General features: G+C 43.3%; 18 protein-coding genes and 7 non-coding genes across 63 annotated transcripts; 16 read left to right on the top strand and 9 right to left on the bottom strand.

Annotated features, from left to right (window-relative positions):
• The first annotated feature begins 1,363 nt into the window (after positions 1-1,363).
• On the top strand, positions 1,364-49,218 carry LOC127597953 (N-acetyl-beta-glucosaminyl-glycoprotein 4-beta-N-acetylgalactosaminyltransferase 1-like). Of its 5 annotated transcripts, XM_052061352.1 has the most exons (20): positions 1,379-1,864; positions 8,019-8,059; positions 8,230-8,289; positions 11,236-11,331; positions 11,558-11,648; positions 11,730-11,830; positions 11,902-11,969; positions 13,829-13,907; positions 14,032-14,098; positions 14,825-14,956; positions 15,036-15,145; positions 15,774-15,874; positions 16,319-16,386; positions 16,580-17,420; positions 17,493-17,749; positions 18,407-18,560; positions 19,575-19,647; positions 19,731-19,884; positions 19,945-20,071; positions 20,718-21,598. In XM_052061352.1, exons 1-20 carry the CDS (start codon positions 1,741-1,743, stop codon positions 20,827-20,829), a joined length of 2,856 nt encoding a protein of 951 aa, XP_051917312.1. In that variant the 5' UTR covers positions 1,379-1,740; the 3' UTR covers positions 20,830-21,598. The 5 variants fall into 5 exon arrangements, 4 of the variants coding, with proteins under 4 accessions (XP_051917308.1, XP_051917309.1, XP_051917311.1 ...); XM_052061349.1 differs by lacking the exons at positions 19,945-20,071; positions 20,718-21,598 and having other exon boundaries at positions 1,369-1,864; positions 16,541-17,420; positions 18,407-18,525; positions 19,731-19,880; XR_007961815.1 differs by lacking the exons at positions 19,575-19,647; positions 19,731-19,884; positions 19,945-20,071; positions 20,718-21,598 and adding an exon at positions 49,036-49,218 and having other exon boundaries at positions 1,364-1,864; positions 16,541-17,420; positions 18,407-19,008.
• LOC127597954 (beta-1,4-N-acetylgalactosaminyltransferase 3-like) lies at positions 27,189-51,921 on the top strand. The gene is made up of 20 exons (XM_052061353.1): positions 27,189-27,288; positions 33,882-33,922; positions 34,093-34,152; positions 34,412-34,507; positions 34,751-34,841; positions 34,920-35,020; positions 35,092-35,159; positions 43,064-43,142; positions 43,268-43,334; positions 44,028-44,159; positions 44,239-44,348; positions 44,977-45,077; positions 45,517-45,585; positions 45,726-45,944; positions 46,017-46,273; positions 48,433-48,586; positions 49,588-49,660; positions 49,744-49,897; positions 49,959-50,085; positions 50,731-51,921. Exons 3-20 carry the CDS (start codon positions 34,129-34,131, stop codon positions 50,840-50,842), a joined length of 2,034 nt encoding a protein of 677 aa, XP_051917313.1. The 5' UTR covers positions 27,189-27,288; positions 33,882-33,922; positions 34,093-34,128; the 3' UTR covers positions 50,843-51,921.
• A 3,355-nt stretch (positions 51,922-55,276) lies between these two features.
• c2cd5 (C2 calcium dependent domain containing 5) lies at positions 55,277-88,509 on the top strand. Of its 17 annotated transcripts, XM_052062318.1 has the most exons (32): positions 55,277-55,388; positions 55,605-55,741; positions 56,719-56,827; positions 57,299-57,385; positions 57,491-57,662; positions 57,747-57,842; positions 58,622-58,777; positions 59,168-59,420; positions 61,796-61,953; positions 65,374-65,462; positions 67,362-67,470; positions 69,259-69,312; positions 71,744-71,858; positions 71,976-72,074; positions 72,725-72,836; positions 73,010-73,089; positions 73,179-73,365; positions 74,023-74,187; positions 74,666-74,710; positions 75,162-75,302; positions 75,962-76,025; positions 76,095-76,156; positions 76,310-76,408; positions 76,768-76,857; positions 76,939-77,017; positions 77,523-77,615; positions 77,707-77,775; positions 78,389-78,421; positions 78,663-78,764; positions 80,249-80,445; positions 80,546-80,692; positions 86,865-88,509. In XM_052062318.1, the coding sequence occupies exons 3-32, from the start codon at positions 56,738-56,740 to the stop codon at positions 86,988-86,990; spliced, it is 3,369 nt and encodes a 1,122-aa protein (XP_051918278.1). In that variant the 5' UTR covers positions 55,277-55,388; positions 55,605-55,741; positions 56,719-56,737; the 3' UTR covers positions 86,991-88,509. The 17 variants fall into 17 exon arrangements, with proteins under 17 accessions (XP_051918278.1, XP_051918279.1, XP_051918277.1 ...); XM_052062319.1 differs by lacking the exon at positions 55,277-55,388 and having other exon boundaries at positions 55,395-55,741; positions 78,693-78,764; XM_052062317.1 differs by lacking the exon at positions 55,277-55,388 and having other exon boundaries at positions 55,395-55,741.
• Positions 88,510-89,615: 1,106 nt separating this feature from the next.
• lmf2a (lipase maturation factor 2a) lies at positions 89,616-98,061 on the top strand. Of its 2 annotated transcripts, none has more exons than XM_052060147.1 (14): positions 89,616-89,855; positions 90,939-91,192; positions 91,270-91,298; positions 91,627-91,820; positions 92,144-92,322; positions 92,441-92,579; positions 93,622-93,750; positions 93,827-93,932; positions 94,012-94,108; positions 94,319-94,501; positions 95,431-95,599; positions 95,861-95,972; positions 96,847-96,955; positions 97,381-98,061. In XM_052060147.1, the coding sequence occupies exons 1-14, from the start codon at positions 89,762-89,764 to the stop codon at positions 97,753-97,755; spliced, it is 2,169 nt and encodes a 722-aa protein (XP_051916107.1). In that variant the 5' UTR covers positions 89,616-89,761; the 3' UTR covers positions 97,756-98,061. The 2 variants fall into 2 exon arrangements, with proteins under 2 accessions (XP_051916107.1, XP_051916108.1); XM_052060148.1 differs by lacking the exon at positions 89,616-89,855 and adding an exon at positions 90,075-90,105.
• On the bottom strand, positions 97,921-103,393 carry miox (myo-inositol oxygenase). 2 transcript variants are annotated; one of them, XM_052060149.1, is made up of 10 exons: positions 103,268-103,393; positions 103,102-103,176; positions 102,441-102,521; positions 101,848-102,010; positions 101,604-101,671; positions 101,105-101,214; positions 100,836-100,957; positions 99,336-99,385; positions 99,137-99,249; positions 97,921-98,268 (listed from the first exon to the last, which is right to left on the bottom strand). In XM_052060149.1, the coding sequence occupies exons 1-10, from the start codon at positions 103,283-103,285 to the stop codon at positions 98,160-98,162; spliced, it is 909 nt and encodes a 302-aa protein (XP_051916109.1). In that variant the 5' UTR covers positions 103,286-103,393; the 3' UTR covers positions 97,921-98,159. The 2 variants fall into 2 exon arrangements, with proteins under 2 accessions (XP_051916109.1, XP_051916110.1); XM_052060150.1 differs by having other exon boundaries at positions 100,836-100,903; positions 103,268-103,392.
• Positions 103,394-105,200: 1,807 nt separating this feature from the next.
• adm2b (adrenomedullin 2b) lies at positions 105,201-111,718 on the bottom strand. Its single transcript, XM_052060416.1, has 2 exons — positions 111,364-111,718; positions 105,201-107,203 (listed from the first exon to the last, which is right to left on the bottom strand). The coding sequence occupies exons 1-2, from the start codon at positions 111,468-111,470 to the stop codon at positions 106,849-106,851; spliced, it is 462 nt and encodes a 153-aa protein (XP_051916376.1). The 5' UTR covers positions 111,471-111,718; the 3' UTR covers positions 105,201-106,848.
• Positions 111,719-122,960: 11,242 nt separating this feature from the next.
• Positions 122,961-129,668, bottom strand: LOC127598456 (MOB kinase activator 2). 2 transcript variants are annotated; one of them, XM_052062337.1, is made up of 5 exons: positions 129,255-129,668; positions 125,412-125,551; positions 125,231-125,327; positions 124,297-124,421; positions 122,961-123,557 (listed from the first exon to the last, which is right to left on the bottom strand). In XM_052062337.1, exons 1-5 carry the CDS (start codon positions 129,329-129,331, stop codon positions 123,301-123,303), a joined length of 696 nt encoding a protein of 231 aa, XP_051918297.1. In that variant the 5' UTR covers positions 129,332-129,668; the 3' UTR covers positions 122,961-123,300. The 2 variants fall into 2 exon arrangements, with proteins under 2 accessions (XP_051918297.1, XP_051918296.1); XM_052062336.1 differs by lacking the exon at positions 129,255-129,668 and adding an exon at positions 129,025-129,218.
• A 1,112-nt stretch (positions 129,669-130,780) lies between these two features.
• ppp6r2b (protein phosphatase 6, regulatory subunit 2b) lies at positions 130,781-144,099 on the bottom strand. Its single transcript, XM_052062335.1, has 24 exons — positions 143,581-144,099; positions 142,435-142,593; positions 142,256-142,354; positions 141,406-141,592; positions 140,784-140,921; positions 140,630-140,695; positions 140,098-140,210; positions 139,901-140,014; positions 139,653-139,773; positions 139,412-139,573; positions 139,128-139,346; positions 138,986-139,050; positions 138,799-138,914; positions 137,957-138,042; positions 137,804-137,881; positions 137,627-137,724; positions 137,486-137,543; positions 137,017-137,138; positions 136,793-136,947; positions 136,548-136,698; positions 135,440-135,507; positions 135,132-135,333; positions 133,593-133,721; positions 130,781-132,946 (listed from the first exon to the last, which is right to left on the bottom strand). The coding sequence occupies exons 2-24, from the start codon at positions 142,560-142,562 to the stop codon at positions 132,913-132,915; spliced, it is 2,709 nt and encodes a 902-aa protein (XP_051918295.1). The 5' UTR covers positions 142,563-142,593; positions 143,581-144,099; the 3' UTR covers positions 130,781-132,912.
• Positions 144,100-145,553: 1,454 nt separating this feature from the next.
• On the top strand, positions 145,554-151,549 carry dnaja2b (DnaJ heat shock protein family (Hsp40) member A2b). The gene is made up of 9 exons (XM_052062372.1): positions 145,554-145,820; positions 146,768-146,827; positions 147,668-147,894; positions 148,256-148,336; positions 148,414-148,547; positions 148,639-148,835; positions 148,926-149,070; positions 150,120-150,247; positions 150,316-151,549. The coding sequence occupies exons 1-9, from the start codon at positions 145,743-145,745 to the stop codon at positions 150,502-150,504; spliced, it is 1,239 nt and encodes a 412-aa protein (XP_051918332.1). The 5' UTR covers positions 145,554-145,742; the 3' UTR covers positions 150,505-151,549.
• A 4-nt stretch (positions 151,550-151,553) lies between these two features.
• On the bottom strand, positions 151,554-157,731 carry LOC127598474 (uncharacterized). 2 transcript variants are annotated; one of them, XM_052062370.1, is made up of 17 exons: positions 157,522-157,731; positions 157,334-157,426; positions 156,991-157,104; positions 156,831-156,898; positions 156,281-156,456; positions 156,051-156,189; positions 155,094-155,192; positions 154,905-155,024; positions 154,708-154,843; positions 154,502-154,616; positions 154,238-154,422; positions 153,886-154,168; positions 153,393-153,698; positions 153,157-153,312; positions 152,266-152,427; positions 151,945-152,198; positions 151,554-151,716 (listed from the first exon to the last, which is right to left on the bottom strand). In XM_052062370.1, exons 1-13 carry the CDS (start codon positions 157,651-157,653, stop codon positions 153,631-153,633), a joined length of 1,728 nt encoding a protein of 575 aa, XP_051918330.1. In that variant the 5' UTR covers positions 157,654-157,731; the 3' UTR covers positions 151,554-151,716; positions 151,945-152,198; positions 152,266-152,427; positions 153,157-153,312; positions 153,393-153,630. The 2 variants fall into 2 exon arrangements, with proteins under 2 accessions (XP_051918330.1, XP_051918331.1); XM_052062371.1 differs by having other exon boundaries at positions 154,732-154,843; positions 157,522-157,730.
• Positions 157,732-158,721: 990 nt separating this feature from the next.
• On the bottom strand, positions 158,722-185,681 carry kcp (kielin cysteine rich BMP regulator). Of its 3 annotated transcripts, none has more exons than XM_052062367.1 (48): positions 185,250-185,680; positions 183,490-184,016; positions 181,754-181,826; positions 180,676-180,983; positions 180,175-180,343; positions 177,156-177,214; positions 176,571-176,664; positions 176,135-176,217; positions 175,844-175,940; positions 175,203-175,282; positions 175,048-175,133; positions 174,877-174,967; positions 174,674-174,773; positions 173,662-173,747; positions 173,490-173,583; positions 173,255-173,404; positions 172,621-172,727; positions 172,437-172,530; positions 171,602-171,775; positions 171,174-171,256; positions 170,525-170,618; positions 170,213-170,395; positions 169,391-169,561; positions 169,122-169,295; positions 168,907-168,989; positions 168,724-168,814; positions 167,448-167,530; positions 167,197-167,370; positions 166,665-166,844; positions 165,894-166,158; positions 165,512-165,594; positions 165,360-165,453; positions 164,794-164,967; positions 164,631-164,713; positions 163,143-163,263; positions 162,967-163,049; positions 162,799-162,898; positions 162,627-162,715; positions 162,444-162,546; positions 162,229-162,371; positions 161,958-162,130; positions 161,767-161,878; positions 161,497-161,598; positions 161,272-161,436; positions 160,489-160,789; positions 159,159-159,375; positions 159,079-159,127; positions 158,722-158,922 (listed from the first exon to the last, which is right to left on the bottom strand). In XM_052062367.1, the coding sequence occupies exons 1-48, from the start codon at positions 185,335-185,337 to the stop codon at positions 158,806-158,808; spliced, it is 6,450 nt and encodes a 2,149-aa protein (XP_051918327.1). In that variant the 5' UTR covers positions 185,338-185,680; the 3' UTR covers positions 158,722-158,805. The 3 variants fall into 3 exon arrangements, with proteins under 3 accessions (XP_051918327.1, XP_051918326.1, XP_051918329.1); XM_052062366.1 differs by having other exon boundaries at positions 158,722-159,127; positions 185,250-185,345; positions 185,441-185,679; XM_052062369.1 differs by having other exon boundaries at positions 158,882-158,922; positions 159,079-159,123; positions 159,155-159,375; positions 172,437-172,727; positions 185,250-185,681.
• Positions 185,682-187,979: 2,298 nt separating this feature from the next.
• On the top strand, positions 187,980-195,703 carry LOC127597409 (cadherin-related family member 5). Of its 4 annotated transcripts, XM_052060404.1 has the most exons (17): positions 187,996-188,055; positions 188,130-188,200; positions 189,628-189,733; positions 189,805-190,019; positions 190,306-190,362; positions 190,734-190,826; positions 190,905-190,991; positions 191,069-191,179; positions 191,576-191,746; positions 192,203-192,293; positions 192,364-192,470; positions 192,849-193,049; positions 193,130-193,261; positions 193,802-193,880; positions 193,962-194,152; positions 194,233-194,253; positions 194,715-195,703. In XM_052060404.1, the coding sequence occupies exons 3-17, from the start codon at positions 189,664-189,666 to the stop codon at positions 195,564-195,566; spliced, it is 2,478 nt and encodes an 825-aa protein (XP_051916364.1). In that variant the 5' UTR covers positions 187,996-188,055; positions 188,130-188,200; positions 189,628-189,663; the 3' UTR covers positions 195,567-195,703. The 4 variants fall into 4 exon arrangements, with proteins under 4 accessions (XP_051916363.1, XP_051916365.1, XP_051916362.1 ...); XM_052060403.1 differs by having other exon boundaries at positions 187,980-188,200; positions 189,608-189,733; XM_052060405.1 differs by having other exon boundaries at positions 187,984-188,200; positions 194,052-194,152.
• A 3,096-nt stretch (positions 195,704-198,799) lies between these two features.
• Positions 198,800-202,893, bottom strand: calub (calumenin b). Its single transcript, XM_052061952.1, has 6 exons — positions 202,615-202,893; positions 201,297-201,490; positions 201,055-201,221; positions 200,907-200,967; positions 200,478-200,674; positions 198,800-199,718 (listed from the first exon to the last, which is right to left on the bottom strand). The coding sequence occupies exons 1-6, from the start codon at positions 202,833-202,835 to the stop codon at positions 199,614-199,616; spliced, it is 945 nt and encodes a 314-aa protein (XP_051917912.1). The 5' UTR covers positions 202,836-202,893; the 3' UTR covers positions 198,800-199,613.
• Positions 202,894-205,167: 2,274 nt separating this feature from the next.
• On the bottom strand, positions 205,168-207,514 carry gtf3c6 (general transcription factor IIIC, polypeptide 6, alpha). The gene is made up of 6 exons (XM_052061953.1): positions 207,367-207,514; positions 206,989-207,069; positions 206,805-206,868; positions 206,319-206,363; positions 206,117-206,224; positions 205,168-205,884 (listed from the first exon to the last, which is right to left on the bottom strand). The coding sequence occupies exons 1-6, from the start codon at positions 207,388-207,390 to the stop codon at positions 205,799-205,801; spliced, it is 408 nt and encodes a 135-aa protein (XP_051917913.1). The 5' UTR covers positions 207,391-207,514; the 3' UTR covers positions 205,168-205,798.
• A 425-nt stretch (positions 207,515-207,939) lies between these two features.
• LOC127597384 (B-cell receptor-associated protein 29-like) lies at positions 207,940-211,567 on the top strand. Its single transcript, XM_052060374.1, has 8 exons — positions 207,940-208,029; positions 208,945-209,081; positions 209,455-209,555; positions 210,200-210,347; positions 210,576-210,711; positions 210,791-210,887; positions 211,359-211,459; positions 211,541-211,567. Exons 2-8 carry the CDS (start codon positions 208,990-208,992, stop codon positions 211,565-211,567), a joined length of 702 nt encoding a protein of 233 aa, XP_051916334.1. The 5' UTR covers positions 207,940-208,029; positions 208,945-208,989.
• A 767-nt stretch (positions 211,568-212,334) lies between these two features.
• On the top strand, positions 212,335-236,726 carry cnot1 (CCR4-NOT transcription complex, subunit 1). Of its 9 annotated transcripts, none has more exons than XM_052061949.1 (49): positions 212,335-212,484; positions 214,682-214,980; positions 215,070-215,177; positions 216,181-216,273; positions 216,417-216,485; positions 216,607-216,661; positions 216,766-216,969; positions 218,143-218,311; positions 218,398-218,524; positions 218,599-218,709; positions 219,422-219,592; positions 219,753-219,880; positions 219,989-220,229; positions 220,886-221,005; positions 221,187-221,309; positions 221,396-221,547; positions 221,650-221,800; positions 222,230-222,431; positions 222,566-222,691; positions 223,716-223,840; positions 223,981-224,267; positions 224,343-224,421; positions 225,156-225,395; positions 226,142-226,282; positions 226,357-226,536; positions 226,615-226,731; positions 226,851-226,961; positions 227,035-227,112; positions 227,327-227,504; positions 227,610-227,764; positions 228,045-228,341; positions 228,446-228,586; positions 229,292-229,396; positions 229,488-229,607; positions 229,701-229,895; positions 230,536-230,678; positions 230,821-230,929; positions 231,567-231,736; positions 232,256-232,487; positions 232,563-232,811; positions 233,173-233,336; positions 233,452-233,569; positions 233,649-233,750; positions 234,107-234,280; positions 234,412-234,561; positions 234,632-234,812; positions 234,887-235,019; positions 235,173-235,307; positions 235,815-236,726. In XM_052061949.1, exons 2-49 carry the CDS (start codon positions 214,879-214,881, stop codon positions 235,891-235,893), a joined length of 7,140 nt encoding a protein of 2,379 aa, XP_051917909.1. In that variant the 5' UTR covers positions 212,335-212,484; positions 214,682-214,878; the 3' UTR covers positions 235,894-236,726. The 9 variants fall into 9 exon arrangements, with proteins under 9 accessions (XP_051917909.1, XP_051917902.1, XP_051917908.1 ...); XM_052061942.1 differs by having other exon boundaries at positions 222,230-222,443; positions 222,566-222,706; positions 225,147-225,395; XM_052061948.1 differs by having other exon boundaries at positions 216,175-216,273.
• A 549-nt stretch (positions 236,727-237,275) lies between these two features.
• setd6 (SET domain containing 6, protein lysine methyltransferase) lies at positions 237,276-243,418 on the bottom strand. 2 transcript variants are annotated; one of them, XM_052061950.1, is made up of 9 exons: positions 242,661-243,407; positions 241,473-241,544; positions 240,956-241,100; positions 240,560-240,701; positions 240,021-240,215; positions 238,749-238,881; positions 238,427-238,607; positions 237,823-237,941; positions 237,276-237,730 (listed from the first exon to the last, which is right to left on the bottom strand). In XM_052061950.1, exons 1-9 carry the CDS (start codon positions 242,685-242,687, stop codon positions 237,413-237,415), a joined length of 1,332 nt encoding a protein of 443 aa, XP_051917910.1. In that variant the 5' UTR covers positions 242,688-243,407; the 3' UTR covers positions 237,276-237,412. The 2 variants fall into 2 exon arrangements, with proteins under 2 accessions (XP_051917910.1, XP_051917911.1); XM_052061951.1 differs by lacking the exon at positions 240,021-240,215 and having other exon boundaries at positions 242,661-243,418.
• Positions 239,326-239,397, top strand: trnap-agg (transfer RNA proline (anticodon AGG)). Its single transcript has one exon. It is a non-coding gene; the product is annotated as a tRNA-Pro (tRNA).
• Positions 240,344-240,415, top strand: trnap-agg (transfer RNA proline (anticodon AGG)). Its single transcript has one exon. It is a non-coding gene; the product is annotated as a tRNA-Pro (tRNA).
• A 21-nt stretch (positions 243,419-243,439) lies between the features above and the next one.
• Positions 243,440-243,511, top strand: trnap-agg (transfer RNA proline (anticodon AGG)). The gene has a single exon. It is a non-coding gene; the product is annotated as a tRNA-Pro (tRNA).
• Positions 243,512-247,439: 3,928 nt separating this feature from the next.
• Positions 247,440-247,511, top strand: trnap-ugg (transfer RNA proline (anticodon UGG)). The gene has a single exon. It is a non-coding gene; the product is annotated as a tRNA-Pro (tRNA).
• Positions 247,512-247,723: 212 nt separating this feature from the next.
• On the top strand, positions 247,724-247,795 carry trnap-ugg (transfer RNA proline (anticodon UGG)). The gene has a single exon. It is a non-coding gene; the product is annotated as a tRNA-Pro (tRNA).
• A 223-nt stretch (positions 247,796-248,018) lies between these two features.
• Positions 248,019-248,090, top strand: trnap-agg (transfer RNA proline (anticodon AGG)). The gene has a single exon. It is a non-coding gene; the product is annotated as a tRNA-Pro (tRNA).
• A 1,411-nt stretch (positions 248,091-249,501) lies between these two features.
• On the top strand, positions 249,502-273,257 carry polr3b (polymerase (RNA) III (DNA directed) polypeptide B). Its single transcript, XM_052061572.1, has 28 exons — positions 249,502-249,815; positions 251,065-251,097; positions 251,249-251,305; positions 251,462-251,526; positions 251,792-251,867; positions 252,866-252,966; positions 253,330-253,421; positions 253,531-253,648; positions 254,127-254,235; positions 255,766-255,888; positions 258,361-258,477; positions 258,561-258,695; positions 259,759-259,920; positions 260,143-260,343; positions 260,577-260,739; positions 262,059-262,212; positions 262,288-262,362; positions 262,445-262,543; positions 263,204-263,331; positions 265,215-265,424; positions 266,053-266,211; positions 266,695-266,812; positions 267,510-267,652; positions 269,635-269,738; positions 271,574-271,740; positions 272,306-272,419; positions 272,517-272,690; positions 272,994-273,257. Exons 1-28 carry the CDS (start codon positions 249,744-249,746, stop codon positions 273,121-273,123), a joined length of 3,399 nt encoding a protein of 1,132 aa, XP_051917532.1. The 5' UTR covers positions 249,502-249,743; the 3' UTR covers positions 273,124-273,257.
• trnap-agg (transfer RNA proline (anticodon AGG)) lies at positions 252,579-252,650 on the top strand. The gene has a single exon. It is a non-coding gene; the product is annotated as a tRNA-Pro (tRNA).
• Positions 273,258-273,970: the final 713 nt, after the last annotated feature.

Below are 273,970 nucleotides of genomic sequence, written 5' to 3'. Positions count from 1 at the left end.
CCCCACCACCACCACCACCACCACACACACAGTTTTGCTGTATATTCCCCCTTTTTCTCAGAAGAAAGACTTAACAAAAACTGCAGGCTTTCAGAGTTCCGTACAAGTGCCTTATTTTTTAAACAATGAGCAACAACTGAGTGCACTAGCCGTGAGACCTTATTCAGCAGCTACCTTGGAGACCCTGGAGTCGGTTTACAGGTGGGATCAGCACACTTGTCTTGTACCTCACAGATAAAAACGAAGACAAAATGAACACACTTGTTCCCGCACCCCTTCATGGGGAAACCTTGAATTAAACACCTAACCACTCATTTTGAATGTCGTGGGCAAGAAAAAAAAGCTGCACAATATAGCATAGCCCATTTGCCTACATCTAGGATACCTGTTTCCATATTCCCTAGTCGGAGTCTGTGAAGTATGCATCGTAAAATTTGTTGCTACGAAGCAAATATTAATTTCGGACTGCGGACCTTTTCATGAGTCCTTATGATAGCCCACCAAATTCGTCAATCAGCAAAAGTGGAATAGAGGCCCTCATTAAGGCTGTTTTAATATGATTTCAATTTTTAAATGAGTGACCCAATGATCACAGTATGCAAAGTGACGTCGGGCGTTGGTGACAGTTCATCTCTCTGATTGTATGTTTGCTATTGAATCAATGCATAAGATATTATGAGATAGAACACAAAAGCAAACCACGACCAAGTTAATTATCTGGTAAATTAAGCTAAAAAATGTGTTCACAGTACAGAGGTCTACAGTTCAAATCTGGGTTCCAGCCTTTCTGTCGGGTTTAAATGTTGTCCCCATGCCTTCACAGGTTTTCTCTGGGTACTCCGGATGGATGGATAAAATTAAAATGCTGGAGGAGCAAAACCGAGGCTACAGATTTCTTCTGTGTACACCCCCCGCCCCGCACCCGCCGGTGTAGACCCCATGTATCGCCATCCCTGGTCTATGCCAATGACAAAGCATTATCTTTCTATTCATACATCATAAAGTACACTGATGTCATCCTACGATGTATACAAGGTTGTAAATTGCGTCTTTTTAAAAGGAGAAACTGTTTGCTAACCTAATCACCTCAACCAGCTTCAGGTATCCAAGCCAAAGAAAAAAGGCATATTTTACACTGGGAGGTAAGGTCATTAAACAGAAATCTATCCTAAAATAACAATGTGTTGGGGAGGCTCTTTCAAAATAATTCACTTTATTACAACACCACCAAAATAAACAGTTCCAGTGATAGTTTCACCACGAGTGAACAATGGGTTATTTAAGATAGTCATGTCAGTAATTTAGTGTCATTAGGATTTGGTTTTAGAACAGTTTGTTCGTTCAATTGCTTTGTTTTGTTTTTTAAAGAGTAAATCGATTTCCGTTTTCTTCTGACTGACAAATTAAAAAGCGGTGTGGGTACTCTTCCATCGTCCGTTGTGTTTGTTGAGGTGGAAATGGCAAGAAAATGTTTGGCATCAAACGAGCCACACCAACCTTTTTATAAGTCTTTAAGCCGTTTATTTGCAATTTGATGACTTATTTTGCAGCTGGAATGGAAGCGACCGAGTCACGAGCGCACCGGGTACAGATTGTTGGCCGGTAGTAGAGCGCACATTCGCCGGGGACAGAAGCACCCGCGACAAACTGGGATCAAGAGACGGTCCCTTTCCAAAGGCGACGACGTCCAGCAGCAAAGCTGATGAATGACCCCAGTTAAGCTGTCAGTCGAGTGCCGGGATGATAACCACGTTTTTCCCAGTGAAGAAACTGCGGAGGAAGGGCAAATGTGTGCTGTTCGGGGCCATTCTGGTCATCGCGGCGGTAACCGTTGTGTCCAAAGCGCGGTGGGGAGAAGGCACCGGTAAGTTTGGCAACTTCGGAAAAGGTTTTGACTATTGTTGACATTCAATTTTACTTTTAACTGCCGTCAAATAATTACCCCAAAACACATATTTACTATAATATCTACTTTGTACTCATTACATTAAGAAAACACTTGGTCACTTTAACTTATCATTTATTTGATTGACTTTTTGGTATCACCTGATGAATATTGCTTTGCTTTTGACTTAAAACATGATGAAAAATAGACACGTGTTTTCTTCATCCATCCATCCATCCATCATCTACCGCTTATCCGGGGCCGGGTCGCGGGGGCAACAGCTTTAGCAGGGAAGCCCAGACTTCCCTCTCCCTAGCTACTTCTTCCAGCTCTCCCCGGGGGATCCCGAGTCGTTCCCAGGCGAGCTGGGTGACATAGTCTCTCCAGCGTGTCCTGGGTCTTCCTCGGGGTCTCCTCCCGGTGGGACATGACCGGAACACCTCACCGGGAAGGCGCTCAGGAGGCATCCGAATCAGATGCCCAAGCCACCTCATCTGGCTCCTCTCGATGTGGAGGAGAAGCGGCTCGACTCTGAGCCCCTCCCGGATGACTGAGCTTCTCACCTTATCTCTAAGGGAGAGCCCGGACACCCTGCGGAGAAAACTCATTTCAGCCGCTTGTATCCGGGATCTCGTTCTTTCGGTCACGACCCATAGCTCGTGACCATAGGTGAGGGTTGGGACGTAGATCGACCGGTAAATTGAGAGCTTCACCCTTTGGCTCAGCTCCTTCATCAGTCCCTATTTAAGTTCACTGAAAGTCACCATTTCTCAAGTGTAGTTTATTGAGTTGTAGTTCCTTTAAATCTTATGAAACTATATTTTTTATTTGTTATTTTGGTAATGTATTTACAATACCCTCCAAATTTATTAGAACGGCACGGTCAGTTTCTTTGTTTTTGTTGCATACCGAAGAAATTTGGGTTTCAGAGCAAGAGATTGATATGAGACAGAAATTCACACGTCCACCTTTTCTTTCATATTATGGACATCTAGATGTGGTGAGCAACTCACGGCAGAAAGCAAAATAACAATTTGTACCTGTTGAAACTATTGAAACTCTTGTAAAGCGTGTCGTTCTGTTTGGATTTATTTAAGGGATTATCTCCTAAAATGGTCATATCTTGCTGTGCAGTCATCTGTACCAAGAGACAAGGGTGTAAACCAAACTCAGCTTTTTATCAAATACCCGCTGATGAAGATAAAAGATAGCGATGGGTAGCAGCAACCAACGAAAGGAATGCAGCCCTCAAATTATATAAAGATTTGCAGCGAACCTTTTTCACAGGCTTCGTAGATCGTATTTCCAATATTTTACTCATAATCATTAAATTACTGTGGGATGCTGAACGCAAACATAGCGTGGAATGTGTAAAAATAATAAAATGAACTCAAAATACGTCAATTACCATTATAAGCAAGTTTTCCCTGCTGCATCCTCTATTGCAGGCATGTCCAAAGTCCGGCCCGCGGGCCAAATCCGGCCCGCGGTCGAATTTCATCCGGCCCTCGGCCCCTGTCATAAAATCAGTGCCGTCTGGCCCGCAGGTTGGGCGCAATGGAACACGTGTTGCATTGACTGAGGTCTCGTAGACTGGGGAGTGATGTTTCATAGAGTACTGCTTCCCTCTAGTGGCTAAATGAGTAATAGCATTCACTAAATGAGTAATAGTATTTAGACACTAGAGGGCATCACTCACGAGTTAACAAGACATCACTCCGTGTTTATATTGACTGATATGTCATATTTCAAATGATCCTTGCAGTTGTGGATATGTGTATTGCTTGTTCATTTCCCTGTTGTTCGAGTCAAAGGTTTTGTGACTATTGAAAAGTCATGGTGATCCATTTTATGTTTCAAATCAATCAATTTGCACTCAGGAGACTTCTGTTTAAGAAAAAGTCAAGTGAATAAGCAGTTGCATGTGATATACCTGTTTCAAATGAACCAAAAGAAATTCTTAAAATTGTTGAAATTAAAATAAAAATGGAAATGTAAAACAGACTGGCTTACTAAAATTTGTTGAACAATATTGTTGTTCAATGTAAAGAATGTCAGCCAAGGTCGGCCCCCCCGACATTTTACCACATAAAATCTGGCCCCCTTGGCAAAAAGTTTGGACACCCCTGCTCTATTGGGTTAAGATCTAGTGATTGACTTGTCCAGTTTTAAGAGCTTACATTGCTGACAAAGTCCTTTTTTTGTGTTCATATAAGCAGCCATGCAAGGCCAAGCCATGACATTATCTCCACCATGCGAATTGAGCTTGTGTGTTTTGGATGGGGGTGGTAGGTAGAGTGGTTTCTGGTAGAAGTGGGTGTGTGTGGGAAATGGGGGTGTCCCTTTCAAATCGACAGAAAAACATGTTTAGTTCATTAGCAAGACCCTTATTGTTCACTGTTTGGGGGGATGGCATTCTATAGTTAGTGATTGCTTTCAGGCCGTTCCATACAGATGCAGAGTCGTTAGCAGAGAACTGGTTTTTCAGCCTCTCTGCATAGCTTCTCTTAGCGATGTTAATTTCCTTTGTCAATTGGTTTCGGGCGTGTTTGTACAGTGCCCGATCTCCACTTCTAAATGCGGCCTCTTTCTCTTTCCTGAGTTGCCTGAGTTTGAGAGTAAACCATGGCTTGTTATGGTTGAAGGAGCAGAAGGACTTCGTTGGTACACACATGTCCTCACAGAAACTGAGCTCCTCATTTGTTGGATATGTCTATTCAAGAAAGAACAAAATGTATTTTTTTAAAACCCTTTCAATCATGTCCTTGTCACTTACGTCTCCAATGAATAAAATCCAATGAGGGGGAAAAATGAATTAAAATTGGAAATCACATGGGTTTTTTTGGGGGGCGGTGGGGGGTGGGAGGTATAGTTCACTCCACTCACAACTCTGGCATAAATCTGATCACTGTTGTGCATACTCCAATGAAATGAAATGCATTTTAAGATGAACTGAATCATTCAGGACCATAGACAAACTCATCGAGCCTTTAGATTTTTTTCCACACTTAATTTGTCTCAATGAGTGCAGCCTAACACAGGTGAAACAAGAAAACAGGTCCTTTGAAAAGAGACACGCCAGCCGTGACAAAGGTGTCTGGGGGGTCTGTTGTTGGGGGCTGGGGCAGGTCAGTAGTTCACGTCACAGTTTTACTCTTCACATCGGAGGGAAATGCCGTCTCGTGTCGGCTAACCGCACTTCCTGTCGTTGTCTTTACCTTTATTTGCACCGCGTGAGTCTTAACAGAAGGGTGTCAGGGATGCAGATGAGAACAGAGTGGAAATGACAACACGACTCATACACTCCACCGTTTGCTCCCTTTGAACAAAGTCTGACATGTGAACACATGCTGAGCGCTGTAATGCGAGGCAGGGGGGTCGCCTCGCTTTACATTCCTCACCTTTACATTGGAGTGACGATGGCGCTTGACGGTAGTCACAACGGAGAGGAAAATGAAAAAAAGTCACATTGTGGAATGCAAAGGACTTGAATGCTTTCATGCTCATTTTTATGTTTTTAAAGATTTTTCTGTAGAATTGAATTTGGAACCCAGTAAATTTGAGGTCAGCGATGGACATTGTTGGAGATTCTGAACTCCGAAGGTTTTATACGTGCATTCACCAAACTCGGGCTGTCATTTACAAATCTTTTTAGATTCGACTATCCGATCAATTATTTCATAGATTACTCTGTAATGATGTAAAAGTGATGGGAAGTACTGTGACGAGGCTTCAGATTATTCAGTACCTGAAACAGCACCAAAGATGTTATTGCCTCAATCGTAGGCGTCTGCTGAGCGTCCGGCCAGTTTGTCGTCACACTTATACTTTCCCATGTCCTTTTTTTAATCTTGAGAACCTTTTTCATTTTTTGTTCCGAGAAGTCGCTACGGCCTGTGAGCAGCAAATGTTGGTGCGGTAAACACGTAAGTGGCCCAACATCGGCTACAGTTGGTGCAAATGCAATTTATATATATATATATATATTTATATATATATATAGGTCCCAAAAATGCTGAAAAGTAGTCATTTCGCATGAAAAATCAATAATTATGTTCATTTAAATTTGAGAGGATGAATAATGTCAAAATAGCATCTGAAATAGCGGTCTGCGTAGAGCATAAAGAACATTGTTGCCTTGACTTGCCCTTTGAGTTTGAGCCATAAAAGTTTGCACAAGACAGATTGTACAATGCGTTGTAAGTTCTAGTTATGATGGTCAGAAACAAATTACACCTGTTGCTGAACCTATCTCTTAATTCTCAAAGGTTATAAAATACTGTATTATATGGTGACAAATATAACATATTACAAAATATCTTTTTACGGCATATCCTTGTCATTTATTTTTATAAAATTACTTCGCAAATTAGCGGGAAAAATGAATTGAACTTGGAAATCTGATTTGAGAGAGAGAGAGCTAACAATTTATTTTATGTAGGTCATTTGGCTCCGGATGTAACTCTGGAGTGAGATATGTAATAAATTGCATTTAAAATTGTGATGATTCATTTTAACACTCTTTTTGGTGAGACTGTTTTAACATTGGCCAGTTTTGTGGCAACAGCCTTATCATGCAAATGAGATAATTTTAACCCACGGCATCAACTACAGAGCCAACACAAAGTGTGTACATATATCCCGGAGCACCCTTGTTACACTTGCAAACGAGTGTAGCTGGTCCTTGCATGTGGCACATGCAGCAGATACATCATCCGAATACTCTCGAGTCAGTTTTCCGTCCTCTGTCGTCATTAATGCAAACACTTGCTGTTCTGGTTTCCCTTGATGCTGTAATCAGGACCGGAACACGTACGTTATATCTTGGCACCTGAGAGGAAGCTAGCATGCGCTGCTTACCACAGCCATTTCTCTTTGCACACACGCTTCATCTATGACCAGTACGTTTTTTTCCCCTTTTTTTTTTTGTAATCTTTTGCAGGTTACATGAACACACGGGTGGGTTAGTTAATAAATGTCCCACCACGAGGTGGAATGGCTGTGAGTGGTTGAAGGTGGTGATGCTCTGAACCGTGGAAGAAAAGAAAACACAAATCTACCTAGCAATTGCCCTTTTTCCAGACTCATGGCGAAGAGTGTAGTTGCTTATCGACAAGAAAAGTACAGGCAAATGTCTGGCGAACGTTTGCCGAACATTTGCGGACCCTGACGATCCCTGAGAGGAGCGCAACATTGGTTGCCTTCGCAAATACTTGCAATTGTTTGCCGCTCAGGGGGATGTGTGTGTGTGTGTGTGTGTTTTAAGCTCGGGTCACTTCACGTACAGTAAAGGGTTGAGGGTAGGGTTGGACTACGATAGGAAAGTAGTACAGTTGATGCATTGTTTGGAGTGTTCTTTAAAAAAAAACAGAACATATTTACTTTTAATTATTAATTAATTAAATAATAAAAAATACCAAGATATTGTACAAAATAGCTGCAAAAAATGAAAAATATAAGGCAAAAATATCAAAACATTGGTCACTGTTAATAATTAAAAAAGGGGTCCTCTCACTGTATCATATGTTTCTGTCTTCACGCTCTTCTTTGCTGTCTTCTACATTTGGCTTGACCGATACTTGACGTAATTAGCAACGTACAATCTCTGCTGTACTCTGCTGGGCCTTGTGCGGCGCCAGATGGAGATAAAAATACTCTGAACCACCACCCTAGCATTACGCGCTTCACCAAAGGTGGCCCTGTGCTCCAAACGCCCGTGGGCGTGGGTGTCTCCGCCACTTCTGTAATAACGGCCTTCATTTTACAAAGCCGTGAAAACGCTGTTTCCTTGGTCTTGTCTCAGCTACACCAAAATTGTGTCAATTGAAAGATGATAAAAGTGTGATTACTTTTTTTTACATGACATAATATATTTATTATATACCTAAGTGTCTGACAAGGGTAAACGCTTGAGAAAATGAGTGCGTGGCTAGACTTCATCAAAGTACCAGTCTAGAATTCACCCAAAATGAAAATGAAAACGATTTCCTTCCTTACACTTTTTCATGTGTACTGAAATGATATACATGTCTATGCAATTATGTGTCAAGCTATTAATCGAAAGCAAAGTGTGGTCTATTTTTAGACACCATTTTTGAACTTCTTTTACTGGTTCCTGCTTGTTCCATTGCAGATGACCATGGGGGTTGGGGGAGCGCCACGTTTGACCAGAGGGTAAGCCCGGAAAATGTGGTGGTCATCGAAAATGTGTGTGCGTGCGTGCGAATGTGTGCATGTGCACATGTGTGTCTGCATTTCAGCGTGTCTGTGTGGAAATTAAGGCAATGGAAACCAAAATGTATCAAGCTATGAAGGCAGTGACATTAATGAAGTGTGTGTTCCAGGTTGGAGTGGGCCATGCACTGGAGGATTCTGGATTTATGCCGCAAGCCTGGAAACCAGAGGTGTGCATGCGTGTGTCAATGACGTGTGTGTGGGGGGTGTAGACTTCCTCTTTAATTTCGTCTGTTGTACTCATGACAATTAGCGAACTCTGAAAGTAAACTGCCTGAAAATGTCCAGGTCCCATTTTGTTCTTTAGGATGCCAAGTTAGCGTCATCGTTGTTCACCTAAAGAAATAAATACAATTGGGGTGAGGAATGAACAAAATGTTGTTAAATGAGGTGACTAGAATGCCACAAGTGCTATTCAATGGATTGTCTGTATGCATCTGTGTTTCTGTTCCACATGTATGTCTGCCAGTCATTCCCTCTAGTTAGCTTATGTTTCTGTTTTGATCTTTGAAGTTTGCTAAGTAGACACAGTAAGTGTCTGTCTGTCCGTCCATCTGCCAAGTTATCTTGCGAGTTGTATTTATTTTTCAGTCTACTTGTCAAGTTTGCTTGCGTCACGTAGCAAGGTGGTGGTGGACCCCAAAAAGCAGGCAGGAGGGAGGAGCGGGGTGTATTTGAAGAATTGTATTTAAAACAAAGAAAACTAAATCCAAAACACACAAAGTCCAAAGTATCAAACAAAAACCATGACTAAATCAAAAACATATAACAATGAACTAAACAAACATGACAGAAAACAAGAGCAACCAGCAACACACACGACGGTAGCAATAAGCAACAATGACCCGACACGAGTCTTCGGGCAGGAGTCCTTTTATACAACTAATTATCAAATGACCAACAGGTGTGCAGCTGCCGGGGGAGCCCTACAGTGCCACCTGTTGGTCCCTAAACCAAATCATGACAGCATGTTTGTCTGTCCACCCGTCCAGTTAGTCTTGCTGCTCTTTCGAAACCAAGTCCAAGTCTATTCTTTTATCTGCAGTAGACTTGATTATTGTAATATTCTTCTACCTGGACTCCCTCAAAAGAGCATCAAGCAGCTGCAGCTTTTGCAGAATTCTGGAGATCAGGGTCTGACCAGAACCAAAAAATCTCCCAAACAGTCGTGGAATAGATTGTCAAATTCTTTTCGTTGTCGATAAATCACCAAATGGTTTGGGTCTTGAATATGAAATGAAATGCTCATCGAATGTAAATCCAGTAGGCCTCTTGAGATCTGCAGTCTTGGGTCAATTCGTGAAGTCCAGAATTCAAAGTAAACATGGTGAGACTACATTTAGTTTTTAAGATGGATGCAAATAGAATAAATTGCAAACAGAAGTGAAGTCAGCCCAGAGTGTAAAGGCTTTTAAATCCAGATTAAAAATGTCACTCCCCACTCCCTCCAGAAATCATTTGATTAAGGTATTCTCATTTATTTATTTATTTCACTTCTAGTCATTTTTAGAAAACCTATTTTAATTCTTCTACTTTTAAAATGTTACATATGTTTTTTTTCCCCAAGTTTCATGTGAATGCGTTTCAAAGCTATCATTGGCCGTTCTTTTAGTCATTTTGGTATGCTACGTTGCTTCTTATGCTACGTTAACTGTACTGTCTGTAAATGCTTTTCGGTGTTGTGCCTGAAATATGCTATATAAATAAAGCAGCCTTGCCTTTAACACACAAAAGTGTGGATTGGCAGGAATTGCAGCTTTTTGAACATGTACAAATATTGAGTTGAGCAGAATGAACATCCTTGTGCGGCAATCCTACCACTGTGCCTGTGAAGTCGTTATTATAATGACTGATGAAACTTTACGTTCACGACGCAACAGGAGGCTGTATTCATCCTGCTTTGTTCTCGTCCGCTTATAGTGTATGCACAGTACATAAGACATGCAGGATACACGCCGAGCTCAAATAACGTGGCGTCTTTAGCAGATGTCACAAAGGTTTTCTGTTTACCTTCTGTTCTTTTGTTTGTGAGGCAGACCCGTTCCTACTTAAAGACACGCCTCAAAGAAGAGTGTTGTCAACCCTTAGATGCATGACCGACCAATACCTGCACTTGAGCCCATAGCAACTTCATAGGCCGCACCTGTTCCAAGATCATTTATAAAACAAGTTCCAAAGGAATCTGAGCAGCCATGATACTTTCAACGAGAATGTTGAATATTTTTGATCCGCACACAAAACTGTCTCATTTTCGACCTGCATAGGTACTGTACAAGCTGTATGTGTCTGTCTTGACTAAATGATAAAATGGGAATTACAAAAAGCTGCAGAAATGTGAGCCCTGGGGTAATTTGTTTGACCCTAAATATGCATTCAAGACTGCAGCATTTAGAAGTACAGTACATGACTTCAAATAAGGCTTAAAAATTGTGTCGTAAGTTGATAGAACACTCTTCAGCAGGAGTGAGTGTGAATGGTTGGTTGTCTTATTTGTATTTCCTACGATCGGCGAGCGACCATTTCAGGGTATAAGCCGACCTCTTGCCCAATGACATTTAAATAGGCTCCAGCGCCCCCACAACCTTAGCGGCTCAGAGAAAGGATGGATTTTTATTTATTATTATTATTTTATTTTTTTTTTGCAATAGCATCTCATGATGTTGGCAACCATTACTGAAGTTGCATACACCCTCAGACAGATACTGTACTATAATTGCTATTCATGCATTATAAATGTATACAATCCGTATTTTTTTTTTGTGTTGAAAAAAATGCTGAAAAAATTACATAGGCCTTTATTTAAGGTTAGTTATGATATGATCCACAATAATAACTTTTTTTTTCGCACTAGAAATTTACGATAACGAAAGTCACCCTCAGGTTTAAACCAAAATAAAGCCTCATAACATTTCTGCAGTGTGTCACAGATTGTGCCGATAGGCTAGAACGGAGTTTGTGTGTGGGTCCTTGACAGTACAGAGACTGCCAAAAAAAAAAAAAATACATCTGTGGCACCGCTAACCTGCGGGCGCAAGTGTGCATTTGTGTGCTTCTGTTTTGCTGAAGTAGGTCAGATGTTTGCTTGATGAGTGACTGATAACGCTCTCTTCTCTCAGTATAAAGGCCGGGCCAATTTGCATGTGTTTGAGGACTGGTGCGGCAGCTCCACGGACCGGCTACGTCGCAACCTGCACTACCCACTGTACCCTCACGTGAGTGCGAGCCTGCAACTGCTACACTCTCACTCGTTGGAATACGGCGTCATTTACCACTCTGTTGTATTATTGTCAGTGCTCCACAACACAATTGCTGTTCAATATTGAGTGACTTCTGCCAAAGCCATGCTTACAGTTGTTTGCAGACTGGGAACATTCCACATCTATATGCTAGAACCTCATTTCCCATGACCTGAGATCCTGACCGCCTTTCCTCTTGCAGTCAAGGACCACAGTGCACAAGCTCGCCGTCTCGCCGCAGTGGACCAACTACGGGCTCCGGATCTTCGGTTATTTACATCCTTACACCGACGGTACAACAATTTTTTTTTTTTTTTTTTTTCCGTCGTGAATCGTACTTCATGGCGGCGTCTTTATTTCTTTGCCATCCTCAGGAGAGTTTGTGTTCTCCCTGAGCTCTGACGATAACTCCGAATTCTGGCTCAGCACGGATGAGTCTCCCTCCAATCTGCGGTTACTCGCATGGGTTGGAAAGGTACAAACTTTTGCTGTCGTCATTGAAAAGAAAGAAAAAGTGGGCTTCTCTATTATTTCCTGTCTTTTCAGACTGGGTCTGAGTGGACAGCCCCAGGCGAGTTTGAGAAGTATGCCAGTCAGATCTCCAAAGCAACTCAGTGAGTCCATTTTGTGAGCTACCTGTTTACCAAAATATTTATGAGGCCCTGTACTGAATTTTGCTGGATTGTGGCGCAACAGTGCAGCTCATTTGCATCGTACCGTTCCCGCACCAAGTTTTGCCTCCCCGGACTTGGCAGCAAGGCTGAGCGAAGAGCTCCATTTTTTTCAAGAAATTCAAGCAAAGCTATTTGGCCGGACGAAGCAGACACACGCCTGTACCATGTGAAAGCCAAAAGCGAAGGAGAGCTGCAGTACTGTTGTATTCACAGATTTGGGTTGGATGAATTGGATTGAATTGGGAAGTGAGGATTTGTTGTTGGCCCAGGTTGACATGGTAACAAGCTAAGGGCCTAATGTGCATTGTCCCCGGGGAGGCTTGAGTATTGTATCATTTCAAGGAGACAGGACCACTCCCAAACAGGCAGAGTTCGACAAAAAAATAACTCATTCATAAATAAATAAATCAATCCATGGGTTAGTTTGATGGATCTCACAGACGTAAGACACCTGAAATTGTGACTCTCAACCAGTGTGCTGTGGCACATCAGTGAGAGATCATCAGGTGTGCCATGGGATATGATGTTAATCAATCAATCAGTAATTTTCTCAAACAAACCGCTTTCATTCATTTGTCTGTGACAACCATGTATAGTAACAGGCTAAAGCTAAACAAACAAACGCTCTTCCACTCGATGAAAGGTTTTTAATTCACTTTTTGTGAATTGTTTTGCGAGTGGTGTGCCGTGAAATATTTTTTCCAATGCGCAGTATGTGCCATGACTCAATAAAGGTAGGGAGACACTGATATACTGTACATAAAGCATCTAAATATTTCATCAATAAATAATACCAAGAAACACAAAAAATGGAATGCAATGCAGTGTATACTGTAGTGGTCCTTGTTAAAGTGCTGCAATAAGTAAAAAAAACAGCCTCAAATTTCAAACATGTATGGTAGAATCGGGAGATGATGGAAACGGTCACTATGAGTCAACGTTTGGATGCCCTTGTTTCTCGTGTCACGGAATGTTTAGTCATCGTGTGGTTGGCTGAAACCTGCTGGAAGATTTTTTTGGTCACGCATATCAAGATGCTTGGTTGCACCGTTTGCAAGTTGCAGCTGTCTCATAGTCGCAACGGTGGCCACCTTTGCTCGGCGTATTTTTTTCAGCTATGAAGACGTGATACGTTGAGTCATGGCACGAATGTGGGAAATTATGAGCCATTGTAATACATTTATGGTGGGGGAAATTATGATCGGATCCCCTGCTGAGTTTGCTCACTTTCAAAGAAATGAACCGTCTCTCACGTATATGCTTGTTCGTTAATTCTGGTCATAGGTTGTGTGCAGGTCAAAAATGGATAAAAACACAATTGCAAATTATCGTTTTTTTTTTGGGAGTGAAATGCGTACTTGATCCCCCAGCAAAATCAGTGAGTACTTGGTGGAGAAATGCTTGTTGGCAAGCACGGCAAGGAGACTATTCTCGTCGTTGGGTACCCCCGGATTGCATGCGGCTCAGGAGCGATTGTCGCTCATTTATATTTTGGGAACATGAGTTTTCTGCTCCCTCCACAGCTTTTTTTTAATTTTGGTTTGCAGTCTGACCATTTGACATTTGCTCTTGGCGAACGATGTTCCGCCTTTTACTATTATCAATAAAAAATCGAGTCTGAGACTTGTCTTCTCTTTCAGCAAACCAAAACAATTCAGCAGGAAATAAAATAATGACTTTCCTTCCACTCTCTGTGAAAACAAGCACACCAACTCAAACACACAATCAAATTGTGAAGCTGAAGGATTAACATTTGCTTGTTCCTGCTAAAACAAACAACCGGCACTTCTGCTTTCCAGGCTTTCTGCTCATAGGAGATACTTTTTCGAAGTGATCCACAAGCAGAATGACAAAGGCACCGACCACGTGGAAGTGGCTGTAAGTACCTCAAATAGTACCTCTAATTATTTATAGTGCCCCAAAAAAATCCCAACTTTTTTTTTTTAATGTGAGCGTTCAAGTGGACACGATAACCAAACTGTATTTGTTTATTTTGCCACAGTGGAAGCTGTTGGATGAGGATTCCAGGTTTATGGTCATCGAGTCCAAGTACATCTCTCTCTATGCCAGTAAGTGTCATGAGCATTGAGGTCATAATACACAGCGACGTGCAAAAGCCCACCATCAGATTCCTTTGAGCAAGGCGATCCCATTTTCTTTAGAGCTTGTCTTCATGAGGGTCACGCATGAGCTGGAGCCTAGCCCAGCTGACTTTGTCGTTGTCATTGTGCGGCTAATCAACTTCCCACAATTTCTTCCTTCCCAATCATTATTATTTACTGGTCCCCAATAACTGTCCTCCACTTTTCTCATTTTCACCAATCATCAACTGCTCAATGTGTTATTTCCATCTGTCTTGCAGACGACTTGCATCGGGCAACAAAATTGCATTTCTATCACCCTAACCTGCTGTACATCTGTTCATTCTCACATCTGGCTAGCCTGTACAGATGTTTCTCATCCTTGCTGTCAAACCTGGCATACATGTTATCGTATGCTTCTCGCTGTCCCGCTTTTTCTTTTCACCAACTCTTTTCCATGTATGCTTTCCTGCACGTTCTTCTTTCACCACCAAAATCTCCTTTTCCCCTTTTCCTACTAGAAGACATTCCAAGCACTCTCCTGCCAGTCTCTCGGATCACCTTGGCTGTACAGGTCCAGTCTTCTGGAAGCTCCTCCTGCCCACCGACAATCCAATAATAATCCTCTCACACACTGGCTCATGACCCACAAAAAAAAATCACCTGTAAGCTTCCGCTTATTTTTTTTTACCACCCTGCGCCTTCCTCCCGCAGATGAATCGGCACTGCTTATGAACGACGTTGCGCACATCCCACAGACGGCCGCGAGCCACCGTGATTCCGTGAAGCGCGACGCCGCCACGATAGACCTGCTGTGGGAAGACCCCAGAGACGCTCTTCACCAAGGTGCGGGACTGTTTCACAGACTGGAGGGTTTCTTCCCTTTCTTCCTTCCCTGACATCGGTGTGCCATGTTTTTCGCCAGTGCCTTTGATCGACGACAGTTTCCTGCAAGGCATTCTGCCCAGCTGCGAATACAAGCCCAGCTACACTATCAAAGACTACCCCCTCACTCGATACCAGGGACTCCAGTTTGTATGTATCTCGCCCGTATTTACACGAGGCTCCGTTTGCACACCCAGACTACGTTTGAATTTGAATGCGCTAGGGCAGAGGTCCCCAACCTTGTTTGCCCCACGGACCGGTTTCATGTCAGACAATATTTTCAGCGACCGGCCTTTCGGGCCGGATAGATACAACAATATAATATGATATGACCTGCATGAAAAGTGTGGTATTTTCGAAACAATCATAATAAACACGAATCATGTTTGTTTTGTATGCGGTAACTTATCACGTGACCGAGAAACGGCATTCACCTGCGTCAAGAGTAACATACGGTAGACGGATATAACAGAGAATTCAGTCATTTTTCAAAATAAATCTTTCAGTATCCGAAATGAATAAAACGGAAGGAATGTAAGTTATTTATTCTTTCTGTGCGGCCCGCCACCAAATGACCCGCAACGGTCCGCGGCCCGGCGGTTGGGGACCCCTGCGCTCGCGGGTGAACACTGTCAGTATTCATTTTATTGATGCCTCTTCATTCCTCGACATTCTAATTTTAGTCAAGTTAAATTTTTCATATGGCTCTTCGACAGCGTCACATTCACTTCTTGCATCTGTCCCCAATGTTGTGGCCACTGACAGTATGACTCCCCAGGTCCACATGTCCTACGTATATCCCAACGACTACACTCGACTGACACATATGGAAGGAGCGGACAGCTGCTTCTACCCCGAGAAACCCAACCACATGAAGACGTGAGTAAATGTCTGTAACAATAAATGTGGACTTTTCTTTGGAGACTGAAATCATTTGTCTTTGACATTTTATCTTTTATTTCCTGAGCAGAATAATTGGAACAGATAAACCGTTATCATAGATTTGCGTGAGAGTTCAGATTGAATCCGTTTGTTCCAATACCTGCATCAAGGCTGCGACCCATTGCTACCGGTGAACTTTTTTCCAACATGTTCCAATTCTCTTGCTCCTTTGAAAAATAGGCAGGTCACAAAAATTGTTAGCTACTCAATTGTGCATCGTATCTAAATATTAAAGAAAATGTTGATCTCTTGCTTCATCTGATGATGTTAAACCTAAATGTTTTTCAGTCAGGAAAAAGGATTATGACAGAGAATTTCACTCGAGAGATGGAAAGGAATATGTATTGTATACTGTACATTTAAACGTGCAACTTCTTCTAGGTTTGGATTTTCTCGATACATGAGACTAGATCGACCTGATGAGCTGGAAAAGAAAAACACAGCCAGTGGTATTATTTCTTCTTTTAAAAAAAAACTATATATCTATTTAACTCTTTATTCTCCTTTTAATGAATGTACATTTTCTTTTTTTTATCAAATGATTGTCTTTAAAATAATGTTTTAAATTCATTTTCTTTTTCCTGTCTGTCTATATTACATTAGAATACCAGTTCACACCTCCTCTATTTCTTCTTATGTCAGACTACGGCTTCAAGAAGAGAAAGTCAATTCTGGAAGAGGACAACGAGTTTGGCCAGTATACGTATCTCGGCCTGATGGAGGAGGCCGAAGCAGCCAAACATCGGCATCATCCCTCCGACTATGGGGACGATTACGATTATTACTCCCTGAAACGTCGGCGTAAACATTTCTCCTTGCCTTTAAACGACTCTAACCACTCCTTGAAGAAGTCACCTTATGGCAGTCGTGATAAAGCTGAGATGGATCGAGGCGTTGTACGTCAGCAGACGAAAGTAGCTGAGATGGCTCATTTGGTGGCAACGCAAAGCTCCCAGCGGCACAAGCGACCAGCGGTGAAACCGGAGGGGCCTGTGAAAATAGCACCAAATGTAAAACCAAAACAAAAATCTGCAAAGGGGCCAAACCTTAAAACAGTGGAAAAACCACAACAGCTCGAGCCCCTCTTATCCAGAAAGAAGCTTGCTCCAAAGCACATCCACTCCAAACGGGTGGACATTAAAATGAAGAAAGCCCAGAAGAATAAAAAGTCTCTTCAGCCTACCGACGCCCCAAAGCCGGCTCCCATTCAGGATCACAACAAGGAGGAGCGTAGGAGAGATAGCAGGTGGAGCGACACTTTATGGGGAGCAGGGGGAGACGAGGACCTCAGCCCGGCACCCGTGTTGGACGCAGACGTGGACTGGAGTCAGACTTTCCAGGTCCTTCACGTGGACCTGCAGGCCATGCGCCCCGACTGGATTAACTTGCGCTGCAACATCTCGGGAAACCTTCTGCTGCGCTCCAGCGACGCGCTGCCCGTCGTCACAGCTTTTATGGCTCAACTCAACAAGAACCACGGAGAGTGAGTGTCTCATTTTCTGAATGGCGTCATTTTCTGTCTAATTTGTGTTTGTTTGTGTGTGCGTGCGTGCAGCCTCTTCAAACTGGTGCGTGTGGTTAACGTGGAAAAGCATTTAGATGGCACCCAGGGCAGCCGCTACCTCCTGGAACTGGAGCTGAAGGACGCCCAGGGCCAACCGCTGCGCCTGTCGCACTACATCTACACCCCGATACGCCGTCACACGCGCAGCCAGGACCTGGACTCCCAGCGGTCCAAACCTCAGCTGGTGCTGTGCAACCCAATCGGCTTCCGCTGGAACCCCGTGGCCATGATCCATTTCATCGTGCCAGGTGTGCTACGCTTAGTTTAAGGTGACCTCAAATTCTGGTTGTTGCATGAACGCAAATCGGTGGGAATTCCGTGCAAAACTGCAGGTTTGTCTATTATGAGGAACTTGTATTTGTATCTGGAAGAAAAACCTCTGCTATGAATGACCTGGCCCATCAAGTTCCTTGAATTGTCGATTTGAAATCAGAATCAGAATCATTTTTATTGGCCAAGTGTGTAGAAAACACAACAGGGAATTTGTCTGCGGTATAACACGCTGCATTAGTATCATAAACAAGGACATGACAAATTCATATGGAAGGACATTTCGTAATGTAAGTGAACCATAGTGCGGTGGTACCACCCAGTGACAACTGTGAGACAATGTGCAAAGCATCAAGCAGAGCTTAAGTGATCAGTGGTAGAATACAATACGATGACAGTGTGTACAGTTGGTGCAGAAAATCATTGAACCTTTTTAGAGTGACCAGTAGCAGTATTTGTTGTACAAGAAGAGTGACTCTGTCAGTGACTGTTTAGGGAGTTAATGGCGAGAGGGAAGAAGCTGTTTAAGTGTCTGCTGGATTTGGTGCGCATGGATCTGTAGCACCTGCCTGAGGAGAGTAGCTGGAAATATGTAGGCACTAAATGTCTCCGTGGTGCTTGTCTGCCTTCCTCAGTAAGAAACCAGGCTCGCTGGGTGCAGCGGCTCATCGACGACATGGCGGGCTTGTTCAAGGCGACGGGTGACACCAACTTTAACCTCATCATCGTTGACTATAACAGCACCGATATGGATGTGAGAGCAGCCCTCAAGAAGTCCTCCCTGCACAGGCAAAGTGATCTCATTTCAAAGTTCTGCCTGAATGTGTTAATGGTGATGCTCTGCAGCTCAATATCACTGCAAACTATTGCTGCAATAATAGCCATACAGTGAAACTACCCTACAACGAAACCTACATGGGCGAAACTACCCCCAGTGTGAAAAAATATTCATGTATTAACACCATTCCCATTTTCCTGCCCCCCATACAATGAAAAAAACCTTGCTGCGTTATAGAAAATCTTTTTCTCTGCCCTTGCCTCGTGATGAGATTCACTACAACGAAGTCTAATCCAACAGCGACCTCTACTGCTTCATTCAGAAACGGCAACAGCAACCAGCACACTGGTTTACACATGTGCAGTAGTCCAGGAAGTATTTGTTGTTGTTAGTTTCAGACGCAGCAAGAACGTTGCATTGCTAAAATGCCTACAAAACGGACCTTTGGATGTCAAGCAGGTCAGACAAGAAGAGCTCTGACGCTGGAAGAGGGTAAAAGTGATCAAAATGACAGACGGAAGAAGCAAAATAAAAGACATTATCCAAGAAATTGATGTCAGTGAAAGTGAATGTTGATTGTAAATTTCGCAATTTCTTTCCCTTTTTTCTTTCTACACTGCCTATATGAAGTGTCAAATAAGTTTATGCTCATTCTTATGCACTATTGGAATAAAAATAAGGAGTACACATCCGTTTGTGTGTGCGTGTACACATCTGGTTGTGTGTGTGTGTGTGTGTGTGTGTTTACATCTGAGATCAAATTTGCTACAGTGAAAAACCCCCTGTTGTGAAAAGTTTCTTGCTGCAAACATGATTTCATTGTAGAGGAGTTTCACTGCATTTATAATGCAAAAGCCCTCTTGACATTATTTGTATTTTAATGGTGGTTGGATAGCGTTAAGTCAGTATTTTTCAAGGGTGTACTTTGTCTGGAAATCCTTTAGTACCACCGCTTTAGATCATGCTAACAATGTGTCCGGTGAGCGTATCCTCCCACCATGACAGTCAATTTATTTTTTTTTCAGGTACCAGTATGTGAAGCTGAGTGGCAACTTTGAGCGCTCCGCTGGTCTCCAAGCAGGCGTCAACCTAATAGATGTGAGCGGCCGTGCCCGAGCTCTTGAATCAAAAAATCATCTCTGTTTGAACATTGTTCTTTTTGCCTTTTCCGCTGCCTTCAGGACGACCACAGCATTGTGTTTCTTTGCGACCTCCACATCCATTTCCCTCCCTCCATCATGGATAGCATTCGGAAACACTGTGTAGAGGGATTCATGGCTTTTGCGCCCGTGCTTATGAGGCTGGACTGCGGGGCAACTCCATTGGAAGGCAGAGGTATGAGAGGAGCAAGAAAAAAAAACAGAGTGCAGCATGACACCGTCCTCTGTGTGGCAGGTTATTGGGAGGTTCACGGCTTTGGCTTACTGGGCATCTATAAGTCTGATCTGGATGCGGTGGGAGGAATGAACACCAAAGAGTTCACCGACCGCTGGGGAGGGGAAGACTGGGAGCTCCTCGACCGGTTTGTTCAAGTTTACTGTCATATACATCCACTAGGGTTGCCGTGACACCAACATGCTGACTTTGATATTATACCTGCAATACCGGTACTGAAACGATACCGTGGCCAAATCTTAAAAGCATCAGTACAAAGCAGCGAAATAATAGTCGACAGTTAACCAATTCAAATTCTTTGTATCTGTATTCATTTAAAAAAATGACACAAAAGATACAAACTAGAATACAGATGGTGTCATTCAATAATCTATATTCATTTTGAAACACTTTTCGAATCATTCAAGACTAAACATTTTTAAACACTTCACAATAATTTTCCGCACATACAGGGGTGGACAAAAGTCTCAGGCCATGAAAAGATTTGTTGTTTATTATTTCAGCTGTCAGGCAGTATAAAATCTCATTGAAGAAATATTCAACTTATTTATAATTCTACATTTACCGATGGATAAAATGCATAAGCCCGCGCCGAGCATGTGAATATGTCTGTGTTTTAAAGGTTTAGAGAAGGTCAAATTAAATTTAAATTGTAAAGGGCATAATGCATTTTAGGTTAGGTGAATATACCCAAATTTTCTAAGGAGTGTAAGAAAAAAAAGTAACACACACACTCTCACTCTCTTTCTCCCCTTTTGGTCTCATTGCTGCAGGATACTCCAGGCCGGACTAGAGGTGGAGCGGATCCACCTGCGCAACTTCTTCCACCACTACCACTCCAAGCGCGGCATGTGGAACCATCGCATGTCATCCGGTCCAAGCTGACCCAGTCAAAACCTATCGAGGACCGCTCAGAGCACTTTAACAGCTGATGCCTCCTGCTTTCCAATTTTCATGACTACTAATCAGCACAACAGCATGACCAGAGAATGTCATCGCCATGGCGATGGTACTGATAACATCAGAGTTGTTTCCGCTGGATGTATGACAGATGAAGGTACAAGCCAACATAGGTTCAACTCAGTATGCAAGAGCATAAATGCCGGTGTTGTAGAGTATGTCGCCGTCGGCAATATACTTACTGGACGCAACACTCCATGGATAAATACACATCAATGTCTTAAATCTTTAACGTTAGTCTCAACTGGAAAAGTTGGGTTTGGGGGGGGTCTGTGAAATGGTCAATTTTTGTCAGCAGATGGTGTACGTGATGATTTACTGTAAATTATGGAAAACTTAACTTATTGGTGCCTTTTTTTAAAGTGCATACCTCAATGTATCTGTTTGAAGTGTGCACAGCAGTCTTAACATTTGCTTTATTCAAAATAATAGTACAATAGTAATATTGTGTCGTATTCGCCAAAGATGATCTGGATGTTAAAAAGTAGGGGTTTCTGTTTAAAAACGGCCAAAAAAATCAGGACCGGTAGTTTTATTTCTTTTGGGAAATGTCGCAAGCATACATCAACACTTAATACAAGTTTCATTCCCAGTGGAGGAAAAAGTGGCAATTGCTCCTTTCTGATATGAGCTGAGCCATGTGTTTTCATGTGTCTGCGTTTTCTGATTGTACAGATTTTTTTTTCTGAATAAACTTGCCTGGGGTACAGTGGAATTATTTCAACCGAGTGCAGTAGTGATGGGAAATTCCGGCTCCTTTTAGAGAGCCGGCTCTTTTGGCTTGGCTCCCTAAAAAGAGACGGCTCTTTCGGCTCCCATATGGCTCCTCAGTTTTTGTGTTGCTTAAATAAATTTAATACCAAAAATAACGTAATATGTGTAAAATGAATTACTAATGCAAAAAATAGACATTATATCAAATATGTATTATTTATATGGCTTTATTTATATTCTGAACATACTCAACATGGAGTACATCATGGAGTGCTACAAAAATAAAAACAAAGTACAAAGACCCATCTCAAAACAAGGTCGTAAAAAGTTCCAATCTCTGAATGTGTATATTTATAAGCTTTTAACTATTTACAGTAAAACAACATAAGTAAGCTTTGAATACCACACAACAAATTATAAATTAAAATTTGTAAAACAAAAAGAAAAAAAAGCAGCATTCAGGTAAAGGTTTTAGCTTGTCTTTAGCGAAAATTGGCATGAAGAAAAACCAAGTGCCTCAGCTTTGAGGGGTTGATCCTGTGTCTCCTCTCTGTTAATATTTGCCCTGTTTTGGAGAAGATTCTCTCTGAGGGGACAGATGTTGCTACAACACAGAGCCAACACAAAATGGCTGAAAATCCATTGCAATAATTTTATAAGATGTAAGATATCATACAAGATATCCTTTATTTGTCCCACACTGGGGAAATTTACAGTTCCTCGTCAATTGTGTTCCGTTTTGCTGGTTTTATAGCTTTTTGCATAAAGTAGCTCATAGAGCTCTGGGTTGTACATCTAGGCAGTTGTGACATTGCAGCAGCAGCAACAGTTGCAGACACAGTAGCACCTTCATTAATAGCTGGTTCCCTTACTTGTCTTTTCTCTTTAAATTGTACTGATGGGTGGACATTTCTGATGTGCCTGTGCAGGTTATTTGTGGAGCCTGATCTATGGGATATGTTAACCTTGCACAGTCTACACGCTGCCTTTGAACTATCAATTAAATTGAAATGAGTCCATATTTCACTGCGTTTCCTATCCATTTTCTCACCTTTCCACTTTCCACCGTGTTTTTTTTTCACTAACTAGCTCTCCTCGTCTCCTCGTCTGTCTTGTTTGCGTGCTGCTCAGTGTGCTGCAGTGTGTGTGTGTCTCTTCTTCAACCCCTCCCCCTTCTCTAAACTTCAGCGCGCGCGCGTGTGTGTGTGTGGTGTGTCAACTGTGCATTTAGATTTCACAAATGCTTTGTTTTCTTATTTGTAAACGATGGAAATTTTACGGAACCCGTAAGGGGGAAAACGTAGAGATCCATCGCAAAGTTTGGCATTCCCTCGCAAAAATTGCGAAATATCTCAAATGTATTTTTTAATACGCGTCGATGTACTTCCGGGTCAGTTTAGCTGACATCGACTGTCGTGCGTGGCTGATTGGGAGACGACACGACTTCGGGGTAGGAGATACTCGTGATGGAGGACATTCTCTGTTACTGATTTGGTGCACAATGAGTGAACCAAGTTGGATGCTGAATAATATTCCCGCATATCTGTGCAACATCCCAATTGGGCTTTCACGCACTTGCAAAAAAAAAGTGACTCCATATTTGTCACTCCTGACTTTCGTCAGTAGGTGGCGTCTTGTGTTTAAAAAAACGGAACTATGTTCGAATGATTTGGGACTAACTTTATTAACATTCACAATTATGTGTTCATGGTGCCATGACCGTAGCCCCTTCCCGTCTTGACGACGGCTGCGTGTAATTTGTTTGCGTATCAGTGTCGGCTCGCATGTCATTACCCACATGTGTAGTTAATTCGTGTGGCACCTAGATGGTGCCATTACCCTGCCTTTGTTACGTGATTCCTTGGTTGCATCCAAGAATACTGTATCTGAATGTTGTACCATTGGAGTTGAAGTTCATTCTAATTTCTCATATTTGTCGACTCGACTCATCCCTTCATCTCATCGGTAGTCTGATTGGATAGCTGGGGTGCTGTTGTGTCCCCCAGACCTGGTCTGGTTGAGGGATAACTAAAATTATTTCGTTTAATGTGTTTTCAAATATTGGGCAAAGAGGTCAACATGTCGGAATCCAGGTCAACATGCCAATTCTCAGAGGCTTTTTAATTTGAAATGCGACATCAGATCCGAATGAAGTTAGTCTGGTTGGATGCCGAGGGGGGTGCTCTAGTGTCCTATAGACCTGGTATGATTGAGGGATAACCAAAATTCATTTTTTAATCATATTTTGAAATAAGGCGACGAGGTGAAAATGTCATATTTCAGAAGCATTTTGTTTTGAAATGGAACATTCATTCATTCATCTTCCTAACCGCCTGATCCTCACTAGGGTCGGGGGGGGGGGGGGGGGGTGCTGGAGCCTATCCCAGCTGTCTCCGGGCAGTAGGCGGGGGACACCCTGAATCGGTTGCCAGACAATCACAGGGCACACAGAGACGAACAACCATCCACGCTCACACTCACACCTAGGGACTATTTAGAGTGTTCAATCAGCCTGCCACGCATGTTTTTTGGAATGTGGGAGGAAACCGGAGCACCCGGAGAAAACCCACGCAGGCCCGGGGAGAACATGCAAACTCCACACAGGGAGGCCGGAGCTGGAATCGAACCTGGTACCTCTGCACTGTGAAGCCGACGTGCTAACCACTGGACTACCGGGCTAACCACTGGACTACCGGGCCGCCCTGAATGGAACATCATATCTGAATACCGGTACTCTGATTGGGGTGCCTTAGTGCTTTACAAAACAGTTAACATAAAGTAAAATAATAAACACAACACATAACATAAAACACGGACATTCGTGCAGTCCTAACCACTTTTCCGTCACGCGCTTTGTTGTTTGAAGCAGTTTGAGATGAAAGAGGAGATAATCAAAGTGTCCTTTAACCAGTGGATCAGAGACGTGATGCTCAAAATGTGCACACGTCGGCTACAAGCTAAGTTTCAAAGTCAACAAGAAGCTGTAGCATCCATTGACGAAAAAACAGCAAAAAGGAGATTGGTTCACTTCTCCTGTCCCATGGAAATCTATTTAATTCCAAGCGGCGACTCTCGGTTCCAAATACGCATTGGTGCTCTGGACAAATCGGGGTTGTGAAAAATGCTGCCCATTACAGGCGCAAAAAACACAAGCGCCCCAGGTCTGTCCAGCACCGACAGTCAATGACGCCGACATTCCTCCCAATCAAAATCTGTGCTGGTACAGGCGTGCTGCCGAGAAGGCGCAAACACCAAGCACAGATACTTTTCCTTTGACGAATGTCGTGGCCAAAAAGCGCTGAAAACAGTCCATATCAGGTCCACACGATGAAACAACAAACAACACGTGACAAAATAAAAGACAAAAACACCAAAAAAGAACAAAAAAGCAAAGCAAGGCTCTTGAAGAGCACTTGAAGAACCCTGCCCGGCGCCTCAGGTCTGTGGACCAGTCTTTGCTAGACGTACCAAGAACTAAACTGAGGCTCAGAGGGGATCGAGCCTTTTCTGTTGCTGGTCCATCTCTCTGGAATGACCTCCCACTGAACATTCGGCAAGCCTCCTCGCTGCCCATCTTTAAAGCCCTCCTCAAAACTCACTTGTATTCTTTGGCGTTTGACTCAGCATGACTTAGATTTGCTCTTGATTTTACTGCTTGGTGCTTTCTACCGCCTTATTACTTATTACTTATTACTGATTCGTCTTACTGTTTATTGTATATGTTAAATCGCTCCATGTACAGCACTTTGTATGCAGCGATGGCTGTTTGAAAGTGCTCTATAAATACTGTTGAGTTGACTTGACTTGACTTGACTTGACTTGACTTGACTTGCCGAAGGCTGCCTACTCGGGCGCCGTACTTACAGCATGTGTTGCATCCATTTTTTTCAAGGCTTTAATTTTTATGCGGCTCCAGACATATTTGCTTTTTGTTTTTTTGGTCCAATATGGCTCTTTCAACATTTTGGGTTGCCGACCCATGCACTAAGGCACCCCAATCAGAGTACCGGTATTCAGATATGATGTTCCATTTCAGGGCGGCCCGGTAGACCAGTGGTTAGCACGTCGGCTTCACAGTGCAGAGGTACCAGGTTCGATTCCAGCTCCGGCCTCCCTGTGTGGAGTTTGCATGTTCTCCCCAGGCCTGCGTGGGTTTTCTCCGGGTGCTCCGGTTTCCTCCCACATTCCAAAAAACATGCGTGGCAGGCTGATTGAACACTCTAAATTGTCCCTAGGTGTGAGTGTGAGCGTGGATGGTTGTTCGTCTCTGTGTGCCCTGTGATTGGCTGGCAACCGATTCAGGGTGTCCCCCGCCTACTGCCCGGAGACAGCTGGGATAGGCTCCAACAACGGCTGTTGTGAAAGCGCTATATAAATCGGCATGTATTGTATTGTATTGTGTATATATATATATATATATATATAGATAGATAGATAGATATACATATAAGAAAGACGCCGGCTAAGATGAATGAGGCATGGGACGCACTTTTGCAGCGTATTAACTATCGTAGCTCACGTGTACCGTTTAAAAATGCTTCTCTCGGCCCTCCAGACTTCCATTCTTTGCCAGTATGATGAGTACATATACATAGAGGGAGGAAATGTCATCGTTGCTGTTATAGTCAACGATGATGAGGTTAAAGTTGGTGTCACCCGTCGCCTTGAACAAGCCCGCCATGTCGTCGATGAGCCGCTGTACCCAGCGAGCCTGGTTTCTTACTGAGGAAGGCAGACAAGCACCACGGAGACATTTAGTGCCTACATACACCTTATTTAGTTTACGGTAAATAAGGTTTAAACTTATATAGTTTGGGGCCGCCACAAAAAAGGCCAAAATCCGACTTCAACGGACAGTTAGGACGGCGGAAAAAATCGTTGGCACCGCCCTACCCACTCTTGAGGACTTGCACACTGCAAGAATCAAGTCAAGGGCACGGAAAATCCTCCTGGATCCCCTGCACCCTGCCCACCACCTTTTCCAGCTACTCCCCTCAGGCAGGCGCTACAGATCCATGCACACCAAATCCAGCAGACACTTACAGCTTCTTCCCTCTCGCCATTAACTCCCAAAACAGTCATTGACGGAGTCACTCTTCTTGTACAACAAATACTGCTACTGGTCACTCTAAAAAGGTTCAATGATTTTCTCCACCAACTGTACACACTGTCATCGTATTGTATTCTACCACTGATCACTTTAGCTCTGCTTAATGCTTTGCACATTGTCTCACAGTTGTCACTGGGGGGTACCACCGCACTACGGTTCACTTACATTACAAAATGTCCTTCCATGTGGTGAATCTGTAAGATAAGATAAGATATCTTTATTTGTCCCACACTGGGGAAATTTACAGCCTCCAGCAGCAAGAATGTATGTAGAAAGAAGAAAGAGAAAAAGAACCGTTTAGATTTGGCGTTTACAACTACGAGCAGCAGATTTTACAACAGCATCCAATAAGACTACATCCAATAAAACTGCCACGTAATCAGAAATCCCCTTTTCAAGGACTTCCAGATTTGACACCGGTAGACCATAAATAAGGACAAGGTCTAGATAAGAGGGCAAACGTGTGCTGTTCGGGGCCATTCTGGTCATCGCGGCGGTAATCGTTGTGTCCAAAGCGCGGTGGGGAGAAGGCACCGGTAAATTCGGCAACTTCGGAAAAGGTTTGAACTATTGTTGACATTCAATTTTACTTTTAAGGACCGTCAAATAATGAGCCAAACATGCACATTTACTATAATACGGAAGAGGATTAAGGCCAATGAAGAAAGAAAACATAAGGTTGGCATAATTCTCACTTTAATCTCAGAATTCTGTCTTTGTCGGTGTATTCATGTGTTTATTCCCTGCGATGCACGGTGCCGAGGATCAATTAAAACCTGTTGCAAAGGAAGAGGTCACTGCATGTATGGAAGAGTGCACTACAAAAGGCAATTTTCCTTGTGATGAAACTGTTTTTGAACTGTGTTGCTGGCTTATGGAGCAAAATGAATGGCACGCGCCATCAGATCCATTGGATGCAAGTGACTTGTATTTTAATTAAGTTGAGGGAGGAATTACTGAACTCTATTTGACATGTGTACTGACTGGTAGTGATGAGAAAACAAAGCTTCAAATTTGCTCCATAAACCAGTTGTTGTTTTTTGATTCCTCTAAATGGCATTCTTTTCAGCAGTAGGCTGGAAGTACACAAGACTTTCCCTTTCTGAAACCACTTTATTTTAAACAACAGTGCCATGGCTCCAGCATGCCCCGTGACCCTTGTGAGGATAAGTGGATCAAAAGTGGATGGATGTCTTCTTGTTGATAGAAAACATCTCCATACTTTTTCTGATCCACTTTATCCTCACAAGGGTCACGAGCCATGCTGTGCAGCCTATCTGTTAGGATCGACAAATACAATGTTGTCATGTTCTAACAAAAGTTACATTTTGTTACACGCTTGTTTGACCTCGAAATGCTTGTGTTCTGAATATTTTGCACACAATGGACGCGTAGAGAGATCAAGGCACCCGAGCAGATGGTACCTGACTACATCATTAGTAGAGACACCGGTGCCTGTTATACGACAACTTGCAAAGGAAGATTTAACCTTGGACGGGAGGGAGTACTCGAACACTCCCATCATGAGAAAGGGTCACGAGCCAGAATTACAGACATCTCAATTCAAGGAGACATTAAAATGTACATATGTCGGTTAGTTTTTGGATGTTCGTGCTGGTGCCAAGAGAGTGCTTTGTCTGAGGGGCTAGCCGCTAGAACCAATGGGGCCGTCCAGAGGTGTGTCATGTTAATGAATGATTTTTCTGATATGTTTCTTGTAATTTGCATATATAATCAATAAAAAGGCCGGCAGAGGTTGCAGAGGACGAGCGTCAGTTGGGAAGCTCACAATGAGTGGCTTCATTGAAAACTGCGCCTCCTGCCGGCAGAGAAAGACAATCTGTATACCTCATACATATTGCCGATGGACTGGCAGGTTTCATCAGTGAGGAGGTTTTGTTTGAAATCCCACACCTCAAACTGAAAGTCCAATTCAGATCCTTTAGGAGAAATTCCATCGGGGAAAAATAGTTTCTTTCCTTCCTTGAGAATGTCTTTCAACCCAGCTTCTGTGGACGTTTGAAGTTTTCTGGGACCCCCTCCCTGCATCTCCCTCACCTGTTTGGTTATTTTTCCATCACTGTGTATCCATCCGATTGCAACATTTCTCATTTTCTGCCTCTTTGTCTGTCTTGCTTGTTGTGTCTTTGACGCAGTGTCTTCTTCCCGCTTTCTTTCCTGATTTTCATTTTTTCACTTAATTTTTCAAAAAGTCCAATTTTTTTCGTTTGGATGGGAGCTGTTGAGCCTTGCAAAAATTGAAGAGTGCACCACGGTCTCCGTAGCACGGGACATGATTGGCAAGGGTTACATCGTCCACCAGTGCTATGACTTCACTGTCAATCTGCACAAGAACAGGACAAGTAGAAAAACAATAGACACTCAATCACCGTAACACATAAACGCTTAATTTTAAAGTATGAAGCACAAATGCAATACTAATCTCTACAAGTGTAAATCAAATAACACAGGCAAACATGTTGTAACTCTTCAATGTTGAAAACCATTAAGAATGTACAGTACTAAGACACGGAATGAATATTTTGAATGAAATGCAATTCGTGGATTATCCGCTAGGGGAGCAGATTTTCCCCCTTTAGTTTGTTAGGTACAGGCAGGGATTTTATTTAGATTTGATATGCACATGTGTAGATGGTTCCAAAATTCCTTTATTTATAAATCTGGTTTCATCTTAAAATGCATGACTATATTTTTCAATACCAATTACTTGTTAAGGTTTTGTGCCTTTGTACAATCAGTGGGATCAGTTGCAATGCGTATATGTGAATGATCACATACAGCACTTTGTATGTAGCGATGGCTGTTTGAAAGTGCTCTATAAATACTGTTGACTTGACTTGGCTTGATCAACGTAAATTGCACATTTGTCAAAGGAAATCCAAGGTTTATGTGAAATGTTTTATAAAAGATATGTTCATGAAATGTCAACACTTTCCAAATGTTTTTGTGCTTCACAAAACCAAAAACAAAGAAAAGACATGATATTTTGGATATTTTTTGGCTGAGTATGGTATAATTTTAATGGTCCGGCCCACTTGACATCTGCCGAGGCCGTATGCGGCCCACAATGTCAAATGAGTTTGACACCCCTGCAATAAGGGGTTTAGGGTAGGGTTTGACTAGGATAGGAAAGTAGTACAGATGATGCATTGTTTGGAGTGTTATTATTATATTGAGCAAAATATCTGCAAAAAATGAAAAATATAAGGCAAAAATATCAAAGCATTGGTCACTGATAATAATTTAAAAAAAGGGGGGGGGGGCTGCCACTGTTTCATGTGCTTCTGTCTTCATGCTCTTCTTTGCCGTCTTCTGCATTTTGCTTGACCGATGCTTGACGTAATTAGCAACGTACAATCTCTGCTGTACTCTGCTGGGCCTTGTGCGGTCGAAGAAGGCGCTAGATGGAGGTAAAAATACTCTGATCCCACCACGCTAGCATTATGCGTTACACCAAAGGTGGCCCTGTGCTCCAAACCCCCGTGGGTATGGATTTGTCTGCCTCTGCGAAAATAACAGCCTTCATTTTATAAAGCCTTGAAAGTGCTGTTTCTGGTGTCTCAGCGACACCAAATTGTGTCAATTGCAAGATGATGGAAGTGTGAATGTTTTTTTTTTTACATTACATAATATATTATATATAATTATATATATATATATATATATATATAGGACAGAGCGAAGATCCTGTGGGACTTCCAGATCCAGACTGACAAGATGGTAATGGCGAACCAACCAGATATCGTGATCATAGATAAAGGGCAGAGAAAAGCCGTTGTAGTGGATGTAGCGGTCCCAAGTGATGGAAACATCAGAAAGAAGGAACACGAGAAACCCGAGAATACCAAGGGCTCAGAGAGGAGCTGGAGAGAGCCTGGAAGGTAAAGGTGACAGTCGTGCCTGTGGTGGTCGGAGCACTCGGGGCAGTGACCCCCAAACTAGATGAGTGGTTGCAACAGATCCCGGGAACAACATCGGACATCTCAGTCCAGAAATGTGCAGTGCTGGGAACAGCAAGGATACTGCGCAGAACCCTCAAGCTTCCTGGCCTCTGGTAGAGGACCCGAGCTGAATGAGGGACGGACACCACCCGAGGGGTGAGATGAGGATTTTTTTTTTATATATATATAATAAATAAGCGCTTAAGAATATGAGTACATGTCCTTGCTCATGGTCTACCGGTGTCAAATCTGGAAGTCCTTGAAATTGGGATTTCTGATCACATGGCAGTTTGATTTGACGTAGTCTTATCGCATGCTGCTGTGAAATCTGGCGCTCCAAGTTGTAAACGCCGAAATTTTCACCCTCGCACTGCTAGTCGTTTCTCTGATGCCTTTAATAACCTTTGCGTACCCTCGTCTAACACAGAGGAACTCACCTCTTGGTTCGACTCGTCATGCCGTGCCATCCTGGATTTGGTGGCTTCTTCAAAAACTGTGCTCCCAAAGCCTAAACCCGAGCCATGGTTTAACGACATTACCCGCGCAGCTAGGCAGGGGTGTTGCAAAGCTGAACGCAAGTGGAAAAAAGACACATTGCATGTCTCTTATCAAATTTGGAAAGACTGCTGGCGTAACTACTAGCTCACAGTAAAAGAGGCCAAAAGAGAATATCTGTCGGACCTTATTCAAACTAACCGTCACAACCCACGCGCACTATTAAACGATAAACGATAGATTCTGTACTCAAACCCCCTCTGCCTACTTGCTCGGATTCTTCACCCGATATGTGCAACAGATTCCTTCAGTTTTTCATTGATAAGGTCTGTACAGCTAGGACTCTGGTCTCAAATACCGCATCTGACCCCTCTGTCCATGTTCCACGTTCAGCTGTACTAAATTCCTTTGAAACTGTGTCCGTGGCGCTTATGGAGGATGTAGTTCGCCAGACGAAGCCATCTGGCTCCCATTGCGACTCTCTTCCCCCACACTTCTCTCAGGAGGTTCTCCCAAGTGTTGGCGCATCGGTCTTGGATACCATCAACCGCAGCCTCTCTTCTGGTGTAGTTCCCCAACAGATTAAACATGCTGTGGTCCAACCCTTGATCAAGAAACCTGATCTTGATCCAGATGTGCTGTCAAGTTTTAGGCCCATTTCCAAACTGCCTTTCATTTCCAAAATTCTGGAAAAAGTGGTGCACATGCAGTTGAAACATTTCTTGGATGAACATAACATCTTGGAGGTCTTCCAGTCAGGTTTAAAGACGATGCATAACACGGAGTCAGCCCTGTTACGCGTTTATAATGACATCCTCCTGGCAAATGACTCTGGAGACCACGTGTGTCTAGTTTTATTGGACTTACCTGCAGCATTTGATCGTTTGCAGCACTTGGTGGGCATTGGCGGCAGTGCTCTTGAGTGGTTTAGGTCCTATCTAGCTGACAGAAGCTTTTGTGTCAGCCTTGGCTGCTCTGAGTCACGCACTGCTCCCCTGTCATGTGGTGGTCCACAGGGCTCAATTCTGGGGCCTCTGCTGTTCTCGCTGTATCTGCTCCCATTGGGATCCATCTTAAGGAAACATGGTATTCCCTTCCACCGCTATGCAGATGACTGCCAGATCTATGTCCCACTGAGCAAGAAAGACGCCTTCTCATTAAGGCCACTCCTATCCTGTCTGGAAGAAATCAAAATCTGGATGGCACAAAATTTCTTAAAATTCAACGTAAAGAAGACAGAGGTGATGCTGTTTGGTCCCAGTGGCCCTTGTACATTCCATCCTGTAGACCTGGGCCCCCTGTCTCCTTATCTGAAATCAACGGTCTCAAACTTGGGCCTTAAACTGTACAGTGATTTCAAACTCGATTGGCAAATTGGTGCCATTGTTAAATCCAGCTTCTTTCACCTTAGACAGCTGGCCAAAATAAAACCTCTCCTCTCACATGAACACTTTGAGACAGTAATTCATGCCTTTGTCACATCCCGGCTCGATTACTGCAATGCCCTTTACTTTTGAATCAGCTGGTCCAGAATGCCGCTGCTCGCCTCTTGACTGGTACTCGTAAGAGGGAGCACATAACTCCTACTCTGGCATCCCTTCACTGGCTCCCCATTCATTTTAGAGTTATTTTCAAGATCCTCCTCTTTGTTCAGAATCAGAATCAGAATCAGAATCATCTTTATTGGCCAAGTATGTAGAACACACAAGGAATTTGTCTCCGGTATAACACGCTGCACTAGTATCATCGTAAACAACAAAATCGTTGAACCATTTTAGAGTAACCACTAGTTTTGAAGTACCATTTTGTGGTGCAAGAAGAGTGACTGTCAGTGACTGTTTAAGGAGTTAATGGCTAGAGGGAAGAAGCTGTTTAAGTGTCTACTGGATTTGGTGCGCATGGATCTGTAGCGTCTGCCTGAGGGGAGTGGCTGAAAAAGGTGGTGGGCAGGGTGCGGGGGATCCAGGAGGATTTTCCGTGCCCTTGTCTTGATTCTTGCAGTGTGCAAGTCCTCAAGAGTGGGTAGGGCGGTGCCAACGATTGTTTTCAAAACTCTGAATAATCTCGCGCCACTTTACCTCTCTGAGCTCATCCGCCCCTACACACCTGCCCGGCGCCTCAGGTCTGTGGACCAGACGTTGTTAGAAGTACCAAGAACTAAACTGAGGCTCAGAGGGGATCGAGCCTTTTCTGTTGCTGGTCCCTCTCTCTGGAATGACCTCCCACTGAACACTCGGCACGCCTCCTCGCTGCCCATCTTCAAAGCCCTCCTCAAAACTCACTTGTATTCTTTGGCATTCGACTCAGCATGACTTAGATTTGTTCTTGGTTTTACTATTTGGTGCTTTCTACCGCCTTTATTACCGATTTGTCTTACTGTTTATTGTGCATGTTAAATTGCTCCATGTACAGAACTTTGTATGCAGCGATGGCTGTTTGAAAGTGCTCTATAAATACTGTTGACTTGACTTGACATGGCTGTATTTAATTAAAGTACCAGTCTAGAATTCACCCAAAATGATTGTGTCCAAAAAAAACATAGCCGATTTCCTTCCTTTCACTTTTTTATGCGAACTGAAATGATGTCCCATGTCCATGCAATTTTGTGTCAACCAATTCATCGAAAGCAAAGTGCGGTCTATTTTGAGACACCCTTTTTGAACTTCTTTTACTGGTTCCTGCTTGTTCCATTGCAGATGACCATGGGGGCTGGTGGGGCGCCACGTTTGACCAGAAGGTAAGCCCGGAAAATGTGGTGGTCATCGAAAATGTGTGTGCGTGCGTGCGAATGTGTGCCTCTGCACATGTGTGTTCGCATTTCAGCATACCTGTGTGGAAAATAAGGTGATGGAAACCAAAATGTATAAAGCTATGAAGGCAGTGACATTAATGAAGTGTGTGTTCCAGGTTGGAGTGGGCCATGCACTGGAGGATTCTGGATTTATGCCGCAAGCCTGGAAACCAGAGGTGTGCATGCGTGTGTCAATGACGTGTGTGTGGGGGGGTGTAGACTTCCTCTTTAATTTCGTCTGTTGTACTCATGACAATTAGCGAACTCTGAAAGTAAACTGCCTGGACATGTCCAGGTCCCCCTTTTTTTTTTTAGGATGCTAAATTAGCGTCAACGTTGTTCACCTGAAGAAATAAATTCAATTGGGGTTTCTGTTTTGCTGAAGTAGGTCAGACATTTGCTTGATGGGTGACTGATAACGCTCTCTTCTCTCAGTATAAAGGCCGAGCTAATTTGCATGTGTTTGAGGACTGGTGCGGCAGCTCCACGGACGGGCTACGTCGCAACCTGCACTACCCACTGTACCCTCACGTGAGTGCGAGCCTGCAACTGCTACACTCTTACTCGTTGGATATACGGCGTCATTTACCACTCTGTTGTATTATTGTCAGTGCTCCACAACACACTTACACTGAGTGTTGGATTACACTACAACACTGAGTGACTTCTGCCAAAGCCATGCTCACAGTTGTTTGCAGACTGGGAACATTCCACATCTATATGCTAGAACCTCATTTCCCATGACCTGAGATCCTGACCGCCTTTATCTTGCAGTCAAGGACCACAGTGCACAAGCTCGCCGTCTCGCCGCAGTGGACCAACTATGGGCTCCGGATCTTCGGTTATTTACATCCTTACACCGACGGTACAACAACTTTTTTTTTTTTTTTTCCGTCATGAATCGTACTTCATGGCAGCGTCTTTATTTCTTTGCTATCCTCAGGAGAGTTTGTGTTCTCCCTGAGCTCTGACGATAACTCCGAATTCTGGCTCAGCACGGATGAGTCTCCCTCCAATCTGCGGTTACTCGCATGGGTTGGAAAGGTACAAACCTTTGCTGTCGTCATTGAAAAGAAAGAAAAAGTGGGCTTCTCTATTATTTCCTGTCTTTTCAGACTGGGTCTGAGTGGACAGCCCCAGGCGAGTTTGAGAAGTATACCAGTCAGATCTGCAAAGCAACTCGGTGAGTCCATTTTGTGAGCTACCTGTTTACCAAAATATTTATGAGGCCCTGTACTGAATTTTGCTGGATTGTGGCGCAACAGTGCAGCTCATTTGCATCGTACCATTCCCGCACCAAGTTTTGCCTCCCCGGACTTGGCAGCAAGGCTGAGCGAAGGGCTCCATTTTTTTCAAGAAATTCAAGCAAAGCAATTTGGCCGGATGATGCAGAGACACGCCTGTACCATGTGAAAGCCAAAAGCGAAGGAGAGCTGCAGTACTGTTGTATTCACAGATTTGGGTTGGATGAATTGGATTGAATTGGGAAGTGAGGATTTGTTGTTGGCCCAGGTTGACATGGTAACAAGATAAGATAAGATACCCTTTATTTGTCCCAGAGGAAACAAAGGGCCTAATGTGCATTGTCCCCGGGGAGGCTTGAGTACTGTATCATTTCAAGGAGACAGGACCACTCCTAAACAGGCAGAGTTCGACAAAAAATAACTAATTCATAAATAAATAAATCAATCCATGGGTTAGTTTGATGGATCTTACAGACGTAAGACACCTGAAATTGTGACTCTCAACCAGTGTGCTGTGGCACATCAGTGAGAGATCATCAGGTGTGCCATGGGATATGATGTTAATTGTCAGAGATTTTCTCGGACAAAGTTAAAGAAACGACTCGGCACACAGGAAAATTGTCTTCAATATCGGCGGAAGCGGGCCTCTGAGAGCGAACGACGGTTGTTGCTCCGCGATCACACTCAAAGTCCCGTCTCTGCGAGTTCTACATTTTATTGTAACATATGCAAAATACAAGAAAAACACTGCCCCCGATATTTGCATAGCGCACCCCCGGTCAGGCCCCTCAGTAGTGATTGGTTACCTGTTTTTCAACCTCGAACCACCAGTACATTGGCGCCTTTTCTGTCTGGTCTACATTGTATCAACATGTGGCAGACTTTGCGGATGGCCGATATCGCCTGGGCGCGACGGGTGTTCTCACCTCGTCTTTTGTTGTTCACCCGCTGTTCCCGAATTATTCATTCCCCTTTTGTGACCAAGTTTCGCCTTCTCCCCTGTGGTCGCCCACCTGTATTAACGTGTTAGCGTGGACTCTAACAGCCCGCCGGCCAAATGGCCGGCGCCTTTGTGTGTAGGCATTTGGGGGTGCTGGATATGCACCCAAACTTTTAGATGTGACCAGATTAACTGAAACTTTAAACATGATACGATTTAGCTCATAGAATCTTCTAACATTCAATCAATCAGTAATTTTCTAAAACAAACTGCTTTCATTCAATTGTCTGTGACAACCATGTATAGTAACAGGCTAAAGCTAAACAAACAAACGCTCTTCCACTCGATGAAAGGTTTTTAATTCACTCATACATCCACTTTTTGTGAATTGTTTTGCGAAGTGGTGTGCCCTGAAATATTTTTTCCGATGTACACTATGTGCCTTGACTCAATAAAGGTGGGGAGACACTGGACACTGACACTGGGAGCTACATAAAGCATCTAAATATTTCATCAATAAATAATACCAAGAAACACAAAAAAATGGAATGCAATGCAGTGTATACTGTAGTGGTGTTTGTTAAAGTGCTGTAACAAGTTTTTAAAAAAACAGCCACAAATTCACTGTAAGTCAACTTTTGGATGCCCTTGTTGCACATGTCACGGAATGTTTAGTCATCATTTGGTTTGGCTGAAACCTGCTGGAAGATTTTGTTGGTTATACATATCAAGATGCTTGGGTTGCACTGTTTGCAACATTGAGTTAGCACACAATTTTGCAGCTGTCTCATAGACGTGAAGGTGGCCACCTTTGCTCTGCGTATTTTTTTCAGCTATGAAGACGTGATACGATGAGTCATGGTACAAATATGGGAAATTATGAGCCATTGTAATACATTTATGGTGGGGGAAATTATGATCGGATCCCCTGCTGAGTTTGTAAATTTGCTCACTTTCAAAGAAATGAACCGTCTCTCATGTATATGCTTGTTCGTTAATTCTGGTCCTCGGTTGTGTGCAGGTCAAAAATGGATAAAAACTAGAGCTGTCAACCGATTAAAATATTTAATGTAATTAAAAATGCAACTGTCATAATTAACTCAAATTCACTAAAAAAATAATTAAATTAAGGAAACCGGAGTACCTGGAGAAGACCCACAGGCAAGGGGGAGAACACGCAAACTCCACACAGGGATGTCAGAGCCCGGATTCGAAACCTCGACCTCTGCACTGTGAAGTGGACATGCTAAACAATCGGCTACCGCCTGGCCTAAGTCACATTTTGCTTTAAACTAGAGCTTTCAAATGATTAAAATATTTAATCTATTTAAAAATGCAACTGTCAAAATTAACTCAAATTGACTAAAAATTAATCGTGATTACTCACACATTTTTTATCGTTTCTGAATTTCCTCTTATATAAATTATTTTGTCCTATTTTTCCCCATTTTAATGCTCTCATCAACATGGAATCACGAATCCGTTTTCTATGTGCAAAATGCAAACATTTACTGAAATAACAATTTTTCGATTTTCAATTTTACCTGAACATTTTTCACTTGGAGCAGTTATTCACACATAATCTCTCACACAATATTACTGTCCATCAACAACAGGGAAAATATTTTGTCACACAACAGCTGCTTTAACAGCTCTTTTTATGGAATCAAAACAGAGCAATATAACATTATGAAATGCACATCTAAGGTAAACTAGAACTCAGCCTATAGTGGATTTAAGCCATGGTTGCATACTTTGTTTTTCTCAAGTTTGCTTTAAACACAGCAGTCATGCGATGTTGATTGTGTTGGTCCTTCTTGCGCGCAAGTCTCTCTACGGTTTTGTGTAGACATCATTTCGGATGACTACACTTGGTTCAATGACAACACTGAAGACGTTTTATTTTCGCTACGTCGCTACCACTGCAGCGCACCGTCACTGTCAGACGAACACAGAGAAGCTCCACCCGCTCTATTTATATGGACACGGAACATGGTTTGGTTTGTTTGTTTATTGAACATAAAACATATACAGTAATAACTTGACATAAAATTCCGTAAATAAAATAGTAAAAAGGAAAGAGAAATCCGTCATCATTCAACACAGTTATTATGTTCAAGGAAGTAGGAAGAAGGAAAGAACTTACATAACTACCCCGTGTTATGTGTTTATAGCTAATAAATCATTTTTATATCAATCAGAAAAGAAAGAACGTAAGAAGAAAGAAGTCTCCATTAAGGCTCATACTTTACCCTTGACCGTGATATTTTTACAACTTTTGGTTTGTATCGGGATTTTGTACATTTTTATACAACCTTCCACACAAAATGGTTCCAAACAAGTAACAATCGCGTCAGTGGCATACATCGTATACTTGTATGATACAGGTAACTTTGGTCTTGTCAGTGGAGCAATCCGGCAACTTTTTAAAAGTAAACTTTCCATTCATTCATAAACTCTTTAAGTGTCCGTTTTCGGTGTCTCGCGCTGACGTGGCAGGCAAAACAGACATGGGCGTGGACTTCTGCAGCGCGCTTGTTGTTTTGTTTCTGGTGTATTTATAGAGCAACATAACATCCCCCCCTTCGAGAGTCGTCACCTTACTGTGGTGGAGGGGTTTGTGTGTCCCAATGATCCTAGGCGCTAAGTTGTCTGAGGCTTTATGCCCCTGGCAGGGTCACCCATGGCAAACAGGTTCTAGGTGAGGGGCCAGACAAAGCACAGCTCAAAGACCCCTGATGAAGATTACAATAAATGGATCTCAGTTTCCCTTGTACGTACGCGGGTCACCGGGGCCCCCCTCTGGAGCCAGGCCTGGAGGTGGGGCTCGTTGGCAAGCGCCTGGTGGCCGGGCCTACACCCATGGGGTGCAGCCGGGCACAACCCGAAGAGGCAACGTGGGTCCCCCTTCCCATGGGCTCACCACCCATGAGAGGGGCCAAAGGGGTCGGGTGCAATGTGAGCTGGGCGGCAGCCAAAGGCGGGGACCCTGGCGGTCCGATCCTCGGCTGCAGAAGCTAGCTCATGGGACATGGAATGTCACCTCTCTGGCAGGGAAGGAGCCCGAGCTGGTTTATGAGGCAAAGAATTTCCGACTGGATATAGTCGGACTTGCCTCCACACACAGCCTGGGTTCTGGTACCAGTTCTCTCGAGAGGGGTTGGACTCTCTTCCACCCTGGAGTTGCTCACGGTGAAAGGCGCAGAGCAGGTGTGGACATACTCATTGCCCCCCGGCTCAGTGCCTGTACATTGGGGTTCACACCGGTAGACGAGAGGGTTGCCTCCCTCCGCCTTCGGGTGGGGGGACGGGTCCTGACTGTTGTTTGTGCATATGCACCAAACAGCAGCTCAGCATACCCACCCTTTTTGGAGTCCTTGGAGGGTGTGCTGGAGAGTACTCCTGCTGGGGACTCCCTTGTTCTGCTGGGGGACTTCAATGCTCACGTGGGCAATGACAGTGAGACCTGGAGGGGCGTGATTGGGAGGAACGCCCCCCCCCCCCGATCAGAACCAGAGTGGTGTTTTGTTATTGGACTTCTGTGCTCGTCACGGATTGTCCATAACGAACACCTTGTTCAAACATAAGGGTGTCCATAAGTGCACTTGGCACCAGGACACCCTAGGCCGCAGTTCGATGATCGACTTTGTAGTTGTGTCATTGGCCTTGCGGCCGCATGTTCTGGACACTCGGGTGAAGAGAGGGGCGGAGCTGTCAACTGATCACTACCTGGTGGTGAGTAGGCTCCGATGGTGGGGGAAGATGTCGGTCCGTCCTGGCAGACCCAAACGTATTGGGAGGGTTTGTTGGGAGCGTCTGGCGGAATCCCCTGTCAGAAGGAGTTTCAACTCCCACCTCCGACAGAGCTTTTCCCATGTTCCGGGGGAGGCGGGGGACATTGACCCCGAGTGGACCATGTTCCGTGCCTCTATTGTTGAGGCGGACAATCTGAGTTGTGGCCGTAAGGTGGTTGGTGCCTGTCGTGGCGGCAACCCCCGTACTCGCTGGTGGACACCAGCAGTAAGGGATGCCATCAAGCTGAAGAAGGAGTCCTATCGAGCCTTTATGGCCTGTGGGACCCCAGAGGCAGCTGACGGGTATCGACTGGCCAAGCGGAACGCAGCTTCGGTGGTCGCCGAGGCAAAAACCCGAGCGTGGGAGGAGTTCGGTGAAGCCATGGAAGCCGACTTCCGGACGGCTTCGAGGAAATTCTGGTCCACCATCCGACGTCTCAGGAGGGGGAAGCAGTGCACCACTAACACTGTGTACAGTGGGGATGGGGCGCTGCTGACTTCGACTCGGGACGTTGTGAACCGGTGGGCAGAGTACTTCGAAGGTCTCCTCAACTCCACCAACATGCCTTCCTTGGAGGAAGCAGAGCCTGGGGACTCTGAGGTGGGCTCCCCTATCTCTGTGGTTGAAGTCACTGATGTGGTCAAAAAGCTCCTCGGTGGCAAGGCCCCAGGGGTGGATGAGATCCACCCAGAGTTCCTCAGGGCTCTGGATGTTGTGGGGCTGTCCTGGTTGACACGCCTCTGCAACATCGCGTGGTCAACAGGGAGAGTGCCTCTGGATTGGCCGACCGGGGTGGTAGTCCCTCTTTTTAAAAAGGGGGACCGGAGGGTGTGTTCCAACTACAGGGGGATCACACTCCTCAGCCTCCCTGGTAAGGTCTATTCAGGGGTGCTGGAGAGGAGGGTCCGTCAGGAAGTCGAGCCTCAGATTGAGGAGGAGCAGTGTGGTTTTCGTCCCGGACGTGGAACAGTGGACCAGATCTACAGCCTTAGCAGGGTCCTTGAGGGTATGTGGGAATTCGCCCAACCAGTCTACATGTGTTTTGTGGACTTGGAGAAGGCGTTTGACCGTGTCCCTCGGGGAGTTCTGTGGGGGGTGCTTCGTGGGTATGGGGTACCGAACCCACTGATACGGGCTGTTCGGTCACTATACCACCGATGTCAGAGTTTGGTTCGCGTTGCCGGCAGTAAGTCAGAATCGTTTCCAGTGGGGGTAGGACTCCGCCAAGGCTGCCCTTTGTCGCAGATTCTGTTCATAACCTTTATGGACAGAATTTCTTGGCGCAGTCGAGGCGTTGAGGGGGTCTGTTTTGGGGGCCTCAGTATTGCATCCCTGCTTTTTGCAGATGATGTGGTGCTGTTGGCTCCTTCAAACGGGGCTCTCCAACTCTCACTGGAGCGTTTCGCAGCTGAGTGTGAAGCAGTTGGGATGAAAATCAGCACCTCCAAATCTGAAACCATGGTCCTCAGTCGGAAAAGGGTGGAGTGCCCCCTCCGGGTCGGGGAGGAGATCTTGCCCCAAGTGGAGGAGTTCAAGTATCTTGGGGTCTTGTTCATGAGTGGGGGCAGGAGGGAGCGGGAGATCGACAGGCGGATCGGTGCAGCGTCTGCTGTGATGCGGACGTTGTATCGGTCTGTCGTGGTGAAAAAGGAGCTGAGCCAAAGGGTGAAGCTCTCAATTTACCGGTCGATCTACGTCCCAACCCTCACCTATGGTCACGAGCTATGGGTCGTGACCGAAAGAACGAGATCCCGGATACAAGCGGCCGAAATGAGTTTTCTCCGCAGGGTGTCCGGGCACTCCCTTAGAGATAAGGTGAGAAACTCTGTCATCCAGGAGGGGCTCAGAGTCGAGCCGCTTCTCCTCCACATCGAGAGGAGCCAGATGAGGTGGCTTGGGCATTTGATTCGGATGCCTCCTGAGCGCCTCCCGTGTGAGTTGTTCCGGGCATGTCCCACCAGGAGGAGACCCAGAGGAAGACCCAGGACACGCTGGAGAGACTATGTCACCCAGCTGGCCTGGGAACATCTCGGGATCCCCCGGGGAGAGCTGGAAGAAGTAGCTAGGGAGAGGGAAGTCTGGGCTTCCCGGCTAAAGCTGTTGCCCCCGCGACCCGGCCCCGGATAAGCGGTAGATGATGGATGGATGGATGGACGTAACATCCGCTTGTGACGTGTGCTGCGTTAATCTCGCGTGAAAAAATGTAATCCCGTTAAAATTCATTTAATTTAATGCCAATAAAAACGCACTAAACTGACAGCTCTAATAATAACACAATTGCAAAGTATCATTTTTTGGGCGTGAAATGCGTACTTGATCCCCCAGCAAATTCAGTGAGTACTTGGTGGAGAAATGCTTGTTGGCAAGCACGGCAAGGAGACTATTCTTGTCGTTGGGTACCCCCGGATTGCATGCGGCTCAGGAGCGATTGTCGCTCATTTATCTTTTGGGAACATGAGTTTTCTGCTCCCTCCACAGCTTTTTTTTAATTTTGGTTTGCAGTCTGACCATTTGACATTTGCTCTTGGCGAACGATGTTCCGCCTTTTACTATTATCAATAAAAAATCGAGTCTGAGACTTGTCTTCTCTTTCAGCAAACCAAAACAATTCAGCAGAAAATAAAATAATGACTTACCCTCCACTCTCTGTGTAAACATACACACCAACTCAAACTGTAAATTTCCCCAGTGTGGGACAAATAAAGGATATCTTAATCTTAAACACCTCCAGCCTCCCTGTGTGGAGTTTGCATGTTCTCCCCGGGCCTGCGTGGGTTTTCTCCGGGTGCTCCGGTTTCCTCCCACATTCCAAAAATATGCATGGCAGGCTGATTGAACACTTTAAATTGTCCCTAGGTGTGAGTGTGAGCGTGGATGGTTGTTCGTCTATGTGTGCCCTGCGATTGGCTGGCAACCGATTCAGGGTGTCCCCCGCCTACTGCCCGGAGACGGCTGGGATGGGCTCCAGCACCCCCCGCGACCCTAGTGAGGATCAAGCGGTATGGAAGATGAATGAATAATCTTAAACACACAATCAAATTGTGAAGCTGAAGGATTAACAATTGCATGTTCCTGCTAAAACAAACAACCGGCACTTCTGCTTTCCAGGCTTTCTGCTCATAGGCGATACTTTTTCGAAGTGATCCACAAGCAGAATGACAAAGGCACTGACCACGTGGAAGTGGCTGTAAGTACCTCAAATAGTACCTCTAATTATTTATAGTGCCCCAAAAAAATCCCAACTTTTTTTTTTTTAATGTGAGCGTTCAAGTGGACACGATAACCAAACTGTATTTGTTTATTTTGCCACAGTGGAAGCTGTTGGATGAGGATTCCAGGTTTATGGTCATCGAGTCCAAGTACATCTCTCTCTATGCCAGTAAGTGTCATGAGCATTGAGGTCATAATACACAGCGACGTGCAAAAGCCCACCATCAGATTCCTTTGAGCAAGGCGATCCCATTTTCTTTAGAGCTTGTCTTCATGAGGGTCACGCATGAGCTGGAGCCTAGCCCAGCTGACTTTGTCGTTGTCATTGTGCGGCTAATCAACTTCCCACAATTTCTTCCTTCCCAATCATTATTATTTACTGATCCCCAATAACTCTCCTCCACTTTTCCTTCTGTCTCATTTTCACCAATCATCAACTGCTCAATGTGCAGTTGCATTTCTATCACCCTAACCTGCTGTACATCTGTTCATTCTCACATCTGGCCAGCCTGTACAGATGTTTCTCATCCTTGCTGTCAAACCTGGCATGCATGTTATCGTATGCTTCTCGCTGTCCCGCTTTTTCTTTTCACCAACTCTTTTCCATGTATGCTTTCTTGCACGTTCTTCTTTCACCACCAAAATCTCCTTTTCCCCTTTTCCTACCAGAAGACATTCCAAGCACTCTCCTGCCAGTCTCTCGGATCACCTTGGCTGTAGAGGTCCAGTCTTCTGGAAGCTCCTCCTGCCCACCGACAATCCAATAATAATCCTCTCACACACTGGCTCATGACCCACAAAAAAAAATCACCTGTAAGCTTCCGCTTATTTTTTTTTACCACCCTGCGCCTTCTTCCCGCAGATGAATCAGCACTGCTTATGAACGACGTTGCGCACATCCCACAGACGGCCGCGAGCCACCGTGATTCCGTGAAGCGCGACGCCGCCACGATAGACCTGCTGTGGGAAGACCCCAGAGACGCTCTTCACCAAGGTGCGGGACTGTTTCACAGACTGGAGGGTTTCTTCCCTTTCTTCCTTCCCTGACATCGGTGTGCCATGTTTTTCGCCAGTGCCTTTGATCGACGACAGTTTCCTGCAAGGCATTCTGCCCAGCTGCGAATACAAGCCCAGCTACACTATCAAAGACTACCCCCTCACTCGATACCAGGGACTCCAGTTTGTATGTATCTCGCCCGTATTTACACGAGGCTCCGTTTGCACACCCAGACTACGTTTGAATTTGAATGCGCTAGGGCAGAGGTCCCCAACCTTGTTTGCCCCACGGACCGGTTTCATGTCAGACAATATTTTCAGCGACCGGCCTTTCGGGCCGGATAGATACAACAATATAATATGATATGACCTGCATGAAAAGTGTGGTATTTTCGAAACAATCATAATAAACACGAATCATGTTTGTTTTGTATGCGGTAACTTATCACGTGACCGAGAAACGGCATTCACCTGCGTCAAGAGTAACATACGGTAGACGGATATAACAGAGAATTCAGTCATTTTTCAAAATAAATCTTTCAGTATCCGAAATGAATAAAACGGAAGGAATGTAAGTTATTTATTCTTTCTGTGCGGCCCGCCACCAAATGACCCGCAACGGTCCGCGGCCCGGCGGTTGGGGACCCCTGCGCTCGCGGGTGAACACTGTCAGTATTCATTTTATTGATGCCTCTTCATTCCTCGACATTCTAATTTTAGTCAAGTTAAATTTTTCATATGGCTCTTCGACAGCGTCACATTCACTTCTTGCATCTGTCCCCAATGTTGTGGCCACTGACAGTATGACTCCCCAGGTCCACATGTCCTACGTATATCCCAACGACTACACTCGACTGACACATATGGAAGGAGCGGACAGCTGCTTCTACCCCGAGAAACCCAACCACATGAAGACGTGAGTAAATGTCTGTAACAATAAATGTGGACTTTTCTTTGGAGACTGAAATCATTTGTCTTTGACATTTTATCTTTTATTTCTTGAGCAGAATAATTGGAACAGATAAACCGTTATCATAGATTTGCGTGAGAGTTCAGATTGAATCTGTTTGTTCAAATACAGTACCTGCACAAAGGCTGCAACCCATTGCTATCAGCGAACTTTTTCCCAACATGTTCCAATTCTCTTGCTCCTTTGAAAAATAGGCAGGCTGCAAATATTGTGAGCTACTCAATTGTGCATCAGATCCAAATTCTTAGAATTGAAAGCAAAAATGTTGATGTTAAACCTAAATATTTTTAGGTCAGGAAAAAGAATTATGACCGAGAATATCACTCGAGAGATGGAAAGGAATATGTATTGTATACTGTACATTTAAACGTGCAACTTCTTCTAGGTCTGGAGTTTCTCGATATATGAGACTAGATCCACCTGATGAGCTGAAAAAGAAAAACACACCCATTGGTCTTTTTTTTTTCTGATAAAAATTCTGTAGATCTTTTTTCTTGTCTTTTCTCCTGTAACTGATGGTACATTTTATTTTTTTCAAATGGTTTTCTAAAATAATGCTTTTCATTTGTTTTCTTTTTCCTGTCTGCCTTTATGGGAACCAGGAAGAGACAAGGCCCTCACCTCGGCACACGTGGTTGACAAAAAGGTGGACTGGAGTCAGACTTTCCAGGTCTTTCACGTGGACCTGCATGCTAAGCGCACCAACAATCTTGACCTGCGCTGCAACATCTCGGGAAACCTGCTGCTGCACTCCAGCGACGCGCTGCCCGTCGTCACAGCTTTTTTGGCTCAACTCAACAAGAACCACGGAGAGTGAGTGTCTCATTTTCTGAATGGCGTCATTTTCTGTCTAATTTGTGTTTGTTTGTGTGTGCGTGCGTGCAGCCTCTTCAAACTGTTGCGTGTGGTTAACGTGGAAAAGCATTTAGATGGCACCCAGGGCAGCCGCTACCTCCTGGAACTGGAGCTGAAGGACGCCCAGGGCCAACCGCTGCGCCTGTCGCACTACATCTACACCCCGATACGCCGTCACACGCGCAGCCAGGACCTGGACTCCCAGCGGTCCAAACCTCAGCTGGTGCTGTGCAACCCAATCGGCTTCCGCTGGAACCCCGTGGCCATGATCCATTTCATCGTGCCAGGTGTGCTACGCTTAGTTTAAGGTGACCTCAAATTCTGGTTGTTGCATGAACGCAAATCGGTGGGAATTCCGTGCAAAACTGCAGGTTTGTCTATTATGAGGAACTTGTATTTGTATCTGGAAGAAAAACCTCTGCTATGAATGACCTGGCCCATCAAGTTCCTTGAATTGTCGATTTGAAATCAGAATCAGAATCATTTTTATTGGCCAAGTGTGTAGAAAACACAACAGGGAATTTGTCTGCGGTATAACACGCTGCATTAGTATCATAAACAAGGACATGACAAATACGTATGGAAGGACATTTCGTAATGTAAGTGAACCGTAGTGCGGTGGTACCACCCAGTGACAACTGTGAGACAATGTGCAAAGCATCAAGCAGAGCTAAAGTGATCAGTGGTAGAATACAATACGATGACAGTGTGTACAGTTGGTGGAGAAAATCATTGAACCTTTTTAGAGTGACCAGTAGCAGTATTTGTTGTACAAGAAGAGTGACTCCGTCAATGACTGTTTAGGGAGTTAATGGCGAGAGGGAAGAAGCTGTAAGTGTCTGCTGGATTTGGTGCGCATGGATCTGTAGCGCCTGCCTGAGGAGAGTACCGTATTTTCACGACTATTCGACGCATCGTACTAATGGCCGCAGTCTCAGTAATGCGTGACATTTCTGTATTTTACACATACACAGGACGCATCGTACGAATGGCCGCAGTTTTACAGTGGTAAAACATACGCCAGCTTAAACATACGGCATGCATGCGCGCACACTAACACGTTAGCTTGAAGCATACGGTAGCATGCCAAGACATACAGATAAGATAAAAACACGTTTTTAAAAAGGCAACGAAAGCAGAACTGAGTTTGGGTGTATTTTATTTAGCCATCGTACAATGTTCTCACGTTTTTCGATCAATCATCACCCAGAAATCCATCAAAGTCCTCATCCTCTGTATCAGAAGCAGAGGACTGCACATCTCAGTTGTCATTGATTGCATCACATGCTAGTGTGAGTTGCTACGCATTGCCGAGCGGAAAGAAGGAGTAGCAACAGCAAAGTCAACATTTCTCTCGTGTGAAGCTTTCCCACATTTGAAAGTAAAGAACAGAGCGAAACATGGTGGCAGCGCGTGTGTGTGTAGAAAGAATTGAACAATTGTGCAAGTACCGTAATCCATCAAAAACGCCGCGTTCCCTCTCGTTGTTGCGTATTGTGGCGTAACTCGCCAAGCGCTGCCTCTCACTCTTTGTAAAGTTGTGTTTGCCACCGATCATCCATTGTTCCCATGCCATTTGCAACTTTACTTTGAACGCCCGGTTGATGCCAATGTCCAGCGGTTGGAGTTCTTTAGTCAAGCCTCCGGGAATAACGGCAAGCTCAGAGTTCACTTGTTGTTTCACCGCTGCTGTGAGATGGGCACGCATGCCAAAAGCATAACCGGTGGCTTTAAGTTTGAAATGAGCTTCGTAGGCGTGTCTTTTTGTCGAATTTATTTTCAGGGGTTCTTAGAAACCAAAACCGGAGTTGTTTTGCAACAATGCACATTGCCACACTCTATACAAGTGTTGGTACTGGCTTGAGGCGTCCACTTACACGCCCACCCTTCACCATTGGCGGACTAGCTTGCCTGTCCTCTCTCTCTCCCTCTCTCTCTCTCTCTCTCTCTCTCTCTCTCCCTCTCCATATATGTATATATACACGCCCACCCTTCCCTGATTGGCCGACTTCTCTCCCGCATGCCTGGCCACAGTCACTTCCGCCTTTTCTCTATATAAACAGCGTGTCGGCTGTCAGTCAGATTTTGGAACTCAGCGCATGTAAAGGACGCTCCGCACCATAAGGCGTCCTGTCCATTTTGGAGAAAATTTAAGACTTTTAATGGCGCCTTATAGTCGTGAAAATACGGTAGCTGGAAAAGGTGGTGGGCAGGGTGCGGGGGATCCAGGAGGATTTTCTGTGCCCTTGACTTGATTCTTGCAGTGTGCAAGTCCTCAAGAGTGGGTAGGGCGGTGCCAATTATTTTTTTTCTGCCGTCCTAACTGTCCGTTGATTTTGTCCTTTTTTGTGGCGGCCCCAAACTATATAAGTTTAAACCTTCTTTAAACTAAATAAGGTGTATGTAGGCACTAAATGTCTCCGTGGTGCTTGACTGCCTTCCTCAGTAAGAAACCAGGCTCGCTGGGTACAGCGGCTCATCGACGACATGGCGGGCTTGTTCAAGGCGACGGGTGACACCAACTTTAACCTCATCATCGTTGACTATAACAGCACCGATATGGATGTGAGAGCAGCCCTCAAGAAGTCCTCCCTGCCCAGGCAAAGTGATCTAATTTCAAAGTTCTGCCTGAAAGTGTTAATGGTGATGCTCTGCAGCTCAATATTACTGCAAATTATTGCTGCAATAATAGCCATACAGTGAAACTCCTCTACAACGAAACCTACATGGGCGAGAATACCCCCTAGTGTGAAAAAACCTTCATGCATTAACACCATTCCCATTTTTCTGTCCCCCATACAACGAAAAAACGCCTGTTGCGTTATACAAAATCTTTTTCTCTGCCCTTGCCTCGTGATGAGATTCACTACAACGAAGTCTAATCCAACAGCGACCTCGACTGCTTCATTCAGAAAAGGCAACAGCAACCACCACACTGGTTTACACATGCGCAGTAGTCCAGGAAGTATTTGTTGTTGTTAGGTTCAGACGCAACAAAAACGTTGCATTGCTAAAATGCCTACAAAATGGACCTTTGGATGTCAAGCAGCTAAAACAAGAAGAGCTCTGACACTGGAAGAGGGTAAAAGTGATCAAAATGAAAGATGGAGGAAGCAAAATAAAAGACATTATCCAAGAAATTGATGTAAGTGAAAGTGAATGTTGATTGTAAATTTTGCAATTTCTTTCCCTTTTTTTCTTTCTACACTGCCTATATGAAGTGTCAAATAAGTTTATGCTCATTCTTATACACTTTTGGAATAAAAATAAAGAGTACACATCCGTTTGTGTGTGCGTGTACACATCTGGTTGTGCGGGTGTGTTTACATCTGAGATCAAATTTGCTACAGTGAAAACCCCCTGGTGTGAAAAGTTTCTTGCTGCAAACATGATTTCGTTGTAGAGGAGTTTCACTGCATTTATAGTGCAAAAGCCCTCTTGACATTATTTGTATTTTAATGGTGGTTGGATAGCGTTAAGTCAGTATTTTTCGAGGGTGTACTTTGTCTGGAAATCCTTTAGTACCACCGCTTTAGATCATGCTAACAATGTGTCCGGTGAGCGTATCCTCCCACCTTGACAGTCAATTCTTTTTTTTCAGGTACCAGTATGTGAAGCTGAGTGGCAACTTTGAGCGCTCCGCTGGTCTCCAAGCAGGCGTCAACCTAATAGATGTGAGCGGCCGTGCCCGAGCTCTTGAATCAAAAAATCATCTCTGTTTGAACATTGTTCTTTTTGCCTTTTCCGCTGCCTTCAGGACGACCACAGCATTGTGTTTCTTTGCGACCTCCACATCCATTTCCCTCCCTCCATCATGGATAGCATTCGGAAACACTGTGTAGAGGGATTCATGGCTTTTGCGCCCGTGCTTATGAGGCTGGACTGCGGGGCAACTCCATTGGAAGGCAGAGGTATGAGAGGAGCAAGAAAAAAAAAACAGAGCGCAGCATGACACCGTCCTCTGTGTGGCAGGTTATTGGGAGGTTCACGGCTTTGGCTTACTGGGCATCTATAAGTCTGATCTGGATGCGGTGGGAGGAATGAACACCAAAGAGTTCACCGACCGCTGGGGAGGGGAAGACTGGGAGCTCCTCGACCGGTTTGTTCAAGTTTACTGTCATATACATCCACTAGGGTTGCCGTGACACCAACATGCTGACTTTGATATTATACCTGCAATACCGGTACTGAAACGATACCGTGGCCAAATCTTAAAAGCATCAGTACAAAGCAGCGAAATAATAGTCGACAGTTAACCAATTCAAATTCTTTGTATCTGTATTCATTTAAAAAATGACACAAAAGATACAAACTAGAATACAGATGATGTCATTCAATAATCTATATTCATTTTGAAACACTTTTCGAATAATTGAAGACTAAACATTTTTAAACACTTCACAATAATTTTCCGCACATACAGGGGTGGACAAAAGTCTCAGGCCATGAAAAGATTTGTTTTTTATTATTTCAGCTGTCAGGCAGTATAAAATCTCATTGAAGAAATATTCAACTTATTTGTAATTCTACATTTACCGATGGATAAAATGCATAAGCCCGCGCCGAGCATGTGAATATGTCTGTGTTTTAAAGGTTTAGAGAAGGTCAAATTAAATTCAAATTGTAAAGGGCATAATGCATTTTAGGTTAGGTGAATATACCCAAATTTTCTAAGGAGTGTAAGAAAAAAAAGTAACACACACACTCTCACTCTCTTTCTCCCCTTTTGGTCTCATTGCTGCAGGATACTCCAGGCCGGACTAGAGGTGGAGCGGATCCACCTGCGCAACTTCTTCCACCACTACCACTCCAAGCGCGGCATGTGGAACCATCGCATGTCATCCGGTCCAAGCTGACCCGATCAAAACCTATTCGAGGACCGCCCAGAGACTTTAACAGCCTCCTGCTTTCCAATTTTCATGACTACTAATCAGCACAACAGGGTGGCACAGGGTGACCAGTGAAGGTCATCGCCACGTCGATGGTACTGATAACATCAGAGTTGTTTTCACTGGATGTACGACAGAGGAAGGTACTCGCCAACTTAGGTTCGACTCAGTATGCAAGCGCGTAAATGTCGGTGTAGTGTATGTCGCCGTCTGCAATATACTCTACCGGAAGCATCACTCCATGGATAAATACACATAAATGTCTTAAATCTTAAATTCATGTTAATCTCAACTGGAAAAGTTGGGAGTGTAGGGTTCTGTGAAATTTTCAATTTTTGGCAGCAGATAGTGTACATAATGATTTAAATTATGGAAAATTTAACTTTTTTCGTTTTTTAAAGTGCATCGCTCAATGTATCTCTTTGCTCATCAGTCTTAACATTTGCTTTATTCAAAATAATAGTACAATAGTAATATTCTGTCGTATTAGCCAGAGATGATCTGAACATTAAAAAGTAGGGCTCTCTGTTTAAAGATGGCAAAAAACCCACCGTACTGGTAGTTTTATTTCTTTTGGGAAATGTAGCAAGCATAAATCAACACTTAATACAAGTTTCATTCCCAGTGGAGGAAAAAGTTGCAAAGTGCTCTATAAATACTGTTGACTTGACTTGACTTTCTGATATGAGCTGAGCCATGTGTTTTCATGTGTCTGTTTTCTGATTGTACAGATTTTTTTTTTCTGAATAAACTTGCTTGGGGTACAGTGGAATTATTTCAACCGAGTGCAGAACAGTCATGTTCCATGGTGGGATTGACTCTGTACTGCATTCATTGTGTAAAATCCATTATTTGACGCATTCATTATATATTGAAGGATTCATTGCAGAATTTTATTTTCCTTTTAATTTACTTTGTTATTGTCATTATTACTGTTATTTCCAAAGGATATATATTACTTGCAATCTTCCTCTCGACTTTTGTACAATGTGTCCTCTCTCAGGGTCTGTTTTCAATCAGATTTCAAAAGCATTTCTTGGACTTCAGCTTGCACTGACTTTTCTTTCTCTCCCCAGTTACTGAGGCTCACGCCTAGGATGTCCTCTTAAGCGGAAAGTCCAAGAGTAATATTATACAGGGATGCCGGAATACTATTCAGCATTCAATTTGGTTCAGTGATTGTGGATCAAGTCGGTAACCACGAACCAAGAATTAATATTATCACCAATAATTCTTTGACAAACCAACGTTTTATTATCATAGATCAAATTATACATTATATATTATACATATATATATTATATATATTATTATATATTATATTATATATTATACACCCCTGCGTGAGTCGTCACCTTACCGTGGTGGAGGGGTTTGTGTGTCCCAATGATCCTAGAAGCTAAGTTGTCTGGGGCTTTATGCCCCTGGCAGGGTCACCCATGGCAAACAGGTTCTAGGTGAGGGGCCAGACAAAGCACGGCTCAAAGACCCCTTATGATGAGCAAAATATATGGACCAAGGTTTCCCTTGCCCGGACGCGGGTCACCAGGGCCCCCCTCTGGAGCCAGGCCTGGAGGTGGGGCTCGTTGGCAAGCGCCTGGTGGCCGGGCCTACACCCATGGGGCCCGGCCGGGCACAGCCCGAAGAGGCAACGTGGGTCCCCCTTCCCATGGGCTCACCACCCATGAGAGGGGCCAAAGGGGTCGGGTGCAATGTGAGCTGGGCGGAAGCCAAAGGCGGGGACCCTGGCGGTCCGATCCTCGGCTGCAGAAGCTAGCTCTTGGGACATGGAATGTCCCAAGATCTTACCCCAAGTGGAGGAGTTCAAGTATCTTGGGGTCTTGTTCACGAGTGGGGGTAGGAGGGAGCGGGAGATCGACAGGCGGATCGGTGCAGCGTCTGCTGTGATGCGGACGTTGTATCGGTCTGTCGTGGTGAAGAAGGAGCTGAGCCAAAAGGCGAAGCTCTCAATTTACCGGTCGATCTACGTCCCAACCCTCACCTATGGTCACGAGCTATGGGTCGTGACCGAAAGAACGAGATCCCGGATACAAGCGGCTGAAATGAGTTTTCTCCGCAGGGTGTCCGGGCTCTCCCTTAGAGATAAGGTGAGAAGCTCGGTCATCCGGGAGGGGCTCAGAGTCGAGCCGCTTCTCCTCCACATCGAGAGGAGCCAGATGAGGTGGCTTGGGCATCTGATTCGGATGCCTCCTGAGCGCCTCCCCGGTGAGGTGTTCCGGTCATGTCCCACTGGGAGGAGACCCAGAGGAAGACCCAGGACACGCTGGAGAGACTATGTCACCCAGCTGGCCTGGGAACGACTCGGGATCCCCCGGGGAGAGCTGGAAGAAGTAGCTAGGGAGAGGGAAGTCTGGGCTTCCCTGCTAAAGCTGTTGCCCCCGCGACCCGGCCCCGTATAAGCGGTAGATGATGGATGGATGGATGGATGGATGGATGGATATATTATACAGGAAGAAAAACAGCAGAGACAACGAACGTTTGCATTGCAATGGCTATATTTATTAGTGAAGGAATGGCCTTGAGCAGGACGCAAACCCGGAAACTGGCAAGGTGCTGTAATCACGCGATACCTAAAATCGTGAACCTCTATCAGAAACTAAATTAAGGAGCTGGCTGAGCCTTTGAATAATTCGCTCGAATGGAAGCCAGACCAAATGGCAGAACACTTGCCCGAAAAGATAACTGCGTAATTGTCACTCCTGACTTTCGTCAGTAGGTGGTGTCTTTTTGATTTGAAACTACGGTAAGTTTTAACATTCACAAATTCTTACATCAATAACAAACAGCCTTTATATACAAATGCAATATAAACTCGAAAAAAACTTTTTATTTTTCTTCCATCAGTGCAAATACTTCTAATAATTTATAATGGATCAACAATGTACAACCTTAACTTCAATCCTTATTGGGCAAACTGAAAGAAATTAAAGTGGCAGTTATTTTCAAGCTTTCATTCATTTTCTGCACTTATCCCCATTAAGTATTGTGAGTGAGCTGGAGTCTGTCCCACGTGCCTTTGGCTGCCGCTGCTCAACCCGTGTTGTTTTGTGGTTTTTGTGATTGTAATGTGTCAGTGGGTGTCTTGAAAGGCGCTTATAAATAACTAGCTGGTTCGCCGCCCTCCAGGCGGCTCATCAGCTAGTTCCTGCGGAAGGCTGGTAAGGTGGGCCTTCGGCCCACAAAAGTGTTGTTGCTTGGTGCAACTTTTTGTTCATCGTCATTGCTTATCGCGAAAATAAAGAGATGTTTAACTCTACTAAATAACTAACAATTTCATTGCAATGCTTGTGGGTAGACAACATTTTTTCGCTAAGATGCCCGTGCGATCGTAGTGAGCCACTGCCTGAGCGGCGCAGTGGCGGCGCGCAGCGGCGCGGTGAAGTAGGTACGTTTTGAAAAGGGACAGACGGAAGGACAGACCGCGTGCGGGACGACGCGCAATATATCTGTAAGATGTATTATTATTATTATTATTATTATTTGCACTTTCACACCTCAGAAAATATTTTTTTATTCATTCATTCATTCATCTTCCGAGCCGCTTGATCCTCACTAGGGTCGCGGGGGGTGCTGGAGCCTGTCCCAGCTGTCTTCGGGCAGTAGGCGGGGGACACCCTGAATTGGTTGCCAGCCACAAATTAAAAAGTTCAACAGACGTGAGAATTTTTTTGGGGGGGGGGGGGGGGGGATTTGGAAGGAAGGTGGAGTACCTGCAGAACACCCTTGCAATCACTGGAAGAACTTCACATACAAAGAACCTCATAACTGTGAGACATGTGCTAATAATCACTCATACACTTTCCTGTCCCTTCTGCTGTCCCAGTCTCAGAAAGTCCTTGTGTTTTGGACCTTGCTTGCAAATGCAGACTCTGCAACAAATACAATGAACACTCTCAAAATAATTGTTAGCAGCAATTTTAAAGTCATGTCATGGTAAACATTTTGTTCTGATTATTTTTTTGTTTTTTGAAGGAGCAAAATGACGTCACTTCGGTTTTACTTCAATCCAACGTCACAAAAATTGCAACAGGTGGCACTCCTATGTCACTGTCAGACGAGTGAGTGTCCATGATCCAATACTGTACATTTCGATGCGCATCATTTGTGTCAAAGTGAGATCCATCTTCAATCAACGTTGTCCCGCCATGTTGGTGAGAGATAAAGGAGTGTCACTGTGTTCATCCAGTTGACATGTTGGAGCATTTTCTTTTGTGCAAATGCAAAATCTAAGCATCTTCAAAGGAATTCACAAGCACATTTAGTATTGTGATTTCGTTTTTTAATTTGTAACATAACATACCGTTATTATAAGAGCATTAACAGTTCAGGTAGAGTTGATAACAAATCTCGCTTCACATTCCCTGCCCAGTTTGTTCCCCACTGCATTTGGATGTCTGTGTTTATGATTACTATTACAACAACAAAAACGTTTTTTTTCCCCTCCCATGTCCCCTTAGGGGCTCCGTAGATTGGTGTCGTCTTTACTGAAAAGGTATCTTTACGAGTGACTGTGAAGGCAACATTGTCTAAACCTCATTCATCAATGCTATCGTGCTATCGTTACCACCCTAGCTTCTAGTTACCTCCTCCGATATGCGCTTAGCTTGGACGTAATGTCAAAACAATACCACTAAAATTGTCTTTTGACGTCATAGTATCTGGCGTGCATCCAATTTTGCATTAACGTTGTCCTGCTTGTTGCACTTAGCACTTGCACACCCCGTGTTATGGGAGCCAGACGGACACGGTGGTCTCGGGAGCGACGGGCTGTCACCTACAATGTCCGGGAGAACCAAACCCTCCGCGGCTCTTTGACGAGCTAATTGTGGATGTCGTAGGTCCGGGGTAAGGACGAACCATTTTTTACAGATTATCTTCGGTGCTTATTTACTGTACGTCGTAGCACATTGCTGAAACATAGCCGTTCGGGATACAGGAGATAAGTAGCTTTCTTAGTTAGCATGGGTAGGCTAAAGCCATTTAGCTGGCCATGGCTTTCTTCAACTAAATTACCCACTACATTGTATGCGAGTCGGAAGCGTTTTCGAAAGACGTAAAGTGTCATTGGATTTACCCGGAGTGAATTTTTGTTTTGTGGTGTTGTCCAAAACAAATGTCATTCAAGGACTACTGCAGGTGTCATATACAGGGGGTCCTCGGCTTGCGACGCAGTCTGCGGCGTAACCAGCATTTTACGTAAATCGAAGGCACCGGGGTATCAATAAAGTTTGTGGTATGATACGATTTTATGCTTGCGAAATGAAGTCGCGTATAGTTTCAAAATTAACAACTTCCTCTTGTTATTAACTAAAATCGCCTATTTACAGTAATTATATGTGTCCTAACTTAAAATTTTAGTAAATATCTGTCGGAAATACCAAATCAGTATGTGCCATAGTGTATCGCTAATCTATGCTTATTGCTAACACAATGTAATAGTAAGCTAATAGCAACAGGAAGGAACAGATGTATGAAAACTTGTCAAGAACATAAATTTAAAACGGCACAATAAAAAACTGTATTCACGTTATCTGAGCATGCCATCTTGTGACCTCGTGACTACATACTCCAACCACCCAGCAAACTAGTTCATTGCGCAATTTGTAACTTGCAAATGTTGTAGTTTCAGTGAATGTTTATATTAAACACGTTAAGGGAATAGAAATAAAAAATACAAGATAACAAAAAGGGTAAATACTGCTCTGACTGCACCCTGTTGACATTTTCTTACATTGCACATCATTTACCACCTCGAAATGTCATATCTCTGGGCTAGCGTAAACTGAGAAACCTAAAGAAATACTAATGTAATTTCTTCGCAGATCAACCTAAATTTGAATCATGCCTGGGAAACTAAAAGCAAAAATTGTGGCCGGTCGCCACTTGCCTATCATGGACAGAGCCAGTGAGCTTACAGATGCTTTTGTAGAGGTAAGTAAAAAGTCCTTTGCCATTCAAGTAGTAATTTTTCTCTGAAGAAGCAATTCGCATGTGCTTTTATAACATGTCTCTGAGGTACTTTTGTTAAAATACCCCAAGTATCAAGAATTACACCCTTTTTAGCTTCTCTGAGCTCACCACATTTTGTCTCATGAAATGAGCAACTGAGCACCCTCCTCCCTGATCTGTGGCTTTTGTTACCCATAACAGCCTGCGGGTGAGCAACTACTATTTATAGTAGTGTGAAAGAGGGGGAAAAAACAAGTGCCCATTTAGACATAAGATCTGTGCATCTCAAAATTCAGATTGGTTAGCTCATGCAGACACTTTTCGTAAATAGATAACAAAAATCCAAATATTTGTGTAAAAAACTAAAAAGTGACATTTGTGCCCTTTCAAGCTTGCCAGGTTTGTATTTATTCAAACTGAAAAACAACATTGTTTCATCTCTTTGCCATGCAGGTCAAGTTTGGAAACATAACCTTCAAAACAGACGTCTGCCCCAAATCTCTCAATCCACAATGGAACTCGGAATGGTTCAAATTTGAGGTAAAATGCCTAAGAAGAGCTGTTCCTTTAAACAGCTCTTGTGTTATTGTGTATTGAATTGTGTATTCCGTAGTGGAGCCTTCAAATGCTTCTGTCGATGTGTAGGTTGATGATGAGGACTTGCAGGATGAGCCGCTGCAGATCACCGTGTTGGACCACGACACATACAGCGCAAACGACGCCATTGGGAAGGTTTACATCGATATCGACCCGCTGCTGTGCAGTGAGGCCGCCTCCGTCATCTCCGGCTGGTTTCCCATCTATGACACGATTCACGGTACTCGGAAGAGCATATACGTGTAATTCAACATGCCCCTCTCCCACTTATTTCATATCCCCCATCTCTGTTATTTGTTGTCAGGTATCCGTGGAGAGATTAATGTCCTGATCAAAGTAGAGCTCTTCAATGACTTGAACCGCTTCAGACAATCCTCCTGTGGAGTCAAGTTTTTCTGCAGTGTGTTTTGACTCGATCTTCCAATACTGCTCAGAAAATAATACAGTTAAACCTCTGAAGGATCAACATAATCGTTTTCAGTATGGCTGAGTGATTTATAAAAAGTACCATAAACATTTTAATTGCGGCTTTTTTTTCCCCTCTTCATATTGTGATTTAATAATTAACAACATTTTCAAGGTCCTCTTCCCATGTATTTATTTATTTGTATATTTATTTATTTTACAAACACAACCAATAAATTAAACAATATTACGATAAGCCATATTCATTATAGATTTATTGCACTTAAAATAAAATAAATCCAAATGAAGTCCTAATTAATATGAAAGTCAGCACATTTATGTAGTTCAGTTCGAGGTTTGACTTGTAGTCTTGCAACCGAATCTGTGGTTTTACCACTTCATCTTTTCAAGTTATGGGAAACATTGATATAAATAATATAATAATAAAAAACATGGACCAACCTTCTAAACATTTAACTTATCTAGATATGATATAAATATACACAGAAAAAAAGGTTGCAGCAGGGTTTTTAATCATTTGGGGACTTGAAACCTCTCACCTGTGAGGCAGCTGTACTAGCCGCTAACTCACCTTGCCTCTCTCAATTTTGAGCCCTTCAAGGCGTTTAGATTTTGGAGAATTCACTGTATTCAGGGATTTGTGTACACATGTAGAGACGGCCTGGCCGTCCATGTTGTAATTATCATCCATTGAATGAAAAAGTTGGGCAAAGGAGAGAAATAATGTGTGGCCCTATCACTTGTGCATGACAGCCACTTCTATACCACGCTATTACCGTGCGGCGATGGTCCACGGCTTTGTGGAGGAGCTTGTGGTGAACGAAGATCCCGAATACCAATGGATTGACCGCATCAGAACCCCTCGAGCATCCAATGAAGCCCGCCAGAGGCTCATTTCGCTCATGTCCGGTAGGGAAACAAATATGATCCCCACTTGTAGACCAGTGTTTACCAAGGCACAAAAGTGCCCTTGCAGGTTAATACTTTTAACTTGGAACTTTAAATTTGGAATGGTTTGAAATGGTCAAAAAATGTAGAAATGACATGTACATTTTGGCTTTGGACATTTAGAATATCAATTGCAGTAGATAGAACCTGAAATTTTTAAAGTTGAAATGTTTGAATCAGTCAAAAAATGTACAAATTAATGACAAGAAACCAAAAAAAAAAAAGTCAATTTTGCCTCTTATTTAGAAATGTTGAAAACTGAGAATCACTGTTCCAGCAGAATCTAATTTCAGATGGTTGTTTCTTTCTTGATTTAAACCCAATGTTGTTAACACCTGTATGTTGCCGTAGGAGAGTTGCAGAGGAAGATCGGACTCAAGGTGCTTGAGATGGGAGGGAATGCAGTGGTGGGCTACTTGCAGTGTTTCGACTTGGAGGGAGAGTCGGGCCTGGTGGTGCGGGCCATAGGTACCGCCTGCACTCTGGACAAAATCACCTCCGGAGTTGCGCCCGCCACTGCCATCGCCAATGCCACCACACACATGCATCCCAGCACAGCTCCTGCTTCCAACGCCTGCAATTCCCCTTCCAAGGACGGAAAGGAGTGAGTAGCAATCCAGCATGTTGAATAAATGCAAGTGTGACACATTTGGGGATGATAATGAGCATGCGAGGGAGAGTGTGCAGACAAAATGCCTGTCTTCCACTGTGTGTGCGCGCTTTGCTATTAGTCACCTGTATTGCGTTGTGTGACAGCACACAGCATCCTGAGACACACACGTCTACAAATATACACCCCGAAAATTTTACCTTCCCTAATCCGTCTGCTCACACATAGCTTGCTTGCTCTCAGCTCTGCATGCGCTTGTGACATGTCTCATACCGTTCACAAAAAGTTTCTATTATTTAGTTCCCGGGGGAAATTTGAACTTAAAAGGTGCATTTAACATTTACACGTGAAGTTCATTTAATTGTTTCTGAACGTTAATGACACATATTGACATCTTGTAGCCCTGTTGTGTTTTGCATCCCTCTCGTGCATGTGGCTCACATGGCTTGGAGAGAGCAAATTTGTCCCTTTTCCACCCTCTCTTTGTCTGTTGAGATGATCTGTTGTTGTTTGTTGTGTGCATTTCTTTCCTTCTTTCCTCCTCTCTGGCTGCACCAGGACTGATACGATTCTTACTGTGTGTGGCCATCACGACTGGTCGTTCTCTCTCTCTCTTTCTCTTCTCCCACTGTGTGTCGTGCTCCTCCTCGACCCAGGTCTCCCTTAGCCCATGGATGCCACTCCACCCACAACAGCCCAGTGCATTCGGCGTGCAGCGCACAGAGACTGTCCCAGAACTTCTCTGTCTCTGTGCCCACACTCATCTTCTCTGGTATGCAGAGGCAGGGAAGGAAGGAAGTCAGTTTAGTGGGGTCTAAACCGTTTTTAAAAAAATGTGTGATGAGGAAAACGTCGCCTGTGTGCTACCATTCATTGCCAAGACGAAATGACAGAAGCTGTTAGATTATCTGATGTCAACATTGCAGTTGCAAACTCTTCTCCTTGTCATTTTAATTGTGCCGAATGACTTGTGATTGACAACTTTGTGATTGCCCAGCATTTCAATTCATGTCACTATCAGAGTCTGTTGCTCAGCCCAACTCAGTGTTGACCACAAACACGTAAGGATTTGCCAGCCTATACCATTAGCTGTCGACCACTTGAAATTCTTTAATTTTCTCAAAAGTTGACAGTGCACCTTGTAATCCGTTGCCCCTTATGTATGGATGATGGCTTTTCTGTTTGTCATCTTTAATCCTTTACTTTGACACATCTAATCGCTTGCAGGCATACTTCCATTTGTCATACTGGAAACTGAATTACTTCCTGCTTAGGTCTGTATGAATCATGGGAAATGTAGTCCTCCTGGCCGAAGACTGCGGCCAGACCAAATGCGAGATGAGCATTCCTGGTGGCGTGTTTCCGGTGTTACAATATAGGACAATATATTTGCGGTCTGTCGGGCCAAGAGATCAGCGACAGAGCCATTATACAACAGCTGCTGATCTGGCTATTGATTGCAAAAGAAAGAAATTGCTCAAGGACGGTCCAATTGTCGCTCTGTGTGCACCTTGCTTGAGGAGACACCTAATCTTCTGTGATGTTCATATGTACTCTAGGTCGTTTAAATGCTTGATAAAGAAGACATTCAAGACTGGATAACTTCCTATCTTGCTTCCTGCCGCATGGTTCAGTCAGTTTAGGGGCCCTTATTATTATTGTGCTACAGTGTAATATACCCAGGGCTGTTTGACAGCAATAGTGGTGGTTATAATCGTCTTACTTTGTACTTAATTTAGGCCTGTCAGGGTGCTGCAGTTGTTTAACCTCCATCATAATATTAAATGCCCTGTTAATGTTGCGGTTCAACCTGAACCATTTAAATGTACAGTATGAAGCCTTTCCAGTATTCATTTAAAAATACAGTTTTAACCTCTATTTTTCTTATTTAAATCTTCATTGAAACGTGACCTGTGAGAGGTAAATAATCCCCCCCACCCCAAAAAAAAAAAAAAAAAACGTTGATTGAAATGCAATATAAACCATGTTATGTTCCTGGGTCAGTAAAAGGGAATTGTTTTGATACAGCCCTCAAGAGTCCCAAGAGAAGTGTTGACCTGTGCTTCACTCCACAGGGACACATGCTTCAGAACATCCTACTTGTGTTTTGATTGCTTTTTAATTTGTTTTGTGTGTCTTTTGATCTTTCTGTATCTTTGTCCTACGTTTGCTTAGTTTCTTTTTTCTTTTTGTTCTCCAACCATGTGTAGCACCTCAAGCACACCTCCCGCAAGAACAAACATTTTCCACTCATTTACACTCACACATGCAGGGTGAGGCTGTGACTGATTGGGGGTGTGTCTTTGTGTGCGTGTGTGTATGTGTGTGTGCGTGTGTATGTGTGTGTTTGTGTCATATTCTCCCACCAGGCCGGTATTTGGTGAGGACCTTCCCTCGTCATCCGGCCCGCTCACCCCTTTCAGAGCCCTCCCCAGCAATCCCTTCTCTCCTGCCCCCTTCTCTCCCCCCCAAGCCAGCCGCCAGTCCTCATCATCAGACACAGACCTCAGTTTGACGCCCAAGACGGGTAAGCACTTGAGGCATCACCCCCATCAATATGTATAACGCCCCCCCCCCCCATCTTTTCCACCCCCACACCACTCCATCACTACACTGAGGTGCTTCTCTGGTGTTTTTCCATGTTTAGTTTATTTCTTATTCTTGTGATCATTTTTTTGCATCTTATTCTATATATTCATACTATATCATCAGACTATATCTATATAGTCATGTGGTCCATAACCTGTGGTGAAAACACACGAGATATATGTGCATTAGTTTTGTTTTTTTTGTTGTTGTTGTTGTTGTGATGTTTTCAGTGAAGCACAGTGTCTCTTAAGTGAATTAAAACCTTGGTTACAGGGGTAGTTCCAAGTGTACTGTAGACAGACCGCTCTTGCCCCTTTTCCACTGCATAGTACCTGGTCAGCCCATTGCTTTTCCATTGGTACTGCTTCCAGTAGCCTGACATGGCAAAAATACTCACACTCTATACTTGGGTAGAAGTCTGGAAAAATACACAAATGCTGGTAGAAGTATTTTTGTTGAAGTCTTGATTCAACTCGTTAAAAAACAAAATTAAAAAACAATCCCTAGGCTCTAAAATGTACTCCACTATAAAAGTAAAAATGAACCTGTTTTGACAGTCAAGCTCGACTATTTTCTTCCCGCTAACTAAAGGACGGTAAGACGCTGAAGTATTCAACAGCCAGTCTCCATTCATACCTTCTGTTGTCAACTCATCACTGACTGAAGTCAACGCAGCAGTAATGGGGGTGTTCACACGGCAACTTACTCCGGTGTGGTACCGGGCCTGCCCCCCTTGGAGCGTTCACACGTACAAAGTTATACCGCTGTAGCCCCTGAAAACAGGTTAAACTGGAGCATATTTAACCCTGCTCAGGAGGTGGTTTAAAAATTTACTTAAATGCTAGTTTGCGGAGCAGCACCAATATAAAATGGGACGTGTGAACGCTACAAATGTCACAATTACAGTCAATGATTGTAAAAAAAATGCAATCTTTCAGGCCATGAGTGTCAAGCAAACCAACGAAATAATGAATCATGGTCGGAACTGAGCGTGTCCTCTTGTACCGTGTGATCACTTTTTACACATTCTTAGCTCCCTGTACAAACTAGTTAAGAACAAGCCGTTTGCAACCTCGAATGTCAGTTTCATTGTAAACAGTGGACCACCTAAAGAGCTAAGCAGAGTAAGGCCAAACTGAAGCAGGCAGCGGAAAAGTGACCGTAAAATATCCGCCTCCATTTTAATCCTCATCTCCTCACCTCCTGAACTTCTTTCCTCCCCGTTGCTCCTAACTTGGTGCTTGTCAGAGGAGCCTCAGTCCGTCAGGCGCAGGCCGGGCATCTTCCTCTGCCCCAGCTCCCCTGTCCTCTCCTCATCTTTCTCTGGCTCAGCGTGCGTGGGTGTCTCTGGGTCCACCCCGAGAAATACCAACCTACCCCCTCCTTCCTCCACCCACTCTGACTCTGCCCTTCTGAGAAAGAGTGTGTCCTTCACGGAGGACTTTCTGCTGCCCTCCGGTACAGCTTGGCTGCCGTGTGTCATCTATGTTACGGAATTGGAATAACAACACAAGTGCAAGTGACATCTGTCCACTCACCATTAACTCCGCAAGCGTTATCTAACAGTCCCCGCCCACGTTAGTGTGGCATGAGATCATCCCGTGTGCCTTTGGAAATTATGACGTCTCGTTTATTTGGTCCAAAAAAAATTGTCACTTACTACTAAGTTACAGATGTGGTTGTTTTTAAAGGGCTTTATAAACACATTTGAGTGAAGAATAACATATATTTTTTGTTCATTTGTCTACGCCAGCCATGAATAGTTATAGGCAGAACAATTACCGGTAAATGCCCTTCCACTAGAATGCAGAAGATAAAATTAACCTGTGTATTCATCTTTTGCCAATTAGGCAAATCTGAATCTTAGCTTTTTGTTTGATTAAACTGGACAGATTTAATATTAAGTGAGTAAATTGAAATGTCAGTATATGTCATTTTTGGACATTTTTACTTGGCACGTGTACTGAGATATTTGCACCCATGGCGAGATATTTGAGTTGCAGGGTCAAATTACCTAAAATTACATGATACAGACATGTATGAAAAACAGTTCACACAATGATGGCAGTATTTGACACATTATTCGTGTGAACAAGCCATCAGGTTAGGTAAAATTAATTTGATGTTCGCTAACCTGTTGACTTAAAATGTCCAACTGTTGCATTTTTTCCCCTACTTTTTTTTTCTCATAAGTTTCTGTTCTAACAAATAGCTGAACTGAAAATACACAAAACGTACCACATTTTTTGTGAGTAGTGAATGTACCTTGACTCAATAACTTTTTGAAACAAACAATTACAGCAGTGGTCACCAACATGGTGCCCGCGGGCACCAGGTAGCCCGTGAAGACCACTTGAGTAGCCCGCCAGTGCCTGGACATTGTGATTTGCTAGTAGAAATTATGATTTAAAAATGCAAACATTGGCAGTACTGTGAGACATTTCGAAACACGATCAAAGTCTGACAATTTAAATCATCAAGTATTAAAAATAACACATCCTCATATTATTGAAGGTATTTTGGACAAATATGTTATTTCAGACGTGTATCAATTTGGTAGCCCTTCACACAATCGGTACACATGAAGTTGCTCTCACCCTCAAAAATGTTGGTGACACCTGAATTACAGTATCCCAATATGTAGCATGACCCCCAACCCCCGCCCTTTTCTTTTACTTTAAGGCAGGCATGTCCAAAGTCCGGCCCGGGGGCCAAATCCGGCCCGCGGTCGAATTTCATCCGGCCCTCGGCCCCTGTCATAAAATCAGTGCCGTCTGGCCCGCAGGTTGGGCGCAATGGAGCACGTGTTGCATTGACTGAGGTCTCGTAGACTGGTGAGTGATGTTTCATAGAGTACTGCTTCCCTCTAGTGGCTAAATGAGTAATAGCATTCACTAAATGAGTAATAGCATTTAGACACTAGAGGGCATCACTCACGAGTTAACAAGACATCACTCCGTGTTTATATTGACTGATATGTCATATTTCAAATTCCTGTTTCAAATGAACCAAAAGAAATTCTTAAGATTGTTGAAATGAAAATAAAAATGGAAATGTGAAACAGACTGGCTTACTCAAATTTGTTGAACAATATTGTTGTTCAATGTAAAGAATGTCAGCCAAGGTCGGCCCCCAGACATTTTACCACATAAAATCTGGCCCCCTTGGCAAAAAGTTTGGACACCCCCGCTTTAAGGCTAGTTAGTACAGGCTTGTACGAAGGCCAAAGGAGCTGGTTTCCTCAATTGTGTGTGAAACATGGTTGCTTTGACTTGTCATAACATTCACATCACACTTTTGTTCACGTAATCTTGGAACTGGTTCTCGAGTGACGTGAGACTCTCTCTTCTGTGACCAGGAATGGGCAGCGGGGGCAGTGCCGGCAAGGAGGCAGGACCCCTGAAGACGCTGCTCAGACAGCAGACGCAGACGGCTCTGGAGCAGAGGGTACGTTGATCCATCACAATTACAAATACATTTAAAAAATGGTTTGATTTAGCATGCACACATTTGTGTAATAATTGAGGCAACTCAAGATGTAATTTCCTCTCATTTTTTTTGGAGGGGGGGCAGGTGTGTGCAAGAGCAAACATTGTTCTCTTCTCTGTTCCCTCAATGACCTGTGCTTCACAGGGAGTATCCTCCTCTGCGTTGTATTTAAATGCTGGGGTATGTCGAATGGGAGTCGATCTCCATCTATCCATATCCCCGCGTAACCCTCTGACAAGCTGACGGCCACCCCCACCTATTCTGCCCTTCACTCTGAAAAGACTCGGGTGGAAGGTTGGACAGGATGTTGTGTGGCCTTCAGGTTTGAAAGGGTGCGTGACTGTTTTCTGGACTCCCGTCCCAACCATCATCAAACTTTTCCTCCTTCTTGATTCCTCCCCAGGACAGGAATGACCACACTCATCTCATTCTTGCCTATCTCAGAACCTGGACGGGCTGTCCGTCATATTTAGTGTTCCATGTTCCATGCCGGATTAGAAGAGAGCACATTTTTAATTGTTCTCCTAATCCTGTTTGCCTACGACACATATTCATAACATGCGCTTTTACGTTTGGTTTATTTGGCCAATTGTAATCAGAGGCTAAGTATCTGCCCAGGTGTTATGCATGGATTTGTCTGACATTAGACAATACAGTATACAATTGTAGCTTCACTTGATCAACCATTTATCTCAGTCTCTTCCAGATCTACTTGAAATGCCATACAGGTTTGGAGCAAGTAGATATTTTGCATGGTTAGGAGAGGGGGAGTACAGCACTCCTGCTGCATGTTGGCACATTCCTAACCTAAACTGACATATCCAGTACGGTTTAGGTTTCCGTCTTCTCCGAGTTTACCCATTGAGAATCGGTTCAAGTGTAGACGTTGCTTTCGGATGGCAAATTGAACTTTTCCATCCTACACCTTAGGTTATTTATTATACCTGCACAACCTGTCAGGATCAAATAAAAGAGCTGTATCAAAAAGATCCTAACTTAATAATACCAAGTTTTGGATTAATTTGACTGTATATTAAATTGATTTGGTTGTATTTTGCTTTGGATAGGTCCGCACTGTACCGTATTCTGACTCTTGTCTATCAGCTCAAGCATTTTAGGCTGAATTTACACTGCACAATATGTATATTGTGCAGTGTAAATTCTGTTATCTTATTTAGCTTGTAAGTAGCACAATTCAGATGTGCTACATTGCAGCCAAAACAGACACAAAGGCAAGGAATTAGACAGCGGCAGATCGAAATCAGGCTTCTTCTTGGTGATTATCTAATTTTTTTATTGGATAAATATCAAAGCTCAAATTGGTTGAACCTCACTGATGCATGCTTGATGTCTTCAGATTCAAAATGCACTGCTGAATGACGTAAACGCAACCACATCTGCCCAAATAACAGTACAATTATTGATGTTGGCCAGTGAAGTAATATGGATGAGTCAGCCGGAGCCCATCTGAAGGCTGTGTCATGTTTATTATGTCTTATTAATTTATTTATTGTTTACTTCTGAATTGTCACTGCCCATTGTTAATACTGGTGGAGTTCAGTGTAAATCGAGGCATATTGATATCGGGTATGTGTTATTTGAAATGCACATGAATTTAGAAAATATAATTCAGACATTAAATCAAAATTGATATCTTGGGCCTGCAGTGTAGAAGCAGCCGAAGAAGGAAAAAAAAAGTATGCTGGAGTGTACGTCTGCACCTCTGGGAGTAATCACACTGATTCGCCTATTATTGAACTTTGATACAGTTGTTTTATTGTATCCCACTAGAGACGCAAGTAGATTGTCTTTTTTTTTTTTTTTTTTTTGCACAACTGGTATTTCTCTTGTCTCCAGGAGTTCCCGTTTTTCACGTTGACGTCTTTCCCACCTGCCTTTCTGCTCCACGTGGGTGGAGTTGTCAGCGCTCGCTCAGTCAAACTGCTGGACCGCATACACAACCCCGGTTAGTTCCTGAACACAACCAATTATGGTCTAGTGACCCAAAAACATTGTTAGACTTTCACTGAGTCAGTATCTAGTCTTGTCATTGTTGAACAGCTTTTTTTTTTCTTCCGTGTGTATATTTCTACTTGTTTGGTTACTCTAAAGTCACAGCATCATAGTTTTGTAGTTGATACGGGTGAAAATGCTTTCAGTCACAGAGGGATGCTGTTAGTTCGTAACATTCCAGGCAACAACGGCTAGCATCCAGTGTACTGGTTTAATGGATAAGACCACTGTCACTTTGTGTATTGTTTAACTGGATGTTGATGTGACAGCTCAATGTGTGTGCCATCGCCTGCCGTGTTACTGTGTGTGTGTGATGATCCTTAAGAGTTGAGGCACTCTACTGTTGAGTGGTGCATGGCTCCAGTCTGTTGCCTGCTGCTGCTGCTGCTTCTGTGTGGTGTTTTTGGCTGCAGCCGGCACTGGGCAAGCTGCCAGATTATCTTCGTAACACTCGGGCGCTTCATCAGGTACACCAGCGCAATCTCATGAGATCCAATATGAGTGACATAATGAAGAAATCATTTACTCACAAAGATAATTGTAAGCCAAAGTACTGCATTTGCAGGGTTCCCCTACCATATCACACTTGGTTTGCTCCCCGGATGTACCATGTTTTTGTTTTTTTTTGTAATTCCAAGAAAATTGGTAGCCAAGCAGATGGCAGATGACTTTGGTACGGACCATTTTCAAGTGTATGGAAACCAATTGTATCGATGAAAACTGGGACAAAATGTCACCACCTCAAACAAGTATATATAAATCAAAAAACGTATTATGTGTAATTTAGGGAGTATCCAAACCCAGGTTCTGCTCTCTACTTAATTTACTCGCATGAAATGCCACAGTTGCATATGTACTGATTAGCCATTTATTGAACTCTGTAAGAACAGCACACTCATGGGGAAGCTGCTTAACGTCACAGCTATCACCTAATGTAATTGAAAATTAAGTTGTCACCACTTTAAGTGTACGTATTGGTTTCCCAATTGGATGTGATTTGATTTTGCCGGTGTACCAGATAAGATGTGCAATGTGTCTCTTGGTCACAGCATTTAGAGTTTGAGTAGACTTTTCCAATCAAATGATAAGAGCCACCTCAATAGTCATCATGGGAAGCCCAACAGATCAATTTTGTTTGTTTGTCTTAAATGCTATTGCGGTTGTGAATGCTGAAGGCTGGGTTCGGACAACTATTTGGTCGCAGGCTCAGTGCGAAATTGATTGTCTTGTGAAATAAGTGCTAAGAATATTTTCTATACTTAGAATGACAAAAAAATATTTGATTTGATTGTTGTTTCTGTATCGAAACAAGCTTTTATTGTACAACTGCATGTTTCTTCATTGTTTTTTGCAAATAGACAGAAGTTATGAACTGATTTTTTTCGTTCAGAACTGAACTGACCGTGTATGCAGTTTGGAAGGCCAGTTGATGCCATTTTAACTCTTGGGATGATGGAATATCTTTCGTTTGTTTGGTCAGCAGGACACAATTCAGGAAAGTGTTTGATTGTCATTCATGGCTTTACTTTTATTGATATTGTAAGGTCAGTTTGTACCTGGAGACAAAAACTTCCTCTTTCTATTATGTTATTTTTGCAATGAATGCATAGTAAGTGTGAAGTAGCGCTATCTGTTTAATTTCTACCAGTATAAATGGAGTGCTGCTGTTGTGTTGTTAGACTGTCTCTTCTCTTTTTCTCTCTTTCTCTCTTTCCTGTACTAATGGTCTGATCTGGCCCAGCCTTGGGTAACACGCGCTCGTACAAACTGCTAGACTGGAATAGTGTCACGGCAGGTATTTCCTCCCCACCTTTTACTGCTCTCACCCACGGGAGTTTTGGCAGCTCAGTGATTGTGGAGGCTAGTTTGGTTGTCGACTTTAAATCCAGTTGTCCTCCTGAACAATTCAGTTCTTGCCCTGCATAAAACTCAGTGAGCTGTCATCTCCTCTCTCTTTATCTGTGTGAATGCGTGTGTGTGTGTGCGCGTAGAGCTGAGTCGAGCATGCGCTGTGCTCTCACCCCCTCCCAGCCTGGCCTGATAATTTCCCCCCGCACCCATTCCAACCATCCGGCCGGCTCATCGTGCTGCAGCGCTCCCTTAATGTTGTCCCTGGATCTGTTCTAATGCTTCCTCCTTCTGCATTGTGACCCCCCCACCCCCACTCACTCTCCCCGTTGAGTTTTAGGAGGTTGACAAATAACCACTGACCAGGCATGTGAACTCCTAAGTCACTGGGCCGTATTCATGTGGCGACAAGGGAGGAGCAGATGGGTGAAGGGAAAAGTGACGATTTAGGAAAATTGGAAAAACAAGGAGTGATTGGGATGCAAAGAAAGACGTGTGCTTTGGGGGATAATAAGTTTAATTACCATGGACCTTGGTGGATGAATATGGCCCGCCTCTGCTTATAAACGTGCAAGTCAGTGCCTGCGTGACAGTTTGCTTTTGGTTTGCAGGAAGCCGCTTGTGGGCTCGATGCCTGACATTCAGTCATCGGCCTTCATTTTCTTCACTTCATCTTTGATTCTTTTCCCTGCTCCTTCTCATGGATCTATTCCAATAATCCTGAGTTTTATCTCACTCAGCATGTGGACCAGTGGGGTGCGACTCAATACTCTGTTGTAGCTCCCTTTACGCAACCCAGAACTTCCAACTATCATAAGCATCATCAACATTTAAGAGCTATAACTGCCTCATGAGACTATTGAAACACACCCATTCATGATGAAGGCTTGATTATAATTTATGGATAGAATTTTCATCAGCCTAAATTCTCCTGATTTAGCCACACAAAATCTCCTTTCCCGCAATGTGGGATGAGAAAATGCAGAGCAAGGCAATATGAAAGATTATCCAACATTTTATACACAGAGAAGAGGTCCTCTGTTTATGATTGACTTCTGCTGCTTTGGTCACAACAACAACCCCAATATGGACGGAAGTTGGGATGGGCCGTAAGTCCATCAATCCATCAATAACCTACACCAGAAGTGCCCAACCAGTCGATCGTGATCAACCGGGTAGATCGTGCACTGGTCCCAAGTCAACCGCAAGGCTGGTATGAGGAACAGAAAAAAAAGGCAGCAGTTTCCAATCGCAGTTAGCGATATATAGATATGTCTATATTTAGTTTATGATCATTCGAAGAAGTCAGTTTGATCTCCAATGCACCGATGGCATTGACAAAGAAAGGGAATCTGGAGCAGCATTTTCAAACAGTTCATGTGCGATACGATCGTGATTATTTTATACTTCACATGCTACAAAAGTGCATCCCAGCCTCCCTTTGTCCGGGGTCCCTTGAAGGTTGACCGTGATATTATTTTTTTCGCTTCTTTTACAAACTCGGAAAGCTTACCTGCCTTGTATCTACTTAATTTTTTCGGGTTTCCTTCATATTAGGGTCTCTTATGTGTATTGCTCGTCATGGCGTGCGTACGTGTAAGCTGGTCAAACCCAGGAGGTTGGCTTCTTAAAAAGCAGATCTTGGATCAAAAAAAGGTTGGACACCCCTGAACTACACTAATGCAGTAGTGATATTGTGATTATTGTAAATACTTGTCTGAAAAACTAAAAACAGAACTTGCGCCGTAAACCTCACCAACATTTGTTTTTGATAAAAATGCACCAGACGCAACCATACATGCGGTATGTAAGACTCTGACTGCTATCATTTCATTCATAAGATCCAAATGTCATAATCACAGTAAGTCTTTGCGTGATAAAAAACGTCTCAGGTATGAATGTAAGGTCATCTTAAAAAGAAGTAGAAGAAGTAGGGCATTAACTGAGCCCGTCGCCTTGTGCTGCGTGACCACATATTGTAATGCTGCGTGCTGTTCCTAATCTTGAAATGTCATTAACCGAGGACCCCGTACAAGCAATTACAGGTACCGGTAATCTTCTCAGTTGTGTTCGCCTTCATCATGACCATTGTCATTCTCACCTTTTTCTACAAAATGATGAACATTCATTTTGTCCTGCTTTGAAAACAGTGGTACTCCACAAATAACCAGAAAATACAAGTCGCCTGTTTATTTTCTGGTGCTCCGAGTAAATAAATTGAGACCACACCAGAGAGATGTGTGTCAAATACCATGTTGGCATGTTTGCTTTTCGACAGTCAGGATTAGTGTGTCTTGCAGAAAACAAAGTCTCATGAATGATTCAGTCAGTGGTCATGTTTCGTGTTTTGCTGATTGAGGCGCCGTGTGTTTTTTCAGATGAGCCAGAAACCCGCGACGCCTGGTGGGAGGAGATACGACAAGAGATCAAGTCTCATGCCAAAGCTCTTGGTTGCCATGCTGTCGTGGGGTATAGCGAGAGTACCAGCATCTGGTATGGACTGTATAATCATCCCAAGTAAAACTGTTTTTTTTCTGGATGTATGCCTCTATTTTTTCTTTTACTCTCACTTAATTTCCTTTTCCATCTCTCTCATGCCCCCAAATGCAGCGAAGAGGTATGCATACTGTCTGCGTCCGGCACGGCAGCCATCTTGAATCCTCGCTATATGCGTGAGGGCTGCTTGGACGTCGCAAGCATGGACCACAGGTGCTTTTGAGCCCCAGTTTGTCATGTCCACTATGCACAGTCTAATGTTGGCTAATGCAAAGGCTGGCAGAATACAGTCGGAAACAAGAGGAAAAGGCTTACATATTTGTCACCTGTGAAATAAATGAACAGACGGAGTGTTAAAAAATATATATTTTCAAGTCAAATCCAACTAGGCATGAAATTGGATGTCTGCTTTAACCTGATGTTTTTGCACCAATATTTTGAGGTACCCTTGTTTCTAGGTTGGATGAACATTTCACCCTTGAATGATATACTTCGATACACATTTTGTTCAAGTCTGGTACAATTTGTCAAATGTAAGAACACCTGTGTAAGAATTCCGTACTGTAACTCAACCTCGTTTAAAGAAAAAAAGAAGTAAGTCTCACTTTTCAGAGATGGTAATGCCAGACTTCAATTTGAATTGACATTGTGTTAGTGCAACAATATGAAGGGGTGATCTGCACACTTGGGTGACTGCAATAATCTAAAAGTTATGAGCGTTATCTTAGTAAAATAGGATGGGTTTTTTTTCACATCTCTTTCATTGGATTTCATTAAATTGGTGAGGCACTGTCTATAACATGTATCTGTTCTGTGTGTGAATTCACTTGTATAGTCTAACAACAAATTGTCACCTACACCAGGTTTGAGGAGCCGTCTCCCTCGAGTTGCGGCTTCTGTCACATACCGTACGATGAATTCAACATGCCCTTTCCCGCCCAGCTCACCTACTGCTACCTCTGCAGACGACAAAAGGTCTCAAAGTACATTTCAGTTGTTTCACAGTGTTGAAATAAAATTGATTCCTTGGTTAGGGCCTGAGCACTATCACTGGAGTCACTTTGTTTATAAAGACTTCCAAAGAATCGTTTTCCTATTTAGGGCCCTCAACATGCTTGCCTCTTTTATTGTAATTATCTTTTTGCTAGGTACCTGATGTTCTGTTCACAACAATTGACCTGCCATCTGATGCTGCCGTCACGGGGAAAGGCTGTCTCATTCAGGCCAGGTATGATACCTCCCAGCAGGCTGGGAGCAAGCACATCCATCCTTCACTTGAGTCAATGCAAGTTAACAGCAGTGTTTGTTACCTCGCAGACTATGCCGTCTGAAGAAGCGAGCTCAGGGGGAGGTGAATGCCACGGCCATCTCCAACTTGCTTCCATTTATGGAATACGAACTGCACACTCAATTGATGAACAAGCTGAAGCTGCGCAGCATGAACGCCCTGTTTGGCCTTCACATACAGATCAGCGTCGGCGAGAACATGCTGCTGGGTCTGGCCGTAGGTCCACTTTTTAATCAAATACAGTCACTTCCGTCTTGAATAGTCTCAGATCACTAAACAGCTATTGATAGTTTTATGAAACCCTGTCTTCCAATATTAGCCATGAAATTTGCCCATTGGATGGCTTTGATCCAAAGAAATCAAATCAAAAAAAGTATGTTGAAGATAAACTGAGGCATACAGTAGCCACTCACACATAAATTTAGACATAAGGAGTGCTTTGCCACCATCCTGTGACATCTAAAGACAATCTCAAACATCTTTGGTGCCACTCGTGGGTTTTGGCTTGTCATGGCAGTTTTTGTCCGATCTCCCCGATTGGTAATAATTTTTATTCCCCTCTGAAACCAATCCCCAGCCATTTGCTGAAACATATCAGTTGAAGACATTACTTGAGACTTAAGTGCATGTACTGTACATGGGTAATTGCGGTGCATTTTTAAAAAATAATCAAATAATCTATAAGATATTTATTTTGAAGTGTTTGTTCTAAAATGAGTTTTAAACGATAACCGTCCTAGGATCATGTTTTTTTGCATTTTCAACAATTAACAGAAGGGGTTGTCAGTCACTCTGTTTTTCACTCTTCGTAGCATTGCCATGCCCACTTATTTATTTATTTATTTTTGAAATCTAAAGTCTCTATGTGTTCAGTCTGCCACAGGAGTGTATCTGACCGCCCTCCCTACACCGGGAGGCATTCAGATCGCAGGGAAGACTCCGGGTGACCTGAGCAACGAGCACCACATGTTGACCATCCAGAAAAGGATCAACGACACCATCGCAAAAAACAAAGAGCTCTATCAGATCACGCCGCCGGTGAGATGCACAACACTCGCTCAGAGAGCCATTGATCTCTGCTTTATACACCTTATTTTTCATAGTAGCTTTTTAATGTATTAATAACATATACGGTACATTATGATGTCAGTTTGCGGATGCCCATGCGTCCCTTTGGATGTTGGTTAACGACTATTCTACATTTCATACTAAAGCTGGTGTTTGATAACCTTATTTGGCACAAATTCTTCATTTGAGTGGAATGTGAGCTCATTCCTCACTCTGAATTAGGTTGTATTTTCAAAGCCGACTGGAACCTCCAATGCCTTGTGGAATTTGGGGCCTTGCTAGAATTGAACACTGCAACTCCCTCTGGATACATTTGACAGAAACATTGTCCATAATCTTTTGTGGGCTTAAGTCTTCATACATTGCTCTACAGTCTGTCATCTGTTGTCTCTGTTCTCTGTACGTCCTGAAAAACTGACCCCCTTTTATTTCTCTCTGGTCATTAAAGAAATTATTTACCCTGGACCCTGAGGTGCTCAGCGACATAAACATGGTACTGATCGCTGTGCGACACAGCAACGCATGACAAATGCTTCACTCTTGTTTATCACAGCCTCTACCAACACTTCACCCCTTTGTGAGAGCCGTTTAACTTGGGGCCTGGGGAGGGACGAATGACGTTCGGGAGCGGGCTACATGTAACCCACCTCAGCTGCCTCTCGAGGCACCAGCTTGAGCCATTGTGACTCATTGTATTTGTTAATTATGACCATTTTCCCTGCCCATTCATCCTGTGTGTGCGTGTGCGTGTGCGTGTGCTACTCCAGATCTATTTTCAAATTAACACCAGTGGCCTGGTGGTATGTGAGCGAGCATGTGGTGTGTTATTAACATAGTCCCTCTACCGATGCAGGTGGGGGGGGGGGGGGTTGCAGTGGTGTCCTACTACATAAATTACTCATACCAGCTGGTTTGTCTTTTTTTTTTTTTTGCTTATTTCGTAGGAGCTGACAGAGGAAGTAGTGGGTTCTCCCATCCCGGAGCCCAGACCACGAAATAGGCTGTTCCGCTCCCACTCAGAAAGCTCAGACGAGCTTTCAGAACTGGACCTGTCTCACGGCAAGAAGGATGCTTTTGTCCTGGAGGTGTGTGCGTTGGTATGAAAGTGAGGTGATTGGTGTTAAGGGCTTGACTAAGTTTTATTTGTATATTGCTGCTGATCAGGGGTGAGCAAAGTATAGCCTGAGAGCCATTCACGCACATATTTTAATGACCCATTTTTTTGAGTAAAAAGCAAATTTATTCATTCATTCATTCAAATTTAATGATACAAATATTATAGGACTTTTGATTTATTAGAAAAAAATTGGGGGGAGGGGAGTCAAGAGTGCTTTATTTTTTTAATTAGATACCAATTATTACAGAACTCTTGATTTTTAGATTTCCAACCAAAAATAAGTTCTATATTGTTTTTTTTTTCATCAAGCATCCTATAATATATCACAGCAATGCATTTATTAATTGTCATGTGTTAATATTAAAATGTTTCATTATTATAAATCCTGAAATTTAAATATATTACAGCAAACACTCCATTTAAATGCTTTTATTAATTCATTTTAATTAAACAATTTACAAATGAACAAATAAAAACATGGCAATTAAACATTGGACAATCTTTTGCAAACTTAACTATGAATAACCTGGACCATCTGTTAAAAACAAACAAAAAGAAACCAAAACAAAGAAACAAAAGAGTCAAATATGGTCCTGGATCACTTAAATTTATCCACCTCTTCTATAGATTGATGACACCGATGCTGTGGAAGATATTCACTCCCTACTCATGGATGCCCCGCCTCCCACGGGTATGTGAACCGAGTCATCATTAGAATGCACCTTTTGATCCTTAATCCCCTCACGTCATTTTTCTTTAGGTTTCCACAGCTGCAACACTGAGGTCATGCCTGGGATTTACAACTGGACTTCAGGAATACAGGTCTCTCGGCGCAATGCTCCATTCACCATGTGTAGTTGCACAGCATGAATTGCCAAATACGTGTTGTGTACCTTGCTTTAGTGCGGTACACACACACACGAGATGAACAAAATTTTAAACCGTTCAATTGTAACTTGTGATTTCTTTTCCCAGATGTTTACATCAGTGAGGGTGCTACGGTTGAGTAATGCCAATCTCACCAATCAAGGCTTGAACAAAATCTTCACTGACCTGTGTGAGAACCTGCTCAAGGTGTGTGTATGACAAACACAAGTGGCACGTTGAATCTTTGTTTGCATTTAGATTTTTCTCACGAGCACAAGAGTAAATGAAATAAAATCTCTTTTGGGGACAAACTGTTGCCATGTAAAAATCTTGAAGTGATACTTAAACATTTGGAACTGTCGTGTAAAGAGAGACATAAAAGCAATTCAGTCTGGGTTTTAAATGAAAACATACCAAAAAGTAATTTCTGTTGGTCAATTTTTACGCATGCTCATTAATGTGTAAAAATAAGTTAATTGCTGTAAAATGTCAAAATATTTTAAAAGCAAATTATTTCTTGACAACAAGTGGCAAAGCTTATGGTCAATTTGTTGTGTTTATTTCAGAGTTTGTACTTCAAGTTGCGCTCTATGATCCCCTGCTGCATTTGTCATCTCAACTTCACCGTAGCAGTGCCGGAAGAAGAACTCATCCAGGTGAGTGAATATCCTTGACGCATATTTACACCTGCAAATCCTCTTTTCACACTTGCAATGAGTTGTCCGTCTGCTTGGCAGGTTGCCGTGACGGCGGTCGCCATGACATTCGACAAGGACCAGACCCAGGAGAAGCTAGCAGACAGGCCCATCACCAAAGGTAGGTAGGTCCCACTTTGTGGGTGCAAGGATCACTTGTTGGTCAATCATTTAAGTTTGCCTTTAATTTCAAGTACACATAGGAAACACTATAACGCTGATACCACTCATTAGCTAATGCAATTTTTTTGGCTTTAGGCTTCTTATTTATTTATTTATTTATTTCCCGTGTGGTCCATCAGTGAACCCAGGCTAGCTGTAAGCCTCTCAAATGGTGTAAATGGTAAATAGGCTGTCACTTATATCGTGCTTTTCTACTTCGGTCACTCACCTACTGGTGACGCAGCATCAGGAGCAACTGGGGGTTTAGTCCCTTGCTCAAAGACACTTGGACATGGTCCCCCGGGCAGAGATCGAACCACCAACCTCTGGGTTGAGAAACAACCACTCTATCACTGAACCATGTCACCCCATTGTGATATCAACACTTGAATGTTCAAATAATGTGTGTGTGTGCGTGTGCGTGTGCGCGTGCGCGTGCGTGTGCGTGTGTGTGTGTTTTTCAGGGTGCAGTGAGACTGAAGAGCAGCTGCAGTTCCCCTTGGAGCTCTGCGTCGACTCCCCTTCCGCCAACACGCAGCCGCCGTCAAAAACCTCAGGTAGGATCAAGCTTTCTTCTCAAGATTAACCTCACGCAGCCTTTGTTTCACTAACAGGCTTCGTCACCCATTTCCTCCGCTAACACCTCAGGTACAGTCTCTTTACTCACTCCGGCTGCAAAACTCTGCCAAAATCAGCTGGTTATTGTGCAAACGGAAGGTAAATGGTCAGTGATGTCACGTTGCAGAGTTTGGTCTCATCTGTTGTGAAACTAGTGCATAATAGTGTCATGTCGTCTGATGCAAATCTGTTTTAGATTGAGCACAATCAGGATGGATTTACACTGCTCGGTTCAAGTGAGACGATTCCAATTTTTTGTTGTTGTTGTTGTTGTCCTCCAGTGGCTCATAAAGAGAAAAAGAAAAAAAAACGCATGGAGTCAGATATGTTAACATTAAAATCCGGTCGGAAATACAGTCCAAATACACTGCATTACAAAGTCTAAATATCGTCGAATATAAAAAATAATTCGAGATTTGTCGATCACCGAATAGGCAAAAATATTTTCGATGGTGGACAATTGAGTAATATGAAGAGTTAGTCCAGGCCACGCCCAACTCAAGCGACTCTGTCACCTTTATGATATAATTGTTGACTCCTAAGTTGTCACTGACTGCTGTCCCTTAAAGTATACATGTATATAGAGGAAAATCTGACATTGACATTAAAACATAACCTGCAGTGTATATCCAGCCCTGGAACATGAATGGACATACACTCATTGCGTATTAATCCCAAAGGAAGACTTGGATGTCTGTGTGTCTGCCCACAGGTGTCCCAATAAGTAGTGCTGTGTCATCCAGAGGTAAGCCCCATCCCAATGCACTTTCATATGTATCCACCGTCTACCTGACCTACGTCCTACCAAAACTACAACACGGGCTCATTTTTTTTGACTGACCATCCTAATGTCTCAGACAGAAATATCCCACATGGCTCCAGACCTCATCCACTTGTGTTCTTTTTCTGTTCTTCTTTTTGTTGTTGTTATTTTTTTTTCTTTGTTGTCTTTTGTGTGGTTGTGGGTTTGTGTGTGTTCTCTCCAGCTACCTCCGTTGATTACGGTTCCTTTGCAGACAGATGCAGCACCTGGCTAGAGCTGCTTAGGCTGAAAGCTCACACCATAAGACGAGGATCAGTTAAGACAAGTAGGAGGACACAGTCTTGATCACACTCCGCTGGTCACGTTCAAAAATACAAAGCACACACATACACATGTATACACTCGCACATGTAATGCAAACATCCATATGTACTGCTGTGCGGTGAAGCAGTAGGAATTAATTTGCAACTTCTTGGTGGATAGTGTAAAAGTGTTTAAGGTGCTGTCCCTCATTGGGATTTGTCCAGTCAGCACTTTGTCTTTTTGATGATGGGAAATAGGAGTTGTGATTTGTTTCCCAATGCAAAGTTTTCCTTTGCAGATATTACCGCCGTTTGATCTCTGTCAAAATATTAAGGAAAGTTGCACTCTCAGGCCACAATTTTAGGCACACTTGCACACTCTTGAGACATGCAAATACAGATAGCAAGTGAAATTCACTGTCATGTTTGTTACCTGAAATAGTGGTGCCTCATCAGTGGGCACAGTTTTTGGCACACCCCCCCCCCCCCAAAAAAAAAAATCAAGAAAACTGAATTGGGGAATGAAAGACGGTTGCACAGTACTACATACTGTAGTTCTCGGTCTTTGCAATTTTCCCAATTATTGTCAAGCTTGTACAATGTACACTGCTGTGAAAACGTATATTTGCCCCCTTCTTGATATCTGTGCTTGTTGCATATTTATCACACACAAAAGTTTCAGTTAATCAAACCAATTTTAATATCACACATAGACTACCCAAGGAAATATAAAATGCAGCTTCTGAATGATCATTTCATTCACCAAGGGGGGAAGAAAAATTTTAGTGTGAAAAAGCAATTGCTCAGTGTTTTTTTTTTTTTGCGCTTTATTGACGCAAGCGATATCACCTAAATTCGCCCTTTCGCTTGCGGGCTTGTGCATTATTCTTGTGCCTGTCTCAGTTGCTAGCTGTCTACATTCGTTTCCCATCGCGCCAGGTCCGAAAGAGTTGTCACCTTGTCACTTCCCTTACACAAGTTAATGTACGTCACAGCTGTTCCCAGGTCTGCGTGTCTGTCTGCAGACACTGTAAACTGTCTTGTCCGCCTGTCACGCATGGAAAGTGATTGTCTGACCACCCGCACCATCCACATGACTGCATGTGTTTTAATAATCACATGTACCCACACTTTTTTGTTTGTGACATCACATGTTTCATGAATCCCAAAATTAAATTAGGTTTGGTGAAAACCGCATTTCCTGCTTTAAAACATGATGTTCTATGCGGCCTCACCAGTCTGAACACCATAGTCTGATTAATTTATTCATAATGCTGTATATTACTGTCAACTCTTAGTAAAATGTAATGATAAATAAGTTACTTTTTAAAAATTATCTCCTTAGAGAGATTACCTTTTTTTTTAATGCCACTATGTAATCTACCCACTTTTCTACACAATTATGCAACGTTGTCATCACGCAACAGTAACCTCAGTCAGCAACAAATAGAGCTTCCTTTAGCAACATCCCTTGCAAATGAGCTTTTTGCGGTCTGTGAACCTTCAGTCTCATCACTGGAGCGCTCCAGTCCGCTGACCGAGAGCCGGTCCCGCTCGCTGCGCTCCAACCGCTGCTCATTTGGAGGAAGCTCAGTCACGGTGGTGAAGATGACACCGCTTTCATTTCTCCCCGGTACACGTGTGGTAAAATACTTGGGGATCATCAACATGTTCTTCATTCGAGAGACCACGTCCTTAAGAGAGGTACGGCCAAAATGACTTGATTCCTCCCCCCCCCACACCCCACCCACACCCCAAAAAAGGTGGCTACAGAGCTAGTCTTGTGTGTTCTCCACCTTTACAGGAAGGCGGCGTGAGCGGCTTCCTCCATTCGTTCGTTGCAGAGGTGTTTGCCATGGTCCGCGCCCACGTTGCAGCTTTGGGGGGAAATGCCGTTGTGTCTTACAGCATGAAGGAGTGTGTGTTGATGGAAAATCCCAATAAGAACCAGGTACACACACGCACAAAGACAATATGGAAAATGTACTTCTTAATTTCTTGTATGAAATATAGTGGTGTTCTGCTTTGATTACTGATGCACTTTCAACCGTTTATTGAACGGGACAAACAGTCAAAAGGATGAACACAAGAGGGCTAAAAGGCACACAAGGAGTACACAAATACTACAGTACATACAGTGATTACACTTCATAAACCTAGTTTATTTCATTATATTTTTAATAACGTTTTGATATAATACTGCGCTATTTTTTAAAATTAAAAACATGACCTGTCACGATCTGCCCGAAGCGATAATGATCGCTCCGTGCAGAACGAAAAAATAAAGAATTGGATCCCCGGAAAACAGACAACGAAAGAATTTTCTCAAAGCAAAGAGTGTCTTTAATGACAAAAACAGAAAGAGCCCGACAGGGAAAAAACGGAAACACAAAACGCTGGTCAAATAAGGACCAGGGAAGAAATAAGGAAACAACTGAAAACGCTCGCTGAAAAAACAAAGTGCGAGGAGCTACTGATTAGGCAATATCGAAGTATTCAATTTAGTGACTAACGCGAATGGCAAGAGTCAAGGCCGCAAGGCAAGAAGGCAACGAGTAATCTACAAATAGAGGAATTAGCACGAGAGATCAATGGCACGGTGAGGAATTCTCCGGCAGTGGGAGAACTGCCGGAGTCTCATTAATATAGGAGGGTAATCAGCCCGAAATTACGGACAGGTGCGCAGATGGCGGGGAAGAAAACCCGCCACCAGCTGGCGGACACGCGACGTGACAGTACCCCCCCCTCAATGGACGCCTCCCGGCGGACTACCCGGCTTGGATGGATGTGCAGCGTGGAAGTCGCGCAAAAGGGACGGATCAAGGATCCAGGAGCGAGGCACCCACTGCCGCTCCTCAGGCCCGTAGCCCTCCCAGTCGACCAGATACTGGAACCCCTTTCCCCTGCGCCGAGAGTCCAGGATGGCACGAACCGTGTACACCGGGTCACCGTCGACGACCCGCGGAGGGGGCGGCGGCGTGGGAGGAGGAGCCAAGTCACTGGAAGACACGGGTTTGAGTAGGGAGACGTGGAAGACGGGGTGAACCTTCATGGTGGGTGGCAGCCGGAGCCTGACTGCAGATGGACTGATGACGGCCTCGACCTCGAACGGTCCAGTAAATCGGGGTCCCAGTTTCGCAGACGTGCCGGCCAGCCGAAGATCCCTCGTCGCCAGCCACACCTTCTGTCCTACCACGTATGAAGGAGCCGGGCGCCGGCGACGATCCGCGATCCGCTGGTTCCTGGCCGCCGTGCGGGACAACGCAGCCCGGGCCTCCTTCCACACGCGATGGGCCCGCTTGAGGTGGTGCTGCACAGAGGGGACCTCCACCTGCCCCTCCTGGGACGGGAACAGCGGCGGCTGGTACCCGTAGGCGGCCATGAAGGGGGACCTACCAGTGGCAGAAGAGACGAGGGTGTTGTGCGCGTACTCCACCCAGGGTAAGTGGTCGACCCAGGATGAGGGACGGTGAAGGCACACACAGCGGAGGGCCGCCCCCAGATCCTGGTTGGCACGCTCGGCTTGTCCATTGGACTGGGGGTGGTACCCCGAGGTCAGACTGGCCGTGGCCCCGAGGGACCGGCAGAACTGCTTCCAGACGCGGGATACGAACTGGGGCCCCCGGTCCGAGACAATGTCCAGTGGAATGCCGTGGAGACGGAAGACGTGTTCGACAAGGAGGTCGGCGGTCTCCAGCGCCGACGGCAACCTGGACAAAGGAACAAAATGAGCCGCCTTGGAGAAGCGGTCCACGATCGTGAGTACGACAGTTCGACCCCGGGAAGGCGGGAGACCCGTGACGAAGTCCAGGGCGATGTGGGACCACGGGCGAGGAGGAATGGGCAACGGCTGGAGCAGTCCCGCCGGCGGCTGATGGGACGACTTGCCGCAGGCGCAGGAGGTGCAGGCCTTGATGAACTCCGTCACGTCGTTGCGGAGCTCCGGCCACCAGAAACGCTGGGCGACGAGTTGCACAGTCCGGTTCACCCCGGGATGACACGCCACCTTGGACCCATGTCCCCACTGCAGAACTTCAGATCGTAAGGGAGGAGGTACGAATAGCCTCCCTGCTGGGCACTCCGTCGGCACCTGAACCCCCTCCAGGGCTGCCTGGATCCGCTGCTCAACCTCCCACTGGACGGCCCCCACGACGCACCGGGTCGGGAGGATGGTCTCCGGGGATCGATCCCTCCCCGCAGGCTCGTGGAGACGGGAGAGGGCGTCGGGCTTGGTGTTCTTAGACCCGGGGGAGTAGGTGAGGATGAAGTCGAACCTGGTAAGGAAGAGGGCCCACCGGGCCTGACGGGCGTTCAGTCTTTTGGCGGAGCGGAGGTAGGCGAGGTTCTTATGATCCGTGTAGACCGTAAAGGGTTCCTTTGCCCCCTCGAGCCAGTGCCGCCACTCCTGCAAGGCGGTCACAACTGCCAACAGTTCACGGTTGCCCACGTCGTAATTGGACTCGGCGGCACTGAGTCGACGGGAGAAGAAGGCGCAGGGGTGCAACTTCTGGTCGACCGGAGAGCGCTGGGACAGCACAGCCCCCACCCCCGAATCCGAGGCGTCCACCTCCACGATAAAGGGGAGATCAGGATCAGGGTGCTGTAGTACGGGGGGACTGGTGAACGCCGCCTTCAGGTTTGCGAACGCCGCATCCGCGGTCGGGTCCCACTTAAATGGGGTTTTAATGGACGTAAGGCGGGTTAAGGGGAGCGCCTTCTGACTATAACCGCGGATGAAGCGTCGGTAGAAGTTGGCGAACCCCAGAAAGCGCTGCAGTTCCTTGCGATTGGCTGGAACCGGCCAGTTAGTGACTGCACGCGTCTTAATGGGGTCCGCCCTTAACCTGCCCTGTTCAATAATGAACCCGAGGAAGGAGATGACGGGGACATGGAATTCACACTTTTCTGCCTTGACGAAGAGCCGGTTCTCCAGTAGACGTTGTAGCACCAGCCTAACGTGTTGCTGGTGCTCGTGTAATGACTGGGAAAAAATTAAAATATCGTCAAGGTAAACGAAACAAAAGATGTTTATCATGTCCCTTAGCACATCATTGATTAGATTTTGGAAGACGGCAGGGGCGTTGGTGAGCCCAAAAGGCATAACCAGGTATTCAAAATGACCCAGAGGGGTCTTAAAAGCCGTCTTCCACTCGTCACCCTCCCGGATGCGAACCAAGTGGTAAGCGCTGCGCAAGTCTAATTTGGAGAAAATGGTGGCTGACTGTAATGGGGCGAAGGCGGAGTCCAGCAAGGGTAGCGGGTATCTATTCTTAATTGTTATCTCGTTTAATCCCCGATAGTCTACGCAGGGTCGCAGGGTCTTGTCTTTCTTCCCTACGAAGAAAAAACCCGCCCCTAACGGTGAACGCGATGGTCTAATAAGACCTGCGGCGAGCGAGCTGTTGATGTACTCCGTCAATGCCTCGCGCTCGGGTTGGGACACCTGATACAGCCGCGAGGTCGGCAACGGAGCGCCCGCCTGCAGGTCTATAGCACAATCGTAGGGGCGGTGTGGGGGCAAAGAGTGGGCACGATCCTCGCTGAACACCTCCTTTAGATCCCGATAGCAATCCGGCACTCCGTCAAGGCAGATCTCCTCGGGGGGCGTGACACGTTCATGCTTCCCGACGGCCGATTGTAGACAGTGCTGGTAACAATATGGGCTCCAGCTGTCTATCGCTGGGCGCGCCCAGGAAATCACGGGATTGTGTGTCTTCAGCCAGGGTAACCCGAGAACGATCGGGGCATTGCGAGACTGCATTAGGTAAAAACGGCGATGTTCGACATGGTTGCCGGACAGTAGAAGTTTCAACGGCTCCGTCCTATGCGTAACTACCGCCAGGAGGCGCCCATCAAGATCACAAACCCGCTTCCTATCTATCAACCTCTCCACGGAACAACCCAGCTCGGATGCGAGATCGGTGTCCATTATACAGTCATCAGCCCCCGAGTCTACCAGAGCCCGAACCCGCCACGACCGGGACCCCGTTAATATCTCCCCCTCGAGTTCGAGTCTGTTGGGGTGTCCAGGCCGCGAGTCGACTCGCCTAGACTCGAAGGGGGGCGCGCGCGGTCGTGACTCACAGTACTCCTGGTGGGCAGGGGGTGACGACCCCGGATGGCTGGTTGCGGCGTGAGGAGATGGTGGAACGCCGTCAGTCGTCGCTCGGTCGCTGAAACGACGCTTTCTTTCCTCCGCACCAGCGTCCCTGCCTCCCAGCTGCACCTGTTCCTCCGTGGGTGTTCGTCGGAACTGGGACCGATCACCTCCACGCTCCCGGCTTCGCTCCCTCAGGCGATTGTCCATGAGGAGGGAGAGGTCGATTAATTCCTCCAGGTTGGTGCTGTGGTCGCGGGTCGCCAGCTCGTCCTTGAGTTGAGGGTTTAGCCCGCGGCGAAACAGGCCACACAGCGCCCGATCACCGTATCCACTCTGGGCGGCCAGGATCCGGAACTCGATGGAGTAATCCGCTACCGATCGCTCTCCCTGGTGGAGGGCGAGTAGCCGGCCCTCTGCCTCTCTGCCTCGCACGGGATGATGGAACACCCGGCGGAACGCAGCCACGAAGTCGGGGAACGAAGTACGGAGATTCGGCTTAGCGTCACTGGTCGCAATCGCCCACGATGCCGCCGGACCTGTTAACAGACTCATGACATAAGCCACCTTGGCGGCGTCATTAGCATAGGCAGAAGGCTGTAGGTCGAATATGAGAGAGCACAGGTGGAGGAAGTGTCCACACTGCCCGTGCTCGCCCCCGTAGCGAGGGGGGTGTGGAAGCGATGGCTCCCTCGTCATAATGGGATATGAGGAGGGCGCTTCGGGAATAATAGAACGAGCCCCGGGGGGAGATGGTCTCCGCTCTTCCACCCGGACCAACCGAGGTTCTAAATCATCGGACCGATGAGCCAGCATGGAGACCGCGCCACGGAGTTCCCTAATGGCTTGGCCCTGCTGACTCATCTGTTGCTCTTGTCGGGAAAGAGCGGACAAAATTTTTTCGATGTCTGCGGGATCCATGGTGGCCGGAGAATTCTGTCACGATCTGCCCGAAGCGATAATGATCGCTCCGTGCAGAACGAAAAAATAAAGAATTGGATCCCCGGAAAACAGACAACGAAAGAATTTTCTCAAAGCAAAGAGTGTCTTTAATGACAAAAACAGAAAGAGCCCGACAGGGAAAAAACGGAAACACAAAACGCTGGTCAAATAAGGACCAGGGAAGAAATAAGGAAACAACTGAAAACGCTCGCTGAAAAAACAAAGTGCGAGGAGCTACTGATTAGGCAATATCGAAGTATTCAATTTAGTGACTAACGCGAATGGCAAGAGTCAAGGCCGCAAGGCAAGAAGGCAACGAGTAATCTACAAATAGAGGAATTAGCACGAGAGATCAATGGCACGGTGAGGAATTCTCCGGCAGTGGGAGAACTGCCGGAGTCTCATTAATATAGGAGGGTAATCAGCCCGAAATTACGGACAGGTGCGCAGATGGCGGGGAAGAAAACCCGCCACCAGCTGGCGGACACGCGACGTGACATGACCAAAAAAATAATAATTGGGGGTGGTGGATGGTTGCTGGAGATTAATGGCATGTGACACGAGTAAATAGTTATATATATATATATATATATATACTAGCTGGTTCGCCGCCCTCCGGGCGGCTCATCAGCTAGTTCCTGCGGAAGGCTGGTAAGGTGGTGGTTCGCCGTCCTCCCGGCGGCTCATCAGCTAGTTCCTGCGGAAGGCTGGTAAGGTGGGCCTTCGGCCCACAAAAGTGTTGTTGCTTGGTTCATCTTTTTGTTCATCTTCATTGCTTATCGCGAAAATAAAGAGATGTTTTGCTCTACTAAATAACTAACAATTTCATTGCAATGCTTGTGGGTAGACAAAATTTTTTCGCTAACATGCCCGCGCGATCGTAGTGAGCCTCTGCCTGAGCGGCGCAGTGGCGCCGCGCAGCGGCGCGGTGAAGTAGGTACGTTTTGAAAAGGGACAGACGGAAGGACAGACCGCGTGCGGGACGACGCGCAATATATATATAGATTAGTCTGAAGGCAAAGTACTGCTGTACCGTCAGACTTGTTCCAGTGTTATAATCCACCCATTTGTGTTTGTCACACAGGCTCAGTGTCTCATCAATGTGAGTGGCGACGCTGTCATCTGCGTGCGGGAATTGGATCAGGAGCCCTCCTCTTCCGCAACAAGCCTCGGACAAGCGTGCATGAGCGGAATGGAAGGGTCCACATGACATCTGCCGTCACTCAACCGCAATAGTCTAGCCGTCCAAATGAGAACAAGCTTCAGTTGCCTTAACTTTGTCAAATATGCCAAAGTTTGGATCATGCTTTTGAGAAGCAACACATGCGCACAAAAGAAAATTACAAATACTGACATGGATTTTTGTCACGAGTATTTCCACACACCGCAATTGTTATAATAACAGCAAAAGAAGAAGCATCTATTCTCTGCCTGATAGTATCGTTCAGGTTTGCTTACCAGCTATGACCGCAGACTCATTTTTAACATCTAAAATGATTTAAAATGTTAAAATCTCTACATGATGATGGAGAGAGGGGACTCATTGTGTTCTTCATGCCCTTATGGTATGTGTTGTACTCCAGACGACACCACACACGATATCTGACCAACAATCGCTCGTCTCCTTACCCAATCCATATATGTGTCATTAGTACCAAGTTTGACCTGGGAAGGGACAGCATGGTGCCACAGGGCATCCACACTGCCCAAAGAGAATTCGCAATTGTTAAAATGGCACAGGTTTAATATTAACATTTTTCATATCTGACCATTTTCCGAGCAGATCTGGGAGAAAGAAAACCACGTAACGTACCCCGCACAACAGGAGAATCGTTCAAAATAATCTTTTGCGAGACAACGAATTACATTGGTCAACACATTTTTAACCTGAGATGAAACAAAATGTTTGCGCTGATGCCCTCTTTTTTCCCCTCACACATCATAAGAATTTAACATTAACACAATATATAATATAGAAATATCCATCTGTCCATCCATTTTCAAATCCGCTTATCCTCACGAAGGTCGCGGGCGTGCTGTTTAATATTTAGAAATTTAGGGTTGGATTCAGCAACAGGTGGATTTTTTTTTTCTGAAACGTCATCATGGCTATAAATTACAACTCGTCCAGTCAAACTTAAAAAACAAAAATGAAAACCTGATTAGCTAGAAAAAAAGTATACATATTTTTTTTAATCTGGTTTAAAAATAAATATAGGGACAGACAGCCAACTGATTATAATTCGCTGTTGACCAGTGTCATCAAGCCTTTGCTGAAATGTGCTCAAAACACCCAAGTTATCAAATATATTTCCAAGGTATCCAGAATAAAAATGTGTCAAACAAATAAATTGTGTTATTTATTCTTATAAATGACAATGACAAAACTCACTCAGGGTAATATTTTAGAGACCTCCGATCATCAGACCTTGGATCATAAAAAGAAAAAAACTCGCATTTCTCAATTATTTGATATACAGTATGTATACGAACTTCAGTCATTGATACAAGTTATTGACAATTATGAGGAGGTATTTGAAAGCAACAATCATCAGCATGCACAAATTTGCCAAGTCCATTTTGGACTGTCTTTATTAAACCAGTTCCAGTACAGTTTTGCTCCCAGGAAGCATCACCTACTACAATTCTTGAGTGTAAGAGAATCGGGTCACAGCCACGTCCTATCCAATCTCTTTGCTGTGATTCATACAGTTAAAGTTTTACTGCCCCCCAAAAAACAGTTAAAAATTGTATATATTCAAATAAATCATAGCTTTTTATTCGAGGTCAAACTTCTTTGCTCATTTTACATTGTTGGTGTTTTCATGTTTATTCTGAGTCCAAATCCTGCTACTGATTTTTGTTTGTTTGTTGTTCATGATGTCCAGTACTAGAAATATTTTTTTTCATAGTAAGCTGTAAATGTTGCTTTCTAATAATTTTGGGTTTTTTTTTTTTTTTTTGTAAGTGCAATAATTGCATGTTTGGAATTAGTGGTACTATAAATCTTTATTTTTTGTTTGTTTTTGCGACAAAGAGGTTGTGCATGATTTCTTGTGTTTGTGTCCAAACTTGAATGTGCTAGACGCATGTACACCAAATTTTATCGCCATGAATTTACAATGCTTGCCGAAGACTTGCACAATAAACTCAGTTAAACCAAAATGTGACTGTGATGGCATCTATGATCATTAATACCAAACAAACAAAACCACATTACAACGGTTATCTTGGTCGGTAATGGATTTTTTTTTTTTTTTTTTTTTTTTTTTTGCCGAACTGTTTCAAAAGTCGCAACCTCAGTAAAATATTAGAAGATAGATAAGAAGAGAACGATACGATACACTTCCATTTAGACGTAACCCGAGTGTACGCGTCATAACGGCCCTATTCGGATAACAAAACGCTAACGCAGAATTAAAGTCCTGATTGCCGTGAATGATGAATAGATCGGGATTCATTGGTCATGAATATAAAACAACCAAATTGGTAAAAAATTCGGGTGTTGATTTCCTAACGTCAAAGTCGTGTATGTCGGGATGGTCTGAAATGCAATCTTCGAGACGGAACGCGTCTCCCTATTTTGATGAAAATCGTATCCAATACTGTATATACGAGCCATATATCTATTACTCTCGAATAAAAGACATTCGTCATACAAATAAAACGGCAAATAAAATGATCATAATTATTGGGTTGGGGTTGTTGCCTGTTATTTGCCGACTGAACTTGAACTGTTATTATGGTCCTCTCGCGACATTTTGTCATTTTCTCGTGAGGACTCCGCGCCTGTGAATGTCGCTAGTGAGTCACTCATAATAAATGAAAGTATTGTTGAAGGTGGGTCCAGAAAGTTGACCAAGCAGAAGAAACCCGCGCTGCCTGTCGACTGCTCCTTCGCCTCCTATCAAGGCAGGCTACTTGTTCGAACGTCCCACGGTTGCTGGGTCGTCCCGCCCATCTTCAAGCTCACTCCCAAACATGGGGGAAATCGTTTTGCCACGGCGCATGTTCCTATGGTGCATGGCGGTCCTGTATTTGATTGCATTTGTTTCTCTTTTTATGCAAATTCCAGGTAAGACAATTTTCTGGGGGAGGATAAGATTGACGCACTGTAACCGGCCTTTCCGAGCTACCTTGTTAATTTAGTTAGTTCAGAACTCTGCAAAGCGTCGTACGTGGCTCAGGAAGGTTCTGTAATACTCCTCGCCTTTTAAAAGTGAGGCTAACAGAACATTCCTGAGTACGATTTCAACTACATTACCCACAATTCTCGGTACACTACACAGGTCGGTTCGAGGTAGGAAATATGCGGATACAATCGGGTTAGTCATGTCTTATACGTTATTGAACACGAATGAGTGGTGGTTGAGGGGAATGTGCCAGGGCCAGTATTCATATTTTAACGACTTCAAATGTATACATCAATTCCATTTAAGTTGGGACGTTGTGGTAAACGTACATAAAAACAGAATAGGGCCTCTACAATCAAGTCAAGTATAACTTTATTGTCAAATGCGTTGTATGTGCAACATACAGCACAGATGAAAATTCTTCCCTCTCAACCAGACAACAAAAAGACCCGCTGCCGGTGCCCGCGCCGCCATCAAAGAACAGTTAACATAAAATGACAAAATAGTACAACACAACACATAAGACACAGAGAGCTGTGCAACCTTAACCACTTTTCCTGCATAAACTTTGTTGTTTGAAGCACTCATAGACGAAAGAGGAGCAACTGAGTGTCCTTTTCACCAGTGGCTCAAAGATGTCATGCTCAAAATGTGGACACGTGATTTCCAACTAATTTCCACCTATTGAATACACCTTAACGACATGCGTTACTTGCAACAAATAAATTATTGTTGGACCGTTTAGCTGAAATCATTTCTGCGCCATACCTCATGATTTCTCTCAAAGTGTTTAGGAATTTGGAAAAAGCAGTTGAATTTAATGTATGGTATACACCAGCAGCTAGACAAAGTGCACAGGCTACAGAAAATGAAGAAAAACAAACACTTCCAAGCCTACTAAGTTAAATTCACAGTATGTTTTGGTGAGGGCAAACTAGCTCGGTTTTTACTCACGACAGTGAGACAAATCACACAAAATGATTTTAGTGTTTTTCTTCAATCATTTTTTGGTGGTATTTTTGTAGGTCTCTATGGCAACGAGGGTCTCCTCCCTGCTCGTAAGCAGCTGCGCTTCACCGGCAAGCCTCTGGGCGAGCAGCTGCTGGCCTCGCCCACCTTGCTGTGGCTGAGCCCCCACCTGGGCCTTGACACGCAGTCGGCAATGGAGTTACTGTGCCTGGTGGGGGCGGCGCTCAGCCTGGCCGCCACGCTGGTGTCGGCGCTGCGGGACAGCGTGGTCTTCTTCTGCCTCTGGGCCTTGTACTTGTCCATGTACCAGGTATTGTTGACACACTGTTGGAGATGATGATGATGATGTGTGTGTGTGTTGTCGATCTCACTTTGTTTCTGTGGCAGGTGGGGCAGGTTTTCCTCTATTTCCAATGGTGAGTGGTCAACGCTGGCAGAAAAATGGCAGAATCCCACACAACTTCTTTTGATGGATTTATACATGACCAATGTACATTAGAAGTGTTGTATTTTTCTGTGGAATAGCATTAAGGAATAACATTAGTTATTCTGCCCTCTCTGAGCCTACTGCACAAGCAACACTGTGCATTCATGGTGCTTAATTGCTCTGCCCTAAAATGTGGATATTTTCCTGCAGCACATCTGATTTCTCATGAGTTTCACAATGGTTGAGAATCACTGTTGTAAACCCCAGACGAAGCTCTCTCTCACTCTTTATTTACTTACCCCACACCCCCACCCCAGGGACAACCTTCTGCTGGAGGCGGGCTTCCTCTGCATCCTTGTGGCTCCAATGACGCTCATTAGGGGCTCTCGAGCGGTCTACGAGCATGACCGCATTACATTTTGGCTGGTCCGGTGGCTGCTCTTTCGCCTCATGTTTGCCTCTGGAGTGGTGAAACTAACCTCACGCTGTCCTACTTGGTGGGGCTTAACCGGTATGTCACCTCTTGCCAGTCATACCCGAGATCTCTTTCGAACTGTGAAAACAATGATTTTAACATTGGCAGGAATAGAGAAAGATGAAAACGTAATATGTTGTGTAGACAAACTTTGCAGTGATTGACATCAATATTAAGAGACGGAAGCTGGAGTCGGGTTGGCTGGTTGGTTCAGTGTGAGTGTCTGGGAGATGAGCGTAGCCTACATCAGCTCCTTCAAGTGTTCATTTTGTAATAGTGTTTCGCTGTTTGTGCCTTTAAATGAGCAGCCAAAAATCATACATCGCATTAACCACATTAAAAATATTTGCATCAACCAGCGATGACCTACCACTATGAAACCCAGTGTATTCCCACTCCGCTGGCTTGGTTTGCCCACCAGTTGCCCGTGTGGTGGCAGAAGCTGAGTGTGGTGGGCGCCTTCGTCATCGAGATCGCCGTACCGCTGCTTTTCTTCAGTCCTCTGCGCAGACTGCGACTCTGCGCTTTCTACTTGCAGGTGAGCTGCGCCACGTGTCTTATCTTGAGCACATGTGCCTGAAGTGATTTTTCCATGCCATTTCAATGATTTATATACTGTGTTGTTTTTGTTTGTTTTTTTTAATTTTTCTGTGCAGGTTCTGCTGCAAGTGCTGATCGTTTTGTCGGGCAACTACAATTTCTTTAACCTTCTGACCATGGCCCTTTGTTTGTCCTTGCTGGACGACCGGCACGTACGCTCGTGGCTGCGCACGTCAGAACACGCCAAACACAAAAGTGAGGCAGAACATGAATCTGAACAGTAAATCATACCCCTAGTTTGTTTTAATGGACAAGGAATTTTTTCGGAAACTTATTATTTTTTTAATTCTGTGAGGGACCACACTGAATTGCAAAATACTACAAAAAAAGTTGACCTCAAAATACAAAAAGAAAAGTTTATTACCAAGATTTCCTAGCATTTTCTCACAATGTTGAAATATTTTCATATCAAAATGTAATATTTTGGTTTTCCTCAAAGTATATCTTATAAAATGTAAGCTGCAGTTGGTTCCCCCCGCCCCCCACCACCTTTTCTTGATGGTAACTTTCTACTATTAAGATGTTTTTCCCTCACATTATTCTTTAATTTATGACAGTGGTTCTTAACCTTGTTAGAGGTACCAAACCCAACCAGTTCATATGTACGTTCACCGAACCCTTCATTAGTGAAAAATAAAATGTGATTTTTTACAAAGTCAAGACATAAAAAATACATTTATTAAAAACTGAAAAATGTAAATTAAAATGACATGGCATAAGTATAGTTTTTTAAAATTCTATAACATACTATCACGACAGTCACACGATGACTACTGAGTGAACTAAATTTCTCGCAGCACTGATTGGACAAGCAATGTCATGTGATCATCTGCAGCCAGCGATGGCCAAGCAGGCGTGTCATAACTAACTGACATCTGGTGTCGAGTGTTTCTTACCCTCCATGGCAGAGGCTCTGTCGAACGAGACTGATTCACCGAACCCCTGCGGTTCGATCGAACCCAGGTTACGAACCCCTGATTTATGACCCCTTTTTTTTCTGAATATTATTGCAAGCAGAGATTTGAACCCAGCTCTCTTGATATGCATCTCCTCCACTTCCTCTCCTCTCAATGAGGATTCCACAACGTAGATTTGGATGTCTTGTCTGTGAGCCAGACGTGCTAACCACTAGCTCACCGTGCTGCTTAAAATTGCAACTTTGTTCTTGTCAATTTTTGATTTTGACATTATTTTGTGTGGGCCTAATACTACTTCATACATTTTATCCTCCATTCAGAGTCCAAACTGCAGTCCTGGCTGTGCAACATTTTGGAACTCACTGTCTTGTCTCTGATTATCTTTGGCGCAATTGTGTGTTTTGACCTGAAAGTAGACACGACAGCAAGAGCCATCACTTCCAAAATGGGTACTGTGACTATTGGAGGTCTTTTATTGTACTCGTACCAAATTCTTGTTTATTTATTTAAAAATCACTCTTTCAGCATTCACCTTCCACCACTTTAGCCACTTTCTGAAGAGTGTCACATTCCCATGCGTGTGGATCGGTGTTCTCTCCCTCACTTGGGAGATTCTTGGAGCCATGTACAGGTACCACTCCTCTTGTTTGTTTTTATGTCACTGTTTATTGTGACTTGTTGTGAACTTGCGAAACAAATTTTCTTCCCAGGTGTGCGTGTGTCTCTGGTTTTCTGAGGAGGCTGTGGTCTACTCTCCAATGGACGGCATTTGCTGCTGCTGCGGCCACCATGTTCACCATCAGCCTGGTGAGTCGAACTTCATGTCGGCGTTAACTGCCAACATGCAGGCACTGCGTCATCAAAAGTATTGGGACACGCACATGTTCTATCACACTAAAGTCATCCAAGTGTGGAGCTTGCTTTGCTGGATCGCCCTGATTTGCTGGCTTACTTGGGATAACTAAATATGTGTCTACGAGCAAGGATTGTTTCTGCCATTATTATTTTTTTTTGCAGATGCCTTTCACCTACATAGAATATGACTCAAATTCCAAACTGTGGCCCGGCGTGCGTCAAGTCTACAATCTTGTGGATAACTACCAGCTGGTTAACTCGTATGGGTTGTTCCGAAGGATGACTGGCGTGGGTGGGCGGCCCGAGGTCGTCATAGAGGGAAGTTACGACGGCGTCACCTGGACGGTGAGAGGTTTAAAGTGTCCTATATAGGGAGGTTGGCATTTTCCAATACTGTTTATGTAAGTTTCACTGGTTATCCGCTGTTAGCTCATTATGCCCTTAAATGTGTCCCTCACATCATGGATGGACAAAGTGCTTTGTTTGTCTTAATTCTGCAAAGTACATTCATCTTCTGAAAACATAATGGTAGTAATAGGTCTCCCAGCTGATTTTGATCCAGGACATTCTAGTTATGAGTAAGCAATGACATCATGGCAAGCGAGAGTAGTAGTATTAAAAAAATGCAACTATATTCTCCTCTACATAAAATAAAACACCATAAAGTTGTAACTTGACTTACAAGTGCTCAGACTAAACAACTTTTTGAGTTAGGATCCGTCGCTTTGTCATTTTTAAATTTGTTGTGATCCAAATTTGGATTTTCACGTGAGCTTCAGGATTTCTGCCACTAGATGGCGGCAGTGTACTTCACCACATCCAGCCACGCATGGTTTAAATTCTCACATCACGCCGAAGCAGACGGCATTTTTGATTTGCAATTTTATTTAGCTGGAATGGTTGTTCGTTTCTGTGTGCCCTGCGATTGGCTGGCAACCGATTCAGGGTGTCCCCCGCCTACTGCCCGAAGACAGCTGGGATAGGCTCCAGCACCCCCCGCGACCCTAGTGAGGATCAAGCGGCTTGGAAGATGAATGAATGAATGAATGAATGAATGAATGTATGATTTATGTTTGACTTTCATTTTGTGAATATGAGGAGGACTCAAATAGACATTGACAACTTGATTTGAACATAAGCTTCAACCATGCATTTTTTTCAAGCTCAAAATGCTGTTCACTGATTTTACATCTGCAACACACTATCGATTCCAAACTTACTGTAGCCCAAATCTGTTCTTGTGTCACGTTTTTTTTCCCCATCTTCCCTTGCAGGAAATCGACTTTATGTATAAACCTGGCAACCTGAGCACTCCGCCCCCCTTCGTGACACCTCACCAGCCCCGCTTGGACTGGCAGATGTGGTTCGCCGCCCTCGGGAGTTCCTCGCAGGCGCCGTGGTTCACCAGCCTCATGTACCGACTGCTGCAGGGCAAGATGGACGGTAAGGACAGTTCTGAAAACCTGCGGGGAGATGCTGGGGTTAATTGAACACTCCGCCATCTAGTGGAAGTGCATTTAATTGTTCTGCCTGTTAACAAATTTATTTTGATTACTTTCAGTAAATAAAAAAACTAATTTCACACCATGAAATGATAATGGGTAATTTCCCCCAGCTCAATGTTTGGGAGTCACTGGTATAGAGGCTAGCAGTGATTGTGCATTTCCTGTCTTTCATGGCCGGCACGTAATTTGTCTTGCACAGTCATTGAGCTGATCCAGGCGGATGTCACTCGTTACCCTTTCCACCAGAAGCCCCCGACCTATGTACGAGCCCACCGCTACAGATATTGGTTCACGGAACCCAAAGAGGACGGGTTAGTAATACTCACACTGCCACTCTCCTTGACTTTTAAACCACAAAAGACGCAAGTTGAGTACGATTTCTGAAATAATGTCATATTTCATAAGTCATTTGATTTACAGGCGACCAATTGTGCATTTTTTTTTCTTCCACAATTTAAAACCATCCCCGGATGTCTCAATCATGTATTACACTTTTTTCCCCTGTTGGAATCGGCTTTTTTTTCCGGGTTTATTGGTCACCCATCCTGATCTATTGCCTGGTTTTCCAATACTTTTGTTACTATGACGACTAGGATCCGAGCGCCATTTGGGCGACCGGTATTTGTTGAGTCCTTAGTCGCAAATAGCGAGTCTAAATTGCCACATTTAAATGAGCCTCCTAAAAGAAAAGACGTATGTTCACTCAGGGAGTTGGCACCGTGTCACCCACTTTGGCATATTTTAATAAAATGCACAGTTGTTAAACCATTGCTTGAAAATGTCTGATCTTCACCCAGCCTAGCTCTCAAGTCATGTGCAATGGAACTCAGTGTGTGGGTTGGATAATGTAAATGAATCCCACTATTGCATCACAATCTGGTAAAATTAATAAAACACATTTGGGGTAGCTTTTAATAAAAGTTTAGATAAAAGTCAATCTTGATGAATTTCGCAATTGGCAGCCACTGCATTTACTTAAAAGCATTTGAAAATAACATTTATGAGAGCGAGAAAGATTTACGATTTATTTAACCACGCTAGTTGCATTGAGATCAAAGATCTCTTTTCCAACCCTGACTAATGGCAACAAGACCGTTTCAAAATCAAACAAAAGCTTACAAAGATCATATTGAACAACAGGTTGAGTCATAAGAAAATGAATAACACACTGCTGCCTCTGTACAGATCATACCCCCAGAGGTGGTGGAGGAGGGTCTACAGTGATGAATTTTTTCCTGTGGTGCATCTGGGCCACCCGTTCCTCGAGGGCATGCTGACTCAACATGGACTCAAGGTACTTAAAACACACGCACGCACACACACACTGCATGTAGTCACTCAGTGCAGGGAGGAGTGGTGGATTTGGCGCTTGAGGATTTACCCCCCAACCTAACCCACCTCTTAATGCTGCTACCATCATGTCAAAAATAATAAAAACCTTTAATAGTGTACAAAACGTACCCACCTAAATCTAGAGAAGTTGAGAATCAATATCTAATGACAACAAAAACATCAAACCTTGATCTCAAATCAATGTAAATGTAGTCGCTTCTGATGTTTATGCAGGCATAGAAGACACCTTTTAATGAAACCCAGTGTGACGCATGTTCTCGTTCTTGCACTTTTTAACGGCATTTCAATGAGTTTCAATGGCGTAAAAAAAAAAAGATGCTGCCTGACTTCAGTCTAAACATTATCGTATTAATAACAACTTCGCAGGAAAAGGCACCACCACGCCGCAAGTTGAACTCCGCCGTGGCCCGGGCGGTGCAGTGGGTGCGCGCCCAGGTGTCGGGATTCCCTGCCCCTGTGCTCATCTGGACCCTGGTTGGTTGCAGCGCCACCCTGTGTCTGCTGCTGGCATTGCCCAGGAAACAAAAGCACGTCACGGGCAATTCCGATCAGAAAGACACTCCGCCCAACGCAAAAAAGACAATGGATGAGGATGACGAACCTCTTAAGGACGAAGAGGAGCGTGGGAGTGAAAACGTGGGTGAAGTTGAGGAGGATGGTGATGAGAAAGATGGAGAGGGGCTCACCACTGATGATGAGGAGGAGGAGGAAAAAGTAGAGTCGGAAGTGGAAGAAGAGTGATGAAAAAGGGGCTGATGTTACCAAATTGAGCCAAGAGATATGTGTTTGTGTATATATTTGTACTTTCTGTTTTGGCTCTCTGGTGTACATGTTCACATGGATGATTTAATTATATTTGGGGAAAACACTAACTTGTCAGCAACCAATACGAACCACGAAGTTGCATTTTGTTTTTCTATTTGTGGGTCAAGTTGTCAATGCAGCACTTTTTTTCCATACACAAATGCCTTTTCTTTGTGTGCACAACACCAAAAACAACAAGAAAATACAGTATTGAATTACAATAAATGATTGTCCTGAAAGTCATTTTCACATCTTTCACAAAAAACTATGTATAGCTACTACATATTGGACATTCCTAATGGGCTGTTTGGTGATGAATGAATAGCTCTCGTGGTGCTATTTCACCATTTCAGTATCCCGGGACAGTATTTGTCGATCAGTAGCTGGTAGTATGGACGCAGCTTCTTCACATCAGGCAGCTCAGCTACTTTTGTGTAGATATCGAATTTGCTGCAGGGAACACACGCAAATACAAATGTACAGTTACGGTCAAAGTTATTCGCTCCGATAGAAATGTTGACATTTATGTAAATACCGCACAATGTTGACAATCATAATTTATTTGGTAAATTATGTACGGTAATATGGATGTGAAGTATACAATCACACTAATTAAAAAATACTCAATATTACCCTTTAAAATAAATGACCTACAGATTATTTGACTTTGTTCAATAATAGCCAATCAATATATGCCAAAACTGTTTAGAAATGCGGCCAAATCTCTCCAGTAACAGTCCGGGCTAAATTTAGCTCCTCCCAAACATTCAAGGATGTTAGAACAGTCACATAAATACTGTTGACTTGACTTGACTTGACAAACATCTGTGACAACCTTTCAACTAACCAATGGTTTGGTGGCATCTTTGGGCATTTCTGAAAGAACATAAAAACTGCTCATGTTAACTAGTTTAATTAAATAAAGTAACATTTTCCATACGCTCACGTTTTTTTGTAATCTCATTTAAAAATGACCTGGCCCATATACCCGTTTTCCCATTTTAAACGTGTCCCTTGAACGCAGCATTAAACAGGCGGGAGGTATTCCTTTGTTTAAAAAAAAAATATATATATACATTTTAAACCAGGATAGTGGTATACATGTTTTGCAGTCAAAAAGTACCGGTTGCATTTTTGTTTTTCAGCTGTTGACTTTGTTCTTGTGAACCTAAACTAAAAACAGTTTGTCTCATAGTCATCATATCATAATAGGAATTTTATTGTATTTCTTGAAGAGGGCTTTAATCATTTTGACCTAAACTGTATGTGTAAACAGTGGACTTGGAGAGACTATTCAAACTAATTTTGCGCCACTTACTTAAATTCATTAACCCAAGACAGCATTCGCAGGTCTTCGTCGTTGCACAGGTACATGTAGTCACCTTCGGAGTGCCATGGGTAGAAGGAATGGTAGCGGATCATGTTGAGGCCCTGCGTGGACGGCACATAAATCACAGGGCGATTTGAGTCAGCATGTGACCTCGAGGGAAGATGACTCAACCAAGGAGGTTACTCACCTCCTCGGGGATGCTGCACTTGTTGAACTGGAGAACGCGGTAAAGGTACTCTGAGGCACACAAGACATAAAGAAGACTTGCAATATTTACTGCAATTATATCAGTCAAATCAAGTTAAATGCACATGAAACATCATCATACTAATATGACATGCTACGACGTATTAAGAGTGTGCAACTTATCTCAGGAGACCATTTTGTGTTGAGACAACGGTACTGTTTTTTGGGTGGTTAAGGGCTAAAAGGTGGGTTAGGGTCGCCTTTTTAACGTGATAAATTAACTTGATTGAACCTTTAGGTTTTCAATGGCAACTCTTAAAAAAAAAGATCGAGAGCCAGGCAATTTAGAGCATTGTGACTATTCAAAGGCTCACAGAATATTGTGTGTTATTATGCAAACCGTTTACATAATTTTGCGTTTGCAGTAAACGCAAACCACAAAATGAAAGATTAGACTGTTCTTCAATCGCACAGAATAAGTTTCGACCTATTTTCGCGTAAACATCACCAAAACACAGATTGGTTTCATCAATTCACGTATTTCGCATGAAAAGCGTTTTGTGAAAAGATATCTTTGATGCTAATTAGTTTTTGCTTTAATAACACTTCAAACATCTTGAGCTAATCTAAAACAGATTCAATGCTGCCACCTGCTGGCCATATTAATTAATTTTACTTTCACAGTTAAATGATCAAACCACAGTTGACCTTTTCTTTTCCCATTCAAAAAAACCCCCCCACTTCACAGCGATTAACATCTACAATGCTCCTTGTGAGGATACCTGTTGAGATTTTACGTCAATGCGGCTCAAAGAGATGAATTCCAGGAACTAAATATTTCAGGAATGGAATGATGTAATTTCAGGCTTAGATTACAAATCAAGATATTATTACCGGTACTGTGAAATACCAAAGTAAAATAGTATGATATTGTTCATTATTTTATTTAGAATGTTTAAATATAGGGCGGCCCGGTAGCCAAGTGGTTAGCACGTCGGCTTCACAGTGCAGAGGTACCGGGTTCGATTCCAGCTCCGGCCTCCCTGTGTGGAGTTTGCATGTTCTCCTCGGGCCTGCGTGGGTTTTCTCCGGGTGCTCCGGTTTCCTCCCACATTCCAAAAATATGCATGGCAGGCTGATTGAACACTCTAGATTGTCCCTAGGTGTGAGTGTGAGTGCGAATGGTTGTTCGCTTCTGTGTGCCCTGCGATTGGCTGGCAACCGATTCAGGGTGTCCTCCGCCTACTGCCCGGAGACAGCTGGGATAGGCTCCAGCACCCCCCGCGACCCTAGTGAGGATCAAGCGGCTCGGAAGATGAATGAATTAATGAATGAATGTTTAAATATATGAATTTTTAATCAAATATGTCACACTGACTACGTACAACCACAATAATAAAGATTGTTTATTTACCGGTAAGCTTTAATGTATTTGTAAAGGCAGAACTCGCTCTCTGAAGTGATAAAAAAACGTACTTTGAATAAATATACTGGTACTCACCATCATGACCCCAGGACAAAAGCACATTGTCAAGCCCGCAATTTGGTTTGTAGATTCCATATTTAGAGCTGACGAAAACAATGCATGAAAAGTACGTCAACTTTAACAAAATGGTGAGTCTTCTGTTAAAAAGGAAGACATTTTGCAATTAAATACAAATTGCTGTGCTTCACTTGCACCATCAGTTTTCTCTTAAGAAGAAATCGGCCCTTCAAACCTTGACAACCAATCATGCGTTTAGCTGTCAGCTTTAACGGGCGAATATCTACTTGTAGCTGGGATTTGTGTCGTCTGGGTTATCCTGGAAGGTGCTGTCCCGGAACACAATGGAGTTTTGAAACGCGCAGCCCACAGGGAATGTGTCACCGACCACGGCCCACTGTGTATTTTCCATGCACACAGAGAATATTGCGGGTCAATTTTGAGAATGTCCTCATCATTTTCTATATCAAATGATGCAAAATGTAGTCTGCGTAACATTAACGTACATATTCTTCATTCTTAATGTTTCAGAGCAAATGTGGTAAAGATGCAGACAGTTCTCAGGATTTTAGTGCTCCCTCTTGAAAATTGTTACCAAGGCCCCCCGCCACCCCCCCCCCCCAAAAAAAAAGTACAGTACACGCATTTATAGCATGTGCAAGGATCACCGTTTGACAATTCCCAAGAACAACATTTAGGGTATTTTTATTGTTGTCATATGTCAAATGGGTCAAATTTGACCCCAACAGTAGGTAAGGATTCATAACAATTGTAATCCCATTTTACCTGCGGTTCCCCCCACAGCGCCATGACCTTCCCAACATCATGAATCAGACCCACTAGCTGGAACCACTCTGGAAAAAAAAAAAAGACATTCAAGGCATACACGAATCAGTCTCCATTCACAATGGTGAATGTGGCATTTATTTAATCAACTGTTGTTTATTTGATTGGAGGTGTCCATTTGTCTCTTATTGTTAACCGTCACATTTTGATGAATTTGAACATGAAGATGTTTGTAGCTGCGCACCTTTGTCCGGGTGCTCGTTGCGGATGCCCTCGGCCGTCTGGAAGGCATGGAAGGAGTTGGGAAAGTCCACGTCTGGATCAGATTCGTCCACCAGCTGGTCCAGAGACATGACGGCGTCCATCATGGACATTTCGGCGTGGCTGCAGCCGCTCCATTCCAAGTGCTGCGGGGCAGGCCCAAAGGTATCGGAACCTTTGATTTATTTCTGTTCTAGTCTTTATAACTCTTCTTGGGATGCTGTCTGAATGTCAGAATTGTACAGTCATGGCTTGATTTTGGACCAAACAGTGGAACCTCTAAAACTCAAAATGCCCAAGCGAAGGCTAGGAACTTAAAAAAAAATTGTAAATTGCAGCACTCTTAAGTAAAGGTCCACTAGTTGTAAGCAAATCAAAAAGACAATGTTGTTGGATGAAAAGAAGAGCGTTAGCAAACAGCAAGAACACCCTGTAGTAGATGAGGAGGGGCGAGCAGTTGCTCATTTGCATGAGACAACCAATGTCCTAGCTTGGTGACTCACTTGGTAATCGATCAATCAAAACAATCACAGAACTTGGATTCAGGGAATCTGTGTTGGCGGTGTGCGCTTTCACCTTTCGCTTGACAAAGTCCACATTCTGGTTAGTGTGCATCAGCTTGTATGTGTTGTACACATGCTCGGCAACACTCCCCGCCTGAAATGTGTGAACGCAAGAAGGTTGCAAACTTGTCAGTAACATGCAGCACATTTCAAATGTACAGCAAGTGAGATCTTAATTCCGAAAAGTGACATCAACAATGACATTTTTGAAATGTCGTGTGTGTTGGAGATTCGTTTGTTTTTTTTGGCAGGGAATATATGACGGCTCATGTCATTCGATTTGTGCAGGTGTACCTAATGAAATGCCCAGCGAGTAGCAAAATGCAATGTACTGTAAAACGATTGGTCAATGTATTCCTTCACATTCATACAGAAAGGTCCAAGTAATCATAACTAACGGTGGAAGACGAAGGTTACGACTGTAGAGTAACTACATTTTTTTTTACAGCTAACAAAAACCCAAACCATCTCAAGAAATGATAATACACAAAGAAAATTTTTTTTTTATTTAATGTCAAAACTACCGGTTCGGTAGGTAGGAATTCTGGTCTGAAAATGCCACTGTATTTTTCTAATCTTGTACAATCATTAAATCTGTTCAGTTTCGAGCTTGGTACATGAACGTAACACATTGACAACACTGTGTTTCCAAATGTCTCATTTGTTGAACTTACCTCAAAGTTTCGGAAGTCTTTCCTTTCGGATTTAGGTGTCAGGTTTGGCTGATGAGCCAGATATGGGTCTGGACCCTGCAGGTATAAAAACAAACCAAAAAATGAATTTACATTTACATAACATGCGGTAGATATTTTATTTTTTAAACTGAAGATGCCCACTTACCAAGTTAATGACGCTCATGCTTGTAGATGACAAGTTATTGTTGTTGCGCCAATTTATATGTTGCGTCCGCTTGTGTCCGGTCACAGATTAACCAGACTTCAGTGAATCTAACGGGATGTCTGTGCTCAACCTTGACCTTGTGTGTGTTTATGTAATCCTGCCCACGTTACCTTGTTTTCACCCGTCGAGAAGCGCTCGGTTATTCTTTTCCATTTGAAAGTCTGATTTTACATGCCAAGCAACAACAACAAAACCCCTTTTTGCTGTTTTTTTGTCAATGGATGCTACAGCTTTGTGTTTGCTTTCAAATCTTAGCTTGTAGCCGACGTGTGCACATTTTGAGCGTGACGTCTCTGATCCACTGGTTAAAAGACACTTTGATTCTCTCCTCTTTCAAAACTGCTTCAAACAACATATTTCACTCTCACCAGAACAACTCACTCTCGTGGTCATTTATCACAGTAGAGAACACCTGGCCTCCTTTGAAATTCTTTTCTTTTTGTATCGTTTCAACACTAAATTGTTTAAGTCACAGGGGTGCCCATTAGGTAGATCCTGATCCACCGGTAGATCTAAGACAGGTCCCAAGTAGATCCGAGGAGTGTCGAGGAGAAAAAAAAACAAACAAACATTTGTGTGTCTTTGTACATGTTAGTAATATATTTTTGTGTTAATGTACGCTGCACCCTAATCATCCTATCAGTCTCATTTTTACCCCCCAAAAAAATATATATATTCAAAAAAACAAGATAAAGCAGGTAAATCTTAAATTTATGGTGGCGCGCGATTACGTCACCGGAAGTTGTTAGCTCTCAGCTGTCTGCAATTGCAGCTTGTGAGCTTGAGAACTGTTGCGCTCTATCTTTTATCGTCATTAATCTCATTCAGAGTTTGCTTCGTGTACAATTCACCGAGGGCACAGGCAAAGAATAGGAATCTAGGGGGGTCCAGGGAAGCACTTTAAAACGGTACGTGTGAGATACGATAGTTAACAGGCTGCAAAAGTGCGTCGCATGCCTCAGTTTCAGGCTGTTTCTCATCAGGGCGTGCGCGTATGTGTGTGCAGGTGTGCGCGTGCGCGTGCGCATGCGCGCGCCGGTAAGGGTAGATCCCGGGAGGTTAGTTGATCGAAAAGTAGATCTTCGATCCAAAAAGTTTGGGCACCCCTGGTTTAAGATCATCAAACAAATGTCAACATCCAATAAAGATAACCCCAAAACATAAAATACCGTTTTAAAATGGTAGAAACGACAAACCAGGCAAAGGTGCCTTTTGCCCAAAAATTAAACAATAAAATAAAAATATCTGACTGACTGTGATGATTCTGTTTTTGTTTAGATTAGATTTAGTTTTGTGCTTGTGCTTTCGTCATTCCCCATTAGGTTTTGTTTCTCTCTGTTCTTGTCATCCGGGTGCCCTGTGTTAACCAATCACTTTCTTCAACCCTTTGTGTGTTGTCTGAATGTTCCTTGTTTTCTCGTCAGTTTGCTTGTACAGTATTTGGTTCGCTGGTTAATTGTTCGAGAATGATGTTTGTTGTCAGCACCATTGCTTTAAAACTGTCAATTTAAAAGCGATGAGAGGGAAAAAAATGGTTGCCGGTCTGCAAACAGTGTTGACTTGTCTTAACTGATCCGCGACACGAAAAAGGTTAACAAATGTGGTGCCAATAGCTTCGGACTTTCCTCCTGTGTGTGTGTGTGTGTGTGTGTGTGTGTGTGTGTGTGTGAGTGTGTGTGTGAGCTGCGAGTGAATATGGCGTGTATGAAGGTGTGTGAGTGACTGAGGGTGTGTTTTGTCTTGACCCAATTATGAATGTTGCTATTATCAATTTTAAAGCAATAGCATTGTACCTCAAAACAAGATGTAGAAACCAAAATCAACACACGCGCGCACACACACACACACACACACACACGCACACACAGGGTTTACTTGTTTATTACACAATGCTAGCTCTGTATTAAGAAAAAAGAACATCTTTCGTAACAGGAATACTCAATACGAGAATCAATACAGTGCTTGCCTTGTAACTTTTCACCTCAAATATCACTTGAATAATCCACCATGCTTAAATTAAAAGACATCAAAAGCAGACAGTGTTCAGGCCTGGAAAATCATTCAGTTAAAGCAAAAAGGGAAGCCTTCCACGAGTTGCAGTAAAAATGTTTTCCATTGGAAATTCCATTCTCTTTCGATTACGGTAGTTGTCAGTGAACGGATGGTACTTTTGGCTGCTTGCGTGGCTTGTTGTTAGAAAGTCAAAGGCACAACTTGAGGTTCAACTAACTAGTCTAAAACGACAAAATGTCAAATTGAGCAATACCTTCTCCTAGCATGAAAACCGTTGCCACCGCAGTTATTTAGTTAACACAGTTGTCACATGAGTCAAGGAAGAACAATTTGGGTGAAGATCTGGCAAAACGTAACTTGCATTGGGTTCAAGTGGGGAAGTGACCACCTGTTGGAGAGGGGGGGGGGGGGGCTTGCTTGTGGGCGTGTGGCAGTCGACATTGTTATTATTGTATGATTATTTCTATTGAAAGACCGTTAAGACACCAAAGTTCTTCAGTCATACGTCACAACAAAACAAGTAATGTACTGTACAGTAACAAAGAATAAACATTGATATATGTGTATCTTTGTCGAAGTATGTTTTCCAGAAATATTTGAAAGTTGATGGTCAAATGTGCATTACTGCCACCAATAGGAATCAAGTAGAATAACCATCTGGTACAATATTATTTTTCCCAATCTGAAGAGCATTTATGTGCTCAAAGGCCACATTTGATTTTAAAAATGGACAAGTAGGCAAGGTCATGCGTAAATGAGTTTTTAACGTAATAATTTATGTCATAATCTGGATCTTTTATTAATGAATTAATCAATTAGCCTTGAATGGTCATTTTAATTGGCGACACTGTGGGTGACTGGTTAGCACGTCGGCCTCCCGGTGCAGAGGTGCGGAGTTCGATGTGGAGTTTGCATGTTCTCCCCGTGCCTGCGTGGGTTTTCTCAGAGTAGTCCTGGTTTCCTTCCACATTCCAAAAACATGCGTGGCAGATTATTGAAACACACTTTTAAGTTATAAAAAATTGGTGTGAGCGGGAATATATTTTCGTCTATGTGTGCCCTACGATTGGCTGGCAACCAGTTCAGGGTGTACTCCGCCTACCGCCTGAAGACAGGGTCCACCCCGAACTGGTCGCCGGCCATTCGCTGTCAATGCACATGTCTAACTGTTCAATGTTTCAATATAGGATGCCTCAGGTTGAATACATGAATGGACCATCTATGCCTTTCTGTGACTCCTTCAGTCTTTTTGTAGCAACCTGCTGATGACACTCTAAGCTCAATGTCCATTTTCTTCCGAGAACATCCTGAGGAAGGCTGTTTAAACGGCAGTTGTGAATTTTGCCATTCAGTTTCTTGTTCGAGAACAACAAATTCAGCATCGAGTACCGATACGCTCCACAGTTGGACATGTGCCTTGAAGAGTTTTGAGGTCAAATTAAGGTCACATAAAATGGACAGCAGGTCTATGGTGACGAATGAAATCCCAAACAGACAAACTGCCAGTCTCAGCCGTAGCTATGAGGACTACGAGGGTCGATGGGGGAGGAGTCATGCCTGCCTCTGCGTCCAATCAGCTGATAGAGACGATGGCTGAGGTTCTGCACCTGACAGGTGCCCAGGACACAGCCCGCCCTCATCATCTGCCTGTGGGTCCTTCGACTTTTGGCGTGGCGACGTCCTCGGGTCCTACCCCGTGCGCTTGGCCATGCTTCCCCCTCCATTTCAAACCACCTCGGCGAGGGTTCCTTCATCCTGAGGACCCGCCAGATAAAACGATTCTCTGCCAGGGTGACTGCGTCATCAAGGGCGATGGCGTAATCTGACGTAGGCAGTGCCATGTGTTTGAAACATTTGGAAGGTCTGGGAAACACAAAAGAACGTTTTGTTCAATTTGGTTGTGCCAAACACAACCCCCCACGGGTCACTTGATAGTGGCGTGTGAAAAGTTTTAAAATATATCATCCCGCAACACCAGCTTCAACCATCAATACAAAGTTCGGAAGGCATGTCTTTCATAATAAAATGCATGAAAACATCGCAAGGACTCGTACTAAAAAAAAAATGAGCAGGAGGTCAGCCATTTTGGGCAAATTCCACGGCTCGTCCCCTTTTTTCGCTACTCCCCAGTCTTCTTCTCTCAATCATTTTAACGATACTTCTTTGACACCATTTATGACATTCGTATAAGCCAGGCTTGGGCACCAGCTTGTGGTCAGTTTTGAGCAAATAGCTGGGAATGTCCCACAAAAAAAAAAGATTACCAGTAAACTGTGAAAAGGCAGAGGTTTCACTGCAAACCACATTAACGTGAATTTATGACGATCAACTGAATTTTTGCTTCATCATCGAGTCCTGTGGCTGTTTCATCAAAGGTTTAAGTATTTGACCCAAATCAAATTTGTGAACCCTGTGGTCAATGGCGCCATTTCCAAGATTCCATCGTTCCAGTAATTCATTCATTCTTTCATCTTCTGAACTGCTGTATCCTCACTAGGGTCGCAGGGGGTGCTGGAGCCTATCCCAGCTGTCTTCGGGCAGTAGGCGGGGGACACCCTGAATTGGTTGCCAGCCAATCACAGGGCACACAGAGACAAACAACCATCCACGCTCACACTCACACCTAGGGACAATTTAGAGTGTTCAATCAGCCTGCCATGCATGTTTTTGGAATGTGGGAGGAAACCGGAGCACCCGGAGAAAACCCACGCAGGCCCGGGGAGAACATGCAAACTCCACACAGGGAGGCCGGAGCTGGAATCGAACCCGGTACCTCTGCACTGTGAAGCCGACGTGCTAACCACTGGACTACCGTGGCCGCCCTGTTCCAGTAATCAACAATGGAATTAGAGGGTTGCACAAGAAGCCCCCCCCCCCCAAAAAAAATGTCTGTTAAAAGGCTCCCACTTACTCTGAAGAGGGATTTTCAAGTACTTTTCTTCTCACCTCGCTGCTGTCTTCCCATTCCAGGGCATTTCTGGATTTCGCAGTGGTGACCAGGAATTACAGATTTTCAGACTCAAATGAATAGCCGCTCTGAGTGTCACTGTTTCGCAACTATTCATCTGTTTACTGAATCAAGCTAAATACGTAATGAGCCGCCATTTTCTAAAGTGTGACCCCTTTTTTTGGGGGGGACAGATTTGGACGTCACAATTGCGATAATTTAAACAACACTCAAATACATAGCATCTCCTCCCATTATTTGGCAGTGGTCTGTGTCAAGAGCCATGATTTCTAAGCGCTGGTTGGACTACATGAAGATACAATGGCGCCAAAGCCCAAATCTAAGCAGAGGTGCGGTGTTGTTGGATGCACAGGTGAGCATTATAGCAATCGAGCATGTTGATCCGAACATGCGAGATTGCTTCAGAACGCTGTGATCGACGTGGAGGTGGTGTTTGTATTTGGCAATTTGTCCACTGCATGTCCCACATTAAACCGATCTGCACACCAAGTGAAACGTATACTTTCGAAGTGCTTGCCTTTATGAGTAAAAATACAATCTGTGCATTGATTGTCTTTTTTTATTTTATTTTTTGGCACTTGCTTTCTTCATCAGACTCTGGGATATCCGCTTCTACAAGCAAGTGGAGCAAGACAGCTCCACCCCTCGTTGTCATGGTAACAAAATCCATACTCTTTGTAGTGAGCAGTGCTGCCCCATGTAAATTGTGATAGAAAAACAATTATATATGTATAGTTTTATCTAGCCCACTCGGTTTAAAAAAAACACACCCTAAACGTATTAAAAACGGATTAAAACAGATACTTTTAGCCGTTGCTCTTGTGAAGCAAGGTTACTGTCAAAAAGAGAATTAAACACTGTATATTTAAACACCAAAACCGCCAAATTTCACTCCATTTCCTGGTAATGATTCATCCTGTCACAGTCCTTAATCCTTTGTTCTTAAAGAAGATATCTCCATGTTTTACTTTCTTTTTTTTTAGGGGGCCTCTAGCGTGGTTGTTGCCAGTGACAGTATTGTGTTAAATCCGTCACGCTCACTTTCATCCTCCTCTTTCCCACCAGCCGCTGTTTTTCAGTGGACCCCCTGCTGTGCAAACTTTTATGAAGCTCGTTTTTTCTCCTTATGTAATAGCTTGAGAACAAGATCTCACTGTGCAACAAAAAAATAAAATAAAATAGGAACAGATTTTTCTAGTCATAAATATTTTCCTTTTCAATGAAATTACATTATTACTTATTGATGACAGTCATATTAAAAAAACAAAAAACAAAACGCGTAGTCTACCTCATCTCACTAGGGGGCTTTTTGACGGCGAGACGGCACCTCAACTAAACACGTGTCCTTGTCCCAAATCCCGCTAAATCACCCTCACCTCCGTCTCACCTCTGGGCCGCTGAAAGGAGTGACCTCATTCCTCATTCTCACAACTTTGCTGTACTCCACTGCAACGCCTGAGAAGCTATTGTGACCGTGTCACGGAAGCTGTTGATTACATCCCCATAAGCCAACTTTGTTGACATTATAACTCAAGTCCTGTAATGCCCTAAGATGTGGGCAAAAAGAGCCACAGTTGTGATGCACTTTTATCCGTTTACTGAACAGGAACAAAAGTCAAATACAAAATGAGGTCACACACAAGGAGCTGTTGTCAGCTGCAACTCCCAGACGGTCATGCGCAGAGTTGCTAACTGGCCAATCTGACTCTAGCTTCTGATGTCACTAGGTGATGCTCCTTACAGGCACACATCCAACACGAATGCTACAGTATAAACTGTCATTAAACTTTTATTTATTTATTTTAACAAAGCAATGCTATTTGTCCTTTTCAAAAACATGTAATCAAAATGTTTGTGTTGTTTAGTTTTGGGGTGTGTGTGTGTACACATACATATATATATATATATATATATATATATATATATATATAATTACTAGATACAGTATACTGTACTCTGAGATCGCCACATTTATAAAATTTTATGTGCAACATTTATATCTATCTATCTATCTATCTATCTATCTATCTATCTATCTATCTATCTATCTATCTATCTATCTATCTATCTATCTATCTATCTATCTATCTATCTATCTATCTATCTATCTATCTATCTATCTATCTATAAGTGACATCAGTAGACTTCTCGAAAATAACGGACCGTCGTCAAATGGAAAGTTTGTCTATTTTAAATTAAGCCGACAGGTGAACGAATGCCTGATCATAAATGCTTATAAAAATATATACATTATACAGTACGTGAACTGTACTATACTCATACCTGTCAACCTGTCAAACATGTAATTTTCAGTGATATTTATTGTAGATCTCCATAAAACGTCTTCTTGTCTAATCAACATTCTACTTAGTGGCATTACTGTGTTCAGAGTTGTATTCCTGGGTTACTTTTTTCACCAACTCCAAATGCTGACTCATCGGCTCGAAGTTACAGCATCCATTCATATTTACTTTGGAAATGAAAGCATTCGAGTAGACTAGCACCATTCTGAAGGGGGGGGGGGCGGAGATTTTCAGAATCCGTATGATTTGTGCGATACGGCCATATACGTAAGATTCACCACAAAATCCGTATGAACTATGGCTAAACCGTATGAGTTGACAGGTATGTATGCTATAGGTTTTCATGCATTTCATTTTTTAATACAACAATGCTCTTAGTTCATGCACGAAACAACAAAAGATAACTAAAACACCAAGAAAATAATCATTCTCAAATAGCTGCTCCCCTCACAAAAATGTAGAAAAGGCACCATTGGGGAAACAATTTTGGGGTCCTAATTTAACCCAGGTATCGTTTACTAGTCTGGTACTTTTTATTTGTTTGTTTCTTTGTTTTTGGCATTCAGGCTACTGAAAATACATGTATGAATAGAAGAGCTATTAAAACACAACGATATAACAGTGGTTTCTATTTGCTCGTGGTTACATTCTACGCCACTGCTATGAGCGCACTTAAATGGTGCAATTGTCTTCAGCAAAGCTGCCTCTCAAGCGCCTTTTTAGTAGCTACGGTATGAGATGAAAAGTTTTACCTGTGTCTGGTACTCTGGACATTCTGGCTCAACTGCGCCCGACTCTGGGTTTCCAGGGGTAGGAGGCCGAAGAGAAGACACGTCCACGCCGGCAGCAGCGCACACATGACTGCTCAACAGAGTCACAAGAGCCCCTTTATCACACAGGAAGGAAGGTGCGTTTAACACGGGTTGTGATGATAAAACAACCGCAGTTGTCCCCGGATGGCTTCTAACTTGGGGAATTTCTCGTGTTAAATAGACTGACTTCTCAGTCGATGAGAAGTGCTCTTTTGAGAGGGAGCAGCTGGAATCATTTGGGTTTCTTGCTTCAAAAGTATGATTGAGGAGGGAGCAAGAGGATGAGGAGTGAGGACCGGAGGAGGAGGCAGGCTTTCTGTGTCTTACAATCCGTTGAAAAACACCTGTACAAGCTCCCGTGCATTGCGGTGAGTTGAATTGTATTTGAAAGATGAACAACATGCATATACTGTAGAATTTAAAAGTTTCATATTCAATGCCAATCTACAAGTTGGAAACTTTTCATGGGCATTATCATGGGTTTGCCAAAATAATTTGAAAGTAGTGAAATTGTGTCTGGATAGGACTTGACCCACATTCACATGAACTGGTCAATCCAACATGTGAGCTGATATGGATGACAATAATAAAATAAATTATACAATACATAAATAAATAAATCGCTGGGAGAGCAGCAAGCAAGAGTTTTGAATAGGGATATACCGATATTCGGCATTTTAACAAATGTGAACGCTATTGAGTTTAAGAAGTGTTAATGTCAGCATAGAATTGCTTTGCTGGAACTAACTGCCCACCCAATGTTTGATGTTTTCTGGCCTCCAAATGTTCAGCCCGAGAAGGTGAAAATGACTCTATAAAATGCATATAAAAAGGTGTAACCTATAAAATGGGAGTATTGGAGACGACGTGTATTTATTTGTAAGTTCAAACAAAAAGTTTGAACATGTTTGAGTTGATTCCCAGCCATAGTCTCCCGTTCAGTGTTTTAGTATCAAACGGAGGACACAGGTGACGAGCTAAGACTGTGAAGCAGATTTAGAAGGGCGTCCCGTACTCGACGAAAGGGGTTTCAGCCTTTAATTAAACTGCTGAATTGTGGGGTGTCTCTCACTCAGCACTTTGCAGCGTTACACTCTTAAGCTCACTTTTTGGTCCTCTTCTGATTAGTTTCTATTTTCTAACAATCACCCCACAAGCCCCAGAGCAAATATTGGAAATGTAAATACAGTAATTTGCTCTGGTTGAAACTACCACAAAACTTAATCCCATAGATCAAGTAAAAATGTTCTTTGCAATAATCATTCTTCTACTGTAACGTATTCTCATGACTATTGTGTTTGTGCAATATAATTTAATGATGAATCCACCAATTTTCAGGCATCCAATGAGGTGGACATTTTATGCAGTACCGCCCCGTTGCTGATCGAAATAGACCTCAACGGGACCAAACCCCCCCAAAAATAGCTGAGCCGTGACATCATACTTGGGCATCGTATTGGAGATCATAGGCAAAAAAGATTAGCATTACTTTCATTTTAGGCTCATTAGGGGAGCGATGGGAAAAACGTGTTTTGGGCTAATGGGCTAATTTTTCCAACTTTCTAAGACATTACCATGTCCAAATTGCGTGTCAACGCCGCTGTTGTGGCTTTGTGCCTTCACATGACCAGCTACACTGGGACGCCAGTGCCAGCGCCTGGAACAGAAATAACTACTTTAAATGCAAAAGGGTGTACGCACGAGTCTCGGGATTTACTGCAACGAGTCTCGGGATTTACTGTCAACTACACACACAAAATATTGATGAAAAGGTAACCTACGAGGTGGGTCTCTTCACGTTAATGCGATTATCCCTCGTAGTCCACAGCTTGCGATAAATGTAAAATTATGTCTTTGAATCAAAGGCAAAGGCATTCGGAAAAACACGAGACAGCTGAAACGTATGGGGGGGTTCTAAAATGGCCTAAATTTCATGATGTCACCGGCTGATAATTCTCAGGCATTGCAGCAATAATAAAAAAGGTTTTGATTCCATAATCTTCACAATTTACATATTTTGCACCATAGAGACCCATTATAATTCATATTTTTGAATGCATCGTAAACCTAATGTGTAAACATGCATTTCACGCGATGTTTACGTCAATCGCTTTGTTTTCGCTTGGACAGACGTAAGCATGCCACTGTTGTTGGGTTGAGGTCACTCCAATTGTGCAACTTTTAGGTGGCGCCAGAGGATCGCAAATGAGTTTGCCTTTTTGTAGGAGGCTTCAAACCAATGCATTTTACATGAACACGTGCGGTCGGGATTGTTAGTAGGGCTTGGTTGGGACCTCCAGACACAAATTTTCTTTTCCTTTTGCAATAAATAAAGAATAGAAAATCCCAAAGAACTAATAAAAACTATATATGTATGGATAGCACAGATGCCTCTGAACATTTTGAGTGTTTGAAAAAAAATAATGTTTGTATAACACAAAATACATAATTACAAAAATTGTAAAATGCGTAACTTAGGGTTTTTTTCATTTGAAGGACCCAAGGGTTAAACACCCAAAACAACTTTGCGGCGAACATTCCCTTGTGTTTTCTTCTAGTTTTCTATTTTCATTTGTTTTTGCAATAAGTGTCATTTTTTTTATTCTATGCCTGTCAGCCTGTTTTCCATCGCTGGTAGCATTCTTCAATGCAGGATTGCAAACATACACATTACTACTGGTATGAATATACCTCATAGTATATACATTGTTGCCAGCAGGCGGCGGCGTTTGACCAATAATGACTTCAGACACGTCACTCCAAACTGCCACCTTCAGAAGTTCTCCGATGACTCTGCGATTGTTGGCCTCATTACAGAAGGGGACGATCGGGAGTACAGGGGACTGACAAAGGACTTTGTGGACTGGTGCCAGCAGAATCTCCTCCAGATCAACCCTAGGAAAACTAAGGAGTTGGTTGTGGATTTCTGCAGGAAAAAGTCCTCACCAGCACCGATGAACATCCAGGGTATGGACATAGAGAGGGTGACCTTGGTGTTCTTCTGAACGACAAACTGGACTGGTCTACAAACACGGACACCCTGATTAGGAAAGGACAGAGCCGACTCTTCCTACTCAGGAAACTGAGGTCTTTTGGGGTTCAGGGGTCACTCCTTAAGACTATAACTAAGACTATAACTCGGTGGTGGCCTCGGCCATCCATTATGGCATTGAGAAGAGAAAGAGACTGGAGCGACTGGTCAGGAAGGCCAGTTCTGTCCTGGGTTGCTCCCTTGACACTCTGGAGGAGGTGGGCAACAGAAGGATGCTAACTAAGCTAAAAGCTATGATGGCCAGTGCCTCCCACTCCCTCCAGCCCGCCCTGACAGCACTTGGTAGCTCCTTCAGCCAGAGACTGTTACACCCGCGCTGCAATAAGGAGAGATACCGACGCTCGTTCCTACCGACTGCTGTCAGGCTGATGAATAAAAAATAACAATCATAATAATAATAATAATAATTAAATGATGTGAAGGAAAATTGTAAATAGTACTGCTTAGTAGTAATAGTAGTTTGTTGTTTTTTTCTCTTTCTTCTTTCTACATACATTCTTGCTGCTGGAGGCTGTAAATTTCCCCAGTGTGGGACGAATAAAGGATATCTTATCTTATAATGAGCACGCTCCTCCCACGATCCCAAAACTATGTGGCTCGATTCACTGAAGACTGTAAAATACATGTAGGTGACAGTGATGTGTTCCTCAAGCCAGTCTTGGCCTCGAGGACCGAAGGGCGGTCCTTGGTCCTCGGCCTTGGGGTTAGGTTTAGGGCTAGGGTCAGGGTTAGGGTTTAGGTTAGGGTTAGGGGTTAGGGTTCAGGGTTCAGGGTTCAGGGTTCAGGGTTCTAGGTTTAGGGTTAGGGTTAGTGTTGGGTTAGGGTTAGGGGTTAGGGTTCAGGGTTCAGGGTTCTAGGTTTAGGGTTAGGGTTAGTGTTGGGTTAGGGTTTAGTATTTAGGGTTAGGGTTAGGGTTAGGGTTAGAGTTAGGGTCAGGGGTTAGGGGTTAGGGTTAGGGTTTAGGGTTAGAGTTAGGGTTAGGGCTGGGGTTATGGTTAGGGTCAGGGTTAGGGGTTTGGGTTAGGGGTTAGGGTTAGAGTTTGGGGTTACGGGTTTGGGTAAGGGTTTTGGGTTAGGGTCAGGGTTAGGGGTTAGGGGTTGGGATTAGGGGTTAGGGTTTGGGATTAGGGTTTGGGATTAGGGTTTAGGGTTAGGGTTAAGGGTTAGGTTTAGGGTTAAGGTTTAGGGGTTTGGGTTAGAGTTAGGGGTTAGGGTTTGGGGTGTGGGTTAGGGTTTCGGGTTAGGGTCAGGGTTAGGGGTTAGGGGTTAGGATTAGGGGTTAGGGTTTGGGGTTGGGGTTAGGGGTTAGGGGTTAGGGGTTAGGGTTTAGGCTTAGGGGTTTGGGGTTAGGGGTTAGGGTTAGGGGTTATGGTTAGGGTCAGGGTTTAGGGTTAGGGGTTAGGGTATCAGGTTAGGGGTTAGGGGTTGGAGGTTTGGGTTAGGGTATCGGGTTAGGGTTTAAGTTTAAGTTTAGGGTTAGGGTCAGGGTCAGGGTCAAGGTTAGGGTTTGGGTTTGGGTTAGGGTTTAGGTTAGGGTTAGGGTCAGGGTTAGTGTTAGAGGTTAAGGGTTAGGGTTAGGGGTCAGGGTCAGGGTCAGGGTTAGGGTTAGGGATTAGTGTTAGGGTTAAGGTTTAGGGTTAGGGTTAGGGTTTAGGATTTAGGGTTAGGGTTTAGGGTTAGGTGTTAGGGTTTGGGTTGAGGGGTTTGGGTTAGGGTTTAGGGTTAGGGTTAGGGTTTAGGGGTAGGGTTAGGGTCAGGGGTTAGGGTTTGGGTTAAGGTTAAGGTTAAGGTTGGGGTTAGGGTTTAGGGGTTAGGGTTAAGGGTTAGGTGTTAGGGTTTAGGGTTTGGGTTGAGGGGTTTGGGTTAGGGTTTAGGGTTAGGGTTAGGGTTAGGGTTTAGGGTTAGGGTCAGGGGTTAGGGTTTGGGTTAAGGTTAAGGTTGGGGTTAGGGTTTAGGATTAGGATTAGGGTTAGGGTTTAGGGTTTATGGTTAAGGGTTAGGGTTTACTGTTAGGGTTAGGGTTAGGTTAGGGTTAGGGTCAGGGTTAGGGTTTAGGGTTAAGGGTTAGGGTTTAAGGTTAGGGTTTAGGGTTAGGGTTAGGTCAGGGTTATGGGGTTTGGGTTAGGGTTTAGGTTAAAGATTTAGGGTTAGGGGTTAGGATTAGGTTTAGCATTAGGGTTAGGGGTTACAGTTTAGGGTTAGGGTTAGGTGTTAGGGGTTAGGGTTTAGAGTTTTGGGTTAGGGTTTAGGCTTAGGGTTAGGGGTTAGGGTTAGGGTTAAATTTTTAGCCGAAAGCCCTTAATGGAGTCAAGTCCTTGGTCCTTGGCCTCGGAGTCAAGTCCTTGGCCTTGGCTTTGGGTTGCCCGGTCCTCAGATACAATGAGGGATTAGAGCCCCTAATCCTTCGTCCACAATTTTGTGGTTTTTGTTATTGTAAAGTGTCCTTGGGTGTCTTGAAAGGTGCTTATAAATAAAATGTCCATCCATCCATTTTCCGAACCGCTTAATCCTCACCAGGGTCGCAGGGGTGCTGGAGCCTATCCCAGCTGTCTTCGGGCAGTAGGCGGGGTACACCCTGAATCAGTTGCCAGCCAATCGCAGGGCACACAGAGACGAACAACCATCCACGCTCACATTCACACCTAGGGCATCCAATCCATCCAATTTAGAGCATCCAATCATCCTGCCATGCATGTTTTTGGAATGTGGGAGGAAACCGGAGCACCCGAAGAAAACCCACGCAGGCCCGGGGAAAACATGCAAACTCCACACAGGGAGGCCGGAGCTAGAATCGAACCCGGTACCCCTGCACTGTGAAGCCGACGTGCTCACCACTGGACTACTGGGCCGCCTAAATAAAATGTACTATTATTATATTTTTCAATACCAATTACTTGTTAAAGTTTGTACAATCAATGGGATCAGTTGCAAAGCATATATGTGAATGATAAAAGTGAATTGCACATTTGTTGAAGGAAATGTAAGGTGCTTCATGAAATGTTTTGTGAAGATGTTTTTAGCCGAGAAAATATATAGAAAGGCGTTTTTAGCTGAAAAACCCCCGACCATGTGTAGTAAGGTGTTTTTAGCCGAAAGCCCCCCGACCATATACAGTAAATATTCCCATCCACGGAATTCTATGGAAAGGAATATCCTTCACCCGGAATAAAAAACGTGTTACCGGAACTTGCGTAAGCGGAAATTCCACTACCCGTAACCCGGATGGAGGTGTAATGCCGCAGGAGCTTAAATACACACAACGCCCACCCGATGCGAAGGAAAAGACACAACGCTGAAACAAGTTTTCACTTTGCGTTTTTCGATCATCAGATTCTAAATGACGACGTGTAAGTGAGTTTTTATTGCCATGCGTTTTACTGTAATTGTGAATGATTTTAACTTTATTCACTTACGTCCTGGAGTACGCGGCACTAGCTTAAAAGCAGCACACACTCAACATCACCGAAGAAACGTGTTCGCTTCGCCATTTTCATTCATCAGATTCGAAACGAAGACATGTAAGCGACTTTTTATTGCCGTGCATTTTTACTGTAATTGCGAAAGATTATTTATTATTATTTATTCACTTACGTCGTGTAGATCATCGCATCGAAACGTTGAAGAACTGTAAAGACTGGAGCGGAGCGAGTGAAATGCATCCGTTTGAGCGAGGCTGGACACAAAGTTAAAAAGATCCAGCAGACACTTGGAGTCGGAAAGACGCAACTCTACGAAACTTTAAAAAACAAGGCATCGATTCAACTGCTGATGACAAGCCACCATCCAGCAAGGAAGCAATGCAAATGGCAACAAAAATCCTTCAGTATGGACAAGAATTACCAGACATCGGTGATCAACAGGACAGTTACTTGCAACTTGCCAGAAAACTGTATGACACGCAGGCAAACATTGTCATAAACCAAAGAATGCATCCAACAAAACAATCCAAAATACAAATTTTTTTCCCTAGACAGAAATAAACATTAAAATACTCTACGTATTTTACTGTTGTGATTTTTTTTGGGATGCACCTGTATTGCAGTTTTTGTTATAGTCTTTGGAGTTTTTGGACAGTATATATTTGTATTTTATTGATTGTGTTGTTACACGTGCATTTTGTCAACATACTTGCAGTTTCATTGACTTGTACCATGCTCATTTCCCAAATGAGGAATTTCTGTTATCAGGACATATTGGACAGCGCAAACACGAGTCCGTACTAGAGAATATTTACTGTATATAGTAAGGCATTTTTAGCCGAAAAAACCCCGACCATGTATAGTAAGGCGTTTTTAGCCGAAAAAAAACGACAATGTACAGTAAGGCGTTTTTCGACGAAAAAAAACACCATGTATAGAGAGGCGTTTTGAGCCGAAACAAAACAACCATGGATCTAGTAAAGTGTTTTAGCCGAAAAAAAACGACCATGTATAGTAAGTCTTTTTTAGCCAAAAAAACGACCATGTATAGTCAGGCGTTTTTGGACTAAATTTTTAGCCCAAAAAACGACCATTAGGGACCACTGTCGGGCTCCCCTGGCAGCTGCACACCTGTTGGTCATAAGTAATCAGGCCTTTCAAAGGACTCCCAGCCCGAACACTCATTGTCGGGTCATTGTTGCTTCTTGCTACTGTCATGTGTGTTGCTGTTTGCTCTTGTTTTCTGTCATGTTTAGTTCATTGTTAGATTATAGCTTTAGTCATGGTTCTTGTTTGATGCTTTGGACTTTGTTTGTTTAGGATTTAGTTTTCTTGTTTTAAATACAATTCTTCAAATACACCCTGCTCCTCTCTCCTGCCTGCTTTTTTGGGGTCCACCACCATCTTGCATACGTGACATATAATGACCCAACCACCTGGACCCCGCAGGTACAACGGACTGTTCCAAAAAACGATCATGTATACAAAGGCGTTTTTAGCCGAAAGCGACTGTGTCTAGTAAGGCGTTTTTCGACGAAAGAAACGACCATGTATAGAAAGGCGTTTTGAGCCGAAACAAAACAACCATGGATCTAGTAACGCGTTTTTCGCCGAAAAAAACGACCATGTATAGTCAGGCGTTTTTGGACAAAATTTTTAGCTGAAAAAAACGACCATGTATAGTAAGACGTTTTTAGCCGAAAAAAACGACCTAAGACAGTCAGGCATTTTTAGCCGAAAAAAACAACTATGTATAGTAAGGCGTTAAAAAAAGGACTTAAATAAGCCTGACTTATCATGGTTGTCAAAGAAAGAAGGGATATGGTTGCAACCTCTGTGGATTGAGCACCCAACCGCTGGTTTGGTTCATGTTTTCTCTACCTCTGAGCCAAACAACCACACAGTGAAGTGGAATTGTGTTTTTTTTATTAATCATGGCTGTTGTTTTTCGGCTAAAAACTCATACATGGTAATTTTTTTGGGCTAAAAATTTCGTCCAAAAACGCCTTACTGTACATGGTCGTTTTTATTGGCTAAAAACGCCTGACTATACATGGTAGTTTTTTACGTCCAAAAACGCCTTCCTATTCGTGGTCGTTTTTTTCATCTAAAAACGCCTTACTATACATGGTCGTTTTTTTTGGCTAAAAATGCCTTACTATACATGGTCGTTTTTTTGGTCGTTTTTTCATCTAAAAACGCCTTACTATACATGGTCGTTTTTTTCGGCTAAAAATGCCTTACTATACATGGTCGTTTTTTTCGTCTAAAAACGCCTTACTATACATGGTCGTTTTTTTCGGCTAAAAACGCCTCACGATACATGGTCGTTTTTTTTTTGTTTAAAAACGCCTTACGATACATGGTCGTTTTTTTTTCGTCGAAAAACGCCTTACTATAAAAGGTCGTTTTTTTTCGGCTAAAAACGCCTGACTATACATGGTCATTTTTTTCGTCTAAAAAAGCCTTACTATACATGGTCGTTTTTTTCGGCTAAAAACGCCTTACGATACATGGTCGTTTTTTTTTTTTTTTGTGCCTAAAAACGCCTTACGATACATGGTCGTTTTGTTTCGGCAAAAAAGGCCTTACTATATATGGTCATTTTTTTGGTCGTTTTTTTCGTCTAAAAACGCCTTACTATAGATGGTCGTTTTTTTTCGGCTAAAAATGCCTTACTATACATGGTCATTTATTTCGGCTAAAAACGCCTTACTATACATGGTAGTTTTTTTGGGCTAAAAATGTAATCCAAAAACGCCTTACTATGGTTGGTTTTTTTTAGGCTAAAAATGCCTTCCTATACATGGTCGTTTTTTTCGGCTAGAAACGCCTTACTATCCATGGTCATTATTTTTCATTTAAAAAGTTCGTCCAAAAACACCTTACGATATATGGTCATTTTTTTCGGCTGGAAAAAGCCTTACTATTATGGGGGGTTTTTTTCGGCAAAAAATTTCGTCCAAAAACGCCTTACTATTATGATTGTTTTTTTGGCTAAAAACGCCTCACTATACATGGTTGTTTTTTTCGGCTAAAAATGCCTTACTATACATGTTCGTTTTTTGCGGCTAAAAACGCCTTACTATATATGGTCGTTTTGTTTCGGCAAAAAAGGCCTTACTATATATGGTCATTTATTTCGGCTAAAAACGCCTTACTATACATGGTAGTTTTTTTCGGCTAAAAATGTCATCCAAAAACGCCTTACTATGGTTGTTTTTTTTCGGCTAAAAACGCCTTTCTATACATGGTCATTATTTTTCGGCTAAAAATTTCGGCCAAAAACACCTTACGATAATTGGTCGTTTTTTTCGGCTGGAAACGCCTTACTATTATGGGGGTTTTTTTCGGCAAAAAATTTCGTCCAAAAACGCCTTACTATTAAGGTTGTTTTTTTCGGCTAAAAATGCCTTACTATACACATGGTCGTTTTTTTCGTCTAAAAACGCCTTACTATACATGGTCGTTTTTTTCATCTAAAAAAATTAGACCTATACCTATTTGTTTCGGCAAAACGCCTTACTATAAATGGTCATTTTCTTCTTCTAAAAACACCTTACTATAGATGGTTGTTTTTTTCGGCTAAAAATTTAATCCAAAAATGCCTTACTATTGTTTTTTTTTTCCCGGCTAAAAACGCCTTTCTATACATGGTCGTTTTTTCGTCTAAAAACGCCTTACTATACATGGTCGTTTTTTTCGTCCAAAAACGCCTTACTATTATCAAGTCAAGTCAAGTCAACAGTATTTATAGAGCACTTTCAAACAGCCATCGCTGCATACAAAGTGCTGAATATGGAGCAATTTAACATGCACAATAAACTGTAAGACAAATCGGTAATAAAGGCGGTAGAAAGCACCAAACAGTAAAATCAAGAACAAATCTAAGTCATGCTGAGTCGAATGCCAAAGAATACAAGTGAGTTTTGAGGAGCGCTTTGAAGATGGGCAGCGAGGAGGCTTGCCAAATGTTCAGTGGGAGGTCATTCCAGAGAGAGGGACCAGCAACAGAAAAGGCTCGATCCCCTCTGAGCCTCAGTTTAGTTCTTGGTACTTCTAACAAAGTCTGGTCCACAGACCTGAGGCGCGGGGCAGGTGTGTAGGGGCGGATGAGCTCAGAGAGGTAAGGTGGCGCGAGATTATTCAGAGATTTGAAAACAAAAAGGAGGATCTTGAAAATAACTCTAAAATGAATGGGGAGCCAGTGAATTTTTTTTCGGCTAAAAACGCCTCACTATACATGGTTGTTTTTTTCGGCTAACAATTTCGTCCAAAAACGCCTCACTATGGTTGTTTTTTTTCGGCTAAAAACGCATTTCTATACATGGTTGTTTTTTTTCGGCTAAAAACGTCTTCCTATACATGGTCCCTGGGACTCGCTGCCAGTAAACTGTAAAATTATCACTGCAGAGATGACCGCTTTTTCTGCACTCAGTGATTGACTTCTATGCAAAGTCATTTCTCAACTTCCGTGCCACGTCATGCCTGTTGAGTGTTGATTTACTTCATATTAAGAAACTACTGCACTAAAACATTAATTCATAAATGTAGATCATATGCTTTTATTTTTGTTTTTCTCAGTATAAATAACACGTACCCCGACTGTTCTACTCTTTGAATAAAAACACTTCATTCAAGCGTTTGGGAGTGCAAGGGGTTATGATGGAGGGGTGTTGCAAATCATGAAGACCTGCCAAGTGGTATGATAGCATTGTTACATGATACATGTCCTCGGCTAGGCCTCAGCTTCAAAATCAGTCCTTGGTCCTTGGCCTTGGAGGCAAGTCCTTTGTCCTTGTCCTTGGCCTCGGAAAAGTTCTCAAGTCCTTGGCCTTGGCCTCGGGTTGCCGGTCCATGGACACAACAATGGTAGGTGAATCGATTGTCTTTATGTTTCCTGTGATTGACTGGTTGACCAGGTTAGGGTGTACCCCGCCTATTCCCCAAGTCAGTTGTAATGGGATCCAATTCACCCGTGAGCCTAATGACAACAAACCTAATAGAAGATGGATGGATGGATGGATGACCATTGTGACAATTTAGCATTTAAACAGGCAAAAGAGTTATACACGTATTATTTATTTTTCAAACACAAATGTTTCTGGCACAAGAATGCATATAAACAAAAGTTAAGTCATTCCATACATCATTCAGCGGAGGATATACTGTGTGCGTATCATGCAGTCTTGTCAATGTTATATCATACTTTATGGAGGGTGTACATGTTTAACATGATTGCAGGTTCAACTCGATTGTCACTTAAGTCCTTCGATCCCGTGCGTTTTTTTTTTTTTCAATTAAATAATGGTTTGGCTTTTTCATGACCAGATCAAAAGGCAAACACTACACGATGAGAGCCAGATACTGTTGACCAAAGCACGGCTTCCCAGGTAATCCTTGCTGTCATTTCTTGTCATAGGTTCCTCCCTGCAATCCCAGCGCCAAGATAAGGTCCTGCAGTGGTTCAATGTCCTCGGCATCCAGCAGCGCGTGTTGCCGGCAGAAGAGCGTGAGGTGCGTAAAGAGAGTATTGAGGTGCGCGTGCAGTCCCAGCGCTTGCGTCTGCCTGAAGTGGGACCAGTAGATGTGGGCCAGAGTCCTGAACAGCAACAAAAACACCTTCTGCACCAGGAAGATGAAGCCGGTGGGAAAGACCGAGCCTGAGATTGAAAGGTAAACGCTTGAGAGGGGTTTTGGGCACATTCCCCGGTGCCGTGCATGCCAACATTCATTGAGTCAAGACACATGTTACATGAAAGAAATCTCATGGCACACCACCAAACAAAACCGTCAGAGTATAAATACGGTAATAATAATCCTCTTGTCTCACTTTACTCACCAAAGTAATTACTCTGTGGAATCTGGGCCTGTTTAGTTGAACACAAAGCGATTATGATCTCAAACATTGACGCAATGCTCTGCCCACATAATAAATAGCTCAGCCTACATGACGTCGGCAAAAAGGTTTCATGATTTATCATCTTCCCCATCTGTCTTTGATGCTTGGTTACGATTGGGGCTCATCATAGGAGTTCATTCAAGCCCTGGAATTCACCCAAATTGGCACCTTCAGGCCAAAATGTGTGTGTGTGTGTGCGTGCGTGCGTGCGTGCGTGTGTGTGTATTGGGAAATTCCCGATCCCTATTTATATCTATATAAATATACTGTGTGTGTGTGTGTGTGTGTGTGTGTCCCAATATAGACTTCCATATTTTATCACACTATTTCGTGTCAATTAGCGTAACAAATTTTGTGGGGGTATTTTTTGTTTCACTTCCGACGGGGCGCCACTGATTGAGTTTTGGGAGGTCAAGTTCGGGACCCCTAAAATTCAAACAGCACCTAAAAAGGCGATGAGCAGTGCAGTGAAAGTTGCTGTGTACATTCAGGACTTGTACCTGCTTTTGTGGGGAACACCTCTTCATCCGTAAGGAGGTCCTGAATGTAGGACATGGCATAGTCGAAGTACAAAGGAGCTGAGCATTTCAGCTTCCTGCCATGGTCATCAGTCCAAACATAAACTCTAAGGGTAGAAAGCAAGATCAGTCAAAGGGACATATTTTGGAAAATTATCCAAATAAAGTAGGTGGCTCTCTGGACTGCTTGGACACAAAGTGAAATTCACCAAGTAAATTTTGTGAACGACCCATTTCCCAAATTATGTCCTGGAACAAGCCGAATGGTCACATCACAATTCAGTCAGTACAGGGCTATAAATTCCACTGGAGTGTAAATTGCATTTTTGGGGGTGGGGAAATGTACCTGTAATTTACAAAAAAACAACATTATCGCTTGGACTCTCACCCCAAACCTCCCCAAATACTTCAATAGGCAGCGACATACCGCCAAAGAGCATTTCCCATAAAAAATTGGAGTTACCTCCTTCAAATTATTTGGAAATATTCTTATTCTTTTTTGTTGTTTTTTTTTTAAACATCTGTGATGAGGTAAATCCATAGTTGCCTAACCATGTGTATGCAGGGCTCCACTGTATAATTATTATTATTACTCTGTTATTATCATCATTATCATTATGGCGTTGATTTTTTTTTTTCAACAAAAGAGCTAGGGGTCGATTCTACAGAAAGGACAAAAAAAAATTCTGGAAAGTGGACAGTAGATAGATATAAATAGAGTGAGGTTTTATTGTATGTCTCTTTAAAAATGTCCATGAAGCTTTACTGGGTTTCACCTTTTTATGGGGTGGCAGCAACAGCAGCAGTACGCATAAAATACACATGACTTTGAAAGGTTCACCTCACAAAATAATGACACCATAAATAACCATATTATCTGACAACTCCATTTCACAGTGCGGTGCTCTTAACTCACGTGTCGCCCGGTCCACAGGCGGTCGGGCAGGTGCTGGGAGTGCAGAACTCCGACAGTGCGCTGGAGAACAGGTTTATGTGCTTGAAAAATGACACGGCTGTGGAGAGGAGGGGGGTGGGGGGGGGGGGGCAAATGAAACGGCACATCATCTTCAGTGGTTGAAAATGAAGCGTTTACTCACTGTTGCTGGCCAACCACTCGGCCTTGTCCACGCCGGGCGGGAGCGACGTGAGCGCTCGCATGTCCATGAGGCTGATGTGCTGGCACGCGTACTCCTGATGGAGGTACGGACGCGTCTCCAGGATGTTGTTGTTGATCCCCCTTGTGAAGATCAGTGCCGGGATTATGAGACAATCAGCAGATGAGACATTTTGCTCTCTTTCGGTAATGACGCATCTAGTGGCAATTGTGCAATGTTGATGTTGACACTCAGTTCAGGGCGATGACGGTAAACCTTGCTATTTGCAGAGAATAGGGAGCGAGTCCTGCTGCATATAGTGAAGTACCACACATATTTTTTATTGGTATTCTTTTATCCCAGCTGTCTTCGGGCTGTAGAGTTGAGGAATCCAGTTGATGGCATTTCGCCACAACGGCGTTAACAGGATAAGCAGTTTACAAAATAGAGGAATGGACCGGTGGATATGATTGAATAGACAGTCCTGAAAACATGGACTCACCCCCACTTACCCATTTGAATATGCTTATATTTTATGTTTTATATTTATTTATATACTTTTTGTCTTCCACTTTCTCCCTTTCATAATTTTGCGACTGTAAATTGGGAATTTCTCCATTGTGATACAAATGAAGGTTTTCTTATCTTATACAGTTCGATAAATTTCAATTGGCAAATCTGATTTGATATATGGTGGCACGGTAGTCGACTGGTTAGCACATTTGCCTCACAGTGCAGAAGTCACGGGTTTGATTCGGGGCCCCGGCCTTCCTGTGCGGAGTTTGCATGTTGTCCCTGTGCCTGCGTGGGTTTTTCTCCGTGTACTCTGGTGTCCTCCCACATTCCAAATACAAGCGTAGTAGGTTAAGTGATCACTCTAAATTGCCCTCTAAATTGTCCGCATACGAATGGGCGTCGCTTATATGCGGCTTTTCCCCTATTCGCGGGGGACATGGACCTGTTTCAAGCTTGGTCACAGAACATATTAAAATCGTAAGACAAGGTACCACTGTAATTCTATTATTTGGAATGGAATGGTGCAGCTGCTCGACTGCTTTTAGACAGCAGCTGGGCGTTTACTTGCTGTGACCTCTCCCGCTTCCTATCTGTTCTGTGGGGGCTCGTGCTGCCAGCGATAATTAGTCTAATGGTCCAAGCCCAACTTGAAGGTCAGCAAAATTACCGAGCGTGAGATTAATCCACATTTCCACCAAGCAGTGCATTTCAGTTCAACTTTCTTTGAGCGATATATGCCGACCTGTTTTGTGTTTCCCCTGTTGTATGGCTTTCTAAATATTTGGATACCATATAAGCGAGACACACTTCGAATTAACTTTTTATATTATCTGATGAAAAAAAAAGCTCGTGTCTATTATGACCAACAGAGAACATTGTGAGTGACAAGAAAACAACGTGCTGTTGGATCGCTATCTAGCGGATGCAACAATGTAGATTGCTGGAATTGCTGGGATTCTTCGCCTTAGATATGTCACATATTTGTGGTACTAGGCAGACTTCACGCGGGGCTCAATCTCCCAAAGTCTTAATTTCACAATTGAATCGCAAGTCTTTTTAGTACCAAATGAATCAGTGCTGTGCAATGAAAAGTATTAACTGTGCTAGCTTGACTTCCGAGTGCCTCAACTTATAAGTTTCCCGAGTTATTAGCCGTCACTTAGTATATAGATTTATACCGGCTATATTTTTTAGTTTATATAGCAGCGGTCTACAGATATGACAACACTATTTGGCTCCAGTGGTTCCCGCCTACAATAAATCAGGGTATTACTGTATCTTTGAATTTTGTGTTTTAGCCCCCAAAAATGTGCTCAAAGGCCTCCAACAATAGTGTGACCAAAATGGTACACAAAAGGGACAGGCAACTCTGGCAACTGTACATTTCCTTGATCGATTGCTCCCCCCCATAGTCAATCAATGAATTGTTGTGTTTTAACCCACATGCTATGTTGATTTCGTTGGTACACTCAAACAATTCATGGATGAACGTATGTGACCGTCAATAGGTTTAAATCATCAACATTAAAAAAAAAAGTTTTTTTAAATCAGCTTGTCATCGTTTGGTCAACAATTTGCACAACGGGTAAAATTGCTCATTCAGTCTTTTCTTATAGGAAGTAGCTATACTGTAAATTTGACATTTGTGTGTTACTGCCAGGTGCATATATTTAATCTATTAAAAAATATTTTTAAAATTTACATTTACAATAAACAGGAAATAAGGCAAGCAGCAGAGTTTTAGATAAACGTCCATTTTTAAAAAATTATTATTGTCATATTTTTTTGGACTGGTCAATTTGACAGGGGGCGGCCCGGTGGTCCAGTGGCTAGCGCGGTGGTCCAGTGGCTAGCGCGTTGACCTCACAGTGCAGAGGTCGTGGGTTCGATTCCGGCACCGGCCTCCCTGTGTGGAGTTTGCATGTTCTCCCCGGGCCTGCGTGGGCTTTCTACGGGCGCTCCGGTTTCCTCCCACATTCCAAAGACATGTATAGCAGGCTGTTTGAACACTCTAAATTGTCCCTATGTGTGAGTATGAGCGCGAATGGTTGTTCATCTCTGTGTGCCCTGCGATTGGCTGGCGAAACAGTTCAGGGTGTCCCCCGCCTACTGCCCGAAGACAGCTGAGATAGGCTCCAGCACCCCCGCGACCGTAGTGAGGATAAAAGCGGTTCGGAAATGAATTTGACAGGCACTACATAGCACAAGGTTTGAGTGTCATCTTTAACCCTATCATGCACCAATAATGATAAGCTGTAACCTGATAACCGCTGTGCCTGAAAGGGTTAATTGACCCTTAAAAAAATAGTGTCAAATCATTTGCATAAAATGTATTCTGATGGCTTATTTTTTTTCTTCTTAAAAAAATGAATAAATCTGGAACTACTGTACTTATAGAGTATTCTGTATGATTCGACAGAGTAAGTCATGTTTACCCTTGAAGACAACAAATTCCTAAAGCACTGTAATTATTTTTTTAATACCCATCCGTCCATTTTTTTAAATGCCCTTTTCCATATTTGGGTTGCAGGTGAGCTGGGGCATGCATGTTTTGGGATTGGAAGGAAGATGGGAGGAAGTCAGACTAACAGCAGAAAACCCACACAAGAATGGGAGAATATAAAACTCTACAGATGATGAGAATCGACCCTGGAACCCGCAGAAATGCGAGGCAGATGTGCTCAACACGGCATCACCGTGCTGCCACTATCATGTTAAATTCAACAGATGCACTCAATGCTTCAGGCAGGTCGTCCCTCTTTTAGTCATGCTGCACACTTGACATTTGATCTAATTAATTAATCTAAAAAAAAAAGGTTGCATCACAAAAGAGGGCAAACCTGGGATTTCTTGACTGTGAGACAGATGTGCTAACGATCAGTCCACCATGCCCATTTTGGGCCCCCTTCGTGGAAATTCCCCCAAAGAACTATGCTACTTGGTAGAAGGAAATGAAGCGAACATCCTGTCCTGCCTGGACTTCTTTGCCTTCAACCCCTTTGAGGCCTCAGGGCCTTTCGTGGTGCACGAACACACAATGCACCCACAGCTGGTGTGTTTGTGCATAAACACGCCGCAAGTGGAGGTGACGAATGTTTACCTTTTTGCCTGCTGTCCTGTCGCCAGGGTTGGAATCAACAGCATGTATTCAAAGAGCAAACATTTGCACAGTAACTTCAGCTCCCTGCTTTCGCTTCGCCCTACTCGTCTGCCGGAGGAATCCACTGATGCCATCACGCAAATATGCAATGCACACATAAGCTCTTATCTGGAGCGCATTCCTGCTTCTTTGTTGTTTTTTTATGAGGAAAATGTAAAAGCACAACTTACAGTTTGCCATCGCAGACGTCGGGAGGTGCATTGCTGTCCCCTTTGGTGGCGGTGGGGTAACTATGGCAACCCCCCATGGCGGAGAGCTAAGAGCAGAGCCAGCCCCTATTTTCCATCCCGAGCACACTAATACGCATGCACTTTTACGCACAACATATGCTAACACAAGTTATGGATAAACACAGCTGAAAAGCACACACCTCCCCCCCTTTTTTGACAACTTTGCTAGCCTTTGAGGAGGATCGGGGGGGCAAGAAAAAAAAAATAGTCCCAGGAGTTGACAATCGTTTCCAGCTGTCGACTCCAGTCGTGTGCGCGTGAGCGTTGTTTCTGTGTGTGTGAGTGAGTGAGTGTGTCTTCTTTGTCTGAAGTCCCACGCCCCACAAGCGCCCGCCTCCTAAGTTCTGAGCGGACAGGCAGGTTTCTCCAACACTAGTTGAAATACGCAACTCAACTCCACCCCTTCGCCTTCCATGATTGTGTGTGTGTGTGTGTGTGTGTGTGTGTGAGGAACAGATGCACATGTCAAAGTAAAAGTGACTGAAAAGAGAGGATGGACAAACAAAATGTTCAGAGCAATCAGTGTTGTTTGTAAAACTTGATCCGATGATGGCATCGTGTACTTGTGGTTTGCAAGACCTGACTCACAGTTCTGCGGTTGAGTTCAACATCAAAAACAAATACCACTGTAGAAGTTTACAAAACATTTTAGGGCAAATTTGTTTTTTAAATATGCCCCAAAACTCAGTTCAAACCTTCCTCGTACAAATATCAGCAGGTACATCAAGGATTGGCTGCTCAGTACAATGAAAAAAAAAAGCAATTTCTTAAACATCAGTTACATATGCTTATTAAAGCCGTTTCATGCCCATGACCTGTTAGCGAGGCTAAGTGAAAATCTTAAGATTTTCAAGCGACCGCCAGGCTGCGCATGTCAAATCCCAAAATAAGAGCTGCAGTATTAGGAAGACAGATCAACTTCTGATAAACGACATACAATTGATCGTCCACATTCACTTTCGACTGCGGGATCAACAGGTGGCGCATTCGCTTTTTGTTAGAGAACACAAGCCTGACTCCGTATTGGCTCCACAGTGGAGCAGAGCAGTTGCTCATTTGCGTGAGATAGGACCATCCCCTCAAAACAGGCCGAATTCTGCATGCCGTGAAAACATGAGTGTAAGAGTAGAGAGAAGGCGGGGGAGCGACCGACCCTCAACGCAGGCTAATTTTCGCATACCTGGAAACTGTTTTAAATTGTTTAGCACAAAAATAAGGGGACAGTATGCAAGCACATCTCATTCCGTTTGTCTATGTACAGGTTAAAAATATTCAAAAATAAAGGAGTAGACTTTAGCACTTTCTCTGGGAAATCAAGTGCCATCCAAGCAGCGGTCGATAATGTGGAACAAGAAGCTCTGTAATCTATGAGTCCACCTGCCCTCAAGGTAAACATATTTGAGCCTGCTGTTCTTGCAGTGCATTGTGTGTCCATGCGTGTCACAGTAGGCCTCACATACACCGACTCACATTTCTTCGGACATATTTATTGTGTTCGTATATGAATTTACAAGCTAAAGTCACAACGAGTAACGGACACACTGCTTCAAAAAAAAAATAAAAAAAATAACACTAGCTTGAGTTTGAGACCAAAAAAAAGAAAGGCATTTTACAACACAGATTTTTTTTTTCTACCGCAAACACACGCACACACACCTTGGAATGAGCAACAGCCACTGAGATGCCCACAAAGCATGGTGCTGTTACACAGTCACATCGACAAAGCAACCTCCTGCACTGTTTGACATATTCAGTGGTTAAAAAGTTCCCTTTTCCTTCTCCCTGAATCCTGATTTCTTTGTGCACGTCACACGTGGAACAAGCAAAAGCGTCACATTCATCTTGGAAAAAAAAATACGACAAAACCAAACAAAACAAAACCAAAAAAAAAAATCTGACCCCTGCTTTGGATTTTAATGGCTGCCAAAATAGAAGCTGGAACTACTCAAAGGCTTTGGCAGAAAGCAAAGCGTATTCTAACGTGTGCACTGTAAATAACATAAGGACCATTCAACATTGTAATAAAGCCTTCACCAAAAGCGCTTGTGAATCAGATTCAGATCAACCCAAATTATTCTACTCGTCCATTTTCCATTACGCTTGTCTTTATATGGGAGCCTATCCCAGCATACACCCTGGCTTGGTCACCAGCCAATCTTAGAGGGGAATATAGACAAGCAACCAGTCGCACTTGGGGGCAATTTCATCTTCAATGAACCTAACGCGCATTTGCAAGCACGGGAGAACACGCAAACTCCAAACAGGGGGATCCTGAGCCGAGATTTGAACTCTGAACCCCAGAACTGTGTGGCAGGCATGCCACAAGTGGACTACCAGCAAATAAATCCACAGAGCCAATAAGTAACCAGGGTCACCACCAGCCCTGAAACAAGTGGAAAGACAAACAAACACCTTATCCTGAATAAACGCATTCTACTCTCTGGAGTGGTACAAACAAAGATCCCTGGCCATTGTGCGGGGAATTCTGCTTGGAACGAGCCATTTTTATTTTGTCATTGACATCGTATGAGTAACAACATGGCAATGGCGATGCAACAGATTAGATTTTCCAGCAGATTGCCTAATGTGCTACGTTATTAGCCCAATGACATGGAAGGCGACACATACACACACGCCCACACTGTCCTCTGGAATTGCTGCTGGAATTCCAAAACCTCATTATTGCCTCATTTCAACAGCTTACGCACATACAACGCACACAATCGGTTTCTCCATCTTTTGTTCCAAAAATAGATATGATTATATGTGTATGTTATACATTTAGATTATGTTTATTACCAAGAGTAGCCACAATCTAATACAGGTGCAAATATCACAATAGTTCACTGACAGCTTCTGAGGAGGAGTGGGAGGAGGTATGAATGGGAACATACCTGTGCGTCTTTTGGAGTTTTTTTTTTTTAATAATACAGTGTGTGTATGTATGTATGTGTGTGTGTGTGTGCGCGCGTGTGTTTTACACAAATGTGCTTTCTTTTTATATCGGGCATACCTCTGACGCAGACCTGCGTAACCTCTGCATCTCAGACAGCGTTCTCACACTCACGCATTTAAACTTGAGCAGTGACACGCATGATTTCTAATAGGCCCAGTTGGGCATGATGTTGAAAATATTTCTTACCGTATCTTTGATATGTACTTTAAGGTCCATGCGCATACACTCTTGTTCTCACGAGTAGCACATTACAGCACACTAGTAAACCAACTAGCACGCACTAATAGAACGATATTAGTCACTTTTTTTTCCCCTATGACCTTCAGCTTGATATCAAGGATGAGGAATAAATGCTTCTACAGCTTTCCATCCCCATGACATGTTGAATTTCAGAAATGAAAAATTTGTTTTGCTGGGAGACTCAAACCAGGCTCCGATTCATGGGCAAGATAAGCCCCCCTTGCCGACTTTTGTTTTTGTTTTGGGCAGCTCATTTAATGTGTTACCCCATTTGGCTGTTGGTCATGCTTCCCGAGCAATGAATTCAGACGTGCCACTGGGCTGGCAAACATGTCCGCTGAGAGAAATCATAGAAAGGTGTGGCTGTGCGTGGAAGGGTCATCGTTGAGAATGATGATGTGGTTAGGCCGGTCCGTTGGCGGGGGGCTGCTTCTCTCTGTAAAACAATATCAAAAAGGGACAGATTTGCAATTAGGTTGACTGTGACGGGAAGCAGAAGAACAGCATCGGGCTCGGAGGTGTGTGACAAAGAGGATGTTCAAGCGCAGGAGAACAATGGAGAGAATGGAAGCGGGCCACAATTGTTCGTGTTTCTCTCCTCTAAAAAGAAACATTCTGAGCATGCGTGACATTTCCTCATATCGTGGTGCTGGATGCTATTCCTTAATTAATTGGATGCCTCCTTTTTGCTTCCTCGGGACAGCTGACTGGAATTCCCTCCATTGTGTTGTGGAGCAGACGTTTTTAGTACAACCGAGCACCTGAAGAGTGGATCTGGCATCTGTAAAGCTGATGTTTATGGGAGAATTGAAAGAGTGCACTCTTGGCAGTTGAGTATATAAATGCCCCCCCCAGCCATTTTGAAAAAAAAAAAAACATACCTCTTTAAATGCCTGTTATTCTTGGCACTCTAGTAAACCAATACCTCCAGCCGGTATATGAGGAAATAGGGTGTTGAATATCTCATCCCTAATACTGTACATGCCTTGTTCTCTCTGGAGTTAAGTAAACAAACGGCCCGAGATCCAACTTGAGAACATTCCTCCATTACCGCGTGTTCAAAGTACACAGACACTACTTACTGTGTGACAGCATCAGGCTGCTGGGTGGGACTGGTCTTCGTTGGACTGGGACAGTCTCCGTGTTTCCTTCCAGATTCCGCATCCGGCTCATTTCCTTCCCCTTTGTCCTCTGCTGTCTTCTCTGCGTGACTTCAAAACAAAGCAAACCGTGTTCTTGCCAAGGAAGGAAAGAGAATGAAGTGCGGTCCCAAAGGAAAGAAAACAAACAGTGGTCGCAGGTCCTGGTTAAAGGCTCACGGCGGTTATCTGCTCTTGACGGTTTGCCGCCCCGCAGCCCAAACAAAGACCAATTTGTGCATGTTTGTCAAGGGGGTGGTATTTGTTAGTAAACTGCGTGGTAATGTGTTGACTTGCATTGAAAAACATTTTGTTCTAAGCATGGAGTGTGGGCAAAACTTCCCCACTTGCTCTGTGCACAGGGAAGACACCAGTTGGGTTTTTAATAGGAAACGATAGACTGGATATGTCATTCTTGCAAACATCTGCGCCACACATGACAGACACTCCTTTTGCTATTCGTGGATGTGCTAAAGCAGGGGTGCCCAAACTTTTTGGATCGAAGATCTACTTTTCGATCAACTAACCTCCCGGGATCTACCCTTACCGGCACGCGCATGCACACGCGCACACCCGCACACGCACACACACACACACACCCACGCGCACGCCAGGATGAGAAACGGCCTGAAATGGAGGCATATGACGCACTTTTGCAGCCTGTTAACTATCGTAGCTCACACGTACCGTTTTAAAGTGTTTCCCTGGGCCCTCCTAGATTCCTATTCTTTGCCCGTGCCCTCGGTGAATTGAACACGAAGCAAACTCTGAATGAGAATCATGACGATAAAAGATAGAGCGCAACAGCTCTGATCACAAGCTGCAATTGCAAACTGCTGAGCGCTAACAACATCTGGTGATGTAATCACGCGCCACTGTAAATTTAAGGTTTACCTGCTTTATTCAATTTTTATTGAAATATTTTTTAGTGAAAATGAGACTGATAAGATGATTAGTGTCCAGTGTATATTAACACAAAAAATATATTACTGAGATGTACAAAGACGCAAAAATGGTTGTTTGTTTTTTTTTCTTCTCGACACTGCTCGGATCTACTTGGGACCTGTCTTAGATCTACCGGTAGATCAGGATCTACCTAATGGGCACCCCTGTGCTAAAGCCTGACTGATGTTGAGAATAGGGATCAGCTAAGCTAATGTAAGGGTATGTAGTGGGTTAGTACAGTCCACTGATGAATTAGTCTTGATTGTCACATCCATCCTTGCTCAAGGCAACAAGCAAAACACGTGTGCCGTCTTTAGTTATGAACGGCATTTGCTTTGTCATACAAACCAGGCCAGGCTGATTCTTCGATGTTATCGATTAATTCCAGTTGAATTGTCAGTCGCTGGTGCTGAACATTGTCTCACCAAAACACAAGAGCTTAGCTGTCACATTATGGATGAACCGAGCCATGCAGTTTGGCAGATTTTGTATGAGAAGGAGTACAGAGCATCGGCCTACTGAGAACACGTCCCGTACCTGCTGAAGACGGCGCGCTCGTTTTTGGCGTCCACGGTGAGCCGGATGGTCTCCTTGCCATCAGCCGTGTTGATGGTCTCTGTGTGGGTGGACGCGCCTCCCGTCTTACTCTCATCTTCATCAGTGTCGGAGCTGCTGGAGGAGGAGCTGTCCGAAGCCACAAGGGGGGCTTTCCTCACCCCGCATATGCTCCACACGCAGGCTGGAGGGAAAAGATTAGATAGTCCAATTTATTGAACCTGGATGGATTCACTTCACTTTTAAACTTTTTTATTTTTGTGATGGAAAAACAGGCAGCCACATCTTACGATTCTGGCTTGGTTTGGTGCTAAGGTCCGAGTCCACAGGCGAGCTGCATCGGGGGCCTGTTTCAGAACTGGGCATATATAAATATCACGTCAAAAACTCCAGGGAATGCGAGCACAACAGACACACTGCAACCATTTTGAGAAGTCGGGTAAAAGTCTGGGAGGTCACATTCCTCGCATTCCCAGCTCTAAATTTAATTTCCGACATGGTCCAAACATTCAGCGGGTGACACCTTAGACTAGCAAGGGGAATAGCAAAAGGAGTGTCTGTGGCCTCCAGTGATCCCCCAATTATTGTGGGGTTCCAGACACACCCATGAAACTTTGCAATAGGGACCACATAAAACACAAACTTATTTGAATACTCCTTCCGCACACTTAACATTAATATGTTAACACTCTTCAATATGAAAACACATTTTTCAAACACAACAAAATGTACTGCAAACATACAATGTATATACTATATGTATGAAAAAATATTGTGTGTATTGTAGTATCTATATGGTACATGCGTGTACCGGTACTTTTAAGGGTTGGGGGAGGAGGTAGGTGGGGTAGCGTGTGATGTCAGCAAGTCAAAGTGTGTGTATCTGGCCTTGGCTGTGGGTGACAGCAACCTATGAGCAAGTGTGTTGCAAGAGGCTCTCCTTTCCCATAAGCGAGGGCATTATAGTAAGTGGTATACTGTACAACCAATACTGATTGCTTAAATTAAAAAAACAAAACAAAACATTATTAATGTTTAAAAACAATGCAATATAGCGAAGGAACACTATCTTATTGTTACATTGGGACCATGTACACCCCACTTAGCCGTTAATTAATTTACAGGGACTCTTCTGGATGAGATGCCTGTAGTTCTGTCCTGGGGTATAAATTCACTGAGCATGTTTCGTGGTTTCTCTTTTGGAATGTCGCCCTGGCCTTGGTCTGCCACTCATAAATGCCACTAACTGCACGTTGCTATAGTTTGACACTGAATTTAGGGGTTTGCTTCTTTTCAAGTTGTGCGGTCAATGAGCGGAAACAAAACTCCCATGGTGGTTAGAGACATTCACTGTCACAATAGTATTGCTGACTATGGGCGGGCATTTTGCAGGCTCACCAACAGAAAGGCTGGAAATCTGTAAACTTGGCCCAGCCCTTGTCGTCTGTCTCGGTGGCGGCGGGCTGGGGACTGTCCCAGGCTGCAAAGCCGACGCCTGCCGCGGGAGCCTTTGAGTTGACCTCCCCAAAGTCTGCAATCCAGCCGGAGTCTGGGGAACAAAGTACACGAGGCACTTACTCAAAACCTGTCATTCCCTCAGAGCGACCGAAACAATGGTATGATGATCACATGCTATCTCTCACTCTTTGTGGCCTCTGACAGGCTGGAGAAAGGGTCGATGTCACCTTTCAGCTCCTCTCCTTCATCAGAGTCTGAGCTTGCCACTTTGTCAGAAGTGGCCGACCCATCACACGCCTTGCTCGAGGCTTGGCCTTGGGCTACCTGCGACCCACCGAACCTTGACGGAGTAGATCAAATCAGCATTGATATATCATGACAAAAACGGGGTCCGCAAACGGTTGCAAACCTGTTCCTGGACTTGGTTTGTGTTGCATAGATGAATTCTTTGTCCTCCCAGATGTCCTCTTCGTCATCATCAAAGGCTTGAATTCTCTCCTTGGCGCAAGCGTCAAACGAAGCTGCATTGGGCTGCAAAGTACAGGTGTCACTGTCAGAGGTTCAAGTTGGTAGAAGGAAAATAGGATTGTATTTACATTGCAGGTCCATCTGACCTATTCCTATTTATATACAGGAGTACCTTACCTACAAAGTTGATTTTTTTTCCCCCTTGACCAAGCTCGTAACTAAATTTACTTTGAGGGTAGTTTATCAAATCAATTTTCTCTATTGAAATAAACTAAAATGTCATTTATCCGTTGCACATGCCAAAAACAAAAAGAAATGTTTGTGTTGTAAAAAAGAACAACAACACCGTAATGCATAAAAACAGACTAAACTATAATAATAATAATAATCGGCGTGATTCTTAAACTCACACTGTCCTGGCCCACATCAATGTTGATATTGATCTCTGCAATTCGATTAAATGTTGCCCTACAATGAGAAAAGGATTCGCTGAGTAAGCATAGTGAGGTAGGGGCCAAGTAGCAAATGCACACCCACTGTAGTACACACACCCAATGCCGTCGTCGTGATCGGCGAACTCATCATCGTTGAAACCAAACTGATCCACAAAGTTTGCCGTCATCTGTTGAATTTGGTAGTCCGAAAAAGCCTGAAGCATACATACGAATACAGTTTGCTTAGAAAGCATCCTAGCAGACACTCGTTACATTTCACGTCCGGTTTAAAACCTGCTGGAGCGTCAGTTCTTTTGGGAAGGGGCTCTCCACGTCATCTTCCGAGGAAGGCCGTGGATTACCGCTGCCGACCTAAAACACACAAACAGAACAATGAGAGTTTATACGATCAAAACATAGGTTATGTATTGCATGTACAGTATGTACCAGATCTATGGTGTTTCTCTTGTTAGTCCATGAAAGTGTCTGGTTCACAAAAGTCTCCCAGCGCCCTCTGCAGTCAACTGGTAGCTCTACACAACAAAACCAACAAACAGCATTATACAGAGCCAGGCAGGCCGCGGAGGGGGCAAAAATTACTTTTAAGATGCACAGTGCTAATTTGTGCCCACAAGTGTAATGTGTGAAGGAAATAATAATGTTGATGCTAATCATTTGTGGACATTTGGGTTAGCAAATCAGGGGCATCTTTTCTATAGAGCAGTGGTCACCAACATGGTGCCCGCGGGCACCAGGTAGCCCGTGAAGACCACTTGAGTAGCCCGCCAGTGCCTGGACATTGTGATTTGCTAGTAGAAATTATGATTTAAAAATGCAAACATTGGCAGTACTGTGAGACATTTCGAAACACGATCAAAGTCTGACAATTTAAATCATCAAGTATTAAAAATAACACATCCTCATATTATTGAAGGTATTTTGGACAAATATGTTATTTCAGACGTGTATCAATTTGGTAGCCCTTCACACAATTGGTACACATGAAGTTGCTCTCACCCTCAAAAATGTTGGTGACACCTGCTATAGAGGGTCAGGCAGAGAGCATCACGATTCGCTTTTCTGGCGAAGTTGTGCTCCAATTTGCTTTGCCGTATGTCCAAATTGTTCATGAATATGTTATTAAATCCACAAATTCACGTGAATGTTATACCTATTTCATAGCATTGAATGTGTATATTGTGGCCATGAACTAGCATAGGCGCACGCAATATAAGTGATAGTCAAGTAGTGATGGAGTGAATGTAAATGAATTATTGCCGAACACATACCGCTGATGAGATTACTAATCTGGGTGTGAACCGGGCCTTTCTCCAGATTGTGGACAATTGTGTTGGCAATCCTGGTCAGGTGCCCCATGTAGCCTCTCCTCATTCCACCTTCTGACCTAAAAGCAATTTCCGCCCTCAGATCATCCCATACAGTAGTAAACAGCCCGATAACCGCTATTAGTCTTACTGGGTTTTATCATTCTCTTCCCAGGCCAGTAGAATTCTCTGAATGAGGCGGCAATGCTGAAACAACTTTAAAAAAACAAATTGGGTGATCAATTATGAAGACAACAGCACAGAGTTTCCATCAGCATGTTAAAGTTACCTACATGAGTCACCAATAAATTATGTGCAGTATTGTCTTGGGTGTCTACGACCTCCGTCAAAACCTGTTCCTGGGACGTGTCCTGAGGAGGCTTGACGTTGTCTTGGGAAAGGGGCCCTGGTTGAAGTCTCATTTCGTGAGCACAGGGCCTCAGGATGGCTGCCACGCAGAGCTCCACTTGGAGGTGCAGGAAGTTGTTCCACGTGTACTTGAAGAACGAGTTCTGAAAGTACGATGGGGTCCTTTTGGAAGAACAGCATACATTGAAAAGTGCGGGGTTGGCCTCACCAAAAGCAGGTCCATTGTATTGAGTCGGCAGAGTTCCTGCGCTATGACCGCATGGCTGGCGGAGCTGGTGTAGAGCAGGGAGGCCACTAGTCTGGCTACGTGTAGCCGCGTGTTCCCCAAAGGTTCCTCCAGCACACCCAAAGTGGTCCGCATAGGATTTCGCTAGATGAGGTAAAGAGACCAAAGTGACTGTGCTGCTCTCATGACGCCCTCCAAACCTGTTTGAGTCTTATTTACATACTTTGGGAGGCTCGAGAAGTAGCTGGTGGAAATGAAGCAAGTGTGGCTCAATGGCCAAAAGGATGCTGCTGTTAATGTTGTAACTTCTCTCAAACCCCTGAGTGTCCATTACACCATCCACGCTGCCCATACCCCCCCCAAAAAAACACATACACAAATTGACAGGAGCTTTAAATGGAGAGCTTGGGCGATTTCACAGCAACAGAAAGACACAAAGGTTAATAAAAGCAAGAAAAGTTGGCAACCCACACAGGCCTCCTGATTTCCAGCAGAGTGAGCAGAACCTGAATCCCATTGACGATGCAGCTCTCAGTCCTGTCTCCGGAGAACATGTTCCGTAGCAGCTGCTCCACACACTCCTGCCTGAAGAATAGAGACCTCCATCAACTTTGGGTGCATCCCGTCCAAAGAGCGCGATTAAGAGCATGTGTGTCGGTGTGTCGTACGATTCCAGCACGGTCAGCAACGGGTCAGGCTGGGACATCTCCTGAAGCTGATTGGCCTGGTCTCTGCTTAAACGTATGATGTCGCACAAGGTCTGAGACGCGTTGGACTGCCTCTTGACAGAAATAACACACACCGACGTGGACTTTCAGTATTGTGAATAGCAAAGCTATAGAGTGCTGATAAAGTATTTAAGTGGTACCTTGACATACAAGTGTAACTGAATGATTTTGTATTTTTATGTTTGACTGTTTGTCTCACTCACTTAATGACTGACAGTGCATTGCCGACTGTGGCTCTCCTTTCCCACATGCAAGGATATCACATTAATTGGCTACATTTTTTTATTTTCACAAGTCATTCAAAATGCAACATATCCGAAGTTTGCTCGTAACATAATTAAAACTTGAATTGACCAAGGCGTGGCTCGAAAAACTTGCATGTTGGGGCACTTGGAAGTCAAGGTACCAATGTATTCAATTCAAACAGGGGTTCCTATAGAGTCGCTGCAAAATGACAAGAATGTGCATGTACCTCTTCATCCATCTCAGGATGAATGATTTCGACCAGTCTCTGGGCCAGCTTTTCTTCATTTAGCCACTGTAAACAATGAACAGAGAATAATATTAGAGCGGAAAATGTGAGTGTGTTCAAAATTGTGTAAACTATGCATTTATTTGTCTCCTACAGCGAGGGTCTCTAGTCGAAGAGGGGGCGGCTCCACACAGCTGATAAGCCGAAGCAGGATATCCATCATGGCTGACGTGTCGATGTGCTTTAGAACCAAGGAGAGAAATCCCTCCTTCCGCCGCAGGAAACTAATCACCTGATCACAACAGAACAGAGACACCAATGTCACAAAGTTGTGCAAGTGCAAAACACACGATAAACTGCACGACCGGTACAGTGGACAATGACTGACATCGAAATTTGCGAGTGTTACTTTTTTTCATTGACTAAAATTATGACTACAACTAAAAAAAATTTTTTTTAAATCAAAAACTGAGTAGAACATCACCACCGCCAATTGCATTTAGTCGGCTCTCAGTTAAAATGTTGAAAAGGTCATTTAAACCAGTACGAGTAGAATACATGAAGGTTTCATGATGGCAATTGAACATAGAACATGAATTTATATCATTTGAATCATGAACAAATCTGAGGTAGCAGGCTCCACTGCACGGAACAGCAGCTTAGTCAATCTCTGAATACATAGAAAGCTGGGACAATTAGGTCCTGTGAACCTTGGACGAATGGGAATGAATCATGTTTCATCTCTCATAGGTAATGCATGACTTGGTGGGTGCTACCTGCTCAGTTTTTCGCGCGATGAGATTCCCAATGGTCTTGCTGAAGAAGGACGACAGTAATGGGTTCAAAGGGGAGGGTTGCTCCAGGAAGGCATAAAGGATTTCCAGGAGAGGCTCCTCATTCCCCAGTTTGTCGTTGATCACGCCCACATCACTTGTCAACAACTCACATGCGATATTTGAATACCTGTGAATGAACAACACACACCTGGCTTGTAACATGGAAAGCGGAAACATGATTTGACTGAGTTGGCCAGAATTTGCCTATGTAACCACTACACTACTGAGAATGACACTGTGTTGCAACAGCAATGTATTAAGCTAAAAGGGGAGATATTATTCAAATTATTTGTTTACTTGTACTGTATACGAATAGTGGGGTCTCCAGAGAGCCCATCCACCAATCAGGTTTAAAATGACCAAAGCTCCAAAATCTGTCGTGAGATGCCGATATGTGAAAATAGGTCTTTGTGAGTGAGCTGTTCTACACTTCTGTCTCGCTGTTACATTATTATTTTCTTAATAATGCTCTCAGAGTTTCTCCGCACATGACTTGACAGCTAGACTGCTCAAGGTTCCAGAGCAGCTTTCAAACGACATCAAAACACTATCATGTAAAGACCATTAGGTACACAGAGCTGCACTGTTAACATATTAGCATTAGCTACCACTGACAACTACAGCGTTTTTGGCCACATGCGGGGGGTTGCAGTACCTCAGTTGCTGGCAACATATTCAAAGCTCGCCCACGACTTAGATTGTTCTCACAACAATGACCAAGTAAACTGGCAACTCCTAAATTGGGGCACTCTTAAGTCAAGCTACTGTATTTTACTTCCATGGTACATACTTGAATCGCTTGGTCTCCTCTATCCCAGCAGGAGGCTCTGTAGTAATCTTGCGAACTAGTTCCTGCATGCACTGGTCCTGGCATAGGAACAGGAGGAGTCTAACAGAAGTTACAAAGAAAAGTGAGTTGATTCAGCGGGATGCCAACAATGGAGCCAACCGAGATGTTACAATAATGACCTTCGGTTCTGAGCCTTGCACTCCTGCAACACGTCGTCCTCATCCATGAGCTCAGCAAGCGTGACATCCTCCTTGTCCAGTAACGCCTCCAGGTGAGAAGCTGTGTGTAGGTCAAATTTCCAAAACATGGCTGATGTCCGCAGCGATGTGTGCTCTTAGCTGTATGAAGAGAATTTGGCATTTTGATTGGTGCTATAAAAACAACTCTGCATACTTGTGGAAACTAATGATTGACTAACATTGATTGACCTTACAGCTGATTCACTTTAAAAAATAATGTAATTTATTTATTTTTCTCCTCAATAATGTGATTTAATATGGTGGGCTATCTTAAACGTGAGGATTGCATTTTAATTTCTAGAGGTGTAAATTAGGGTCATGGAAAATAACTATTTTTGTCTAATAATAACAGATGCTATTGACATTCTTGATCATTACATCGTCTTCACAGGCTAGTTATTTCTATCTTCTCTGCTTCTTACACTCAAGTCTCTTTGCGGACCTGATGGACCGACTTTATCAGTTGCCTGTTGATTCAATATTGCTGCCGTCAAGGATTCTAAGTATAAAAAAAATGTAAAGGTTGGTACGAGCTATGGCGTGATTTTTCTCCTGTAAAATATGTGTCTAGCTCCACCAATGTAAAGTCATCAGGAGAGACAGTAGTTTCAGAGGGTTAAGTATGGACTGTTTCGTGATACAATGCTTGAGCAAAATATAAAAATGTTATACAGTTCTTAATTGTAAAAAAAAAATGTTGGCAAGTCGCTAGACCCAACTTGTTGAAAAATATCGTCACTCATCATGTAACGCACCCATAACACCCATGACAGCAATTTTTTAAATTGCCATTGATTTAATACACTGCGCGTTGTTTGTTTTTCTTTCGTTGACAACACATTTCCCAGAGAGTTTCCAACTTTCCACTAGCGACCGACGTGTTCACCTCATACCGTGACAGTCAAGGAAAGATAAACGTTTTACATATTATATCCCGAAGCTATTCAAGAAGCGTTGCTGTATGTGACGAGTTAGCTAGCTGACCTGCTCAGTCAGCCTCCCCGGGCTCTGCGTCACCAATTTCCACTTGACTTTCTTTAAAAATAGATATATGTGGATGTTTTTTATATGGCAAACGAGGCTTACCTTTCAGTCGGCATTGTCCTCGGTCATCATGTAAGATTCGGCTGTGAGGTCACCCGCAGCGGCCCATAGCGGGGCTCTTCTATTCCAATTGTGGCGTATGTTAGCTTCACGCTTGCAGTGTCCTCCCGTCACCATCCATTCGCCGTGTGCGCGCTGGTCTTGCAGACGCTGTGGACCACACCGACAAAGGCCGAAATTAACTTCAACGGGCGGGCGACGACGACCGGTGGTGTCACCGATCAAAATGGCGGAGAAGATAAAACGTAGTCCATAAATTCGGCTGTCCGTCAAGCGGTGCAACCGTCAGCCTGGTGACATTTTGACGACGTGCAGGGGACGCTGTCAGCAGTTAGAGTTAAGCAAGAAGATGTAAAATAACAACAACTACGATGTCGCGTGATAATTCACCTCAACACAAGGAAAATTACAAATAGGTTCGGACCGAAATATTTCACAATGCCAAACCATGATTATTCCACTTGGTTTCTATAGATACTGTGGTGATGACTTTAGGGAGTGTCATTCAATTTTCACAATTTCAGCCGAAGAGTTTAGGGGCACGTGCAAAATAAAAGCTGAGCTCCAAGGACCAGTTTCACTTCAAGCAAGGGTGTCAAAATCATTTTTGTCGTGGGCCACATTATATTCGGCGTTTCCCTTGACAGGCCGTTATGACTGTCAAGCCATATAAAGAACTCAAGAATAAGGGTTTATTCAATTATAGTTTAAGTGACAGTGATGATGGGGTTGGTAATGATGCTTACGTGCTCACAATACATTGTATTACATATGAGAATTTAAAAGTTTGCAACATTTTAGCAAGCCCCCCGGGCACTTGAGTTTGACATCTATCTATCTATCTATCTATCTATCTATCTATCTATCTATCTATCTATCTATCTATCTATCTATCTATCTATCTATCTATCTATCTATCTATCTATCTATCTATCTATCTATCTATCTATCTATCTATCTATCTATCTATCTATCTATCTATCTATCTATCTATCTATTTGTTTGTCTGTCTGTCTATCTATGTATCTATCTTTTATATTCGTTTTATAAATTGAACTACTGTATACAGTAGTAGTTATGTTGGGCGTACGTCTTTAGGGGCGTGGTCAAGTGGATGACATCGGGTTGACAAGGCAATTTACATTAATTAAAGACTCCAATTTGCTCAAGGGTATCAATCTAGGCGTGGGTGGTAGTTTATTTTTATGTGCCCTGCAATTGGGTGGCCCATGGGTGCCCTCCGTTTATTGCTAGAAAGTTACTTTTTTGAAGACTAAATTGGCCATAGGTTTGAATGTTAGTGTGTTTGTTGTCATGTGTTGTCCAGCAAGCACCGACTGCTTCGGTATTATCTCAATCATTAAATAAATAAAGGGAGATTTGACCAATACACATGCGGGTTGAGAAAATAATTAACAATTATAAATATCAAATATATTGCTGCAGGTCTTAAGTGGGGCAACACAAATTTCTGACGAGGCTACAGCATCCCCAACCCTTTGTAAGGTAGGCCTACGCCAGGTTCTTCCCACATTCCAAAACATGCATGTTAGGTTAATTAAAATTCTCTAAATTGCACCAAGGGGTAAATGTGAGCGGAAAGCTTGTGTGACTTTATATGTGAACATTTTGCCTTGCGATGTTGGGGATCGGCAGAGGCTCGCCTGTCAGTCGAATAAGATTAAGAATAAGCGCTATAGAAAATGGAAATCGTCAAAAGTGGGGGGAAAAAGAAAACCAGAGATCAGGTTGTCGTTATCTAGAGTTGTTTATTTTTAAATATTTACCTCTTCTACAAATGAACAGGCCAATGTGCCCGTTTTCAAAAGCAAAAGTGGCCTTGCCCACCCGTGGTGTATATTGGTCTTCATACAAACACAATTGGTCTCTGCATTCGAGCGTCACAAAGAGCGTCATGGTACGTAAGGCTAATAATAAAACCTGATAATGGCCCCGTGTGAAGTTCTAGAAGTCCCCTCTCCGCCCGCCCCCTAGAAATGCGACTGCTCTGGTTTGGGGGCGACTACGTCAGACGGGGGACTTTGTGTGCGAATCTGGCAACCCTGGACGATCCCAGCCGGCTTAGCTTGTTTTCTTCCTCACTCATTTGAACGTCCGTAGGAGGTAGCCGGCTCCCAAGCATCATGTCGAAAGTCGCGGACACGAAGCTCTACGACATTCTCGGCGTCTCACCGTCGGCCTCCGAAAATGAACTGAAAAAGGTGAGGACGTTGCCAAGTGACAATTGTGATCTAGCGATGTGGGGACACCTGTAAAATGGGCCTAGACTAGAAGCTGCTTACCCAACATGAGCTCGGTGGCTAACTCCCTAAATGGCTTGTCGACGAGAAAAACTGAAGCAAACGGCACGGCTTCACCTACGGTGACGGTGGGGTACATTCCTGCTTGGTATGTAGGGAATATGTCACATTTAGACACTGAAAAAAAATTTGTCTGCCGAACGTTAAAAGGAAACTCAAGTGACTACGAGTGTCGTAGCTCACCGGATATTAGACGATACGTTTCAGGAAATAGTCGCCGCCATGTAGCCTTGTAAACTAAGTCTAAATTGAATATAGTAATACAACGAGCATTGCTTTGTGCCCCCACATTTTGTGTCGATCGCGTTCCCTTGCTTCGTGCGGGGAAATTTCCGATTTATCTTAAATAATCCCAATGTGAATGTATGGTAACGATTATTGTTTAATAATCTTTTAAGTCGATGCCCTAATGTCATGTATCTCACATCTATTAGTATTGTCATAGAAAATTGAATAATTCAGTTTTTTTTTCTTTAAAGAAAAGAAAGTTAATTTAAAATTAAGCCGGTCATAACGCCTGATGTTCTAATCGTGAAATTGTAGATTCTTAACTGCCATGAATCAGTTGATTTATTTCACAATATCAAAAAATATATTATTCTGTTTTGATGTCGTGCTATCAGAAGAGTAGTTTATTGAACTAGTTGAGCACATGAGATGAAATTTCAAGATGGCTGCAGGTGTCAAAGGCAGCAATGCTCCTGCTGGTGCCCTGATGTTTTTGACAGCATCCCATGACTTGATATCTTCAACCTTTTAGAAACAGCTGGTACCTGACTGAGATCAGTGCTCTGGTTAGTTCTTTCTTGTAGGCTATTAGCAACTTCTGTGCCGACCTTGTTTTACAGGCCTACCGCAAATTGGCTAAAGAGTACCATCCCGACAAGAACCCGGATGCTGGAGACAAGGTATGAAACACTTTGATGGGTTACATATGAATCCAATTTGAAATAAGAGAACTGCAAAATTTATGTTTTAAGACGTGTAGGCACTTAACTGTCTGGACAATGTTGTATGTAAAATTTTAAAATTCAAAACTGCCATCAAAGTGATGGAAAAAAGGTCACTATGTTGTATAATTACAACAACAAAAATGCTTGCTTACCCCCAGGGCTCATGTATAGGGAACTGTAGCAAATACTGTACTGTATGGACATTCATTATGGTTTACACATTCTTAACTCATAGAAGTGTAAATACGCATTGTATGTTGTATAGTAAAACGTTGTTGGCTCATTTTACGGTGTACATTCTGCTGTAAATGTATTCATTGTGCAGTGGTACAGTCGCCTGACTTGTGTGCTGGCAGCGTGGGATCGGAAACATGTAAAGATTAAAAAGTATTGGGCCTAAAATTGAACATCGGAAATCCCACATTTTATTTCATGGACTCTGAAGGAACAAGTATACATACTATATGAACTTTAAGAAACAGCTGTCTGCGATAGGAATAAAACCAACATAATATTTGTGTTGGTCGCTTTTTTTTTTTGTACTAAAAAGTGGGAGTTCAATAACATAACAGAGACTTAATATACCCAATGGAAGAAACAGCAATGCAAAAATGTATTTGTCTTTTGGTAGCACATTACATATTCTTTTGTCCTGTTTGACATTCAAAATAATAGGCTTTGTTTTGTTTTTAAACTAAAGGATTAAAGTTTCATATTAGGTTTTTGTGTGTCGCTAAAGCTCTGACATGGCACCTAACAACGAAAATTGTGTGTGTGTTTCATTATGTCACCCAGTTTAAAGAAATCAGTTTTGCATATGAAGTTCTGACAACCCCGGAGAAGAAAGAGCTTTACGACCGCTATGGAGAACAAGGGCTACGAGAGGGCGGAGGTGGCGGGCCTGGCATGGACGATATCTTCTCTCACATTTTCGGTGGAGGACTTTTCGGGTTCATGGGGGGACAGGGCAGAGGACGCAACGGAGGACGGAGGCGAGGCGAAGACATGGTGCACCCTCTGAAGTAATTGAGACCTTTAAAAAGGGATATGTTTATGAAAAAATGACTTTTTAATTGCTTGTATATAAAATAGTTGGGTCTCTGCAGTGCCAGTGCACACATCAAGTATGAAATTACACAATGACATAAATTTTATGTGAGGTGTCTTATTTCCTAAAATATGTTTTAGAAAGCCATGAATTTTTGGGATGTGGGCGAACTGCGTGTCTAATTTACACAATTCCAACACCTCCATACCCCATCCATGCACCCGCAGTTTCTCTACCCATGACTTGGAAGCTAGTCTAAGATCTGCCATTTTCCCAAATGTGAGTGACATTGTATTGCATACTAATGAATGTTTTTTTTTTCTCCCCCGCCATAGAGTTTCACTTGAAGACCTCTACAATGGTAAAACTACCAAACTCCAGCTGAGCAAGAATGTCCTTTGTGGTACCTGCAATGGGTGAGTCTTTTTTGAGTGTTTTGTACTGTTACAGGAAGACAAAGGACAGTGCTGACATTCTGTCACTTGCTATCCAGTCAAGGGGGCAAGGCGGGCGCAGTGCAAAAGTGTGTGCCATGCAGAGGACTGGGTATGAGGGTGGTGATTAGACAACTGGCCCCTGGTATGGTCCAACAGGTGCAGTCAGTCTGTACAGACTGCAAAGGAGAGGGTAATGTGACTGCAAGCAATTCACACACTTTCATGTGAGGGTTCAAGAACTAATCATCCCAAATATTGGTCCGCCTGTTGTGTTTGTGCAGGCGAGGTCATCAGCGAGAAAGATCGCTGTAAAAAGTGCGAAGGTCATAAGGTGAGTAAGGAAACAAAGCTGCTAGAGGTGCATGTGGACAAAGGCATGAGACATGGACAGAAGATCACCTTCACTGGGGAAGCTGACCAAGCGCCGGGTGTGGAACCTGGGGACATTGTCCTGGTCCTACAGGAGAAAGAACATGACGTAGGAAAAGATTAACACTTATGTGATACATTTATGAGGTCATCATTTGAGTCGAGGCTCACATTTGATTTATTTTATTCTCCATCTCAGGAATTCCGCCGGGAAGGCAATGACCTTCGCATGGTGCAGCGCATTGGCCTGATCGAGGCTCTGTGTGGCTTTCAAATGACTCTCTCGCATCTGGATGGCCGGCAGCTGCTTGTCAAGTACCCACCCGGAAAGGTCATAGAGCCAGGTACGCTTACCTAATTACCAGTGCTCCGCAACCTGAGAGTGCCTCAACTTCAAAGTTCAGAGCTACTCCCTGATTGATTGATTTTTTTTGATCAATATTTTGGGGTCCGCGGATTAACATTGGTTCCGGACAAGTGACACATACTTGAATGTTCACAACATATGTCGACAACAGATGGAATAGTTTTGTGTTTGCTCATATGTTGTACACACCTGTGTGTGTATATGTGTTTATAAATTATCTTTATTTGTGTTCTTCTGCACTTCTCTGTTCCTAGTGAGACTCTTGGCTCAACAAGTACTGCAATAGATGGCCCCCTCAGCGAGAGTGTTCAAAGTATATACTGTACATGCAGTTTTAAATTGTGACAAATAGTGATTATAACTTTCATTCATCCATTTTCTAATACGCTAATCTTTGCGAGGGTCGCAGGCGTACTGTAGCGTTTCTCAGCCGTCTTCAGGCAGTAGGTGGGGTACACCCTGAGCTGGTTCGCAGTCAATCGCAGGGCACACATAGCCAGACAACCATTCATGCTCACAATCATACCAATTTATTGTGGTCCATTTGCCTGACATGCATGTTTTTGGAATCTGTGAGGAAATCGGAGTACCCGGAGAAAACCCACACAGGTACGGGGAGAACATGCAAACTCCACACAGGACGGCCGGGGTCTGGAATCGCATTCCCAACATTTCTCTTTGAGTTTTACAACTTAAAATTAAATTGTTGCTAAATGGCAAAACTTTGAGAATAGGCGATGTCCCCTTAAAAGGTTCATACTTACCTGTATTTATAGTTTAAAATATAATACCCCTTAAAATAAATGCCTTTTGGGGCTATTTGATGATTTTCTATTTTTGTGTTCAAATATTTCTGCAGTGTGTTTATGGGGCGCCTGAAACTATATTTTGAAATGTTTTATGTGGTCTCTATATTGTGGATTTCCACCAATTGGTGGGTGTGGAACACAGTAAAATGGCCTTTTTGCGCGTGTGGTGTGTGTTGTGTGCTAGTACACTAACAGTCTTGTTTTGCTGTCTCTTCAGGCTGCATTCGCGTGGTTAAGGGAGAGGGAATGCCACAGTACAGAAACCCCTTTGAGAAAGGAGACCTCTACATCAAGTTTGACGTGCAGTTCCCCGAGAACAACTGGATTAGCACCGAAAAGCTGAACGTGAGTCACATTAGTCAGACCCGTTGTAAAAGCACCAAAGCTGATAACGATCACTCATCACTCTTCAGGAGCTGGAGTGCCTGCTTCCGAGCCGCGCCGAGGACCCCCTCATTTCCGCCGACGCCGAGGAAGTGGAACTGACGGATTTCGATAGGAGTCAGGGGTCGGGCGGGGGCGCCAGGAGAGAAGCCTACAATGACAGCTCCGATGAGGAGGGCGGCCATCACGGCCCGGGGGTGCAGTGCGCACACCAATAGAGAAGACGTTGATGCGTTTTTACATGCATCATTCCTCCAGCTCCACTGTTACATCATTATTCAAGACTTGACACACACATGCACATTTCTCTCCTGTCACGGAGACACACCCAACACACACACTTCGCACCCTCCTCAGTTCTGTGGTGCCCATAAGAGATGCTGGAGTTGGGGTATCTTTTTGTGTTTAATGGACAGTAGTGCTCATCAAAGCCTCAGGCCAAAACTTGACACAGACCTCAGTTTGGGCTGTTTACTCTGACAAACAGCGGTCAGTCTAGCGTTTAAAAAAAAAAAAAAGTGAATAATGTTGACTGGTGTACATGGTTTAGTATAATCTTTCTCGCACACAAAGCATGCTGCTTACTTGCTGATGACGTACAACCTGAGTCCACACACACACACCGCTGACGTTAAGCCTGAAGATTCCACACAGCCTCAGCCACGATTTTCCAAAATGGTCCCAAGTGCTGTCACCTTGCTCAAAAATAACAAAAGTCTTGATTTGTAGTACCTACCTTTTTGAAGTTTTGTTTCAGTGTCTCTTGAGACCACTCAACCTAATCTGTGAACTGTGTGTGTGTGGGTGTGTAATGCAGTGGCCCGCCAAGTCGGAGCTGCTTTGGAATGTTCCGGCTTTTTCGGGTGATCGCTACCGCTGCCTTGTTAAAGCTGCATAATGTGAACGGATGCTGTCAAACTGTTGAATGTTTGCCAAGAAATCTCCCACACACAAGTCGACAGCTCCCGACTCATTTCACAAGGGCAAAAGACCGTACATATCCGAATTATTTGAGGAAAAAAAACTTGCGTTACTACAAGATTTACTCACCAAACCTTATCGCCAGCCTTTTTATTATGTTAGCGCCCTCTATCATACCAATCTTTCAGCGGCCAACTGTTTATGCGGTAAAGACTTTATGGCGCTTCTGTGTGTACATCTGGTCGCAGACTACGGGAAGTTGTCATTGGTTAAGTGGTATTACTGTTCATGCTCATGTTTGTCCAGGTAATTAAAATGTATAATAAACAATCTGCAAGTCCACCCGTTGTTTACGTACGAAGAGTTTAATTTTCAAATGAGGGAAGTATACAGTGCCGCACGTTCTGCTTCTCGCCTCTCATTCTAAGCCGTCTTGCTCCAACCTGTCTTCAATTCCTCTGCTTTGGAGATGCACTGGAGCCAGAAGTTCCTTGAAGCCTGCGGTGTTCCTTCAGAAAGACAAAAAATGTGGACGTTTAGAAAACGTTAGATATTTTGCTTCCAGGGGAAATTTAATGTTGAAAAATTCCCTGTAACCCATCACAAAGAGGACTTGAGATACCAACTGTAATTGAAGCGGTTCCATTCATGGTTTGAATGGCCAATTTTGTCATCCAGCTTGCGAGGGAACAACAAATTATGCATAACCCAAACTGTGTGATTTGTACTGTACATACCTTTTTCTTCTGGACTGCATGATAAAAGAGCGTTCCCTTTTGAGCTGCTCCAGTTGTTCTCTGACCAGCGTCTTCTTTCCTCATGAACAGCGAATGCATTGATTTGCCATGTTTTGTAATGAGTAATTGCAAATAGCAAACATCTTTACTTGTGGTATGTCTTTACTGAGGTGCCTCATCCTCTCTCTGTGCTTAGGCCCGAAAAAATCCTCATCCGCCTTCCTGCTCTGGATGATGGACAAACGTTCTTGGACCTAAAGCAAGAAAGGTCCGCATCATCATCATCATCATTCTTAATCATCCGATTGACATCTCTCTCACCCTCAGCTGCTGCCTGTCTCTGTCCCTCTGCTGCTTTCTCTCCATTCGGCGGTGCACGTCCACCAGCTTCCGCATGGTCTTCTCTCTCTCCACCGCAGACATCGGTTCTCGCGGTTGGCCGCCCTCCCTCGATGCCGATCTCTCGCTGAGGCTACAGTGGCCCTTCAGTGGACCAAACGGGAGGAAAAGTTATGAACGTGAAATCATTTAAAGATAAAGTTGATTGGTGTCTTTATCCAAGTTGTACAGTGATGTGAAATTATTAATTCTAAAATGATTTGCAAATCACAGACTCTAACCTTGACTTGACCTTAAGGTGGTGTCATAATCCCCAAATTAACCGTAACTGAAAGTCTAACTATTTAACCTCCCAGACACATTGCTTCAAAGTAGCAATGTTCCTTTAAGAGAACCAACGACTAAAAATGCTATTCATCATCTTAGTGTGCCTTTGGCTGGATGACTGTAATGCTCCGTGAAGCCAGCCAGTGCTGAATACTCTCCTTAACATTTTTCAGTTGGTTCTGCTCACCTATTGACCGGACCCCCCCACCCCCCACCCCTTTACTGGCTGTATATGCATGATTGGAGTGCCATTTTCAGATTCTGTCATTTTCCAATCTCTCAAATGGGCTCGCACCACCTCACCTATCTGAGCAACTGCTTCCCCACCTTCCCGCCTGGTGCCTCAACTCGGCTGACCAGCTCCTCCTGGGGTTACTAAAGTCTAAGCGGATGGAAGTCCAATGGGGATATTGCTGGTCTCAAACTATATAATGACCTCCCGGTACACATTAGACAAGCCACCCCCCAACCCCCCGCTCAATGTCCACTTTTAAAACCTGCCTCAAATCTATTTTTATTCCTCGGCTTTCAGCACGTGAGACATACTGTAGCCTGTGCGGTGGGCTCAGAAGCTCGAAGCTCCTTCACCATGTCGCTGTCCTCGTCAGTTGTCTTCCCATCCCGCGAGTCAGCCAAGGTCTGCCTTCCACACACAAGCTTCGTGTGCAGGTCGTTTTCTTTGTCGGATTCATCCGATTTGAGCTATAGTGAATCAAAAAATGGACCCGAATGACAAGCGACAGTATTTCATGGCGTATGTGTGACATGATTTAGATGAGTACCTCCACTGGGCCACGGTGTTGCTCTGCAAGTTGTGCTTGGCTTATCACTCCTTCTCGGCTTTCTGCGGCCGCGTGTTCGGGTGTGCCGCCTTCACCGCAGGGCTGCACTTGGACATCAACAGCGTGTGCTGCCTCCCCGTTGTGACCTGTGTTGCCCTTAAGCCGTGTGCTCCAAGCCAGTGTGATTAGCGAGCCCTGATCCTCACAGTTCTTCGTCTCGTTGTCTTGTTCCTCAACTTTACCGGATGAATCTGGAACACAAAAAAATCTCCAAATAGGGCAGACCTCCCAGGGTCACGCCACATTCTGGAAGGAGTAAATGTATATCACTCACAGGACACTTTATTAGCTGCACCTCAATCAAAATATCTGTCTTTGCAATCCGAACTGCAAAGTACAATGAACAAACCCAACACTGACTGGAAACGGAACTTTAGGCCTAACCCGAATTTGGAATTGCATCAATTGCAGTTTCCGTTGTTTGGGGTGGTACCTGCGCAGACACCGTGTTTATCAGGTACGTCCTCAGATTCGACTCCATCATGTCGCGTGCTGATCGTATCAGCTGCTGTCTGAGATTCAAGCCTCCCGGTGGTGATGTTCTGGGCCTCCGCAGCTCCACGAGACTGATGCGGGACTTGCCCCTGGTTGCTCAGATTGGCGTGTGAAGTAGATGAAGAGGCATCTGGATTGAAGAGTTGGAGCAGGTTGGCGCGCAGGTGTTGTGCGTGGACTTCGGACTGGTACTCCTGTCTCAGCTTTTGGAGATGCTCATTCTTAAACCAAGTCAAATTCTGGCGTCACTTTCTTGTCACTGGGTTTGATGACATCATCGCTCACATTACCCCATCCAAAAGTCCCCGAAGGAATGTAGATGTATCCCTCTCCTGGATCTCCAGGAGGTCAACCAAGAGGACCAAGGCGGCTCGTTCTAGCTGGTCTTCGGTCCACTCCGTAGGGGGGCTGCTGATATCACAGTCGGGTTGATTCTCACCCCTGGAGCAAATTTGTTGCAGCCTTTTTATGCAACCTATTAGGCAAAGAAAACTTTAAATTTTCCAGGCGTGAGGTCTGCAAACCAGTTTAAAGTAATAATATGAAAACGATACTTGTTTTAAGAGAATCGGAGGGTCTTTGCACATCCTCCAAAGTGACTCCATGCAACAGGCGGACCAGCTGCTTCCTCTCCTGCTGCTGAGTCAGCACCAATAACGGCAGTAATGACTGCAGTTGGAGTTAAAGGATTCTATTTAGCATGTAACGCAAATGCTCAACCCTAACCCACCCCCCAGAAAACCCAACCCTAACTTGATACCCCAGGTCGAACATTGGGCAGCACCTGCTGTGATAATCCTAAATCATCGTCATCTTTCATGTGCCCAAATATGTCGTCATCACCGCGCAGTAATGCGGCGGCCCGCTCTTCTCTGCACGGACTGTGAACTTGTGGCCTGCAAAGAAAACGGAATCATCTTGTGTCATGTTGTTGATATTGCAATTGTTGCACCTCACCATTTGTGCCAGGATTGTCTGATGGCCAAATATGCGTCGTAGGCCGTTTTTTCTCTTTGAGCTCCAAGTGTTGCTGTGCGAATGTACAAACACAACAGTCTCAAGCTCTCCTCATCCAGCCTACAAAGGCACAAGAAGCAAGACTGAATCGTTGAAAAAATGTCGAAAAGGTTGAGGTGTTATTTGTACCTCTCCACTAAGGCTGTTAGTTCTTCCCTCTCTTGTCGTCGACACGCGTTTAATTTATACAAGAGAGAAACTGCAGTGAAGCTGGACTCTGGACAAACTCTGGAGGACAAAAGTGTTTACTGGTTTCAATTACATTCCAACGTTGGTTGATAATAACGAAAAAAGTCGTAATTCTTGGAGGAACAAATGCCGACAATTGTATACAGGCCTGGCCCACAAATAGTCGAAAAAATTCATACAGTTGATGCACCTCAAAATTCTTGAAAAACACGGATAAACTGCAAATCAATTCCATTAAAAAAAAGCGTGTTGGATTCAATCACCTCACCCACAAATATAATTTTAAAATGAAAAAAAAATCTCAGGGTGTCTGTTTTACAGATTTAGTAACACTGATGAGTGTGGGGGGAAAAATACAAGATTAAAAATCTCATTTCAGAATATAAACTGGTCATTTCATGAGAAACGTGTCATGGTGCAATCAATGAAAGTTATAGGACATTATAGTGAGGAAATATTTGTAATAAGATTTTATTTTTTCAATTTGTGTTATTGGACCAAAAAAAAAGTTGTAATGTTATGAGATAACATCCATCCATCCATCCATTTTCCGAACCGCTTGATCCTCACTAGGGTTGCGGGGGGTGCTGGAGCCTATCCCAGCCGTCTTCGGGCAGTAGGCGGGGGACACCCTGAATTGGTTGTTATGAGATAACAGATTAATGAAATTACGAATGTTGTGAAACTAAAGTCGCAATGTTTTGATTTTTTTGTAGTTGAAGTTGTAATTGTGAAATGTAAAACCGCAGGATAATTTGTTTCAAATCCCTACTTTTAGGATAACAAAATCTGTTATTAAAAAAAAAAAAAAGACAATTAATTCTAGAGTCGTACGTCAGATTTGCGATGCCATTCCAGTTGTATTGCAATTCTTATTTTGCTACGAAAAAAGGAAACCTGTATATCGTGAACGCTCCCGGCAGCTCGGCCAAAGCGACCATGTCGTCAGACGCCAAAGCTTCCTGTGCGAGCTCTTCAAGCCAAAGCTCTTCCTGGTGATGTCGCCATGGCGACAGAGCCTCCCACGCATGGATGCCTGTGTCATCACCGCCGTCACCCAAAAAAAAGTGGAGTTCCAAATTGTGAGGATGGGGAAAAAACAAAAATCAATGGCTTGTTGTCCTTACTGTGGTGCTTCTGCAGCATGTCATCATAAAGCAAACGGGTCACCGCGTCGTATTTGACTTCGTTGAAGCGGAGCACGTCTGAACAGGACACCCAGCCCCAAAATTCACCTCTGACCCCTGGCGTTAGAACTGGCCAGGGGCAGGCCAGTATGCTTTGCACACCTTCTGTCACCACTCTGAACTCACACACACACACACACACACACACACACACACACACACACACACACACACACATGCATCCACACAAATGCATTAATGTTAAGTGGTCTTGTTAAGGACCACTTGTCCTCACAAGGGTCGCAGGGGGTGCTGGAGCCTATCCCAGCCGTCTTCGGGCAAAAGGCGAGGAACATCCTGAACTGGTTGGCAGCCAATCGCAGGGCACACATAGACGAACAAACATTCGTGCTCACATGGGGTAAAATACATTGGGGGAGAGGATTACATTTTCACCGTTTTGTTTGTTGATCGTAAATGTGTTGACTTTATTGCTGTAGTTTGTGCGGCACTCTACTGTGTGCTGTTGCTAATATTTTGATTCTCTTACCTGGCCCAGCTCTGTCGAGCTGCCTTGTGGAGCCGCCACACTCCTGTCATGTCTTCTTTCGCTCGTGTCTGTGTCGAAGAGCAACATACGTGAATGTGGATGATACATAATACACCACATTGCTCAATAAACATGATTCATATTCTAGAGAGTAGCATACCTGTGTGGTTCGGTGTGGGCACTTGAGCACAGGGGCATCAGCGACGGCTGAAGTCTCGCATAAATGCAGCTCCTCCAGATGGCCTGCATTGAGCAGCTGCACTTCCCAGTATAACTGAACACATTCATAAATTCCCCATCAAGATTATTGCTTGGGCGCTTTTTTATTTTATTTTATTTTTTGGGGTGCTTCAAGCCAAACTTTGAGTTGAGCAACCTTCACATATGCCGTCCGCTCAAAACGGTCAAACACACAAATACAAAATGAGAACATTGGTAAGCCACATCTGTATGCTTGTTGAAAGAACGAATTAACCACGAAGTCAAGATAGCGTTGCGTTTACCTTTTCCTTTTTCTCCTTCATTCGCTTTATTTCGATGAGAACATCCAAAATACGCTCACCAACGCACGACCCCTCACTGTCATTTTCTGAAAGCTAATAAGATCAAAGTTTGTTAATGTTACTCATTAAGCCAAATGTTTTAATTTTTCCTTTCATTTCTAAATGCAATGTAGCGTATTGGTTCTCACCTTTTTCACGGCCGTGCGCACGTCATCCTCGGTGCAGGCGTCACGAAACACTTTGCGGTAGAGGCGACTCGCATCCTCGCAGGAGAATTTGTCTCCTTCGCTCACGCCCGCCGACTGATGCACAGCAGCCATGCACGCTCTAAACGGCAAGATGGGACCTCGTGAAATGAGTCCAAATAAAAGCCTTTCTTACCTGCTGCATGATGCACCACCTGCAGGCCTATGAATTATACAAGCTGTTGCTATGGTTACCAGCGTCACCAAGAGGACAAGGAGGATCAAGTGACAAGAGTATTCAAAAGTGGACCCTTTTCTTTTCTTCACAATTCTACAGGCAAGAACCGTCATGACAACTTGAAGTCATTTTAGGGATTAAAAAAAATTACATGTACAAAAGTATTGACAGTTTGCTCCATACTTTGTGGATGCACATTTGAGAGCAATTACAGCCTCATACTAAGTGAACAGTGGTTTTGTAAAACAGTCAAATGCTCTACCAGTAAATTGGATCTTAATTTGAATTTTTACCGCAGTGTCCTTATTTGTCAGTCAGAGCGCTTCTTTTGCTACATTCGGTTCACATCGCAGTCCGCTGGGGTCAAATGGCTCAAGGTTTCCACCCCACAACGATTTTATGAGACATAAGATTGTTAGCCGTTTGAGATTCTTGGTCAAGAAGGGGGAAAATCGGATTAAAAACAGCCCGATTGTTTTTATGTGAGTATCCAACATAAAATGTCCAAAGAAGGGGGATTCAAAATAGGTTGCACCTCAGCGGAATGACAACACTGCTCAACAAATGTTCATAAAATTGCAATTGAACTTTTCTAAATGATTTTTTTGCAGTGATTCGGAATCTACCCTAGTTTTTTTCTCTAACACATCAGGTGTTCATAATAATTCTAGATGTATGACTTAAAGGTGGGGTTCAGCAACACATGGATTTTTTTGCTGAAACATCATAACTATAAAAATGAAAATATCTCAAAAACATGATGTGCAAGAAAAAAGTTAATATATTTTTGAATTCACCGTCAAAACTCCACAGGGACACAAAGCCATCTCTGATTAAAATTTGTTGTTGACCTGACCCATGTTATTTGGAAAATCCAGATAGACATTCGGCATTGGTAGTAGTTGTATGAGCTTTATTCATCCCCCCCTCCACCCCTGAAAAACCTGAGATAATGTAACAAGTGCTTGAACATGTAGAAATGTGTTTATTCAAAAAAAAATAACAAAAAATTAGAAGTGAATGTGGTCTATATAAATAGCACTTTATAGTCAGTCACTGTTGAATGTAGGAAGCACGGTGGAATTAGTGGTTGACGCATCAGCCTCACAGTTTGAAGGTTCAGGGTTTTGCATTTTGCCTCTGGCACTGGACTTTCTGGCTTTCTCCTGCAAAACATGCATGTTGGCTTCACTGAAGACTCCAAATCATGTGTAGCTGTGAATGGTTTGTTGTGTGTAGGACCTATGTGATTGGCATGCAAACCAATCAAGGGTGCAACCCCACTTCTCGTCCGAATCACAGCCGGGCCATCTCCAGCTTGCCGACGACTCAAGTGAGGACGGACGTGTGCTATCGTGAATGGATTGATGACTGCGGCGTTTCGTGACGGACGACGCGTCACGACTGGTTGCCGTGGATGATCTTGGGGCACTTGCTGGGATGGATGCAGTAGTTGTTGTGCAGCACCAGGCCGGCGGGGCACTGGCAGCCGGGCACGCAGGGCTTGAAGCAGTGGCTCTCTAGCACCCCCAGTGGAGCGCCCACATTCAGGCAGGTGACGGCGCACGGCGGTCCGCACTCGTCAAACACGAAGCCCCTCTCCACCGGGCACCTCACCGCTGGGGGCATCAGGAAACTGTTTATTATTCATTCATTTACCCGGTATATATAGTATACCTGATATTGTTTATCTGAATGAACGTATTGCTTGTGTTTGTTTAAAATAAAAAAAACGCGAAGACCTTGAAAATAAAAAAAATCACATACGGAATCGCAAAATGGAGAGCAGCGCACCACGTTTTTGCTGCCACCAGCCTTTTCTTGGATAAATAAAGGGCTTTCCTTACCACATGCCGAAAACCAACAACTCCACAGTCTCCAAATTCAGGGCAGTGCAAAGCAAAGTGTTGCAGAAAAGTAGAGACCGTGGAGTCATTAAGTAGTTTTTCAGCATGTGGTAAGGAAACGAGGAGACTAAGGGCTTTTCCACGACCAAAACTAAAGACACCACAGTCTCCTCTTTGCTGTAAAATATGAGTGTCTCTTATAGAATGTTAAATACTCTGTGGTAATAAAATATTTTTTGGAGAGACAGAAGATGAAAAATGAAGGACTGCAAAAAAGCGGAGACTGTGGAGTAGTCTGTTTTGACATTGAATTGGTTGGGGGTGTGGGGAGTAGTGCCTTTTGTGTTTCGTTCTTGGCATATTGTAGGGAAATACAGTACAATATCTGGCATCCAAGAGGAGACGATAAAAAAAGGACTGCTTCAACAAAGTGGAGACTGTGGGGTTGCCACTTTGGCCAGTATATGCCCCTTGTATTTACTTCTCTGCACATTGTATAAGTATTTTTAGCCAAGAGGAGACTTGTCCCCTCAGTCTCCGCTCGCATAAGAATGCTTCCCTACCACATGCCAAGAAGTAGAAAAAAAAAAAACAAACGACCCTAGTCTTTTTTCGTCAGCATTTACAAGATTAACTAATCCACATTGCTACAGTGTTTAGTTTCCTTGCTGCCCCCAGTCTCCTCTTGGATAATAATATAACCTCCTTCTCTTTCTGTATTTTTGCCCTCAGCATTTCCCCATGGAAAACCATCCACTCTATATGCCACTTTGCTACAATGCTGCATTTTCACAGTGCCCTCAGTCTCCTCTCGGATAATACTGTATCAGACCCCGTTTTCCCTCCTTTTGCGCTGCTTTTGGAAAGCCAAGCCTTGCGACTCACCGCACAGTGAGGGTCCCCTCCACTGCAGGACAACGCCGGCCTCCCGACACTGTCCGGCATAGGCCTCCAGGGCGTCGCACAGACACTCATCGGTGTTGGCCCCGCAGGCACACAGGTCGTAGACGCAAGCGGCGTACCAGGCCTCAGGGGGCACCACGCGGTGGCATGGCCTGAACGCCGCCGTCTTGAGGACCTTACAGCGGGCGTTGGCGCTTTTGCGGGCATGATAGCCTGCCTCCCTGCAGGGGTCCACATCCTCGCCCGGGCGGCAGGTTGCCAGTGAGTGACTTCCGTTTGTCACCTGTGTAGCACAGTCATGCACGCATTTGTTGGCGAACTTTGATGGCATGTACGCAGACAGGAATCATGAATGTACAACATTTGCATTTCTTGTTTCATGTTTTTTGTTATGTTATTTTCCAGAATCATCTTTTTGGACAAAATAAAGGAAAATAAGCCTGAGCTGTTTGGGAAAACCGATTTGGAATACTGTATACGAAAATTGGAATCATGTCAATCGGATAGACATGCGTGTCAAAAATGTGTGGGGAATAAAATATTTTTTTCTATTTTTTATGTTCAAATTAGTTTGCGTCAACATCCAAAATTCACAATTTCTAGAAAAAATAACCAGAGATTTTTAGAATGAATCAACAAGAAAAAAAGACGGACATGGACAGCTCTCCGTTTTTGTGTTGCTGAAATCACCACAATCATTTTGGATGTCAAAGCCAAATATTTTCAGTCAGTCACAAAAATTGGCCTCTCTCCCATTTCTTTTACCCTCCAGCTGTTGCCGAAGTCGGCTTCCGACAGGCTTATCTGTCCGCTGGGCATGCCGAGGTCATCCTGATGGTAGTTGTTGAAGTTTCCACAGAGGCCGCAGGTGAGTCCCTTGTAGGAGCCCGGAACGCTCACCTCCAGGTGGGAACGGCCGTTCCACTGGACCTGGACGGGAGGGCGCTATGAATACTTTGTAATTCGTCGGCAAATAGAACAAGAGCAGACCTTGAGCCCGATGTTGCTGTTGAGCAAGATGGTGTTGCCCTTCCGTTCCAAGTAGATGTAGGGCTCTCGGAGGAACGGCAACGTCACCGTCTCGTCGTCTACCTGAGGAGCACAATTGGGCAAATGAATCGGGAACATTTTTTGTTCCGTAATCATCCAGCCGTGGTGTGAACTGTTTTATAATATGAAAAAAACGGCATGATAATGCCTCTTCTGTGAGTTTGAAGGCATTGCGTTCCATTTTCTGTGTTTTTGTTTTTCCACACAGACCTTTACAAGCCAGTCCTGCAGCAACTGCACCGTGACATCACCGATGAAGACCGTCACCTCTTTGGTCCACGACACTCCTTGACGTCCGCGGTCCTCGTTCGTGGCGTGGATACTTTGAAAAGCAGAAGGAAGGGAGTCATCGAAGTGTCACACTGCTCTTCCCCCCTCCGTTGCTATGGCGACCTTCTGACCTGAAGTCTCCGCCCTGGCAGTCCTGCGCCAGGACATAGGTGCACGTCCCCTGAAAGTGAAGCATGCGCCCGTCGAAGGTGCGGTAGTGAGGGTCGCCGAACGCAATGCACGTGGCCGGCCGGGGGATGCAGTGAGGGCAGCACAAGCCTGGTACCACCGATGGCATCTCATCCTAACACACACACACACACAAAATGAAGTTAGTCCTGGCTGTTGGTCCGCACCCATACCTCAGGAATAGCGAGGCTTCACTTGACGGTGGGTACTGACCGTATTGCAGCTGAGGGGAGGGCAGCGTTCACTGTGGCAGTGCACCTCTCCAGACACACAAGTGCAGCCGGTGCACTCGTCCACCTGCCACTGCTCGTGGGCCTGGTACACCGTGCCCTGGTGCACACATGACATGGCCCAGTCTACAACACACACAGAAACACACATTGTAACATTCGGCAAAAAAAAAAACACAAGATGGCTGCTTGTGTTACCTCGACATTCATGGCAGCATTTCCCTGCAACTTTCACTTGCTTCTGATCATCGGGGCAGGGCGCGGATGAACACTCTTCAATGCTACACTCAATGTAGCCCAACTAAACAACATCACACACACACAGATTTGTTGGAAAAAAAAATCCTGAATTTTTGCAACCCTAAGCAAGGTACGACTTACGTTACAGGTGCAAGTGACACAATTGTCGTCACTGTCCGTCCAGCTGCTGCCACTCGCCACTCGTCGATTCTGACCCTCGATCACACAATCTGCACCGGAGGCAGAAAATCAGCAAAATGTGAAACACCCCTTTGACAAAAGGAGAGATGGAGCATGATTGCAATCACGTCACCTTTGCACACGGGGCAGCACGAGTCTGGAGGGGTGAACTGCTCACTGGAAGGACAAGTCAGTGGGGGGCAGCCTCGATGTAGGCACGTCCATGTTTGATCCTATACAACACACACGCAGGCTGCAAAACAAGGTCAAAAAGTGCACATTTTGTGTCGTGTTGTGTTACCCTGCAATGGCAGGTGAAACAGGGGTTGTCTGTAGCCAGGACCTCATTGCCGATCAGTGTAGAAGTGCAGTTACTCAGAGGCTCTGTAAAACACACACACATCATTTCTTGCAACCGCATTTCAATATCAAGTGTTTTTTAATTAATCGTGCAGTTTGTGTATGACGACTACTAACGTGCGCAGACAGGACAGCAGGCGTCGGGTCCAGAGAACAAGATGTTGTTCTTGGGACAGTCCACCAAACTAGGACACTGTTTGCGGTAACAGCGCAGATGCTGCTCTCCGTCTGGCATCACCTGAATTTTACACACATACACACACGCGGCTTGCATCACTTCTTCGTTCTTCCAGTTCAGGGGTGTCAAACTCATTTTTGTCGTGGGCCACATTTTAGTTACCGTTTCCCTTGGAGGGCTGTTATGACTGAAACTATATTAAAAAAAATAAACTAAATAAAAATCACGGATTATTCAACTATTGTTTAATAAGTTAATGTTATGAGGGGTTTGGTCACAAGAATATGCATATTTATGACATATGAGAATGTTAAAATTTGGTAGAGATTTTAGGAAGCATCATGGAAGTTGACATGTCTGATTTGCCTTTGCGGGCCACATAAGATGATGTGGTGGGCCAGATTTGGCCCGCGGGCCTTGAATTTGACACCCATGTTCTAGTCTATGATTACCATGAAAGAATGTCGACTTCTTTTACAGGGTGTCCCAAACAGTGCTAGACACCAAGACAATTCAAATTAAATTAAAAGGGTTATTTGTGGGTATGAGTGATGTGAGCGCCCAAATTTTACAATTCAGGAAGAATCCACTTAAAGTAGAGTAGGAATGGGCACCTGGTGGACGCATGCTTTTTTTTGTTCAAATTTTTTTTTAGGGTTTATTTTTATCAACCCAAAGAGATCTTCAAAAAATACTGATTTAACATTCAAAACGTGTTTTCCATGAAAAGCAGCGGGAAAGGGAGACAAAAACAATTCTGGAAAAAAAATGGGAAAATCCAAAATATGAAACAGCAAATATGCAGTGGTTGAAGGTAGTTTCAAGTTGTAATATCAACGATCACCAGATGGCAAACACGTCTTCGATGTGCTTACACTGGTCTTAAACTCAGAGAGTGCAACTTGAGGAGGCCTAATATTTTTTTGTAGATCTAAAATTAAATGCCGGACAAGCATAGCACTTGAATAGGATTAGCATTTTGTGTGAGTTGATTTTGTGAATAAATGGATAAAAATTAGGTTTTGTTGTTGTTGTTGTTTTCAATAGCTATTTTGTGCCAACCTTGAATGGTCATTTATATGCAAGCGATCCCTCTGCATTGGAAGCAAAATTACAGTATGTACAGGTTACTTTTCGTTTGCTTCCAAGCCTTTGTTGTTGGGTGAGGATAGTGGATCTTTCATACAGCCAATGAAAAATGTAATATGACAGATTAAATACATTAAGAGCACACGTTTCACACATATGCACATATTTTGTCCATATTTGAGATAGCATATTTGTCATATTGTACATCTGATTACGAAATGCTTGGTGGTAGGGGCCACCCCTCCAAAAGCACTGATGAAAAATGTGGCAACTTCCAACATGGACGTTCCCCATCCCTGAATTGGAGAGTGATAAGAAAATCTCCATGTTATTCCTACCTCACAGGTGCAGACCTGGCAGGGGTCTCCAGCCGGATGGAAGCTGTCTCCTGGGCCGTACACCTTGCCCTCAAACACACAGTCTCCGCAAAAAAACAAACAAACAAAAATCACATGACACAATCAAACAAGATGGCGGACCATCACCACTGGATTGTCCTACCGGCACACATGGGGCAGCACTCCCCGGGCACCTTGATGAAGTTGCTGCATGGGGACAGGCAACGGATTTCTGAGCATGTCGTCACCCCGTCCACGCACATGCAGCTGCGGCACTGGGACGAGTCGGCAAACCAGCTGCTTCCTTCCGCGTACTCGAGTCCGTCGTACATGCAACCTGGCATCACACAGTCGTGTCACAGCTCACGCTAATTCTCTATTAGCATGTTAATTGACTGCCAGCATTACCACGGGGGATGTTTATAAAACGAAGTTTCTGGTTTTTAAACGTACTAGTCAATGGCCGTAATTGTTTTTGCTGTGTGTTTAGCTTTAGCCAAAGTCGAAATCACAATTGAATTTCCCAGCCCTACTTGATTATTGTATATAAATGTGAATCGATTTTTCAAGGTATTTGTACACATTTTTCGGAGTGCTTTTTACTTTTACTCTCCACTTTTGAAAGCAGATATCTGTACTTTCTACTCTTTACATTGTCAAAACAGGCTCATATGTGTCCTTGGCTAGTTCCCACCGCTTGTGCGTTGGCTACCATATGCTGGCGTTTACCTCTGCAGCGAGGACAGCAGGCCGCCGGCTCGGTCAGCTGATGCATGCAAGCCAACTTGGGGCACTGTGGAGATGCACACTGCACCTCGCCAGCCTGGCGAGGTGCAGAATTTCAACCACTTAAATTGAGGGAAAGGATGAGAGATTCCCACCTGGCAGGTACATGTAGAGCAGTGGTTTGAGGTCAGGGTCCATTTCTGCCCATCGCGGTATTCTTGTCCATCCAGAATACATCCTTACAACGCACAGTTTGCATAATTTATAACGGATGACTATGTTTCTATTAGAGTTTGAGAATAAGGCACTGTGATGGCCCCTCTTGGAACTGCTGTTTGGTATTTTGTCTTTCAAAGAATTGATCATTTTTCTTTTCCTATTCTATTTTGGGGTCCCTGAGATTTCTTTTACATGTCATGTTATGGTCATTGTTCGTTAGTGCTACTTGTGTGACTTTGGGGCAGCATTTCACTTTACAATGCCTTGTGTTTTATATCATGACAGTTGAACTACATCGGCCTCTAGTGCGTAGCGTACCTGTGCATTCAGGGCAGCACTGCCCCGGCATGGTGACGGCTCGGCTGCAGGGCGCTGGTGGGCACGTGAGGGGCACGCAGGTGACCGTGCCCCTCACGCAAGTGCAACGCTGGCAAGGCTCGGAGGAGGGCGCAAAAGCCAGGCCGTGGGAGCGGACCAGGCCCTCGTACAGGCAGGAGTCGCACACGGGACAGCAGGCCTCCGAAGGGACGGGGTGGGAACACCGCACGGGACAAGGTCTCCTCTGACAGCTCACCACCTCCTCCTTCAGGATGCCGGGACAAGCATGTATTTAATTTCCTTGAGGTCCAGTTTAAGGTCCATGTACTAGTATGCTCTTTATCGTCACTCGCAAGACAATTCATTGCACTTGTAAAACGGCGGAGTCTTACCAGTAACTCCCCCCCACCCCCGTCTACTGCCTTCCTGCAAACTAGTCGGACAACTTTGGCAAAACTGTGCACTAGTTGTGACTGGTATGACGAGTGGCATCAAATTCTTTCACATCTCACTTCAATTCAGTGCACGAGTAGAACGACTGAGTCTTACTTACTCGTAAGGTTTTTGCACCCGAGTAGGACAACTGAGCCAAAAGCAGCGTTACGAGTGAGAACATGTTACTAGTACGACACAGTCACTCTACTACTGCGCTGTATTGACTTACTAGTGAGGACAGAGAGTAAACTAGTAACCTAGATATGGAATACATGCTTAAATGGGGTTTCATGGGCGACAGGTTCGGGGGAGGGGGTTTCTTGTAAGAGGACTGACCAGACAGGAGCAGGAGGAGCAAGGGTCAGAGGGCGACGGGAAGGTGGAGCCAGATTGATATTCCCTCCCGTGATGCCGACACGTCCCCGTGCAGATGGGGCAGCACTCGCCTGGGGGGGTGACGGGATGCGAGCAGGTGGTGCTCGGGCACAACACGTGTGAGCACACCACGTCGCCATTCTGCACGCACACACATATAAAATAAGATAAGATAACCTTTATTTGTCCCACACTGGGGAAGTTTGCAATTTATGCATTTGGGCGCACATACATTAAAAAATATATAAATTTGAAAGGATGATTGAATTAAAATGTATTGCACGCATCAATTGAAAAAAAAATGGTACTCAAAAGGTAAATAGAAACATTTCATAACTACTCAATGCAAATGTATTGCACTTCAAAGTTAAATACAATTGAACTGTAGTGCACAACTGTAATGCACGGTACATGTACTTTGCTGGATTGAAATAGTGAAAATGAAGTTGTACAGTATTCGTAGTGACCAAACTCCAAAGTGTTTGGTACCAACCAGACAAGAGCAGAGCTGACAACCATCTGTTGGATGAGGAAATCGTTCCCCGTTGAACCAGTTCCGCCCCTCAAAGTGACACCCGTCGCAAACGCCGCACGCGCATCCGTCCACCGCCGGATGAGAGCAGGACACGGCGGGACATCGTTTCTGCGTACAAGCCACCTCGCCCCTCTGAGAGGAACCGCAACGTGCACGGGCACCGTTAAGTGTGTTGGTTGTGTATCGTGACGGTGATTGTTGGTACTCACTGAGCATGTGCACTCCTGACAGCTGCTCTCTCCTCCTGCCAAGATTTGCCCGTCGATGTAATCCACCCCTTGGTAGTGGCAACCTGTGAAGAAGACAAATTGAGATCACTTTGACAGGATATAAATAATTTGCCGACATAAATTTTAAAAAAGAATTGAAATTGATTTTGTAAGGCAAAGGTGTCAAACTCGATCGCCCCCTACGCCAGACCTGGCAGCCACTTTATTTCGTGAGGGCTTCTTAAGCAAGCACTACTTTGTTTCTTGCTAAATGTATTTTGTTCTTTTCATTTTGTGGGGAAAAAAAGTCTCAAATGCATTCTCATAAATTGAACAGTATTTGTGTACTCAAATATTTGGTGGTCACGCTAACATTTGATTTCTAATCTAGTCTGCAGCAGAAAAGAGGTGTATTGATTTCTATTATTTTTTCACAGTCACAACTGCCCTCTGAGTGAAATCAGAATGACATTGTGACCTGAATGAAATTGAGTTGCCTCATTCGCTTAAGGAAAAAAAAAGATTGAGTTTTGAACTAACTGAACAGAAAATGTCAAACAGACAAGTTACAAAAATGGACAAACATTATATAGCAGTGCAAAACACACTTTTTTTAAAATCTGTTGATTTAAAAAAAAAAGATAATGGAAAACTTGTTAAAAGTTGGAAATCCAGATGTTCTTATATTGTTAATTGATATAATAAAATGCATTCAATTTCACATTAAAATAAAATCATAGATCAAACTAAAATTACTAGAAATTATTAGAAGAAATAATAGTAGACTATAAATTGTATCAATAATACCGTATATTACATGAATTTGTAATTGGAAATAAAAAATAAAATAAGAAATACAAAAGGCTAAAATTCAATATAAAAACAAATCAAAAAAAGGGAAAACTCAATATATATTAAATACTGTACATGACAAAATAAAAACCTTTATCCATTAATAAGAAATAAGACATAAATAAAAGAAAATTTAATTACCATAGAATTAAGCATTTTTTATGTTTTTGTAAACAAACACAATGCCACGAACAACCACAATACCTCCCACCATCATAGATAGCCTCCAAGTTCTTATTTCATATTGATTTAATGTATTCCAGTGTCACCCTGAAGTTCAGTACAATCACGTGTTACTCACTACACTATCAATGATTTAATTTGACACTACATGACAATGTCATGAACATGCACTTAAAGGCGCTTTTTTCACTGTCATTTCTCATACACAATATGCAATGCATGGGGCCAAAGGACGACTTACCGTCACACACGGGACAACCACACGTGTTTGTGACCGGGTGAGGGCACAGCGTCACGGGACATGACTTTTTCACACAACGCACAGTGCCAGTCTGAAAACAAACGCAGACGTTTTATAGTGTGTGAAGTTATCATGGCAAGGTTTGTGTATATGTGTTTGTGTGTGTGTGTGTCAGTGTGCTACCTGGCAGGTGCACTCGGAGCAAGGATTCCCTGGGTCAGGAATGGATTGTCCATTAGCCAGCACCTTTCCAGTGTAAAAGCAGCCTGACCAATGAAGACAAATATTTTGACCTTGTGGTCACCAAAGAAGCATTTCTCCGCCAAAGCAAAATAGAGTTCATTTCTCAGAATAATATAAGATTACTCCCCTAAGTTTTTTTTCTTGCTCCAACTCACGTTCACACTCCGCACAGCATTGTCCGGGTGCTTTGTACGGGTGGCGGCAGTCTCCGTGGCAAGGCAACTTAGTGCAGACCACTTCGCCTGCATAGCAATAGCACACGGCGCAGGGGTCCTTGTCGTCAACAAACTCAGTGCCGTCGCCATGTTCCTTCCCGTTATACAAGCAGGCTGGCCCAAGGCAGACAATGAAATACGTTAGGTTACCCCCGAAAGCCTAGTTTGATCCCCACCATTTTGTGAGCACTTGCTCAAGGTTTCCTTACCGTCACAGGACTTGCAGCAGTGCCGCTGCACAGGGTGCTTACAGTTGCTGGGGGGGCAGCGCTTTTTCTCGCACCTGACGGAGCCCTCGTGGCACACGCAGGCGGCGCACGGGTCCGAGGCGTCGTCCCACATCTCCCCGTTGGCTCGCTCTCGACCTTCGTACAGGCAGCCTGTCGGAAATAGAAATGGCCTTTGTGCTCAGGGGCCACGTTGTATTTTCAAATTGGACAGATGGTACAGGTCACTCATAAATGAAGGATTAAAAAAAAAAAAGTTAACGTGCAGATGTAAAACATTTAATCCATCCATCCAATTTGAGTTGTGGAACCAACCTGGCCAGCCAGTCACACATGAGGGCAAATATTTGTGAATTAAAGGTGGAATTTTTTTCAGGAACGTCATGGCGCTAAATTAGAATCGGTGATAAAATCCGTATGATGCAAACTTTTATGGGTCAGGCTTAAGAACAAAAAAAAAAAAAAGAGAATATCTCAAAAACCAGATATGCTACAAAGAAAGCCAAGACATTTTTTTTAAATCAGTGTTAAAAATACATTAAGTTACACATTAAGTTAAAATTTCCTGCGGACTGGTGTAGTTATCAAAGGACTTAATTAAATGAATAAAGGATGTTAAATGAAAGCGTTTCAGAGAATAAGAAGCAAATAAATAATTGCAACAAATATTACAGTAGTCCTGATAACATAAATGCTCGGTGGGCCAAACTAAAGCAAGGACTAAGCCATTGTAGCCCGTGGGCCATTCTTTGTCCACCCTGCCTGAAAAACATGACGATGCCACCCCCCGCTCCCCCGTCATACCTTGACAGGTGCGGCAGCAATCCCGCGTGACAGGATGGGAGCACGAGTCGAAGGGGCACGGCTTCCTCTGACAGTGGACGGTGCCATTGGCACAGGAGCACAATTGGCAGCGGTCCGAAGGCGAGTAGAAGCGCTCGCCGTGTCGGTACGTTTGGACGTCCAACTCGCAATCCAGAGGGGGCGCTGCAGCCACACCAAGCCACATATGAGGCAATGCAAAAAAAATCTCCAAGTGGGCTTGTTGGACAATCGCGCTCGCTTTCAATAGTACATTTCTAAATCCAAATTGTGCTTTTGCTTGCGCTTCCTCACCAGGACACTGAGGGCAACAGTCTCCGGGCAACACGTGCGGGTTGGAGCATGACAGGGGTGGGCACCTCTTCATAAGACATTGGACGTTTCCATTCTGCAGGAGACAAAATGACTTCCCGAAGTACTGTACACCTTAATTTAAATTCGTACTTACACATGTGAACTTCCAAAGTCAAATGCCCAGAGAGTGGAGGTCAAATGTTTTTTCTCTCAAAATTCAAACTGAGGGACGAGGGGCGGGGTGTCTTAGCAAATGAATGACATATGGACCCCATTTTTTGTTGTTGCTTGTTTAGCAGAATGTTGTTCGCGTTAAAAGAATCATAATAAGATATTTTTCCCCTCAACATAGAACACAAAAAAATGTGATTTTAAAAATATTGAGAATTACAGAAAAATTTCATAGCTGCAGGCATTGAATATTTTTAGAATTGATTATAAGATAAGATAAGGTGAGATAAGATATATTGCTACTGCAATACAAATCGGGCATGTTAGGTGCAGATTAGGTCCCCATCCTCACAATGTACTGTAGTATCTGCAACTTTCAATGTGAGTGGCTTGAAAATGCGGGTTCAGGCTTGGTGAGTGACATGGGCGTGAGCAAATGAGAGGGCAGAGTTCGTTGGCTGCAGATGTGAATACTCACAATGCAGCTGCAGGTCCTGCATGGGTCAGTGGGATGCGCAAACTGGTGACCATTGAGATGCTCCTTCCCGGCATAGCTGCATCCTGAATGGCAGAGATTGGCATTTTACGCTATTTTGCTGGTCCGTCCTCCGTCCGTGACCTGGCTACCCTTCAGTCATCGTCTTTCCGTCTTTATTCCTATAATAATCATTCTCCTTCCCCATCCGTCTTTGTCATTTTAAAGCGATTAAAGGGACGGACAAAAACCCACTCCCGTCCTTGCTAAGTTCGTCTTTTTAAAAAACTTCTCGTCCTCTGTCCCACAGATGGGCGTACGTCCGAGAATTTTCAGGAGCATGTGTGACAACGGGTCAGTCGCTGTGAGAGTGAGTGTGAGAGTCTTTAAGTATCGTGAGTGATGTTATATGGATGGACGGCCATGTTCACCGTTGCAGTCGTTCCTGCAGCAGGCGCCCGAGAGAGGCGCGTTGCAGTGCGGCCGAGGGCACTGAGCCTGCCGGCAGTCAATTGCGCCGCTCACGCACTTGCACTCCTCACACGCGCTGGTCGGGTTGGGGAAGGCCTGGCCGTCCACAAACACGTGATTCTCCAACAAGCAGTCTTGCCGAGTGATTGGAATCAAGAAGCAAAGACAACAGAAAAATGAGGCGATCGGGCAGGATCGCTTCTCACACAAACTACTAAAAAATATTATTTGAAAACACGATCTACCGAAACACTCTCTCACACACAACTGAAAAATTGTGACAGTCATGAGAAAACAACTACTCAAGTGCTCTCACACGACAAACAAAAAAATCTCTCACATCCACTGCTAAAACGCTCTCGCCTACCATTAAAGAACCCTGAGCAACTCACACAAATTACCCAAACATCAATATCTCACACTCTACTGAACACTACTGAAACACTAATTTACGCTACTGAACTGCTCTCATGCGTCCACTTTTTACTTTGTCACACACTGATGAAATACATTCACATTCAACCGAAATGCTATCGTTCAATACTAAAACTCCTTCACTTTATTTACTCAAAACATTATTTCTTTCACATACTACTGAAACACTCTCACATTACCAATGGAATAGCTCACATTCTACCAGAATGTTCTCGCATAGACAATGGAAAATATAAGACACTCACACATGACCGAAACACTCTCATGCACTTTAGTGAAACGCTTTCACACATACTGGAATGCTATCGCGTAGACTGCTGAAACACTCATAAAATGCTCCCAGACACTACTGAAAGATACCTGGACATTTAGGGCAGCACTCTCCGGGCACTGTGTATGGGTTACTGCAGTTGAGTGCTGGACAAGGTCTTCTCTCACACGCCACAGTGCCGTGCTGGAGTGGGGAGGTGGGGTCAAATGACGACGCGGTTGTTGAGGGTGGCAGGAAGGAGTGTGAATGGGAATGTGTTGGTGGCATGCTCACCAGGCAAGTGCAGATGTGACACGGCTGCTCGGGCGTCCCAAACGTCTGTCCGTTGCCGTAGATACGGCGATGATACGTGCAGCTGTCGCACGCTGCACAGCAGGAGCCTGACAAAGGAACGCACCACACACACACACACACAGACACACACAAGCTTTTTGCCTTTCAAGATTCCAACTTTATTCCACCATGATGATGACATTTCCTTGTAGTTTGTAATGCTTGTCATCTTTTTTTTCAATATAGTATGGTTTTTATTTTATTTTTAGAAATATTGTAATATTTTATATTGTCATATGCAATAAAACAATAGTTATATTTGTTTCACGTTTGTTCTTATGATATTTTTCTTTTTACATGTAATATGATTTGATTTTTAAATAAATTCATAAAAATAATAATAATACATCTCATTCGTCTAAAAATATCACATTTTCATGAAATTTTTTTTATATTAAATTCACTCTTAAAATTAAATTAGAGGATTGACTTTTTCTTTATATTATTCATATGTTTTCTTGCAAGAATGATTTATTTTAAATTTTCATTATTACTTCAGATTTCTACACATTTTTATCATATTGCAATATTTTCCAGGGAGAATATTACAAACATATACTGTATGTTTAGTTACCTGCGGTCTTGGTGGGATGCAAACAAGTGATGGGGGGGCATTGGATGCGGGTGCACTGAGGGTCTCCATCCTCACACTTGCAGCTAGAGCACGGATCCTCGGGGTGCCGCTCGGAGCCATCTCCGTATTCGGAGCCGTCCAGCGCGCATTCTGCGTGGGGATTAAGATGATAACATCCATTCATTGCGGTGTGCTTAATAAAGTGGCCACTACGACCAATTGAGGGCAGCGTTACCTTTGCAGAAGGGGCAGCAGCGATGCGGATCTCGTACGGGGTTGGAGCATCTCACAGGAGGACACTTTTCTTCGTGGCAAACAACGTTGCCGCTCTGTAATGCGGTAAACGCACGTCACAGAGCCATGCGGAATTTCAAGGAATATAAAACGGTGGGTGTGTGAGGACTTGCCTTACACTTGCACTGCAGGCAGGGGCCACTTCCAGGCGGGACGAACGCTTTTCCGTCAGTGTACACCCGTCCCTCGAACTCGCACTCTGTCCGAGCAGACGTGTCCAGAAAGTATTGAAAGTATACTCAATTTTTTTTTAATATACTGTATACATTTTAGATACAAAAAATAACTTGTTTCTGAACAGTACAAAAAATGATGCAAATATTTGGACATTTTTCATGAAAATTGACCAAAAACAATTCTTGAAAATAGATGAAATTTGTCTCACAGTTTGCATTGAAAATGTTTTTTTTTCAAATGTTTACCAGAAAAATGGCTCTTTTCTTACAAAATATGACTATTTCGTTGAAAACTACTCAAATCTTGAAACAGTTTTAAAAAAATATTTTTTTCATCAAAAGTTCTGAAATTTTTGAAAAATAAAGTATATTTTTCTTGAAAATACATGAGCTTTTAACTTAAAAATACAACATTTTAGTATATAGTAAGTATAGATTTTATTTTCTGGGAAAACTAAGTTCTTTCTTGCGAATGAACAACTCCTTGTCTCATAAACACTGAAAATAAACGGCTTTTTATATGTAAAGTTTAAAAACTATATACATTTTATCCTAAAAAAATGATATTGCTCGACTTTTTGAGAAAACATCAATATAATATCATAATTTTATATATACCTTTATATGTGGAGAGAGAGATTTTTTTCTAGATTTTTTTATCTTGAAAATCACCTTTTTAAAATTGTCTTTTTATGTCTCTAACATTTTATGAAAATACGACCTTTTTTTAATACACCGTTTTGTTTCTCAGAATAAGTTAAAAAAAACACTCTTGAATGTATATTTTACAAATGATCCATCCATCCATTTTCTAATCCGCTTATCCTCACAAGGGTTGTGGTCATGCTGGAGCCGACACCACCCATCTTCGGACCCCTGAACTCGTTGCCAGCCAATGGCAGATTTTACAAATGATAAAATCTTTTTTGTCCAAACAAAGAGAACAAACCATTGCACGTTGGACAACATTCTCCCTTGCGTTTCACCGGGTGGCTGCAACGTGGCGCAGGACATGACGCCTCCGTGCGCTCACAGGACACTTCACCTGCCTGACAAAATCACATGGACTGTTTGCATCACACTTACATCAACGTAATAAAAGCTCCTGCAATAAAATATCCTTCAACACTACTAACTCAAAGTGCAACTCACAGAACAGCGGCACTCGACGCAAGGGTCATCCGTGGAGGGAAACTTTTGTCCATCCAGATACACTCGAGACTCGTACTCGCACTCATCACACCTGTGAGTCACACAAACATTGTGGACGCTTGTCATTGTCTAATAGAAGCGATTGATCGATTCATGGGCAGTAGGCGTTACCGTGGGCAACAGTCTCCGGCGTGGTGCACTGGATTTGGACAAAACAAGGCAGGACACGGATGAGGTAAACATGCCACATTGCCATCCTGAAACATAACGTTAGTGTTCACTAAGCAGTCACGCTTGAAACATGTCACTTGATTTGCTGGACATACCACACATGAGCATTGTTCACAGCGATCTCCTGTCGGGATCGTCGCTCCATTTGGGAAATGATGACCATTCACACCACAGCCTGGAAGACACACCATTGCAGTCACGCAAACGCACGCACATTTACATGACAAGACACCGAGATTATAATCGCTAACCAAAACTAACGGGGGGGAAAAAAAGCATTTTTGTCCATGAAATAAACAGAAAAATGCTTTTAAATATAACTGTCATTACATTTGCCTTTATAAAGTTGACTTTGTTTTTGTCTTTATCAGGTAATATCATACATGAGCTTTCAGGGTTAGTTTAAAATACACAGTATATATACCTGTATACACTGCTGGACATCCAAAGCAATAGAAGAAAGTATGAGAATTGTTGTTTACTGCACTTAATTACACAGTACATACGGAGGTTTTTTTATTTATTTTGCACCTCACATGTATTCCAAATATGAGTAAAAAAAAAACAATACTAATACTCAAACCAATGACAAGTCCATTACAACGAAGCATTTTCATGGGAATAAAAAGTAGCAAATTAGGTCTAGAAGCTAATTAAAACAAACGAATTTTAAAACACAACTGTAAGATTAATTTAAAATCCCAAACTATTACAGCCCTGCAAGACACACACACACCTTCACACACTGGACAGCAGGAATGGTGTGGAGGAGGCGCCGGGTTGGTACAGGGCAACGGTGGGCAAGGAGCCCTCTCGCAGCGAATGTCGCCCTCCTGGGGCCAGAGCACAACATGAAATTTCACTTATTGTTGTGGTTCATCTTTCTCTGCTAGCGACGTATGCTGACAGGCGGAATCATTTACTTTTGCTCCACCACGAGCACACACTATGTACTTTTGGGGCTATTTGTGTTTGGTGGTGTGTTGTGAGATTTTTCACATGTAGTAAAAGTTTGCGAAACACTCACCAAACAGTGGCAGACATCACACGGGCTCTCAGCTGACCTCCATTTTGCTCCGTGGTCATAACGCACGCCAGATTGGATGCAGCCTGACCGCATAAATTGAATCTTGTGTTATCAAGCAAGATTATTATTATTATTTTTTTTGGATAAAAAAATAATACACAAACTTTACTTGGAAATATACTGTACAACTCGTTAACATACATTTTGTCTTATATAATATAATAACATTATAAAATATATGATACCATATTCCCTTTTTTCTCTATAATACAAGACGTTTCAAATAAATAAATAAATAAATAAATAAATAAATAAAGGCTTTTTCGCTACAATGTCCAAGGTCTTTCTCAAAATGATATTAATTATTTTCTTCAAGATATAGGATTGTTGTGGAGTGGGGTTTATCTGAGCAAAGGTTGCCATCGCAAGGTGTTACCTGTGCATCGCTGGCAGCACTCTCCAGGTAGGCTCTCCCTTTGGGTGCAGTCCAGCGGTGGGCACGCCACGCCGGAACAATCCCTTTCACCCCCCTGCGTTACATAAAACAAAAATCATTTCAGTTTTAAGTATCGAGACACAACATTACGATTTCTTACTCAGGCTATTGATTTAATTATGATTTCTTCCTTAAATGCAATTCATTACTCATTCTCAGATTGTCTTTTAATATTTTACTGGCACTATTAATATTTCACAGGCGATTCATTTGTTGCAATTACATTTTTTTCAAGTAATAGTTGTATTTTTGTGCTTGTCATGTTATTTTTCCAGGAATATTTTTTTCATTTCTTATATTATTAGTGTATTTAATTTTAATGGAAAATTAACTCCATTTATTTATAAAGTCCCTACATTTTTCTCATATTGTTACTTTATTCTACTGAAATCAATATTTTTTTCTTTAAAATATGCAACTTTTTTTCCCTTGTGTTGAAATCACATCTCTTGTTTGGTAGTACACTATAGTACAAAATTTGCGGATGTGGTGTCTGGTGTGGATGTAAGTAATTGAAAAACTCACCTCACACGTGTTGACGCCGTGGGACACGTTATGTACTTTTGTGTCGGGTGGCTCACAGTCTGAGGAAAACAAGCATCATGTTGGAGTTATACAGTAGCGCGTATCATGCACGCAGGTCTTTGTGTGAGATCCAAGTAGCAGCTGCTGAGCCACATAAAGACGAACGTGGAAATAATGGTGTCATTCCCCACAACCCCATCCACCACCCCTCTCCATCAGCAGCAGGTTTTCACCAGGTCAAACTGCATGGGCAACATCTGGCTCCACTTGTAATGACAGGGCGGGTGCGTCTGTGATGTCACACGTTTCTCTTTGTGAGGAGGGAGTGGGCTACTCTCTTCATATCCACTGCGAGGTCCATGTACGAGGACACTTTTTGTCAGACTGCTTACTCCAACTGGTAGGTATGTGACACACACCAATAGCTTCCCGGACCCACAAAAATGCTCACTTATTGGGTTACCTCACTGGTAATATGTAGTTGTGCAATTAGTATGTCATAGTTGTCTTACTAATGTGTAAAAACGTCATACAGGAATGGAAAAAAACACTACTGGCAAGACATGGTCCTTTCCAGTAATAAGCCGAACTGTCTTACTAGTGAGGACAAATAAGCATTCGACTGCAGCTGATATCAGCGATACGAAATAAATGCTCTAGCCCATCCATCCCTCCATCCATTTTCTGATCCGCTTTATCATCACAAGGGTCGCAGTCTGACATCGATTGCATGCCGTATAGTAGGTCAATGAAATGTCACTAGTGAGGTAAAACTATGCACTCGTTGACTGTGCACCGAACTGCCTCACGAATGAGGACGAAGGGTGCACGAGTAGATGGTGATGATATAGAACAAATGCTCAATGGGCTTTCCTCGGGGGCCACACTTATCTGGAGGATTTCCTGTTGATCACATATCACACATAAGTGACATCAGTGCCTCTGTGGGAGTTTATCAAATGACTTTTGCTTGGCTTAGAATTTTTGGGAGATAATGACTTTAATTGTGTGTGAGAGGGGCGGGAGTAGAGGTAGTAATCACAGAGAGAGGAAGACTATGGAGTGGCCTGAAGCCAACAAACATTTCCTCTAGCAAGCCAAGCGTGAATGAGATCAAAGTATGTGTGTGTGTGAATGGAGTGCCTGCATCTGGAGTCTCATCAGGCCAACATGCACAAACAATTAATGGGGAGATGGAAGAGCAGGCAAAGGGAAATAATTATGTGAGGACCTTGTTCACACTGAAAAGGCCAAGTGGTAGACAGTGGCGGGGCAGGGGCAGCCCTGAGCATTCGCCTGTGAGTGTTGGCGTGTGTCCCCCTCGTCGACTAAAAATGTATACTAGGCAACAAAATGTCTTATGCTAGGTAACACTGTCCACCAGATGCATGTCGACTATAAATCTTGCATCCATTTTTAGGGGGCATAGTACATATCCCTGTGGGCGCCCCAGGCATCAACTGTGCTTCACATGCCACTGGTGGCTTGGGAGTGGTTTGCGTGTCTGCATTCCGGTAGGGAGATCCGGGCTTGAATCTACTTGGTTGAGTGTATATGTTCTCCGGGCGGTTGCCCTCTATGCCCGTTTCAAAAACATGCATGTTAGCTTCATTTCAGAAACTAAATCTATATATATATTGCGCGTCGTCCCGCACGCGGTCTGTCCTTCCGTCTGTCCCTTTTCAAAACGTACCTACTTCACTGTGCTGCTGCGCGCCGCCACTGCGCCGCTCAGGCAGTGGCTCACTACGATCGCGCGGGCATCTTAGCGAAAAAATGTTGTCTACCCACAAGCATTGCAATGAAATTGTTAGTTATTTAGTAGAGCTAAACATCTCTTTATTTTCGCGATAAGCAATGAAGATGAACAAAAAGTTGAACTAAGCAACAACACTTTTGTGGGCCGAAGGCCCACCTTACCAGCCTTCCGCAAGAACTAGCTGATGAGCTGCCCGGAGGGCGGCGAACCACCACCTTACCAGCCTTCCGCAGGAACTAGCTGATGAGCCGCCCGGAGGGCGGCGAACCAGCTAGTTGTCCATAAGTGTCATTGAGATTGTGACATCAGTATTTGGACACCAGACCTATACAGGGAGTGAAAATGGAAGCAAGACTTTTGATTTCACCACAAAGTTGTCTGATGTCAACTCGGAGGTGATATCGGTCCGGCACTGTTGACTTCTGCACCAAATTAATCAAAGCATGTCTTCATGGAGCTTTACCGTGCCTACAAATGGCAACTTTTCTTCCACTTCTCCTAAATTGACACACCTATTGTACAGCCTGAGATTATTAGAGCATGAGCTGCTGAGGTCATATTCATAATAGAGGATTAGGCCCATGATTACTATGTAGGGACATCTCTCTTAACACCTCGGTGCGCCCCCCCCCCCCACTCCCTTTCCCGATCCCATTTTAGAGCCAATAAAAACAAAAACTCCTGCCCAAAAAAACCCGCACAAAATGTATACTCGCTTGCCAGCTGTGAACTGTGAGTCATGACTGACAAGCACCAAATGCTTTTAATGGGATGAAACCAGATAGCCAACCAGTCAGGACACACGCCAACACAGTTGTCTCAGTAGAGACAACGGAGCTTGTATTGATCCAAGACCTTGGTCAGCGCTTCCTGTGTCATCTGCAACTTTGGTGATCTCCGTAGGAAAAAAAAATCTTAAAATTGTGTTCTCCTAAATAACAAAAAATAAATAAAATCTATATTTATAAAAGGGCTGTCAAAGGTAAAGCCTCGCAAATCAACGCTGCTGGATTATGGTGCCCAAGGGCAGAACTAAACTTGTGAGTGAGAAGTTTTAGGAATTGTTTCTATGAGAAGAATAAGAAAGATGCCTGTAAAGTCAGTTTTGATCATTTTGTTCAACAGCTGTATTTTACAAGAGAATAATTGTTTTTAAGGATCAAAGAAAGCTAGAAGAATCATCTTGGAATGCAAATATTCATTCTATTTGATGCTTTTACGTTAATTCCCAGATTTCACACACTGCACATATACAGGTACCTCTGATGTTGGCTTGACACGTGACTGTTCCGGCCGTGCATGTGCACACGGTGCTGATGTCGGTCTGCCAGCGTCGGCCGTTCTCAACCTCTGCGCCTTCCCACACACATGACCGCCGCACACACTCGCATCCCTCCAGGTGGCGCACTCGCGACTGCAGCTCCTCATTCTGTCACAACATACATTCTGTATTAAGGGTGTATAGTATTGTGTACAATGAACACACTACTGTTCAAATTATTGGGGTCACATGTACATGTCCTTATTTTCAAAATAAAAGCATGAATGTACTGTGTATATATAGTATATTGGTGGGGCACAGTCAGGGCCTTCAAGGCCTCCTCCGCTGGGCCAAAAATGATCAGAAGCATGGATCTACGTTGACACATTAGGTGAAAGTAGAACAATTCATGTTCAACTGACTTTTTTCTTCATTTCAAAACGCGTCTTAGTGCGTGTGTGTGTTTTGTCCAATGAGATTTCAGCACGCATGGTCCTCACCTGAGCTTGGAACTGGTCAAGCATACGAGCCAGGTCCTCCAGCTGTCTCTCCAGCCTGCTCAGGCCCTCGTCCCTGTGGGCCTGCGAAAAGGACTTCCCCCCTTGAGGGAGTCCCGGTGGGCCCAGGACCGCTCCCCTTTGCAGCTGCTCACTCTGGATGCTGTGTGTTAGATAATGAGCACTCTGGAGGGGCGCCCTGTGCTTCCTTTTGGCTTTACTGCTGGTGGAAGAAGCCTCCCGTTGCAGTTCTGAGCCACTGACATTATGTGAATCTGCACTGTGCTTGTGAGTGGATGCAGGCAGAGCATCTAGAAGAAGAAATTACAACTAAGACACAGAGAATGCAGATATCCTTGCATTGCTTCGATAAAGAAAAGCACATTTAGGTCTAGTATGTAAATATAGTGTTCAGTGGACCGGCCCAAGGCCTTGGAAAGTTTCCAAGCCGAGTTAATGGACTTAAGTGTTTGCTTAGCGGGTGGCCGATGGCAAGACAAGATGTTAAAAATGTAAACAAGAGGCAGGAAATGGCTGTCAAAGTGGCCTTCAGCGTACTGAAATTGTTAAATTGTCACGAACTCATGCTGGCGCTCCACAATGTATTGTTGACCATACGCCAAAGGCGCATGGACAGACATACAGAACACAACAAAGACACATCTCACATAAAAAGGTGTTGTCACATGTCTAACATAAGGACATATGGAAAGCACGTGTTTTTCTTTTAATAGATTTTTTTAATCTCCCCTCAATCATTTTTTCTTTCAATCATTTTCAAGATTTAATCCAACATATTTTTTAACTGATTTAATTCGGTAATATGTTTGTCTTCTGATTTGTTTTAACACAACATTTTAAATCTTTGTCTGATTTGAAAATACATTTTTTTCCATATCTGATTTTCAATTACATTTTTTAATTGTATCTATTTTTTCTAAACATCTGTTTTTCTTTTGACCCATTTTGAAAACCAAACTATCACACAGACAGAAGACCACACACATGCTCATCTTTCATTTGAAACATAATCAGCCATTTGCGCTCATATTTCTTTTTTGCAGCACTTGGAAATGTTTACCTGTTATGTTATCACAGTGCCAAGGACGTGTCTCGTAGGCCTTCATTGAGATCTCTGCTTTTTTTAACTGACCCTGCAAAGAAGTCAAACAAAACACATCCCATTGAGGCACTTCACTCCCTTCATCTCCCTCCGTCTCCCTCTCTGATCTGACAATCAATCTTGAATAGTTTAAATGTATCCTTAATAGGCCACTTGACCCCTTTTCCCATTGCTATGGAGAACTAATTCTAACTACACTGAAGTCTGCTTTCCTTATTCACTTCGCTTTGCGGCTGTTTAGTCTCAATCCTTTGGTTTGTAACTTTCTTGTTAAAGCATCTTGTGGGCTATTCTTTTGATATCCTTTATACAGGATGCATCTACCTATGTCAAGTCAAGTCAACAGTATTTATAGAGCACTTTCAACAGCCATCGCTGCATACAAAGTGCTGTACATGGAGCAATTTAACATGCACAATAAAAAGTAAGACAAATCGGTAATAAAAGACGGTAGAAAGAACCAAACAGTAAAATCAAGAACAAATCTAAGTCATGCTGAGTCGAATGCCAAACAATACAAGTGAGTTTTGAGGAGGGCTTTGAAGATGGGCAGCGAGGAGGCTTGCCAAGTGTTCAGTAGGAGGTCATTGCAGAGAGAGGGACCAGCAACAGAAAAGGCTCGATCCCCTCAGAGCCTCAGTTTAGTTCTTGGTACTTCTAACAACGTCTGGTCCACAGACCTGAGGCGCCGGGCAGGTGTGTAGGGGCGGATGAGCTCAGAGAGGTAAGGTGGCGCGAGATTATTCAGAGATTTGAAAACAAAGAGGAGGATCTTGAAAATAACTCTAAAATGAATGGGGAGCCAGTGAAGGGATGCCAGAGTAGGAGTTATGTGCTCCCTCTTACGAGTACCAGTCAAGAGGCGAGCAGCGGCATTCTGGACCAGCTGAAGGCGCTTAATGGAGGACTGGATGACTCCAAAGTAAAGGGCATTGCAGTAATCGAGCCAGGATGTGATAAAGGCATGAATTACTGTCTCAAAGTGTTCATGTGAGAGGAGAGGTTTTATTTTGGCCAGCTGTCTAAGGTGAAAGAAGCTGGATTTAACAACGGCACCAATTTGCAGATCGAGTTTGAATTCACTGTCCAGTTTAAGGCCCAAGTTTGAGACCGTTGATTTCAGATAAGGAGACAGGGGGCCCAAGTCTACAGGATGCAATGTACAAGGGCCACTGGGACCAAACAATATCACCTCTGTCTTCTTTTCGTTGAATTTCAAGAAATTTTGTGCCATCCAGGTTTTGATTTCCTCCAGACAGGATAGGAGTGGCCTTAATGAGAAAGCGTCTTTCTTGCTCAGTGGGACATAGATCTGGCAGGCATCTGCATAGCAGTGGAAGGGAATACCATGTTTCCTTAAGATGGAACCCAATGGGAACAGATACAGCGAGAACAGCAGAGGCCCCAGAATTGAGCCCTGTGGAACACCACATGACAGGGGAGCAGTGCGTGACTCAGAGCAGCCAAGGCTGACACAAAAGGTCCTGTCAGCTAGATATGTGGTTGAACATCGGGTAGAATTGGGGCATTTTTCCATCCTACAGATCAAAGTCTGGAAAGCTCGATTACTGCATGTCTCTAAAGACTATCCTGAGTGATTATTCCACTGTGTGGGGTGTGTTCAGGTGGGTGGGTTGGGGTGGTGGGGGATGTCAAGGTAAATCTGGAAATCTGTCACGTGTGCTAGAACTTACACTAAATTTGCTGTCTATTCTCCCTGGTGTGCTTCCCAGCGTGACAACAACATCTTGCGGGACTTCCAGCTGCAACTTTTGCTCTGGTTTTATGAGGATGACTTGTACATCTTGACAGTCTACAAAATACACAAGCCTGTCTGGCTCCAGGCTGACGGCCAACCGCACCCATTCCCCTGAAGAGAAGGGGTTCCTTCCGGGTAAAAGAAAACCCTGGACGGCCCCTCCCGCCCGGTAGTCCACATGCAGAACATCGTCCAAGGTGGAGGAGGTAAGCTGGAGAAGAACGGATGATGACGACGTGGAGAGAGACAAAAGGGTGATGTTGGTGCGCTGCAGCTGCTGGCCCACAAAATACAGCCCCAAGCTTCCCTGGAGTTCAGAGCGCAGGATTCGGGAATACTGGACGGGGAGCGTCAGGTGAGGCGCTCTGGGACGGATTCTGTACATGGCCCCCGTGGGACTGTGCAGTCTGGACACGCCGCTCTTTGGGTGGGATATGTGGAGAGCTGACAGCAGGTCAATCACTAAGGAAAAACATACAACACTTGACATTATGCTGGAGCACTGACACGCTAACATAAGCAAGGTGAGGCATTATTTGCAATGGTTTTAGAGTCTGATTTATAACGGATGTAATGCAGGATTATTGCAGGCTATTACAATGTTTGTGGAATGCAACGTGAACACAGTATGACTTCACAATGGGGCAGAGATAGCAATGGGAGATGGATGGATGGATGGATGGATGGGTGGAGGTATGGAGGGAGGGAGGGAGGGACGGTTGGTTGGTTGGTTGGTTGGAGTGATGGATGGAAGGATATTGGATTTTTGGTTAGTTGAATGGATAGTTTGTTGGATGTTTGAATGGATGGATGGATGGATGGACATTGCATATATTGTAATAGTGTGATGAGTGAATTTAAAAATCTAGACACTAAAAGTATGTATCACTTATTTTACTTAAATAACATCCATCCATTTTCTGAACCGCTTAATCCTCACTAGGGTCGCGGGGGGTGCCGGAGCCTATCCCAGCCGTCTTCGGGCAGTAGGGGGGGGACACCCTGAACCAGTTGCCAGCCAATCGCAGGGCACACAGAGACGAACAACCATGCGCGCTCACACTCACACCAAGGGACAATTTAGTGTGCTCAATCCGCCTGCCATGCATGTTTCCTCCCATGTTTTTGGAACATGGGAGGAAACCGGAGCACCTGGAGAAAACCCACGCGGGCCCGGGGAGAACATGCAAACTCCACACAAGGAGGCCGGAGCATCAGTTGTATTTTGGCAGTGAAAAAGAAAGAAAGAAAGAATGAAAATAAAGCAAACATTTCCAAACTATGTTTGCAAACCATTATTTTGTGTGAATTCAGAAAATGCATCATATTGGGAGTACAGGTTGAGTCACCAATGCAATCCAACAACAATATATAAAATGCTTCTTCTAAATCCCATATCCACATGTTTCATTTTGTGTGATGTTTTTCAAATCCATGTTTAATTCGTATGACCTCATGCCAAAAGTCTGAGTTAGCCCAAATTTTAAAGGCATGTCATATACACTGAAGCGGAAGCAGATGGACAAGAACACAAGAACACACGAGTGATTAAAGTCAACTTTTTTCTTCTTCTTGATGGGTGGTTGGTGAGGAACAATTGTGGTCGTCTACTCTGATCGAGTTGAATATATTCCGGCAACTGTGCATTTAGAGTATTGCTGGAATAAAGTTGTAAGGATTATGAAATGCACTTACCATTGTCCTGATATGGAGCAGACCCTCCTTGTGCAGACACTGCCATCACCCACAGGATGTCCAACAACAACACTAGGACACTCTCCATTCTCTGCCCTATGATATCATTGAGTTTGGAGGTTCAACTAGAGAGCACGCAGAGAGCGTGGACATAAAACATCTGGATTCCCTCACAAGGCCACACAGCATACTTTGTTTCACCGCTCCACTCCGAGCTCACTGTCACCTTCTCCCGTCTTCATTCTTCTTTTGCTTTTGAAAGGAATTGCAAGGTGAGCGGGAAGTCTTTGCACTTTCTCAATGGTTTTTTTCCCACACTCGTCTTCCCCCCCTTGTTTTTTCCTTCGTTTTGTTGGGACACTCTCCACCCATCACGGGCAAGCAGTGTTGATTCTCATACACCCCCGCCTCCCTCTCCAACTCTCTCTCTCTCTCCTCAATCCCCCTGGCTATCAGCTAAACCTGGTGTGGAGACTGGAGAGGAGCCATGATACCCAGTGGATAAGAAACATGTGGGGGTTTTTCCACCCAAAGGAAATTATGGCAATAGGAATAATTTGTGGCAGAGTCAAAATGTCACCCGCGTGAAGTGTTCCACTGCAACAGGCAATATGCTGTAGCTAACCACTTGATTAACTTTGATTTTATTAACCAAAAATGCATAATGGAGGTGAGAATCATGAAAAATAAATTGTGAACAAAAACCTCTTTCTGAAGCAGATGAGTTGCCAATTTGTCAAACTGCTGTAGTATAGCGCCAAAAACTGCTGAGAAAGACTTACTGGATGTCAGATTTCGTTTGCCATAAGTATCAGGGGCTGGTATCAGGAGTCTCAACAAGTACCGACACCTTCAAATAATGCTGGCATCCGCACAATACCTGATATTGCTCCTCTAACTTGTGTGACAATTGTGTCTTGAACCAGGCTGATTTGGCACTTACCGTACTTTAACGACACCCCTGATTTCTGGTGACATCTGGTGGTCAGTTCTCATAATTGCATCTCACCTGTTGCCGGCTCGCTTGTTCAAACACAAAGAAAACATCAAGTTAATTCAGGTGCGTTGTTTGAATGCGCGCTTTGCGTTTTTTAAACCAACATGACAACAGGGATATTTTTTCTCATGGCAATTGAACTGTCGCTACGACGACAAAAAACACACCTGCAGGAAAATCAAAACAAAAAATAATTTAAATAAAGTGAGGCAGAAGCTCTTTCTGTGTGTGTATGGGGGGGGGGGCATGTGGATTAAGCTTCAGATGTTTGATAACTAATCCCTTGTCAGGCCTCGTTACTGCTTTTGCGTCATAAAACAAATCCAGCATTCAGTTACACGCTGTGGCCAGTGAACATGGTCCTCAAACTGGGCTGTATCTTGGTTGCCCGCAAAATAATTTGAAATAAATCAACATGTTGGTGGCAAGATTGTTGACTTGGTAGCACATCTAGCTCGCAATGCAGAGGTCGTGTGTTCGCATCCAGCCTACCTGTGCGGAGTTTGCATGTTCTGCCCGTGTCTGAGTGGGTTTTCTCCCTTGTACTCTGGTTTCCTCCGACATTCCAAAAACATGCACGGTTGATTGGATGTCCATATGTGTGATCGTGAATGTGAATGGGTGTTTGTCTTTGTATACAATACAATACAATACAATACAATACATGCTGATTTATATAGCGCTTTCACAACAGCGGCAGCTGTAACAAAGCGCTTTACAAAACAGTTAACATAAAGTCAAATAATAAACACAACACATAACATAAAACACGGACAGTCGTGCAGTCCTAACCACTTTTCCGTCACACGCTTTGTTGTTTGAAGCGGTTTGAGATGAAAGAGGAGAGAATCAAAGTGTCCTTTAACCAGTGGATCAGAGACGTCATGCTCAAAATGTGCACACGTCGGCTACAAGCTAAGTTTCAAAGTCAACAAGAAGCTGTAGCATCCATTGACGAAAAAAGAGAGCCGCAAAAAACACAAGCGCCCCAGGTCTATCCAGCACCGACAGTCAATGGCGCCGACATTCCTCCCAATCAAAATCTGTGCTGGTACAGGCGTGCTGCCTGATTTACAATGCCTGTTTGTATGCTCTCTGATTGGCTGGCGACCAGTTCAGGGTGTACCTTGCCAACAACATATTTTCACAAAAGATTTTTAACTATAAAAATCATTTTTTCCAGACTAAGTCAGCATACTCCAGAATACAATTGCATTATAAAAAAATATGCTAGTTTCTTTGCTCGTTAAATTTTATTTACGGCAAGTACTGATATAACTTTATTCTCATGAGATTATTACCAATTAACCCAACAGAATACATTTTTTCCTGAAAAAAAGACCAACAGTAGAGCAGGGCATGCAAGTAATTTTGAAATCAATTATTTTTCTCGAATCTGTTCTACATTTGTTTTAGATGCATAATTGTCATGATATTTTTGGTGGTCTTTGGAAAAAGTTCACCGTAGCATTAACACATGACATCACAGCTCGATAGGCTGCAAAAGGAATGTTTCATTTTTTAATAATCAACTGCGACCCGACTGCTGTGCCTCATTTGCATAACAATCTGTTTCCCAAGGTCAAACGGTGTCTTTTGAGCCAGACAAATCTCTTAAATTCACCGATAGCAACAGTCTGGCCCTCGATGCCAGCATCGTAATCTGATTGGCTCCATTTTACCCCCTGACCAGGTAAGCCCCACCCCCTGGAGGGCTTTATCCACTGAGCTGACGTTTATCCCTCGCTACACCCCCGTAAATTGCTGTCTGCTTTTTAATGTGCGCGGGCGGAGGCGTTGGTGGGTCGGGTGCGTGTTCTTTTGCCACCTTTGTTTTGAAGTAGTTGGTCCTAAAGTGGCATTTCCTTGCATTTGTAAAGCAGCAATGCGTTTCCCGTCCGGACAGCGAACATGGAGGCTGATGCACCTACCGCATAGGATTTGACAACAGCAGGTCAGTATGAGAAACTGTTTGAGCAATTTGAGATCTTCTTGACAGCCACCTTTAACACAAACACACTCTTTGACAATTCTGTATTTTAGTACAGTGGTTATCAAACTTTGTTAAAAGTATCACCATCATGCACATGATAAAAATACAGTTGTGTAGTCGGCCTAAGTGTTCATCTAAAGCGCAGCAGAGGATTTAGTCCTGAAAAGTGTATTTAATTTTATCTTACGCAACAGAAAATTATGCGCCGTTTTGATATAAAGGGGCTTTTTGCCATTGTTGCTTGTTTTTTTTTTCTTTTTTTAAGAACCCATTGCACCGGAGGAAAAAACGGATCAGACAAAAAAGGCATTACTGACTAATCATGTGCCACACACTCACATACGCATAGCCGATCAAATGCACATGCCCACAGCTTCATGCTGACCTGTAAATTTGGGCTTCAGGAGCTTTGTTGAAGTTTTTTTGTTGAATTTCTTTAGTTTCCACTGGTGGATACATCTAAAAAGTAAAAAGAGTAAAAAGTGGGCGTAAGAAGAAGAAATAAAAGCACAGCAACAGGACTTCTGCAAACTGAGAGAAATCAGAAGCGATGCAGCATTAGCAAAAATTCTATTTGACAAAAGCATTTACTGCCTATTTTATTTATTTACAATTTTTGATTGAATGTACTGCATATTCCAAAAAATAAAATATACCTTCAAACTGATAAAAGTCTTCAATTATAATTTACAATGGATTTGAGGGTATTTATTTACATTTGTTTGTGACACTTACTGCGAATGAGTCATGCCATCGAGGTAGTGGGTTTAGCTAATGTTAGCTACAATACAAATGCTAGCTTACTATTACTACCATTGTTTGTTGGAGATGGGCAGTACTCTCTGTGATCACAGGCACACACTTTCATGATTACATGATAGCATGACAGGCCATTTTTGAGAATCGCATTCATGCACATCGGTAAGGGGCGCAGCTTTCGTCTGACTTGGTTGGGGTCTGGGGGGTATTTGTGAAGTGTGGGTACATTAAAATCTTGCTTGCTGGTTTAAAACGTCCAGTAACACTGCACTTAAATATAGGGATAAGTAAATAACAATAAAACTGAATTGAAATAATGATTACAGTAAAATGTATAGCCCATAAAAGGACAATAACATTGTACCAAATCATTATTGTTCAATAAACATCTCGAAAGATTAAATGTAAATTAACTTAAACCGTAAATCCAATCAAACTGTATTTGGTGGTGATTCTTTCATGAAACCAAGGAGATTGAATAAATAGCTTTGATATCCATCTATTTTCTAATCTGCCTATCCCACTTTGATATCGAATAAATACTCTCCTGACTTTCCATTAGCTAATAGCAAGAAGACACTCTTTGGCCTGCTATTGATTGTTTCTCAGTCCTAATTTGCATCTTTCAGCTACCTCGAAATCCTGAGGCCCATCTGAGCTCAGGGATGGCCCCCATTGCCGGACTAAAGTGGACACTCATACTGATGCTACTCCTGCATCTTCATGCAGTTGCAGGTACATCACGTGAACCTCCATGAAGCCAAGGAGTGCTTTTTTTTCTCTGAACTTTCTCGTGTGCGATGCAGGGATGTCAGGATGGGGAAGTTGCTTGGATGGCCAGGACATCTATTCCAAAATGGCGGAAAACAGCCTCTGCGGCGAAGTGGTCGCAGACCTCATGGTGGACACACCGGCTGAGGGGGTTGAGTGGAGACTAGACGGGAAAGACAGCGATTGGTTCTTCTTGGATGGAGGAGTCATACGTTTGAATTCATCACCTGAGAAAGTTCTTGACCGAGAGGTGTTTCCTGATAACTCTAAATGCATCTCTCCGTCAATGTTATCGACTTGAATGGCAAAACATTAAAGGATTAAATGTTAAGGTGCCTCACAATCTCTCTGATCCTCCAGCCAGCCAACTGCTTGAAAGTCAAAGGGTCAACCAGATTAACTGTCACTCTCGTCTTTCCTCAAATACACACCGAGATTTAAGTCTTGTTAATCATTTGAACAAGCAAGCTCACGGCTAGCTGACATGTTTGTAACGTGTCCTACTCCTACTACACCACTAGCTTCCTGTGTTTCAGCTGCAGGGTCCTGTGCTGTTGGCGGAATTGTCATGCTATGAAGACGACGTGCTTCAGGTACACTCAAAAGAGCAGAGGTGGTAAAAGTACTCAGGCTCTGTATTTGAGTATAAGTACTACATAATCATAAGTAAATATAGTGGCACTGATTCATCCCTGGATTCAGTTGTAAACGGATTGTAAATGTGAAATTTACAGGAATACACAAATGTAAAAAGTAAAAACTTATTTTTACTGGCAGTTTTATACAATGGCTAGAAAAAGTGACGATTCTATTTTGACAAAGTAAGAAGTAGAAAGTACTAAAGTGTCTTCAAATGAAGGAAATTACATTAGTAAGCCATCATAACAAAAATTACAGAGAGACCTGAAAAAGCTCCATTCACAAGACTATAGTCACAAATTTGTGTCTGCTACTGTCACTGCAGAGCGTTTCCAGGATCATAGTGGAGGTTCTCAATGAGAATGACAACTGGCCTGAGTTTACAGAAGACACCATCCGATCTGTTGTTATCAGCGAGGTAGGACACTCAGACATATTTTTAAAAAAGGGGGAAAATGCACTTTTTAGTCATTAATCACATTACCGTGTTGTACAGCTGACTCCAGTCGGTACGCTCGTATTTACCGTCCTGGCAACTGATGCAGACAATGACCACATCATTTACTCCATTGACCAGTCATCTGTAAGTTGATCTACAATGAAGAAGATAATGCAGTGTATGATGATATACTGTATAATGTATGCTTATGTATTCTGCAGCCTGACGCAGACTACTTCAAAATCGATCTTCACAATAGTGGTGAGGTGATGCTCGCCAAAGCTCTCGACTACGAGACCAAAACACAGCTCTTTCTCACCATCCTTGCGTCCGTAAGACCTCTTTTTATACAAATTTTTAATGCCGTCAGGGTAGCATTGTGGCCTTGTGGTTTGCACGTCTACTTTGGAGCTCCGAGTTTCAGGGTTCAAATCTCAACTTTGGCCTTCCTGTATGAGGTTTGAATGTTTTGCACAAGCTTCAGTACTCAGCCTTCCTCCCACATTCCAAAAACATGCAAGTTAGCTTCACTGGAAACTCTAAATTGTCCATAGGTGGGAATGTGATTGACGAGTGACCATACCAAAGTGTGCTCCACCTCTTACTCAATGTCAGCTGTGATAGAGTCCAGCTCACCTGCTACCCTAATGAGGACAAATGATATGGGAAATTGATTAACATGCAGACACTGCTAATGTCTACCAATCAAAAATGCCACTCTATGACAGGAAATGAACACGGCTGAGCATTTCAACACTAGCACCGACATCATGGTGGACGTCCAGGATGTAGATGACCAGTATCCTCAGTTCCTGCCCTGCACGCTCCTGTTTCAGGACCGTACCAATCGGATTTGCACCAGTCCATTGTACACCGTCAATGTCACAGAAGGCAAAGAGGTTGGTTGTCGCCTGGCTTCAGCCTGTTGCAACTTTGGCCTCGGATGTAGTGGCCCTTCGCTTGGCGGAGTTGACAAAGGTCCAGTAAGAATAATAACAGTTAGCTTCCTGCAAAGATGCTTCCTGATGGTGATTCTGCTCATTCTGTCCTCTGTTGTCACTAGCCACAATGGACAAAAACAAACCTAGTGCAACCACCTCCAACGGACACACTCACTACAAACATAAATAGGGAGACTCCACACCTAAAAAAATGGAACTGAATTACCTGTAACCTGTGGGATCAAAGGGAAAATGTCTGCAACAAACAGTATCCCCCTTGGATGTAGACCAGAAATTAATTCAAACAATCCTGGCCAGATATTTATGTTTGTTGTTAGTTTCTCTGGTATGTTCTGTACTTGACCAAAAAAAGAAGAAGAAAAAAAACATGCTGCATGTCTTATTCTGATGCAGGACTTTGTACTGGATTTTTCTCCTGGTCCCATCCATGCAGTGGATGGAGACAGAGGACTCAGTGCCACAGTCAACTATGCCATACTCTCAGGTGTGCAGTAACATTAGTTAATGATCATCTTTTAACCCGAATTTTAACCATATTGTGGTGTTCGTGCCAGGAGACGACCACGGCCGTTTCCTGATGGACCGACTGACAGGAGAGGTGAGGTTCACCAGGGCGGTGAATGACAGACTCGCCACGCCAGCACTGCATCTTCAAGTCATGGTGAGATTGACTCAATTCATGTACTCGGGAGGTGTTGCGTTTGATCTCCATTTAGAAATTTAATTTGAATAATTGAGCAGTAAAATTGTTTTCACTTAATTTATTCCCAACAGTTTTCTCTCTTAATTATGTTCTTCTTTTGGCTGCACTATTTCTAGTATATGCATTTGCGGATGACTTATTTTATTTTTATTTTTTACATGGTATGCTTTGCCTTTTAGTCTCGTATCATTTTCTATAATTATGACTTGATAGTGGTGGCTGTGGTGGTAAGTAGTGGCTTAAGTTGATTATGTCACCACTTAAGGCCCAGGTATAAAATGCTTGGCCCGCCACCGAGTACTTCTCACTGGACTCATTCAGTGTTCTGTAACACAGGCCTTTCAAGATGACGACCCCAGGAAGTACTCTGTTGCCACTGTGCTGGTCCGTGTGCTGGCGGTGAACCGATTTCATCCAGTGTTCGACATGGCTGAATACCACGGCTTTGTGACAGCGGCGAAGAATCCCGCCTCCCTGGTTTATACCTACGGCAACAGGGCGTTGATGTTACATGTGCAGGATCAGGACTTTAAACATGTAGGTCCACCTACAAAGCATCCACAGTACAATCAAGTCCTTGGCCGTTGTTCAATTGTCCTCCCTATGCTGTTTTGCAGGGATTTAATCCGATGATCTACTTCACCTTCAGCCCCGCGTCCAATCACACGAGCATCTACAGGGTCACACAGGAGGGGCTCCTCATTGCCCGGGCCAATCAGCTCAAAGCAAGACAAAAGCACCTTCTGCACGTAAGCCCCAGCAACCAAAAACTGAATCATTGCATGTGTTGCTGTCCACTGAAAAATAGGTGTACAGTGGTGGTGGTGGAGGGTTAACAACTTGATACCCGGGTAAATTTGTCGGTTTTCTCACTTTCAAAGGAATTGATCAACTTTTAAACTCATTCTCTCCCAAAGACGTTTTTAAACGTCGTCTTTTCAGACTTGGTCTAGAATTGGCAGGTACTGAATGAGTTAACTCAAGGTAAGGATTGAGTAGCGAAACCTTCACTGGTAAGCATGGTGATTTGACATTTCTTGTAGTTGATCAACAGGTTTACACCTAGCTCAGGAGGTATTTTGACCCACACCTTCATACAAAACTCTCAAAATCCATTACGTTTCTTGGAAACTCCAATACCACTGCAAGACCTGAACATGCTTCTTCTTGAGCAACTCCTTTGTTGACCGAGCAGTATGCTTCATGCTGGAAGATCCAGCCACAAACAATGCACCCTAAGACAAAAAGTGTACGCACATCAATATAGCAACAATATCAATACGTGGCAGGTAATGGCGAGAGACCGGGAGTCAGGTGACACCGTTGTTTCTACTGTGGTGGTGGAGGTATTATCCGAAAGCCAGTCAAGTGAGTAAGAACCCTCCTCAAATGCCTCACAAATTGAAACAACATAAAATCTATGCAGGATATGTATACGCTACATTACAGTTCCGCTGAGTGCACTGGTAGACGACCGTGTCATCAGTTGCACCCTAGGCAAAGCCTTGTTCCTCACCACGGCCTTCCTGACGGTGGTAGGCTGCGCCTTGATGCTGGTTCTGTGGCTCAAGAGGAAGCATAAGGGCCATCTGGACCCCCTGGAGAGAGGCTGCGTGGCCCAGGGCAAGCACCCCAATGTGGTGAGATGTCGGCACAATCGGGATCAGCTTAGAAAGCATGCAAGTGTCCTGTGTTCTGAACACGTTTGTTTTGTCCGCAGAGTCTTCGATGGTTCCAACTGGTGAGTTGTGAAGTACAGCTAAACTGTAGAGGTAGTACCCTACAGTAAGCATCTACAAAATCTTGCTCAACAAAGATGGATTAATGGATACATAGATGGCTGGTTAAAGTATGCTTCATGTTTGAATTATTGGCAAAACAAATTATAGACAAGCAATGCAGGGATTCTAGTTAGATGAATCCTACTGCTTTATAGCCCCAAAAAATATTTGGTGAAGTAAAAATATGAGCAGATGCCATTTTAATTTAGCAGAGTTGGACATCAACTGTGACCTGATGGCCCAAGGCCAGTACGCCGCTGTGTCTATCCACCATGTACTGTTGAACTGGACGATTAGTGAATGGATTAGTGATTTGATACAATAGTGTAATCACCCAAAAAATGAAATCAAAAATGGATGCAATTGACTGATGATGGAAGAATTCCAGACACCCCCGCTCACCTCTTAACCGCTACACCAGGTGAATCCGAGCAGTGGGACGGCACATGCGGATGATGTCAGCTTCAGCAGTGAAGACTACGGAACTACAAACCCTTCATTCAGTTTCTCATGCAAAGACTCTTCATCTCGCCAAGGGTCGGTCCAGCCCAACAACAACAACCAGACAGCCCTCGTTGATGCCACAATGAGCTTGGCTGAAGCAAAGTGTACCACCATCACATTCAGCAACAGTGTCGCCACCCACACCAGAAACGTGTCTTGCTTGTCCACCTTCAGGCCAAACTCTGTGGACATCAAGCCCGCTGAGCCCAAAGACAGCAGCTCGGATATGCCTCCACTGGATGCAGCTGGACCATCCACTTGTCTCGACTTCCAAACAAACACCACCGAGGATTTTGTAGACACCCCCTCCAGCCCCTCGCCCTCATCTGCTAGCGTCCCCCGCAGCCAGACTCGGCTCGCCGCAGCCGAGATCGAGAAACCTTTCAGCAAGCCTCACGCTGCGTCACCCCCTAACCCTGTGCACTCGCCTCAACTGCTCTCGCCCCGAGCCAAACAGACAAGCACGCCGCCGCCCACCCCCGAGCAGGCACCCTTGAAGGCCACGCTGGTCATGGTGGACGCGTCACCTGAACCGTCGGAGCAGAGATGGAGCGAAGAGGAGGAACAGCCCTGCACGTCTCTGGACCAGCCAGAGCAACCAGAACACCAGGAGCAGGAAGAACTTCCGCAAAACTCAGAGGATAACGATGGAATTTTGGGCGACGAAGACGCCGACAAGAACAGTGAGGGCGAATTAGAGCCGGATGAGGCTGAGCTACTAAGGTTAATGTCCCGGTGCAACCCCATGTGCATCACGTTCACCCAGTGATGGAGGAAATGGATACACAGTGGACACAAGGGGCACCTTATCCTAATAGTGAACATTTGCGATTCAAATTGTAGGAATTAATTAGCCTGTCCACACTTCAGACTTATCTTTCCTATTAAAGAGAATTTTCTAAATGAGGAATGACGACTGGTTGATATTCTTTCTGCACTCTGGATGCATTCTGCACCTTTACCTGGATCCGTATTGAATGTAATGAATCGCTTTGGTCTAGCCTTTCAACCTTAAAGTTTCACACCAATTACTTTTACCATTGACCATCACTAACCTCACAGTGCAGAGGTTGTGGGTTCGATCCCAGCTCCGTCCTTCCTGTGTGGAGTTTGCATGTTCTCCCCGGCCTGCGTGGGTTTTCTCCGGGTCCTACGGTTTCCTCCCACATTCCAAAAACACGCCAAATGGTCCCTAGTTGGGAGTGTGAGCACGGATGGTTGTTCATTTCTGTGTGCCCTGCGATTAGCTGGCAACCAGTTCAGGGTGTCCCCCGCCTACTGCCCAATGACGACTAGGATAGGCTCCAGCACCCCCCGCCACCCTAGTGAGGATAGAGCGGTTCGGAAAATGGATGGATGGATGGACAAAAGAACATAATATTTGTCACGTTTTGCGTGATGGTAGTTGACTAGTTGTAGTGCACAATGGAAAAAACACTAAGTCGAAGTCCTCAAAAATGCCTGGAAATCACAAGTATCAAACAAAACTATAACAGGAAACAAAACATGACAGGGGCACACGTATACTCACATACTCACAGCTCACAATGACCCAACAAAGACTGACAGAAACTCAGGGAAGTAAATACAAGCTCAGTGACGTGACAACGAGAAACATCTGGACAAGACATAAAGGGTTGAGGCAGCTAATTGGTTACGCACAAGGAACACTGATAACGAGAACAGGTGGCGAAAAAAGGGCACATGAGGAATCAAAACCAAACGTAACCAACCGAAACATAACAGTATTTATTATATAGATACATATTATTTTACTGAGAAAAAAAAATCAAAGGTCAAGAAATCACAGTATAAACGTTGCTATTTTTGGTTGCTGATGTACCACAAGATTTTTGTCATGTAAAAAAGAATTTTTAGTACTAATAATCATGACAAAAGACGCCTTTGTAAAGATTTAATTCTAAATGTTAATGCTAAATGTTGGTCTGAAAACCTAGCTGATGGAATAAAAGTTACATTTTTATAAATTTAAATTTGTAAATCTAAATATTAAATAATTCCAGCTGCGGCCTCCCTGTGTGGAGTTTGCATGTTCTCCCCGGGCCTGCGTGGGTTTTCTCCGGGTGATCCGGTTTCCTCCCACATTCCAAAAATATGCATGGCAGGCTGATTGAACACTCCAAATTGTCCCTAGGTATGAGTATGAGTGTGAGCGTGGATGGTTGTTCGTCTCTGTGTGCCCTGCGATTGGCTGGCAACCGATTCAGGGTGTCCCCCGCCTACTGCCCGGAGACAGCTGGGATAGGCTCCAGCACCCCCCGCGACCCTAGTGAGGATCAAGCGGTTAGGAAGATGAATGAATGAATGAATGAATAAATATTAAATACGGGCGGCCCGGTAGTCCAGTGGTTAGCACGTCGGCTTCACAGTGCAGAGGTACCGGGTTCGATTCCAGCTCCGGCCTCCCTGTGTGGAGTTTGCATGTTCTCCCCGGGCCTGCGTGGGTTTTCTCCGGGTGCTCCGGTTTCCTCCCACATTCCAAAAACATGCGTGGCAGGCTGATTGAACACTCTAAATTGTCCCTAGGTGTGAGTGTGAGTGTGAATGGTTGTTCGTTTCTGTGTGCCCTGCGATTGGCTGGCAACCGATTCAGGGTGTCCCCCGCCTACTGCCCGAAGACAGCTGGGATAGGCTCCAGCACCCCCCGCGACCCCAGTGAGGATCAAGCGGCTCGGAAGATGAATGAATGAATATTAAATACAATTCTTAATCTCTATTTTATTTTTAATGCACGCTCCTGTAGTTCTTTTGGGAAAGGTGTGGAAATGGAATGAAATCAACATAGGCCATCATTCCGCGTCTTCGCTGACGAATGGTTTCGGCGGTCCATGCAGCAACACAACTTTGCACTTGTACATACCTGCACATTGGGTGATTTAACGTAAGGGACTCATTTCAATGTGAATTATGCAAGCCTGCATTGCGTTTGGAGTAGAGAACAGTGACAACGCAAAAGTAACTGCAAAGCCACTGAGCATCGCCATACTTTTGACATTTAACTTACTTCGATAAGAATACTGAGCTTTCTTAATTTCCTACATGAAACAAATGTAATTTATTGCAGTAGCAGTTAAATATCAAAATGCTAATAATTGCACTATGCAACACCAATATCGCACATTGCATGTTTTTCCAATAGCGTGCGGGCTCACTTAAGTGTAAGCATGATAATGTATGGCATCTTAGAGTAAACTTAGTGCAGTATTTCGAGGCTGGGCTAAATGTGCTCTTTTTTTAAAATCAAATGGTTACCTTGGTATGTCTTCTGGGATTCCATAAAAAAAGGAAAACCCACATTTCAAGCAAATCTGACCCCCTGCCCCCAACCAATAATACTTTACTGAATGTTGCAAATGTATTCATTAACAAGATTGAAAAGGGATGAAAAGACTACACACTTTATTAATTTGAACAAACATCAAGAAAAGGTAACATTCAATGTAACCCCCCCCCCACACACATTTGTTCTGGACACGTGTAAAGGATTTAAGCAAACCAGCCATCGGCTAACATTACATGTACTAGATCTGCCCCGACCAACGTTACCATGTGTCCTCTCCCCCTGGGGGACTACAGAAACTGCTGGTGTGACAATTTAGAACATTTAGCAGCTCGCTAATTCTGCAAATGTGAGTTTTAGGGTCTGTATTTCTTTGTGCCACATAAGCGTTTTTCCCTCACGTCCATTTTATTGTGGCCAAATAGTAAAGTTGCCAACAGCTTGTCTCCCCAATACCCGAAAGCCCTCAGTCCCCTTAGCTGTATGTATCATAAAACCTTACTTTAGACTAGTGAGTGCATCTTGTGTTATCACTCATCCATTGTACAGTTTATTTCAGCATGTGATGTACAATTCCACACAAGTGGTCAAACCCAGGATCTGGGAGGCCAAACTTGCATGAGCGACAATAGGAGCTTGGTTCCACATCTCAAATAGCTGTAGCATAATTCATTGTAAATTCTATATAATTTATATAAAGATCAATTTTTATGGATATTTATTCAAATGTTTTCAATCACAAAAACTGTACTTGATCGTCAGCTCAGTTTGCAGACCAACAACATATTTACAGTTAAATCCCTACAAAAGGCTACTTATGCAGTGAGCCAGTTTAAAAAAAAAGCCCCCAAAAAAGTGAGTATGATGGAAAAATAACAGTGGTTGTAAATGGTGGTGGTGATTATATAAGTAAGCACTGCAAAGGTATTTTGAGTGATGTGTTTGCAATGGAGGAAAGGCATTGTGTGTTTTTGACTTGGCACATAAAAAAACTAAAGTAAAAAACAATGCCAAGTAGTGGATGTCAGTGGTCAAAAAGACAAGAAAATGCACTGTCCACGGAAATACATACACAAAGCGATGACAGGACACAGCATCATTCTGTCCATAAATTTAGATCACTTCAACTAAAAGTGATCTCCCCACATTATCCAATTTAGCCCTTGTTACAAACACCCTAACAATAATGTCATTAAATGGGGGGGGGGGGGGGGGGTTATTGTCCAGTGCATTGCAAAAAAAATATTTCTAAACGCACCCACATTATTCTGCATGTGGTGACCTTTACTTATCACCATGAAAATCGTTTGATCCAAACAGGACCAAATACCGGTAATTCTGCTTTGAAAAAGTAGTGTGTGTCCGTGCATGCGCATGACAGAAAACATTCAAGAAATTAAATAAATTAAATGACCTCATGGTGTGTGTTTTTATGTATATATAAAAACAGATGTCCACTGTGAAAAGAAGTAATGAGGCATAGTGGACACAAAGTCTTTGTGGATGGTTTTAGATTTAGAACTCGTCGTGCCGAGTGAGGGCCTCTCCAAAGTCGGTGGCTTGGCTGCCCACAAACAGGTCGTACTTGTCCACAATTTCAGCCTTTGTCAGGTGGCCATCCTAGTGAAAGGAAAGTTCAAATAAAATTACCATACATACTTTTTTTTTTTGCAGCTTATGTAGTTCAAAACGTGCTGCCGGTGACGTGCACTGCTTCTAATAACATTGGCTGCAAAGTTATATACCGGCAAGTGTATAACCACAGGGAGTGTAACCAAATTAGCCACTGTTTCAACTGTCTGGTGATCTATTCAAAAACGTGTCTAGGAGCTTTAATTACAGCTTTAAACACGAGCATTTTTTTTGGGGTGGGGGGCTTGAATGTTGTGAGGGTTCTGCGTTTCATTTCGATTATATTGTGATGTTAAAACGTTGAACATTAAAAATGTTAAAAACATTAAGGTGCATTTTTATATATTTCTTTTGACAAATAGGGACCGCCCCAAGAGCAAACAGTTATTTTCACATCCTCGCCACAATGAAAATGTTTTTTTCCATTACCATTACCATTACCATTAGTCAATACTCGGAAAATACATTATTTAAATAGAGGTCAATTGTATTTAACTGTTTTGACACATTTATTTCGCCGTGTTTTTCATTTAACTTGCAAATTTTTTTCATTTAGCTTTTGTGTTCCATTTTAATTCAATCATTTCAGTATTTTTTTTCCCCTTATATTAAAAGCTCAAAGGTAAATTCGAAACTGTGCAGAATATTACAGTGGCTACATTTTGTGGAAAGAAATCTGAGATGTTATTTGAAGGCCATATTAGCCAGTCCTACTGCAGAGAGGAAATATAAGACGCGACGGCTTACTTTATCTGCGTCAGACTCGTGGACCAGGTGCTTGGCCTCGGCCTCGGCGTGGTCGTAGTCATCTGGCAAGATCCAGTCTCGTGTTTCCTCCTTGTCCATTTTGCCATCCTTGTTTTTGTCCCGGAACTCTGTGAACTGTTCCCTCTCCGTCTTCACCCACTCAGGTTCCGCAGCGCCCGCCTCATGGTACATGTCACCTGGGAAGATCAACAACATCTTGGTTAGGTTCTCCTTGTTTTGTCTTGTTTCCCTGGACCTCCATTTGTGTGTCCCGGACAAGCTAATGGACAAAAGCTAATTTATTCAAAAGTGTTCTCTCGCAACATCCGTCATCCATTGCAGTAACCACTCTAGCTGAAACGGTTAAGTAAATCCCGTGGATTTACCCAGAATGACGTCTATCTTCTTTCAGGCCCAAACATGACTTACCAATGTACTCTTCCAGGTCAATTAGACCATCTCCATTCTTGTCAATGTCTTCCATAGTTTCCTACAGGGAAGAAAAGAGGACGGGGCAAAAAGATAATTAAATAGCTTTGACAGTGGTGTTACCCGCTGGGCCGATGTTATCACTTACAATCACCACGATGTCTTTCATGTGCTCAAACTCCTCGGGGTGAATGAAGGCAGTGAACTCTTCTTTGTTAGCCTCGTAGTCACCATTCTTATCAGCCAACTTGAACCTCCTTTCATCGCGCGCCATCATCTGTCTGTAGCTGAAGCCATCATCGGGTTCGGGGTAATCTGTGGTTAAAGGTGTGTGACTGAGTTTGGGCGGTGTTGCGGCTGACTGTTAAACTTGCGGCTGAAGGTTCTTACCAAGAATGTACCCATACGTGGCATTCTTGTACTCCTCCCATGACACCATGCCATCCTGATTGAGGTCATGCGTCCTCCACTGGCGATCCACGTCCTCGTAGATCCACCTCTTCTGCGCATGTTTGATCCACTTCTTCATCTCTTCTATTGTCACAAAACCATCCTTGTCTTCATCAATGCGCTCCACAAGCATGCTGCGGACACCGCAAAAGCAAATTGGTGAAAAGCAGACCTATGCCGAGAAGAATATATTTGCAAGTCAAAATATTTGGTCATCTGACACAAGCAGGCACGGTTTGTTAACGCCATTCTTGCTGCTTTTCAATTGATTGCAAAACACTAAGTTTAAGAATACACCAAAATATAAGATGGAAAATTATAGAACTACAGTGGTCCCTCAAGATAATACTACTCAGGAAAACCAAGCATCTTTGGAACATACTGTTAGAGCGTGGTTAAAAAAAAAAAGGAAAAAGTCAACAAAGACTAAAAGAAAACTGCAACTGTACTTCAATGATAGCTATCTTATGCTATAATGTAAGTGTATGTGTGCGTTAACTGCATCAATGTGTGCGTTGTTTGTTCTAAACCATTTTGTCCAATGCATGCGGTGTGTGACTTGATGCTGGTGTGTCAGTCAAGGAACACACAGGTTGCTGCAGAACTAGAATACAGGTGGTAATCATGAGGAAACTGTAATCATGAGGAAAGTGTGGACATAATTAAAGCCAATAATTGTTCCTATTCAGATAAATGGTCCGACGAGGCATGGACTTCTTGTACGGTTTTATCACGAGCCTCGCTGTACTATCCACGGGTACATTTTAGATTATTCATATGGTTAACTATTGTGTGTGCTTCATTCGTTCCCTCCCTCTCCAAAATGATTGTCCTAGGTTGGTTTAACATTTCCATCAACGCCAAACTTGAAAAGTGGTAGGTATGTGGTTGGATGGCCTGAAGCCGTGCAGACAATACAAACATGGCAAGCCCATGTAAATGATATCATTATCTTAGGTGGTCATATCTTGATGACGGACTTAATTACCGCACAATTAGTGAGTACAATTTGTTCTGACTTGCAACCAAGTTCAGTTACATTGACACTATCGGTATGGAAATCATCTGTTCGCAGCCACTTTCTTGGTGTCTTTCATGGTAATGATGTGATACACAGTGATACAAAGTCCTGCTTTCACTTTTTATATTTGGCACCAGTCTTCCACACATTTCTCAACAACTCAACCAAATGGAATTTCCATCTTTGCTTTTCTAAGCCACTGTGAAAATTGGCCCCACATTATGAGAAAAACCTTACCCGAGTCGCTCCTTGCTCTCCTCAGGAGTGAGCTGGTCGAAGGTCTTGGCCTCCTCCTGGCCCAGGAAGGCTTCATGATCATAGTCAAAGTTCGCGGTGTCGTCATGCTCCCTGTTGCTGAGAGGGTCATCATGGTGGACGCGGTCTTTCTTCTCCATGGGCTTGCTGGTGGCGTACACCACGCAGAGGGCAAAGCACATTAAAAACGGCCGCAGCTCCATCTAGCCAAAGTAGATGCACCTGGAGAGGGTGAAGTGGTGTATTATGTTCCATTGTAAGCATGGGAAGGAAAAGACAAGTGGCAAGGGTGTGTCCTGATGACACTGTGAAACACTTCCTAATTGGAAATATTTAACATCTTGAATTCATAGCATTGATAAATAGTTTTTTTTTTTTTGCAGGAGTAGATGTGTTTGATGCCAATTTTAAAGCTTGTTTGGAGCCTCAGGTATAGTGACTTGAGGTACATGAGGTATAAGACATTGCTTCATCACTTTGAGCCTGACTCCAAAAGTGGATCCAAAAAGGAAAAGAAATTCAATCACAGCTCTCCGCTTCGAATGGGCATCCCACGACACTTTGAGCTACTTCATTCTGTGCCAAATCACTGCACGTTTCACCAAGCGGTTTTTGATGAAGTCATTAATTCAACTTACTGTACTTGTTGATAGTGATGACACAAAAGTAAATATCAGATTTTAGGTCAATCGGAGCAGGGGTTTGGGAGCTACTCTATGCTGAATGTTGACATTCTGCAAAAAGGGGTATGGCCACCTTACTTTCAACCCTTATATTTAAGGAACTACTGGGCCATCACCATCAACAAACACAGCAAATATCATCAAAAATATGCTAGGTTCAGAATTTCACATTTGTTTTCGAGTCGCCAATGCAGAAGACTGGCACTATCAAGTTACAAATAAGGGCAGTATAGCTATTTGTCTTTTATATAGATTACGTCCGGCGGGATAACGCTTTGATAATGATAATAATAATAACACATCAGAACAGGTGGCAAAACCTGAAAAACACATACTAGTGAATAAGGGAACACGATTCCGTTCAGGAAAGCGTGAGGGTTATGTTCAAAACTGACTTAGTGCTACAATCCACCGGCTAGCTTAGCGCAACAATTTTTCTTCACAAATCTTACAACGTCTAATGTTAATTTAATTTCAAGATTGTATATCAGTCATACAAACATTACTAGCGACGTTTGATTTCAACATTTGTGTTTAAAGCCCGAATTTACTCCAAGCACACTTACCGATGTCTTCCAGACAACTTCGTCGATGTGGCTGTCGACTCAACTCCAGGAAACACACCCGTCCACTTCCGCTGGTCGAGCGCCGACTGGCCAATGGCATTGCGAGGTCGCAGGCGGCATGTCGCTCCCTCATTGGTCCATATCTTATGAGCATTGGTGATTGGATTGGCCGAAAACCGCCACGTCCTCAAAGACAACGTTATCCTCTCATTCAAAATGATTTCCAACTACTGTACCTACAAGTGGAACGTGAAAAATGCTCATTAAATGACGTTTAAGATTTTGGAGAACTCTTGATTGTAATGGTTGGGTGCGAAATGTAAAATCATTATTTCCTTTTCTTGAAGAATAGAACCACTTTGGCTATTTTCATATTTTCTGTGGAAATACTTGTGATTAATGACAAATTACAAATATATGTGAAAGGTTCAATTATCAACAAATATATTTCAGATTTCTTCTTGATGTCAATATTTAACTGTGACAGTGGATATGTTAAGCTTGAAAACATCCAACCTGAGTCATATGATGAAAATTCTAAAACATTGTGTAAATCAGGGGTGCCCAAACTTTTTGGACCGAAGATCTACTTTTCGATCAACTAACCTCCCGGGATCTACCCTTACCGGCACGCACACACACGCACACATGCACGCCATGATGAGAAACAGCCTGAAACTGAGGCATGCGATACACTTTTGCAGCCTGTTAACTATCTTAGCTCACACGTACAGTTTTAAAGTGCTTCCCTGGGCCCTCCTAGATTCCTATTCTTTGCCCATGCCCTCGGTGAATTGTACACGAAGCAAACTCTGAATGAGAATAATGACGATAAAAGATAGAGCGCAACAGCTCTGATTACAAGCTGCAATTGCAGACTGTTGAGCGCAAACAACTTACGCGCCACCGTAAATTCAAGATATACCTGCTTTATTTTATTTTTTATTTTATTTTTTTGTGTGAAAATGAGACTGATAGGATGATTAGGGTGCAACGTACATTAACACAAAAAATATATATTACTATCATGTACAAAGAGACACAAATGGTTGTTTTGTTTTGTTTTTTTTCTCCTCGACACGCCTCGGATCTACTTGAGACCTGTCTTAGATCTACCGGTAGATCAGGATCTACCTAATGGGCACCCCTGGTGTAAATATTTTCCAGGGATCCACCATTATAGCCTCCAGCGAAAAAGGAAAATGCTAGTCGTAATGTCCTCAAACACATTAAAATAGTTCTTTAAGGGGCTGTTGCCCCAAATAAACAAGGACAGATGCAAAGTGTTCAGTATGATAATGAAAATCTATTATCAAAATGAATGGTTTATTAAATAACTTCAAATAAAGATTCAGTTTCATTTAACCACGTAACATATACTGTAGGTGGCAGAGCAGTATGCAGGACATGGCAAATTTAAGTACATCCAATGGGGAAAAAATGTATAAAATGAAGGAAACGCATTAAAAGAGACTGGTGTACTGGGAGGTATGCAAATGTTTGGCTACTTCTAATCAGTTATCATTATTCCGTTACATTTTCAAGATAACTGAGTGAGTCTGTTGAGAACACCAAAGGCACACTATGACTTGTACCAACTTCTTATTCAACCATAGTCCCTCAACTGTCAACTTAGTAGGAAAACCAAACAAACATAAAGACACACCAAAAATCCGGCACAGTGTGCAGGATGTGTACAATGGAAGCCTTGACTTCAATCTACTCCTTTTGGTCTTTGTTTGATCCATCAGTAAGCGTTTGTAATGACTATTGAGTTCTGGAATATTACATGACCAAATACACTAAATTAAACTCTCCGACAGATTCACACGATACTGACTCTATTTTTAACATTAATTTCTTAAGTTCAAGAACAGAGGTCTTTTAATCACTTGGATGATTGACAGCTTCTTCATCTCATCCCGCTGCCAGGTCTTCATCCTCCTTTTTTGTTTCTTCACTCGACTGACAGACTGTGTCGTCCTGCTTATCGCCTTCGCCAGCTGGCGCAAAGGACCCACCGCCCCCCCCCAAAAAGTTAGTACAACGTAGGAGATATATAATTTGTAGTAAATAATCATTTGAATATCAATTAAGTGAAAAAAATGATAATTCCTTGCTACAGACCTGGTGATCTCTTACCACACAAAATTGATACGCCACAATGGTTGAGTCACTGGTTTAGAGTATACTCGTGTGATTCGTGTGAAACCAGACAGGAGAGCTAACTCTTACCTGCATCGCTTTCATTTTCTTTCTTCTCACTGAGGAAGACCCGTTGCATCATGAGTTTCTTCACCGTGTGACACTTGTATTTGAGCTCAGATACACTGCCTTCTTTTCCTGTAGACACAGACAAACACGATGCTCAAGCATAACTGTGACAAAAGCAGCGCCAGTAACCCTTTCGAGAAGATGTGGTGTGTGGAGGCGTTACCTTTGCCTGGTCCCTCCTCAAAAAGAACGCATGTTCCCAGGGCATCTTGAAAGGGAAAGTGATCAGTAGTATCATTAAATAAGAGCAAATACATTATGATTTCTTATTATATACGCTTTGCGATGTGCATTTTACATTAGCAATAACCTGAAGGGACAGTTTTATTTGCTTGTGAGTGGAATAACTGATTTCAGTAGTGACCCTGACCTCAGTGAAGAGCAAAGTAACACCTGCATTTATCTGACTACAAGATGACTCCCATTTTTCTGATTACAATCTGGCACTGTCTAGTAAGGTGTGAAGATCTACAAAAAGACTAATTGGTGTATTCGAGTGTTTTTTCTTGATCCATTTGGTTGCATATGTTACCTATCCTCTTTGCCAAATAACACAGGTGTGTTTTTTTTTTCCTCTTCAAAGACTTGTTTCCGCTATTCTCAGTGTCTCTCTGACTCATTTGTTTCCCACATTAGTGAAGAGCCTTACCTTCATATTCTCCTGCAAACACATACTGCCCCACTTGCATCATTGGCTGCTCACTGTCAATATCCTTTCAGACAAATGCAAATAAGATTCTGCTTTTAACAATCCTATTGATGGACAACAACTTTTTTTTGTTGTTGTTGTTGTTTTAATGTCGTCGTAAAACACCACAACAGTCAAAACTTACCAGTATTTTGCAGGTCCCCCAAGACTTGAACATAGCATCATTATTTATGATTCCAGAGAGTTCGACAACAACGAGCTGCTCCTGGACACACATACATACATACATACATACATATTATCATATATCAAAAAGGACTAATCTACGGTCCTGTGAAAAAGTATTTGCCCCCTTCCTCATTTAGGTGTTTATGTGTATTTGTTTCAATATGTCAAATAAGCGCAAAAAACAGCCGCATGTTAACCAATAACTGAACATGCACTTCGCGGACAAAACTCATGCACGTGTCGTAAAACGCCTTCAAAATCTAATATGTTGGCCACAAAGCACTCATGTTTGGATAGTCCAAAAGCATGTATATACATTGATAATAGCACCTACCTCGTCTTCCCATTCGTCATCCATGTTTAAGATCCCGTTATCCACGCGAGGGTCGATGTTTTCCTCCCCCCGTCTGGATCAAACCATTGGCTCGATTACTTCCGCGAATGTTAATGGTGGCTGAAAAGGTTAGCGTCTTTATGTAATTTCGTCTCTTGACCACTCGATGTCGCTGTGGTCCTCATTTCCCCTATTCACAAAACAGTAAATGACATGCCGAGCACAAGTACGTGTGTGTGTGCGTGCGTGCGTGTGTGTGTTTGTTGAGTTTTGCAATTTAGTGCCATCGAACATATTGCTATTGTTATTAACTAATATCTCTTTCAGTATTGGGGGAAATGAGCATTATTATTTTTGCAAATACTGTATGTCATTTCACAATATAATGCAAAAAAGGCCTAAGTTCACATTGCTCTTTTTGTGCTTAACCGTGACATGTAAGAGTCGAATACAAACACATATTCAAAATATGTACTGTAAAAGAAAATAATTTTAATTGACCAATGATCAATTCATGATGCCGTGGGCAACTGTTTTGTGCTCCTAAAGTGATTGACATATGAGCCTGTCGTGTAGCACAAATGCAGCTGTTGTGTGTGCATATATGTGTGTGAGTGTGTGTGCATGGACCTTTCTGGATGTGCTGTGCTCACACAACTTCTGGTAAGTCAAATTTTCTATAAACTATACTTATAGCTTGCTTTGTTTAATCAAAATTGATCACAAGATACAGTATATATCATTCTTGCTTTTGGAGTTATGAAATTAAACGCTGGTGGGCGAGTGAGAAAAAGCCTATAAATAGAAAATTGTGCTTCTTGCCATCTACGACAACAGTAACAGTGGACAATGTTTTAGGTACACCTGCATAATACACAAAAAGCCAATACAATCACGGACTCAAAAATTCTACTTTGATAAATGAGAGGTTTTGATTTATATTTGATTTGATTTGTTAGTGCTTGTAGTTATGACTGCACACACACAGTAAGAGCTCTGTGAAATCAGTATTATCTTTCTAAAAGGTAAATTGTCCGTAATAGCTCAGGTGAAATTGACTCTTTATACTGTAATGAAGAAAGAACCAGGCTAGTCATCAAGATATGTGTCTTTGGGCACAATTTGTGATTACAGGCATTGACAGTTATATCAGAGTATGGAATATTCCTTAATTACAAACCAACAGTCAGTGTCATAAAGGGAGAGGCAGGACCCTCACAAACAGACGTGAGGGACAGCTACAGCACAAACACGGAAACAGGAATTGTATTGGAACTTGTAAATAAATTGCTGGGAGGGAGGGCGAGAGAGATTTCTGGCGGGACTATATCCCCTCCTTGCCCCTTGCACGCTCCCAGCCTAACTGATTATGTCATTGGTAGAGTAACTCATACTTGATGCAATGGCAGACTGGACACTCAGCTATTTGTGTACAAGCCATTAAAAAGTAAAACATTCTCACGTTACGTCCCCATCAAAGCCCGACATCATCCGTTTACTTTTTCCTCAACACCCTGTCTTGCATGTACCCACTTGGTTACCTTGCAAAGCTGTTTTTTTGCTTCTTGATCCAAATAGAAAAGTGGCCCTCCTGTCTACCTCTGACCTAGGAAGCAGAGCAGGATGACTCTTCAGTGGACGGCAGTGGCCTTCTTTCTCTATGCAGAGATAGCCATCAATCTCATTTTGTGTGTCCCATTCATATCAGCACAGAGGTGGAGTATATACAGTAGCGCAAAAGTGAATATTTGGAATAAACATGAGTTGTAGTACAGTTATTGCCAACCCATATCGGTGTGCTCTAAGCGATCAACAGGTGGGCAAAAGGAAATTATACATATATTGGTCCAAAAATGTATTCATTTTCTTCAAATAATGTCCCACAGCCTTGTAGCAATTGATGACAGCCAAGTCAAATGACAACTGAATATTCTTCCTCAGGGGCACTTTAAATGGTGATCTGCGTGTGCTGACTCCTGTTTACCCTGAGTTTGAATGTAACTGGTTAATTTTAAACCCAGTTATAGGTCACACTATAAAGATTGGACCTGTTGCAGTCGATATAAAATTGATGTCCTGTTTTTGCAGATGGCGCTTGGTTTTCAGTTGGAAAATATGGACGTGGTTATCCCCTTACTGGAACAAGTGTTTCTTCACCATGATCATGGTTCTCATTGTTCTTTTCCTCGGTGAGCCACTGTTACTGCAAACTGGTCCAAGCTACCAATGTATTGCTATTGAACGTAGTATTGATTGAGACTTGCCCACTTTCCGATCAAGGAAAGTAACCAAGTGCACTGTTCTTTGTTACTCCACCAGTAGATTTTTCTGGTATCTGTACTTGAGTAATGTTCTGATGACTTTTTACTCGAACACCTTGCATTTGAATACACAGTGGGCAATGTTACTTTGCCCTCATTACTTTGTCAAAATACTCTTTTAACTTTTTCAACCCATTTTGGAGGACAGAGAGGGCTAAAATCACAGAGAGTTGAGAAATGCACACTCACACACATACCCACACACACACACACACACACACACACGCTTATGTACCGGTAAATGTTTTTTCCCCCCACTTTATCATTGACTAATTTAGCTGTTTATTTATTTATTTCATGTGTCACTTCACATTACTAGAGGAAGAATATGGGAACACGTAATTTTGATAGCGTGTCACGGATTTATTTATTTCTTTTCAGCACAAGCACTTTGCTAATGTAATGGTGTTAAGACATCAAAACTGGTCCATTCGATACTTTTCTTGTGACTTCAACTTCAGTTTTACTACAGAGTGTGAGTAGAATACTTTTGCCACCTCTGCCACCCTCAGATGCAGCTCGTGAGGTGCACAAGTACTCAAGCCCTGAATCCATACAAGAGGTGAATGTGAACTCCAATCTCTTCGACCACCTTCACATGAAGCTCTTCAGAGCTCAGAGGAACCTCTACATCTCGGGCTTCTCGCTCTTCCTGTGGCTGTTAGTATTGTATATCATTCCCAATGCAAAGGTAATATAATTTTGCAAAGCAGCTTAACCGTGCGCTCATCTTCTGATAGCAGCTGAAGAAGATTTACATGCAGAAAAATGTGTCTGCGGAAGTGGCTTATGAGCGCTTCATTCACTCGCCATAATACAACAATCTAGTGGGATACCCCCCCCCCCCCAATCTCTTCATTTGAAATTTCTATGTATTTCATGTTACAGTGTCATGCGGCGGTTTATCATCGTGCTCAAACAGGTGGCTGTCGCGACAGAGAATAATGCAGCTCTTCAAGCGCAGATGGAGAACGCTGCCAAAGCCGCCAACCAACATCAAGAGGACAACCGTGCACTCAAACAAGTCAGAAAAAATCATCGCCTCATGACAGCACTTTATATTGTAACGTGTGACTTTGGTAAATGTAACCATTGATCCTTAGACTCTCTTAGGTGAGGAAAAAGTCATTTCAGAAAAGAATCATCAGTTGAAGCTTGAAGTCGAGAGCCTGTCCAATCAGCTGAAGATGGCACAAGAGGGTGATTATTCATGCTAGCCTCTTAGAGACACATTCAGAACAACTTGTTCCCACAGCTTTGATAGCGAAGTGAACCGAGTAGCACAAAATGTTTACCATGGAGTATTGCCAAAAATGACATGTTACAGGTTTGATGTTGAATATGTTAGAACATACAATTAATTAAAACATAAGGGAAGCAATCAACTTACCTGATGGAAACGGTCGTGTTAGTGTTTGTAGAGGCAGCCATATGCAGCGGTCCAAACCTCAAACGACACATTGAAATGAAATCGAGTTTTCCAATTCATCCATCCATTATCCAAACCGCTTATCCTCACGAGGGTTGCAGGCATGCTGGAGTCTATACAAGCTGTTTCAGGCAGTAGGCGGGGTAGAAATGGAAAGAAAATGCTGAATAAAAGCTGAAATGCCACAGAGGAGGGTGGAACACCCCAAAGTAACTCATTTGAAGTCCTGCTTGTGTGTGCAGCTGTTCACAAATCCCATGCTGAAGTGGAGACCATGAAAAGTCAGACCAAAGGTCTGGCCAAGGAGTACGATCGACTGCTGAGCGAGCATCATCAGCTCCAGGTAAATTAACATGGACACATTCATGAAGATTATGCGTTCACTGACACTGATAATACTCTATTTGATCCACATAATCTTCAGAGTGCTGCAGACAAAAAGATCCATTGAAATACATGGAAGGAACTGTCAATACTTCAAGGGGTCATATTTTGGAAAATGTATTTTCATTGTTTGTATATAAATAGTGGTAGCTTCAGATTAAGGTATCAGCTTGGTCATGGAATGAATTAAACTGAGAAATCAAGGTACCACAGTTGGTTTTGTTTACTGGAGTGCCTGACAACCCACCAAGTGTGAAATTAAACAACTAAGACAAATTTTTGTTACTTGTCTCATTCCAAAAAATCTTGAACCTCCAGAGCGACTTTCAAGTAAAGGCCACAGTCCCAACATGGTTAACTTAGCCAGTGATGCTTTCACATCTGCGCCATTGATTTGTAGTCCTGGCACCAAAAGGGTGATGAAATACAACCATGTTATTCGCATGGTTCCTTTCTTTCCAGGGTTAGGGCTACTGACCAACCGACCTACAGGTTATCTATCTATCTATCTATCTATCTATCTATCTATCTATCTATCTATCTATCTATCTATCTATCTATCTATCTATCTATCTATCTATCTATCTATCTATCTATCTATCTATCTATCTATCTATCTATCTATCTATCTATCTATCTATCTATCTATCTATCTATCTATCTATCTATCTATCTATCTATCTATCTATCTATCTATCTATCTATCTATCTATCTATCTATCGATGATACTGAAAACAAATGTTGCCGCACTTACAGGTGAACGCGCAAGGAGCGCAGCACTCTTGCTTGTCTGGCGCGCGCACGCACGCTTACGCTCGCGCACTCTTCTTGCGTCGAGAGCGCGCCGCGACGGTGACAGTCGCCATTTTATTTTGAAAATCAAACTGCACTTGAAGGCGCCGCGATCCTCTTCCATTTCGCCCAAGTTTGTTTGGAGAGAACGAAGGAGGAATGAACTACTGAATCACCCTCGTCGAAGCACGGTGAGATTTGGAATAAATGCCTCCTGACAGGTCCTTTCTCGCGCTGGTTCAGGTTGATTTTAACGCGTACTGGAGCGATTTGAAATCAACAGGACGGTGGTTAGCCACCAGCGTCGGGGATGGACTATTTACTGGAACCAGCTGTCATAAATGATCAAAACGATCAAATTGCTGAGGTTGACAGTTGCTCGTGTTTAATTTCCGTATGTGATGCACCTGTACCTTATACAAACTCCGCTTTAATATTTAGTGCAATTAGAGTCGAGGTAGCATACATTTGTTGGATACGAGATGCTTGCATCTCAAGTGATTGCAGTTCCGTAGACTAGACGGGTCTCGTTGGAGATGAGCTAACAAGGCTAATGCTATCGTATGCCAATCCATAGGGATTGTTTCTATAGTTAACTGCCATTGTATTAGTCAGGTTTTCTTTACCTAATTACGAATAAGATCCCAGATTGTACAGTTGTATATTAAAGAGTTATTTTATCAAAACTTTGCGGCAAACAATGCTAACCCTGTTTTGGGCCTTGGATACTAGCACGGTTAGCTTCAATATAGTAGCGTGAAGGACCGCTGGACTGTGCTTTACTCAACACTTTCCTATATGTACAGCATTAATTGGCTTTTTAAATGTCGGTGGCCGTTCTTGTCGCTGTTTTATACTGCTAAATTAGTTAAACGAGCTCATTATGTTAAAGGTAATCGGCTAAAAGTCAGGTCACGTTATAATATGCTGTTAGCTTCGCTGCTAGATATGCTCAATACACGACGCTAGGAAACAAACCCAACTTCTAGAAATCTCGATTAAATGTTGAATTGAGCAGTCAACCGTCTCGAATTTATATCATATGTATGAAATTAGGACGCCAATTGGGCACTTGGATAATCAATTACAGCAGCATTTCGATTGCTTGTTTATGGCTCGCGGAGCATTTGCTCCCTCCATGCACTTGTCCTTTGTTTCATTGTGGTGTTTTTCTGTTTTTTGTTTGTTTTTGTCCCTGTGCGGGATAGCGTCTCCACCTGTCTATTATGTGAACGTTTGTATGTTTTTTGTTTGCTGTGTACCTTTTAATTATGGGAAAAATAGAGGTGTGTTATCTGGAAGGAGCTGTCGATTCTGCCTCTTGTTTTAGCTCAACCGAGGCCTAGTGTGAACAATCTACAGCCTCGTTTTGGGGGTTTAGTTCCCGTGCTGAATTAGATGGCCACCAAACTTTGTTTCGTAGATTGTGTCGTAGACCTGTTAAATGTCACATTAATGTACGTTGAAATCTGCTAAATGGAACAATTTCAGCTGTCATGCCCAAAGGCCTCAAAAAGCCTGTCTATTTTGGCATGACAAGGAGTTGGTAAATACACGCTATTGGTGGCTGTTTCGGCCCAAGATCCCTTTAGAAAAGTAATCTCTTTGCCAATAAGGCCTGCCTCTCCCTGAAAAAAAATTGTAATTGCCTATCATGATAATTTGAGCCCTAATCTACCCATCCAAATGTTGATCATTTCATACCCTTCTGTAAACATTACCGGTGGAAATGAATAGTTTACTGATAATTTGGTGTAGTGGGGAAAATGCATCACAACTAGAAGGGCACTTGTCAGACTGTCACAATACCCATTTTAAATTCCTTTTACCCATATTATGGCATTTACTCAGGGATACATGGATCATCTAATTTTTAAATGTAAATGACTGCGTTGCCTCAGTTGGTCACTGTACTTTATGTAAAGCAACTACCCGTTAGCAACTGATCAGCTGTTGACTTCCATTATTTCCTAAATTAATCCGGACCTTTCTCAGCATCATCGTGAATGTTATTACCCTGCTCTCTCTGATGTCGCCCCCACAAGAGCGTTTACCTGTCTTCCTCTACTAGAACCGTTCGTCACATGTCTGTTCACTGTCAATCAACCAGCTAACAGCCGGAGGCCAAGGCTAGCTGCTGCTCCGCGAATGGCACCTTTGGGGGGCATTTTATGGCATTACAGAAAGAGCATGAAAATACCCGATTGAATGTGAATAGTTGTGTTTTGCAGCAAATTGGTTTTCTGTCATTCAGAAAAATTACAAATCTGGAGTTTTTACTTTGCACCTATTGACCAGTATTGAAGCAATGGAGAATTCATAAACATACTTGTTTTATATTGCATATGTTATAGCCTCATTATTAATTTTTAAATCTCTTCCTTGCAGATGCTGAACCTTATTTTAAACTGAAAGACTCTACTTGGGACCGGGAGCCACTGACAAAAACCTCATTTGGACGTCACAATTTTTTAAACACCTTTTGGGGGGGGGGGGAGAAAAAGTAACCTATCACTGAAGTGACTAAAGGGGAATAATGGTGATTTTGCGCCGTGCTCGGCCGCCTGCTTCCGCCCCAACCAGCAATGAATCTTGACTCGCTCTCGCTGGCTTTGTCTCAAATCAGCTATCTGGTGGACAATTTGACAAAGAAAAACTACAGAGCCAGCCAGCAAGAAATACAGCATGTGAGTGTTTTTAAAATAAATACTTTGACATCAACAAGCATGTAGTCTCTGAAGGTTTAGCGTTAATAAATCGCTGGGCCTTTTTCCAGATTGTAAATCGTCACGGTCCTGAGGCAGACAGGCATCTACTTCGCTGTCTTTTCTCACATGTGGATTTTAGTGGCGATGGTAAAAGCAGCGGCAAGGATTTTCACCAGGTAATTAAAAAAAATCTGAAACCATTGAATTTTCCCTATTTATGTCAGACTGACACTAAATATTGCAAAGTAGAGTTTTTATTTTTTTATTTTTTCTCAAAAGAATAAAAAATATATAGTACAAAATTAAAGTTATGATCTTGGAAATATCAAATGGGGCTCTTACAAGTCACTTTTTCAATTTCGAAGTGGAAATATTGCAATAGTTAAATGAAACACTATTATTTTGGCACACCAAGATCACATTGATAGGAGTATCAGGAGTTTGAAATGTAAATGTTAATAAATGTGTGTAATGCTGTGGACAGCTTCCGACACACATCACTGTCTTCATGAAGTAGTCCGCAATTACTTTGGGATCCCTGTTGGTATGGTATGCTTCCATCCACAATAGGGGTCCACTAAATCTATCAATGCAGCCAATCATTTGCAAGACGGTGTCTGAAAAGTGATTCCAGTTGCCATGAAGCAGTGTGTCCCAACCTTAATTGAGCCAAGACACATTTTGCATCTGAAAAAATTCACGGCACACCACTGAGCAAGACGATTCATAAAAAAGTGGATATACAGATTACATTTCTGTCATCTGGTGGAACAGTATTTGATTATGACTTTGAATTTAATTGAATTGAATACAACTTTATTGTCAAATGTGCTGTAAGTAGTATGTATAACATACAGCACAGATGAAATTTCTTCCCTCTCAACATAAAACTTTTAGCATACATGGTTAGCATAGATTTCGCAATAATTTTTTTCCAAGATACATCTGACTGACTGTTAAAATAGTCTTTTTAGGGCTAATGACATCACCCTTAATTCATTCTCCTTTCACACACTTTGTGCAGATTGTGGCTATGGGTATAGAATATGTTGTGCAGACTACTTTTTACCATCCCATTGATTCTTTTGACACCTTTCCCTTCGTTGTCCTTCATATGCCTTTATTCTCTTTGCGGTTTCCTCCCCGGCATGTTGTATTTCCAACTTGGCCAAGACACAGTTTCTGATCCAGGAGTGTGTGTCACTGATATCAAAGCCCAACTTTATCTCGACTCTGTGCTACGCCATCGACAATCCCCTGCACTACCAAAAGGTATGGAGCAGTTTTTGACGTAACTCCACCTGAAATGACATTAATATACATAAACAGTGCAAAGTGTTTGTATAGTTTGTATACAGCAATTTTTCCTGTCATATTCAGTAGTAAATGAGAAATTGACATGAGTTTTATTTCAGAGTTTGAAACCATCTGCCCACTTATTCACTCAGCTGAGTAAAGTTCTTAAGCTCAGCAAGGTTCAAGAGGTAAGCCACTCAATCCTACTGCTGCAGTTAGTGGGCCAAAATAATAAGTCAAAAAATGTACAGTATTCCGAAATGGGTGAATGTGCTTTTTGGAAGTTCCTTGCAATCATTTACATTCTAGGTGATATTTGGCCTTGCACTGCTCAACTCCTGCAACACTGACCTCCGGGGATTTGGTAAGCAGTTCTCGCTAGAGCTTGATTTAAAAGTGCTTCTTTAAAAAAACATTTAAAAAAAAAATCACATTTGTGTCCTGACTTTTTTTCTTAAACTTCCACAGCTGCACAATTCATAAAGCAGAAGCTTCCCGACCTCTTGCGGTCATACATTGACGCAGATCTCGGCGGAAATCAAGAAGGTGGCTTCCAGGACATCGCGATCGAGGTCTTGCACCTGCTGCTCTCCCATTTGTTGTTTGGCCAGAAGGGAGCCAGTGGGGTCGGACAGGAGCAGATTGACGCCTTCTTGAAGACACTTTGCCGAGGTAGGTTGAATCCTGCGATCTGGGACAGGTCCTCAAAGTTCAGATGTCAACCATTAAATATATGTCGCTTGAAATTTATATAATTTTCGTTTAAATGGTCAGTGATGGGCCTTGCGTTTGGTACCTGGGCCTTCAGTGGGGATTTATCCGGCAGCCCACCTCTTGATACATCACTTTGTCATTGCATTGATAGAACTCATCAGTACAAGTCGGTTTTGCAGCACGTATCTGGCACACACATCATTTGGAATAGTTCAGTATCAGTTTATAGAATACAATGACAGAAATATATATTTTATGTACATCTTTCAAGAGATACTGTTTATTGCATGTATTAATGTCCCAATTGCTACTGAATAGGGATGTAACAAAATAGTTGAATCTGAAAAATACAGCTTTGATTTAAAAGATGGGTGCATCAAATCATCGTTCCACTTGGATATATAAATCGAGTAACTTATCGAATCGTCTTTTTGTGAGAGCTATAACTTGGAAAGAAATGCCACATCTACATTAACCAATTGACAAATTCATTCATATTGTAAAATACCGATAAGAAACTTACTGCATCATACACTCTGACTGACTTGTAACATATCAAATTCTAATTCCACTGAATTGAGCCGAATCGTTCCACTTTAAAATCAACCATTTTTGGATCGTATCTCACTCCATGCATTGAGATGTGTAGTGAATCGTCTTAAAAAACACCCCTACCACAAAGTATTTTACTAGCTAAATTTTGGCTTGAAAGTTTTAGACATTGAGAGTCAGCGCTGTGGGTTCGTGTCGTAAAATTTGAAATCTGATAGTTTAGAGAGCGTTCCTCTGTGAATGTCTATTGCACTACTTATTCTGAAGGCCTTGGACATATGAGATTGGGAGTGATGTGGCAGTATATATATATATATATATATATATATATATATATATATATATATATATATATATATATATATATATATATATATATATATATATATGCTGAAATCTGACTGGCAAGTAAAATGTGCATCCAAGAAAAATAATGCAAAGTGAAGATAACAAACTTCCGGGAATACTTTTAAAATATTATGAAACAAGTTTAAGGCTGTTGTGCTTCCGATAGTGTTTAGGCTAACAGAGAAGGCCCGCCACTGGGGATGGTAATATTGACTGTCTTCTTTGTTTCAGATTTCCCGCAGGAGCGCTGCCCTGTGGTGCTTGCACCACTGTTGTACCCTGAAAAACGGGACATTCTCATGGATAGGATCCTGCCTGACTCCGGGGAGTTAGCCAAGACCATAATGGAGAGTTCTCTTGCAGAATTCATGCAGGAAGTAGGCTATGGCTTCTGTGCCAGGTATTTATGCTCTCGGCTTGAGTTGGTACCAAAGTTGTGTGCTCCCCTTTGTTGTCAGTACTGATCCGTTTGTCCTTTCTACTCAGTCTGGACGAGTGCAGAAACATAATCCTCCAGTATGGGGTGAGGGAGGTGACAGCCAGCCAGGTAGCCAGGGTCCTGGGCATGATGGCTCGTACCCACTCTGGCCTAACTGATGGTATCCCCCTACAGGTGAGTCAGTTGGTTGTATGCATTTTGCCTCCACAATATTTCTATCCGTTCAAGCGCGATTTCTATTCTCTTAGTCAATCTCTGCACCTGGAAGTGGCATCTGGAGTGATGGGAAGGATAAGAATGACGGCTCACAAGCACACACGTGGAATGTTGAGGTGCTCATCGATGTGGTTAAGGAAGTGGTAAGTCACCACTCTTAGATACCATGCTTCGAATATAGGTACATAACATTAAATTAGCGGTTTTATATTGATTAATAACAGCGTCAGTCATCGAATTTAGAAAAACTAATAAATGGATTAGCAATCAAATATGCATGAAACGGTACAATATCCTTTAATAGGGTTGCGTGATAGTTCAATATAATCTATCCTGACAGACACAGGATCAGTATCAATAGAAAATCCCATCGATAAAATGTTTGATAAAGAAAAAAAAATCTAACTCCAACTAGCATTTTGCATGTCGTAGTCAGCTTGCAGCCAACTCCAAACACTAAGAAGCAGCAGTTAAACCAACGCAGAAGAAGCTGCTTATACCAACGATGGAAGAAGAATGCGCACACGTGCGGCATACTCAAGCTGAACGAAAACGTGGCATAACTTAATTCAAATAATTGAGCACTCGACTCTTGCATTAAGATGATATTGTGCATACTAACGCGATTAAACACCTGTGGATGGCGACGTAGTGTGCGAGTAAAGGAGTTCCCAGTATTTGACATGCTCTAGGGCCAGTGTTAGCCACATCCGACCCTTGGCATGGCACGCATAAAAATCAGACAAGTCAAATATGAAGACTATTTATTGACATAATGAGTGGTTGTTGTTTTTCTGACTGTTATTAATGTTTCACCTCCAGCCAATACTCACTTTGAGCATGTCAATCCTGTAGAATCCAAACTTGAACTTCAAAGAGGTGACATACGAACTGGATCATGCAGGATTCCTAATCCGGGACAGTAAGGGCCTGCACATAGTGGTGTATGGCATTCAACGGGGTTTGGGCATGGAGGTCTTTCCTGTTGATCTCATATATCGTCCATGGAAACATGCAGAAGGACAGGTAACATTACAGCGAGGTTAACTTGTGTAGTTTTACATGTCCAGTCTACCACAATATGGATAATTTGTTGCAGACGTAATGGATCTATCATATCCTATCATATTAAACATGTAAAATTATTGACTACCAATCTCTAAACGCCTATGTTGTTGTTTTCCAGTTATCATTCATTCAGCACTCTCTTATGAGCCCTGAAGTGTTCTGCTTCGCTGAGTACCCTTGCCACACAGTAGCAATCGACATCCTTAAAGCACCACCGGAGGATGACAACAGGGAGATTGCAACGTGGTATGGAATTGGTCCATTTTGAGACACGTGTCCTAATATCATGGAACGCACAAGCCACAAACTTGGTGCATATCACACATGTGCCTGAAACTTCTGAACTCATCATAGGAAAAGTCTGGATTTGGTGGAAAGCCTGCTGAGGCTATCAGAGGTTGGCCAGTACGAGCAGGTGAAGCAACTCTTCAGCTTCCCCATCAAGCACTGCCCGGATATGCTTGTTATGGCATTGCTGCAGATCTCCACCTCTTGGCATACACTGCGCCATGAGCTCATCTCTACCCTGATGCCAATCTTTCTGGGCAACCACCCTAACTCTGCTATCATCCTGCACTATGCCTGGCATGGACAGGTTGGTCATAAAACGTATCTTGGTCAATTATTGTTACAGATACCCGATGTCCACAAATCAAGATGTATAGTTATACTTCTCGTCCCTTATCCTTTCGGCTCGTCTGGAATACACTGAACCTCTATCGCTGGTTGATAGGTTTAAGACCCACATGCAGTAGGTGGAAATCCATGCTGTTGACACCAATAAAAAAACGTTTTGCACTACCCATATGCATAAAATACACTTAAACTTTGCACCCTTATTCAGTGATTGAACATTATTTCAGGATGGCGATGTGTTGTTGGCGTCGGTAGCAACAGTTTGTGACGCTGATATAAATACAAACTGCCCAAATACAGTTTGGACGATGAGTAAAGTCGGCCTGTCCGCAATGAAATGCTGCCGGGAACAACTCAAAATAAAACCATACTGAAGAATTGATGTCCGTATTTTTTGGTAAGCTAATGATTATTTTGAAATTGGCCTTCTCACCACATTGGCGGCGTGTTACTGCCATGAATAGAATGGCAAATTGTTGCTGCGGTTAGCTTGACTTCTTCTCCCTCACAGCGTTCAAGGAAATAAGAGGGTATTCGAGGCAGAACAAAATGCTGCACTTTTATTTATTTATTGTAAACATTGTACTAACTCTGATTGCTTTTTTTTCTTTTCAGGGACAGTCTCCTTCCATCCGTCAGTTAATTATGCATTCAATGGCTGAGTGGTATATGAGAGGTGAGCAGTATGACCAAGCCAAGTTGTCTCGCATCCTGGATGTGGCCCAAGACTTGAAGGTTTGTCAAAACACACCAAAAGCATGGAAACAGAATATGTCACAATATTGCTTGTTTTTTATTATAATACTATAAATATGTAAAAGCTTCCTTTATTTAATGGAATGCTAATGGACAGTTATGTTTGTGATTGTTTTGTAATGCCTAACCAACATGCAGTATGATTTTGTTTGTTCTGCAGTCTCTCTCGATGCTGCTGAATGGTACTCCGTTTGCCTTTGTTATTGACCTTGCTGCACTTGCCTCTCGCCGTGAATACCTCAAACTTGATAAATGGCTGACTGACAAAATTAGAGAGCACGGGGTATGTCTCTATAAAAATTTCTCAAGCACACCAGTTGGAATCTATATGGAAGTATTATTTATTTGTTTCTTTATTTCCTGAATCAGGAACCTTTTATCCAAGCTTGCGTCACATTCCTTAAGAGGCGATGCCCATCCATTATGGGGGGTTTGGCCCCAGACAAGGACCAGCCTAAAAGTTCTCAGTTGCCTCCAGAGACCTTAGCCACCATGCTGGCCTGTCTTCAGTCGTGTGCTGGGTGAGGGCCTCCTGTAGTTCAGTGTTTGGGCTTGCACTTTGCTTAAAAAGGTTCTTTTTAGTGCAACATTTCCAACTGAAATTTTTGTTACCTATCCCTCAGGAATGTTTCGCAAGAACTGTCGGAAACGATCCTGACCATGGTTGCCAACTGCAGCAACGTGATGAACAAAGCCCGGCAGCCACCACCTGGAGTCATGCCTAAAGGTCGGGCCCCCAGCACTAGCAGCCAGGATGCTATTTCCCCTGTTCAGGTATCTTAACTTTGACACATAGGGTACATCTGTGGCACAACCATCACACTGTACAAAATTGCTTTGTCACCTATCCGTACCGAGTAATGACATATTATACTGCCTCAATTTCCTTGTAACACTGCATATGTTGATGAATAAGAATTCCACGGCAATTTTTCCCGCAAGAATCTGCATATCAGCCGTTGCACAGGCTTTTAAAGTTGTGAGAGATAAGTGTCCTTTTAAAGGCGAAGTCGCCCTCCCCCTTCCCCCCAATAAAAATTTCCCATCACAGATTTTCACCTATCATAGGTCGGTTTGGAATTTAACTCGCGCAGTGACGCAACGAAGGAAACACTGTTTTTGAAATAAAACTAGTATACTCTATTAGCTGAACAACTTCCTGCCTCATTCTCAATCCAACATTCCTTCTTTTGCTTCCATTAGACGGACCCGCTTACTGGCATGGGCTCCTTGAACCTGGGCGGCACAGCCACCTCCCACACTCAGAGCATGCAGGGTTTCCCCACCTCCCTTAGTTCAGCTTTCAACAATCCCCAGTCGCCAGCAAAGGCATTTCCACCTCTCTCAAACACCAATCCAAGCACACCATTTGGTGGTATTGGCAGCTTGTCCTCGCAGCTCCCTGGTATGGACTCTGGTACTGTGGTTTTTAAAGCATTTTCCTTTAATATCAACAATGGAAGTAAATTTCTGATTTTTAAACGCCACTAGGTTGACAGTTGGAGCACATCATGAAATGAAATCTCTGTTTCTTTCCAGGTCCCTTAGGCTCAGGGATCGGGACTGGTATCGGTTCTAGTCTTGGAATGCCAGCAGTAAGCACTGATCCATTCAGCACCAGAAAGATGAGCACACCGAGCCTGAACCCACCTACCTTCCAGCAGAGTAAGATGAAGGCCTGTAAGTGGCGGTGGTAGTGGTGTGACTGAGAGAGCCTCGCCCCGCGCTGCTCAGCACTGTATTTCCTCTGCAATTGTCACATTATTACTGCATTTGCAAACCTATATTTTAGAGGGCCATTATTTTGTTGACAAATGTCATATAAGAACAATCTGTCTTATGTTTTGGACATGTCACCCCTGCCCCTGAAATGCCATTTAACCTTTCAAATATTTTGTAGAGGAAATACAGTCCAGTCTTCCATTCCTTGTCTGCTTCAGCTGACAGCCCCACTTTAGTTATTTTACTTTGTAATCCTTGTGAATCTGTAAGTGTACAGGTGCATCTCAGTAAATTAGACCGGAAAAGTTCATTCAGTAGTTCAAGTCAACAGGTGAAATCGGTATTTGGATTCATTAAACGCATAGATGTTAAAGTATTTTAAAATACAATGATGATCTCACAAAATTTGAATATTTAAGAATGTAGACTACTTAGTTTACAGAAATTCATGCAAAAGGAGCTACAACTTATTAACAATTTCAAATTATAGTGATGCTTTTCAAGAAACCAAGGGTGACGAACGGGACACTTTTACTGCAGTCAAGAGATGAGGTGGAGATGGTGGCATGGATAAGTGTTTTAGGAGCTGGGTTAGAGAGTGAGGGCCAGACTCGGGTGTTTTTGAGATGGAAGTAAGAGACTGATTGCATGTGTGGCTGGATTTTATTTATTTATTTTTAAACAAATGTACTGGATTAAAAGAAAAATTCAAGCCACTGTAAAGTATGCACTTTATTTAAACATTAAGTTTCCTGACTCTTTTGCATACCACTAGGTGTTGGCGCACCATGAGTGGTGCTAGACCCACACTTCATAATATCATATATTGGTATATTATAATTCATTATGATGCGCCTTTGTACATGTGATTTTCCAGACAAGACAAAATTACATGGCTTACGCTTTGCTTGTATGAAATCATTGCCCTCCTGTAAATTGTCTCAAGTCTGTACAATTCTCCTCCCAGCCGATCTTTCTCAGGTTTGGCCCGAGGCAAACCAGCACTTTAGCAAGGAGATAGATGATGAAGCCAACAGTTACTTCCAGCGCATCTACAACCACCCACCTCACCCGACGATGTCTGTTGATGAAGTAAGTAGCCAAATGCATTCTCTTGTGAATTGTGCGTTATATACATCGAGTATGCTGGCTGTTGAGGTGTAACTTTTTTGCCTGGACTATAACAGCAATGATTAACATGGATATGTCACGGCAAAACTATCATCCTCCAGGTTCTAGAGATGCTGCAGCGATTCAAAGATTCCACCATCAAGAGGGAACGGGAAGTGTTCAACTGTATGCTTCGAAACTTGTTTGAGGAGTACCGCTTCTTCCCCCAATATCCAGACAAGGAGTTGCACATCACAGCCTGCCTTTTTGGTGGCATAATTGAAAAGGGTCTTGTCACCTACATGGCTCTCGGGCTTGCACTCAGATATGTGCTTGAAGCCTTAAGAAAACCGTATGGATCCAAAATGTATTACTTTGGAATTGCTGCCCTAGACCGATTCAAAAACAGGTATTGACATTTATGCTTAATTAGACAGGTGTTTTTCTGTATGGCTAAAATTGTTAAATCCCATGTGATTTTTAGATTGAAGGACTATCCCCAGTATTGTCAACATCTTGCATCAATTGGCCATTTTTTGCAGTTCCCCCACCATTTACAAGAGGTAACCAGGTTTCCTTAATTTAGCTCAAAGCATTTTTAAGTCCAGATACTAGGGCTGAACGATTAATCGTATTTTTTGATTGAAAGCGCGATACCAGACCATGTGACCACATAATCATTAATGTTATTTTTTTATTATTATGATTATTTTGTGGCACTCCTTATCGACCCAGGATCTATTGTGTCAACTATTCTCTCACACACTCCGAACTCATCAGTCAGAAGAGGCATGTACTCCTCGTGATGGCTCATGCACACCCATCAGTTCCAAGCTGCTACAACTAATGCATTGCTCTGAGGCTCAAGCTACTACGAATTGTGCGTGCTAGCTGGCAGGGGTGAACATTATCCTCCCAGGGTGGAGAATCTCCCATTTAAGTAACTAATCCAAACACTAGAAAGTGTTATGTTGTACAATACCTTTTTTCAGAGAAGACTGTCTAGAACCGCTTTTCAGCAGACAGAGACCGGCTATGAACAGCAAACTAGGAGGTAGGATAGCGAACAGTGACAGAATGCACACGCTTTTAAAAACCTGAAATCAGTGACGTCATCCAGGACACATTTTTCTTTTAAGGACTGCATGAGTAGCCCACGGGCTTTTTCCAAAAGTCGCAATTCAATATTATTTTCTAATCGTTCAGCTCTACTAGATGCCCTAGCATTGTCTCCAGGGAGAGGCTACTGACAGATTAAATCCTACGCTCTGCATCTTCCAATATCCTGTGTGTGCAGTATATTGAGTATGGCCAACAGTCACGGGACCCCCCGGTGAAGATGCAAGGCTCCATCACCACCCCAGGGAGTCTAGCGCTGGCACAGGTTCAAGCCCAAACACAGCAGCCCGGTGTTCCAAAAGCACCACAACCGGGGCAGACGAGTACCCTTGTCACGACCACTACGACTACAACCACGGCCGCAAAGACCACGACCATCACAAGGCCAACACCCAGCAGCTTCAAGAAGGATGTGCCTGTGAGTTTGAACAGTGAACAAGTGACCCCCCTCCCCCACCACGCTTTAAACACATTTAGTTGTAAAAACAGAAACTTATAAAACACCCTTAAAGTATTCATTGCCCATTACTCTCGCTGTCAAGAAATGGGGGATGACTGTAACGTAATTTGGAGGAAGTGATAAGACTCAATCGCGCAATTCTTCAAATAACAGCTACAGCGTGCTTGCATTAAGGTGTTTCTTTGAAACTCCCGGTTGAAGTTTTCTGTAAAAAAAAACATTTTAAACTTTAGTTTCAAACGCCAAAATGTGCAACCAAACCATATACCGTAATTTTATCTGACAAAAGTCCCCCTATCTTAAGCCAAACATGATAAACGTCACAGAAATTAGCATGGATTCTAGGGTCATTATAAAACTTCAAACGGCTCCTACTTAACACACACATACACACACACACACACACATAAAACAGCAACACATTCAAACACAGTATGCCATCATACTTATCTGTTTTTTGAAAACCGTGAATTTTAAGTGGCAAATGTGGTCCTGTACATATTAAACTAAAGGGACATCCACTTACGTTGTTTTTCCTGAAAGACCTCTGTGCTGCCCTAAAAGTTGTGGCACTCAGTCGTGTACCAAGACTTGCGTCGCCTGACTTTAAAATTCGGCCTTGCCTATATTCTGGAAAAACTCATGAATCTTCATTACAAAATTTGTAAGGTAAACTAAGCTGCACCTTGTATTCCTTCTCACAGCCCTCCATAAACACTACAAATATTGACACTCTACTGGTGGCCACTGACCAAACGGAAAGGATTGTAGAACCCCTGGACAATGTCCAGGAGAAGATTGCTTTCATCTTCAATAACCTTTCCCAGTCAAACATGACACAAAAGGTAAATGGGATGAAAATATCAACTTGCCATGCAGCCTATGAAAAGAAGCTGTTATAATCCTCTCTTTTAATTAGGTTGAGGAGTTGAAAGAGACTGTGAAGGAAGAGTTCATGCCGTGGGTGTCTCAATATCTGGTGATGAAGCGTGTCAGCATTGAGCCCAATTTCCATAGTCTCTACTCCAATTTTCTGGACACGCTCAAGAATCCCGAGTTTGTCAAAATGGTCCTCACAGAGACGTACAGGAACATTAAGGTTGGATATTTGTGGGATCTCTCCTGGAAATACTGTTTTGCTGCCTACTCTATAAGCCACCTCCTGTTCTCCATTTAGGTTTTGTTGACATCTGACAAGGCTGCTGCCAATTTCTCTGATCGATCATTGCTGAAGAACCTGGGTCACTGGCTGGGCATGATTACACTGGCCAAAAACAAGCCTATTCTCTACACAGTAAGATGTGTTAACATCTTTGATCCCTTGATAGCTCAGTTGGATTTTAAAATAACTTTATATTCCCATTGCCGCAGTTATTTGAAATGGCTCAATGTTCCCTCCCATAACTTTTCCAGGATCTGGAAATAAAGTCGCTGCTACTGGAAGCTTATGTGAAAGGCCAACAGGAGCTACTTTATGTGGTTCCCTTTGTGGCCAAAGTTTTGGAGTCCAGCCTACGAAGCATGGTAAACATCATGGATTGAGAAAGATCATCGCAGCCCAGGCCTGCAACTTTATGGTTTGTTTACACTCTTGTAGGTTTTCAGGCCCCAGAATCCTTGGACCATGGCCATCATGAATGTTCTTGCAGAGCTACATCAGGAACATGACCTCAAGGTAATTTTACTGGTATTGGAAGCCTAAAGAAACATTTGAGTCATTTTGAGTCTTGAATATCATTGTACAAATGTCTTGGACATTTTTTTTAAAACTGCTTGAAAAAATGTGGCTGTTTTTTTGCAATGTTAATATTTTGTCTTGACATTAATTGGCAGCATCTCACTTAACCTGAAAACACTGAAGACAGGATGACGTTTGTGTTTAATTGCAGCTTAACCTGAAATTTGAGATTGAAGTTCTTTGTAAGAACTTGTCTCTGGACATCAATGACCTGAAGCCGGGGAACCTGTTGAAGGACAAAGACAAACTTAAGAGTCTTGAGGAGCAGCTGTCGGCACCAAAGAAAGAAGCAAAGCCTCCGGACGAAATGCTCCCAGTTTCCACATCAGGTCAATCTGTATTTCAACACAAGTTAATGTGTTATTGTAAAACCTGTTTTCTGTTTGCCTGTATTTTTTTCCCTGATATTAAATAGACTTTTTTGTGACCAACAGGAGACTTTGTTCCGTTTTCAGCGCCACCCTCCACTCCAGCTGCCACCACCGCTCCTTGCACAACCACGGGGCCCCCCACCCCACAGTTCAGTTATCACGACATCAATGTGTATGCCCTGGCAGGCCTGGCACCACACATTAACATAAATGCCAACGTAAGTATTGGTTGAATTGGGTCAAGCACACACACCATTTTTTTGAGCGGGGTTGGGGGGTTCCATTTTCCTCCCCGTATTTTGGAGAGAGTGTTTGAATGTTTATCTGTGTTTTTTGAATATTTTGTGGTGTTGTAATTTCAATTCTCCATTACATTGTAGTATATTTATTTTAAAATGGGCAGTTAATTCTCAATCACCCTGTATATTATAGTCCAGGTTGATTAAGGGAATTGCTACTAATTTTCTTGATGTTCCCTCACTTTCTTTTTCTCTTTAGATCCCTCTTCTACAAGCCCATCCTCAGTTGAAGCAGTGTGTGAGGCAATCAGTTGAGCGTGCCGTCCAGGAGCTGGTGCACCCGGTGGTTGACCGCTCTATCAAAATCGCAATGACGACATGCGAGCAAATTATTCGAAAGGACTTCGCGCTAGATTCGGAGGAGTCCCGCATGCGTGTGGCGGCCCATCACATGATGAGGAACCTGACTGCTGGCATGGCCATGATCACCTGCCGGGAGCCCCTGCTCGTCAGCATTGCTGCTAATCTCAAGAACAGTTTTGCGGCTGCGCTGCGGGTAAACTTAGTTCTGCTGCTTCAGCCTACCTTCTTTGACAAAGTACTCAAATGTTCCACTTTTTTTGTTTTGGGGTTTTTTGTTTTTTTTTTTTCTTCCGTCAGGCACCAACTCCCCAACAGAGAGAAATGATGGAAGAGGCTGCAGCCAGGGTTTCTCAGGAAAACTGTGAACTAGCATGTTGCTTTATTCAGAAGACGGCGGTAGAGAAGGCTGGCCCTGAAATGGACAAGCGCCTTGCCACGGTAAGGGTTGGGAATGTCACATTCAAGCATCTGTGGCTTTGACCTAAAGTTTTTTTTTTCTTACTACCAACCACAAATTAATTCTACCTTTTTTTCCTATCAGTGTATACATGGTGAGCCAAAAATTTGTATACAACGGAGCCCTGCTATTTGCAGGAGCAAAGGGAACGAGCCCGATCGCAAATTTCTGCAAATGATTTAAAATGTCCTAAAAATGAGTACATTTTCCTACTGCATAAGCATATTTTAAATTATAAATAGCTACAAAACATATGATCCCAAAACACTTTTAGTCGCATTCCAAATTCTTATGAAGTTTCAAACATAGCTTTACCATGAAATTAAATGAGAAGTTTACACAGCAAAGTGTAGATGGATGCAAAGGATTTTGGGTGTACACTCAAAATGCTTTAATTATATCTACAGTGTACATTGAAAAATGGTTTCAATACCAAAGGGTCATGGTTTAAATTTTTTTTTGTTTCTTTTACATGATGGAGACCTTAAAACCTGGTGTGAGGCAGCTCCTCCGTCCAGCCTTATTTTGAGACATTTCTCGTCTCCTCCATCACTTACTATTCTTTGTTTCCTTCATAATTTTTCCTTCTTTGTTTTCATACTTTTCTTCCCGTAGGTTCATTAAAAAGTGAGCTTACCTTTGGTGCACTCTATTTCTAATCAACTTGTATATCCCTTGTCATCTAGGAATTTGAGTTGAGGAAGCATGCACGTCAAGAAGGACGCCGTTACTGTGATCCAGTTGTTCTGACTTACCAGGCCGAACGTATGCCAGAGCAGATAAGACTAAAAGTAAATGTTCAACTGATGACTTCATTTTAATAGTAATTTAGTTATACATCCACCTAACTCACCATTCATGTTCAATGTCTTTGTTTTTCAGGTGGGAGGAGTCGACCCCAAGCAGCTAGCAGTGTATGAGGAGTTTGCAAGGAATGTTCCTGGTTTCTTACCCAGTAATGATCTTTCTCAACCAACTGGTTTCCTTGCTCAACCAATGAAGGTATGTATTTCTTTTGTCAAGTAAATGTGCACAAAATACTCCTTAACATCACAAAGTAGTGTGATGGTTTCTTGCAATTATCTTTGCAATCAGCAACAAGCCTGGGCCACAGATGATGTTGCCCAAATCTATGACAAGTGCATGGCAGACTTGGAACAGCATCTTCACGCCATCCCTCAGGCGCTTTCCATGAATCCCCTGACCCAAGCCCTGCGCAGCCTCCTGGAGGCTGTGGCATTGGCAAGAAACTCCAGGGATGGTATTGCAGCTCTTGGACTGCTGCAGAAGGTAAGACTTGAGGCTTTCTTTGGTAACAGAGGCAAGTTTTAAAAAGTTCTCAAGTTATGACGGCAGATGTGTTCCAGACCCACTTGCAATGGGTGGAAATTCTCAAAATGTTTTTTTCATGACTGTCACTATATTACTGTAAATAGTTGTTAAATAGAATGCTAATTCACGCATGTGCATTCCAAGATATAATACCAACAAAAAGTTACTTGTGACCATCCGGTGAAGCACACCAGGCAGCCTGTATTGGCACGCCATACCATTAGCGCAGTGCGTTAATATTCTTGCAAAAATCCGGGATTTGTAGAACCATCAAGTTTACACGCATAACTTATTTTCTACTGTATCCCTACTGATGGCCAGAGGTGGTGATTAAAGCACTGGATGATCATAAAAGGGCGTGCGCAGGTATAAACCGTGGGTTTCTCTGATATAACTGACATTTTTGTTCCAGACCAGTGGATGTTGTCCACAAAAATAAGCTACGATACAGCAGGGCTCCGTTAGGTGAACCCTGATTATAACTGGGGGGAAACACTTTTCTGCTCACCGGCCTGCTGAACCCATAGTTGTAATGTGGTGTGAGACTTGGATCTAGAATTCAATGTTGCTGGATACCATGTTTCCTCTCCTTTTGAAGGCTGTGGAAGGTCTACTGGATGCCACAAGCGGGGCTGATAATGACTTGCTTCTCCGGTATCGGCAGTGCCACCTGCTGGTTCTTAAAGCCCTCCAAGATGGGCGTGCATACGGACCGCAGTGGTGCAACAAACAGATCACCAGGTGAGGTCATTTCAGTTTGGAAATACAGGCGATCCTTGTCATGACAGTTTTCTGTTGTTATGGCAAAGAATGGAAACAGAATTTATGCCCACCACAATCTAACACAGTAAAGCACTTGTTTGATTTTGTTTTTTATTGACAGGTGTCTAATTGAGTGCCGGGATGAGTACAAGTACAATGTTGAGGCGGTGGAGCTTTTGATCCGAAACCATCTTGTTAATATGCAGCAGTATGATCTACACCTGGCCCAGGTACAACAAACCTCCACATAGAATTTTCTCACTGCAAATGTTGAAGAGGTTGTACTAGGTCTTGATTTGGGATTCCAAAATCTTTGTGTGGCCACACACAGCATGATGCTTCCGACTCTGACTAGGACCCAACCACCGCAAAAAAAATGACAGTTGGCCCCTCGCCCTGGGGCGCTCTAGCACAAGAAATCCTTGTAATGTGTGTCATGAGTCTGTTCTGAGGCTCCTCATACTATGTAGTACCATATCATTATTTTTTTAATCCATGAGGTGGACTGTCAGTCAAGGAAAACGCAGGTTGCTACAGAAAGAGGAGCTGCGTTAGAATTTAGACGAAAAAATGTGAATTCCTTGAAAGGCAAGGCTCGCTCACATTCATTTGAATGTAACTGGTACAGTATGTATGCTGCTTGCGTATACTATGTTTTTACCACAAGCTTCACAATTTCTTTCATGGTACCTATGAAATTATAAATATTGTTAAGTACTGACACTTCTAGTAGTACTTCTATCGCTTAGCGGTGCATTGCGTGTGGCTGTGTCTTGCTCATTAATAACCCGGTTTTTGAATTGCGGCAAAACTAGTGTGCGGTGCTCCTTAAAGTTAACAAATTGTTCCGTGGTTGTTGGCTTTCAGTCGATGGAGAATGGACTTCACTACATGGCTGTGGCGTTTGCGATGCAGTTAGTGAAGCTGCTGCTGGTGGATGAGCGCAGTGTCGGTCATGTCACCGAAGCGGACCTCTTGCACACCATTGAGACTTTAATGAGGACCTGTGCCCACTCTCGAGCAAATGCACCAGAAGGGTAAATGACACGGTTGGAATACAGTGAACCTGTTATATTGCGGGTCGTCTTCCATGGCGCCACAAAATGACAAATTAATAAGGCGATTGTTTTCATGTTGGCCTTTACATTATACCAGCAAGTCTGGATTTACCAGAGTTGAGTGCCTTCATTGAATTAAAATGAATGGTGTAAACGTTTTGAGACCCTTTCAGTGCCATACAGTACCACATTTTGTCATTTTAATATTAGTTGTCACATCAGAGCAGTGTGATGTGCTCTATTTGTATGTATTGTTGCTCCGTGTGCGGAAATAGTGGTTGTATGAAGTTGTATAATTGACCTTATACATTAGACTTAATTCTGTGGTTTGCTAAATATGCAAAGTTTGGTTCTCTTCCCGTGTTTTGTGTGGGACTGAAACGTATTCCCCGTGATAAAAGGAGAGTCACTGTTTACATGTGTTTGAGTACCGTACATGGCAAGCTCAAGTTCCAGCATCTTGCTTTGTATTTTAAAACGTTCAATGTTTTTGCCCAGGCTTCCACAGTTGATGGATGTTGTCCGCTCCAACTACGAGGCCATGATTGACCGGGCCCACGGTGGTCCAAACTTCATGATGCACTCCGGGATCTCCCAGGCTTCGGAGTATGACGATCCTCCCGGCTTACGAGAGAAGGCAGAGTATCTCTTGAGGGAATGGGTCAACCTGTACCACTCTGCTGCTGCGGGCCGGGACAGCACCAAAGCATTCTCTGCCTTTGTCGGCCAGGTATTCGGCAACTCTTTGAAAAGCAAAGATAACCACTATTGTGACTTTATAGTATCTGACTTTTTTGCCACTCAGATGCACCAGCAAGGTATTCTGAAGACGGACGACCTGATCACGCGCTTTTTCCGGTTGTGTACCGAGATGTGTGTGGAGATCAGTTACCGTGCACAGGCTGAACAGCAGCACAACCCAACAGCCAGCGCAGCCATCATCAGAGCCAAGTGCTACCACAACCTGGACGCCTTTGTTCGACTCATAGCCCTGCTTGTCAAGCATTCTGGAGAAGCTTCCAACACTGTGACCAAGATCAACCTCCTCAACAAGGTACATTGTGTACATGTGGGGGGTGGTGCTAGGTTTTCAATTGAATTCTGTTCCAATTGCAGCAGCATAACCAAACTTTTTTTTAAGTCGAAATGTGTATGAATGGGCTCAGCCAGTTAATTGCTTTCATCAAGTTCGGCACTACTCAAGTGCATCTTGTTGCGTGATCGTGTTATTCATACCACACTGCATATGCCTGTTCGTAACCTCGTATGTCACTCATGTCATCAACTGAGGACCTCCCTGGATTATGAATTTACACAGGAGCTTCCTCGCGTAATAGGAGATGATCAATTTTTAGTTGGTGAACAAAATCTACTATACGCTCCCCACAACTGCACCTTCTGCGTTCCTCCATTAGGTGCTGGGAATCGTTGTTGGGGTTTTGATCCAGGATCATGATGTGCGTCAAACTGAATTCCAGCAGCTGCCCTACCACCGCATTTTCATCATGTTGCTTTTGGAGCTGAACGCCCCCGAGCACGTCCTGGAGACCATCAACTTCCAGACGCTCACCGCCTTCTGGTAAGACAGGCGTCTACAGCTGCCTTAGCAGGAGGCTCTCTCTCTCTCTCTCTCTCTCTCTCTCATCTTTGGAAGATTGTTTTACTGAAATTGACCTTGCCTTCTTTCTTTTAAGCAACACCTTCCACATTCTGAGACCCACCAAGGCACCAGGTTTTGTGTACGCGTGGCTTGAACTGATCTCTCATCGCATTTTCATCGCCCGCATGCTTGCACACACGCCACAGCAGAAGGTTAGCTTCCCATGTTTCCGCAGTGCAGATGAATGAATGGCAAACATCATTGGAGTCTCAATGTTTCGTTGTCTCCCAGGGTTGGCCGATGTATGCACAGTTACTCATTGATCTCTTCAAGTACCTGGCACCTTTCCTGAGGAATGTAGAGCTCAACAAACCTATGCAAATCCTCTACAAGGTGTGCTTTCTGTTCCTCTTTGTGTTCATCTCATTTCCACAATGGCCTCATGATTTGTGTTGGTTTTAGGGCTGTCGCTAACAATCCTATTTAGACTCCATCATCCTGTCGTTATTTTACATTTTTTGGCAGTCTGTTGTCGTTCTCTGCATTTCTCACTGGCAGTCAGTTCTCATTGACTGAATGCGTGCGTCCTCGCGGTAAACATGGACAGTGGCCAAATATGCTTCAGAGTGGCCCAAATACAGTTTACAAATGATTAATTATAGTTTTGAGGCATAAATTTGTCAACCAAATTTTAGTGTAGCTAAGTTAGCAGATTCCCACAGGCCTAATTGTTTTAATTTTCTTTTCAGGGCACACTGAGGGTGCTGCTGGTCCTGTTGCACGACTTCCCAGAGTTCTTGTGCGATTACCATTATGGGTTCTGTGACGTGATCCCACCCAACTGCATTCAGCTGCGCAACCTCATTCTGAGTGCCTTTCCACGCAATATGAGGCTTCCTGACCCTTTCACTCCCAATCTCAAGGTAGAAGGCGCTGCCACATGCAGACGACCGACCGATGACGGTTGCACACTAGGGGTTTACAGACGAGTTGACTTTAACCACCATAACGATGTTTTTGCCTGCATTTTCTGAGTGTCTGTGATGTCGTGCAGGTGGACATGCTGAGTGAGATCAACATCGCTCCTCGCATCCTCACCAACTTCACAGCTGTGATGCCTTCCCAGTTCAAGAAGGATCTGGACTCGTATCTTAAAACGCGTTCGCCTGTCACTTTCCTTTCAGAGTTGCGCAGCAATCTACAGGTAGTGTTCCCCCTGCCCCACCTTCATTTGGAAGGGGCTATTGGATATCTAAAATCTGTTTGTCTGTCAGGTTTCGAACGAGCCAGGAAACCGCTACAACATCCAGCTGATCAACGCTTTAGTGTTGTACGTGGGCACCCAGGCCATCGCGCACATCCACAACAAGGGCAGCACGCCCTCCATGAGCACCATCACCCACTCTGCACACATGGACATCTTCCAAAACCTGGCTGTGGACCTGGACACGGAGGGTAACTTGGCTAGGTGCACGCACATGACTGGGCGGTCTTAAAGATGACACTGAAACACATGTGCTGCTTTTCAGGACGTTACTTGTTCTTGAACGCCATTGCCAATCAGCTGCGCTACCCGAACAGCCACACACATTACTTCAGCTGCACTATGCTCTATTTGTTTGCCGAGGCAAACACTGAGGCCATCCAGGAGCAGATCACCAGGTCAGTTCGGCTCCTCTCTCGTGTGCAGGCACGATCACATCGTTAAATGATGAATTGCATTTCAATGGAGATAATTCACTTGATATCTGACTAAATAGTTGTGGGTTTGGTCACAGAACAAATGCAACTGCTAAAACACATCCTTTTACACAGGGTCCTGTTGGAGCGGCTGATTGTGAACCGGCCTCACCCGTGGGGTCTCCTCATCACTTTCATCGAGCTCATCAAGAATCCCGCTTTCAAGTTCTGGAGCCATGACTTTGTGCACTGTGCCCCGGAGATTGAAAAGTAGGTTTAGTCTCGGGCTGTCAAACTGATTTTAGGCGAGGGCCACATTGTACTTAAAGGTATGACCGTGATCACAAAGGAATGTATGATTTGAGCTGCGTGACATTCTTTGACCAAATGTCCATTGCTTTCCATTACTTTTTTTTTTGGGGGGGGGGGGGTCATTGCCCCTGCCAAAATGGTTGACATGTTGGCGTGGTATTTATTTAGCCCGCTCAAGTCTATTGTAAGCCTGTATATTTTACATATGAGCCCTGATCTATAAGTGAGCACCACTCTCTCTATTGTTGCTGCCACAGCGCTGTTTACTGGTGCTGCACCAATTATGGCCAATTCCGAAACTACCAGACTTAAACAGCTGGTTTAGAAGGGTTCACTTAAAACGCAATGGACTAGACACCATTTTCTGTCCAATGTCATGAAATCAAGGTCCGACTGTACTTGGAGACTTCCCAGGTCTGCTTGTTGGCTTTGATGTGTTGATAATGTTCCCCTGTCCTCCATCAGGTTGTTCCAGTCGGTGGCTCAGTGCTGCATGGGTCAGAAGCAGGCCCAGCAGGTGATGGAAGGAACCGGCGCCAGCTAGCCTGGCTCACATACAGCTCGTAGCCTTCGAGAGAGACGTACGCACCTCCCCCTTCACTGTTGGCAGCACTGGATAAACTGGCAACCACAGTCTTTGTTGAGAAATGTGGACATAAGGACTACTGCTCCAGGTTCTGAAGATTTACATTTTTTTCATCCCTTTTGGAGCCATGTCTGGGAGGAAATAATGGATGTGAGAAATGCTGTTTACTTTTTTGATGCTTTGATGTAAATATTGGGGGGGAAGGGAAAGTCGATAAGTGGAGAGTGGGGAACATGTCGCAACAATTGTAGACTGACGTTAAAAAAAAAGAAAAAAGACGGAAAAAATATCTGAACATAATTTCACTTTACCAAAGTTTTTGGTTTGCTTCCCTCTCACAAATCCTTTTTGCCCTTCACCTTGTTTGCTCTGAGGCTGAAAGCTAAAAATAATTGAAGAAAAAACGTTTTGCTTTATTTTATTTTTTTTCCTGTCCTTAAATGGACCCGAAGATGAAATTTCAACTCCCGGGGGAGGGGCTCGTGTTTGTGGTGTCAGATGGAGATGCTTTACTGATGGTTTACTGACGGGTGGTACGGACACGTCTCTCTCCCTGGTTCTTGTAAAATTGTGCAAAGTGAAAATGGTTGACCTTATATGTTGACAATTTGTACAAAGATTCAAATTGAAGAACAACAGAAGGACCAATACAGCCCATTTTGTAACATTTTGAATGTTTTGTAAATGTATTGGTCCATGTGTATTTTGTAGTCATTTCTAGTTTGCCTTTAGTTCTTGCTACTTAATTGCAGTATGCGTACATACAGTTAATAAAGCATTCAGACTGCAAATCAGGATTGTAATGTATCTTAGTCACATTTGGTCTCTAAAATACTACTATGGGGATTGGGGTGATCTAGTATAGCTATGTAGTGTAATGTACTCTCATGTGGGAAAGAAAAGCCCCAGTTGTCAGTTCTTTTGAGCTGCTTATGGAATGCGAGAATAGTGAAACGACACTGACTCGAGAGCTACGGTCAGCCCCGGCTGATTGGCAAATGCGACCCCATCAGGCCTCCAGCTCTCAAAGGCATATGCAAATATACGGCATATCATGTACATGTTATGATTAACTGTTTTGTAAACAATTGCAGTGGACACCCACCATTCGAGGGGGATACGGAACAGGCTAGTCCATGAGGAACGAAAATCTTTGTATGATTAGCACCCATTGAAATGCATTGGGGGTTTATTTATTTTTTGATACATCCCCCGCCCCATTCTTCAAAAATTAATATTTTATTAATTAATTAATATTCAATGTTTTCCACAAAAAATAAGGGGATGAAACTCTTGAAAAAGAAATTTAGCAAATCCATGAGTGCTGAGCGAGTATGTGTTGGGTCCACTGTTCTTTAAAATGGCTTTAATAACGAAATAGGTTTTCTGCATGTGGCAGGTGTAAAACTGTATCAAGTAACCTACATATACATTGGGATGAAACTTTAATTGATGAAGGAAAGAAAGGGTTCCACATTCATGACTTTGTGAGCTTCATGACTTTGTCCAGGATGCTTTTCTGACCATATCGGACCAGAAGTGCATTTCTCTGCCTGCGGCTTAGTCTCTCTAGCGAAGCCTGGTCCTCCATCAGGACCTGGTCCTCGTCCAGGTTGGGGTAGCCCATCATGGTCAAACGTGCCGCTTCATGGATGAGCCGTCTCCACTTGCTCTTTAATTCCAAGAGCCCGTCGTTGGAGAAGACCTGAGAAATAGTCTCATCCTCATCCTCGTCGTCCTCCCATCCGTCATTGTTTTTGAACTCCAAGAACTCTTCGCTGGACATGCACAACACCTGAAACCATCCACACCACACATCAATGCGTACGTTCTTCTATGGTATTAATTTATATTTGAAACATTATTTGGGCATGAATGCTGCATAACCTTGAGCACACTGTGTAGCTCAGAGTGAGTGAAGCAGCCGTCTTTGCCGAAAACAAACGCTTCTTTATCCCTGAGCAACTCCCACATCTCTGCCAACAGCTGTTGATCCCCATCCGGCTCTGTAAAGCGAAATTATTTTATGATAGGGGATTTCCCTGATAAATTGCAGCTCATCGTTTGTGCTTCTACTATATTCTTCTATAGTGCAGATTTTTAGTAAATCCTTTTTTATCGGTCATTACAGTATACATCCAGGTAAGTCAAGTCCGAATTTTGAATTGTGGTGATGTACCATGTTGTGCCACAACATGCCTAGCAGCACTGAGCTCTATTGAAAGCGATACAGTGCAATTACAAGATCAAGAGAAAGAGGCACAGAAGATCCCCCAAGACCGCTTGAGATATTTACCGTAACATATATGTTAGTGTCCGTTAGCCTGTCTTTGGTGTTTTGCATTCTATATTAGCATGAAGCTAGAGGCCTTTTGTTATTAATTGGTTTAGTTAAGCAACACACAATCACCCAAAAAAAAAAAAAACGCCCATTACGAATGGGTTTTAAATTCACATAAGCTGCTCTCGGAATTATCATAAAGAGATTAACCTTTTGTGGCCGCTTTGTACAGGTTGACGACGGGGATGTCGGCGGTGTCGGAATCGTTGTCGGAGTGCGTCTGGGTGAAGCCGTACATGTGCAGCAGCTGCCAATTGGCCATCTGCCCGTATGTGTTGAACACCTCCTCGCCTTTATTGATGGGGCGCACGCATACCATCTTCAAAGAATCCTGGGGAGTCGGGGGGCAGAGGTCAGAAGCAAAACTTTTCAGCGGGAGTTGACAAAAGCATGTCAGAGATATCTCAAGACACCTGGAAAATGTTTCAAAGAGTACATAGGGTGTCCTTTAAACAAACATGTAGTTAGTTACTGGCGTGAACTCCAGATTGGCATTGTGTTTGGACACATGGTTGAGCATATCGGCCATGGGAACCATCATGGGTGGATTGGGTGAGTCCTCCTCATCATCTTCATCATCATCCTCTTCTTGTGGCTCTTGGAAGCTACAAAAGGAAGAGGAAAAGGCCTTTATTTCGGTTTAGTGTCAAACTCAACATAAAACAAAATTTACACATTGTGTATTTAAAACAACCAGATAGCTCGACACTGTAAAGTCCATTTAACTTAATACTAACAAACAATGTGAAACGCCATAGACAGGCTAAATTGCATTGCAGTTTTAGAACTCTTTAAACCAGAACATAAAACAACAGATTACCCCGGACATCATCTCTGTATTCTCTCTGGAAGTTAACCAGGTCTTTGTCCACCGCCTCTAGTATGCCGGTATCTCACAGGAGTGAATCTCATTCCTCTTTGGAGCTGAATGGACTATTAGCAGTGTCTCGTTATGACCACGCGGCGGTGCTGTTTGACCTACAAGGAGCATTCACTTGCCACATCACCATGTTTGATATCTAACCCTAAAAAAATGCAATGTATCATATGGCTCGTTGGTCTAGGGGTATGATTCTCGCTTAGGGTGCGAGAGGTCCCGGGTTCAAATCCCGGACGAGCCCTGACTTTTGACTTATTTGCCTTGAACTTTTCTTACACACCATGTTAAATAAAATAGATCACTCTGAGATGCTCAGAAATGAGGTGTTCTGTCCAACCGGTTTAACTTATGATTTCAAACAGTTAACAACAGTTCACTGTGTATATGCATTCATTCATACATTCATTTTCCAATCCGCTTTATCCTCACAAGGGTCACGGGGGATAGGGTCACAGCTGGGATAGGCTGGAGCCTGCCCTAGAGGTACCCCTGGTTGGGAAACAATGCTTTAAGTAATATTAAGTGCTTAAAATGCTCAAAGGCACGCATTTTTTATCTCCTGAGAAGAATGGACTATTACTGCTTCTTACTAAGTTGAGACCGTCTCCATGTATAGCTGAATATTTGTGTTATAATGCCCCCAGATGACCACAGTGCCCATAACAGACGAAGCTGCACAAGATCCATTGCACTGAAGCAGAAAATATAGTAAAAACTTCACTCTTTTTGCCTTCTATTTACCTGTATGTTTGTAGAAAATACATAACGGGGGTTCACCATAGTGTATGCATTAACAGAGCAGGAAGAAGGGGTGGAATTTCATGTTCAATAAAGTACAAGCATAAAAAACTATGTTTGACCAACCTGTACGCCATGACAAAAGCCACAAGGTGCGTGTACAGCTCCAGAGTGTGTGTACGGGTGTTCCACATGTCAGGATGCTTGGAAATAAAGGGCAGGACTACATCTCTGTATTCCCTCTTGATGTTAGCCAGGTCTTTGTCCACCGCCTCTGGAATGCCGGTTCCTCGCAGTAATGAATCTCGCTCCTCTTTGGACCTGAATGCACCATTAGCAGTGTTTAGTTATAACCACACGGGGGTGCTGTTCAACCAAGAAGGAGCTTTCACTTGCCACCTCAACAAGTTTCATGTCACACCCGATAAAGTTAACCAAATGTATTGCGTGGCTCGTTGGTCTAGGGGTATGATTCTCGCTTAGGGTGCGAGAGGTCCCGGGTTCAAATCCCGGACGAGCCCTGATTTTTGACTTAATTGCCTTGACATTTTCTGACACACCTTGTAAGTTGAAATTGATCTCTCTTATTTGCACAGAAATAAGGTGTCTTGTCCCACTGATTTAATTTATGATTTCATCCAGTTAACTTGTGTTTCTTTACTCACCAGAACATGGGGTGGTCTAGCATCTTGAAGTCCGTCCATAATGACAGGTATGGTTTCCATTTGGACTGTGTTGTCGTGTATTCATAGAGCAGAGCCAGCAGGAGCGGCACCCACCCTGATGTGCTCTCCAGGGAGTCCTTCTCTGAGGAGGAATTGAGGGCTTTAAAATTGGGCTTGACTTCGGAAATGGAACAGATTACAGATTCCCGTTGGGTCTCCCTTTCAAGCTGTTTTTTTCAAGGCCATTTTCCCATGACAATTAAGAATGAAGCAATAAATTAAAATGTATAAATAAATACTTTGTTCTAGTCCAAAAAAAAATTACAGGAAAATCTTCAAAATGGTGGGGGCGATTGATGATGCAGCAGAGAAACACTGTATGATTGCAGTAGTTACCTTGCTCCAGCAAGGCTGCAACGTGTGTCGTGCCCTGGTGAAGAAGAGCCGATCTGGGGATGGTGAACAACACCTCGCCTTCCCCGATGTCTTCCTGAGCTACCATCCCGTAGTCAGCCACCACGCCTCCCTTACACACTTGAACCTGAATCAACAATTGAAATGATCAAACAGTTCCCCTCAACCAGTATTCCGTTTCGAGATCGCCCTATGTGCCGCAGGAAAGTATTCCATTTCACGTCAATGGTCCAAAAATTACTCACATTCCGGGACTACAATATTTACTTTCCATCATTGTTCAAAGATCAACACCTGTGACCTATTATGACAGGCAGATCAAATCAATAATGTTCCACTTGATTGCAGAATGGACATATCTACTTTCTGTGACACTTTTGTTTGGGAGTGCACTGTGATTTTTTTTTTTTATGTAAAATGTGTGTTTTAGCTCAATCACTGTTGGGGAAACACTGATACAACAGACACAAGAAAGGATTCTGCTCTTGAGAGCACATACTTTCTTACTGAGCACTAGACTGACGCAATCGCACCACCGGAGGAAGTTCTGCAAGGAAGCATCGTTGTCCACCTGCACAAAAGAAAGAACCAAAACTGTTTTGCAAACCCCTCAAATGGCATGTATACCATAAATAAAATATACAGCCGAAGTCACGACAGCTCATTGAAAAGAGCATTGAACTCAAAACAACATTACTGAGGTAAATTTACCACTTCGGGGGAGAAAGGTTCAAGATATTTATCTATCCATCTAGATAGATAGCTAAAAAATATTAAACAAAAAGTACTCTGTGGGACACCTTTTGCTCTCTCTATCACAAGACAACATTCATTCATCTTCCCAACCGCTTGATCCTCACTTAGGGTCACGGGGGGGGGGGGGGGGGGGGGGTGCTGGAGCCTATCCCAGCTGTCTCCGGGCAGTAGGCGGAGGACACCCTGAATCGGTTGCCAGCCAATCGCAGGGCACACAGAGACGAACAACCATCCACGCTCACACCTAGGGACAATTTAGAGTGTTCAATCAGCCTGCCATGCATATTTTTGGAATGTGGGAGGAAACCGGAGAACCGGAGAAAACCCACGCAGGCCCGGGGAAAACATGCAAACTCCACACAGGGAGGCCGGAGCTGGAATCGAACGCGGTACCTCTGCACTGTGAAGCCGTCGTGCTAACCGCTGGACTACCGGGCCGCCCCACAAGACAACATAATCACTTTAAATATATTTCGATTAATATTTCGTTACTCGCCGCAATATTTTAATCAACGGTTTTGATTTTCTCAAACTCAATACAGTATTTAGTTTTTCTATCAGACTGAGTGACAATAACGTTTAGTGCACTTGGAATCAGGACTGTATTTTGGTTCTTTGTACACCAGCAGAAGACAATAAAGTTTTGGATAGAAAAATGCATATACGCTTCTATGCACCCGCATGCGACTGAAGTTAGCTTCCGACGTGGTTGGCTAAATGTCAGATAAAATGCATTTGGGATGGTTTACTGTTACTTAAAATATATTATCACTGTATATCTACCATACGCTAGCAAGATACAAAATATGTAGTTAATATACTATTTATCGCCACAACACGTATAACCTACAACGTATATCTACTCGTACTTTCATTCTTCGCACCGCAACGTTCCATTGTCTTAAACTAAATCGATCTGACGGAACCGAACCTTGGGTCGTTTAGCTTCACAAGCCATTTTCTGGTGTCTTAACGAATCCTGTCAAGCGGAAACAGCCTCACGGTCCATGGTTAACTAATATACATTAGCCAGAAGACCCCGTACGAAGACTTGCAGGGACACAGTGTGGACACTCGGGGTCGATAAAGCTAATACAAAATGCGGTCAGAGCAAAGCAGCATTTTGTTAGCGGGAAATTCTGCTGATGACAAAATATGTGTTATTTTTGCAGCGTTAGAAACGTGTCAATTTTTGAACGCGTTTTTAAAATGTAAATTTCCACCCTGAAAAATGACTTACAGGATATCACCACTACCAATAGGCTTCACTCCAACGACAATGCCGGTTCATGAATATTATATAATATATTAATATTAAGATACTTTAGTAAAATGAAACCATCCCTTTTGTGTGTGGCATTTATAACCTGTTAAGCCAGTGCTTAACCTTTTTTGGTTTGGGTACCGCCGAACCTTTTTGTCACACCACGAGTACCCACAGACTCATGCGTGTTGATGATTCTCCAAAAGTAGAACATAACACAACGGACTACACTAGACCTATCCCTCTGGATGTTAACCAGGTCTTTGTCCACCGCCTCGGGTATGCTGGTTCCCCGCAGTAGGGAATCTCGCCCCCCTTTGGACCTGAGTGGACCATGAGCAGTGTCTAGGTATGACCACGCGGGGGTGCTGTTTGACACAGGCGCATTCACCTGCCACATCACCAAGTTTTAGGTTTGCTGCTAAAACAATTATCGAGAAACATATGGCTCGTTGGTCTAGGGGTATGATTCTCGCTTAGGGTGCGAGAGGTCCCGGGTTCAAATCCCGGACGAGCCCTCATTTTTCGCTTAATTCCCGGGAACTTTTCTAACCCACCTTGTAATTCAAAGCCATTACTACAAAGTGGCCTGTGTAAAAATGAGTTTGACACTCCAACCCTAAATGGCCCCATCTAGATGTAACCCTGGTTGGGAAACAATCCTTTAAGTAACAGTTCAAGACAAGTGGTCAACAAAAACAAAAATGCTCAAAGACATTCTTTATCCCCTGCGAAGAATGGATTTTTACCTGCATCTTACTGAGAAATGTGCGACCGTCTCCGTGTACACCCGAATGTCTGTGTTGTACTGTGGCCACAGTGCTAACTATTTAGTTTCACTATTGTGTATGCATTAACAGAAGAGGGAGATTGGGGGGAATTTCATGTTCAAAATAATCTTTAAAAAAAACATCACAATGTTTGACCAACCTATTTCCCATGACAAAAGCCACAAATTGCATGTACAGCTCCAGCGTGTGTGCGTGCGTATTCCACATGTCAGGATCCTTGGAAATAAAGGGCGGGGCCACATCTCTGTACTCCCTCTGTATTTTAACCAGGTCTTTGTCTCCCGCTTCTGATATGCCGGTTCCCTGCAGTTGTGAATCTCGCTCCTCTTCGGACCTGAATGGACCAAGAGCAGTGTCTGGTTATTACCACGAGGGGGTGCTGTTTTGCCCAAGAGCATTTACTTGCCACATCAACATGTATCATGTGTGGCCCACAATACAATGGCTCTGGCTCGTTGGTCTAGGGCAGAGGTGCCCAAACTTTTTGGATCGAAGATCTACTTTTCGATCAACTAACCTCCCGGGATCTACCCTTACCGGCACGCGCGCACACACACACGCACACATGCACACCATGATGAGAAACAGCCTGAAACTGATGCATGCGATGCACTTTTGCAGCCTGTTAACTATCGTAGCTTACACGTACAGTTTTAAAGTGCTTCTCTGGGCCCTCCTAGATTCCTATTCTTTGCCCGTGCCCTCGGTGAATTGTACACAAAGCAAACTCTGAATGAGAATCATGACGATAAAAGATAGAGTGCAACAGCTCTGATCACAAGCTGCAATTGCAGACTGCTTAGCGCAAACAACTCCCAGTGATTTAATCACGCGCCACAGTAAATTCAAAATTTACCTGCTTTATTTTAATTTAATTTATTTATTTTTGTGAAAATGAGTGATAGGATGATTAGGGTGCAGCGTACATTAACACAAAAAATATATATTACTAACATGTACAAAGACACACAAATGGCTGTTTTGTTTTTTTCTCCTCGACACTCCTCGGATCTACTTGGGATCTGTCTTAGATCTACCTGTAGATCAGGATTTACCTATTGGGTACCCCTGGTCTAGGGGTATGATTCTCACTTAGGGTGCGAGAGGTCATGCATTCAAATCCCAGACGAGCCCTTGGTTTCAACTAAATTACCTTGAAATTTTCTGACACGCCTTGTAAGTTGAAATTGATCTCTCTTATTTGCACAGTAATGAAGCATACCGTCCAACCAGTTTAACTTATGATTTCCTACAGTTACCTTGTGTTTCTTTACTCAGCAGAACATGGGGTGGTCTAGCATCTTAAAGTTTGTCCATAATGACAGGTATGGTATCCATTTGGACTACGTTGTGGTGTATTCATACAGCGGAGCCAGCAGTAGTGGGGCCCATTCTGAGTTCTTCTCTGAGGAGGAAATGGGAAATATCCTTTTGAAAATGTTTAGCTCGTGTGGCATCATTCAAGCCTTTTACCCTGTTTTCTCAATCATTTTGCCTTGGTCAAACAACAGTTTGTTTACTGGTGTTGCCATTGAAAGCTTTTCTCACGTGAAGAACTCATGTTGATGTTTAAAGTGTGTGGCAAGTGCAGACATAAATCATAAATCAGATCACAACAATAATGCAAACACATCTGTGGCATTATCACTTCAAATTTTTCATGTTTCATGAAACAATATGTTTGCATGGACTGCATTTCTTAAATGCTGAATTTATCTTGATATTCAATCAAAAATGAATCAAAAACATCTGAAAATATAACTGAGACTGAGATGCAGCATTTTCCATCAAAATTTAATTATACTCTATTCCGATTAAGTTGTTCAGCCATAGTAAAAAACATGATTGCAGGAAGCAAAATAGTGGGCGCCAATAATGAACCGTGATACAGTGGAGAAACATTGTATGTTGCAGGAGTTACCTCGCTTCAGCAGGGCAGCAATGTCATCCCCTAGTGAAAAAGAGCCGATCTGCACAAGGGTCGGGGGGGGGGGCTGCTGAATCAGAATCATCTTTATTGGCCAAGTATGTAGAACACACAAGGAATTTGTCTCCGGTATAACACGCTGCACTAGTATCATCGTAAACAACAAAATCATTGAACCATTTTAGAGTAACCAGTAGTTTTGTAGTACCATACCATGTTGAGGTGCAATCGTTTGTGTAGAGAGAGAAGAGCAGTGGAGAGAGGACACATGCCTGTGGGGCTCCAGTGCTGGTGGTGCGTATTGATGATGTTGTTGCTCCCAGTCTCACCTGTTGTGTCCGTCCCGTCAGGAAGCTGAGGATCCACTGGCAGATCGTAGGGGACACACCGAGGTGGAGAAGTTTGGGGGTGAGGAGTTCCGGGATGATGGTGTTGAACGCAGAGCTGAAATCCACAAACAGAATCCTTGCGTAGGTCCCTGTGCTGTCGAGGTGCTCGAGGATGTAGTGCAGACCTATGTTGACTGTGTCTTCCACAGACCTGTTTCCCCGGTAGGCAAACTGGAGAGGGTCCAGCAGGGGTCCAGTGACATTCTTTAGGTGGTTCAGCACAAGGCGTTCAAAGGACTTCATGACCACAGACGTCAGGGCGACAGGCCGATCGTCGTTCAGTTCCGATGTTGCCGATTTCTTGGGAACTGGGATGATGGTAGACTGTTTGAAGCAGGATGGGACCTCACACAGCTCCAGGGATCTGTTGAAGATTTGTGTGAAGACCGGTGCCAGCTGGTCAGCGCAGACTTTCAGGCAGGAGGGGGACACTTTGTCGGGCCCCGGAGCTTTCTTGATCTTTTGCTGCTTGAAGAGTCGTCTCACGTCCTGTTCGTGGATCTGTAGTGGAGAAAAAGAGGGTGGGGGTAGGGGGTAGGTAGAGTGGTTTCTGGTAGAGATGGGTGTGTGTGGAAAATGGGGGTGTCCTTTTCAAATCGGCAGAAAAACATGTTTAGTTCATTAGCAAGACACTTATTGTTCACTGTTTGGGGGGATGGTATTCTATAGTTAGTGATTGCTTCCTGGCCATTCCATACAGATGCAGAGTCGTTAGCAGAGAACTGGTTTTTCAGCCTCTCTGCATAGCTTGTCTTAGCGATGTTAATTTCCTTTGTCCTTTCCTTGTTTCCTTCACCAAGCACTCTGTTTGCAATTTGGAGTGCCATGCATGTTTTTGGAATGTAGGAGGAAACGGGAGTAAACACACGCAGGGACACGGAGAAAATGCGAACTCCACACAGGAAGGTCGGAGCCAGAATCGAACCCTCCACCCCTGCACTGTGAGGCCTACCTGCTAACCAGTAGACCACCGTGGCGTGTTTGGCTCGCTGTCGCATAAAATGCATTAGGGGGTTGAGGTTATTGTTCCTTAAAATATAGCTAGCAGAAAATAGGTAGTTAATATGCTATTTATGTCCAGAGCATGTGGAACCTACACAGCTATCTTCTACTTTCATACGTCACACCGCAACATGACATTGTCTTCAACTAAATCGACCCGACGGAACCGAACCTTGGGTCGTTTGAGTTCAGAATTTTTTTATGTTAATTATAAAACCCATACCACTAAGCTTCACTGCCACGACAATGCCCACCGCCTGATATGGAATTCATCATATTAGTTTAGTTGTGCTGTAGTCATTTTGTTATATATGTAAATGTTTCATGTCTTCAGTGTGGCTCGTTGGTCTAGGGGTATGATTCTCGCTTTGGGTGCGAGAGGTCCCGGGTTCAAATCCCGGACGAGCCCAAGTTTTGTTGATGAGTTCGTCCATCCCTGTGGGCAATACGCGTTCTCCATTCCAATTCTCACAGCAATAAAGAAAGGCACCCCAAAATCTCGGCACTTGTTATATGCCGTTTTTCTCAGGTGTCACGTCTACATGTTACCATACGGAGTGCAGTTTTACTCCGTGCCTGAGTTTATGATTTTTTAAATAGAGACTTTACTCCGATAAATGTGGCTCGTTGGTCTAGGGGTATGATTCTCGCTTTGGGTGCGAGAGGTCCCGGGTTCAAATCCCGGACGAGCCCAATTTTTCTTGATATAGATGAGTTTGTCCACCTCTGTGGTTAATGCGCCTTCTCCCTTCCAATTCTCACAGCCAAAAAGGCACCCCGAAATGTCGTGAACGGTGATCATCCGTGCTTCCAAACTGTAATTCCTACTTACGACCACACCAAGGCGCAGTTTTACCCTACTTTGCCACGTTACCAAGGTTATCTTTTTAATGGGGACATTCCATTTAAAAATTGTGGCTCGTTGGTCTAGGGGTATGATTCTCGCTTAGGGTGCGAGAGGTCCCGGGTTCAAATCCCGGACGAGCCCATTCTTTTCCACGTTTTGGTAAGTGTTCAACCACCAATGGCATAAGTTCGACCAAAGTTCTTCATGTAAGTCATATCACGAAAACCACTGAAAATATGTATGACTAGTGCCAGGTGGGGCAACCCGGTGCCCCAATGGTTACCCCATTGACCTCAAAGTGCAGAGGTATTGGGTTAAATTCCAGCTCCGGCCTCCCTGTGTGGAGTTTACGTGTTTTCCCTGGTCCTGCGTGGATTTTCTCCGGGTACTCCTCCCACATTCCAAAAACATGCATGGCAGGTCTGATTGAACACTCGAAAATTTTCCTAGGTGTGAGTGCGAGCGTGTATGGTTGTTTGTCTCTGTGTGCCCTGCAATTGGCTGGCAACCGGTTAAGGGTGTTCCCTGCCTACAGCAGATTTTTTTTAAAAATGCCTCCTCACTACATGCAGGTCTAATCATGAACAACTGGTGGAAAAGTGGGAGACATGGTAGTTGACTGGTTAGCACGTCTGCCTCATAGTGGGGAGGTCCATGGTTTGATTCTGGGCGGTGGCCTTCCTGTGTGGAGTTTGCATGTTCTCCCTGTCCTACATGGGTTTCTCCCAGTATTCTGGTTTCCTACCACATTTCAAAAACATGCACGGGAGGTTAATTGGACATCTAAATTATCCCGTGGTGTGATTTTGAGTGTGAATAGTGGGTGTTTTGTCTATGTGTGCCTTGCGATAGATGGATGGATGGATGGGGAGATGGTGGCAAATCTAAGTGCTACAGGCCTTACCTGTCCCTTTAAGAAAAAATTCCATATGGGAAATGTAGTGTGATCGTTCTGCGTTGTAGCGCAGGGTAGCGGGAAGTTTTAGCACTGCGTTCTTCACGCTTGTGTGGGTGTTATGTTGGAAGCCAATAAAGTTTGTGCAATAAGACAACGTTATATGCCTGTTCAGCCTCTGTACTACGGTTAGGACATCAGTATACAGTACAGGGGAAGAAAAGAAAAGCAATATTGGCTTTTTGTTGCATTTTTTTAAAGTCACGTTTTAATTTATTCACATCACACGCCAAATACAATTTTAATGCTAATATTTTCAATTTAATACAGTATATAATTATTTTCCTAGTTTAACAGTGGGACTTTAAATTATTCCCAGCAACGCGGTGGTTTTACAGTGACGCACCATGGTCTCAGGCAGAACATGAACCAAACAATATTGATTTTGATTGTCATCTTGTCTGAATTTCTTCACATGAACGCGATATTACAGTTTATTATTTGCAAATCATTTTTGAATGTACTTCTTAAAAATGTGTTATTTGACATCAACTGTCGTTCCTCTCTGCGGTCTAACAGTAAAACACAAGGCAGGCCGCCAAAATAAAGAAAATAGTATTGGATTTCGTTGTTTTATGTTTTTTTTTTTTGCGGATGAAAGTCTAAAGTTATTTACTGATTGCGAAACGACAGTGTGTTATTTTCTCGGTTTTCATCGCGCGGGACCTTACCTTTGCCGGAACAATATCTTTTTTTCGCTACCCATACGGATGTGTTATAGTGAAACACACATTTGGAGGCATGCTGCAGCGACTTCCGACAGCATATAAACACTAATAGAATGGTGAAGAGTTTAAAATAAACATTTTGAAAATACTTTAAAAATATTTAAAGTCAGGATGGAGGTGCTGGGAGGCGAGTTTTGTAACATGTCCCAGCAGGAACTGGCGGCTCCTGTCAGCACCGTAGAGGTAAGTCGAAACACGCCGACATGTTGACACCACGAGTTCGATTCAAATATGCAAAGATGGGGTCACACGAATAGAACTTCCAAGTCGTTTTGTCTTTGGCAAGTCAAGTCAAATCCTGTTATAGGTCAAGGCTCCATTCAAATCATTTTATTAGTGCGGTCTTACCATCAGTATCTTCAGTCCCCCTAGAGAACTCAACTCAACTGTATTTATAGAGCACTTTCAAACAGCCATCGGTGCATACAAAGTGCTGTAGATGGAGCAACTAACATATACAACAGTAAAGGAACAGATCAGTAACAAATACGGTAGAAAGCACCGAACAGCAAAACCAAGAACAAATCTGAGTCAAATACCAAAGAATACAAGTGAGTTATGAGGCGGGTTTTAAAGCTGGAGGCTTGCCGAATGTTCAGTGGGAGGTCATTCCAGAGAGAGGGACCAGAAACAGAAAAGGCTTGATCTCCTCTGAGCCTCAGTTTAGTTCTTTCATTCATTCATTCATTCATTCATTCATTCATTCATTCATCTTCCGTACCGCTTGATCCTCACTAGGGTCGCGGGGGTGCTGGAGCCAATCCCAGCCGTCTCCGGGCAGTAGGCGGGGGACACCCTGAATCGGTCGCCAGCCAATCACAGGGCACACATAGACGAACAACCATCCACGCTCACACTCACAACTAGGGACAATTTAGAGTGTTCAATCAGCCTACCACGCATGTTTTTGGAATGTGGGAGGAAACCGGAGCACCCGGAGAAAACCCACGCAGGCCCGGGGAGAACATGCAAACTCCACACAGAGAGGCCGGAGCTGGAATCGAACCCGGTACCTCTGCACTGTGAAGCCACCGTGCTTACCACTGGACTACCGGGCCGCCCCCAGTTTAGTTCTTGGTACTTCTAATAATGTCTGGTCCGCAGACCTGAGGAGCAGGGCGGTGTGTAGGGGCGGATGAGCTCAGAGAGGACAGATGCGATCAAATAATTACAATATTTCACTTCTTTAACCTCTAACGTCCAAATTCGACCCTATGGGATTTAACGGTAGCATTTGAGTAGCAGAATTTATAGGGGCCAAATTTGACCCTGTGGGTTCTCCAGGGTTAAATGTCAAATATGTATTTTTTTTTCATTTTTCGTCACACTTGTACTTTTTGTAACTGCCAGCTACCCGACATGACAAAACTGTTACAAATCAAGAAAATCATGGTCAATGACCAACTTGTTTCATGTATGTCGAATTCAACAGGAAAAATGGAAGCTGTTACCTGCCTTTTTGAAGGTAAAACACACAGAACCTTCTATGTCTACCTTTTTTTTTTATATTTGAAGGACCCCCTAAGCACACGTGTATGCACACCAAACAGCATAATGCAATTTCTCCAAATCAAGTCACATAAAACAAAATTGAATTCCTGACATTTGTTTTGAAGGTGAAAGGCTTGGTGAAGCAGCACATCGACTCATTCAATTATTTCATCAACGTGGAGGTAAAACCCAAGCTAGCCATCAGTGTGTCTGAATGTATGTAAATCTGTGAGTGTGTCTGTGCGGTCGTATGTCGTGAACGACCATCGGTTAGTGTGAGTCCATAAATGTGCGTGTCCCTTAGCCTGTAATTACACGATCAACATCCCACTCCACAGATCAAGAAAATCATGAGCGCCAACGAGAAGATAACAAGTGACGCGGACCCGATGTGGTACATCAAGTAAGTCACCAGACTATTTGGACAATAGGCTACAGAGTGACAAATATTGACATTATTCAGAATGTGGACATACCAATGACCTTTTCCATGATTTGTATTCATTTAATGATCAGATTTTTAAAATGTATCTGTTAGTTAACCAAACCAGTTCACCAACCATTCCAAATTTATTAGCCAGCTCATTTCCACTCTTTGATATTTCTAGACATTGACCTCCCAAATGTTTGATCGCTACGTTCCGTTTTATGTCTCTTTATTCTTGCAGATATCTCAATATCTACATAGGTATGCCTGATGTAGAAGAGAGCTTCAACGTAACCCGGCCAGTCTCCCCTCATGAGGTAAGCCAATTTACTCTGTAAAAGTTAATACACAATATACTAATACTGTATTATTTGGGATACTGTAATTCGAAAGGCCACCACTTGCCATGTCATCTGTGACATTTTCTTTCATTACTAAAAAGAAAATTTCCCGATGTATGTAAATCCAGTCAAAAGCAGTGCCACCCTGAAAAGAAAAATAAATTGCACAATGAGATAATACACCACAATGTCATTCTATGTCTTTTCATCCTCAAATATTCTTAATATTTAACATATTGTAAACCAGAAAATATTTAATGTAAAAATGTCTATTTTTCTTGAATGTCTTTGTTCTTATGTTTTTCCATTCTCAAACTATAACTTAAAAATAATTCGCCTTTTTTTTGTTAATCAAAACTTTTATCTAAAAAATATACAGTATTTCATAAAAATTAACAAATGTATTTTTCTGATATAAATAAGCTTTAAAATAACTTGTGTTCTAGAAAAAATCTTAATATTTTTAATGTAAACTTTGAATTTACTTTTTTTTTTCTTTGTACGATTGTAGTCTCATCTATATTTTCTTTTCAGTGTGGCCGGAAAAAAAAACTCCATTTTACCAAATTTATTTTATTGACTCAGGCTTTCATAGAGTGCTCGATAGGGGCGCTATTGTCCAAAGTGAGCCTGAAGATGTGCCACATCACCACTTTTTGTAGACATCTGTCTTGCCTGGATGTGTGTGGCTCGTTGGTCTAGGGGTATGATTCTCGCTTAGGGTGCGAGAGGTCCCGGGTTCAAATCCCGGACGAGCCCTCCTTTTAACTTTTGGTGGGAATAGCAGCATGTACAGATAGATTTCAGGGCATTTGAAAACCTGTCTCAGTTGGTTTAGAAATGTTTTCTTGTTGAATTAAATATAATTTCATTTCGTTAGTCTGCATTATGAACAAAAGAGAAAGCATACCACCTATTATTTGAAAATATTCAGTGTTTTTATACAAGTCTTTCAATTTTGTTCTTTGTGCTAGTGTCGTCTCCGAGACATGACCTACTCGGCACCCATCACTGTGGACATAGAGTACACACGCGGCACTCAGAGAGTCATCCGCAATGCTCTGCCCATTGGAAGGTACCCATAAATTTTAGTCAGGGATGTCAAACTTGTTTTCATCATGGGCCACATTTTAGTTATGCGTGTCCTCAGCGGGAAAGTTATGACTGAATGTAGAAGTACCTTGAGTATTTTCTCAGATATGATCAGAGGTAGCTTGGGAAATTATTCAATTTCGCTTAGTTCATTTGAAAATGATTATTTATTAATTACAAATATGTTATCTTAAATCTTTTCTTTTTTGGGGAAATTGCCACAACACTAGTTTGTCATTTCTTGAATTTTACACCTATGTTTCAAGGGCTCCATCTGCCTCGCTGTCAGATAAATCTGAACCTCTTTCAGCAATTTTAACTTGTTAATTTGAATGTGTTTGGTCAGGATGCCCATTATGCTGCGTAGCTCCAACTGTGTCCTCACAGGAAAGACACCCTTGGAGTTCTCCAAACTCAACGAATGTCCCCTTGATCCAGGTACAGTACTTGGTGTCATTTTAACTGTTAAAACTAAGTTCAGTCTTTAAATATGTCATTGTTTATGTCACATGGGGTATGATTTTTTTTAACCCCTCTGGCAATGTAGGTGGTTATTTCATTGTAAAAGGTCAAGAGAAAGTCATTCTGATCCAGGAGCAGCTGTCCAAGAACAGGATAATTGTGGAGCAGGACAGGAAAGGTGCAGTGGGAGCCTCAGTTACCAGGTAGAGACAACAAGCAGAAAGCGTCATTACATAGCAGCTTTGCATAAAACATACGGTGAAGAAAATAACCATTCTATGCCCTGGTGAATTTGTGTATCAGTTAAAACCCCCAAAACAACAACAACAACAACAACAACCCCAAAACAAAACACAATGTACAAGTTAGAAGATGTCAAATGCATTTAATTATTGGTGTTTTTTAATGAATTTTCGACTCATGTTCTGCTATTAGTATAATCCATAAACAACAATTCAAAGGGGCATCAAAACATTTCTCAGATAAAAATAGGAGAATACTCCACATGTTACCTAGAATCAAAACATAAAAGCAGAGCCTGTTCAGTACTGTTCACTCATTGTACCTGAAATCGGCCTTCTCTTCTCAAACTCACATTTCTTCTGTTGGTGCGATACATTTGTCTTCCTTATCCCCGTTTCCTTTGTGACACCTCTCCACCTTCCTCCCAATCTATTCCAGCTCCACCCATGAGAAGAAAAGTAGAACAAACATGATTGTGAAACAAGGACGATTCTACCTGAAGCACAACACGCTGACGGAGGATGCGCCCATCGCCATTATATTCAAGGTGTGTGCACCAGGGGGTGTCGCAAGAGCACTTTCATATCACCACTGGAGGCAAGCGCACTGAAAGACTTCCCAGCCGAAGTCGTTTGAGGTCCGTCCGTCACATCAGAGTACTGCAGTTCATTTCAGTACTGTATTCCTAGCTAATTATCAACTGAAAACTGAATTTCAGAAAAGCTACCCTTATCCTAAGCTAAATAATTCTGAAGGTAAATCATTCTTTTTCCCACTCAACTGGGATAAATCCACTTTGTTTCCTTCAAATTTCAAGCAAATCCTGAGTCCCTGTGGCAAAGTAAAGTTGAGTCCCTATTATATTTAAACCAAGTCAAGTCATCACTTTGATTAACGTTGCAAATGTATCCAATCCAATCCAATACAACATTGCTGACTATATTTACACCTAGGATTGAATGAACAACTGAGAGTATAAAATAACATGTATATCCTTTATGCTAATCATTATCCATGAGGTTGAGTCTCATGAATACCAAGTTGAGTCTTTCATAAGTTTAGCTAAGCAAGTTGCAAGACCCAAAACTGGCACATCTGCTTTACAGCATTTTGTTCTTATGCTACAATGGTTGAACAGTACACACACTTTATACTTAAGTTGAAAGAAAGACTGTTAATAGTAGAAGTACTGATTCAACTCCTATACCTACATTAAGTGAAAGAAAAAAGTGACTCCGGACCGTACTGGAGTACCAAAGAAATTTTTATTTGTACTGTCACTCGTATAGATGAAGACATTTGTTGATTCAAACCCAGACCTCAAAACTGTGAAATGCTAACCGCTAGCTCAGTATGCTGCACCTTGTCTGATTTCATTCCTTTAAAATGTCAATCTGCCAGCTGGCATCATGATTAACTTCTTTGCCCGCCGAGAGCAAATCTCATGTCAACCCTGAGCGCCGACTGTCTTCCGAGCAAGGGTCATTATCTTGACGTTATCACTTTTGTGTGCTCACTTTATTTGCATGCGCTTGTCTCCCATCCTGCCTGGGGCTCTCCACGGAAATGGAATAGGTTCAACTAAATGTGTCCAGTGCGCGATGAGCGCGTCAGTTCCCACAGCCTCACATTTCCATAAGCAAATGTCACAGACAATTCCTGTGACTCCACACACACACACACACACACACACGCACACGCACACGCACACGCACACACACACACACACACACACACACACACACACACACACACACACACACACACACACACACACACACATATTTTTCTTCTTGGTTCACCTCTGCTCACTTTTTGTGGATGTAAGAAGTCCACTGTGTGTTCACCGCCACAGCGAGGTCCTGTCGACACAAATCTTTTTGTGTAATTTCCACTTTCAGTCTTCAAATGTTCTTTCACAGAGATTCCCACAGGTGCTTCAGATTCTAAAAAAGCAAAACAGAAAAGGGATGCATTTTGTTGGCTCATCAGAGGAGCTGGCAAAGGCTTCACAATTGATCTTGTCATAAATGTATTAGCCATTGATGAACACAGCTTGTGGGTGTCTTTCACTCAGGGAATGGGTGTGGAGAGTGACCAGGAAATCGTACAGATGATTGGGACAGAGGACCACGTCATGGCCAGCTTCGCCCCAAGCTTGGAGGAGTGTCAGAAAGCCCAAATATTTACACAGACCCAGGTAGCTTACTTACTGACAATCAGGTGGTATTTGAACATTTTTCCTTCCCTTTCGGTCAAATCAGCAAAGGCACACCAATCGGTACCTGACATTGTTTTCAGTTGTTGGTTTTATAGAGTTACTGCAAAGGTTTTAAATGTGTTTGAAAACGGTGTCTTAATTTGTGTTTAAAATTTTCATCTATTGAGGGTAGGTCCGGAACGTACCCCCCCATGATAAACGAGGGCTCACTGCACACCACTACAACCACAGTCAGACATGTACCGGTAGTCTGTTATCGTTTTGGCATGATTAGTTTCAAACTGCGCTCTGGAACCTGGTGGATTTTGGAGGTTTACCAAATATTATTATCGTACTACATTATAATAGACTATTTTCACAATTACACTCCGATGAGATCGCAGTTTTTTAAAAATTACCGGTAATGTTTTTGTAAGAGAATAATGACCGAGTCATTTGAGTGATGTCACTGAATGGGATGTGTCTACTGAAGAGCAGGATATCGCCTCTTGACAGAAGACCCTTAAATTTCTTTGTCACCTTCAGCCTGTTAAGTCATGTTATTTTTGACACCTGTGAATACAATTTGTTTGTGTTTTTCTAAAGATTATGTCATTAAGAGTAGCAACCCTCTTAATGAGGACGCAAATGATGCACTGATGAGGCATCATTTGCGTCCTAGCAACCATTTGCTGCCCGCACTCCTGTTTCTGCCTCCCTCATTTCTTTTCAGGGTGTTCACTGAGTCATTGTATCATGCACAATGAGACCTAAATCTATATAATTAAAGGCAGATAAGATAATATAAGATAAAATAAGATATCCTTTATTTGTCCCACACTGGGGAAATTTAGAGCCTCCAGCAGCAAGAATGTGGGTAGAAAGAAGAAAAAACAAACAAACACCGTTCAATTAAGTGCAATATAAATCCAAAATGGATAAATCGCAGCGCTATTTACAATTGTTTTTCACATTATTTAATTATTATTATTATTGTTATTATTTTTTACTCTGCAGCCTGACAGCAGTCGGTAGGAACGAGCCGTTGGTATCTCTCCTTGCAGCGCGGATGTAACAGTCTCTGGCTGAACGAGCTACCTAGTGCTGTCAGGGCGGGCTGGAGAGGGTGTGAGGGACTGTCCATCATAGCTTTTTAGCTTAGTTAGCATCCTTCTGTTGCCCACCTCCTCCAGAGTGTCAAGGGAGCAGCCTAGGACAGAACTGGCCTTCCTGACCAGTCGCTCCAGTCTCTTTCTGTCCCGGGCCGAGATGCTGCCTGACCAGCAGACAATGCCATAATGGATGGCCGAGGCCACCACCGAGTTATAGAACGTCTTAAGGAGTGACCCCTGAACCCCAAAAGACCTCAGTTTCCTGAGTAGGAAGAGTCGGCTCTGTCCTTTCCTAATCAGGGTGTCCGTGTTTGTAGACCAGTCCAGTTTGTCGTTCAGAAGAACACCAAGGTACTTGTAGGAGGTCACCCTCTCTATGTCCATACCCTGGATGTTCATCGGTGCTGGTGAGGACTTTTTCCTGCAGAAATCCACAACCAACTCCTTAGTTTTCCTAGGGTTGATCTGGAGGAGATTCTGCTGGCACCAGTCCACAAAGTCCTTTGTCAGTCCCCTGTACTCCCGATCGCCCCCCTCTGTAATGAGGCCAACAATCGCAGAGTCATCGGAGAACTTCTGAAGGTGGCAGTTTGGAGTGGCGTGTCTGAAGTCCGAGGTGTAGAGGATGAACAGGAATGGAGCCAGAACAGTCCCCTGCGGCGCTCCAGTGCTGCAGAGAAGCCTGTCCAACTCACAGCTCTGCAACCTCACGTACTGCGGCCGATTTGTGAGGTAGTCTGATCCATGCTGTGAGATGGTGGTCCACTCCGGCGTTCTGCAGTTTGCCTCCCAGTTAGTTGGGCTGGATGGTGTTGAAGGCACTGGAGAAATCAAAGAACATGATTCTCACAGTGCTCCCAGCCTTCTTCAAGTGTGACAGCACTGAGTGGAAGAGGTAGATACTGGCGTCTTCCACGCCGATGCCAGGCTGATAGGCAAACTGCAGCGGTTCCAGTGTCGGGCTCACCAGCGGTCAAAGGTGGGCGAGGACGGGTCTCTCATCAGGTGAGACGTCAGCGCCACCGGTCTGTAGCTGTTCAGCTCCTTAGGGTGGGCGGTCTTGGGCACTGGAACCAGGCACGAAGTTTTCCACAGCTGTGGAGCTTCAGGCTCAGTTTGAACATGTGCTGGACAATGTCACACAGCTGGTCAGAGCAGGTCCTGAGGAACTGATCTTGTCTGGACCTGCTGCCTTCCTCACATTCATCTTCCTCAGTTGAGGAAGCCTGACAAATAGGCCTGGGTTAGTAATAGTCTACACCAGGTTCCGACATGCGTACAAATCGGGGTCGGCTCGCACCAATGACCCTATATTGACAAATAATGATTGTCTTGATCAGAAGTCTTGTGTTATTTTCAGGCTCTGAAGTACCTTGGGAATAAAGTGCGCAGGCAGCGCATGTGGGGAGGACCCAAGAAAACCAAAATGGAGGAGGCCAGGGAACTGCTGGCGTCATTGATTCTCTCACATGTGCCTGTATGTGGAATAATGAAAAGAGTTGTGTGTGTTCTTGGTGAAGTGAGTCAGGTGCACAAAATGTAATAATTGTGTGTGTACAGGTCAAAGAATTTAACTTCAGAGCCAAGTGTATTTACCTGGCGGTGATGGTACGCAGGGTGATTCTGGCTCAAGGGGACAACAAGGTGGACGACAGAGATTACTATGGCAACAAACGTCTCGAGTTGGCCGGACAGGTACGATTCTGTACACCATTACACTTCAATGTGTTACATTATGGCTATGTTCCCACTGCAGGTCAATTCCAATTAAGATTATTATTTTTAATCTAACTCAACATTGTATTGGATGTCTTTTCAAGTCGATGTGAACAGCATAATTCAAATTTTCATTTATTTTGGGTTTTTTTGTAATCCGCCCTCTTTCGTATGTGGATATAACAAATTGTATCCGATGGTAGGTGCACACAGCTCACGGTCATCCGACCTAAACGTCATCAAAAGACGACAAACCTCACAATTGTTTGACAAAATATACACACAAAAACGGTCAGTGGCCGTCAAACAACACCCACGGTGATCTTCTCTGTTTGTATTTTGATTTTTCTTTGGTATATTGAAGATTTTAAGAGAACAATAACATTTACACAGGAATCGGTTCAAAGCTCCCCCATATCTTTTGTTTTGTTTTGTTTTCGCCTCCTTTTAATAAGACTCATTATTTTTCCCCGGCTTTGCTTTTCCCTGTTTTGTTTTCTTCACCCCCACCAACTCTGCTTGTATTGCAGCCTGCCTTTGTCAGGCGGGAGATGTGCGGTGGCACCGAAATCCCAAAGCTGCAGAACGGTGGGGATTTTTCAGCACGCTGACAATAGACGTGCCGCCTTGACTGGAGCGATTGAGCTAATCCGCAGGCTCTGATAATGTCATTATTGCTGTCTTAAGGCCTTTAATTTCCCCCCCTCCCCAACCTAGAGCAAGAGCTGGGAGGGAGTACTCTTTAAAAAGGGGCTTACTCCTACAATCTTCTCACTCTCCAATTATGCTTCCCTGACATTCAACTAATTGGCCAGGCTGTGCAACGGAAGCTTAATTTCTTGATTAATTTCAAGCCTGTTTATCGTGACGTATGCTAAGGCAAGGGCGGGGAGGAGGGAGACGGGACAGGAAACATCACTCTGGCCCATCTTGTCATTTGTTGTTTATTGTCTATAACTGTAAAATCACACAATTCAACTGACTGACATATCTGAATGCATTTGAAGCAAAACTGATGGGCACATACTTTGGCCTCTCGCAGCTTCTGTCCCTGCTCTTTGAAGACCTGTTCAAGAAGTTCAACTCTGAGCTGAAGAAGATTGCTGACCAGGTCATCCCCAAACAGAGGGCGGCGCAGTTTGATGTGGTCAAACACATGAGACAGGACCAGATCACCAATGGCATGATCAATGCCATTTCCACTGTGAGTGTTTAGGTGTTGTGGAAGTAGGGCTCAACTATTAATTACATTAAACTTGAAGACCCGAATTGTCCTTAGGTTTGAATGTGAGTGTGAATTTTTTTATGCTACAGTCGCCGTTCAATTGGCTCACGACCAGCGACAATCACTGGAGAAAATGAATGGATGTATCAAGCATGAATTCAATTGATTTTTAACCATATCCATATATTTTTCATGTCATAGGGGAATTGGTCATTGAAAAGGTTCAAGATGGACCGTCATGGTGTGACGCAGGTGTTGTCTCGCCTCTCCTACATTTCGGCTCTGGGCATGATGACCCGGATTTCCTCGCAGTTCGAGAAGACCCGCAAAGTTAGCGGGCCGCGCTCGCTGCAGCCCTCGCAGTGGGGCATGCTGTGCCCGTCCGACACACCTGAAGGCGAGGTGAGCCCGCTCATGCACTCCTCATTGGTTCTGTTGCTCCTGGTTAAGTGGTACCATGGTTTACATGCTTTTGCTTGTGGGCAAGGAAGAGTTTCTGTCGCCGATGCATGTTCTGCGTTTAATTTTAAAACACAAATTGGTGTTTTATGGGGTTGTAACAATGGCATTTCAATTAATTTTAATGGGAACGCTTGGTTTGATATACGTTATGTCTTGTCAACTTGTTGTGGTAGGCTTGCGGGCTGGTGAAGAACTTGGCTCTGATGACACACATTACCACCGACATGGAAGACAGTCCCATCATCAAGCTGGCCTTCAACCTGGGTGTGGAGGACGTCAACCTGCTGTGTGGAGAGGAGCTCTCTTACCCCAGCGTCTTCCTCGTCTTCCTCAATGGTAAAACATTCACTTCATGCGCGCGCTGAGCAATAGCATGAGATGCTCTTTTGCTCTAGACCACGCTGTGACATGAGCGATCAACGGGTGTGCCGCTGTGAATGATCCAGTTTCACTTAATTCTGGCGTCTGAAAAGGATTTTCTACAAACAAATTGTCTACATCAGCGACTTCTAGTGACAGGCTTATCAATGAAATGCCCCTCGATTAAATGGCAGAAGTAACAAACTATGCCTGCACCTGTTGCCATTCACACAACAGAATAGCTTCGTGTTCAAATACGCACAAAATGAATTTATGAATAAATTTAGACGAAATACTCATTATTTTAGGATACTTGTTGTGTCCTTTTACAAATGTAAAATAATGTGCCATGGCTCATTAAAGGTTGGGGAAACACTGCTTTAGATCACTCCAGAGCAAACTCTTAATCCTCCTTGTGAGTGCATAAGGGAAATGTTCCTTTTTCTATAATGTGTCTTTCATTTCACAGCAGTAGTTTACTGCGCTTTAATTACTCCGTGTTTGTGTGGTTACTGATAACTGTCACATGTTGTTAGCTGCTGTAGTATTTAATTAACTACAAGCAGCAGGTGTTCAAGTATGTTCGGTGTGCATACATACGCACGTGCGTGCGCGCGCGCGCGCACACACACACACACACGCACGCACACACAATCTACTCTGTTCTCCACTGACTCGCCTGTTTGATGTGATATGAAGAGAACCTCAGAATGGCTCCTTTTGCCCGCATCGTGAACCTAATGCAAATTGCAATTATGGTTACAAATGTGGACACCCCACCTCAAGCCTTTAAAATCTTATCTCATTTGACAGCATTAACCTCAAAAAGTAAATAAAGTACTGCGAGAATGCTGGCATACATGCTGCTGTTTTGCAATCTGTAAAAATGCCAATTACTTTGCTGTCAGCCATTTTATTGTTTTTGACTCAGCATACTGTAGATACCCAGTTTTTAATATCGATATTGTACTTCCATCTTTAGCTTGCCACTTATTGCACCTTACATAAATTGTAAATTTTCAGTTAGGTGACACTTTTTTGAAGCATCAGTGAAGATTTCTACTGATTGGTATTAAAAGTAAGCGTAATCCATCTAGTCCTCTATTTTGTGTAACGCATATCCTCATTTGCATCGGGGGTGAGCTGGTATCCCAAAAATTACTGGAACATTGACCAGTTGGACTCAAAAATTCCTATGCATTCTGGGTTCATCCAGAAATGTCAAACGTTTTGTGAATGTTGTACTGCGGAACATAGACGATGTATTTGATGTAATTCACTGCCCTTGTCTGCAGGAAACATTCTCGGTGTCATTCGCGACCATCCCAAGCTTGTTAGCACCTTCAGGCTGATGCGCAGGGCTGGATTCATCAACGAGTTTGTGTCCATCTCCACCAATATGGCCGACCGCTGCGTGTACATCTCATCGGATGGAGGACGCCTCTGCAGGTAGGTCAGGTCACGGGTTGAATTAACTAGAAAGTCAATGTAAAGGTCAAGTCTTCACATTTGTTCCCTTTGTAGGCCGTACATTATCGTGAAAAAGGGTCAACCCATGGTAAAAAACAAACACATTGAGGATTTGTCGCAAGGCTACAGGTAATGCCCACCATTTTTAAGATCGCAGCTGTCGCTTGGCCTTGGTTGGTGCTTGTCTGATACACATTTTTATCCACCCCAGATCCTTTGAGGACTTCCTGCATGAAGGTTTGGTGGAGTACTTGGACGTCAACGAGGAGAACGACTGTCAAATCGCCCTTTACGAGCACATGATAGACAAGTGAGTAGTGTTCACCGATTTGTTCTGAAATAACGACTGATGGAAATAACCACCGATCTTCTATTCAATTCTGCGCATGGATTACTAGACTTTTTTTGGGACGTTATGCGTGTTATGTTATACAGTTATTTCATCCCAATCGACGAAACCAAATGAAGGGCTACAGGAACAACAAAAAAGGTCCTTGTTTTGGAATAAGTACAATAAAAACAGACACCAAAAGCTCCCACTAAAAATGACTCTAAATTGATATTTTACCATTACTTTAGTTTAGATCGCATGTCACATACAGAGCTGTAGGGACGTCGCTATTCCAATATTTTGTCTTTGATACTGTAACCGCATAAAGTATCTTGATACTGGCACGGAACGATACCATGGCATAGCTGTGAATGTGGTAATGTATACATCTTAACTTTGGTTTTTATTTACCGTGTTCAAGCCTTAGACTTTGAATTAGGTATTGTGTAATTTTTACCAGCTAAAATTCACGGTACGATACTCGTACCGGTATGGTACTTGGAACACACTACATACTGTACTTGTATACATATATACATACATACATACATACATAAGCAAGAGCACTATTGTGCCAAATATAAATGCAATTCCAAAATCATCAGCATTTTATGTTTTATTGATATTTTCACCCTGTAGAGACACAACCCACTTGGAAATCGAGCCCTTCACGCTTCTGGGGGTGTGCGCCGGCCTCATTCCCTACCCCCACCACAACCAATCGCCCAGGAACACATACCAGTGCGCTATGGGCAAGCAGGCCATGGGTAAGAGCGACACATTCGAGCAAGTAATTTCAGTCGTTGGTTCAGGAAGGTTTCCAATTCCTTCTCAAACATCCCCCCTTGAGATTGGCGCCGTACCTCAAACCAGCAAAGTGGTTTCATATCACTTGAACACAATTGTAAACTACTAAATCTGCTGCTTTTCATTGGCTGTGTTTAGGGTTTTCCATTAATTCCCTTCTCCCATTATAAAATTGTTTTAAGCTGAGTATATATTACAGAATTAAGGCCAAGTATTTTATGTCCATCCGTGTTGTGATGTGGTGCTCCACTTGTGAATTTGCCTAGTGCCAAATTCAAACACATACCCAATTTTCAGCGCAATGTGGGATGGCATGCATTTTTTTAACGCAAAAAATGTTTACCCTGTTTTACAGCAAAGTGATCATACAATATTAGTGTTAGAGACAATCACAAAGTGTTCTTTCCTATCCTCACTCTAAAACAAAAACATTCTATTAGGTAATAGAATATTTTTCAAACATTTTTGTATTGATCATTCACTACTTTTTAAATGCATTTTGGGCTACATTGATGGCATTGGATAGCGGAATCCTATACACATTTCAAAAGCGCAACAAAATCACTGTATAGGGCACAACACAATCATTTAAGTGTTTTCCTGTGCCTCTCTCTCTTTTGTGTATGCTTGTGTACGTTTTTGCTTGTGAGTGTATGCGCATGGACATCAAACATGGAGCGCTTGCGTAGGTCCTCCATTGTACCGTGTGTGTGCGGAGGCCCTTTCCCTGCCAATCAGCCCGAGTATCATTAGCAATTCATTGTGTCTGCTTTGGCTGTGCTCAGGGGGGTCGGTGTGCTCAGCTGCGAAAGAGCACACCCGCAGCTCCCTGGTAACCACAACTTCCCCAAATGGCCCTGCTAACATTCGTAACCCCCGCTGCAACTCTTTCGCCCCCCATCTTTACAAAAAACACAGACTGGAACTATATTTGGCCCAATATCCTTGGCCTGCTCTGTTTTGTGTGGACAAGCCTATACATGTGCAAATCTTGCTTGTGCGGACTGGGCCTATTATCACCGGCTCTGTGCTTGTAGCCCAATTGTCAAGTAATCGCATGTGACAAATGTCAAAGACTCCCGGGGAGGCCATTAATTATGCCATAACTCAGCCAGTTCCGCCTCACTGGCGAAGTAAAACTGCACCCCCAAAAAACCCAAAATTCTTATTCAGAGTTGACTGAAATGGCCATCAAAGCAATGAGACATTTAAAAATTCAGAGGAGGTTACTAATTTATCGTGGGTGGTACCTTTCAGATTCCCGATTGCCTGTTCTGACTTTCGCAACTCATATATTGTAAGGGATTCTACCATAACACTGAGACAAAATGGCGAAAGTGTGGACCAATAGCTCTCAAAAAAAGAATTTTACTGTAAACCTGTTACATAAAACAAAAGAGAATAAAAAGCACTTCTATTGATTTTCTATCCTCATAATTTGGTGTAGTGAAAATCAGATAGCTTAATGCGAGCAGGGAAATGTGTTGGGCTAACTAGCATAATTTTTTTCGTAATTCTGAACCTTTTATGTCCAAGAAATGGCAAAATAGAAGCAGAGCATATCACAATACTCACAGACATCTATTTTGTTTTTGCTTTGTGGGTACTACATTATCTATTCTCGAGATCAGTTCAGGACCTTCCTGCTTCTTTTTATTGTTGTTAATTACACTGCATCTCTCCTAGTGGACCATAGCGCTGAAAGACATCCGTATTTGAAGTAGCTCTCCGTTAGTGCAGTGTACTCCTACGCAACATCAAGCTGCAATCAACAAAACGAATATATCTTGAAATGAGTATATCTCTGACGGTGCCAATAAAAAGTGAGCATTCCTGTCTCTAGGTACGATTGGCTACAACCAGAGGAACCGCATTGACACGCTGATGTACCTGCTGGCATACCCGCAGAGGCCTATGGTCAAAACCAAAACCATTGAGCTGATCGACTTTGAGAAGCTTCCTGCTGGTCAGAACGCTACCGTGGCCGTGATGAGCTATAGCGGCTACGACATCGAGGACGCACTTGTCCTCAATAAAGCATCGCTGGACAGAGGTGGGAGACAGTTGACAAAGGAACACCTGAAGTCCATCCTGGACAAAAATAACAGCATAATCTTTATCTAATAAGATGACAATAACATGAAATTATTATGAATGTGTTTAAATCGCTACTGAGGTTTTTTGCTTGTTTAAGTTGGTTATAACAGGTTTTGGGCTGAGCACACAATCAGAAGATAGAGAAATGCAGATGTCAGCCCGGGCCAGCACACTGGCCCCTGTGAGGACAAATACATTTTAAATCTGATTGGTTAAAGCAACCCGTCCCATTGCTAATTGGTGTTTTGAAGCCCCTGGGCAGATTGATTAGTGGCAACACATAGAGGCTGAAATCTAATTGGACAAAAAAAATCTAGACATCCTCATACATGGATTAGAAGCAATTCAGCCAAGGAAAATGCTGTGAAGTAAGGAAAATTGACTGTTGTCAAAGTATTTTAATTTCATGCGACTAAGTTTCAAATTGACATTGTAAATGTAGGTCAGTGCATTTAACTCATTCAGTACCAGCCAATTCTGGACCAAGTCTGAAAAGACATTTAAAAACGTCTTTGGGAGTGAATTAATTAATGGTACTGCTGTCCCTCATCTTCCACCAGTACTAATACCGACGCTCCCTTCAGGTTTTGGTCGTTGTCTGGTGTACAAAAACGCCAAGTGCAACCTTCGGCGTTACACCAACCAAACCTTCGATAAGGTGTTGGGCCCCATGCTTGATGCTGCCACTAGGAAGCCCATCTGGAGACACAAGGTCCTGGATGCTGATGGGATCTGCTCCCCAGGTGAATAGCTGGAGGACCGAATGTTGCCCAGCATGATTTGGTGTATTTGACTTTATTGAGCTGAGCCCTGCTGCGGAAAGCGCAAGTAATCCGCGCCCCTTCTCAAATATTTAGAATTAGAATGTTAAACGTTTTTTTTGGTTTTCCACTCAGCAGTATAATTCGATCACTTGTTTTGCATTTCCTTTAGCAAATGTGTTGTAAAGTACCAAATTAATGGACCACATTTTTGCACCATTCCATTAAAGGATGGGAAGGTAAAACAAAAAGTATGAAACAATCAAACACAAAAGTGCAAGTCAGTCAGTAACTGAACACGCTTTTGTGTGCTGTGCGACCCTGTATTTTCACACTATCCAGCGAACTGTTTATTTGTGCACCATTCCTAACCTCAGAACTGTTGTTGACGTCATAAACTGTGGACCCGTTGCAACTAGCAAGTGCGTTGAACTCTGGCAATTGTGTTCCCATGTTGCGCTGTAGGTGAGCGAGTTGAGAACAAGCAGCTGCTGGTAAACAAATCCATGCCGACCGTCACTCAGACGCCACTAGAGGGCAGCACACAGCCAGGCCAGCCTCAATACAAAGAAGTGCCCCTCAGGTGAGCTTAATCCACCCATCCGTTTGCTTATCCTTGTCAGGGTTGGAGGGAGCTGCAGCCTCTCCCAGCCGACTTCAGGCAAAACTTATACCATACCCTGGACCCTCCCTGACATTTTGTGAGTGACAGGCAGACACAATGAAATGCTCTTCCACTAGACGGCCGAGGATACAGTTTTCCCGTCTTTCCACCTGTTGCCATTCATACAAAAAATTATATATCTTTGAACTAAACAAGCCCAAATTTGATTTGAAGTTAGTCAAAGTCATTGTTTCAGTATTTATGGCGATACATTGAGAATATTAGAGAACACTAACAAAGCGCTACAATAAGCCAGCTCTCACGTTGAAAAATTCACACGAAACTAATCAGTCATGTTTCTTACGTCACTCACCCAGCAACGCCTCCTCAAGGCACACCTTCAACAAAACAGCTGTTGGTGGGATTCGACTTATCCTAACAAACAGTTACTCTTTATAAAATATTCTTTCACTGCTCTTTTCTTCCCTGCATTGATATAATTTTGTGTTATTTTTCAAAAATAAAAGCTGCTACTCACTATACCTTTTTGTGAGATTTTTTTAAGCTAAAACTTCGCTCAATGAACATTAGGAATTAAGGCGCATCACCATGCCACCACTGTGTTATTTTTATTATTTTTTTGCGATAAATATTATGTTGCCCTCTCGCTTCGCAGCTACAAGGGCTCAACAGACTCATACATTGAGAAGGTGATGATCTCGTCCAACGCCGAAGACGCCTTCCTCATCAAGATTCTTCTCAGGCAAACCAGGAGGCCCGAGATCGGGGACAAGTTCAGCAGTCGGCATGGACAGAAAGGTGAGCGAGGGGCAAGGGAAACCTGTTGTACAAGACAACTCCACAGGTTGTTGAATCCCTTGCTCCCTCCCTCGCTACTGCATGTGTCCTCATCACTCTAGAGCTCTTTTCAATTAATTGGCTCTTTGTCCTGTGCCACACTATGCAAATTTATTACACCCCAACAGTATTCTGTCCGGAAAAAAAAGTGTTTACAACCTTCATTGTTGACGACCGGAACCTCCCCTATAGAGGTGCCTCTATGATGTTTTAATCAAAAAAAGCTAACTGGCGCCGTGCATAATTTACTCTCTTCATTAAGGCGGTGGCCACAGGGCGGTCAGCTCAGAACAGGACAATGTCTCCTGTCTCGCATCGTGACGGAGAGCGCGGGGTCACCGAAGGGTTAGTCCGGGAGGGGGGATTTTGTCAAGGTGGTCACTTACTGTAGAGAAGAACTCAATACGTTTTGATGGAGAGACAATGTAAATTTTATTTTGTTGTTGTTATTGTTTAAAAAAAGCGATTTGTGATTTCAATCCTTTTTCCTTCGTTTAGAGGAAAAGCAAATGACAATGACATTATTCAGAGCATGTCCCCCCCACCCCTATTTCTGGTACATACTTTATTTCTCCTGATAACTAGCAAACTGTGTCATCCCCCCACCCCCCCCACATTAATCAACTTTCACAGATTTTTAATGAAAAAACATATATTTACAGATAATGTGAAAAGAAGTGCTACTTCTTGGGAACAAAATCTCTTTTTTTGTTCTCAATTTTTTGTATAACCTACAGTGTATATGTTTTTGTTATTTAATTAGATGTGAGTCTCCTCCAGCTTCTCATGACTGGTTCTATAAGTCCCGGTCAACAGAGCAGAATAAGTTAATTATTTACCGGTCACACACATACACACACAGCTGTAGGTTGTGTGTGTGTGTTGGATGTAGTGAGAAAGAGGGGGGGTGGTCCATTGTGCAAGCCGCCGGCATGGAGCTGTAAGTGCTGTGATGAAGGGCGCTGGACCCTCGCTGTTGTCTCGCTTTTCTCTGCTGATTTCATGCCTCTTTTATCATCCACTTTCACACAAAACAAACAACACAGAGCACGTCTGCCATGGGAACCGCTGCCCGGTCCTCACCGTTCACCTTCCCCACTATTTTACCCCGCTTTCTATATTTTTCTTCGACACGTTTACTCGCTCCCTCACCCCTTTGACTATGTTGGCCTTCCTCCCGCTCCCATTCAGACTGCAGCTTCCTGCTGCTGGACGACTTTCCAGTAAAACGCAGCGCTTGTTGCCGGTCAACATCCTGTCGCAACATCCTGCCCAACATTAGCAGTCAGTGACATGGGCAAGGCAGGCCAAAAAAGGATTTATCTATTTTTTTTTCCCACGTGCAGAGGTTTCAATATCTCCTCTCCAAACGCTCACCCTCCACTTCCTCTGAGTTGAGCTGAGGGTTGGCCATGTGTAATCCTGCTCTCACTGTCGAGTTTAAGCACCTTTTCTCCATTTCCTGCTCTGTATCTCATTCTCTGTGTTCCCGATTTTCCTTCTTTTTTTTTTCATTTTCAAATGGGCCTAAAATCTGTTTGTCCTGGCCAGGCAAGAGTACCGTGGCCCCCTCCGCAAACATTTGCACTCCCACTTAAACTCTCGTCTACGGGGCTGCTTGACGAATCATAAAGGAGAGCCCGTCTGTCCACATGAGGGAGGAAATGATCCAGCAGAAGTCCACAGTAAGAAAAAGATAGGATTGGAACTCCTGCAGTAGGTTGAATTAAAAATATGCGGCGAAAAAAAATGACAAAAATACAATAAAAACCTCAATTTTAAAAATCCGGCAAAACAAAATCCAGCAAAAACCTTGAATAGAACTCAGGTAAAAATGTAACCCAAAAAAAGGACAGAAACACAGTAAACGGATAAACATCTGACAAAAACGAAGCTGTACTATTAATGCTTTACAATAACAACAATACGTTTGTATATTTCAGGTGTCTGTGGCCTCATCGTCCCTCAAGAGGACATGCCTTTCTGTGACACAGGCATTTGTCCCGACATCATCATGAACCCACATGGCTATCCTTCCCGAATGACGGTATGCTAGTTTCAGCATCCATTACTCCTCGTTTTGCGACCACACCAACATGGTCAGTTCCAAGGTTACGAACGGTGTGTAATTAACGCATAGGAATACGTAGTCATGTGGGAATATGTGATTGCTGTGTACTTATGGCTTGCAAGTGTTTTCCGTGCAAATATTTACTCTAATTATGACCTTACTCCCATGTGAGAGAGAGAGAGTGCATGGCACATTCCAATGTACAATTTTGGGCTGTCAAGTGCTTGGTTATGCAACAGGTGGCGTAATTACCCTGAAATATAAGGACATTTGAGCTAACCACATTTTGTATTTGTGAGTCTGTCTGTTGGTATTGTTGAATAAACCTTAGGAAGTGCGTCAAACATTTTGACTCTCAACACAAAGCAAAATATTGACCAATCGATAGCTCGTAACTGGAAAAACCCGGAATTAGCCACTTGTAAGTCAAGGTGTCATTGCACTTGAATGGGAGATAGTTCAGGGGTGCCCAACCAAAGATCTACTTTTCAAGCAACAATCATCCGCGGTCGTCCCATTCCCGCACATGCACACACGCACGCATGCCATGATGTGCAACAGTCATAATGGCCCCTAACATGAACGAAACAGAAAATGGGAAACGCACTCTTGCAGCGTGTTAAGTGCATAAACTATTGTTCATACATGTACCGTTTTGAAATGCTTCTCCTGGTGCTCCAGTTACCCATTCTTCGCCAGTGCCATCGGTGAATTGCAGATAAAACGAACTTTGAATGAGAATTTTAAAAAAGAAAAAGAAAGAAAAGGAAAAGGAAAAAAACTGGTATATTGCAACAGTTGTAATCGCAAGCTGCAATTGCAGATTCCTGACCGCTAATCACTTGCGGTGATGCAGGTCGCATGACACAGTTGGTTAAAGGTCAACTCCTTTTTTATTTTATTTTTGAAATATACATTTGTTTGTGAATGTGAAACTGATAGGATGCTTATGGTGCAGTGTGCACAAACAAATAAAAATATAATAACATTAATAACGCACACACACACACAGACATATTCCCCCCCCCCCTCCCCCAATTTCCCTGTAACACCACCCACGATCGACTTGGGAACAGTTCGTGGGGGGTGGGTTGCACTCCAAGGATAGATTTAAAAAACAAATCGAAGGAAATTGTCACATAGAGAACTTTTGACACGCAAGAAAAACGACTCCAATTTGTAACAGATTTTTGTATTGAAAACCATATCTGTGCGTATCCCATTAGGGTTACAAAAGCCTCATTATCTCCTCCTGAGGTTATCATTGTCACCCAGGGCTCTAGTCCTTTTGACTGAACGACAGTATGACTGCACCGCACAAACAGATAGCCGTCGCCATGGCGACGGACGCCACCAGGGTGTTGCTTGTTTTATCAAACGTTCACAGAAAACGTTTGCAGCGTCTCTGCCTGTAAAATCAGCAGTGATCTTTACTGCTCAACTTGCTAGTGCCAGCGTGGTTGCTAGCCGCCGCCATCGCCATGGCGAGCGCTCAGCAATGTTTGGCTGCGGAGGACATCTCCGCAGAAGGAGAGTAGGTGTCGGCCTTTTATGTGGTGGGGTCAAGGGTTGTGCGGGGGCAACCTTAGCCAAATTGCCAAAATCAGTCACCCTCAGCTGGGAGTTACACGTGTTCCCTAATGCAGTGATTCCCAACCAGTGTGTTGTGGGAGATCATTTTCTCATCTTAAAATGTGTGTCTAGGCTCTGTACAGGTTCGGAAGCCCTGATCTAATGCATCTTATGGTATCATGGAGTGGAATATGAGTGACACACAGAAGCACTAATAAACACAAACTTTTTCGTGTCAGGTGGGGAAGCTTATTGAGCTGCTGGCCGGCAAGGCGGGAGTCCTGGACGGACGCTTCCACTACGGCACGGCTTTCGGGGGCAGCAAAGTGAAGGATGTGTGCGAGGACCTGATCCGCTATGGATACAACTACCAGGGAAAGGACTACGTTACCTCTGGCATCACTGGGTAAACATCACTATGAATATCACATTGCATTTTGAAATGTTGCATCTTATTAGGGCTGAACGATTTTGAAAATAAATCGATTGCGATCGATGGCAGGCGTCTTAGTTACACTGATGCTGGGTCTTATAGTGCCTTATACTGCAACATGAGTATGCCGAAAATATTTTGGCGGTTTTGGAATGACATGCAGGACAAACATAGGAACACAAAAATATTAAAGTTTGAAGTAAATTAACCATTGGGGAAAAATGTACAAAATTAGTTATTGTGCTTATTGGTTTCTTGTTCAGCAGTTTTGTGCCGCCCTTGAATGGGCTTTTATTTTTTTATCCATTTATCTATTTATGTATTTATGAAGCCATGTATTTATTTATTTATTTAGTGTGTTTGGGGTATTCGTTTTATTTATTTATTTATTTATTTGTTTGTTTATTTTCAGACCTTTGTTGTTGGGTTAGGATAGTGGACCTTTTATACCATAGGTTTAGACCATAAGTGTGAAACTCAAGCCCGGGGACCATTCATTAAAAACAAAAAGAAACTGGCTTATATTGTATCCCCTCAGTGAGCCACTGGAGGCATACATCTACTTTGGACCCGTGTATTACCAAAAACTGAAGCACATGGTCTTAGACAAGATGCACGCCCGAGCGCGTGGTCCCCGAGCCGTCCTGACCAGGTAAGCTTTTACTTCCACCGCTCTTGCGAGGCACTCTGACAAAAAACACATTTTAATTCCCCCCCCCCCCCCCCCCCCCCTCCCGGTTCGTCTTCAGGCAGCCAACAGAAGGTCGCTCTCGAGACGGAGGTTTGCGTCTGGGTGAGATGGAGCGCGATTGTTTGATCGGTTACGGCGCCAGCATGTTACTGCTGGAGCGCCTCATGATTTCCAGCGACGCCTTTGAGGTGGACGTGTGCGGGCAGTGTGGCGTTCTGGGTTATTCTGGCTGGTAAGATGCACACACGTCGGGATGCTTAAATGCACCATTAATTATAATTGTAGTGCAAGACAAATATAAGTCACATGTCGAGTAAGTTACTTGTCCATTTGGTTTTAAGACATTTGGGTTTTTATGGGGATTAGCACTGCACGTCCAAGTGGACAGGTGTCCTAGAAGGATGGTCCTAAGTCCTAAATTGTGACTCCTTTTCCCCTGTTTTAATATATTGTAAATGTTGTGGTCCTCAAGAAAATGATCCACAGCCCGGTACAGTACCGTCTTACTATTCGGTTGCTCCCCAACCTTCCACAGGTGTCACTACTGCAAGTCGTCATGTCACGTGTCGTCGCTGCGCATCCCCTACGCTTGCAAGCTGCTCTTTCAGGAGCTTCAGTCCATGAACATCATCCCCCGACTCAAGCTGTCGCGCTACAACGAATAACAGCACCAGGGAAACAGGCAAAAGCCTAACATTTCTTTTTCTTACACTTTTTTTTTTGTTCTTTGATGTGGATAATATTTCTGCAGTATGATCATAGTTTGTGTACATAAATAAACACTTGACATTATTTCTCACATGCAACTCTTGCTCTGGCTCATTTTGCCTGAATGTTGACATTCACAAGACTTTGTAAAAACCCTGTCAAATCGAAAACCATCCTATATGTTTTTTTAAAATTATTTTTTAAAATGGGATTTATACAGTGCACTAAAATATGTACTACGATTAATATTTTGTGGTTCTATGCCAGTAGTGACAGGCAGAACAATGAAATACTCTAGATGACAGATGGTAATCAACCTGTGTATCTACCTGTTGCTATCCATACAACAGAATAACAGTGTTCAACTAAACAAGTCCAGATTTCCCATTTAATCAGCCGGTTTGTGAGTAAATCCAAATGCATTCTTGTGGTGATAGTTAAAGTTATCCTTTGCTACTCGCAGCTGATCAGGACCAAGCCCTGCCGCAAATAGTCAAAATCTACAATCGAAGACTCTTTCAAAATGTATTTAAAGGCCGCAATATGGCGGCAAGGGACCACTTATCCATTTGATAGGGCTTTGACCTGTGTAGTAGAAGCTCCTTCCCTCACAAAACATTGGTAATTAGCAGTGTGATAAAGCCAATATAATAAGATGAAATCCCCATTGTCCCCCAGTTTGATTTCAGAGTTGAAATCATGAATGAAAGGACTTTGTTTGTTTTGCTTGTAGCTGATAAAAGCTCCTGTGATGATGTCATAACCTGCTTTGTATTGAGTGACATTCATGTCAAGTCGACAAAA

This window comes from Hippocampus zosterae, chromosome 3 (genome assembly GCF_025434085.1).
Source record: "Hippocampus zosterae strain Florida chromosome 3, ASM2543408v3, whole genome shotgun sequence".
In the NCBI taxonomy this organism is placed as follows: Eukaryota; Metazoa; Chordata; class Actinopteri; order Syngnathiformes; family Syngnathidae; genus Hippocampus; species Hippocampus zosterae.
Note: the sequence above shows the minus strand (reverse complement) of the source record. Positions and strands in the feature narration are given on the sequence as shown.

Excerpts from the sequence above, each read along its gene's own strand:
- LOC127598456 (XM_052062336.1), bottom strand. The coding sequence starts at position 129,182 with ATGTGTGCATTGCATATTTGCGTGATGGCATCAGTGGATTCCTCCGGC. Across the intron at positions 125,328-125,411 it reads CGAGTGGTTGGCCAGCAACA|CCGTGTCATTTTTCAAGCAC; the intron begins GTGAGTAAACGC and ends TCCTCTCCACAG. Across the intron at positions 123,558-124,296 it reads GGTGTTCCCCACAAAAGCAG|GCTCGGTCTTTCCCACCGGC; the intron begins GTACAAGTCCTG and ends TTTCAATCTCAG.
- setd6 (XM_052061950.1), bottom strand. The coding sequence starts at position 242,687 with ATGGCTTGTGAAGCTAAACGACCCAAG. Across the intron at positions 241,545-242,660 it reads GTGAAGCTAAACGACCCAAG|GTGGACAACGATGCTTCCTT; the intron begins GTTCGGTTCCGT and ends TCTTTTGTGCAG. Across the intron at positions 238,608-238,748 it reads CCAATCTGGAGTTCACGCCA|GATTCTTTGAAGATGGTATG; the intron begins GTAACTAACTAC and ends CCGACTCCCCAG.
- LOC127598474 (XM_052062370.1), bottom strand. The coding sequence starts at position 157,653 with ATGGCTGCTGTGCATCAGTCGGCGGGCGTGAGCGAAGGAGACAAATTC. Across the intron at positions 157,427-157,521 it reads TGCGCACGGCCGTGAAAAAG|CTTTCAGAAAATGACAGTGA; the intron begins GTGAGAACCAAT and ends TGATCTTATTAG. Across the intron at positions 155,193-156,050 it reads GGAGCGTTCACGATATACAG|AGTTTGTCCAGAGTCCAGCT; the intron begins GTTTCCTTTTTT and ends TTTGTCCTCCAG.
- ppp6r2b (XM_052062335.1), bottom strand. The coding sequence starts at position 142,562 with ATGTTTTGGAAATTTGACCTACACACAGCTTCTCACCTGGAGGCGTTA. Across the intron at positions 140,015-140,097 it reads TTGCTGACCGTGCTGGAATC|GCAGGAGTGTGTGGAGCAGC; the intron begins GTACGACACACC and ends TCTATTCTTCAG. Across the intron at positions 135,508-136,547 it reads GATTTCCAGCCTTTCTGTTG|TTCTGAAACAGGCCCCCGAT; the intron begins GTGAGCCTGCAA and ends ATATATGCCCAG.
- LOC127597384 (XM_052060374.1), top strand. The coding sequence starts at position 208,990 with ATGACTCTTCAGTGGACGGCAGTGGCCTTCTTTCTCTATGCAGAGATA. Across the intron at positions 210,888-211,358 it reads GCTGAAGATGGCACAAGAGG|CTGTTCACAAATCCCATGCT; the intron begins GTGATTATTCAT and ends TTGTGTGTGCAG. Across the intron at positions 211,460-211,540 it reads GCGAGCATCATCAGCTCCAG|AGTGCTGCAGACAAAAAGAT; the intron begins GTAAATTAACAT and ends CATAATCTTCAG.
- miox (XM_052060149.1), bottom strand. Across the intron at positions 102,011-102,440 it reads TGGACTTTGTCAAGCGAAAG|CACTTGGAATGGAGCGGCTG; the intron begins GTGAAAGCGCAC and ends CCTGCCCCGCAG. Across the intron at positions 99,250-99,335 it reads AGTGCAGCATCCCCGAGGAG|GGCCTCAACATGATCCGCTA; the intron begins GTGAGTAACCTC and ends CCGTCCACGCAG.
- gtf3c6 (XM_052061953.1), bottom strand. The coding sequence starts at position 207,390 with ATGGATGACGAATGGGAAGACGAG. Across the intron at positions 207,070-207,366 it reads ATGACGAATGGGAAGACGAG|GAGCAGCTCGTTGTTGTCGA; the intron begins GTAGGTGCTATT and ends ATGTGTGTCCAG. Across the intron at positions 206,364-206,804 it reads GTTTGCAGGAGAATATGAAG|ATGCCCTGGGAACATGCGTT; the intron begins GTAAGGCTCTTC and ends TTCCCTTTCAAG.
- kcp (XM_052062367.1), bottom strand. The coding sequence starts at position 185,337 with ATGGAGAGTGTCCTAGTGTTGTTGTTGGACATCCTGTGGGTGATGGCA. Across the intron at positions 175,941-176,134 it reads GTGATGTCTGCCACTGTTTG|GAGGGCGACATTCGCTGCGA; the intron begins GTGAGTGTTTCG and ends CTCTGGCCCCAG. Across the intron at positions 158,923-159,078 it reads CGTCCTCACTTGAGTCGTCG|GAGAAAGCCAGAAAGTCCAG; the intron begins GCAAGCTGGAGA and ends CATGTTTTGCAG.
- dnaja2b (XM_052062372.1), top strand. The coding sequence starts at position 145,743 with ATGTCGAAAGTCGCGGACACGAAGCTCTACGACATTCTCGGCGTCTCA. Across the intron at positions 148,548-148,638 it reads TACAGACTGCAAAGGAGAGG|GCGAGGTCATCAGCGAGAAA; the intron begins GTAATGTGACTG and ends GTGTTTGTGCAG. Across the intron at positions 148,836-148,925 it reads TACAGGAGAAAGAACATGAC|GAATTCCGCCGGGAAGGCAA; the intron begins GTAGGAAAAGAT and ends TCTCCATCTCAG.
- polr3b (XM_052061572.1), top strand. The coding sequence starts at position 249,744 with ATGGAGGTGCTGGGAGGCGAGTTTTGTAACATGTCCCAGCAGGAACTG. Across the intron at positions 253,649-254,126 it reads GTGGGAGCCTCAGTTACCAG|CTCCACCCATGAGAAGAAAA; the intron begins GTAGAGACAACA and ends AATCTATTCCAG. Across the intron at positions 254,236-255,765 it reads CCATCGCCATTATATTCAAG|GGAATGGGTGTGGAGAGTGA; the intron begins GTGTGTGCACCA and ends TCTTTCACTCAG.
- LOC127597954 (XM_052061353.1), top strand. The coding sequence starts at position 34,129 with ATGCCGCAAGCCTGGAAACCAGAG. Across the intron at positions 34,508-34,750 it reads ACTACCCACTGTACCCTCAC|TCAAGGACCACAGTGCACAA; the intron begins GTGAGTGCGAGC and ends TTTATCTTGCAG. Across the intron at positions 49,898-49,958 it reads AACTCCATTGGAAGGCAGAG|GTTATTGGGAGGTTCACGGC; the intron begins GTATGAGAGGAG and ends TCTGTGTGGCAG.
- cnot1 (XM_052061941.1), top strand. The coding sequence starts at position 214,879 with ATGAATCTTGACTCGCTCTCGCTGGCTTTGTCTCAAATCAGCTATCTG. Across the intron at positions 218,710-219,421 it reads TCGATGTGGTTAAGGAAGTG|AATCCAAACTTGAACTTCAA; the intron begins GTAAGTCACCAC and ends TCAATCCTGTAG. Across the intron at positions 228,342-228,445 it reads GTTTTGCGGCTGCGCTGCGG|GCACCAACTCCCCAACAGAG; the intron begins GTAAACTTAGTT and ends TTCTTCCGTCAG.
- calub (XM_052061952.1), bottom strand. The coding sequence starts at position 202,835 with ATGGAGCTGCGGCCGTTTTTAATGTGCTTTGCCCTCTGCGTGGTGTAC. Across the intron at positions 201,491-202,614 it reads GAGAGCAAGGAGCGACTCGG|CATGCTTGTGGAGCGCATTG; the intron begins GTAAGGTTTTTC and ends CGGTGTCCGCAG. Across the intron at positions 200,968-201,054 it reads TGAAAGACATCGTGGTGATT|GAAACTATGGAAGACATTGA; the intron begins GTAAGTGATAAC and ends TCTTCCCTGTAG.
- c2cd5 (XM_052062318.1), top strand. The coding sequence starts at position 56,738 with ATGCCTGGGAAACTAAAAGCAAAAATTGTGGCCGGTCGCCACTTGCCT. Across the intron at positions 74,711-75,161 it reads TGCTCAGCGACATAAACATG|GAGCTGACAGAGGAAGTAGT; the intron begins GTACTGATCGCT and ends CTTATTTCGTAG. Across the intron at positions 75,303-75,961 it reads AGGATGCTTTTGTCCTGGAG|ATTGATGACACCGATGCTGT; the intron begins GTGTGTGCGTTG and ends CCTCTTCTATAG.
- LOC127597409 (XM_052060403.1), top strand. The coding sequence starts at position 189,664 with ATGGCCCCCATTGCCGGACTAAAGTGGACACTCATACTGATGCTACTC. Across the intron at positions 190,827-190,904 it reads GATCTGTTGTTATCAGCGAG|CTGACTCCAGTCGGTACGCT; the intron begins GTAGGACACTCA and ends CGTGTTGTACAG. Across the intron at positions 193,881-193,961 it reads ATTATCCGAAAGCCAGTCAA|TTCCGCTGAGTGCACTGGTA; the intron begins GTGAGTAAGAAC and ends GCTACATTACAG.
- adm2b (XM_052060416.1), bottom strand. The coding sequence starts at position 111,470 with ATGTGTGCGCTGCTGCCGGCGTGGACGTGTCTTCTCTTCGGCCTCCTA. Across the intron at positions 107,204-111,363 it reads GTCCAGAGTACCAGACACAG|ACCTTCCAAATGTTTCAAAC; the intron begins GTAAAACTTTTC and ends TGTGTTTCCCAG.
- LOC127597953 (XM_052061352.1), top strand. The coding sequence starts at position 1,741 with ATGATAACCACGTTTTTCCCAGTGAAGAAACTGCGGAGGAAGGGCAAA. Across the intron at positions 11,831-11,901 it reads TACTCGCATGGGTTGGAAAG|ACTGGGTCTGAGTGGACAGC; the intron begins GTACAAACTTTT and ends CTGTCTTTTCAG. Across the intron at positions 19,648-19,730 it reads CAGGCGTCAACCTAATAGAT|GACGACCACAGCATTGTGTT; the intron begins GTGAGCGGCCGT and ends CGCTGCCTTCAG.
- lmf2a (XM_052060147.1), top strand. The coding sequence starts at position 89,762 with ATGGGGGAAATCGTTTTGCCACGGCGCATGTTCCTATGGTGCATGGCG. Across the intron at positions 92,580-93,621 it reads AGAACACGCCAAACACAAAA|AGTCCAAACTGCAGTCCTGG; the intron begins GTGAGGCAGAAC and ends TCCTCCATTCAG. Across the intron at positions 94,109-94,318 it reads CCATGTTCACCATCAGCCTG|ATGCCTTTCACCTACATAGA; the intron begins GTGAGTCGAACT and ends TTTTTTTTGCAG.